The sequence below is a fragment of the Melospiza georgiana genome, chromosome 6 (assembly GCF_028018845.1).
Source record: "Melospiza georgiana isolate bMelGeo1 chromosome 6, bMelGeo1.pri, whole genome shotgun sequence".
Classification (NCBI taxonomy): domain Eukaryota; kingdom Metazoa; phylum Chordata; class Aves; order Passeriformes; family Passerellidae; genus Melospiza; species Melospiza georgiana.
In genome coordinates, this window is record NC_080435.1 from 2,514,593 (window position 1) to 2,761,462 (window position 246,870).

The following is a 246,870-nucleotide window of genomic DNA, read 5'->3' on the forward strand; positions in this document are numbered from 1 at the left end:
AATGGAGTAAAAAAAAAATAAAATAAAAGGAACATGCCACAGATGTCAGCCTGGCGCAGATCACCCTTCTGCATGGAGGGCACCAGGGGCACCATGCAGTTCCCTCATGGCAAGCCAGTCCTACCCCACACCCCTTCCCTGCAGTCAGCTGGAGAAGGAAGTGGATAAAAAGCACACGGTGGATACACCACAAGCACAGAAGAAGAGCACAGCAGCACCCCAGGCTGGGCTTTAGCCAGGGATGGCTACGCTGGCACGGGCAAAATAAAAGTTCAACAGACTCTGTATGTCCCAGTTAAAAACAGCAACAACACCAATCTCCCCTTGAGAGCTGCACGTTGAACCCCCACAAAAAACATTTGGGGACTCTTGTAATTTTCCTTTAGTGTCACACATATGAGCTCTGGGGCTGATGGGCCACGTGGCAGTGGCAGCAGCTGCTCTTGGTGGCTGCTGGCACTGCTGGAGCCAGAAGGACCAGCGAGCTTAATGGGAGCCTGGCCTTGGGGTCTCTTGCCCATCTTTTTTAGGTCCTTTCCCCGAGGCATGGCAAAGGGAGGGTAAGGAGGCAGGGTTGGGTACCTGGTAGCTTCAAACCCAGTGGCTTTCACTCATTGTGGGCTCCCACCAACAAAGTTCAGGCTGCTCATCTGAGAAGGATCCCTCTTCTCTGCCTCACGTATACACATTTATATATAGATATCTGATAAACATTTTGTATGAAAATAAATACTTCATCTGCGTTTTAAGAACCATCATTGCCTCCATCTAGTGACCTGCTATAATGTTACATCTTTTTGTCCATGACAACTTGTTCCCATTGCTTTTTCCCTAATCCATGGGCATCTCCTCCCTGCCTCCTGGGGCAGCCAAAAGCACAGCAGCAGGCAGAACTTTACCCTTTGGCAGCCCCTCTCTTACTTGCTGCCTCCCAAAGTTTGGCTTATTTTAGGGAACTTGATGAAAATGGTTCCCTTTTACAGCACCTGTTTCATGACAGAAGAAATTATCTTCATCTCAAAAACACTTTACAAAGAGTAGGATTTTAACATTCTCTTACAGCGCTCTCAATTAAGAAATATGTTTCTAGATAGCACTGTTTATATAGATATAGGTATAGGTTTTATTTATTTTATTACCAACCCAACATTTCAATTTGCAGCTGTTGATGTAACTCATGACATACTCTCATGGTGGTGGGTTTTTTTCTTCTTTATCCTTAAAAAGAAATGCATTTCAAATTAAAATGATACTTTTTTGTCTGTCTGGTGTTCCTAAAAGGTATTTGAGATGATGTAGGAGTCCTGATGTGGGTGGCAGTTTTTGAGCCTGTACCTGTCAATGGCCTGGAGACCACCACCGAGGTGCAGGTGCTGTGAAAAATGGAGTAGCAACAGAATGGAAGGGCAGCCACGGCACAGCTCTGGGTGGGATGGTGCTGGGAACATATGGGCACACTATCCAGGCTCTCCTGAATTCATTTCCACCTCTGAGCAGGAGGACCACGCAGCCAACCTGCCACCACCACCATCCCAAGGAGCCGCTGCTGTTTTCCCTGTCCCCCTTGCTCCCCCCAGGGCAGGATGTTTTATTTCTTTAACAGTTGTAAATTAACATAATTTTCTCTCCCTGCAGAGCCACGAGCTCAAAGTTAATTATACAAAGAGAAATGCCATAGTCAAAATATACATGACACATATTGTATTAGAGGGTTGGGGTTTTTTCTCCTTCCTTTTTTCTTAGCCCAGGCAGGTGATTGAGATGCTACATGCTCCAGCTTTTGTCACTAAATGTGTGTGACTGTGTGTCTGTGTTTGTATTAAAAATATATCAGTCTTGTGATGTTCTTAAAAAAGAAAGAAATGGAAGGTGGCAGGGGAGGAAACGGGTAATAGTGAAAAAGTTTTTTGACTGTGTCACAGTCTTTTGTGGCTTCAGAAATACACATGTTCAGTTCCAGCACTGACGGCAGCTTGAAGCTTTGAGTTTAACTTTTTAACATTTTTCGGATTAAGTAGTAAAAAAGAAAAGAAAAAAAGAATCAGCGTGCTCCCCCAGAACCAAAAAGCAACGAGCAAACAGAAAAAAAAAAGAAAAAAACCCCCACAAATTCCTGAACCAGACTTCTGCAATTCTCAACTAGTAAAAATGAGGAAACATCTCCTTACAGTGGAGGGGTGCTCGGCAGGAAAGGAGATGACCCCCTGTGGGAGAGGTGGCCTTTTGGAGATAGTTGAAACTTCATAATTTCATTGAATAGGGTCAGTGCCTGGGTTTATTGTGTTTTATTTCAACACTTGCCATTGTTGCTTTCTTTTGTACCATTTTTGGATGGGTTTCGTCTCTCTGTTTCTGTCACTCTGCGATGGTTTTGCCCTTCTTGGCACGCGGCTGTCCGGCGGTGTGGGCAGCGGCGGCCCTGACAGACGGCCGTCCGTCCGTCCCTCCAGCAAAACCGCGCTCCCGGGACCGGTGTGCGGTGGGGTAGCAGAGGAGGGGTCCCTCCCCGGCAGCACCGTCCCTCCGCCGCCGCCTAAAACCCCTTGATGTAGCAGTAGGCCTCCAGGGTGGCGAAGAGGATGTAGAGCAGCCAGAGGCTGACGAAGAGCAATGTCGTGGCCACTTTGCAGCCCCGGGGGCCGCCCAGCTCCCCCCCAAGGTGGGGCCGCCGGCGGTAGAGGAGGACGCTGATGCAGATGAAGGCGAAGATGGTGAAGAGGGTGACGGAGAAGGCCAGGGTGCCTGCTGACACCTGGAACTCCTGCCCCTGCGACGCCCAGTAGATCGCTGCCACCGACCACGCCAGCCCGATGCCCAGGAAGACGTTGACAGCGTTGCTGCCCGTGACATTGGTGATGGAGGCATCAGCGTACATGTCCTGGACGGCTGCGGCTTTGCTGGCAAAGGTGTCTGGGGTTGAGGGAGGAGGGAAGGAGAAATCACTGGGGGTCCAAACAGGAGAAACAGACAACCCTTCATGCCTGGGGGACAAGGGAGGCTCAGGTGTGTCACCAACCAGGTTAGGACACAGACCAAGAGGCGCACAGTCCCCTCCTAAGTTCAGAGATCCCATGTTGCCAAAAAGCAAGGTGCAGACCTTGCCTGGAGACAGGGCTTTGATGATACCCTCCCCAGACTAATCCCATCCCATGACAGAGCTTCTCTCCTGAAATCAGGAGCATCTCCAGAGGATTTACCTCCCACCCCACCCCATCCCCTCCCCACGGCCACCCTACCTGGTACAGAGGTGCCGAAGGCGACGAAGACGACAGCAGTCACCGAGTCCTTGAGGCCAATGGTGCAGCCAAAGTGGGAGGCGAGGTCGCCGATGACGGCCGTGAGCATGCCGATGATGAGGATGGAGACGATGAAGCAGGCCCAGCCATTGCAGTACTCAGTGGGGGGCACGCAGGCAAACAGCACCTTCCAGAAGACTGTCAGGAAGTGCATCACGTAGTCAAAGCAGGATGGCAGGCGCTCCTCACCAGACTCATCCTCATCCTCATCACCTGCTGCAAACAACATGGAAGGAGAGGTCCAGCATTCATTCCACTGGGGCAGCTCATGCTTGTCTCCTGCACCCCAAGGCTCCAGGGATTCTGCTCTGGGACAAGGTGGAGTGGTGCTGGCCATGACAGTGAATTCAAGGCACACCAGGTCCTTCAGTGATGGGTGAGGCCTGGCAAAAAGTCTCTCCCAGGAATCCCAGAGCCCTCAGGGATGGGGAACAGTGTAATGGGATGTTGTACCCACAGAGGAGCAGCCCTGTCCCTGTCCATAGGCAGTCACACAGGAGGTAGTCAACCTGTGGTGATCACTATTGAGTGGCATGAAGAAATTACACAGGCAAGTGATGTTTTGGACCAAAACTAGTGGAAAGTAATAAAATTGGGGAACTGGAGAGATCTTTTGATCCTCCTGCTCCAGAGCACAGGCTGGGCTATCCACTGCCTCCTATACAGCTGGGTGAAAAACACCCCTTTGAGGCAGATGTGAAACCAACCATCAAGGAAAGGTTCAGAAAGATGCCAAACTGCCATTAGTGGCACAGATGTGCCTAAAACACCTTCCCCACAGCTGCCTGGCTCTGAACGCAGTGAGCTCTCTCATCAGACAACAGCTGGCAAGTCTCTGGGGCTCTTCCTTTACCAGCAAGCTGCCTCATGAGGCAACATCTCCAGTCTTCATGTGGTAACTCTCCCTACTCCCAGGAACTCTACTGGCTATGACAGGACTTCTCAGGACATCTCCCAGTAGGAGCTATCTGCACTGGCCAGGATCCCAGCCAGTATGGGATTTTGCTGCCCGCACACTGCTCATCAGATCATTGAAGCAGCTGGAGCACCACCATCTGACACAGCCTTTGAACACTGGCCTTCTGGAGGGCTCTGCACCAGAAGATGGATCTCCTGGCCTCCTCACTAACATACCTGCAAAAGCCCACTATATTTGGAGCAGAGGAGCTCTTTGGACTGGCTTTGCTGATGGGTGACCACAGCTGAGCATCAGTGACCAGGGAGATGCTGTCATTCCAGGATGCATGAATCCTGTGGATGTTTGTATGGATTTTCTGATGTCCCACTCACCTGCGCTCACAGTAATGGCCTCCATGAACTGGTCCCTCCAGGAATGTGTCCCTACAACCAAAGCCAGGTTTGTCTTCCTAATCAGCTTGTCCACGGTGCTCTGTTGTGGGAATAAAGATGCACAGCAGTTAAACCAGCTGCTAGTGGGCAAGGATAATCTTGCAGTACACTGTGGCCTCACAGACCCTTTCCAAAGTACAGAAGTGTCACAAGCACTCTCCTACCAGCTAGATTAGGCCACGACTAGGGTTGAGCCCACCTTCTCACAGGACTGGCTGATCCAGACCTCACCAGAGCCTGCTTGTTTGCCACATCTCAATCCTGATTAGGTTCCTTCTTCCCTCAACCCTGCCTCACCAGAGACAGCTTTGCTCCTGCATCCTCCTGCCCACTGGCTTCTTCTGCGCCCATCAGGGCCTTCTTGCCTTCCTCTGTCCACCCCCACCAACCAGCAGCTGCTACTTTTGACATTTCTTGTAGACTTCATCCATCCTTAGCTGCATTACATACTTCTTTCCTCTCTCAACAACCTTTTCCAGCACATGCTGCCTCCTCAGTCCTGCTCTCCAAGGCTGCGACAGTGCCACATGGCTTTCCCCTGCTGGAGGACCCCTGGGACACCGACTGACCTTGAACTCATAGGACTCCTCAATGATGACTTCCAGTTTGGGGTGCTCGCCGAGTATGGGTTTGCCCATCTCTGCTATTCTCTTGGCTTCCTCCTCTTCTACTGTCATCTTCCTCTCAGCCACCTCTGTGAAAGCAAGGCCAACACCAAGCTGTGGGCAGCAGCCCTCCAGGGCACCATGGGGGCTTGTCTGCAGGGCCTGAGCATGGGCTGCTGCAGCCCCCTCACAGCACTTTGGGGGGCAGTGGTGGGGTGTTGGACCACAGAAACAAAGGACCGAGATTTCTGAATACCAGTCACCAAGAGCATAAGCAACGTGGTTTTAATTTATTAACAAAAAAACCCTTAAATGTTTCTTTATTCTGCATTGATGCTCTCAGTTGACATCCACTCTCCCATCACCCCTGCAGCAGCCACAGTTTTGGGGAGAGCAAGGTAAAAAATCATTCTGCCATTTGGCAGAAGTGCCCTTTAAGACCCTTGTAACGCCCTGACATGCTCCCTCATTTGAATTAACAAGAGACAGAGCCTTTTTTCCCCCTTTGAGTAAAAAATCATGGTTGGCTCCTTGTGCCACTCAGTGCTTGATCTAACACTCAGACACACAGTCACAACCACATGTAAACCACACATGAATTGGAAAAACGAACAAGTAATGAAACAAGTAGTTTTTTCCATTCATAATACTGCAAAGGTGCTAAGGCACTGGAACAGGTTGTCCAGAGAAGGTGTGAATACCCTGTCCCTGGAATTCCAAGACCAGGTTGGATGTGGTGTTTGAGCAGCCCAGGGAAAGGTGTCCCATGGGGAGTGGGGTTGAAACCAGATGATCTTTAAGATTTCTTCCAACATATTCCATTCTGTAATTCCGTATTCAGTTTCTGCTGAAGGAAACTAAACCAGGACGCTGGGCCAGCAGCATGCTGAGGTGACCCTGTGTCAGGCTCAATCTCGCTGATGACCCAGCTAACCCAGCGAGGTGCCTCAAGAGGGTTCTGCTTGCCCAGATGGGAAGGAGCATCCCGACCAGCTGGAAGGGTGCCTAGGCCTGGCCCAGGTCTCGTCTCCCACCCACATGCCTTAGTGCAGGAAGATGCTGATGGGCTCTCTGTAAAACTGACACCTCAAGAAAGGGGCTGGCTCTCCCCTGGCTTTCCCGTGCCTGAGCAGTCAGGGTGTACAAGCTGCAATACAGGGCCCAGCTGAGCTTGTCAGTGCAAGCTGGAGCTCTTTAGAACCTGGGAGGGCATATCACCAAGGCAGAGCATCTTGTTCTGGCTAAGCAGTGGGTCAGATGTTACCTGAGGTTTCCTGCAGAGCTTACAAATGCCCAGGTAATGCCTTGGATGTGACTGATCCCATGTGGACTCCAGCAGATCTCATACTACACACTAAAAGTCACATAGAAATTATGGAGTCACAGGGAAATCTATTTATAAACTCTGACTTCTCTCTTCATCTGCCTGGCTAGATTGATTGCAAAGGCTGTAAGCCTTGCCAGATCTCCTGTGGCAGGTGACATTATTATAATCCATCACAGAAACAGAAAAGTTGCATCCATCATTTAAAATCAATGATGTGCATCAAAACCATCACTGCCTAGCTCCAAGACAGCATCATCTGGATTAAGGAATCCCCGTAAGTTTAGAAAAAAATTGCACAGACAGAGGAGCACAGCACCTGGAGAAGAAGAAAGGCAATGCAGGGGGATGCAGGGGGCACACCTTTTCACTGAAAAGGTAGTTAAGCATCAGAATGGGCTGCCCAGGAAAGTGGTGGAGTCACCATCCCTGGAAGAGATCAAGAAAGAACTTGATGTGGTACGTAGTGCTATGGTTTAGTTGACATGGTGCTGTTTGGTCAAAAGTTAGACAATGATCTTGGAGGTCTTTTCCAACCTTAATGATTCTATAATTCTATGATTCTTTGAAAATGTTCTGCTTTACGCTACACTTGGAGGCATGAACTGATGCAAGGTACTTGTATTCAGTGGAACAAGGAGTCTCATATCATGTACATCTCTTTTTCTAAGACACAGAACAAGAAAGTCCAGTGTCTTGCTCTACCTGGAAGTGTGGGAAGATAAGCTGTGTCCATCAATGAAAATGCAGGTGCTCGCACATCATTTGCCATAGCACTTATGACATGGATTTGCTTCTGTCTCAGCTCCTCATAACCTGAAGGTCAGGGGCAAAGGCACCCTCAGCTCCACAAAACCCAGCTTGGCAGATGAGCTTGAGCACATGCTGACATGTGCTGACAATAAAGAACTGAGCAAAAGCACTACAGCCATCCCAGAAGGGTTGCAAAGCCCAGACTTGGTTGACAGTGTGACTCAGTACAACCTTCCCTGGAACAAACACATCTGAAAAGCTGCAGTCACAGTTGGCGGCACCGTCCCTTAGGCTCCTGCCCACTAGCTGCAGTTGCAGAGCACAGAAAGCAAATGCCTGGAATCTGAGGAAATGCTCTGAAAATAGGGAATATCAGGCAGCATTTCCTTAGCTTAACAACTCCCAGAGAAATGATGCAATGAAACATCAATCCCCAATCTAACTGATTACAAAAGCCTTTGGCATGGTGAGAGAACACAGAGTCTCACGCAAATGTTATGCCTCTAGGCAAGGCTGAACTGCAGGCAGGTCTGGAGGCACATGCAATGCAGCAAGTTTTCTTATCTCCATAGGAAATGGTATCCAACACAGCTTTATCCCAGAACCTGGCATCTTGCTTATGCTAGTTTGTGTACTTGCACCAGGCAGGACAGTGGAAGATGTGAATCCCTCCCTGAGGAGGAAGATCTCCTGCGTCCCGGGCGGGTGGGCAGGCTGCATGGGAATGCCTGTGTTCACAAGACCTTCCCCTTCTAGCATGTGGCTTTGATGTCTCTGCAAGCCACCTGTGGATCACCTACTAATGCCACAACCAAGGCAATCACTTGCCAGGCAGCTCTTAGAGTAAATCAAGCAACACAAGCATGTCCAAGAGTGTCTGTCAGCCTGGGGGCTAGATGCTATCATGAGCACAGGACCAGAGACTCCAAAAGTGAAGGTGGTGGGAGTCCTGCTATTCCAGAAGGCACCTTGCCAGCAGACTAAGTGCTACCAGAGGCACCTTCAAGTAAGCCACTTGGAGTGAAGAGACAAGCTTTCTGGCAAAGGAGACCTTCAGCCTATTGACAGCACACCCAGAGAAACATGAATAAGTGAGGCACTGATGTCACCTCCTCTTCCATGTGTACGGTGAATAGGGAGCAGACAAAAGAACATGGGCACCCAAGATGGCACATCAAAGGGCATCCTGTGGGGACAAGTGATTGAACATGACTGCCCAGCTAGGTCTTTCAATGTCAGCTGCAAGCAAACCACAGGAGACCGGGCACAGGGAGCATGTCCAAATGGGTACCTCACAGAAATGTTAATAGTGGAAGCTTTTGGATAAAGAAGAAAAAAGGTAATTCCTTAATGTCTCATTAAAATTCAGTCAATTTGCGAACGTGCAACAGGAAAGCAAAGCACAGAAACCTGACCTAAACCTAAATTTCAAAGGTGCATTTGAAAACATTTAAGCTGCCATTGTATTTTCACTGAGGCTCCATCTTCATGCAGGAGAAAAACACAAGACTCCCCTGTCAGTACTGTACTGGATCTTGCTCAATGTACTTGTGCAAGTGACCCATAGGTGCTAAATATGAGGCTGCTGATGTTCTCTAAATTAAGGCAGTGGCAGGAAGGACAAATTTAGGAGCCCAGCTGATATTTTTTCTCCAGAACCTATAGTTGCCATACAGTTAAGGTGGGCTGAGCACCTTCAAAGAGCAATATGAAGCACCTACACGATTCCACCAATTCTGCCCACCTATTGTTTAGGACACACGAGCATCTTGGGGTGGGAATCAGTGCCAACCTCTGCAAAACACCACATCCCATCCTAAGCCTGCTCCAGGCCTGTTGGGTCTGCCTGTTTCAATGGGATGCTGAGGGCTGAGTTGAGCCTGTGTGTCCTGACCCAACAGCTGAGAAGGAATAAACTCCTGCACAAAACCCAGTGGCAGAGGACAATACCAACACTCTGGCATTTCAGGGAGGCACTTCAGCCAGCACAGGGTGCACCAGCCTGCCTACAGAGCCACAGGAGGTTGCTATCCTTGCTTGCTTCCAACAATCCTTGCAATCCATCAGGCTGCTCACTTGCTGCAAGTGTGGAATAAGCTCCCACACAGTCTGGTGTAGGGCTGGGGGCTTGGAGGGCTCCTGAAGGAAGCAGAGGCAGGACATCTGTGATGTGTGTCACACATCACCCCGGTATGACAGCCCGCAAAGAAGACTACCAAGGGCTGAGATAAATAGAACACAAGGTAGGGGGAGCGAGGATGGGGGGGATTGTATATTGGGAGAGAGATTTTAATTTGGAAGGTCAAGTCTGTCAAGGTGAATGCTGCCAAGCTGCAGCTTAATTATTAACTAGCCTGATTTCTGTTTGTATCTGCATCAGTACCTACTTTTCAATGCGGATTGCACCCTGGACTCCCTGCTGTCAACTCCAATTAAGCCTGATAAGGTCTGGCTGTGCCTATCGAGAACAGAGCTTGCCAGGACCTTCTGGGCTGCCTCTACCTCCTCCCTGGGAAGGAGAAGGTGGCCAGAGAGGGGTCCCCTAGACCCTGTCTGCTCTGGCACCTAGGTATGTGCTACCATTGAGCGTTAGGAACCTCTCTGGGCAGCAGGAACACACACAGGCTGCTGAGGCCAGGCGAGCTGGGGCTGCTGTGCCAGCTGCTGCACCAAGGTACCCTGCTCCTGGTGCCAGGGAGCCAGTGAGGTAGAGAGAATATGCTACAAGCAAGTGAGACAACAGGTGCAGTAAAATCAAAGGCTGGATGGGGGGAATGAGGATCAAGTACACTTTTGCTTGGGCTGCAGCAGCAGCCACAGCTGATACCCACTAGGTGCTGGACTGTGCGGGAAGCAAGAGGATAAACCACTCCATGCTCTCATTCTGCCTTGTTCAGACCCTTAAAGCTATGACAGACAAGGGGGCTGAGCAGCTCCTGGTTATGGTCCTGCCACTGCTGTGCTCTGCAGCCCTGGGCATGTCCCTGCCACGCTCACTGCCCAGCTTTCACCCCACATCCCTCTCAGTCTGTCTCTCTCAATTTATGTCTGCAGGGCCATCCCAGGACGTGAGCTGCAGTGATCTGCAAAGCATTTCAGACCTGCACATGACAGGCCAATTCTTGGGGTCAAAATACTGTAAGCATATCCCCATCTCATTGTATTTCTTCCAGGGAAAAGGGAGCACTGAGCTATGATCCCATATCATGCACTGCTTGCCCACTCAACCTCCTTCAGAGCTGGGAGGGAATCAAACAGGAACTAGACATTGCCTGTGGCCTCCTGGCCACATTATAAATCAAAGTTTGACAAAATCCATTTCTATGGTGTAATCTGCCCACTGCATCTTTTGAGCTGAAGCAGGCAATGGGAAGGCCCTGTAACACCATCAGAGAGGTAGATACCCATCACCAAGGCAATGCTGCAAAACTACCAAACCATGGTCAAGTTTGGGTTCCCTGATGCTTGCTGAATAAATTGGACTAAAACTAGCAATGTATTCATGAAAGATTGCTTTGAAGGCCATTTCACACTCTTCAAGCTATCTTGTCTCCATCCATTTCTGGAGTGGGCATGTATCTGCATGAAGGTCACCCCTTTTGGACACTAGGCTGCTAAGAAAAAATTAAAACAATTAAAATGGGATCTTTTTTGTTGTGGCTTAATAAGATATAACCCTGGCTAAACCAGAGTAAATAGAGAGCATGAATGAGTTCCTCTCTCCAGTGCACTGTCAAGCTGTCAGTCACAAGTGGAGAAGACTTCTGGCTAAAAGACACTCTGGCTTTGGAGATTAGCATATGGATATGCCCTTTACAGAAGCACATGTCCACATACAAGCACTGGCAGCCCAGGCTGCCTTCTAAAATGTAAGGAATCTGCTGACTTAGCCCTGAAAGCTATTCTTGAGACATGATACGTCCCATGTACATGCCCAGCATTCCTTAATGGTAACTGGGAAATGATGCACATTCATGAGAGGGAGGCAAAGGCACAGGGCTGGGAACTGAGCATTATTCCACTCCTGGCTCTGCCTTGAGATTGCTGCTGACATGACCATCCCTGACTGGCCAGACAACTGGCATCTCTGCTCCTCGGTCTTGCCCACTGCTAAGTGGACAGGGGAGTTTTGATGCATAAATAAAGAAATATATTTAGACATATTTTCTTGGAACTGGATGAGTATATAGAAATAATGATATAGAACTATATACCATAAAGATAATTCCATAGACCTTTAAAGATCTAGATCTTTAGAGCCCAAGAACTTTCAAGCAAAGGCTGTGCCCAAGCTTTCAGTGACTTTTGCAAAGGCTCTTCTACTGGTGGCAAAGGCAGGGACAACTGGAGTACCTTTGCACTTTGGTATCAAGTATTTCCCTGTATAAACAATATACACAGAGATCACTGCCAGTGTCAAAAGAGAAGGTTAAGAAACCCCCAGACTCTCAAGTCTCTCCACACTACTCTGAAGCCTCAACAGTTGGTGTTGGACACATGACCAAGTGCTGCACGGACTTGCAAGTCAGGCTCAGAGAGAGAAGAAATTTGGAAGAAATAAATGCTGAGCAGAACCAGTGCCCTGCCCAATTACTTCACCTTGTGTAAAATTCACATCCCTGTTTTCCTTGGGAGAGCCCTGCCAGGCCGGGGGGGCCAAAGGCAGGATCCCTCATTTCTTCCCAGGTAAGGGCTCTTGGGACAAGAGAGGCATTGTCATTGGGCTCATCCATCAGGGTACCCACACTTTCTGTGAAGAGAAGGGATCACTCTTGTGAGCAGGGGCTGCGAGCTGCTGGCCCTGCAGGGGCTGCCAAAGGGGTGCCATGGGAAGAGGAATGCCCCAGGGCTGCAGAGGAGAGCCAGGGCACCCAGCAGTCCAGGGACAGGAATGGGATGCTGCCCAGGAAGAGCTGTGCAAGCTGCTCCAGGAGGCAAGGGACGAGGTGTGGGACTGACAGATTCCACTGGAACATTCAATAATGCAGTTTTTAAACAAAGATTCCCGTGCGCCAGCGTAACCTAAATCTAACATGACATGGACTAAACGAGGACGTCGCTTCTCTCCCCACTGATTAGCCCTGATTGCTGCTGAGTGACACTCCAGCACGTGCCTGCTTGCTGGCCTGCTGCTGGATTGAAGCACGTGTGGGGGCCAAGCACCACGAGCCAAACACGTCACATGCACAGAGAGCACCCTGAGGCAGCTCGGCAAGGGGGGCACCCCAGGGACCCCTCGGCAGACAGAGAGGAGGCTCTCCCTTACAAAAAGTAACTTTTCATAGCTGGTGACCAAGTTCTCCAGTAACAGCTGCCAAAAGCAATCAGGCTGGATCAAAACGGAGGGAGGAAAGTTATGTTATTTTAATAGGAATTATTTGGTTCCCAGGGTTCTGATCAAATTAGGCAGCTACTGAATTAAAGCAATGAAATTACTGGGAAGGAGGCTGCGCTCAACTTATTTCCAGTCCTCCCCGATCTGAAGAGGTAACAAAGGAAACTGTCCAAACCATTCCAAGGAGTTTTCCATAAGCACCCTTAGCTGGTATTTGGGGAACTGGAGATTTCTGCCTGCCACTAGCAATTTTCCAATTAGTCCAATAGAGGGCTCAGGACATCCCCTGTGCAGCAGATTTGGCATCCTCCGAAAAGGGGCCAGACTGAAGCCTGCGTGGCAGATGCTGCTCCTTGGATTTGCAGCACAGCTCAGGCATCATGAATGCTTTGGTTTTCAGCCCTGCTGGCAAGCCTGTGGGATTTCAAGCTCCTCTCTTCACCCTCCATGCCCACCCTTATCCTTCAAGAAGTGCTTCTTTAGTGGAAATTGAACAGTAATCACATCTGGAATTGAAGGAATAACCACAATACAGGAGGCATACACTGCACCACAGTGGGATAAAGACAGACCAGTGTAATGGGGATTTCAGGCAAGGAAAAGTGGCTCTGTATTAATACACATGAAATCCTGACACAGGGACAGGAGATGCAGAGTGCAGAACCAGAGCTGAGGGTGAGGAGGAAAATGGTGCTGATCACATCCTGGTAGTGCTGCTCTGGTGCTGGGCACACCCTGGGGAACCCCCTAGGATGAAGGGGTGAAGGGACTGAGGGGTGACATGTGACTCTCCATGGGAAGGGGACACCTGCACAACCTTGTACCCTTACCCACCCCAGGCAACACTGTCCCACACTGCAGAAATGCCACCTCCCTGCACAAATCCCTGTCTTCCCCTGTGCATCAGCACAACCCAAGCACCAGAGCTGCCTAAAGAGAGTCTCGAGTCACAGCTTCAGACCAGGTATAGCTGCCTGTGTTGCTCTGCAACTCTGTCTGGATTATTTCCCCCAAACTGCCAGGAAAAATCTGGAATATGGGAAATGCTCTTAGATGTCAGTCAATCAATCAATCAATCACTATTATTTTCTTAATTGTACTGCTCTTAACTAGACTAGACACAAACATCACGAGCTGAGGTTGTCTACAACACAGCAAACACAAGCAGGGAGGCTCTGACCAAAAGGGACAAAAAGAGAGCCAGAGCAGCCAGAGGAAAGGAGAAAAAGCACTTACCTTGTGTGAGCAGTAGGGCTGTGGTGAAAGAACATGAGAAAGACAGAGAGAGAAAAGAAAAAGAGGGAAGAAGTTATTATCCACCGGGAAAAAGCAGTTTTGCAGATGAAGGCTGTCAGTGAGCAATGGACATGGTGCAAGGCAGCGTGCGAGCTCACCAGGGCTGCATGTTGGGCACAGGCAGGGGAGCAGACACCACAGCAGCAAGATGGAGAGGAAACTGGGGTGCTCCAGCGAGCACCACGGCACTGGCTCCCCAAAGTCACCCCTTCCCCCCAACAAAGGCAAAGGGATGGGATGCAGCAGGGGAAGTGGCAAGGAAGGAAAGGGAAAAGGGGGAAGGAGGGCAGCTACACTTGCCACTGGGGCCTGACACAAGCCAAACTGACCCAAGGGCGTGGGAGGTGCCCCTGCCTAAGCTGGGTATGTGTGGTTGTGGCAGGGCTTGGCACAACTGAGGAGCCCCAATAAACCTGTAGGTACTGAGAAGAGAAGGTGATGGGCAGCTCATTGAGAAGAGCAGCATCAGAGAGAGGCATTGATTAAACAGATGGCCTCCAATGTCAAAAGGGGCAGGGGTAACACAGCTATGCATCATCCCTCAGGATGATGCCCTGGATCACCTACACCTATCCCACACCCCACAGGTACCACTTTCAGAGGCTCAGGGTACCTAGAGGAGCTTAGCCACATGTAGAGCATCACTGTTTGTGTCCTCCTGGATCTCTTTGTTCCAAATTGCTGATCTGCCTGACAGCACTGCATGGACACGGGCCATGCAACACCACCATAGTGTGATGCAACTGCCTGTCATGAAATGTGACTTCATGGTCTCAGGAGATGTGACTGCATGGTCCTCTGAGATTTGAGGTGGGAGGAAAAGAGGAGAAAGGAGAGAAGGTCCTTGCAAGGGATGACCTTACCCTGGCTCTCCATAAAGACACAGTCCAGCCCCTTTGGAAGTGACCCCCTGAGCCTCTCCTCTTTTGATTTCTCCACTCCCCAGAGCTGTCACAAAGAAACATCTGGCTGGATCCCTCTGAAGTATAACCCACAGACAGCCACAGCTTACATCCAGGTATCAAACCAGCTGCAGCTGAATCCATATAGCTAAAAATCTCAAACACTCTTTGAGAGGGGTCAAGCACCAAGTCTGTGCCATAGCTTTAACTTCTACTTGTTTTTCAAACAGCAAACCAATCCCTGAAGACTTGGTTGCATGTGATGACAGTATTGTAATTACTAACACTTATTATCAGGCACTTTTAGTCTCAGAAGCTTAAAACTCTGTACAGAGTCAGTATTAACAGCCCTATTTGACAGATGGTGAAGCAAGCAAAAAGAAGCTAAAGGGAACATTTTGCAAACTCAGAAGTGGGCTGGAGTCCAAAAGTGCTAATTTTCCCAGCCTTGCCGGTTCGGACTTCTGAAAAGCAGGCACTTTTATATAGATGCACCCAATTGTATCTGTGCCATTTGAAAGTGATTTCCTAAGCAATTTATCAAAGGTCGCACAGCACATCCATGGCAGAGCCAGGGAAACTAATCCTGAGTCCTGACACCCAGTAACTTCCTTGCTCTGTCGAGCAGCAACCATGGGCACAGCTTTCCCAACAGAGAAATTGGAGAGTCTGCAGAGAGACACTGACCCAGCCAAGATCTCCATCCACTGATCCGTCTCCTCAGCTGGAAGGACTGTGGGCAACCCAAGAGATCTCCCTTGTCCATGTGGGCAGGTAGAGGCACAGTGAAAGGTGAAATGAAGAGGCTCCTTGCTGAGCAACCCTTCCGTTTCAGGGTCAATTCCTTTTGAGAGTCAAAAACTTTGGGGGAAACTATTTGTGAGTATGTTCTGCATTAGGTCCCACTGAGCCACAGGATGCAAAGGGATGTTTGCTCTGCCTGCACCTCCTGACCTCTCCTTGAAGTCTCCAACAGGGTCACCAGTACCCCTGGTAGCATGACTCTGGAGATTCCTTATAGCTCTGTCCTGCTGCAGTTCACGCTGTCATGGGACCTTCTTACTGTTCCACGGTCTTCTGGCTCTCCAGACAATGTATAGAAATTTAATTTGCCTTTTGCAATTACAAGCATTAGTACAATGGGTCAGTGTGGTGTTCAAATGTAATATAATGAAATATTACTGGGACCCTAAGCTACTGTGGCTATTAAAAAAACCATTGGTTCCTCATGTTTGTTAAAACTGTTATTATACTGCTCTGGGATTTGAGTTTATTTTTTTCCCCATTTCCTTGTGAGCCTGAAAAAGAACAATTTTTCTCCCTTTCACTTATGATATAATACATGAATATTTGAAGAAGCCTATAAAGCTATGAATGAAACATCAAGAATACAGTATGCAGAAAGCCAAGGGATTCTTCTGTCTTTATATTTCTGAGTGAATGCTGTGCATGCAAGCAAGAAAACGATTTCACGGACTAAAGCTTTCTTCCTGCACACACATCTGCTAATGTGCCCTTAGCCCTGACCTGTAATGTTTCCTGACAGCCCATCTGGGGATGCTGTACCTGTACCAGCTTCACTGATGGCCTCCGTGCTGCTCCCATCCCACAAGCCTCCCTCCACTCTCCCCAGGCTGGGCTGCATCCCTCCAGCCCTCCCCAGGGCACCTCTCCCTCCGCTGCACTGCTGCTCTGCACATCACGCTCCTTACGGGGCCAAGCCAGGCCACCTCACTGCTCCTGGCATTTCAGGTAGTCTCAGAGGCTTAACATGTGTACTCTTACGGGGAACTGCTAAAATTAGCTCCGCAGCCAACTCCAAAATAGCAGTCCCAAGTATCCCTTACCTAACCCTTGCATGATGTGCTGTGGACAAACACGTGTGCCTGCAGATAAGGGGGCTGTGACGCTGACTCACCCAGGAGGACCCACAGCCTTTAGCTGGGGATCCCTGCTCCTCCTTCACTGGGGTTTCTCTTCCCTGAAGGCTTGGTTTTGACTAGGTGAAGTCAAAATTGCATGCATGAACTCTGCTTCCCTTACCACCCCTGAAAATGGACAATTTTAACCTGAATTTTAACAAGCTGCTAAAAATCTGTGTACTAATAAGCCATTTATTCTGCATGTTTTTGGCATACTTTAAGGTCAAATTCTGCTGTGACATGCATGTTGGTGTGGGTTACAGATCAGGAATTTCATCAGCTCCCGTGTTAACTCCAAAAAGCTTATAGCAAGAGGAACCAGGCTTGGGATTGAAGCAGACCAGCAATCCAGCAATCCTGGTTACAGCAACCTGATGTGCCAAATGTGTGTCCCAGCCCTTTTCTAAACACTTTTCTCTGCTGTTTACTTCACTGAGAGATTTGACTATGCTGCATGCCTTATTCTGGACTCATTCTTCATTAACATAAATCTTTTCAAATCAGTATCCCTAAAGACTCAGAGAAGCCACTGTGTAGATAAGAGGATCCATGTTAAAGGCCTGGGATTTAGAGAGGGAGTTGCAATGAGAGAGAGGAGGATGAATTTTGAGGAAATTCTCAGTCCCACAGCAGGGCAGTCAGAGGATGCCACAGGCAAAGAGAACACACTGCCTCCACCCCCTGCACACTCAAAGGTGGCCAAGAAGTGCCCATGTGAAACACAGGCTTCCTTCCCAAGGAGATAATGGTCCCCCATCTCCCAGATGTAACTGTCCGCAGGCTCTGCCTCCAGATTTGCTCACTGAAGTGAGTAAAATGTTTCCCTAACAGATTGTGAAGAGACCTAACATGGGGGTTTTTACAGGCAAAACAAGGCAGAGATTTTGCAGCATTAGCCTGAATGCTATTATTATTGAAGTCAATAGCAAAGCTCTTGCAGACTCCAAGAAACTCCTCTCCATCAGGAGAATCAGCAGCATTCAGCCTAATCACAGAGCTGTGAGCAAATTATTAAACCTTGAGGGAATGATTAAACCTTGAGGGAATGAGGTAACAACAATCTAACATTTTTTTGCTACTCTCATCAGCAGCTGATGGAGTTGATGAAGGAGTTTCTTAGCATCTGTTCACACTTCAGAAAACTGCAGCACACGTATCAATACAGCTTACCTTAAACAGGTATGGATCTTTGTAACAAGTCAAATAATTTCATCAATATTTTGATATAGATAACTTGATGGATCAATCCAATCTGGGAATCCTTCCTTCTTTGCAATTCAATCCTTTCTCTGTGACTCCCAGTCACATCCTCCCTCTGGGCACAAAGCTTCCCCATCAGAGGTGCTGCCACTTGATTAGAAGGAGATGTGCTATGAGATTTGTCTGCACCAGTTGATTCTGTGCTGGGAGGGCTGAGAAGACAAAATCCTCCCAAGCCAGGGCATGCCACCCAGCTGATAACAGTGTTTGCCAGCCATCTGCACAGCCATTTCCAGCAAAGTCAGTCATATCTTGTGGGAGACATGCTTTCTGAGGCAAAACTTCACATGAAGGTTGTCAGTCCCTTTCACAAAACATAACCCTCAGAGTCAGCCTTCAGGTATCAGCCCTGAGGTTGAATCTTCCACCACTGTGCCATGAATTCTCACAAGCTGATTCCCAGTAATCCTCATGTAACATATTTTTCCAAATGCCATTTGCACCATTATCTGCAATCAAGTGAAATCTTCCAAAGTAGCCTCACTTGCCATTCAGGCTGCATCAACACTAAGATTAGCCACAATTTAAGCAGACGAGCAACTTCATCCAGGGAATGCAAAGCAAGTTCTTTCCCTGTAATCCAGGGTTGAGGAAAAACTGTAAAAGCTGATGTGAAGAAAGTATTACGCCAAAATCTTGCTGGCACAGCAGCAAAATCTGCATTCTGAGTTGTGAGCTGACACGATAGCAGAGATGCTATGAGAGCAAGAGTCAAACCAACAGACAGCATCTCTTCATAGAGGAAGACACTCATTTCCCTGCAGAAACCCTTTAAAAAGGTGCTGACAAAAGGATGCCCAGAAATATGGTGCAGGGAAGTTTCAAAATCCTTCAGCACTCAGTAAACAGGGATTCAGGTTACATGACTTTGCATATGGAGGAAAGGTGAGATAAGAAGGATTTGAAGATTAATTTCTTAGAAATGGAAAGGACAAAAAAAGTCAGGAAACCTGGAAAATGGCCAGGATAGAGAAAAGCAGCATTTACCATCCTGGCCAAGCAAAGAATATGAGTCTCTCTCTTTGATTTCTTTTTACTCATTCACTTAGATGCAACAAGCTTGCAGCAAGCACCATCTTTGCCAGTGCTCTGTGCATCTAATATGCCACTACTGAGTCAGCACTGGTCGTCACCACAGGCCAGGCTGGCAAGATACCAATCTCAGATCTGTTCTTATCTCTTTGAATTATTAGAGCACATCAACAAAAAGAGCTGCTATAGTAAAACTACTTGATGTGATTTGTTTGGATGATCAGAAAGACTTTGAAAAACTCCAGCTGCAGAAAGTGATTGATGAAAAAGAACAGATGACCTGTGAGACAAACTAGATGTAGCATTTATGTAGCAGAAGTAAGTGGTCAGCTCTCCTTACAGCAAGGGTTAACAGCTGAGTGTCCCAAGGCTCAAAGCAGCATGACTCATGTAACGGGATGAACAGTGAGGAGCAGCATCTGCAGATGATGCAAAATGTTCCAGTTCAAAGGCTGTATCAGTGGCTGGTCTGCATTCTGCAAGCCCTGGTCAACCTGAAGACAGGCATTTGTGTTTGCATCACCACAGGAACACTTCTATGTAGAGATGATTTTTCCTCCAGTAAGGTGCTAGCAGATGCAGAGAGCAAGAGCAATAGGATGAATGTCATGCTGAGTTCTGGCCCTCACAGAGACTATCCTGGAGACCCCTGTGGCCCACAGCTCTGATCAGGGCCAAGAAGAAGTTCCCTTGACTGGAGGTGACTGCTTTGTATTTGCAGGTGTACAGGACAGCACAGACAGTAATGCAAATCAACCGTGTGGTAGTAAGCTCTGCTCCCACCTGCCATCCTCCTCCACTGCATGTCTGTCAGGAGCCACTGCCACCAGAGCCTGCAGCAGTGTGGGTATCCTCAGGGACAGCACACGGGTCTGAATAGCACCAGGCTCTGGACCAAGTTCTGCATCCCAAAATAAACCACTCAAACTCTGCCCCAGGCTGCTTTGGAAAGCACATACTACTTCTCCCTGTCATCAGCTCTGCCATCACTTCAGGGAACATTTCACCCCTGATTTCATCACTGCCACCTTGTTTGTATCCCTGAGGTAAGCTTGGAGCTGCCCTCTGCCTGGAGAAGTCCTGGGCTGGCTGCAGGCCCTCAGCACAAAGCTGTGGTAGTGCAGGCACAACTAGCTGTCTCTGCGTGACCTGGACTGCAGATTACTTCCAAACACGACTGCCATTCATCTGGGGTGCCCAACACCACCCTGCTTTCAGAGGAGCCAGGAGAGGTTTTGAAATGCTGCAAATAGCTGAGAGCATCAATCCTCCTACATCACCGAGGCACAGGTTCAGTGTGACAGAGCTAAGTGCGGAGTAACAACAAAATAAGGACACACTGTCAAAAACACCACATCTTTTGCAGCACTGGGAACAAATGCATGAGTAGCCAAAACCCAGGGAGACTCTACCTCAAAAGCTACCGGGCCTGGGTCCCCAAGGAGAGGCAACAGCTGTGCTTTGCACTTGCTGTGTGAGTCACGAGGGGGTACATCCATCACCACAACAAAGCCCAGCAAAGCCCCCGCCAGGGGCCTGTGGTGTGGGATGTTCCCTGTCTGTGGGCACAGGGCAATGGCAGCACCCACACGATGCCAGCAGGAAGGCGTGTGCTGGAGCCAGCACGAGCACCCCCTCCCAGCGCGGCACGATGCCCCAGCACGTGCGAGCCCGAGCGCGGCCCCGGCTGCCTCCTCTCCGCCGGGAGCCAGCTGGTCATGCATGAATTCTGTGAAGCTGCTGGCCACAGCATCTGCTCTGGATCACTCACAAAGCTCTCTATGGGAAAGCCTCTCCTAGCTCCTTACTCTTCATGCCAGGCGCAAGGTAGGCTCATCGGAGGTGCCGCAAAGTGCACAAAGATCCCCGGTACAGAGCTGGGGATCTTTCCAGATGCCCTGGATTTAGTGTAGCGACTGTGCCACCTTGTGCCAGCAACATTTACAAATGCAGTTTAATCTCCTGCCTCTCATATTTTAAAACCATGGTGCTCTCACTCTCTGACTTTTCTCTATTGAGGCCAGCTGGGGCCCTGCATGTCCTCCCTGGCATGGTCCTTTACTTCCTCCAGGCAAAAGAGGGTCTGTCCAAGGGTGTGCCCTCACCTCCTGGCCTGCAGGCTCTGCGCTGCACATCAATTTAGTTCAGCTCTGACCTCTTCTTTGCCTCTTGCAAATCAGACAATCACACTGACTAGAGCTGATAGAGATGTAAATAAGAGATATATGATACATCAAACTGGCTCAGTAGTCCTAGCAATAATGAGGACGTTTTACAACTGGTCCACTTCTGGGGCCACTTGGGTTCTTTCCAAACACTTGTTCTTATTCAACCAGGTGCAATGTGACCTGTGTAGGAAAAAGAAATATGGGACTTCATAAAAACAGCCCATTTATGACTCTGTATTCTGATTCTGCTCATTGTTTAGAAAAGGCTGCAGGATTAATGGAGAACAGATAGCTGAGGAAAAAATTAATTGTGTTGCTCCAAGCTACCAAGCAGGAGAAAGCCAGGGGCCTGTGATTTTCCTCCTGGACCTGCTGAGATGGAGGTGGGAGACCCATGGATAGGAAGACATCTCCACACATGTGGAGAGGAGACCGCAGTGTGATTCTAGGACTGAAGACTGATCCAGGATTTGGCCTTCACAATGCCCAAGAAGAAATCTGAGCATACTGTGGGTGTAGAGAACAGACAGCTACATGGAAGCTGTGGCATTATATAGCTCTTTTATATGACAGAAAAAAGTAGTAAAATAACTAGTGGCTACAAGCTGATGCCAGACAACTCCTACCTAGAAGCCATGTTCACATCTTTACCCTGGCAGGCAACTGATTGCTGGGACATACTCCCACGGGATATGGCAAGGCTGATCACTGCTTCTGCTCAAGGGCAGTTGGACTTCAGAGAAAACTGAGGGCTTGTGCTTGACAAAGTGAAACCTGATATCCCTCATTGCCTGTGGGCTGCAGGAGGCAGTCTAACAGTATTAAAATATGGGTTTACATTTCACAAGTCCATGGATGCTCTATGATACTGAAACGCTAATGTAACCTGTGTCTATCCTGAACATCCTATGGAGCAGTCTATGGGCACCTGGACTGGCCAGAGGGCAGCTACTGTGCTGATGAGGTAAGAAACAGAAGACATTTCAGCAAGGGAGAGCTGGGCTGTGCAGTGCATGGGCAGCAGCCAGGTGTCCCACCACCAACAGCAGCAGCTGAGAGCAGAAATAAGCCTGTGAGCACACACATTTGGCTCTACGCTGTAACAGGCATCCAGAAGGATTTGAATTCCTTTATGTAAAGTGCCTCTGTTTAAATCTTGGCCCTCCTAGGCCACCCCAAAGCTAGTGAAGCCAGTGGCAAGACTCAGTGAGAAAGGAGTCAAACACATATAGGACAAGAACAAAGGGAGATGTAGGCAAGACACAGCTGTAAATCTGGGTTTATTCCAGCAATGAATCCCGGCCTCCTGGGAGATCCTGGGTCTCACTTCAGATGAAGCAGGACCTCAGTAGAGCTTCACACCCTTCACCCTCACAGACTGTGATGGTTTGTGAAACATTTAAAGGGGTTTTCAAATGAAAAACATGAAGAACCATTTAAAAAAAAAGTTAAGCCAAGTTACTTCACACCTTCTCTCTTCTCCTATGGACTTTTCATCACATTTCATAGGGACCCAAGAGCACCAAAGCAGTGCCACTGGAGGCAACAACAGAGGGAAGGACGGGGGAGTACAGGAGGAGTTGAAGGGGGCAGCCATGCATTACACCCTTCTCTTGCCTTTTGCATTCCCCAAGGTCCTGGCAAAGAAGCAGGAGCAGGGAGAACAGCAAAGGTGTGCTCAGAACAAAAAACAGATCAAGACAAGGAAACCCAATCAAAATAACACAGCCTCCGAGACTCAAGCATTGCACAAAAGGAGGATCAGAAGTAAGCTAGGCTCTTAAAGGCACAGAGATGACACTGAAACAGAGTAAGAGCAGAATACAGGAGGGCAAAGAGTAAAAGTCGATCCCTCTACAGGAGGAGGAGAAAAGGAGGAAGGGTAAGGAGGAGAAAGAAGGTTACATTTTCTGGATTTGGGGTTTGGATACTTGATTCTGATTTTTTTTCTTTTTTTTTTGCATTTTTTTTCATAAAGGATCTCACACCTGATATTCCTCGTTCCATCCATTGCGGTTCACCAAGGGCAATGAAGAAATTCTCCTGCCTTTCGTATTCCTCCTCATCTACTATCTTAACCCTTATGGTCTTCCTGTAGGGACAACAAGAGAGACAACCGTGTACAGCGGGTCAGCTGGCTGGAGCGCGGCGGCGGTGGCAGCGGGGGCTCCTGGCACGCACCCGGGGCGGCGTGCGCTGGCCTGCCTTCATCACAGCATCCTCGCAGCGGCTCCTTGCGAGCGGGCTGTCAGGGGCAGGGGGGGCTGGCAAGGGAGTGAGGAGGCAGGGAAAAGTGGAAGGAGGACCTTGCTGATGGTTAGTGGAAGGTGGCATCTGCAGCGCATTTTTTTTTTTTTCAGTGTCAGATGGTAATGGAAAGGGTGTAAGTTGCCTGAAAAGCATCAGGGACCACCACTCTGAGCTACCCACTGCATTTTAGCTGGAAGACCAATTTCTTCTTACCACTAATAATAAATACAGTAATAATACCCTCATGATTAATAATAAGTCTGCAAAGACTCTGGGCCGGGAACCTGGGGAGAAGAGAGAGACACATTCCCCAGTGTGGTGAGGCAGGTCTCTGCCAGTGGCTACAGCTCCACCAGCTGCTAAGGAGGCTGATGGTTCTAACTCTAAAATGGCACATCTTACTGCTTTCTCTTCTTGATAGTATCTACCCATCCTCCTGTCCTGTTCCTCAAATGAGGATGCAGCCTTCCCAGGGGATGGACAGCTTTGCTCACAGGAGACACAATGGGACAATGCCTCCAAGGCTCAAAAACAAATGCCCTGGGCACTGGAGCAGGTCTAGCCTCTTTCCCTTGAGGCCAGCTTATCTGGCCCCCTCCACTACCCCTGCAATGTACACAGCTGCTGTGAGACCCCAGGCAAAGCAAAGCAGGCCCTGGCTCTTCCTTGCCCTCAGCTCCTGCTCCCAGAGTTGCTCTGTGACAACCAGACCAGGGGTTGCACAGCCTTTGCCCACTGCTTCTCAGAAGTCACAGAGCTGCTTCTCTGCCAGGCCTCAATTCCTGTGTTTTTCTAACAGGGTCTGACTGGAACAACCCACAGGACCAGGGCTGGGGAATGATCTCCTGAGATGCTGGATGTGTTTCTAGCCAACATCTTCCCACTGACACTACAAAATTTTCTTGGGCCCTCCAGTGGGGGTGGCAGAAGGTTCCTCTCAAGTCACCAGAGAAATATGGACAAGCAGGACTGCTCTCCATCCTTCTCTCTCTCCTCCCCTTGCCACTTTGCCTCTCAGCAGCCCCAGCACCACTCCCCATGCCACCCCATGGGTACCATGTGACACAGTGTGCGTGCACAGCAGTGTTTAGGGCAGAGCAGTCAGAGACAGAGAGACATCAGAGGAAGAGAAGAGGAGGAAGGAGATGGAAGAGAGGAGGAAAGAACGTTAATGTTAGTCTGCAGGGCCAGTACTACACCTTTCTGTAAACTCATATCCACCATGCGGGGGCTCATCAGCTCAATGAAGAAATTCTTGGTTTTTTCATACTCCTCATCATCAATTACCTTGATGTGAACTGTTTTGCTGTGGATGGAAAAATAATAAGGGTCATAAAGGGGAGAGGGGAACAGAGAAGCAAAAGTCAAGGAAGGACAGAGTTAAATGGGTACATTAGAGAGTCAAAGTTTTCTCACCCACTGAACAAACTCAACGTGGCCCTTTGAGAAAGGCTAAAGCCCCCCTTCTGCAAGCAACACGGGCCAATTTTCTGTTTAACCCAAAGGCAGAATGGTAGGCTAAACTATAAAGTGAAGTTAAACAAAAACAATCCCCCAGCAAACTGACTCAGGGCTCGGCCTGTGGGCAGTGAGGTCTGATGGCCAGCAGAGAAGCAGGCTTCCCTCACCCTGTTACCCCTGTGCACACACACACAAACACACACACAAACACACACACCCTGCTGGCACCCTGCTGCTGCCTCAGCTTCGTTGGCCAGCTCTGAGAAGCGCTAGCTGCTGGAGCTGCTGAGCAGCTGGGCAGCAGATCCCATGTTTCTCCTTCAGAAAATTTCTTGCAAGTTCTTGTACCATTTTGTAGGAAGACAAGAGCTCACGCTGTCATGGCTTCCTTCACAGCAAATACATGCCTTATGCAGAGTACTGTCCCACAACTTTCACACCCAAAGAGAACAAGAGAAACAGCTCAAAGACTGCCAAGCCACTGCCTCCTTACAGACAGGCTGCACTCCCCTTATTCTGCCAGTGGCTGCAAACGTTCGTGCAGTCACATCCCTCACTTGTGACCGAAGACATCGATGCCTTCATTCCAAGCTGGCATAAGCCCCTCTCAAATACAACACTGTTTGCACATGTAACTCCTCTGAATGGGTACCTACTTGCCATCTTGGGGCTCCTGGAACCCTACCCCAAGCTGGAACTGCATTTTTTAAACCCGAAGTCAGTTCCACATAAAAAGTATTTTCCTTACCTCAAAACAATTGCCCTCCTGCAAGTGAGAGATCCCACTGCTCTGGTCCCACACACGGCCCTGACACAACAAGCTCCTCCTCTTCTTCCTGCCCATCCTTAGCAATCAGATCAGGCCCAGGCGCATGTTGTGCACAATCAGTCTTGACTGGCAATGGGAAGGAAGAAAAAAGCAGGACTGGCAATCACAATCACTGGCAATCTGGACAGATGTGACCAAATTCACACCTCTATGTGCCTCAGACTGTAGCCTTTGCAATTAAATCCTGTATCTCTGATCTCACAGTGCCTCAGAGAACAAGCAGTCCAGCCCTGCACCCTGGGGGTGCTGCCACATCCATCAGCCTCTGGAAAATCATCACTTCAGCACAGAACAGGAGAATCTTCACTGCAGCTTGCATTCCTACTGATATCAATAATGACCACAAAATTATTTGGTCATCCTACAATTTGACCCTCAAGTCAATTCCTCCTGCACTCCAGCTGTGGAAATCCTGTTCCCTGTGCTGACTCTGGTCTTGATCTTGGTCCCAACCCTTCTCTTTCAAATGATGGCACAGGGGTGGGAGCAGAATTTGGACAATGTCAGCCTATCCATCAGTGCAGGAATATGCAGGAAAAATCACCTCCAATTCTTCTTTCTGAGCTAAATCAGCTTTATTTTTGCCAGTGCTTGCTCTACCCATACCCTGCACCAATGCCAGCAAGCCTCCTTTCCCTTCTCTAGGCTCCTTCAATCTCTGCTAATCCAGCCTGAAAGATTTTAAAAGGTATTTCTCTGGTGTAAATGTTGCTGCTCTGCCAAGACTTCATCATGATGATTTTTTGTTTTATTTTTGTTGGAGATGTTGAATTTGGCTTTTGAACCAGATTTTATCTGGGCCCCTGATACTTTGCAAAGCTTGTTCAATTTGCTGAGTTAAACCTACAGCTGATTCATAGCTCTGATCTTTTCCTTGCTCATTACTACAAAACAGAAGGTGGGATTTTCCAAAGCAGCCAGTGCTTCCTGGACGTGGGTTGCTTTTAATAATCCCTTTCATAAGTACCATTGCTTATGGTTTTTCTATTCTAGGAGCTTTGAAATAATCAGTATTGCTTGTCTGCAAAAATTTGGAAAAAACACCACAGACCCTGTTTCCTGGGGTCAGTTTATGTACTGCAACAAAGCTATTCTAAGGCTTTGTACAGTTAATATTCTACATGCAAATCCTTCCTTCCTTCCTTCCTTCCTTCCTTCCTTCCTTCCTTCCTTCCTTCCTTCCTTCCTTCCTTCCTTCCTTCCTTCCTTCCTTCCTTCCTTCCTTCCTTCCTTCCTTCCTTCCTTCCTTCCTTCCTTCCTTCCTTCCTTCCTTCCTTCCTTCCTTCCTTCCTTCCTTCCTTCCTTCCTTCCTTCCTTCCTTCCTTCCTTCCTTCCTTCCTTCCTTCCTTCCTTCCTTCCTTCCTTCCTTCCTTCCTTCCTTCCTTCCTTCCTTCCTTCCTTCCTTCCTTCCTTCCCCCTCCGTCCCTCCCTCCCTCCCTCCACCCTACCAAGTAGTTCCACAGTGCTGACACTTCCTTAGAATAGCCTTTGTTTTAATGTTAAAAAAAAACAGTTATAAAGAAAGAGAAAGAAGGGTTGCTGGGGATCCCTAGAAGCTAGCATGGCAAAGTGCTGGCTTTGCAAAAGCAGGTCCTCTTAAGTCTGGAACACAAACCTTCTAGGTTCCAAAACCAACTCAGCTCTGCTGCAAACTGGACCACTACCACACACTCAAGCATCAGGTGGCTTTTCCAAAAAGAGAGTCTGAATTTGGTTACCAAGCCAGTAACTTCCTGGTTTCCTCCTTTGTTACAAGCTTTTAAGGAGAAAAGAACCTTTTACCCAGCTCTGAAACAACAGGTGAAGGACAGATCAAAGCAACAGGCCAAAGCCACAGGTGCCCTGCATGGACACAGGCTGAGCCTTGCACCCCCTCTCCCCATCTGACTGAATCCCAAAGGAGGTGCTGCCCGACCTCTCCAGCTTTGCTGAGAGGTGGTGAGTGCTCAGAAGGTCCTCCACCCCACGAAAGCCTTGGGGATACAGCAGGAGCCTGGAGGTGATGCTTGGGGCCAGGTGTGGTAGGATGAGGGTGATGGGAGCCAAACTGCAGCCACTGCCAGCTCTTGCTCCGGAGTCAGGGTGTTGACAGACCTCCCTGTGCAAGGGGGAAAGGAGCAGGGAAGAACTTGGCAAGGACTGTGCAGTTAGATGGGGAGGTGGGCCAGGGCTCACAGACCCAGTGTCACACAATGGGGAGCAGTTAACCTTTCCCTGGGATTTTGTGGCAGAGGGAAGAGCAGCATCCCCGCTCCCAGGCCGCTCTGCAGCCTGCACAGATGGGGGCACAGTGCTGGGTTTGCTGCCTTCTTTAGGCTGGCTGCTCCCGCGACTGTCACCACAGAAAGGTGTCAGTGCTGACAGAGGGGGCTGTGGTGGCCCATCAGGCCACCCTCCCAGCCCACTGTGGCTGGTGAGGGCTGCCCTTTCCCCTGCTCTGCAGCTTCCCTACCTCCGTGAGCATCTCACTCGTCTCCAGGCCTATGAAAGCAACCATAAATACAGCTGCGTCCTGAGCTGTCATAAATTGTCTGGAGGCCAAAACACAGATTGCTCCCACACAATCTCATCTCTCACCTACAGCCACACTGAGAGCTGCGTCCTCGGAAGGCAGGAAGAGTGGAGGAGATGGATGGAGAGAAGGGCTGGAGTGTAACGCTGCCCCGGGAGGACATCACGTTAATGTGAGAGATGTGACAGAAGGACACCGAGAGGCAGAGAGCGTGTGGGAGCGGGAGGCTTGGGAACATTTTGCTGCAAGAACATCATGACAGCTTCTTGAAATTAATGGAGGCAGAGGCGGGCACGAGAGGGGCTGGCCGTGCAGCAGCCCTGATGGGCATGCTCACCACCATGGGAAGCAAGGAACCTTGCTCAGCTGAGCAGCTTTCATTCTCCAGCCTCTGGCCACTTCACATGGGCAAAGGAGGACACTTTCCAGCCTTCCCCATTCTCTCTGACAGTTTGACTGAGGCCAAGACACACCTCAGACAGCTCAAAAGCAGAGAACAACAGAGACCATCCAAAAGCCTCTCCTGGCAGCAAGGAGCCACTCTGCAAAACACAAAGCCCCACTGCCAGCACCAAGCCACAGCATAGTCCAATCTCAGCACCTGCATGACTACAGTGATGGGAAGGGCTCTTTAATTCAGGGCTTGGTGCAGCTTTCAGCAGACTGAGCAATGCTTTCGATCTGGCCTGTGACACAGCAGGGCAAACCAAAAGCCAGCACTCTCAGGGAACACCTGGTCATATAGAAGTGAGGATAGCTGCTCACTTGCTTCTTTTTCTTAGAGGTCATTGCAAGCTGCCACCCAACAGCCTTCAGATGAGGTTCTGCTTAGAACATACACTTAGAAACAACCACTGGTTTTAAATGTCAGGGATGGAAAAGCTCCTCTGGGGAGCAACATTAAGAATGAGATTTCCCTGAGTAAGCAACAGAAGATGAAATGAATAGACATCGATCTTCTCCTAAAGGACTTTGTGCACATGATGTTGCTAAATTCCCCATCTGGGAAGTACAGAGGATAATCTATAAAATCATTTTATTTGACAACACGTCCACTTCCAACACATAAGGCAACAACTGAATGGTTATTTGATTAATGTGCTAGAAAATACTGAGTATCTCTTTGTGTGGACACTCTCATTTTCAGGAATTATTGCTGAGAAGGTTAGAAGGATGTGTCTGTGTGGGTCTGTGTGATTTTGGAATGTGAAGCAACTCTAAAAAGAATGCAAGTCAGGAGATGTCACATAGTGTATGCCACTGAAACAGGCAGGGCTGTGCAAGGGCACAGTTTAGAGTCCCTGGTGGGACGCTATTAGCCAGGATGAAAAGCAGCCAAGACAGCAAGGTAAACATCCCCCTTTGGCAGTGAGATGTACCAGGAGATGTTCAGTAACTCATTAATGCAAATCATTAGCACAAACACTTTGGGTCAAGCCATTCTGTTCTTGACACATATCCTGATGAACCCAAATCTTCATCTGATTTGCTGTGGTTGGAAGTTCCTGCAGCGTGAAGTTCAAAGCCTGTGGTACCAGACTGACTCTTCCCCAGAGCTCTGAGCTGGTTTGGGATTTCACTGTGAAACTGCAGATAGGGCCCAGCTACTATGCTAGAAGACTTCATAGAGCAGCCACAGTATCATAAAATATGCTGAGTTGGAAGGGACCCATCAGGCTCATAGAGTCCAATTCCTGGCCCTGGGCAGGATACCCCAACAATCATACCATGTGCCTGAGAGCACTGTCCAAATGCTTGAATTCTGTCAGGCTTGGTGCTGTGACCACTTCCCTGGGGAGCCTTTCCAGTGCTCAATCACCCTCTGAGTGAAAAACTTTTTCCTGATATCCAACCTAAACCTTCCCTGACTCAACTTCATGTTTTTTCCTCAAGTCCTGCCACTGGTCACAAGAGTGAAGAGATCAGTACCTGACACTTCTCCTCATGAGGATGCTGAGGACCACAATGAGGTCTCCCCTCAGCCTCCTGCAGGCTGAACAGACCAAGTGATCTCAGCTACTCCTCACATGGCTTCCCCTCCAGACCCTTCACCATCCTCATGGCTCTTCTTCAGACACTGTAATTCCTCAATGCTTTTTTTATATTGTGATGCCCAGAACTGCACACAAGACTCGAGGTGATGCCATCCAGTGAGGAGCAGAGCAGGAAAATCACCTGCTTTGACTGGCTGGCAATGCTGTGTGCTTGAGGCAAACCAGAAGGGATTAAATAAGGTTATAAATAGTGGGGATCTGTCTTTGCCCAGTTCACTGGGAGGTGGATATCAAACACAACAATGTGACACTGCTCACAGGAAAGGTGAAGAAGACAGCAAAAGAAGCCTGATTTGATGCCCATGTCATATGAAGTTGTGCATCAATAACCCAGAGTAACAAACTGAGCAATTTTGAAGCAAAGAATTATGCTGTCACATGGCACAGAAAAAGAAAAGAGTTTTTGAAGGGCAGAATCATTAGATCCAAAACCAGATTCACTAAACTCACCAAGGAGATGCTGAGTGATCTTAATTTCAAGAGAAAATCATCGTAACTTAAGAATCAATCCAGATTATGACCAAGACAGGCAAGTTGCACTTTGGTCTTAAGATCATGTTTATGAAAGAAGATTTTTTGATTACCATGGAGATTATGGAGTGGGGGGACAAGCCCTCAAGCATTCAGCTGCAGCCACTGGCAATGGTCACCATTTATTCTAGCAGAAAGGTAAGCACTGAAGGTGCCTCTAAGGTCAGATTAGATGTTGATACCAATTGACTAAACAGGTGCCAACAGGTTAGATGAACTGTCAGAACACAGTTTCAAGCAGATCACCGATTTGCACTGATGTGCACGTTGCTGATGTTTGAGTTGCAGAAAAACTGGTGCTGGTGCAGAAGTTGGAGACAAGCCATGGCAGGCCAGTTTCCAAGAACTGGCTGCATTGTTCATGAGGACCTTGGAAGAGCAGCTGTGCAAGAGTTATCCTACTTTGTGTAGCAAGCACATGGGGGAAAGCTTCACTACCAGCCAGTCGGCTATAAAGTAACATAGTCAGAAGCCATCCCCAGAAAATGAGATTTTCCCCTCCTGTGTTTTCTCTTTTGTTGTCAAATTGTTTTATGGGATAACCAGATGGTAACTAATTGTCTTTTAATCAAAATCACCTGATAAATTATTGTAAGAAACTACCATCTTATCATTAAAACAAGGTTCTTTGCAGTGCTAATCACTATATGACCTATGTATTTCTGCTGTCAAGCCTGAAGCCTTACAAGTAAGTCAGTTGATACCTCCATACTTTAGTTTCTATATCCATGCAGGGTCCATGGTCCTTATTTTTCACAGGGACTTGATAGGGGACAGTCCCTACTTGCTTTGAACTCCCAATGTGGAAGGTGCTACAGTGATGCAACCAGAAAGAAAGTGAGGGAAGAGAGCAGAGACAGCTTGAAGTGGTGGTGGAAGTATCATTTATTCGTATGAGTATCAACTTATTCTGGCTTCATCTGACATGGTTCCCATTTGAACGAGCTGTGCACTTCTGTAGGGCATCTCCTCTTCCTCGCTAAACTCTAGTTACTTCATGGGGGAACTAAAAGGCCTCAGAAAATATGTCTGCAAACAACTATCATCCTGCCTCAGGGCAGAGGCATTCCCACCGAGCCATTCCTGACTAGTAGGTGTTGCCCAACTGCTTTCTAATAGCCACATTACAAAGATGGTTCTCTGGATGATCTTTCCCTCTATTTCAACTCTTTACCCCTAGAAAGTCCTTTGTAATGTCCACCCAGACTGACAAGGCAGGAGGGAGAAGTGCCCTTGGCACTGCCCCCTGCATCCCTGCTGTTCCTCCCACACAGGCAGAGTCTGAGACTGGCCCAGCAGACCCAGAGCCCTCCTGCAAGCCTCTACTCCTGCCATGCATGCAGCACACCAGAGACCTCTGCTCCACTCCCCCAAGAGCCAGGGCCAGAAACGTCCAGCTCTGCCATGGCAGCTCACAGGCAGGGGGAAAGGTTCACTGGAGATGACGCCGCGCAAGAAGCGGCTGTACCCCGAGGCTGGGACAGTGACCCCAGTCCAAAGCCTTGGGGGATCCCTCGTGCCCACCCCATTTGTGTGGGACAAATGTGCAGGAACACCAGGAGCTCAGGGGCTCTGCCTGGCAGACTGTTAGCAGTGTAGCTTGTTCACATCACACCAGATCTCCTAAGGCATAAAGGAGGAAATATCGACACAGAAAGGCATCTTCCCTTTGTGTATTCCTCATGTAATCTTGGCTAATTAGTAAATTGGCTCATGCTTCAATTAGAACTATTGAAAATGCTTTAGTAGCTGACACATGATAATTAAAAGGACATAGCCAAGACTAAGAGCTGTATTTTTTAGTCTTTACTTGTATAAGAAAACTTTAAAGCATTACAAGTAAAAGATTTATAGTGATAGCCATTAAAAAAAATAAATCCAAAGTAAAAAAGAAATTTAAAATTGCTTGTTATGGTTGCTCTATCCTAGATGACAACATCGAAGGGGTTTTTTTGTCTTTCTGGTCATCTTCATTTTTCAATTTGTGCCTGTTTTGTGCACAGCAGCCCAGCCGTCGATTCCCACTGCCACCCAAGACTGCCAAGAGACAAGAAATGCTACCAAATTCACATGACAATGTTTCACACCTTTGTACCAGTACAAATAACTGTACCAGCAATGAGAAATCAGAGATGCTAAGTTGCAAGTAAGTCCATTAAGCACATCCATGCCATAAAAAAAAAAAAAAATCCATAAATGCCTAATAAATTCAGGGCAACTCAACAGATGTGGTATATCCATGTATAAGCCATGGGAATCACCACTGGAGCTAGTAAATGGCAAATTCACTCCACTCTCAAGTCTCACACTCAACTTGGAAACCCTGAAGCAGCAAAAAATGCTCCATGAATGTCCATAATGCAGTCAGTCCTGCCAGACAAGATATCCAAAGCACTCTGTATTTCACTTTGTTCAAACATTATAAAATGCTAGAGCACATACAGGGTTCCTCAAGAAAAGATGTCACACTTTGTTTTTAAGAATTTCTGCAAAAAAAGGGAAAATCGGAGTATGTTAAACCCCCTTCTCTCAGCTGAGTCCATGCTGCTGACCAGCTGAGCTATTTAAGTTAGGCTGTACAAGCATAGCAGCCCAGCTCCACAGGTTTTCTTCTCCTTATTCAGTTTCATGAAGCTACTTGGGTTCGAATATTGAAGCTGTGTGTACAGACACAAGCGGGCCCTTGTCTGGCCTGCTCCAAGTCAGCTTCTTCTTGCTTACCCTATGAGACTTGATGCTTCAGGGCCAGGGGAGAACAGACAAAATTTCAGCAGCCTGTGGAGCTATTTGTTGAGGTCTGTACAGTAAGTACATGTCTTGTACAAGCAATAATTCAACCTGGCAGCCCATGAAACCAGACAGTTGAGATGGGTATCAGCCTGGTGTAGGCACAGAGCAGAGCCAGGGCCCTGGGCATAGACATTTTACCCCTCCCTACCTTGGGCAGATTCCCAGGGGAGCAGCTTCACTGAGGAGACTCTGTGCCTTTTTTTCTCTTAGAAGGGAATTTCAGAGGGAGCAAGACTTCAACAACAGCCATATTGTGGGCAGGGAGGAAGGGAGGAATGGAGGGACGGACGGAGGGAATGATAGAAGGAGGAAGGGAGGAAGAGCAGGAAGGAAGGACATTTATTCCTTACTAAAGGTCTTTGAATTTTACTGCTTCCATCTGAGTCTGATGTACCAAAATAAACACTTATGATATCAAAATGCATCATGGGTATCAATGGCCAAAAAAAAAAGCACTAGAGATCTTTTGTTTGCTCTAGAGAACGGCTCCAAAGCTTGACAGGGTGCAGGATGGGGAGTGCCCTGGACAGGACCAGGTAGGCTGGACTACCTCAAAGCCTCTTGAGATATTCTGAGCAAACACAAAATGGGGATTCAGCTGGAAGTGACCCCCTGTCCCACCACAGTGTTCCTGAATTCCACCTGCAAGACAGATGCTCTTCATTGGCTGGTACTGGCAGATCAGTGCTTCAAGCTGTCGCCCCTAGTTTTAGACTTTTTGCTGAAGGCATGTAGATTTGGAAGCTATATTTAGATGTCTTTCCTATTCTTCAGCAACAGGGTTGCCATGGAGATGCTGGTGAGGATGAGAAGGTGGGGACAGAAGGGGGAGGAAGTTGAGGAATGAGAAATACTAGATTCAAAACAATCCTCACCAGCCTGGGAAGGTTTTAAATTTCTCCTAGGGCAAAAACTGCTGGAGCTTGTAAGCCAAAAGGAGCCCCTGGCATTGCCTGACAGTGTGACCCTGCCATGCTTTGCTCAATGCTTTGTCATGGCAGGTTTGAAGAGACACAAGGGGCTGGCCTTCAACACTGCTCCTTTGGGAGAGTGCGGCCCCCTTGACCTGAGCTTGCCAAAAACAGAATTCTGGGAACTTCATGAATGTCTTGCTGCTGCCATGCTGCTTCACAATTCATACTGACCCTATACTTGGTCAGCTCCTGCCATAGCTGGGGTGGCTTTGTCTCTGCTGTCAGCAGTAGAGGTAGACAGGGTGCTGCAGCTGAGGGCAGAACTGCTCAAGTCTACCCAGAAGCATGGGCAGGGACATGCTAGCACACTAGGGACAAACAACCCAGCACAGGAGCCAGGCTGCGGTGAGAGTAAAGTGGACCACAGGCAGGAATTACAGGTCCTTGATCTCTGTCTGCCATCCACATTCCCTGGGATCACACTAGCTGCAGGCACAGATAGATGTGCAGATTCATACCTACAACATTGCTCTTCCCAGTAGAGACAACACAGGTGAGACTATGGGCTCCTCCCAACATGGCTGTTCAAGACTCACTGTACTACGATTACTACACTGCTGATGTACAGGCATTAGAAAGATAAATTACTTGTTGATAGAATTTCCTTGCTAAAAGTTTAGGGCTTGACATGCTTCAGTGATCTCAGACCAAGGGGGAGGTTGACAACGCTTGGGGAGAAGCATGTACTACTGATAGTGGACACAAAGAATGCGGGATTTCCTGGTCACAAGGACATTTGGCAGAAATCCCAAGATAAGGAAGAAACTAATAAAGCCAACCCAGCAACTGTGTTGAAATCAGCTCTGACTGGGTAAAAGGTCATTTCGACAGGAGGAGATTGCGACCATCACTCATGAAGTACTGACTCAGGAAACTGATGGACTCAAAAGAAGAGAAAGACTGAGCATGTGGACTAATTAGCATGAGAAGGAATGAAAAGCTGGTAGAGCAGAGAACTGAAATAATTTAACCAAAAGATGACAGAAAACTAATTAATAAGAGCACTAATATACAATTAATTAATTAGTTAATAAGAGCATTAATAGGGAACTTGTAGCCAATGAACATCAATGCCTTTGCTTGCTAAAATGTATAAATAGTGAAAAGTTTTGATAGTCCTTGTGCTAACTTTGTGGATTTGTCACCCAGCACGCCTTTCTGCCCAGAACCGTAAATCAGACAAACACCTCGATTCTGTGTGTGTACCAGCCTCTTGCTTACCAAGTGAAAGAACCTGTTTTGGGACAACAATGACAATGAAATTTGGCTTTTCAAGAAAGGTCAGGCCAGCCCCCCCCCCGTTCCCAGCACGGAAGCTGGAATATCTCAACACCCCACTCTTTTCTGGCACCTGCATGTGACAGCATCCACAGATTTCAGCGCTCAAAGCACATCAAAAAGGGTAGAGAGCAAAGCCAACTTTCCTGTCACAAATGTCTCTGGATACCAGGCTCGCAGGTCCCTCTGTCCCCTCCCTCATCCTGCTCTTGCCACACACCCACGCAGACGGTGCTTTCAGCTCTGCAGGACGGCACTCAGCCCAGCCACTGGAGCTGCACCACATCCAAAGCAGCAAGGCAGCAATCTGTAGGAAATTAATGAGCTGCAAACAACACTGTGCAGCTGCCAGCCTGAAACGAGCCCGCTCTGCACACTGCAGATACAATTATTGTATATGAAGAAAAGGAGCTGGAGATGGAGTTGAGGTGCTTTGGCTCTGGTCACAGGCTTCTTGTGACCAAGATAAGGGGCAGCACAATGAATTGACACAGCCAAATCTAAGCTGCATATCCAATCATTTACATAGAGCCAAGATACTGCATCTTTATCCAAGGCTCTGTGCATTTGATGGGACTCACAGTTCTCTTCTGTAACACTGAAAATAGGGCAAAGGATACTCAGTTACACCATTTCATTTTGCTCTTTGGGGCTGTTTTATTTCTGTTTCTTACAGAATAAAAACACATTGGGAAAACCAAACAGGGCCATTTTCTGAATTTCCAGGAACTCATGCCTTGGGAGAAGCTGCAATTCCCAGAAGGAGGCCAGCCCTGCTGGGCTTTTACTTTCAGAATCCAGAGCTTTGCACCATTAAAAAACCACCTCCTTATTCATAAACTGAACAGAAGTAACGTCATCAGCCAGCTTTGCAGTGAACCTGAATGATTCAGAAGGGTTAAATCTAGGAGCAGTGCAACCCTCAAGCCTCAGTTGATGACCCAGCTTCAGTTCACAGAGATGGGCTGCTGCCCTGCCTCTCTGCCTTGCCACAGCCCAGCCCTGTGCGGGACAGCCTGGCTCAGCCAGACAGGGGAGTGCTGCACACTGGCAGGACCCCATCACACGGACCAAGCACACCACAGCCTGCACAGCATTCTCCCACCCATGCAGGTCTCCTATAGATTCATGGAATCACATCCACGGCTTGGAAGGGACCTTAAGGATCATCTAGTTCCAACCTTCCTGCCATGGACAGGGATGCCTTTCACTAGACTTGGTTGCTCAGAGCTCCAGTCTGGCCTTGAACACCTCCAGGGATGGGGCACCCACAACTTCTCTGGGGAACCTGTTCCAGTGCCTCATAACAAAGAACTTCCTCCTAATGTCTAATCTGAACCTACTTTCTCTCACTTTGAATCCTTTTACCCTTGTCCTGACTCTACATGCTCTTGTAAAAAGTCTCTCATCTTTCTCATAGGTTCCCTTCAGGTACTGGTAGGCCACCATTAGGTCACCTCAAAGCCTTTTCCAGGATGAACAATCCCAGTTCTCTCAGCCGTTACTCACACCAAAGGTGTTCAACTCCTCAAGGCATCTTGGTGGCCTCCTCTGGACTCACTCCAACAGGTCCTTGTCCTTCCTGTGCTGAGACCTCAGAGCTGGTGCAGCTCTGCAGGTGGGGTCTTAGCAGAGCAGAGCAGAGGGGCAGGATCCCCTCCCTGGCCCTGCTGTGCTGGCACCCAGAGCTGGTGCAGCCCTGCAGTGGGCACTGAGCAGAGCAGAGGGGCAGGATCCCCTCCCTGCCCTGCTGTGCTGGCACCCAGAGCTGGGGCAGCCCTGCAGTGGCTCTCAGCAGAGCAGAGCAGAGGGGCAGGATCCCCTCCCTGGCCCTGCTGCCCACGCTGCTCTGGGTGCAGCCCAGGACACGTTTGGCTCTCTGGGCTGGCAGTGCCCATGGCCTCTCATGCACCACCCAGTCCTCAGCAGGGCTGCTCTCAATCTGGTTTTGGCTAAGCTGCTAAATGACCCATATGAGAGACAGCTTAAGCTCCTCCTGGGGTCCCTGGCTGACAAACAAGAATCTTCTCCTATCTTCTCTACCTTGTGGCAAAAGGCCCTTTACCGATCCTAAAAATTTAGCCTACTCTCATTCCAACATGTCCCTCAGCTCTTGTTCCTGTTCTTGCTGTCTAAACCCTCCTACTACAACCATTTAAACATCTCAGACCTTAACAGATGATGCTCTGTCTTCTCCCTTGCAAGTTCTGATTACACCACTGAACAACTGTATGTCTTGACTGGCCCTGTCAAAGACCAGCCACAATCCTGATGGCCTCTGGCATATATCAAACACGACTAAATGTTGGGTTTGTAGGCTGGTGTCACATACTCGTCTCCATCTGCAGTTGGAACTGCAACTAATAAGAAAAAATCACTATCAGCCCTGGTCTGATGCCTAGCTTGGTGGCAGGTGCAGCAACCTTCACCCCAGAATCAGTAAACATGTCCTCAGGGGTTTAGCAACGTGACACAACTGCTGTAAAGGTTAAAACCTCACAAGGAACTCCAGGATGAACCCCTTGTGGTGTCAGAGAAAGGGCTGTTGTATAATGGGCTCCCTCTTTGCCCTCCCAGCCTGTTTATTTAAAAAAAGTAATGCCATGTCTCAATCAGAAGTTTTGCCCATTATGGGACAAAACTATTTAGGACTTGAAATCCTAAGATAAAGATCTTCTGAAGAGAAAGGAAAAGGCGCACCTGAGGTTTTTTGAGCTGATTTTATTTTTTTTCTGAAAGGAAGTCCCATCCCAGCTCTCTGCCCAGCCAGAACATAATTGAGTTGCAATGCCATTGGTGCCTGAGCATCGCTTCCTCCCCGCTCCAGCCTCTGCTTTCTTCCAGCTCATTTCACATGTGCTCTGCAGTGAGTGTCAGTGCTCTTACAAGGAGACTGCTACATGCCAGGGAGACTGTCAGGAGCAGGAGCCTTCTGCTCTGTCTGTCTGTTTACCAGGGTGTCTGTCTGTGTTTATCAATGGCTTATTCTATTTTTCAGAGGCTGTCCCTTGCTCCTTGCCATCACATTGCTCCATGCTTCCTTCGCCACCCTAGAAAGGCAGTGGAGTAAAATATATGCTGAGAAATAAATTGTTAAAAGCCCTTCAAACTGATGCCAATCAGCCACAAACCAGACCTGGATGTGCACCTCATTCATCTGAGGTTATCCCCTGGCTTCTCACCTGTGGACACACTGCACTTATCTCTGCTCTCCAGAAGCAGAGCTGAAGCAGAGAGGATATCAAAGACTTGCTTGGCTTCGCAGGCAGCAATCAGCTGGAGCAGATGGGAATGAACACACAAAAGAGATTCCCCCCCACTTGCCTGGCCTTCGTGCCACCAGGGAACACCCCCACAGCCAGGGCTGCTGCTGGAGTGGCGCTGGCTCCGGGCTGCAGCACAGCAGCTCAGTCTGCCCATCTGCAGGATCACTGCTGCCCAGTGGGCCCAGCAAGGAGTGCCCGGGGCTCTCCCAGTGCCCATGTGTGCCCTCCTGGGTCGGTGGGTGCTGCCAAGCAGGAGCTTATACCAGGCTGGGTCTTTGCAACCAGAGCCAGGCTCTGAGCAAGGGCAAAGGAAATAATTTAGGGCTTTCTGAAGTAGTCTGAAAAGTCCACTTTCACTTGAGCTGTGCAAGACTCACAATCATGATACTGAGTCAGGAGGAACGAGGCTGCCTGGACAAAACAACACTTGGCCTAATCTCATGGCAAGACTGAAGGTGAGCTGCATCTCCTGCAACTGTAAAGGAGTCCCTGCAAACCCGTGCAAACGTTTTTCAGGTCCTAATGTTGAGAAAGATCTATGGAGCCAGCCTTGAAGCTGGAAATATCTCCCCATGAAGGACTCAGAGATGGTCTACAGCCAGAGACAGCTTGCAGCAGCAAAAGCTGGCTCTGTCAGGCACACTTGCCTACAGATAACCAGGTCACATTCCACTTCCAGCAAATTAGAAATAATGCTGGGTTTGGTGGTTTGGTTTTTTTGGAGGTTGTTGTTGTTGTTTCCTTTTTTGGTTTTGTTATTAAACATTTATTTACCGGTGCCTCCTGCAAAGACAAGCGTTTGGAGACCTGCAACTGGAAAAAGGACAAAAAAAGGCTACTAATGATATTGGCATTTATTTAAAAAGCAATGATAGTAACAGTCCCTACTAGCCCTTGGAGCTTCACATATGACTCCGCTCTGACAGAGTGTGACTGTACAGGATAGCAGCACTGGGCTCTGTTTAATTTTAGCCCAACTGCTCCAGATCAAATTTTCACAGCCTCCAACGAAAGACATAGCTTTTATTAGAGGCAAGAGTCATTAGTTTACAGTCAAACTGGACTCCTTCCTTCTCATGCCTCAGCACAAATAATAACAATTTTGCAGGCTAAACAAGGCTCTACTGGCCATCTGTGAGACCCACTGAAGACTGAAAGATTGCCCAGGTGTAATTCAGGATAAAAAACTGATTTTTTGGAACATTCAGCACTGCTGGGATTCAGTGCTGAGAGAGAGAGGGAGAGGGGGCCTAGCTCCATGCTTTGAGCCAAGAAAGTCTGATAGTGCGGAGATGCTAAAACCTCTTTTTTTTGTCTTCTACTTCCAGCAACTCTGATTTGAAATGATGAAGAATGAACATGTGGGGCAGTTTGGAGGTTTTCTTTGATTTTTTTTGTAGTGGGTTTTTTTGGTTTGGTTTGTTTTTTTGGTGTAAGACTCTTACAGTAAGAGCAGATTTCAGATTGTTCAGTGTCATCTATTTGTCAAACAGGGAGATGGGTTCAAATCCCGTCCTTCCAAAAATGGATTTAGGGGAACACTGCACCCAAGATTAGACTCACCCTGAGCATCTCTGACACCATCTAGCTCTATTTTCTTCTTTTGGGGGCAACGCGCTTAGATGTGGCATTGTTTTCCCCAAAACGTACATGGCTAGGAGTGCAGTGTGTTCTGCAGCTGCGCTCTGATGAGTTTCTTCCTACCCCTCCAGGTGTTAAGGTTCTGCTCAAGTCAAGAGAGATTTATTATCTTTAGTCTAATCTAAAGAGAGCCTCATTCTCTGGAGCCCCTGGCAGAGCTATGCCACCACCCTAGAGCTTGCTTGGCCATTAAGCCAAACTCCGCGTGCTGCATCTCCCCGGCGCTCACCTCCAGCAACACTGGGGGCTGCCAGAGGCTGCCTGGCCTGACAGAGCTGTCCTGAGCAGGACATGTCTTTTGGCTGGCGGTGCTTCCTGGCAGCCTTCCATCAAGGCAAGACACAGGGCACATCCCAGCCCCATCCCGCCCCCCTTACGCAACCACCGCCGGCTAAAAATACAGCCGCAGCCCCTGCAGCCCCGGCCAGCGAGATGCAGATTTAATGAGGCTTCCATGGCAACGGGCTCCACTTCGGCACGGACAGGGATGCAGGGGACAGGGATGCTTGGGGGGAGAGGTGCTCCTTGGCTGGGGGAAAGCTGCACAGTTAGAAGCTTGTGGTGGTGGGATTTGAGGGTTTTTTTTTCCTCGCTGATATTAATAAAACTGTGGAGTGTTTGGTTCAGTTAACTGCAGTCAAAGAGGCAAGCTGTGTAGTGTTTTTAACAGACAAACCTGGACCTATTTCTGCCAAGAGAATAAATATTTACTAGTCAGCCTTAATTAAACTCCATCACCCACAGGCAAAAATGTTAAAGCAGGGATAAATCAAGGAGGCTGTTTGAGTCTACCTATATGGTAAACAACATTCTCAGTAAAAAGGGGGTTTCTCACAGAGTTGACAAAATGTAGCTGGATAACTGGCTGGCAGAGACAGGAGACCTGGAGACAGCTAAGGTCACTGAGGAAGTGGTACTAGTTTATGTTTCATGGGTGGCATCTTCTGTGCCAGGGCAGGGAGAGGGGTGGGAAAACCCAGTAAAAAAATCAACACTTTTGATGAAAAATATGGGATAAAAAACCATTGCAAGCATAGCTTTTCAAAGAAGAATAAAACAAAGATTATTGCCTCCTGTCCTCCATACTGATCCTCCTACACTGTGTGCAAGAGTAAGAATGTATGCCAGCCAAAAAAAACCACTTTGGTGTGCATAGCTCTAAGTAATAGACTAGCAGCTGGTGTCCTGTGGCTCACAGGTGTTTATGGACCCATATATTATTTTTGTGAAATGTGGAAAATACCTTGGACAAGCTAGCCTATTACTAAGTCAGATTAAATTTGCTATTCAGAAGGTGACACCTTTGCTGGAGTGTCACGGACCAAAGTCTCTATCCCCATTATAAAGACACAATATTTTTCCAAAATGAAGAATTTTTTCCCCAGGAATTTCCTTCACACAGTGATATTCTTCCTTGTCCTGTGACACAACTTTCTATCTAAGGACTAATAAGAATAAAAGCAATTCAAAAAATAAAGGTAAATAGTAACATCTTTACTTCAGTCATGAGAAACTGAAGCCTGATAAAATATCTGGGGAAAAAAGAATGCCCAACCTCTGCTCAAATCTACATATTTGTCACAAGGAACTCATAAATCAAGGACCTCAGAATTGCTCCATATTAATGACAATTCTAGCAAAACCAGGTGCCTTTAAACAAAGGCAGCCCTAAATCAAACAACCCAGGCAGGCACTGAAACATGGTTTGAGCCCAGTATATCTGGATGTTAAAATCAAAGATCCCTGTTTTCCACTTCTTTCTGCTCAGGTCCTTGTATTCAGGCATCCTTCAACTCAAAGCAATCTACCCAGTACCCTTCTCTCTAGAATGAGCCATTCCTGTTGACATGAAAAGTCATCACTTGGAGGCACTGAACCCTTATATAAGCTGATTTTGTATACATTAGCTCCCATCTGTTATGTCTCTCCTGCTAAACCAGGTTCATGTCCTGCTATAAGCCTACCAAAACACAACAAGAGGCATTTCCCAAATGTAATAGAAAATCATCTCTCTGCCCCATGGAAAGGGTTTGCTGCTGGGATGAAACATGGTTCATGTTAAACTACACACAGCACTAAAACTGTTGCCCACAAATTAAGATGCCAACAGCACCAGGAAAATTTAAGGGACCCACGCAGAAAACTGTCCACAGCTGCTTGCTTAGGCAGAGACACCTCCAGCACTGCAGCAGCCCCAGCTCTGACCACATGTGGTCATAAAAGCTGGAACAAAAGTACTGCCAAAAGTTCAGGTATCCTCCTTTCTTCCTTCCTGCTCCTCATGACACAAGGCTGCTAGGCTGACACCTCTGCCTCAGTCTCCCCCCAGGCTGCACACAGAGGGTTTGGCAAGATCTCCCCTCCTGTGTGGCACCACGGCTCATGCCAATTCAGTACAGCTGGTCACTGGGGCTCATTCTGGTCTCTGTGACATCTCCTCTTTGCAAAGGTGATGGATGCACAGCTTAGACCATACAAACCTGCTTTCTCAGGATATTGTAGCCTGAACCTTAGTGGTCACATGTCAAAATTTTCTCCTTTCCCTTGAGACCTCTGTTTAAAATAACTTTTGACATTAAATAGGCCTGGACAGTCATTTTGCCTCGTGCAGCGATGCAGTTCAAAACCCAATCTCATTACCCCACTGAGTTCTGAAAAAAATGAGCAGATATCAAAGCTGTACACTCCCTTGCACTGACAGATGCAAAGAAAGAGCTAGTACAGCATCTTCTTGATCAAAGGAGGTGCCTGCAATGCAGGAGCGCAGCACTAGTGGGGCAAAAGGAAGTCAGCCATATCCGTACCTTTCCTTACACAAACGCCAATTTTCATTTAAAATTACAGCATGATCCACTATCATGCCCCATAACATGGAGTTAAATTATAAATGGTACATAGGGAGAGCAGAGGCCTCTTCCTTTGCTAATCTAGATTTCCTAACCAAAAGAACCAGAGAACTGGGGATGCCACCATATAGTCCTTGCTCTGCTTCTGACAGTGTTCTCTGTTGTGACTCTAATATAAAGTCACTTCTGTCCCCACTTGTAAAATGGAAAGAAGTGCTTCTTTGTCTCTGAAGCATGCCATAAGCATGAGCGCATTAATATTTCAGAACACTTCAATATATAGAGAAGAGAATACTTGAAATGCCTAAATAAATAGAAGCAAAGTTTTTAAGGAGAGGTGCTGTGCTTTACTCGCTCAACTGATGTTGCTCTCTGAGCTTCTTAAAACACAGGATTTGGGCTCAAAATGTACTCAGTTTCAAAACTGGGGCTTCTGTTTGAGCCTGTATAAAAAGGTTTGTATTGCCTTAAATTGTCTCTTCTGTGGAACTCATACAAATCAGCTGGGCTCAAGTTTCCTCTCCCTGGAGACTTATATCCTTAGGCCATCACAGTTTGCAACAGCATAAATAGCTAATTAAGGTCTTACTTAAAAGTAAGAAAGCAATAAGAAGGCATCCTCAATTTCTTCTGGAAATACTTGAGCTCTCCACCACAGCTCTGGTTTCAGACAACCTAAGATGAAACCCACAATATTTGCTGCAACAATATATTCCACCATTATCACACTGTATTTGCTGCTCCAGTCATGGGGAAGGCGGCACACATAGACATGATTCGTCCTATAACCACCCACCGTGCTAAACAAGATCACACAACCTGGTGAAACAAATGCTAAACAAGATCACACAACCTGGTGAAACAAATGCTAACTCTCATAAATGGCAAGACATGGAACTTAACAGGCCAAGCCCTTAGGAAGGCTCTTGAATGTCTGTTCAGTCCTCACCAGGACTGAGAAGAGCCTGCCTGAGACAAGCTCCTGTAAGATTGACCTCAGTCTCACAGCAAGGGCAGCTACGAGCTTTTAAGAAATACAAAGGTGCTCCTGGTCTCTTGTAAAGAGTAAGAGCTCTACCAAGGACATCTGAAAAGCACAGTGTGTTTGGAGATAAGCAGTCATGCTGCAGGAACTGGAACCATGTAAGCTGTCCCAGAGACTCCCCTTCAGAGCCTGGGGCCCTGCCCTGGAGGATGGGAGCAGAGAAGATAACTCAGAGGGGACATCCCAAAGCACCACCTCTCCTGCCTGCCTTCCTCCAGTCATGCTGTCATTCCCAGACAGACTGGAAATCTTGCTTTACTACACATACAAAATGAGATAACACCTTTTTTGGCCCCAAATCAACTCTCACAGGCTTTGCACATGGGTTGTTTTCACACCTCACTATGAGGCAGAGAACTCTGGCAGGTTTCCACCTCACCAGGCAGCTCAGCCACCTGGCCTCAGATATCCTCCATGCTTTTTGTGTTCTCTCCCTTTCCAGGATTTTTCTTTATGGATGCTCTTAGCAGAGCAGTCTTCCTGGACTGGCCCCGTTTTTCTTCTCTTCCCACCCTTTTTGGCTCCACTCCCAGGAGTTCCTGTGCAAGATTCTCTGGATCCCCAGGAGGACCAGCATGGGACTAGGCAATGGTGCAGAGAGAGGCAGTGAGCTGCCTGTAAGGGAGATGAAGCTGTCAAGATGGGACAAGCTTGGCTTCCATGGACCTCCTGTCTGCTGGCGGGAGGGTGTCCAGCAGCATGGCACTGAGACAGGGACATGTGGCACATGACCCGAATGAAGGCTGCGGCCGGCTCAGCTCCTTAGTCCATTTCAGGAGCCCTGCTGCGTCCTCGCCTCTCACAAACCAAGAAGTCAGCAGATCTGTCAAGAATTATAAAACCTAGCCGTGGACCCTTAGACCTCTGCTTGTTATCAATTATGAGGCTTGCTGGCAGCACTTAAAGGCTTGCTGTGAATAGGAAGGCCACAGTCATTTCTAGCAATCTGGTCTCTCACAGGACCCCTCACATCTTAATGTCTCACACACTTTCATGCATTTACCCCTGCAGCATGCCAATGAGATGAGAACCAAAGGAAGAATTAAGGTAGGAGTTGTGACTCCCATTTAGTGTCCAGCTGGCACCACAGAACTCCTGGCTACTGGCTCCTGTCTGGGGAAAAGACCCTTCCTTAGAAAAGGGTTGCTACAGATGGCAGCTAGGGATCAGAAAAGATGCCTGAACACTGGTAGGGTCTTCAACCAGGTGCCCAGAGGGATTCTGGTGCCTGAAGCTATCACCCCGTAAATCAGAAGCATGTGCAGCTCCCCATGGCTGCTCCAGGAATGAACTCCTCTCAGCCAGGCCAGGCTGGCTCCTGGGCAGAAACCTGGTATAGCCAGGACCACCTGAGTTAGAGCTGAACTTATTGAACATCTTTTTACACTTAGCAGCTGAGAACTGGGCAGCTTGGTTCTTGTGTGGAACACTCAGACCTGGACCCAAGGCTTGGAGAATGTGCTACAGTTTTGAACCCCTTGCAAGAGCATCTCTTCTACTTCACTGCTTTTCAAATATTAGCAACATATGGGCAAGGAGGAGTCAAAGTTTGCCTTTTACTTTGCTTGTTTGCAAGAGCTACTAAGACAAGACTCCACACAAATAAAGGGGGTTTTGGGTTGGTTTTTGGGGTTTTTGATTTATTTTTTTTTTTTATTTTGTCTCAAGAATAGGTAAACAATCTGGTATGCTGGCTGTAAAGGGAAGTCTGTAGTAGATTATAGCCTCCTTGCAGGCTGTTGGTGCATTTGGATCAGGCAACAGGAGAAGAAAGAGAGAGAATAAAATCATCACGCTTCTTTTTTCCCCCTTCCCATGCTCTCAATTTTAGGCAACGAGCTAGAGATGAAGCTCCTGTTAAAGCACGTTTAACAAGCAGCTCTGGTCTGCAGCTCATGCATAAGTGATTCTCTCAATCTGAGTCTTGATCACCTCTGGGGAACAGCCTGCCAGAAGCACCAAAGGTGACAGATGCGCAGTGTGTGTTTTGGATAAAAGCCTATCGTCTGCATAAGGTAGCTAAGAGATGATGCCTAAACTGAGCCATGCCTTATTACCCAAAATGAAGACATTTATAGGCAGCTATTGTTTTGTGATAGGGAAGGAAAAATAACCTCTGCAATGGAAGAGGAAGGACTATAAGACAAAGACTAAAGCAGCAACAGCAAAAAAACCTACAGTCTGAGTGAGAAACGGGATTTAGTCTATGCAAATATCTGGTTCTCACCATGCTCTCTTATCTCAGCCAGCTTAGTCCTGGGGCTAGGGACCAGGGGAGGGTTTGCTTTTGTCCTTTTGGGTTTTGTTATTCAATATAACTGCTCAAGTTAAAAGGGGCTCCATGAATCTATATTGTCAAAAGGAAAATCATTAGCTTGAAGCCCTAAAGAAGACACGTCTGAGGGCTTGTACCAGCTCCCATGACTGCCAGCACGCCACACTTACTTCTCACCTCTTAAGCTCAATGGGAGGGAAGAAAACACCACATAAAATGCAGTGAAGATGAGTCAACTCCTCCATACACACAAGGAGCCTGCCATGCTGCCACCTTGTTTGATGGAAGGTGGATCTGCAGTCTCTTTACTCCTAGGACCCAACAAAACAGGCTGCAAGGCTGAGTTTATTGCTCTATCTGGTATCTTCTCATTTGGCTCTAATCCTCACCAATATATATGCAGTATTTCAAATGCTGTTCTGAAGATGGGGCTTTTCTGAAGACCTGACATGTTTATAGCCCTGGCAAACCATCCATTTCCATTTAATTTAGTTCTTGACAGAAATAAATATATGCACTGAGATTTACATAGGGGTAGACAGGCCAATATTTTCAGGCTTACATGCTGAGGGCTGCATCTGTACTGCAATCACTGCTGTAGCTGTAGGTGGTGTCAAGCTCCTTGTGTTGGCGATCACCAGCTGCTAGCGACACAGCCACAGCAGTGCAGGGCTCCTCACACGCTAAAGCTACCTGCAAATCTGGGGGAAAATTAATTTACACTATTGATCTCCAGGTTACTGCAACTGTTTAAAACTGTTTAAGAACGCTTAGGTCTCCTTCTAAAAACTGCAGTCACTGTACAAATGTCACCAGAATCAGAGGGCTAAAAGAGAGGTTTTATCCTTTCTGCACCACAACCACTCCCCAGGATGCTATATGGACACAGGTCCCACTTCCTCTTCACACTCAGAGCAGTCTTGTTACCTCTGCTTGAGAGCCTTGACCTTAGCTTCTCCAGAGTGCTCACTAGAGTATACAAAGCTCCTGCCAAGCCCAGACAGAGGACCTCTGTGATGTCAGGACATAGCTGCTGCCTACACCACGCTGGCTGCCTCTGCTGCCCTCGTGGCAGGGGAAGTGAGGGCGAAAGCAGGCAGCACTTGATCTTGTCCTGCTAAGGGACTGGAGCATCTCTCCTTATGTGGAAAAGCTAAGTGAGCCAGGACCATTCAGCCTCGAGAAGAAAAGGCTTTCATCAATGTATATAAATACCTAGAGTGAAGTTGCAAAGAGGACGAAGCCAGGCTCTTACTGACACCCAGTAAGTGCATCGGAAGCGATGAGCACAAACCAAAACAGAGAAGATTCCTTGTAAATATCAGGAAACACTTTTTACAACGGTAGCAGGGAAGGTTGTGTACTTTACATTCTTAGAGACATTCAAAATACACCTGGACAAGTTCCTGTGTAACAAGCTCTAGATGGCCCTGCTTGAGCAGGGGGATTGGAACAGATGACCTCTGTGAGTCCCTTCCAGCCTCAGCACTCTGTGATTCTGTGAAAACTGAATAACCAGGATGACAAAATGCAAAATTATCTACGTGAGATCCTCCCTCCAATGGAATAAACATTCTTCAAAAAGCACAACAAACCAGAAATGCCCCAAATATGCTACCATGTGCTGGGAGGAGTGTGAGAAAACTATTACAGGCAGAGTAGGCTCAAGCTGGTGTTCTGTCTGGGACTTGTGCAAGGGCTGGTAAGACTCAAGCTGATGGTAGCAATAATGTCTGCTGCTCCACTGCACTGGTCTGCATGTTTTAATTAACACACTGGTACCTAGTTCCTTCCATCCTGAAAATGCTTGCTATCCCACTGGATTAACACAGGGAACAATTTCCTCTCTGCTCCCCTGATTCAGTGACATGTCCACAGAGAAAAGAGGATTGGTGACCCTTGTTCTGAGACGGATTAAACCACTGGCTGGACTTCCACAAGCAGATTAAGGGAAATGACTGCCTATCCCTCTGTTCTGAACGGAAAATTCACCCTGATCATTATGAAGGCTGAAAATTGTTGAGAGAAAAGTCAAACCTTGCACTCTTGGGATCTTGAACTAGAGCAGCCAACACAAAGTGGTAAAAGGATGTTAAATGTTTCAGTGACTGAAAGACACTGACTGAAAGACAGAAGCCAACTTATTAAAAACCTATGTGGTAGCCAGTGGTGCTTAGACCATGGTCTGTGGGGCACCAGTGGCCTGGAGAGTGTCCCTACATGGTCACCAGGCCTGCTGCTCTTGCAATTAGAAAGTATTTGTCACTTTTTAAACAGGGACCTGCCCTGCTCTTTCTACTCCTGTCCAAGATTCACAGACCTTCTGAAGACTATTTTTGACCAGCTGGGCTAAAAGAGAACCTTAGCCTGTCTCTGCACCAGGCTGTCCTGAGGCTCCTTTTGATGGCAGATTTGAATGTAGAGGGAGCCACAAATATGCCAAGGTGAGGACTACAAACCATCTCAGGAGCACTGCTATGTGTTCATCAAAGGGTCTTTTAAGAAAGCAAGCAAACAGTGTGTCATGTTGGGCAGGGTACACTAACCAGCCAGCTGGGCCCACTGCTCTGAGATTTTCAGCTTATACTCCACCTATGATTTTCACTAATGTTTCCCTTTTGGATAATTAGCTGGGGCATTGTGCTTACCTCAGGGAAGAACTGGGGTCAAGAACTGAGATTCTGGAAGAGGAGAAAAAGATGATGGGGAAGCTAAAAATGTCAAGAGGATCAACAAAAGGAAATCCTCAGTTGCCATCCTAGTAGATGATTTTCAAAAGCCAAAGAGCAGGAATTCCCAAACTCCCTTCATTTTCAGCTCACTCTAAGAGTTCTCTTACAGGGTTATCTTGCATAGATGCAACTCTGATAGAAAAAGCTGACCTGAAATCCTGTAAAAACCAGGTCTCTTATGTTTAACTTCAGGGCCAGAAAATCCACACAGCAGTCAACATCTATTCAGGGTCTGCAGTGCCTTCTACCCTCCGTTAAACAACGTGACTAATGCTTGTCACGTGTGCTTTATTAACACTCCCTTCCTCCCCGCAGGCTCTGGGTGCAGAAGGCTCTGAGTACAGCACACAGTTTTGGGTACAGCACAGAGATTTGCCTTTATGGGGTTTAGTGGTTTTCGTTGTTCAGGGTACTTGCTGCTGTGTGGTCCTGTTGGCCACAGGAGGGTGCCCCACAATTAAAGAGGGAGGGGGCAATGTCTGGGGAGGTCCCTTGCTCCAGTGAAAAGTGACTCTACTGCCTGGCATGGAATATGCCTGGCAGAGCAAGCCGCCCAATACCATGGCAGGTACAGCTCCAGCCTGAATTTAACCACAAACATCACAATTATTGATCCTGAGCACGGGATTAGAGGGGGATATACCTCTTGCTGCAGGAGAGGACACCTACACCTGACAACATTGCAGATGCTGTGCAAAACACCTCACACACCTGAGCAAAAGCGGCAGGGGGCTGATCTCACCTGGCACACCAAAACAGGCCAGATTAACACTAATCAATTCTTGAATCTCCTTCATGACTCAGGTAGCTTTAAATCAGGCATCTGAATGAAGTTAGGGCTGTTACAAAGGGAATCTTTCCGTTCTTTCCTCTCGGTGTGGGCAAACAACGTCATGAAAATCCCAGCTACTCCGCTTGGGTGACCTGAGGCAGTAGGTGACCTTATCTCTCAACCAATCTTTGCAGTGCCTCCATCTCCCTCCCCCTCCATGCCGGGGAAGGCAGAGCAGTGCCGCTGGCATGCTCAGTGAGTCAGCAGCCCTGCAACTCCCCGATCATGGAAACGTTCCCATTCCCATGGCTTGCTCACAGCTTTGAAACTAAGATGGGACACCCAGTTTGTCACCAAAAATTGTCTTTGAAAGAAGGCAGGTCCTCCAGTGCAGTCAACACACCCATCAAAAATGCTCTGTCTGGGCCAGAGTATATGCAGAGAGTTGATCCTGACCACAAGCAGCCAGTAGAGCCTTGCTGTGCACTCTACTTTACAGAGAGAGGAGCCACCTTCCTCCTGTTCTCAGGGCTTGCAGGGCATTCCAGCTGACAGTGGGATGGGATGGTCATGATGCATTTCTGAGAAGTCAAAACAACCAGTGAATGAATGGCGTGTTTTGAGTTTCTCAGCCAATGGTCTTGTGAGTAAAATGTTATTATAGTTGGGAAAAAAATACTCTCTGGATTTTTGTTGCTAGCATCTGACCTGAAGCCCACTCCTGAGACTTCAAAGGAGTTTCTTTAGCTTTTTAACTTTCCTCTGCTCTTTGCATTTCCATGCCTGGACAGTGAAAAGGCCAAGTAGACTAATGCTGTTTTCACAGTGTGTGGATTGTGTTCAGCATCATACTGGCAATGCCAGGCCTCTTGAAGTTCTAGCATCAGCTTCTGTGAAGAGGCCTGAACTCATTTAAACACTCTAACTCTGCCTGTGCTTTTAATCAAATCCTTTGAGATCACCTTTGGGGCTCACTGTCTTTGTTCTGCAGCCAAGTCCACGTCCCACACCTTTATGCTGGTCTGACTTCAGCCAGAGTCAGTGGCTCTTTTCAGACTGAGCAGCCCTAGCCAGTAAGGACCAAACCCAAGGCTTCTGTGTGTGCTTTGTATGGTACAGCCTGTCCTGCAATAATGAGGTCCACTGAGTTTCCATCACAGCTCAGTCACTGGACATCACGGGTCCTCTAATGAGGATATTTCAGAGATAAGAGGGGCTGAACTCTGAACCACTGATGACAAAGGTGGTCTGCCTTTTTGCCTGCCTCTCAGGAGGTCTGGATGTCCCCTATGAGGTCTGCATGTCTCTTAAAAGGGTTAACTCCTCCCACTGAACTTCTATCATGGGGTGCCACTCTATGGGCTGGCACCCAGACAGTGTCCTTTACTGGCCACTCACCCTCTCACCAACAGAGATATCAGATATCAGCCGGAAAGCACACTCCTTTGTATCTGGCATAGGAAGTGTTGACAGCCTTGTAATGTTGATTTAAGGAAATATTCACCACAGAATTCCACTTACTAATTCCAAGTAGTTTGAACTCATTCTTACTGACTTCGACCACATAAGAAATTGTAGTGGTTTCATTAAAATCTGGCGCAAACCACAGTAGAGACATCAAGTAGGTCTCTAGCTTACATATATTTTTAAAGAAATAACATGATTTGTTCCTTGGTTTTCAAGCTACAAGATTCATCTAGTATTAGCATTCAGATTTGCAAAAAGCAATAACCTGTTAAAGGGTTATCTGTGCTAGATCTGAGTGTTGATCGCCCTTTCAAATTTAAACAACAGCATATTATGATAGGCTGAGAAAGCTGGGGTTGTTCAGTCTGGAGAAGAGAAGGCTCTGGGGAGACCTTATTGCTGCCTTGCAGTACTTAGATGAGGCTTTGAAAAAAGAGGGAGAGTGACTTTTTACACAGGCAGATAGCAATAGCACAATGGGGAATGGTTTTAAACTAAAAGAGAAGAGATTTAGATTAGATGTTAGGAAGAAATTCTGTTGTGATGGTGGCAAGACACTGAAACAGGTTTCCCAGACAAGCAGTGGATGTCCCATCCCTAGAAGTGTTCAAGGCCACACTGCATGGAGCTTTGAGCATCAGGAATGATACTTAAGGACCTTTCCAACCCAAATCATTCTACAATTTGATGATCACTATTACTGGAAAAGGCAATGTAAAACTTAAAAATATTAAAATATTCCCACCAGTCTTTAAATATCACAATTATATTTTTGAAATTCATCTTGGTCTTAGAATTTGGCTCGACATATCCACCCCCTGCTGCAAATTCACCCCTGAAATCAAATCTGTCAGTGGCATGGAGTTTAATTTGATCTTGTGACTTTCTCCTTTACTTGCCACTAAGCTAACCCATTACATTCTGGACAACATATTAAGCTGTGACATAACAGCAGGGTCACAGAGACATGAGTAAGAAGCAATATGAGAGCCCATAAGCACCCTGATCCTTCACTGCTGCCTGTGCTCTTAGTTACTCATATTCTGCAAGGGCAGAAAGATGATATGGATTTCTGCTCAGAAGCCTGAATCACGGTGCAATAATCAGAAGCCAAAGGTCAGCTTTAGTCCATCACAGAGGTGACTGTTAAAAATCACCAAGAAAACTCTGACCCTGAGGGTTAGGGTGGAAAAGAGAGAGAGTCACACTTGGTTTTCAACTACAAGTGGCTCAGCAGGTTGCACGTACAAACCTTTGGCAGCTCATAAAAAGCAGTCATCTACACACACGCCTACTCGTCCCTGTAGTACAGACATTCAGACAAGAGGTAGTGCTTCTCTACAGTACAAATGATAGGTGTGGAGATACACACAGTAATGCACGCTAGCAGAGTGTACCAACACTGATTCCTACATGCTTAAACATCATCCTCACCGGGAGACACGGGATCTCCTGCCTGCCCACACTGCTTCCTCCAGGAGAGGATGTGCTGCTGTGCCAGATTGCAGTGCCTTTGGCAGCAGCATCACCTACTGATGGGTGAAGGATAGCAACCATCCTGGAGTGGGGAAATGCACATTAGGCAGAGCATCTTCCTTCCTCCTTCTTGCTGCCCATGAGGCGAGAGTGAGGAGGAAAGAGGGAGGAGGAGGCAGAAGGACCATGGATCCATCAAACCAAGTAGTCTCCAGAGACCTGGCCTTGGACAGGGTAACAGGAAACCTGCATAATCAGAAAACTATCCATTTGGCTAAATCCTATGAAAAAAATCAACAGCAGGAGAGAGAACTTAAGGACTCTGAGGTCTTTATGGTTTAGACCCATCCATGATAGAGTTACACTCAGATGGAAAGGCTGAGAGACAACAGCATGGTACCACCACACAGATGAAGCTTCACTGCCACTTCACCCTTCTGACTATGAAGGAGATGGATAGGTCTGAGCAACAGAAAAGGAACTCTACTTCTTTGCTGGTTTGGAGATAAGAGTTCACTTTCTTCACAGTAGCTAGGATGGGGCTGTTTTGGATTTGTGCTGAAAAGAAGGCCTTTTCTATGTCTTGTATCCCTTCATCGGCCAGTGGGCTGGGGAGAGGCCCAAAAGCTTGTGAGGGGACACAGCTGGGACAGGCATAAGTGACCACAGGCATATCGCACCTTGGTCATCAAGTAAAACTGGGGGAAGAAGGAAGGAAGGAAGGGGGTACACTCACGGGCATGGTGTTTGTCCTCCCAAGTAACCCTAATGTGTGATGGAGCCCTGCCCTGATGGCCAAACACCTGCCTGCCCACTGGAAGTGGTGAATTAATTGTTTGTTCTGCTTTGTTTGTACACACGGCTTTCACATTTCCTATTAAACTGTCTTTATCTCAACCCATCAGTTTTCTCATTTTTACCCTTCTGATTCTCTCCCAAGTCTCACTGAGGGGAGAGAAAGAGAACAGTTGGGTGATGCTTAGTTGCTGGCTAGGGCTTAAACATGACAACATTACCAAGGGGAACACCATTCAATTTCCACAAATAAGAAAGAGAGGAGGAAGCTGTTCCCTCAGAATCTACAGCAGGAAAGAGTTTGGGCAAAAACAGATTATTAACTCAAATAAAAGCCATACAGAGGGCGCTTTCCACCAACTTCTATATTGGATGCCTGTCCAGGAACAGACAGCACTCATGCAGGTTCTTCTCTCCTACAGTCATGTATTTCAGACTCCTCTTTGAACAACAAAGAGTAGTGATCTCATGGAGGTCACCACAATGCGTCTTCCAGATGCAGAGCCAAACCTACTGGAGTCTCAGAGACTACAGATCTCAAGTTTTGATTCCTGATTTCAGAGCAAGGATACTCAGATCTATATCTAGAGTAGCCAGAAATGTAGGGCTGTTGCTCTGGACCAGCATGTGACAATACTGGGCATTCACCACAATGAAGCAACCAATGCTTCTGTCGCACTGGACAAAGCAACTGCTGGAAATCTGGCCAGGCACTAAGGGACAGACCTGAGAACACTCTTTGGAGCATTTGGCATCTGGAAGTCTGAGAAAAAGACCTCTTAACAAGCTTCTTGTAAGCTTCTTCCTCATGGACATTTTTGGCTCTCATGAATGTAAAATAAGCCTTTTCTATAAAGATGCTCATGACACAGCTAGCAAAATCCTTCCTTGAACATGGTCAGGGAAAACTAAAGAAAGGCAAGAAAAGACATTTCTGTGGATTGCTTTGGTTCTCTTTGCTTCTCCCACAGCAGGATCTGGAGTGAGCTGCCCCACTTCCCCCAGCTCCAGCCGAGGAGACCTGCTGAGCAGAAGCAAACCAGAAGAAGCCTCAGAAGACTGCTCAAACCAGTTCTCCCCCACAGCATCACCCAGCACCTTCATGCTCTCCTTCAGAGGGGAGCGACTTTTCAGCTCCTGCCCACAGTCCCTGCCCGAGCTGTGCCTGTCACGGCTGTGCCTGGCTGCACGCACCCTGCCAACGCCGTTCAGACCCTGACCCGCTCATCATCCCTGTCCCATCACCACAGACCTCTCCTCCTGCACATCCCAGCTTGTCCAACACCAGGCTGTGCTCAAGCCGTGCAGCTGCTCTTTACCGCTGACACCACACACCTCTGAGCCCTCTGGCTCCAGGCACATGCAGGCAGCTTGTTCTGTCTTCTGGGCACCAGAAAGCAGGACACTAAAGCACATACAGACACGTGTGCTTGCTGCTGCATTCTCCCACATGCCCTGCCAGATGAACACCTGCAGCGGTGAGGGAGTCCTTGCAACTCAGACTTGATATACTCATCCCTTGTTTCCAAAGGTGATGTCCAGTCGGGGAGTGGGAGAGTCTAACAGGTCAGTAAGGTATCCCAAGGTGCCTTACAGAAAACAGGAAACTTGTAAAACAGAACTGTGTGGAATATCAGCTGTATTGCACATCATTGCACTAACTGCTACTTGCTCACACCTGGGTAAACAAAGAAGCCAAGAGTGCGCAGCCATTTCATTTTATTAATTAAAGTGACTGGCATTTATACAGCACCAAAGCACTTTGCAAATCTTAATTATGCTTCACAGCAGCTCTGTGAGGTGAAACGTGTTCCCATTTACAAACAGCAAAAACGAGACATAGTGAACTAAGAGACTTGCCAGTGCACTCAGGAGCTCAGTGGAAAAATTAGGACAGAATTCTAGATCCCAGTGCCTCCCAATCAGATTCCCTAGCTACTGCTCTGCATGCTACCCCACAGCTCTAACCTTGATCAGATACTACCACAGGGACCTCTAAGATCAAGCAGCTACATGTGGGTGTGACTAACATTGGCACAGAAAGCTGAAATGCTCTATTCTGCCTAAGAGATGCCTCAGGAATCTATAAAACTTTTTTTCATTTTTCATATATTGAAACAGGTGGAGAATCTACAGCCAAGGCTTCAGAATGCCTCCAAAGCTCATTTCATACCACTCAAGGCCACTGATTTTTATTGCGCTCACATTGGAGAAGACTAATACTGGGCGTCTTGGCACAGAGTTATTCCTACTGAGAAACATCCCCAGCAGCCAGAGGGGAAGAAGGGAGATCCAGCCTGGTCTCCCCAGCCTGTCTGCCCTGTCCCCAGGAGAGCTCCCACACGTGCTCCCCACGGTCCTGCCGGTGCAAGGGTGGCACCAGACCTGGGGAGGCTGTTGGCAGCGACCCTGCCCAGCCATCAGCATTGAGGAACAGACAGCAAGGGGGTGGCTGAGGGGCAGAGGGGACACAGCATCAGGGGCAGAGTCTGGTTTGTGGGGAGGAGGAGGAGAGGCGAACGAGCAGCTTGAGACTCCACAGCCGTGGCAGGGATCTGCTCCCATCTCGCTTCGGGTGGGACCTTGCTCTGCAAGAGCACGCTCTGGAAGCGAATGCCTGCCTGAGGGAAACAAGCCTGACAGATATTTTGCACAAATAATTGAATTATTTTTAGATGCTCGACACATCCACTTGCAAGACATCTAGCCACACAGAGATGAACAGATCTCACAGCCCCTTGCTAATCCACTGAAACAGCTAATCTCCTTAACCCTTGTAGCTCATGAATAGTGGCAGGCATATGACTTCCCTAGAAAAGGCACTGCACCTTGTTACTTCTACCCCAGACACTGGGCCCAAACCAAGGAGATCTGCACAAAAAAAAGATGGGCTTTTTTTTTTTTTAAGCTTTATTTTACCAGGAGAAAGGTGCATCCAGATAGAATGCCAGCAGAAAGGGACCAGGACAATATCAGTGGGGAAGTGCCCTACAGCAGACAAGACCTGTCCTCTCTTCCTTCATTCCCTCCTTTGCTGTTTCTTGCAGCTGGACATATGCACAGGCATGATTCATCCCTGCCAAAGTGAAACAGGGTCATCAGCAACCATCCCAAAAGCATGATAGCTGGGTCAAGGGAGAAGAGGTTATATAGCCCCAGGCTTAAAAGTCAAAGGCCTGGTTTGGTTGAGCATGGAAAAGAAACCCCTGGAGTTATCTTCTGTTTTTCTTTGACTTTTCATTACTTTCACTAGAACAATCTGAAGCATCTTATTTTGAAAGGCAGCTCAGCCTCAGTGCTCTGTGGATATCATTGTGCTCAGTTCTGCCCTCACACCTCACCAGACCAAGGGTAGAGTCTGATCCCCAGAGGCTGTATCATCACCTTTTTGTCTACAATGCATGCTGTAAACAGCAGGTCTGTAAAATCTTATCAGCTGAAGTAAACCTGTGAGATAAACAGCATACAGAAAAAAGATCCCTAAATCTATGCATACATTCAGACAAGGCTCAGGGGAGCCAAGGGCTGCATCTCCAGATTTGTTTTCTCCACATAGCCAGGACATAAAGATAATACCCTGATATTTCAGTGCTGCTCAGGAATATCCCAACAAATATGAGATTGCTTGTATTTCAACTATATCAGCAAATCTGCAAAATTCATGGAATTGGGACAAAAAGGCTCACACAATGTATTCACAGTGCCAAGCAGATATTTCTGCACCCAGGAGAGAAGCGGGAACTGCCCAGTCACGCATGCTGGTATGGCTGTATCAGTTCTGCTTGCTGCTAACTGCTCTCAAGAAACTCTCAACAGCTACAAGACAGAGAGGGGTGCTGTTCTAAAGCCAAGGCTGCATAACACTGTGACATAATACTTACCTGGATGCATTTCCAGCACAGTTAGGATGCAGAGGAAAGGGGTTGGGGAGAGTGGTATTTCTGCATCTCATGAAATTTACCTAATGGAGCCACAAAGGGTAAGGATTTCTTTTAACAGCATGCTCCAACCTGAGCAGATCCTTGCTCTGCTGCTGGGAGAACCTGTGATGGGTTTGGTCAACCAGCTCTGCAGTGTCCCAGCAAAACCAGTAATGAGTGTTGTATAGTGTGTATTAGTGCAGAGGAAAAGGCCTGGTGCTTCCCAAGATCTGGCCACAGCACTGCAATCCTGCTTTATCAACCAACATCCACCAAAAAGTCCCAAAGTTATCAGAGTCCAAGCTCAGCCCAAGGTGCACTGAAAGGAATGCTGAAGTTAGCCCAAAGTTCTGCAGACACAGCACAAGTCCCATCATTGGCAGTGGGTTTGCAGCAACAAATCTAATTTACAGACCACTTTTCCAAATTCAGCAATATTTTCAACATAATTACAGCAGTACAAGACTCATTGTTCACGTCTTAGAAGACCTTTAGGCATCCTAGTATCCATTTATATCTCCTGTTATCTGTGCTGCTGTGCAAACAACTATTTATGGAGACCCTGTGTGCCAACAAGTGGTTTTGTCTACTCTGGAAACATAAACCTGCAAAAAACCCCCGGAGATGCTGTAGCAACAAATTAAACTATTACCTCTTGAATGATTACACCTTTTTTTCCTAGACTGAAAAAAAATATAAAAAGCCACCACTAGAAGAAAGTGGTGGGTGGGGTTTCTTTCCAAAGCTTTTCTATTAGCTATTCAAAGAATCACCAAAGTAGATGAATAGTCAACTGAACAGCAGATTTTCCATGAGTTTGCAGAAGAGCACAGCAAAGCTGCATTCTGTCCTTCCCCTCACAGTTTTGTAACTAAGAAGATTTTGTTTTGTTAGGAGTGTCACAGCAGTACCTCCCACCAGTAACAAAGTCAAAATTAATGTTAGATTAGCATTAGTATTTAAAGTAAGTTATTCTATTCCATGCCTCAGTGTTTATGAGGAGATCAGGATAATCTCTCTGAGGATTTCCAGTCGGCTTCCCTGCCAGGGCATCTGCTAGATGACAACTGATACTTGCCAGTATTTGATCTTGTTCAATACTACCCCATCAGGAACATGGCTGAGATGCATGGCTTCTTCAAACAAGTCCTTGCCTCAGAATTCTGAGTGGGGAACATAGTTGGATTACAGGTAAAAAATTACAGATTTTTGAGCAAAGAAAGGCTCTCTTCCTGCTTGTCCTATCCAGCAGCACGCTTGGGGTATTCCAATGTGAATCCTGCTTTCCCATCTGGCAGCACACCCTGGCTTTCCTACCCTCTCTCTCCCGTTCCTCCCAGGCTATGTGACAAAAACAAAGTCTCCCCCTGCACTGCCCTGCTCCCTGTACAGGGCTGCTTCTTCCCACAGCTCCCACTGACCAGGGCACCACTCACATTTTCTGACCTTGCCCACAGCCAAAAGAAATTGAAATTTAGAAGTAGCAACTCAAGGGGAGAGCAACCTGTGATGCTGTCTGCAGCTCACTGCTGCTCTGGCTTTGATGCACAGCTGGGATCACTGGGGACCAACGAGCTGGATGGATGTTTCCATCCAGAAACCCTACCTCTTCCATAGCCACATGTCTCCCCTGTGAGACCCCCATGTTTCCCACTGGACATATTGCCCCTTGCAATGTAAGTGCCACTGCAGCAAGGGGAAATAGTGCCAGGACACATCAGCCATTCTAAAAAAATACTCTGAGGATGGCCTGGCAAAGGGACAAACAGTCCCAGGCAAAACTGATGACTGGCTGCAACCATGCAAACACCCATTTAGTATAACTCTTCAGCAGGATATCCAAAATCAAACCTCCAGTGCATATCAGGTCCCCTCAGAGGGTGTCCCAAAGACAAGCTCACATCCTCTCCACCCCAGTCTTGTTAGCATCCTATAGACACCGTGCATGCTTGGCCTCTTTCCAGAAGGACTTCTGCCAGTGTCAGGTGAAGATCCCCTGCCTGGGACAGATGGATCCTACATCTCCAGGCACCAGAGTGGGGCACCACGTGTCCCCTGTGAAAAACTCCAACTTGTGAAGTCCTCAGGGTTAAACAGCACCAGGCTAGCAAAGAGTAAAGCCAGAGAGGCTACTGCAAAGGCAATGAGATGGAACACAGCTCAGCTTTAATATATTGGAGGGCAAAGGCCTCCGGGGGGCTTTTGCTGATAATCTTAATAGGATCAGCCTACAGGATTCGTTCCCATAGGAAGGTCAGTGCCTGTGTGTCAGCTATAACACAGGCAGGATGCCCTCCCTGCACCAGGCTGTCCCCTCTCATCCTTGGGCAGTGCTGCTCCTCCTCAGCAGCACTCAGGTAGCTGCTCCCAGGCTCCTGGCTTTGCCTGCTCCACAGGCTGGCTGAACCCAGATCTTGCCTTCACACTGCCCAGCCTACCAGCTGGCCCTAGGATGGGGCACAAGTGAAATTTCCTTCATTGCAATGGCTGTTAAACAAAATCCAACAAAGAAGCCGCACTCAAACTTCTTTCTTTCTCATATTCAGCCTTATTTTGCTTCATGGAAATAAGCCTGCAGGGATAATTTCATTTGTGCTGCTCACTACTACCAACTCCAATAATGTGTTTCCTCATTTGCATCACCAAGGGATGTAAATTTGCCCCAAAGAGCCCATGATCCACCCACAAAACTCTCCCCTGAGCCAGACAGAAGAGGAGCACAGGGAAGAAAATAATGGCCAGGACAAGCTAGAGAAACAGGGGAAAATCCACAAGGAGAAAAATCGTGAAGAAAGGAAGCAGAAATAATCTTCCATGCTGTCTTATGGATTCTTCAAGTAAAACTGAAAACTAATGTATTTCAAAAATGCCCCCTGTACTGGGCAGAGCTCTAGTCACTGCATTTTGCCCTCAGACGCTTGCTGCATTCACAGTGAAACATTAACAAAAGCATAGAGAAGTGGCCTGTGGAGCTGGGATACAGGAGTGTCACAGCTCATCACAGGGTGGAGAAAAAAACACCCCCGAGCTCTGACAGCTCAGCTCTGCATGTCACATCAGTGTCCATTGAGGAAAGCAGGCACAGGAGATGTCTCAGAACAAAAAACACTCTACACGACAAAAGCCATGTCTATGGGAAGAGGAAGGAGCTCAAGGGGCCAGTGGAGATATGGCAGAATGAAGAGGAATGAAAGGTTCAATTTCAAGCTACCTAGAAAATTAAAGTTAAAAAAACCACATCTAGATGTATAGCTTCTTACCAAGGACTAAAATTTCTTTTCCGTCACGTTCTCCATAGTGTTGATAGCTGAAGTATCATGCATTATATTTGTGTTGTGGTTAACCCCCTTCCAGGAGGTGAGGAAGCACACAGATTTGGAGCAGCAGGCTCAGGTCAATGAGTAGGTCTGGATGGTAACATGAAATTTTTGTGACCCAATCCTGCCTTCCTGAGGGAGAAGAGGGAACCCTCTGGGCTCAAGATCACATAGAGCTTGCTCCTGGCTAGCAGGCACTAAGGTGGATGGGATCAGCATTCCTCTTTTGCACAAACAGCTGAAAGTGGATCAACCCAAAACACAGAAATATATGGTCCAAGCAGGATCTGTTGAGGGAATGAATGACAGAAAAGGTGGGATAATTATCCACCATTTGCAATTTGGGGATCAAATAGTTAGAGATCCATTACAGCATCTCTCCTGCTACGTGCAGTTCCTGGTCTGACCAGGGCCACCATGACCTCATGACATGACCCACACAACATTGTCTCCTCTGGACTTCAGGCACAGACCACGTGAGAACCCACCAGAAGAACTGAGACAAGAATGTTTTCAGGACAGTTTCCAGGGCCTGAGTAATTTAGGGCATTGCCAGCAGATCTGCAGGACTTTAATCTTGAAGTGGCTGGTTCCTACACAGCCTCCCTAGGAAAGCAGATTAATAGCAACCTGGGGTTCATCTCACATAAAATAAACAACTGTGACATCCCAGAAAAAAGAGCAAACTTCAAATCCACTGCGTGTTTCAAAGATATGCAGTTAAAAATAACTAATGCTAGAAATGCTGTGTAAAGCAAACATTTCACCAAAATACAAGAGTTACGTTTTAGAAGATAATCAAGGAAGAAATCTTGTACATACAGCCACAGTGAAGTTTTGTGCAGTTCCTTGTGTCTCAGAGGGGTGGGAACAACTCTGAGTTCTCTGCCTGGTATTTGCTGTTCAGGCGGTCTCCTAGAAGCACCTCCTGAGATCTTCAAAAAGGCAGAAAGTAAAGGCATCCCAGGCAATCCCTCTACCTCTTCATCTGCAGTTGTCACCAACAGCTGCGCCTGCTTTTCCAAGAGCAAAAGCCAGCTGGAATTCCTTACTTCCCAGAGAGTGCTAGACAGATCCTGTCCTTAGCCTACCTCCCATAACAGAATAGCAGACGTCTGTCACATCAAGCAAGTGACCTGTTTGATCCACCTCAACATCCTGGCAGTGCCCAGCTCCAGCTGGTTTGGGCATGGTGCCTGCGGCACATCAACCTGTGTCAGAAGTCTCTAAACAGTCTTTGCTTTCTCCTGGCCCCAGCAAGCATTCAGTTCCTGTCTCAAAGCTTGAGGACTCCTTTCATCCTAATTTGTACAACTGGTGATGGTATTCTTACTCAGAGAAATGTCTAATTCATAGCAACATTGTTCACAAATGGGAGCAAAAAGCCTTGTGCACTGGAGGAAGAGCTCTTACCAAATACAGGTTGTAGCAGAGCTCGTGCTGTCTCTTCCTGCTGCAGTCCCATCTGTCACAGCTTTGCTGCTCTGACAGCAATGTCTGACAGACCATATCCACCTATTCCTTCCTCCCCATCCTTTTTCACTAGTCTTTTTCCTTGGGCTACCTCCAGTCCTCAACCAGACCAGATCCACCAGATCCACAGACAAATCTTAGATGTTTGGTTTGTGAAAGAAATATCTTCTCCCTACCCTCCTCTCCCCGCAAGGCCCCAGTGCTCTCTTCAGTCTCTTTCCAGTTGCCTCAGTGGCTCTTCAACTGACTGCTTACTGGTGTTGTACAATACTGAATTCAGATCTGGCAACAAAAGGCTCCTCCAAGAAATACCCAGTGCCACCACCTCACTCAGGCGACCACGGGAGAAAACAAGAGACTCTTGCTCCTTTCTTAGTAAGATTTTGGCAGCTCTTGGCAGTGGAGAGGATTTTTGGAACAGATCAGCCATATCTGCTGCTCCACCTATTCTTCCTGCACACAGCTTTTTGGGGATGGAGGATGTGGCTAAGGGACGGCATCCCTGTCTGAATTCTCAGAAGGCCTACACATCTAAGTCCAAGCTGTGTCAGTAGCTCAGCTAATTCAGAGGTGAGAATTCAGCTGTCTTCTCTAAGCTTTGTCTTCTCCGAAACCTTCAAGGACACGATCATGGACAAGCAAGGGTGAGACATAATGAAAGGAAAAGTAGCAATAATGAGGGATGAGACCCAGGAGAATGTAGGGATTTGCCTTGTGCTCTTCACTGAAGGAACATTTGTCCAGGCCTATGTTACACTGGGAGGAAAGACAGAAAAAGAAGAGAAGAGATGCTGGTCTGGCCTCACAGACACTCACCTCCAAGGAGCAGTGCTGGCATGGGAACAAACTCCTCTGATTCCATGAGCTGTGGGCTCAGGCATGAACCTGTCTTACATGAAGGGACAAGATCCCGCAGGGAGGCACTAGGAAGGGATGGACTCTGCCAACCCCTGTGAGCAGGGCTGAGTGATGTACCAGCATTACCCCTGCGTGGGAAGACACCAACAGCTCTGCAAACACACAGGGCACCACAGTGCCTCCCATCCCCCTGCCATTTGCAGCTTGGGAGAAGCTCATTGTGAATGTGCAAATGCCACTCTGAGGTCTCCTGGGTCTGTAAGAAGTGCCAAGACAGTGCATGTGACAGCAATGGAGGGCACATCCTGTCTGATAACCTCCCACTTGTCCTCTGTCCAGGGAAGAGCACACCTCCATCCTTGCTTCATCTTCAAACTAAGGCTTGGAAGGAGTGTCACCTCATACACACCAGGAGGGTTCCTAATTGGCCAAATGACCTTCAAAAAATAGGATCGAGATGTCTGCCCCAGACCAGTAGAATATTTCAAATATTATCTAGGTATGAAAAAGGATATTTTTAGAATGCACAGTGTTGATAACACAGGAATGTCTTCATTACTTCCAAGCAGAGCTTGCATAGCATCAAGGCCTTTTCTCCTTCTCACCCCACCCCACCTGGACTGAGGTTTATAAATATAGATGGGACTCCAGCAGCATCATAATAGATCGTGGATTATAAAGTATGACAAACAGCCACCATCTCATAGGCAAGGTGTGAAGTGAATAGCCCCTAGGCTCAATGGTTTGTGCTTGGCAGCCAGTGCAACTCAGCAGAGGCAGGAAAGCAGATATCCTGGAGGGCATTAAAAGAGGAAGAGGAAGAATTACAGTGGCACAAAGCTGAGAGGGAGTGATGAGAGCAGGAGGAGCAGCCACAGCAGGTATGCCTTCAGCCTCATCAAACAGGGCAAGTTTTGCTGACCACAGAACTAATTACAGAAACAGATGAGACCCACTTTTAATTGCCAAGGACAGGAGACAAAAATAAAGGTTGGAAAGAATGATTTACCAGCATGAGCTGGCAGGACCTACAGAAGGCAGCAGAGATAGACATGGACCAGCTATCCTGGGACTAAATCCATCTCTCCATGCTACCTAGAACTTAAAAGGCTTCCGCTGGAGTACAGATCCAGTCCAGGGTGCTGTACTTCCAGAGAAATGGGGACCAAGTCCATGGAAAAACAAGGAGAACAACTGGATGGTAAGTGGAACTGGTTTACTTGAAGAAAGGTTAAGGGAACTGGGATTATCATACAGAGGAGAAAAACACGAGAGGAAATGCAACTTTCAAAGATGTGAAAGACTTATTCAGGAAGAAATAAAGAAAGGAAGGATCTGGCAAAAATGTATTTTCCATGTCTCTCATGGAGAGAATGAACAATAAGAGTCTGGATTTGGAGCAAGGCCAACTTAGCTCAAAAATCAGAAACCTCTTTCTAATGTGTTAGGATAGTGAGGGTATCTTTCTTAGAGGGTATTGTACATGCCTCTGCACCAAAGATTTTCAACAACAGAATGAGAAAATATCTGTCAGAAAATACAAAGGTGCAAGTGGCTCTGCCCTAAGCTGAGATGATGTTGCACCTTTTTTAGCTGGCTGTTTTATGCCCATGCTTCTCAGCTGACCAACCAACAGTCATTGTGCTTAACTGGGACAGCAAAGGAGGGATAACCCTCTCCTCAGAGGGATCATTCCTTGAATTCTGTAAACTGTTGGCCATCCTTGTAACACTCCGCAAACTAAGCTGCTTTGTCCAGAGGGATTTCACCAAGAGCTGTCTCCTTGCCTGTCCACTCCCTCCATAAGACAGGCACTGCACTGACTGCCATTTCTGGGAAGGGGACTGGCAGCAGGGAAGCCAGAATTCTCTTCCAAGTTAAAGCAGGCATTAATGGTGACTGTTGATGGCCAACTACAAGAGCAGAGTAGTGGCATTTTCTACAAATACAGAGCCAATAAAGGATGAGCAACAAGGCTAATTTGAGAGCTGGCTAGCTGGGAGACAAAAAAACCCTTTGCTTACCCAGTTTGACCTCAGAATGCCAGAGCACTACACTGCATGCACTGTGGTAGAGATGTTATCCATCATCTGTCCTGCCAAGACATTTGGCTCCACTGTTCAGGTGAGACAGACTATGAATTAAGGATGTGAGAATTGGTTTTACAGAGTTAAGATTCACATCCATTTTTGTAGCATCACCGGTTTTAGAAACATCATTAAGAATATGGCATTTTTTAAACTTTCCCCCTATTTCTTTCCATGTTCTCTTGCCAACAAAATGACAGATCCTGGCTAGAAATTCAGTCAGTGTGCTGAAATTTAATTTGAAAAGATAGTCTTGCTTCTAGCTGAATTGCTATAAGAAGTATCCAAATTTCACAAGAAAGACAGGAACATCCCTTCTAGGTGTGGAGCCTGCGTACAGGCTTCGTAGTCCAGCATTTATCTGCAGGGGAGAAGAAATGAGAGCAGCACAGGGAGGACACAGACCTCTGTGTGCATCTTCCCTGTCCAGGGATGGAGATGCTTCCTAATGGGTGCAGAGCCACGTTCTGAAGAGTTCCTTAGGGTGGTAATTAAAGGACAAAGCCAGAAGGATGAGCTACAAGCCACATCAATACCTTTCATGCCATGGCTTATAAAAGCTGGGTTTTCTAGCTTTACAGTCCCTTTGCTAGAGTAACATTTTGCCTCTAATGCTCATTTGAATGACATCAGAGGAAGAAGTGATTGTCATTGCTAGAGGGGCCACAATCACTTCTGTCATCACACTGAGCTGTGATTCTTCTGCCTTTGAAAGAGAGCAGCAAAGAGATCACAGAAGGAGAGATGGAAATTCTCATCTAACCTGCTGGACTTACCGGGGGGTGGTGTGGGTGGAAAATGACATCCATTGAGAAATCCAAGCAAAGGATCTCTTACAGGCAGGCCTCTCTATTACTTGTCTGACCTGGACTGCAGACTAGAGGTTTTGTGATTTACCAGCAACCAAGGACATCACTCTAGCCCTACCCAAACAGCAGTATGTTGCTAGCTGTAAGAATCTCTGGACCTGCAGGGACCTGCTTGTCACAGTTCTAATGGGCCATGGCAAAAATGAGAGATGAGACACTGTCATTCTTCCCAGCCTAGAGGAATCCAGGTGACACACATCCTCCATTCTGTCCTTATCAACCTGACAAAGTGGGAAGATCTACACAGAGAACCCTGCTAGATTTAGCTTAATAGCTTCTTCTCAAAAAAGCGATCCATGATTATTTAAAATACTAGTTACAATATTTTGGTGGGTATTGAAGAATTATTTACTACAGAATAGTTTTCTCTCTGCAGCCTGCTGGGAAGGACTGTTGACACCTACACATGGAGCTCACATCCATGTGATGACGCCGAGGTTTGACTGCATTAATGCTTTCTGAAAATATATCTGGGGCCTTTGCTGCAGGCATGGTGCAGGAGGAGATGCAGGGTGCAGACCTACACATAACTCAACATTCCCTATTTCCCATCCCTCCAACTGCCCAGCCTGGATCCTGCCATGCTCTCAGAGTTACAGCTTGCACCCTTCCAGGACACACGACCACTGATGCTGCTCACTTTGCTCCAGCCAAAACAATCCCCTCTCCATGTTGCAAGAAGTTCTGGTTCCTAATGGCAGGAATCTCACTGGGGAAATTTGGAAGACCCCCTTAGCAGTGCTGGCAGACACCTCCCCAAGGCAACACAAATTTTACCAGTGCCAGTCCTTCACACTGCTTTTGAGAAATACATAGAAAAAAAATAACAGGGAAAAAGGTCAGTAATCCTAAAAACAAAGATATCTGGGCTTTGGGGATATAGGTTTTAGAAAAAATATGACTGGCTAAAATGACACAGCTAGCTGCTAACCTTCTGGAAGCCAGGTGGCCAAGTATTTCACCAGTGCCAGTCAGGACACTTCAGGGTAGGGGGTTTTTGATCAGATTTGTGTCGCACCCAGATTGCTGAAGACATGCAAAGACACGCTGACCCGAGCCCTGGAGAAGTGGATGACCTGTCTCACCCAGCTGCACCACAGCTGTGAGCCCAGCTCCCTCTTGAAGCTGAGCTCTGTCTGCTGGTGGGGACTGTGGAGCAGCAGTGATCCCATGGGGACGGGGCTGGATCCCCACTGGGGACTCAGTGCTCAGCTCATTGATGCCATACCACCTCCCACTTCAGATTTACTGCTACTTCTGGCAGTCAATAAAAGCTTGCAATGCACTAAGCAGGAAACCTCCCCTCTTCAACCCTCCCACCCTTCCAGCTAGAGAAATCTGGGAAGATTTATTACTGCAATAAAAACAAAAGAGACGGAAAGCTCTGGGGGAGTCTCCGAGGCAGGCAGTGCTTCATTAAAGCCCAAGCAGGCTCTTGGGGGGATGCTGATCTCTGGGAGAGACCACACCAAACGGCAGTAAGCAATTCATCCACTGGAAAGGGAAATGTCAGCCCACGCTCATGTGATACCCCAGCAGGAGGCTAAGAGAGATAATTCAAACAGAAGGGAATATTGGGCTCTGGCTTTTCAAGTCCCTGAGTGGAAGAGAAACCAGATGGAAAGGGAGATGCTCATGCAGGGGAGCCAAGAAGCAGCCACATGAGAGCACTCCCATCCTCCTACTCCCATCACTGCATCTCAGGCTCAGGCCATGATGACAATCATTATTGTGGTCCCAAAACTTCACACACTCCTACCAAGGCACGGCACCCATGGCATGGCACTGTCTGCCCTCCTGGTGCAGGGTGGCTCGGAGGGTCTGAATGGTTCCCGCACCACCACGTGCCTTGTACTACTGCAGACAGATATCTGAAGCAGATCCTCTGCAGGAGCCTTTTGCTCACCTCTGCTCCTACAAACTGTAGTCCCTCCTTCCCAGCTCCCAGGTTTCCTTACCAAGGCCTCCAGATACATAGAGCACGAGATTATGTCTCCCTGGATTGTGGCAGGCAACATGCAGGGCTTGCAACTCACTGCCTTCCTTCACACTGTCCCTACAGGTCCACATGCTCCCACACAGGAACCTACACACTGGCAGTCTGAAATGCCCTGAGAAACACTCCCCACACATCTCCATCACCCTCAACACCCAGACTGACTCCTTATAGCCAGTCTGGCACCCACCAATCTTCTCCCTGGACAGATGTCATGCATGGTGTAATGCATGTTAAGCACTGTGCTTTTACATCTAAGAAGGGAGAGAGAAACTGTTTAGGCCTGAGAAGAAGGAAAGAGAAAATGCATTCCTTTAGGAGGAAGAAGGGAAAGCAGTGTAGCAGAGAAAAGCCTTTGTGGTCCTAGAGACTATAGTCCTATTCTTCCCCTCTGCAGAGCTTTATGATTTAACTTCACAAAACTGCCTTTCTGCCTTAGTTTCATCTGCAAAACAGGATGCAAGATCTGTAAGAAATGCTAGAAGGTGCCACTGAAGAGCAAAGTTGTTGCTCTTATGGAGGCTGTAAGGCAGATTCCTTCCCTTCCTTCAGATCTTGCTGTCTGCAGCAGGGTCCCTGCCCTGTTGCCTCCTGACCCAGGGCAGGTAGCTCCACAGTGGGGCATCACACTGGGACTGGGATAATTCAAGAATCCTTTTACTTTTTGAGATTTTCACGTTCACAGAAACAGATGTTCCCTGAGGTTAACCACTCTTAACTCAAGCCTGGATTTCCACACAGTAAGGCAACACACAAGTCTTGGTTAAAAGCACTTCTGCACCCCAAATCCTGTCTCAGGTGCAGATATGCATTCAAATCTGCATTTTCTGACAACACAGAAACATGTAACCAACATGTATACCCTGAAGGACTCTAGATGAAATGTATCTAAGAGTACACACTGAGGTTGTGCTGATCAGCCACCCCATCCCATCTCACAGATTTCAAGATACAAGAGCAACTTCATTCCAGGAGCACTGCATTTCAAGAGAACAAGAGGGAACAGGCAGTACCTTGGAAAGTCCATCACAGTTATACCCTAACCTCTTCCAACACTGACTTACTTGGTGGTGTTAACTAGACAAAAGCAACAACCAAAAAGCAAAGAATAAATAAAGGAGAAGGTGATTTTCAGTCCTTATTTTCAATAAGTAAGTGCTCTTAAAGCTTTCTATGCTCTCTTTCCATGCTCTCTGGCTCTAGTTGGCTAGCTCTTTCCTCCATGCAAAACTCTTCACCTTCAAAAAAAGAGATGGATGACTTAGAGTCCAACATTCCAAAAGCAAATCTCTCCTCCCCACACGATAGGCAATAATTCAGCACAGCTATGCTGCCACCAGTAATGCTTCTCATCTTGCCAGTGCACCTTCCCTGTCACTCTCTGTCAGGGGGAAATGGATGGTAGATGCTCCCTGCTATGTCAGGTTTCAGGGTGGCAAAAACAGGAAATGGGGGACCTTGCAAACAGTGCCAGCAAGTCACAGGCGTCAGGCTCAGAGATGACTGGTGGTCTCCTTCGTAACTGCATGGCTTTGCTAATTTGATGCTTTAAATACCAGGGTGTTAGAGGGGGACACATTAAGCTACCCAGAGCATGGTCAGTGTTAGAGAGACTCTGTAATTTTTTTGTTGCTGCTGCTGTTGCTGGTATTATTTGCACGTTTGGGTTTCCCCCTGCAATGGCTCCCATATGAAACAAGACTGAATGAATTGTAAAAATATTTCAATTTTTATTTATTTACTTTTAACTGTCTCTTCTGGAAATCCAGCCTAGGATCTGAGAGTCAGACATGACCTTGTCTGCTTCCCCTGGTAATAAAGACCTTGTAATTATAGAGCAAAGTCTGGTGCTGACAGACAAGCCAGAAGCCATTGGAGTGCCTGTTTTTCCACAGCTATCCTGTTTGTGGAGGACCAGGAATAGTTTACCCATGCTGCCCGCACAAACAGAAGCAATTCACACAGAGAAGACCAGGCCTTGGAAAACTTCAAAACTGAGAAATTGGTAAAAGAAGGGAACAGATACTGTTAAGTCTGGTATCCATCATGTTGCCTGTTTCCCTGTGTGCAGCACAGCTCAGGAAGCACACCACAGCATGCAGTCAACATCAATGCCACCCATTCTGCCACAGGAAGGGAGCCCATGTCCAGTGGGAAAAGCCCACTGCCACAGCATGAGTGTAGCTACCAAGCCTGGAGGAGCCAGTGTACCATTCTCCAGCAGTTTCCCAGCATCTCATGGGGAAGGGGCAGATCTCAGGAACCATCCTTTCTCCAGCAGGCTGGAGCAGAACACCTCTCTCTACCACAAGGGAATTCATACCAAACCTTTCAGGGTCTTTCCCAAGGCTTCAAGTTGCCACCCTGCTGCCATTCAACCCAAAGTCAGGTGAATAGTTTTCTCCATTACCAATAAAAGATGCTAAGCTGTAAGCTAATGTGCAGTTCAAGGAACTTACTTGAAAACCTTATTAGTTCCTCAGAAAGAAGAGCTGCTCAGTCCAGTGGGGGCCATGACACTGAAGATGCGCTGTCTGACATTAATTTAGTTCTTCATTCCCCTGACTGCAGTCCGTGCCACTGGATAGATGGAAGGACTTAACCCTACACAGAGCTCTGCTGAAGCCAGCATCCTGCCATACCAGCACCCAGTGCAGGACAGATGCCCTTAGCTTTATCCCTACCCATGGGTCTTCTGAGTCAGTTCCAGCCTTCCTCAAAATCACTCTGACGGTTCTTACATGTCCGCTCTTGGGGCAGAGATGCTCAGTCCTAGGCATCCCTGAACAGAGCAGAGAAGGAAGCACTGACCAGGGACAAGAGACCTTCCATGATACTGCAGCATTAGAAAATGTAATGTCTGCTACACTATCCCCATTTTTCATGCGGGGGAAGTGAGGCACAGAGCAGTTATGCAGCTTGCCCACAGCTGCACAGCAAATCACAGGCATGTCCAGGAGACCACAGTTTCCTCCATCTTATGTTACACAGCAGTAGCTGAAAGAGGGAATCAGCCATACAGACCTAAAGTAGCCACAGGCATTTTAGCAACAGATTGAAACAGACTTTCCTGCTTGCAGCTGCCTTAGCTGCCCTGCAAGGGCTCCCAGCTCCCCAAGTCTGGTCAGTCAAACCACCACTGCAGTCTTTAAGTTAATTGCAAACCTTATTCTTGGGCTGGACTGGATACACCCCTTTACCATTCTGCTGCAAGGGCTTGCTAGTAAGTGAGAAGAGATTCTTCCTCAATTACTCCCCTTAGAGGTGTATCATATATTAAACATGGCAAGAATGAGAAAAGATGCTCAGCTGCATCATCACTGGGAAAAAATCCCAACAGAAATTAGGTCTAATCTAATCCTAGTCTACTCAGTTATGGTAAATGAAGCCATAACAAAGGTGATTTCTTTTTGGCCGCAAGGGATGGGTGTTGGGAGTACAGTGCAACAGACCTGGGTCAGCCTGAAATCCAAAATCCAAGCTGTACTTGTGCTGGCTGCTCCACAGCCAGCACAGTCATGCAGCTCCACTGTTGACAGAGCCTGTGGGTGCTACTGTGTGCCCCAGCATAATGGAACAGTCCTAGACAGCAGTTCCAAGTGGTCTTTGCTGCTTTCTTTGAGAAATCAGGACCTACCACAGCCTGTCTTCTATCCCCATCTTCTATGTTTAGCATGAGGAGATACACATGCTTCCAACACCATGTAAGAAAAATATAATCTAGCAACACTGGGAAGGCCTCATCTATCTGGGGATGCTTGGTAAAATTAAGCTGAATTAATTAGGAATGGGAAGTTAAGGCATTAGAAAGCCCTGTGTTGATGCTCATGCTCTAAAGTAGCATGACCTCAGTTCAGTTTAACTTAATCTTCTTGTAAAGGCAATTAAGCTAGAGTAAGGTCCTGGGAATGAGCTCACGCACACATGGAGTTAACAGACTTCAACTAATGTCTTCAGACAAAGCCTCAGTCGATAAAACTAGAACTGGTTCAGCCTGATTTTGGCAGACTTGAGTCTGATCGTGCTCATGGTACAGCCACCAGTCCAGACAACAGAACCATCACACTCTGGTTTCATTCCTTTTTAAAATTTTCCACCATTTCTGGTCATATCACCACCTCTACAGAGCTACCACATGCTTCCTGAAGAGCAGCATCACCATAGCCTGTGCTCTACCATTCCAAATACACAGTTGGTACCAACACAGCTAGAGGGTGTTTAAATAGCTATTAACCACTGCTGTGATACTCTACCCCACCAGCTCTGGTCAGCACAGAATGTTTCTAAATGCCAGCCTATTGCTATCATTTGAATGTTATTTTATTATTTTGTAGTGACAGGATAAGCACTTGTTTCTTGATTGCAACAGTAAATCAAGAGAAAGATGTCTGTACTCAATCATTTGGAAAAAAAATCTCCATTTAGAGGTATGATTTGGTTTTGCCATGGAAAATGAAGCTTGAGCCTGCGGCCTTAGCACAGCAGCGTTCTGGCACACCTAAATACATCAACAAAATTAAGGGGCAATATAAAGAAGAACACTGTGATGGCAGAATTATTTTTTTTTGTCCCATGGCATGAGAGTTACTTTCCCAAAAGCAATTCTTACTCTACACACACAGTACAGACATCAACAATGCAGCCACGTCTCATTATTTAAATCCCATGAAGCCATAATCTATCAGTCAGTGCAATACTGCTCAGTACATCTCTATGTTCCACAGAACAAACTTCCCAGAGTCCCTAATGAGAAAAGAGCTTAGTACACTCCTCTTACACAACATACAAGAAATTAAATATAACAGCACATAATGAGAGAACTGCTGCAGGCTTATTTAGGCCACCAAAGTTTTGCAGCTAAAATAGCTCTGAAGTTAACTGTTTCACCCTCCACAGTGAAGTGCTAATGGACAGTGAATGGTATAATACACAGCCATTGACTTGGAAGGGAATTTTTGCCTAAAAGGCTTGGAGCAGTGGCTTTCAGCCTGCCATTTTGATGGCAGACTGTGGACTGCTCCTGAGGGATTCACAAAAGGTTACTGGATAAAACAAGATTGCTGTACTCTATAAGACAAAGTAAGATGTTTCTGAAGGGGCTCGTATATTCCCCTAGAATATTTTGAAGGCAGCGAAAATGGAGAGAGGCTGACAACCCCTATATGAGGGAAAAACTCCTTATTTTATTTTGCCTGGTTTATACCGGTGTAACTCTCTTAATGTGAAGGGAGCATCTTTTGATGTACACACATTGGCTCAGTAAAAATTAAGAGAGAATTAGGCACAGGTCAATTCAGCTGCACATGGCAGAATCAGGATAATTAATTTAGTGAGAGTATAGCAGATTGCAAAAATCCTGCAAGATGTTTCACATATAAACCTCTGCACGTAGAAGACACAGAGTACATTTCATTATCAGAAAAACAGCTTATAATTGTGTCATTAAATATCATTTTATAATGACACACACTGGGGGCAGTATTAATGTTCTGCTTGGCATTATTGACTTCTAGGACTTACTAAAGCAAATGGGATACTCTCTTAACTAGATTTTTTTTAAACCGCCCCTCTTGAGTTTAAATCGAGACTGAGCAAGACAAAGGGTACTCCTTTCCATCCCAGGGAATGCTTTCACACAAAAGCACCTTTCTTTGGACATACCACATCCTCATCCTGGACAGCTGCACTCAGGAGGCCATCGGACTGCAGATGGCCTTAGCAAGCCTCCTGCCCCAGCTCCCACTTAAGGCAGCCTGCCAAGGTGGGTCACTGGGGCACAGCATGGCCATGCCCAGCTCCATGCTGTTTACTACAGAACAAGTCATGCCAACAGTGCAGAGGCAGGCTGAGGAGAAGCAAAGCAGGAGTGGCTGCAACAACAGCGCGTTCATGAACATCCGTGTCAGAAATAAGCTGTGTCCAAAGTCTGTGTTTCACGCTGAACTAAGTTACAATCCCTGCGTGATTCCAGAAGTTCCATCGAATGTCCATCCTGCTTACATGTACAGAACATTAAAAACCATTGATCTGGGCCTGGCAATGTCCCTGTCTGCAGCGGTCCTGTGTCAGGGCGCAGCACTCCATGGTCTGTACAGATAATAGCAATGGCATGAGGTACCTTGGCCCTGTCCAGCATCAAGTCTAATTCAGGAATGAGCAGAAGGGAATGAGATGGTTTCCCCTCTGTATCTTGGCTTACAGTCATCAGGAGCTAGGGACCACCTGCGGCCCAGTCTGTATCCACCACAGCGTGCTGAACACACGGGGCTTGGTCATAGTCTGTCCTTTGTCAAACCTTCAAGTGCGCTTATTGGAGGTGACACCACCATTATGCAGGATGTTCCTCACCTTTTCTAATATTTGCATTACTTGCCAATCCAGACTTCTTTCTCCAAGGACATTTAAAAACACATGAAGGTGCACATGAAGGTAAAACACACACAGGTTGAGAAATAGAGGTTTAGAGAGGAAGAGATAAAAGATGGATATAGATGCTTACACAGAGAAAAAGAAAGAAGAAAAGGATTATGAAACTTCATCTGGCTTCTATCAAGAAAAATGGAGGCTTGGTCCTATTCCCAACAGCAAAAGCCCCCTATTGTTTAATGAAGAATCAGTATTCAAGCAATAATCACAGTCAGCCCCATTGTACAGTATCCAGTTGTTCTGCATCCTCCCGGGGCATGTTTGATGAATTCAGTCAATACTCCTAACCTTAGGCTGAAGCGTGGGTGGCTCTGTCACTGGATGGCACAGCTTACACAGGCACAGTGCCAAAAAGTACTGATTTCAAGACTGATCCCTTAAAGCATCGGTCTGGTAGTAGAACATGCTGCAATGCCATGCCAGAGCACGCCCCCTGGGATTTGCAGGCTGCAATTAGTAGGTGAATGTGCCACCTTCCCTGGGGCTGATGAAAGCACCTCAGTTCCTATTGATTGCCAATCAATAGCCACTTCCCCTTTCTCCTTCTCAGTTTCTGCAGTAGCAAGTGTTAGTAATCAAATAAGAGTGGCAAGCTGATAAGATCCTGTTATCAGTGCACCAGCAAAATGGGATTCTAGATCTAATCTCTTATGTCACATTTTCAACACAAATCACTGAGATTTAACCCTCTCAATAACAAGTGTGTAACCACAGCTGCTTGACAGAAAATTTCCCAACCTTCATACAGGTCAAGAAAGCCAATGGAAAAGCCAAATTCCTGTTCTGACTTAAATCCAGAGAGAACAGGAACAATTGTAGAAAAACCCCTAATAGTAGGAATTACTGCATTTTCTCATGGTTTCCTATTGTGCTTCCAAGTCACCAAAAGGAATAAAAATGCTATGCAGCCAAAAGAATATGAACTGCCCTTTTATTCCATTTTTCACAAAGAAACACTTCTAAAAACTGAGGTTCTCAAAGAATATTTCACAGACTGGTCTTCTAGGCCTGTGAAATTTCCATACCCTTTCAGCTAGAAAAATAAAGTCCTTCCACTCCATAGGGGACTTAAATATTTCAGTTCCTACTTGCACTCCAGTCCTGGCAGACCTTGGTTAAAATCTCATGTAAATAGTCCAATTTCATGGCTATTTACTGACATGTCCTCATGGCACACAGCCATCCAGAGACACCTGGACTGCCTGAGAAAGGAAGCTTTAAATAAGCTGTCATGACTGCATGGTTTGTGCTCTTCCAACCGATCAAGTCCAAATGACATGGAAGTAACTTGCCAACAAAACAGCAAATACCAGCAAAGAGATGGTTAATGCAACTCCTTCCACCTGCTCTAACTGTGGGAGTCTTTCTGCTACATTTGAGATGCTTGAGCTTGGGCCCTCAGAGGACTACTCTATTTAAAATTGAATGTTAACAGGAAAAAAAAAATCTACCAGACATCAGAGTTCAAAGACAGCCAGGCTGGCTGTTGTGTACTTCACATGAAATACATATTATCTGAGATACCAAGAAGATGGTGCTTCTTACCTCCTTGTCTTTAGCCCTTTTTTCATCTATTATTTCTGGAAAGATTCTCCTGCTTTTTATCCCTTTCTGCCAAATCTGCTACTCCCCCAGTGTCAGGAAGAGAAACTCGCTCTGGGGTTGCTGCTACTGGTCTCCACCCAGTACCACACAGGACATAGACCAGGGGAACTAATTTCTGCCCCACAATTTCAACGTGTGATAGACACTCGAAATTTAGACCTGGAGGTCAAAGCAACAGATGACCTGGAGAGGATGTTGCTGCATGTCCTCAGCTGGTTCCAGCAGCCAACAATGGCTGTGCACAGCTGGGCAGATGGAAAATGAATACCGCATGATGAGTACATAATCCAAGTATATCGTGCAAAGGGACATTATCCAACACTTCCCAGAGGTTCAGCAAGAAGCACACTTGCCAGACTGGGATAGTAGCTCTACTGCAGAGGTGTGCTCTCCCCAGCTCTGCTACATGTCTAGTAAGCAGCACTTCGGCTGGTCAACATTGAAGAGCACTCACCTACTTCAGATGGGAGAAAAATCACAAAATAGGCATTGGGTGGGAAATTCAAGCTCACCAGCTTTGCCTGAACATTCCCTAGACAAGGGGAGAAGTTGGGCAGCCCAGGGAGACCTTCCCTTGACATCCCAATGAGGGCCAGAGCTGCTTCCATCTTTTACAGGGAATAAACCTTTGCCACTGGCTGCAAAATCCCAAGTCAGTAGCAGGGACAACTCTGGCTAACATTTAAGACATACTGTGCTGCTGACTGATGTCCACAGGGACCACCAGAGTCTCACAGAGCTCACCCTAGGCACCAACTGCCATGGAGACAGGAAAGCCAGGGAGGCACATAACTGTGTGTGAGCCCAGCTTCTGGAAGTCAGTTACAGAAGGACTCTTGGAAATTTGTAGCTGAACATCAGCACTGCATAGGTGACTGGCACTGTGGTTTCTTCCCTGAGTTGCTGGTATTGATCCTTATATAGTTCACTGATTGCTGGTTAATTATATGTTGCTGATAAATCAATGCGCTGCTTCAATCTTGATTTGCTTCAAACTGCATGAACCAAGCAGTTTCTCCCTGCAGCACAGCTCCTTCCCTGCAGAGCCATTCCCAGCCAGCCAGGGCAATGGCTGACCCCATCCCAGGTGCAAGATCTGCATTTCTCTCTCCTGACTTCCCAAGGCCCATTGGTCCCTTTCTGCTGCACACCAAGGTCCCTTTGGCCAGCAACCCACGCTCCAGCATACCAACCTTCCCCGTGAACCACAGTGCATGTGGGCACACCAGGACAGGGCTGCATGTTACCCTACCATCCCTGGCACGGATTACGATGCTGAACTGTCCAGGTCTTACATTGGCTTCTTAAGGCTGTGATTAGGAACTGGCTACCCATTCAGCCTCAGAGCACTGACCACTACCTTTTCAGTCTGATAGACCAGACAGCTTGTTAATTCATCTTGTGTCACCTATCAAGGCTGTATCTTCCCAGTCTGGCTAAACGATGCTGTAGAACACATCAAAAACCAGAAGCCAAGATAAATGTCACCCACTGCTCCCTCCACAGCCACCATCTCAGGCATATCACCACAGAAAGTCATCAGGTTAGTCAGGCATGATCTGCTATAGTAAACTCATGCTGACCGTTCCCAGTCACCTTCTGCAGCTAGAAAGAGCCCAATCTAGCATATATCCACTTCCCAGCCTGTAAAAAAGCTTTTCCTTGTAGGTTCTCAGTTTAGTCAAGGCTAAAGGCAATTTAAAGTTGCCAAAGTACCCAAGCACTCTGGTGAAAGGACTGAGTGAATAAGGGCTTATAGCACAAGCTGAGATGGGCACGTACCCACATCACACATCCTGACATTAGCTAACAAATAGGCTGGCAGACCCTGCCACCTTTATGGATGGGACTTCAGTCTCCACACTTCTCAGAGGTGCTCACCAGAGTCTGGCAACAGGTTCCTATTGGGTCAGTACAGGCAGCATGAGCAGAGGAAACAGTGGCATCACCTTCTGTGCACAAAAACCGTGACGTGCATGTGAGAGGAGGGAACGGTGTACCCAGATGCTGCAAAAAGGCAGAAACAGATCAACAGTTCCACAGCTGCTAAGGGGTTAGCAAGAGGTTGATGCTTTAAATGGCAGGGCTCTGGTGAGACACTACATCCCTGCAGGAGCCTTGCAGCAATAGCTGACATTCAGACCTCTGCGGGCTGCTTGGAGAGGGCTGTGGGAGCCGAGGTCAGCAATACCACAGCATGCCACAAAGCCCACCAACCCATCACTGCTCCCAAAGAGGATCAATGTGCCCCATCTGGGCATGGCAACAGAGGCATCTCAGGGGCGACCCTAGGCAGGCTTCTCCAGGGAGGCCTGCTCCCCAGCACCCGGTGCCCATGTAGAAATGAAGCCTGTGATTTTTGTTGCAGATCTGTATTCCTTATGAAGAAACTGTCTGGTTTCTAGTCCCTGCATCCCAGCTGTGTCAACCACTCTGCTCTCCAGAGCCTGTGTTTTCAAGTGAGCACCACACAAACACTCCAGTCACCCATCCAGCACTGAAGGGTGCTCGGGACCCAGGCACTCACTCCTGGCTCACTGCATGCTCCCCAAGAGCAGCACACCCCTCCTCCTGTGTGTGGAACAGACACCCTACTGCTGACTGTGCCAGCCCCCAAACCTGCCCAGCACAGGCCCCTCCTGGTCATGACAACCCTTTGCCACCTCACAGGACCACTGGCCACCAAACACAGCATGCCTATGGGCACTCACGTTTTCTCAGTACATAAAATGATTCTGCTGCTCAATTTGTTGAGTAATTTTGGATTCCCTCCATACAAAAAGAGAAATAAAACCACAAAATAGCTTTAATTGTTATGAGAAACTGCCCAGGGTAACCAAATAATGTTTCCTCAATATTCCTCAGGGTCTCTCAGTACTCTGCCTACAGGAGGCCAGATAGCTTGACTGTGCTACTGTCCCACCTCCTTGTTACAGAAAAAGCATGCAAGTGCTCCTAGGGCCAAGTGAAGCATGAGCCAGCTGGTAAAAGGAGCTTCCCCAGGAACAGAAAGCCAACAAATGCACATGAGCAGTGAGCATTACTCCAGAGCTGTGGTGAAACCACAAGTCAAATGCAGCCATGGGAGCCTGTCTCAAGTGTTTGTCCAAGTCTCCTGTTCTGGATAAGGATATGGTGCTCAAGAGCCACCAGGATTTACACAATGATTCAGCATTTTCTTTCATACCAAAACTCTTGCTTTGCTGCACTGCTTGGAGTTGGGGATCATCATTACAGATACCTAGATGCCAAGAAGAAGGTAAATATGGGGAAGAATCTTGGTTTTCCCTTCACTTCAAGCCATGCTCAAGACTGGTGCTGCCTGAAGAACAGACACCCTCCCAGTTTGCTGAAGCATTCACTGGCAGTAGGTAGTGGAAGTAGGTAGGCTCCACAGTGCTAGATTTTCTTCTGGGGTCGGGGAACAGAGACAGCAGAAAGAGCAGAGATCAGTTCCTCCTTCCCTTCTCTTGCCTCAGCAAGACTGAAATTTCCTTTCCTACCAGTTAGTGGAGAAGAAAATAGGAGATGAATTCCTCTCCAAGCCATTCCCACTGACTGAGGAGCCCTTGCAGAAGGAAACCCAGCCTCACACTAGAGGAGAAGACCAAGGCCCCATGGTTCTTAGCAAGGAACTCTCATCCATTTCGCATTCCAACCATGATGCTCTCTATCTGCCTTTTACCAGATTACTCAGCAATTCTCAGCAGAACTCAGCTGAGCCCTGGACACACCCCCACTAGGGCCCTGATGGCTGGTGATGCCTCATGGAACTGTGCCCAAGGAGAGAATCACAGAGATCACAGAATCAGTTAGGTTGGAAGAGACCTCTGTGATGCACTGAGTTCATCCGATGACCAAACATCGCCTTGTCACCCAGACCAGACACTGAGCTCCACTGGCCTTTCCTTAAACACCTCCAGGGATGGTGACTACACCAACACCTCCCTGCCCTTTCCACTATCCAAACACCATTTCTGTGAAGAATTCCTTCCTAAAAAAGATGTTGCACCCTAGTGCCATCTAAAAAAACTCAGCTCCCCCAGTGGAGATTCACCCCCAAAATGGCAGTCAAGGACACACGTTGGGACTCAGATCCATTGTCTCCAAGTTCAGCATGATGTTCTCCTTCTTCCTAATGGGAGGAAACCTCGCTCATCCACTGTCTCTATAATCTCTCAAAGGTCCTTGTCTCATATTCCAGAGGTGTCCAACTCCCTTAGAGCTCTGGGATCCGAGGGCAAAAAGACACTTGGAGGCTGACAGACAGCAACTCAACAGTACCTACAGCAACTACAATCCTGTGACAGGTAGATGAGTTTACTCATGCGGGTGGATGAGCTTTCTGTGAGAGCCATCTGAGGCTGCTGAACTAACTACAGCAGGATGGGGGCAGCCCAATCTTGGCAGAGCATTGTCAGTCCTCTCTGGACTAGGGCTACTCTTCAGTCACAAGGCAGACAATGCTGTTTCCCAGCTGACTTCTACTGTGGGTCAGGAAATTCCCCCACAGGATTTCCTTGGGTACTTGAAAGTCACACCAACACCCCACCCTGTTCTCCCTCTACAGTCTTCTGCACATTGACTGAAGCTGATGCCTCTTGTGAGAATTAATTGGAAATACAGTATCCCACAGAAGTCCTCTACGTGGTGGTCAGTGTTCCTCACTTCTAGTCTAAAACCTTTTGAGATGCTGCAATGCTGTGGTTCACACCAGGGAAACTCATTTCAACTAGTGGTACAATTGCTCTTCCTCTCACAACATCCTAACTTGTACTGAAATCTTACAAACTACCAGCAGAATGGTAGCACATTGCCTATTATGGACCTCAATCCCTGCAGCGCACACTGTATCACTGGCTATAACTACACAATAAGGGGCAAAAAGACAAGTTTAAAGGCATAAAGAAAACCTCCCAGTCTTTAAAATTCCCAAGCAGCTTTAGAGAAGATGGCAAAGGTGCAGGTGAACTGCCCTGGTTGGAATGGCCTGAAGGCTGGGGAGAGAAATGCGGGTGCAGTGATGCTCACATGCTGCTAACAGGTTTATTCTGCTGGCAGGGATTCCCTTCAGAAGCATTTGGGTAAGCACTGTACACCACCGAGTTCAATCTGTGCTAAGCAGATTAGTTCCTTACCGGTGAAAGGTTCTGGGCAGCAGCAGACAGTTGCTCACCATGTGATATGAGGGGGCTGTCATTATGTTTCATAGATATGATATAATTATATGCTCCCTGGAGGGTACTTCTAATTGAATTATAGGGTGTCTCACAAGTATTCTGGGCAGCAGTTCGAGGAAGCTCTCACCGCCCAAAACAAGATAGAGATACCCTTTCATTCCATTAGATGTTCTCTCCAGGGAGCAGGCCATTACCTTATACAGCAATTCATTTTAAAAAATCATCTCCCCCCATCAGATTGAAAGAAAGGTACCCTTAGCAGAAGTTTGTTGATGCTGCATACTTGTTCCTCTCCTCCACAACCTCACAGCCCTGAGAAACTCCTTTGCTTGCCACCAGGACAGCCCTACACCACAAGGGAGAAATCCCTTGCCAACAGCAGTCACCATTCCCTGCCCAGGCAACTGCTGGGCTCCATTCCCAGAGTGGGGACAGGAAATACGGCGCCACATGAGGTATGACACGTCAGGCTACGTGCACGAGGGAATCTCAGTCTTCTTTAGAAAGACTCCAAGAAGCTGTCTCCAAAGGCATTTGGAGGGCATTGAATGCCCTTGTCTCAGGCTAGGGCATTCATGGACTCCAGTCAATACAGCATATGCTGGGAAAGGTCCTCCCTCAGCCTGCTCCTCCATTTGTCCTGCCTTCAAATGCCCCAGAGCTGTGAAAGACCACCCTGGCCCCTCAGAGCCAGACAGAGTGACCCCGGCACAAAGCAGCTTCTTCCCCTGAGGCTGGCCATGCTTCCATTGCCTGGGCACCCAAAGCCAGTGGCCTGTTTCATCCTTGGACTTTGCTCCTCATTTTAGTCTGGACTCGCTGAGTTTTTCTGTCAACCAGATCTTCCCAGGAGAGCTGCAGCACCAGGCTAGCAAAGACAGCTGCCCTGCTGCCTCTGCACCATGGCACCTCACCTCCTCCAGGTGATGCTTTCGGCCTCCTGGATGGCCAAAAGCACTGCACAGGAACACAGAGGGGTTCTACTACTCCACACAGAGCTTAGAGAAGAAAAAACCCACCTGTCACTTCAAGCAGCAGATCCTTTGCTCTTTACCCTCTCTCCTGGGCACTGTGCTCCAAGAAAACCACTCTGCACTTCTCTCCTGCTCAGCCTCTGCTGTCTACAGCTTACTGTCAAGCCAGGGGGGATGTCACATCTGTTATGCTGGTTTTTGCTGCCCCATACCATATAAAGGATGGGTTAATGAGGCCTCTGACTTTTTTTTTTTTTTGTCAGTACCTCAAGGGAAAGCCAGCACCAGCTGCCCACCACAAAGTCTAATGACCTACTGAAGCTGCCATCAGCCCTGACTCCCACAGACCATGTCTAGCACTGCTCCACTTCTCAGGCCACAAAAAGAGCAAAAAAGATAATTATATCAAGAATTTGCTAATCTCAGAAAATTAGGACTTTGCAATAGGACAGGCACCATGCCACTGAGATAGTGTGCTCAGCTCCTCATGCTTTCCCAGTGCTACAGCCTCTCACACCAGCAGTAGCCAGGCTCCTCCCTGGCTTTCAGGACCCTGTCACAGCTTTCAGGCACGGGTCTGCAGGATCCAGCTGATGAAACCCTGGGAGCCCAGCTACTAGGCAAGCAGTTATTGCTCATACATAGTCAGCTTACTGTGCTCCTGCATTATTCAGAGGTCTGCCCACCTCTGGCGGTGTTAGCTAACAGGACACATCTGGGAAAAACTGCCAATTCACATGTTCCCTCTTCCCAGTTACAACACAGAATGAGAAAACTACTGTGAGCTACCAAAGCCCGCCACAACACACCCCAAAAGTAACCATTTCTGATGTCTTAGAAAACAGAGCATTTGATATCTTGCAAAGCCAATGCACTGGTCCCAGCACATCCTTTCTAAACAGCATTGTGATCTAGTTGTCTTTACTGAGGGAAACGGGAATAGCAGTATTAAACCAAAACTCTCAAGCAGATGAGGCAAAGGAGAGACCAACCCAGGAGGGAAAACAGATAAAGCACAGGTAAGTGGAGCAAAATTTCTATGTTAAACATCGATCATTTTATCACCCTTTTCTCTTTAAATGATAAAAGTCAAGCAGCACAGTGCTCAGGTAGGTAATTTTCTGAGAGCAGGACACATTTGGCCTGCTGATCTCATGGAAAGAAAAACAGAAGCACAAAAGGTAATTCCTAACCCATTTCACTTTAACAACATACTTTTACATAGATCACTAAAGAGGTGCAGCAGGAGATAAAACATCAACGACACACTCAGCCAAACAGCCACAGCACAGGCAGGAGCAACCACTCCTGGAATCTCTTTAGAGAGGTGAACAGGGAAGAAAGAAGAAGTCTCTTTCTTGCCCAGCACAGGAAACACCAAAGGAGATTTTCCACCATCTAACAAAAGGAGCAGGAGAACAGAGCCGTGGCTTTTGCTCACATGGAGTAGAGCATCAAGTCCTGGTCTGCTTTTAACACCCAGAAGGTCTCCACATGAGGATGTGGAAGGAGAGAGGCAGGATAAGCAGGAGCTGTTGGGAATGTGCTGTTCAGAGGAAGGTTTCCAGTTACTGCAGTCCACATCTAGGGCTGCACCATGCTCCACATGCAGCTGCTCAGGCTTTGCGGCACCTCAGCAGATGTCTCCACCGGCCTCCTAAGGACAGTTCCTGTAAAGCCTGGCAGGAAGAACCGGTGCTATCTGACATTCAGATTCCTATCTCACTGCCCTTCCAGCACAATTCACCTAAAGGGTCCGATCCAGGAAGCAGCCAGTGCCTGCTCAACACCAGGACTGACTTGAGCTACAATGCTCTCAGCAGTACATGCTGGCACCCAGCACCCAGGCAGAGACTTGAGGGGCCTCATCTGTCAACAGCCCATCTGCTAAGACAGCTGTAAATATGTATGAGTCCACATTCCTCCCAGCTTTAATCTGCTGTTTCCACTGAAGCTAAATGGAGGATGAACTTGGTCCCTGGTGCTTCAATCAGCCAGCATAGCAAATTCTTTTATCACCTTTTTTCCTGACATGAAGTAAATAAAAACCAAATCACACTGCTAGCAACAGGTAAATCAGCTCTTATTTGAAACCACTGCCATCTTGCACCATGAGCAGCTCCTCTTTAATCACATCAAAAACAGGCTGAAGGACCTCTAGGTGGGGATACTTTAGACACCGTTGTTCTCTTCATGTCATTTACAGAAGGATAAGCCCAAACTTAACACAAATTCTACTGACACTCTGATTTGTTAGAAGTCAGAGTCACAGACACTTTATAATGATGCCATAAGTAGCATTCCCACTGTTGGCTTTCCAAAAAACTCCCAGCACATATGATGGGATGTCCACCAAGCTTGCCACCAGCATCTCTTCTTAATCCCCTGAAGCTTCATCATTCAAACTGTGCTTTCTCCTTCTTCTTTACATGTGGGAAACAAATACAACCTGTGCCTCTAACCCTGTGTGTAGACAGCATGACCTCTAAGTTACTCGTTTTGCAAAGGGGCTCCACTCAGTAAGGCATGAGTCAGTGTGAGTTAAGCAGGCAAAACCACAGTAAACTTGTTTTATCTTGGACCAGTTCTGGTCCTTTGTTTGTTTTTAAATCCAAAACTTGGTTGTGTCATTTGTCAGGGTGAATTTCCCTGTGTTTGCCCTAAACTAGGAATTTCAATGCCCTCTCCTATACATTGCAGAATGTCCATCTGAAGGGCCTTCTTGAAGAATCCATAAGCTTCCCAGGAGCTGCTGAAGAGCTGATCTCTGCCACGTGCCTCAGTTTTGAGCTGGAGCCCCAGGCCTCCCCCATTTAACACTGTCACATAATGCCTCTGGGCAAGAAGTCACAGTCCCTGAGACAGGATGTTGCTTGTCCTTCATGGGCAGAGGGCAAGTGTATCCCCCTGACACCTGCCAACAGGACTATCTGGGAAGGTAAAGGTCAGCTCAGGGCTTCTCTTCTTCCCAGCGCGGTGTCAAGGTCTCACATTTCTGCAGGCTGGTTTTACAGACATTCCAGAAACAGTCCCCTGACACCTTACACTAATCCCCTGCAGGTCACATCACCTAGACTTCACAGTGGGACAGACTGTAGCAGAAATTTAAGCATCTGTGCATGTATGTAAAGGAATTCAGTTAAATTAAATACTGCTGACATACTGCTAAGAAAACTGACAGGAGAATTTCACAGCAAAAAGCAAATACAACAGCCTTTATCAATGGCAAAATAGTGGGGGCCAAGTTTGCTTAACTTGAGGGCGTCTGCTACTGTTTTGCTTTAATGTGAATTAAAATAGGGATCAAGAACTTCTAATTTAACTGTAGAAGCAGGAAAAGAAAGCCAGAGGGTGCCTACCTACTAATAGAGACAAACTAGAGAAAAGTTTAGAGGATTCAATCTCAGTAGGCTGTAATGGGCAGGAAGCATTCCCTCCTGAGAGAAGGAAAGCATCAGCCTCACACAACAAATTCTCATTGCCTGGAGTCCCACTAATAAGTCTTATTTTTTTGAAGGCTGTCTTCTCAGAACCAGAGCCTTAGGGTCAGTGTATGGTGTATGACAGCTATTGAATAAGATTTCAGATTCAAGTACCAAAATAATTTTGTTATTACCTTGGTCATTAATTGGCGTAATCACAGCTGATATAAATAAAGCAAAGTCTGCTGATGCAGCAGACCTCCATGTCATGTAGCCAAAATTTAATTTAGGAAAATGAACATCCAAAACTGCAGCTCCTGTTGTCAGCTTGGGGGAATAGTGAGATATTCCAGTTACAGCCTACACCTGTACCATTCTGACTCTCAACAGCTGAAGAGAGGTCAGTGAATCTGCAAAAATACAATGGGGTCCTGAGTAATGCAAATCTATAAGCTTGATGCACACAGACCTTCTCTGGATAGAGCACAGGTCAGCAGTTCAGGGAGATCAGTTTTTATTCATGTCTTTGCTTTTGATCTGGTCGGTAATCCAGAAGGAAGGCAAGTCACTTTCTCTGTATTTTTTCCACATCTGCAAAATGGGAATACTGTCTCTCATTTCTCCTTTGCAAAGTGCTAGGAGATCTACTGAAGAAATACCAAACAGAAGAGCTAAGTATCAATAATAGCATTCCCCTCAAAATGACACAACCATAACTGTGTAGGTGATCAAATTAAAAAATTAGGTTGACAGTTTCCTCAAGTGCTGCATGGCAAAAAGGAAGGCCAACTAAGGGTGCTAAACCTCAGTGTGACATCCTTCAAGCAGAAAACTCAACGCTCCCTTTTCCCCCCCATCACCATGACCAGATCTGCTGGAAGAAGCCAAGAGCCATCACGGCAGGCAAGAGAGCAAGGGGTTAGGGCCCAGGGTCTCTGTGTCCAACCCTCGTTAGACAGGAGGGGAGAAGGAGGGGAAAGGGATACTGACCTTCCTACCAAACAAGGGTGGCACAACACACAGGAGAGAGGGCAGCACCACCAGCATGTGCTGTCTGCCCTGGGCAACTGCTAACCAGCAGCCTTGGGGCACAGCACCAAGGTGACCTTGGGGCAGACAGGACCACCTCCAGCCACCACGTGCACACAAAGACATGCATTTCATGAGCCCCCTGCCAGAAAGTGCCTGAAGCCCCCAACAGGAGGATGATTTTTCACTGCACAGTGCCATGGCAGCCCTTTGGAAGACCAGCATTACCAAACTAAGCACATCCTGGGAGACAGCCCAAGGCTCACAGTGATTCATGGCGCAGACACAGCCATGCACACAGCAGCCTGTGGGATTCTCTGGGGAGAAGCAGACAAGGAGAGGCAACATGCAACTTGCACGACATCCTACCCAAATCCTGAAGGGAAGGAAGAATATCTCACTGCCTATCAAGACAGTGTCCCCATATGTTTGTCTCCAGCAGTCTCTGTATAATAGGAGTAGACAGCCCCTCTGATACCAAGCACTCTGCCTAACACACACATAGGTAAGGGACTCTAGGTTCCCATATGCCACCAAAGTTCAGCCAAGCTGACTTGAAAAGAGGCTGTGCAGCCCACTGAATACCAGTTCATCACCACAGCATCTCTCAATAGCCTTCCTGAGCCACACAATAGCTGTAATTCTAGTAGTCTGCAAGTCCTGCAAGCAACTTAGCAAGCAACAAAGGCATCTAGCAAGCCTTAAGTCAGTACAGCTGCTGCAAGTGACAGGGCCACAGCAGATCCTCATTACTGTCTAGCATATCAGCTAGCCATTGGTAACTTGTGTATCTTTCCAAACGTTCTAAAACAAGACACAGACAAATTTCCATATGAATTTCAACAGTTTTAAACAGAAGAAACAATTTAAACAGAGAAAATTTAAATTAAATTTAATGACTTTATAGGAGCTCTCTTTCTAATGTAAAAAAAAAAAAATCCTTTAAAACTCAATTCATTTTTTTGCTTCTGGCTCTTAATGATTTCTTTATTGCTGAGACATGATAAAGCAGCAGGGTCAATCATTCTTCTACTTTTTCATACCTTCAAGAACCTAACATTTATTTCCATACAAAATAATTTAAAATAGAAGTATTCAGTCATTTTGCCAAAAAAAAAAAAAAAAAGGAGAAGCTTTTGGGTTGATTGATCCTTTTGGTCAACAAGAGAGCTAGGATTCCACTTTAGCTGCTTAGTTTATATCTGGCCCTCATTGGAACAGGAATTCAGAAATAAAAAATGTATTGAAAAGGAGGCAGCATAATCAAATATTTGCGATTTGAACAACTCCCTTCTCAACAAACAACAGCATTCAAGATTATATGGCTTGAGTCACAGCTATCCAACACTCAAACACACCCATGCATACATACACACACACACACACTCTGCATAGAACCATATTTCAGTAATATTTCATTGTTTCAATACCCCTCGTCTCAGCCTGCATTCTCAGCATCTTCTCTTGTGCTCCCACCCAAAAGTGAGTAAGGAAACTTTGACTGTGTTAGTCTAGAAAGAATCACAGAGGCAATAAGCAAGACCCGCTGGCAGGACCCATTTCCCTCTTGTTCTGTAAAGCTCAAATCAACTCAGCTTTTTTTTGGTCCCATATATTTTAGGGAAAGCCTCTCAAAACCACTCGTGAGACTGTTTGTTTTGTCCTGTTATATCTAAGTGAAGGCCTGTTCCCCCTTTAGTTTAGTTTCCAGGGAAAGCCCTTATCCTTGGCCCTGGTAGGTGGCAGCACTTCTCCTACAGTTTGATATCAGGGGTGCTGTGTAATCCAATCCCCCCCCCCAAATTAATTTAGCCATTGCTACACTTCAGGAGGCCAACCTACAAACTGCTTACAGATTGCCTGCTGCTGCACAATGTGAGTTTTTAGGTTCATGTGATAGAGAGCAAGCTGAGAGCATGAACTGAAGCTTTGCTCTCCTTCAGTTTACACAGATCAGTGCTTCTCTGTGCCTGCAGTTCTGCAGATCCTTAGCATATGTGCATAGCCACGGCAAAGCTCAGCACTGTCTTACGTGTTTGCAAGATGCTGTTAAATAATTTGTCTCCTCCACGAGTCAAAAAATCTTATCAAAGTAACTCCATGAGAAGACTGTGAAGGTTAAGGCAGTGAGGTGGACATGCTGGTGTAGGAGTTTTACACCAGCATGGAAACTAGAGCCCAAATTCCATTTTTCTTAGGCAAGGATCTAAACAGTAGGCTGAAGTGGGGAGCACGTTAACTTCTCGCTGCTTTCTGCCTCCCACTGTATTGCCTGCTGACCATCTTAGTCTCCCTGCTGTCCTCTCTGCTCTGTACTGGGCTTGGTGGACTCCTGGTTCCCCCTTCAGTGTGCAGGGGATGTCAATACCTCGTGGTGAATCCCCCTCAGTGGCAAGGCATCTAAGAGGCAGACTCAAATATTTAGCCAGGCATAGCTCTGGCTATTTGGTGACCCAGTGTCTTCAGACAGCCTTGTACCAAGCAATTCTGTGACTCATGCACTGCCCTCTGGGTCAGCGAAACTGTACCAAACACCCTATCCACCCATCTTCCCAAACTGGGCTAAGCAAACTGTTTGTTGGCATAGCAGCATTATGGGTCTGAAGTCCAAAATTCAAATTTAAACGACTTCAAATTTATTTGTAGCCTAAATAATAGGTATAATACCAAAATTATTTTTCTGCATTCAGATTTAGAAAGCAGAGAAGGAAGAAAATATTAAACCCACCTACTACTGCTTCCAGGTTTCCACAGCTGCTACAACCTGGACCTCAGAGAGGAGCTGGCAAAATGCAGCAACTGACCTGTGTTCGCTGAATTTAAAGGCCAAAGACTGATTACTGAAAACTACCTCCATGTTTCCAGACTAAAATTTCATTCCTATAATTCCTGGAGGTATGAATAAAGGAGTAAATAGGGAGTGAATAAAGATATGTGCTGGCTGATATCATCTCCCTCCCTGTTAGGCATATTAGCTTGATTAAATGCAATGTTGAGCCACTACACTAATTCCAGCTTCAAAATAAATTAAAATCTGCTAGCCACATGATCTTCATGGCCACTGAGGCTAGTGGGCTTTGTTCTCAGTAGGCTTCTGATGCAGAAGTGAAAGTCTCATTAATGCATCAGGTGTGGCCACCATTTTAAATACACTACAAATGTCCTGTCTATGCTCTACACCACTGCTGGGTCAAAAACTACAGTGTTAAGCAACTTACACATACTTGTTTTCTGGACTGCCTTTTTTTTATTGGAGTCTGTGCCACAAGGTTCTGCTGAAAACAATTTGTTTTAACCCAAGTGAAGCAACTCTGTAGGTATGCTCTGACCTTCTGTCCCACTTTTCAAAGACAAAAAGAAGTCTTCCATTAGCTAGCACATGAGAGAAAGGGAGTACAGCTCTGAGTACTCTCTGTTACCCCAGATCTGCTGGCCTTTCAGTGATGGTCTTCTTCAAGCAAGGAAAGTCTCTGCTTCAAGACCTGGCTAAAGCAAAGTAGTACCCATCATATTTTAGGTAGCCTGTAACCACAAACCTAACGTTCTTCTTTGCTTTCTCCACGGAAATTAGCTTGTGGTTCAGCTAAGGAGACTGACCTGCATGGTCCATCTTCTCAAAAAGGCCAGATTAGGACAGCTGACCCCCTTCCAGCTCTGACACTGGCTGAAGCCAGCCAACAGGAGCTTCTCTTCCTCTAACAGGAAGAACATATACTTATAATCAAGCATCAAGACTGTGGATATTAGCTGGATTAAATGGTTTAGTGGGCTAAAACAGAAGGGCCTATCAAATTAGGACATCCCTACTTTGCAGAATTTAATATATTAACATCCTTCTGGGCACATCCTTGGGAGGTTTGTTACAAATATTTCCTTTCTCTGATGTCAGATGCAAGCCGCACAATTCTTCCTGTGATAGATCAAGTGATTAGATTTTAACAAAAGGAACAAGGCACTTAGGACTTTTAGCACCAGGCTCACACCTCTGTCCTTCTCCCTGCTCAACTAAGGGACTTTTCTCATTCCTCACTATTGTTAACAACAGGTACTTAGAGCAATTAGACATTATCGCCTCTCTGGTCTTTATTACTTCCTAGCTTAGCATCAGCTACTTAGTATGCAATAAAAAAAGCTGAATTAATAGGATGGGTGCTGCTTCCCTTCTTTATTCTGTATGAAAACACTGGGTCATGGAGCCACATGGCAGGCTGTGATCTGTAATGCTTTAGACCATACTTGCCATTTGCCACAGTATTTTATAAGGGGGAAAAAACCACAGGTAGCAAATGAACAGACATACAGCGATCATAGAGAAGGTGATGTAGGGAATATAGGTAGACTATAGAGTCATAAAAGCTGCAGGGATTTCAGGTTCAGCAGAATAGCTTTGCAGCTGTGCCTGTGCTGGGAATTAGCTGCCACACAGACCTGCCAGTTGCACAGGCAAGCCTAGGGACACAGGTATGAAGTATCACTCATGTGAAAATAAAACCCAAGGACTACTGAGTAGCTGTTGCATGCCTGGGAATAATTGTTATGAACCTTTAATCTAGGGATTGCAACAAAGTTCTGTGTTCCCTATGTTTGGTGCTCAAAAAGAGGCTTTCCCGTATTTGCCCAGCCAAGTAAAACCTCATCTTTTTCCTTCTCTCTCTACCTTAACTCTCCATTAACCCTTAGCTTTATTACAGGACCTCAGAGAATTATATATTTTCTTCCTATCCCTGATCCCCAGTATTTCTAAGCCTCAGTTTGTCATTCCCAAGAGGGAAGGGACAAGAGCTTTGAGCTCTTAAATCCTGCTGTCGGCTCTTGCCTGATAGAGGTAAGTAGGGAAACTGATAGAAAGCTGAAGAAAAGGAGCCTGTCCCTTGTCAGCATCCACCTGTAATGGACTCAAAATGTGGGGTTAAATACCATAACTAGACCCGAGAACAGAAATGAATGGGGTACTTACACAGTTTCATCATTCTTGAACTCCAACTCCCCGTAAGTGTCTTCAAAGTCTTCGCCACCTCCTTTTGCTGTCCCTTCTACTGTCCTAAATGGCACTATGACTGTACCCCGCGCACCTGATGTCCTTAGGACTTTGACTTCCATCACACCAATGCTCTCACTGACGTGTATAATGTCACACTCAAATGTGAAGATGCCAGCGTGGTCATCGTCCAGGATAGTCACTGTGGCCACACAAGGAGAAGCCAACATGGCCTTTGGGTATGGGGAGTTACTGAGCTCTGGAGGCTCCTCACTCTCCACCACACGGAGATTACTGAGCCGCACAAAGAAATGCTCATCTTCCTCAAAGATGTCATCATCAATAATTCCCACAGAGAACTCCTTCTGGGTCTCCCCGGATTTCAAGACAACAGTCCCCTCTGTGAACTCATAGTCAGCACCAGCATTGGCAGAGCCATCCTCTGTTTTATAGTCCACATAGATGGTCTTGGACATGTCCCCTCCTTTCCGCACCACTGTCAGGAGAACAGCACCACAGTTCTCAAGACACTGGTAGGAGCATGGGTCAAAATAAATTTTGGAGATGAATTCCTCGGGTTCTTCTGGCCGTACCTCATGCAAGCTAGTGGTTCTCTTGGCTTGCTCAGCTGCATGTTTTTTCAGAATATTGCCAGCTCCTGTCATCATTCTGGTTGCTTGAATGCGATAAAAGGCTCTGCTCTTCTGCTGATGAGACAAGGCATAGTAGTTGGCCATCTCCACCAGCTGGTCCAAGTCCTTTTCTGGGTGCTTTTGCTTCAGGTCCTTTAGGATCCGGATCATCTCTTTGCGAGATTCATCTACCTCCTTCCCCTCCACAGTCACTAAGTTCCCATCTAGAAAGTGAGAGTTCATCATCTTGCCATCCATCTCAATTCCCTTAGGGTGATCACCTTCTGATTCTATGATAATGCCCCTGTGCTTATCAGTACGGTACTTTTTGTGCATATACTTGTAGAAAAGCAGACGTCTATCTGCTATCCAAGCCAGAACGACACAAAGTGGAAAGAAAAACAGCGTGAGCAGGCCTTCCCAAACCTGAACCACACCTGGAGAGAAGACAGCAAGGATCATGTATAACCAGATGTAAGCAAAGATGCTCCATGCAGCTGTGACAAAGAAAACCCTCAGGTGTTTTATCTTCCTGGTTTCCCCATCAGGGATCACATAGACACAGATGGCAATGATGATAAACATATTGAAAGCAGCGCTGCCAACAATTGTAGATGGCCCCAGGTCTCCAGCCATGAATCCATGCCCACACACTTCTATCAGAGACAAGAGGATCTCAGGAGCAGAGGAGCCCAGAGCCATGAGGGTCAAGTTGGAAACAGTTTCATTCCAAATCCGAATCGTGGTTGTTGTGGTCTCTCCATTGGGTTTCTTAATTGTTATTTCTTTCTCCTGTGATGTAATGACCTCTATAGATGCCATGAAACGATCTGCAATGATGGAGACTCCAAGGAACATGTAGATCAGCGCTACAAAGTATACGATAACACGGGCAATTTTGTCCCCAAGGGATGGGTTTTCTGGGTACCATATTGGCAGGATAACACCCTCCTTGCAGTCAAAAGATCCTGAACACGAGCTGTTTTGTACTGTACTGGTTGAGTCTCCCGTCAGGCCAGCATCCACCTGCAAACCATGCAAAAACAGCACAAAAGTAACCAGCCCAAAATGGAGGAAGGCCGAGGTGACAGGCTGCAAGCTTAACCACGCCATACACAAGATGCAACTTCCACTGTGTAGATCCAAAAAGGCCGAGAACCTGAAACAAACAAAACAGAGAGGGGGGAGGGAAGCATGAGAGAGAAGGAAGATGCAACATTTACCCAAACGCACTTCAGTATCTCACCACTGAAGAGTACTGGTAGAGATGTATGGGCTGTCTCTCTGCCACTTTGAAGAAGGTATTTAGCAGGGACTCTAACAAACTGCAGCATTTACATGCTCTGCAGATCAACTGCTAGAAAAGTAATTCAGAGGAAAAGTATGTGTGTGTGTGTGTATATATATATATATAAGCTCATTCCTGACCTATATCATGTGCAACAGAACCTAACGCTCAGCTACCACTCACCTAGTGATGCCATGGTGATCCTCAGTGCACAGCACTTCAACTCAGCACAAGCTGTCAAATCTAAAGACCCCCCTGACTCAAAACACAGAGAATAAAACAATTCAAGCAGTCTCTAGCAACACAAAAAGTACCACTTAAGACCAGTGACCAATCTTCAAATGAAGTCCATTTTGTATGACGTGATTCAGTCATAAATCATGGAGTACCTTTGTGACCAAATCATCCCCACAAACAGCCCCTCCTAATAGTCTGTAGAGTCTGCAGAAGAGTCCTACAGCTCCCCCAAGCTCTGATGCACAGGTGGTCCATGCTAGAAGGTAAAGGTATCAACTCAGAAATAGGGCAGAAGACTCATGCTCGGCAAAGTGCCAAAGGCCATTTATCACTAGCCTCTCCTTTGCCATCTGGACAGTCACATTTTACATCAATAATCATGCTTTTAAATGGTCACAGAAGCCTACAAAAATACCACATTTCGGCAAAGTTGTGCTCATAAAACTCAGAAGACAGAGCAAAATGCATATTCCCACTAACATTCCCTCTGCATCCCTAAGAAATTGATGTATTTTCAAATATCTTCTAAAATGAAAGTACTCTCTAACCTAAAATACCATACAAAAACAATGGAGCTGATCGATGTAGCACACAGATTTGGCATATCACTGCCCAACAATACCTTCTATTACTTACAGACTACATTGCTGTAGGGCTTGCACCATTTAAAATTGGATTCTGAACCCTTCACATTATCATGGATCACACTATTCTCCTTCCTTCATGACGGGCCTCTGGAAGAATTTGATCTCAAGCTTAACTGACAAATCACATTTGTGAATCCAGACACAGGCAAGTATCTCACAGGAAACATCAACCTTAATAGTGGCATTATCTACAGCACTTGGAAGGTTCAAAAGCCTTAACTCCCACTAACTTTCATTGAGGTTTGTACTGCCAAATGAGCAGGCCTGGGATTCATTTCCCCTACTGTAACTACCAAATCTTGGGCAGCAAGTCAAACCAAGTCTCTCAGGCTCCCTTTGTAGTCAGAGGAGAGACTCATTTCCAGGGAGTGATCCTTCCCGTCCCACCCCGTGCTGACACAAAAGATGTATTTAAGATCTACACCTCCAGAAGGGATTATGTCCCTTCACACCTTTCTCTGCTGTCACATGAGAGTGCCCAGTCAGGCAGTTTAGAGCAAGATGCCTGAACTTCAGATGACAGTAGTTCAAAGAGATTAACTAGCTCCTGAACACTTGAGGAGATCCACCCTCCTCTCTGAACTGTAAATATTCCAGAAAACATTATTGTGTTACCAGCAGTAATAAATGCATCTCAAATGGCTATTTTATCATCATATTGTGTTGCTTGCCTATTTCCAAAAGCGGGTGCAATCTTCCCAATATCAACAAAAAAACATTTTCAGCTTTCAGATAAAAATCTATAAAGACAGCAAAACAGGAGGGAAAGCGTGAACACAGACTGCAAATGAACAAAACTGTTCCTGACAAAGCACAGCAGAGGGAAGAGAATTGATTATGCAGTATCAGGATCACAAATCCATATCTGACACCCTTGATATTAAAAAACAATACAGTTCTTCATGCTGTGCCGACTAATTCAAATGAGTGAAATTCTCCCATGTTCGCCTACATACCTTCCCACTCCAATGCCTGCTTACCTATCCCCCTGTATCCCACAGCCCTGGTGCCTGATTGAGCTCCCAGGCATGCGAGGGACCTCAGTCCCAGTGAGGACTGCTAGACAGCCTTGAAATCTCACTAAAACACCCCACTGCCTGCATATCTCAGGGTCACAGCGAGGACTGAACTGCCCAGCAAATACAACTCAGATTCAGTTTGATGCTCCATTTTCTCCGCCTTCGCTCTCTGCACAGCATTTGCCTAGATTTCGGGGTGCAGGGTGTTAGGAAACTCCTGAGAAAGGGCCAGTGCAGGCCAGTGACTGTGAGCAAGCCCAAGATCTCTGGGCTGCCAGGAAGATGTGTGCACACAACCGCAAAGATGACGCGTTCCAGGTGCCTCTGACGCAAGGTGCACACAGAGACCAGCTGCACGAGCACAGCAGCTCCAGAAACACCCCAGGCACATCAGATCATCCTCTTCCATACTGCAGCTGCTGGCAGGTATCCACCAACCTCTTGAGACTTTCAGCTCCCAGCTCCTATTTAACTGTACCACATCCAGTAGGTGCTGTGTCTTCCAAGATCAGCCATGTAGAAATGGCTGACAGAAAGACAGGAGTACTTTCAAAAACATATACATGACTCAACCGCCTAAATTTGGTTTCAAACATTATTTAGGAGTCTAAGCATCACTTAAATTCAGAGCCTTGTCTAGGAATAGTGCAATGACTAAATGCCCTCTGAAATAAATCACTGCTACCACCAACCTCCTTCTCTGTGGGACAAACAACTTCTGTAATTAACACTGTCTACCTTCTGTAATACCATGATGGTTTCTATTGCTTGGCACTCCTCGACACACTCCAGGACCTTGCCAGTTCCACTTAAATTTTTAATTTGATTTTAAGCAGAGGCTAATTTTACTATTATTTATCAAACTAATAGTATGTTATCTCAAAAACAATCTCTGCCATGGTAGCCTCTGTTTATGTGTTAGGATCTCCAAACTCAGGCTATGTGTTGCAGACTAAAATCTCAGAAATTGGGAACATTTTTCTTCACTGATTTTCATTTGCTTTGACATCGAGTAGAGGTCACGCTCATTTTTCTAAAATGAAACGATAATGACCTGATCCTGCAATTCTTTGCCACAGATAAAACTTCCCAGTGGGACCAACAGGAACTTTGCTTACAGCCATGCTGTCTAATAAGATCTTAATATATGTTCATTAACATGAAAAACAGCAACCTAACCAAACTGAAAAATACAGTGAAGCATTCTTATGGTCATCCCTCTATTGAGAACTGCTACAAAAATGCTTTGTAACAGAATAAAAGCATTAAATTTTAAAACTCGTCTTAAGAAAACATTGAGGTAATGCTTTGACATTCAGGTGACAGAGGACAGAAAAGTTAAAATTCACTCTCTAGCTCCAGGTCAACAAGGTTGCTTACACAAGGTGCAAGTTCTCCCTAATGTATAGCTACTAAACTCAGTCTAAAAACCAGAGGAGGGAATTCCTGGCCTGCCTGGAGCAAAGCAGACACTCCCCACTCCTCCTCTAAGCAGCGGCATTGATCTCAGCAGGGCTGACTACGACAGGAGCCAACCTCTAGCATGAGACTTGCTCTGAGCACCAGGCCTCCTGGTGGCCTTGCAGCACAATCCTGGGACACTCCTAGGCACTCAGGAGGCGACATGGTGTCACCCCTCTGACAGCAGTGCAACAAAACACATCCACGTCTGGCACAGGGAGGCGTCACTCCAGCACTGTCACTGCCCTGGCCCTACAAGATGCGAACAGCAGGAGGCTGCAGCAACAGCACAAAGTTAGTTGGTACTGGGTGATCACAAGGATCATAATTCCCACCATCTCTTTGCCATCAGACATAATTTTCTCCCACAAGTCTCTGCCCTGCTCCTGCTTCCAAACTGAATACACGCAAATGAGGGCACTGGCAGTGAAGGGACCAGAAAGTGCCCCCTGTATGGCAGGGTAAGCTCAAAGCAATCAGTCAATGCAAAAGAGAGACAAAGTGCTGTGAGCATCACTGCACCAGGATGAGCAGGCGTTCAACAGGAAGGCTCTGGGAAGACACATAATAGTTATTTTAGTGGAAGGAACTCCTTCTACAAGGGTTGACAATGGCCACATCGTCTATAAATGCATAAACAGAACCCCTAAGTAAAAAGATGAGTCTTGAAAGCCTTCTGAAGACAGTCTAGAGGGTAGTATGGACCACGCTTGCACAATTAAGGTCTCTTCCAACCCAAACCACTTTATGATTCTATGAGATAAATTTTATGATATTTTATAATAGCTGAGTTTCAGAAGACTAATGGTTTGTCTCCTGTGGATTTGTATTTGGCATAATGCTGGCAAGGCTATACTGATACCTTATAATTTAGCTTTTTGTGTACAACTTCTTTCATTAATCTAAAGGTAAGGATATTTTCAAAAGGAAGCATTTACAAGAAATAAAATCAAGAGGCAACGTAACACAGTGATGGCTGATACGTAACCTCTACATACCAAGTTCCTATATCACTGCTCATTAAATACAAAACCAAAGGCAACCCCCTAAGTCCCTATTAATTTCTTATTTAGGCAAAATGGCCCTTAAACCATCAAAAAAGCCTTTGGATTTGACCTGGAAATAAGATTAAGTCTTCTGGCACCTCCCTCTCCTTCCCCTCTTCCTCCCACCTCCCAGATAAATGAGACATGGGAGTACATCTGTGACCAGCCAGGAAAGGCAGCTGATTAGATCTCAGCACGGGGTGAGCCCCACTCAGGCGTGGGTGCTGCACTGGAGCCAGGCAGAGATGGCTCAAGGTGCACTTAGCAGATACAGCACTGCTATCAGCATCATCTCACAGCCCCGCTCCAAAGCTGAGCGAGACAGAAATAAGGCTCAGCTTAATAACATGACTTCACATTCCTCAGTTCCAAAGCACATAAAAGCTTTTTGATTGAACACACAGGGGTTTTCACAACCATGAACTAAAATTGAAATTATAGCCTTTTTGCGAAAGAACACAAATGACTGACTTTTTGCAGAGGAGGTATTATACCTCCTGCACAGTCCTCCCTCCCCCAGCATAAAAGCATGGCAAAATATTTAATACGAAACAAAGCCTATTTTTCAATTTTCTCCATTGAAATGCTATTGAGCCCCTTGCTCATCACTACAAGAATAGTATCCAGAATGCAAGTTAAGATTTACCTGCAAGCCAAAGGCCACAGCAGTGTAATCAGATTCATTTTGCCTGACAAGTACAAATTTCCAGCACAGACCAGGCCTTAAACTGTCAGACTAATGGCACATGCCTGCCTACCTGAAATGAGCACAACCAAGGAGCCCAAGCTGACTTTACACAGATTATGATACAGCAAAGAGGTAGTTTACCTCTGTACTACTGCACCAGCTAGGTTTTATGAGGGAAACAGCACAATAACTCATGTCTAGACCATGACAGATCCCCACAGTTCAGCTCCATCGAAAAGTTATGGCAGAGAGCTGTAGGTGCTTGTTACTTTGCACTTCACAGTAAACATGCCAAAGCCCAGAATTAGCTGCCTAAGGATTAATCCCCTTGGTATGTGTCAAAAGCAGCCTTTCTTTTTGCTCAAGATGGTGCAAAAAAAAAGCTACCATAAAAAAAAACAAACTACCAGCTCTCTTACCAAGTCTTTAATATTTACAAGCTGGCGTCTCTACTAATTTGAGCAATATCTACCATTCTAGCATGGTAAATGGGTGTTAATTGACATAACAACTCAAGTCTACTAATTCCTTATAGAAATGCTGCAGTGATGAGATCCAGTTCATTTGGTGATCCCAGGGGCTGGTCCAAGCAGAGCACAAGTCTGTGTACAGCTAGGAGCAACCTCCAAACACTCACCTTGCCCTGGGGAACCAGTCTACACTGTTTTTTCTGTATTTTAGTATCCATGATGCTCCTGGAAAAGCAGGGGCATAAACAGCTAACCCATAAAGATGCCTGTACTTAATTGTCCCTTTCCAATACGCCACTGACTGCACTTGACTGGCCAGGCATTTTATTTCCTTGCTCACACCTGACCTAAAGAACATCTGTACAGGACCGACAGATAATGGGTAGCGGAGCTGCAGCACAGCTCTGTACACAGACATGCACAGGAGGTGGCAGACACTGCAGAAAGCCTCCAGTGGGCAGCCACAGCCACACTTTAAAAGCCATCCTTATTGATGGTGTGTGGTACTGCAGCCTCCTTTGAGGCCGCGGTGGGTTCGCTCTTCTGCTCCCCGTCCACATCCACGTCTGAGATTCCTCAGCCTGGGAAACAGCAAGAGTTGCTCTTTTTTCCCCCAGAACCATAGCCTCTTTTACATTCAAACCCCAAAACCTAGTATTTAGGCTGACATACAGATTAGTAGTGGGCATGCTCCTGCTTAAAAGGCAGTATTATCTGCTCAGATATAGATGAGGGCTTTTTCTTTTCATGAACATTACACAAATCTGTTGTTTTTCCAGGACTTTCAAGCAGGCAGTTCACACAGGAGGTGGCAGGGATCTCTGGAGACCATCTACTTCAACTCCCTGGCTCAAACAGGGCCACCTAGACCAATTGCCCAGGACCACATACAGCTAGCTTTTGAATACATTCAAAACATACTAAAAAATACATTTGAGGATATTCAAACACAGCCTCTCTGGTCAGCCTGTGCCTATGCTCAGTCTCTTACTATGTGGGTGACTAAGAAGCACAGCTATGGGGTCCAGGCCTGCTTGTGACCACCAATCCTGCTGTTAGTGCACAGGGACCCAGAGCAAACTGCACCTGGAGCTCACTGCAGTGCCTTGGTGACAACCACATGTGCATTTGGCAAAAAGTCAGTGTTGTGGCTCTTCAGAAGTCACTGGGAAGCCTCCATTGCACATTTAGAGGCTGACCCTCAAGGATCAGTCTTTTCAACATTTCTAAATGCAGTTGAAGTCTTTAGGTGCTTGTATCCCCTTACAGGTGAACTCCCTGTTCTTCCCAGTGACTGAATGGCCCCAAAATGAGAGGGAAGGTTCAGCCACATTCTCCAGACTCTTATGCTCATGATGTGAAAGGCCCAGTGAAGATGCAGAAAATCTTCCCTTTTAGGTTTGGGAGGCTGAGGGAAATAAAGAAGTGGAGTTACTTGGTCACCCACTTGGTGGTCCCCCTGCCTCTTCCATGGACTGCAGCTTAAGGAGACAAAACATGGAGCACCTGCCAACACACGGGGTTGCACCAGGCACTGGTTCCTCTGCTGCAGCCTTCAAGGCACTGGTTTCCATCACACTGTCTTGCTGGCTTATAAAGAGTAGTGAAGACCATTTGGGGAGCAGTAGGGGAAGGGGAAAAACATTTCAGCAGTGTGAGGAAAACTTCTTGTCAGTGAAAGACATTTTATGTACTGCCCGTGGCAGCACACAGGGTGTGTTATTTACTGCTCCTGTTTCATAGAAATATTATACTGCTGGTTCAGGTGCCACCATCAGAGTGCAACTTATCACCTAGTGACTCACAGCATCCTACAGATGACAGCAGCAATTCTGACATTTCTTTAGCATTCTGGTGACAGATCTGCAACTGTTACAATTAAAGACTCTAGGATTTGTTGTCAACAGTGCACTTGTGCCTCAAAGCCCACAGTTATTTGCACAGAGAGGCAGGCTAAATGGTACATAAGGAGAGAAGAGGTGTTGTAGTCACATCTCATCTTTAGATCCAGACTTCATTAAAAAAACCACAAGTTTTCTGACAGAAAACCTATTTGAGACAAACAAAAACCACATGATGTGCTGGATTTGGTGCAACAAGTAGGCAGGTAGGGAGCCCTTAGCCACCAGCAAGCCATGCTGAGTGCTAATCCCAGGAACTGGGGCACTCACTGTTCCCATCCTCTGGAAGAGCCTGTTTATTTCTTAACTTATTAAAGGAAAAATAAAAACAAAATTTATTACTTTTTTGGTCTATATGCAGTAAAAAAAAAGTTTTTGCCAAAAATGCCACATCACACAGAAGAGAAATTATAAGCCCTCCACAAGTCTGTTCAGAAGGGCCTGTTCCTGGCTCAGCAAGAAAGAAAATATTAAAAAGGTGAATGGAGACAGAAGCAGCAAATGGTGAAGTGAGAAACTAGGCAGAAAACCAGGAGGGGAGAAGAAGGTTACACTTCAGAAAGCATCTTTACTACTGCAGCAAAAACAAGTGGTTGTTGTCATATTAGAAAAGCCCTCAGCCTAATTAGCACAGATTTCATTTATTTCAGAGTTAGCTAGACCAGAGACACAAGAGTTGCCTGGTCCATGCCTCAGGGACTTCCACTGCCTTCCTCCCCTTGTGACCATTATCTCCTAGTACTTTGTCCAGCTGAGTTTTAAATAATCCACGTGATGGTATCTCCACAACTTCCCATAGAGACTCTGCCATGATGTAATTTATCTTGGAGGCTTTAGCCGTCTTCCTTATATTTAGGATGAAATTAAGAAAATTTATGCTGCTAGTTCTCATTATCATGTCCTTGGAGCACTCTCAACCATTCTCCTCCCTGTCTGAGATTTACATGCTTCAGATACTTGTAAATAGCTCTTCTCCTCCACAGCTTTTCTTTAGCCAAAGCACACAAATTTATTTTAATCTTTATAAATTAGCCCAGGCTGCCCTTTAATCATTTATCTTCATCTCTTCCTGATTCTCCATCTTCGAGGCAGTCAGAAGCAGACGGGTGTCTGGGAGAGCCATAGTTCAGTGCCTGCTCCCACCAAAAACAACAGCAGATCTGCCCTCTTTGGAGCAGGAAAGACACGCCTGGGCAGTGAACGCTTTCCTCTCAGCTCTGCTGTACAGCAGGTTTTCACAAGACACTGGACTGTTAGGAAGGTTAAATCAAGACCGATGGACAGAGAGCCACCGTGTTGTTCACTTTCCAAGACCTCTCCACCTGTCAGCTGTGCACGCCCAGCACGGTGGGGCTGGCACAAGGAGCCCAGCGCTGACTGCCATGTGCAGAATGAGAGCAGAGATTTCCAGAGTTTCAACCAGAAAGCCAAGGTCTCCAGCTGAGATGTGGGAAATACACTGTAACACGCCCACTGCTTCTGCAGATCTGAGCACAGCAGGAGGCATGAAAAATGCACTGAGCTATGGGTTATCCTCAAAATACCTCCCACTTCACTTGGGAGGTGCCAAAACCTGTAAATTCACCCAGTCTGAATACAGTTATCAAATAAGATTCCACGCAGCACCTTCACCCTTTACTGCCATATATCCCCACGTCTCTCTTATTGACAATTTAGATATCTTAATCCGTTGGTGTTTTTTCAGCTGCTAATTCTGCAACTGCTTTAAAAAAAATAAGCCCTCGCATCCACGATGATTAATTCATTCTTCATAAGTCCAGGCTGTTTATTGCTCTTTGTTCATTTCTGCACTAGCTGTTTACAGATTCTCTTTTAATACTAGCTCTGTTATTTGCTAGAGACTCAAGTCATATTTACCATATGGTAATTGCAGAGATGACATGGACAACAAACAGTGGAAGCTGAGCCGCTACAGCAATTACAGTAAGTGGCAGCAGTCTCCAGGCTATCCGCTGCCCCACCTCCATTTCTTCCCTCCCCACCCTCTGATGGCTTTCCCTGTGGGCTGTATAAAGCCATATGCCACTCTGATCTCTACAGCAAAGACAGGCAGAAATTTGTTCTTCACTACAGAATTACCAGACAGGTTGATTCACCTTTTTCCTTTCAGCTTGTGTTCCAACTGCAGGTCTGCCCTCGCTGGCTGGCTGCCCCGCTCTGTCCTGCCAAGGGCAGGTAATCTGAAATACTGTCTGGAGCTAGACACCCTCAATACCCACATCCTTCTTTCTCACTATTGCAGCCTCACTACCTTCCTCCTCTGCCTCCTCCATGGTCTGAATGTGCCTTAGGTATTCCCCCAAAGGAGTTGCAAAGGACCACATTTCAAAGGGTGATTAGAAGCTTAACAGAGCAGCTCCTTTTAACCCACTTGGATACCTGGAACCCACTGAAATCACAGATTTTCCACTGGACACCTAGGCACGATTTAGAATTCCTGCAGAAAATCAAACAGATGACTATGAGAGACTACTGCAGTTTTCTCCAAAGAAAGACATGAGGTTATTTCTTGATTCCTACCAAGAGCATCAGGCAGATTCCATACCCAGATGTCATAGGGCTAAGCCAGGTAAATACATGACTCAATCCATTAAGAAGATTCAAAAAAATCAAGATTACCTATATTGCCAGCTTGGGGGCAGTGCATACAACAAAGCACTTTGTTTGTAAAGGATGAGGCTTCTCCCCTGTGGTTTCCAACACGCCTGCAGTGATACTCTCCCATTCCCAGCAGTCAGCAAGTCCTATCTCAGATACCAGTGGAGAATATTTGAAAACTGGATGCAGGATATCATGTATCAGAAGAACTTTCTAGAAACATATATGATAATCATACTACTGTTTATCTCCAAAGTGAAGAAATAGCATTCTCCTGGTATTCAGAGCACTTAGTTTCACCAGCTTCCTCCCCTTGACCCTCCCCTCTAAAAGCCTGTTTGTACACAGTCATCTTAAAAACCAGAACTATCTTTCCAGCCTAGTCAATCTGCATACCATCAGAGGGGGGCTGGCAAGAGAGAAGAGAGACAGTACTTAGGACCAGATTTTCTCTGGCGTAAATCAGCATAGGTCCAGTGAGCCCAAGTCAGCAGAGCCAGCTTACTCCATGAAAGAGATGCCTTAGGAACTTTGGCAACATTTTATACAACAAAAACCTTGAAAAGGAAAACTTAATATATTTCTTCTTCACAACCCACATCACACACAGCAGCTGGAGGGCATCTTCCTACTTCCCCCGTACAACTATATTCCCGTCCAATCCTGCCCTGATTCCTCCTTCCTCCCAATACTCCATGCTGGCCCCAAATCTGCCACAACTAGTCCTGCCAACAGGAGCAGTAGCTGAGTCATGGGAGATGACCACTTCAGCCAAATGCACTGAAACCAGACAAGAGAAGGAGAATATTCTCCTTCTCCCCACAATCCCAGACTGCAGCACACAAGGCTTGGAATCTCTCCCCTCTACCATGTGCCCACTGTCACCTTGGATCAGCACGTGAAGTGCCTCATCCTGGAGGTAAAATGACAGGAGTCACTGGCTTAATGCATGTGCTTGGATAACACACTCATCCCATGCAGCACTCACTGTACAATCTATTAAAGCCACCAGGGCAAAAAGAGAGGACAGCTTCTATCCTGCCACTGAGGGGCACAGCTTCCATTATGGATCCTAGTAGTCCCATATCTCCATCAGTTTTACTCAGGAGTTTGAGTACCCTTCAGGGACAGCAAAAATTATTTTTTCATCCTTTTCTGCGAAGAGAAAATTCAAACTGAGATGCATTTAACTTGCTTTCAAGTCCAAATCTCTCCTAAGACCCTGCTACAGCAAGAAGACTGCAGGGTCCCACTCTTGCTGCAAGTTTCAGTGCAGGATTGACTTGAGCAACAGCTGAGGCAGGAATAAACAGCCAGTTTTCACACCCTCACTAAGACTCACTCCCTACCCCTCCTGCCTCAGCCCAGAAAGCCTCTCGTGCCCAGCCATATTTCTGTGGTGGTGCTCTGAACCCAGCTCGTCCTGACGTTGCTGATGACAGCAACTCCTGTCATCTGTCACAAGTCACAGGCAAATGCTTTGCCAAAACAGAAGCAACAGTCCTCCAACACCAGCAAGCGAGGAACAATGGATAGGAAGAATGTTATCCCAGGCAGAGCCACCATTAGCGTTGCAATCAGGTCAGAGACGTGAACAGGCAAAAGAACAAGTACAAAACCTCTTTGACAAAATGATGGTCACTTTTCAAGACAAAGCCTTGAAACAAATCCATTTTGCAGTGGGAATTCAGTGAGCAGACAAATGAATAGAACAGGTTCTCAATGAACTTGAGGCCTGTATCAAAACAAATCTTCACTCTATGGACGTAGAAACATTTCTGGATCTTCCCCCTGAGCCCTCCTCCCACAGCACCCTTGTGGTCTTTCCCAAACCCGCTTACCAAGACCACCCTTCATCTGGGTTGACTGCACCAAGCCCACCATACCTAGTAGCTGTTGGCTCCCACACAGATACTTGCAAATTATGACCAGACCACCTCTTCATATTCTCTTTTCAACAGTAATTAGATGAGGTTTCTGGAATACTGCACAACCCAACATAGTTCCCACATTTCCTCCCTCAGCCTTCACTGGGAAATTAACTTTGGTCCGAGGGACAGAGGTGGTCAACCAAGGCAAAAGAAGCTTGATGCTGGGAAGCTACAAGGCATGGAGTTTTTGAGGGAAGTCAGGAGTTGGGGCAGTTACTGAGAATCATGAAGAAATCTATATATTTAAGAAGGAAAAGCAGAGGCAGGAAAAGGCCACAGCTGGGGGAAGGAGGGGTGTTTGTGACTCACTAGGATGCACAAACAGCAAAGAGATGGATCTAGACAGGCAGCAGGCAAGCCAGCAGATTTTTGGGAGTGACGTAGGTGCACCAAGTGCAGCATCTTCTCACCTTCAGTCTCCTGGTGTGATTCCCCAGAGGGAAGGCAGCTCCATCATGCTCTGAAGGTTAAGCTGTGCCTTCTGCCTGGCACAAGAGCACACTGCAGCCAGTGGGTAAAACTGCCTACCTACTTAAAAGCAAACCCCAACACTGCCAGGAGGGACAGGCTTTATTTTTAGCTGGGACACCAGCAGGGTCACTGCTGGTGCTGCATTTCCCCATGGAAGCCAGGGTTTCATGAAGTGTGCTGTGTGCGCAGGGTCACTGCGGGGGAAACATCTGTCAGGTCAGCTTTGGGGAGATGGATTATTTAAGAGAAGAGGAAACATTTACTAGAAGAAGTGAACCTGAAACTACTCTGGAAGGTTAAAATGAAAGGAAAAAAATGAGGCTTAAAAAGTCAGTGTGGGTGATAATTTGTGTGAGGCCATTGTCTAGCCCACCCATCTCCAAAATTCTCATATGGGAGAACATCCAATCATGGCTAACTCCAGCAGCATTCCCCCTGCTTGCCTCCTATGACACAAGCTTTGAAAGGCTCATTCTTGTCTAGGAGCTGCCAGAGCAAAAGCAGCAGCATTAAGCATGATAAGTCATTATCCCTCATCAGAATCCTTCACAAAGGAGAAGTACACAGACACCCACCTTCCCTCACACCTTGAGGACAGCAACACTGAGAGCTCCACCTCACACGGGGCCCTGTTGGCACCGAGGCCAGCAGCCTCCCCAGGACTCTCCCACTGGCCAAGAGAGTCCACACTCAGCACCCCTGGTGTGTGCACAGCAGCAGCACAAACTGAACCCGCCGCGGTCCCGTGAGGACAAAGAGTCAGGTCCTCCCTTGCTAGTGGGTTTCGTGGGTGCAAACCTAATAAAACAGTTGGCACTGCTCCCACTTGCACTGCCAGGGATTGCAGTCTGGAGGCTTCAGCATGGAGAGATGGCTGTTGATGAAGTGCTGAGTGCTAGTGTGAAGCTTTCAAGGGACTCGGAAGAATCGAGAGCAGAGGGGAAGTTCCCGTTTTATTCTCTTCTTGAAAAACCTGAGTCCATTTGGCATGTTGCATCTGAGAAATAGCTTGGCCTAGACTCTGATTTTTTTTTAATCAGGATTAACCCCTGTGCATGTTCTTGGGATGATTTTATGTTAAAAATTATTTTGGTTTTTTTTTCCTGCTTTTTGTGCCTCTTAATACCTTTAAAAGGGCTTCGCAGACCCCGTCACTCTTAGATTCTTTGCAACTAATTTGCATTCAGTACTATCTGTTTCATCAAGCACAGACTTCAAGGCTGAACCAACTCCAAGCCTTAACTGCTGCAGGCAATTCAGGCAGAAGCTTCACAGGTGGAAGCAGGGATTCTTAAGCCAACCTGAACATGTTCCACCTCTGGTCATTTGCTACCACTCTGCTGTAGCTCTCCCCTTTATATTGGCATAACTATTTGCACGGCTAGGGCGTGAATAAGGACCAGGAATCTGTCTGGCAGAAAAGCAAGCAGAACCCATCACCTGGGCACACGTGCCACTGTGCCAGCATCCTGCAGGGGTGGGACAGGAGAAGAAGCAAGCAGCCAGGGTGGGAAAGCTGTAGAAAACAAGGCCCAGATGAGAAGCATGGCAAGTGCATCAGCTGTATGGGCAGAGGCAGGTTTGCCTCTTGCAGCAGTGAATCCTGTAACACCTCCCAGACCTTTGAACAGCCTTGTCCTGGAACGCAAGGGCAGAGACATATCTCTGTCTCCATTTTTCCCAACCAACATGTGTGTTCAAGTCACTGCCTAATCCCAACCAAAACCAGAGAAGAGGATAAAGGTGCTTATTAAGCTGAACTTGAAGCTCCGCATCAAGATATTGCTCCCCAACAATGAAGGCCTCCCTCAGTTGGTATACCAAGACATCCACAACTTAATCACCCAAGACAAATTTTCCTGACAGTAAACAGTATGGAGAGCAAAAGGAGAGGTTCTTCAGACCTGAAGCAGTATTCCAAGTACCCTCACCTGTGCATGGCAGAGGCAGTGCTGCCTTCGCTAATTTGTGTGCTGGGAGCTGTGGCTCTGGGGCAGTGGTGGATTTCACAGCCTGCCTGGACTCTGACAGACTCTCTCCTAGCACTACTCCCATCGAGGTGAGCTAGGACACACCCAGAGTGAGGTGCAGACATGCTCTAACCCTCCCTGCTTCTGCCCCTACTCTGGGGATGAAAACCAGCCTTCACCAGCATGCAGCATATGAATGCACTGGCAGGGCACCTTCTGTTGTCAGCACTGTAGTCCCACGTTCACTCCTGGACATGTCACCTTCAACACAACCTCAGCAGTCAGATCTAAGTGCCCTCTCACAGGTACATCCCTGCATCACTACACTTCTTTTGATTAAAACTCTATTCTGCGATGCTGCTGTTTGCTTTGAGACAGCCTCCAAGTACCAGCCTAGGAGAGGGGAGATGAAAGCAATGGCAATGCAGTCTCATCTGTCTGTAGTTCCTAAAATTCTTTGGCACCTCGCTGGTTGCAAAACATGCCCAGCAGCATAGGATATTTAGTATTTCTGATTGCTCTTGACCTGGCTGTCTCTGCTGCTGTCCTGAGTTAGGAGGCTTAGGTAAAAAGACAGCAGAGTACAGGAAGGCAGCAACTAGAGCAAGCTCAGTTTTGTAGCCTTGAAATAATCTGCTAGTGAATAGAAACAGAAGCTTCTCCCTAAATCTGAGTGCTCTGGAAGAGCTCCCTGTTTTATTATGATGGAAAATCCTCATTGGAGTGTTTCATTAGAAAACAAGCTGTCATAAAAGAAATGTTAAGAGCCCTAAGCTCCCTTCTCTCCCATGATGTCAACTGTCAGAGACATCAATGACAGCTCGGCTGTGTGATCAAAGGCTCCAGCAAGCAGATTTAAAGACAGAATTACCAGAAAATTGAGAGTTGAAGGAGCATGGGGGCATGATAATCACCTATTTATAAAAGTGTCTTATGGGGCAAGCTAATTACTTTATGATGCTGTACTGCAGGAACAATGGCACCTGGGTTTCACTGTGACACAACCAAGACGGGGTGGTGGTGCTACCTTCAGGATGGCATGACACATCCCCGCAAAGCCCTGTGACAGAAGGGTCTCGTGGGGAGGTTGGGAGGCCATCATGGTGAACTTCATGCACTCACATCCATGATGGCCCTCAACCACAGCTTGTAGCTTAAAGCATTAAGGCAGAGGAGAGGCAGAGAAGCCAGCTACACCGTATACTGTGTTAGTCCTCAAGCAGCCCAGAAGCCCACTGAAGCTGCAGGAGACTTGAGGTGGTTCCTGGATCTCATCCTGCCGGCAAGCAGGGACGTGACCAGGAGCCTCCTCTTCAGCCCCAAACCCCACATCACTGAAATCAGCAGATTCAGGACCACAAGCTCAGCAATACAGGTTTTAAAGGTTCCCTGAGAACAGCTTATCATCTCATGTATTTCTCAATATATGAAACTCTTCAGGACAAAGACTGTAATTTACTAAACATCTGTATGGCGCTTGGAAACATGGGCCCCCAACCAGGCTAATGCCTTTAGGAGTTACCATTATCTAAACAGTAAATCAACAATAGCATTAATCTATGCCACAATACCTCAACACAGTGGGTGATGGTAGATGGAGCATCGCAACTATCAATTTCCTGGCTTCAGAGACTTTTTTCCCTATTAAGAAGATGTTTTTGTCATTGTAATTTAATTTCCTTCACTTTTTTTTTTAAATATAGAATTAGAAATTACTGCCTGGTTTATAAAAAAAAATTGGCCAGCAATCAAAGCTATCTTTTTAACTGTGAAGCACATGAAAGGCATCTGAAACATGACAGCAACAAAGAACAAGGAACTATTTGTCAACGCCACTTGGCCATTGGGGAAGCTTAGGGGAGGAGACTGATGCTGTTTGTTTAAAACAAGCAAACAAAACCCTGACAGACAGACCATTTATCTGTATAGTGCTTCACTTGAAAATATTGGCGAAGGGAATACATCTTCACTTGGTTTCTAATAAAAGTGCTGACACACGCTGTTGTGGCCTTGCCCTGCCTTGGGGACAGAGGAAGCCTCCCACAGGAAAGACCCTTTAAAAATAAGGGATCTGCCACAACACAGCAGCAGGTCAGCCTAAGCCCTTCGCAATCTCTCCACCTGTCCAACCTGCAACACCATAGCATCTGCCAAACTTGGACCAGCCTCCTCTGACTTCAAACCCATCAGTTTCAGAGGAAAGCAGAGGAAGCAGGAAGGGTGGATTCATCCGTGGGTACCTCTTTCCTTCCTCCAAGCCAGCCAAGCTGAGGAGCAGTGCCTTCAGCATCCTAGGATTGCCATGAAGAACAATTGCCCATGACTCCCAACAACACAGAGTGCTCCAGTCTGACCGGATCAGACAGGGCAGCCCCTGCTCTACACTGGCCCAGCAAGAACCTGTGGAGCACAGAACGACGCATGATCCAGGCTGTGCTTGGTACTGCTCCACATGTGATCTCCTGTTCTGGGTGCTGAAGACTGCTTCCCACACTGCCCAGGGCAACAGAAAGGACTATTCCCACCTGATGATGGCATCTGCCATCCCAGGTGCCACGCTGTCAGGCGGCAGCTTTGCAAAGAGCAGGATCTCTGCAAAAACAAGTGCGGCGCAGAGGGGTGTTAGGATGGCTACATATCTGCCTTCCCTCTCACACCTTGTCACCCACTAGTTATTGTAACCAAATCCCCACCCAGGAACAAAAATACCATTAATTATACAAATGAAACCCAGGACCTGAGATGCACCTAGCAGCACACTGGAGGCATGCAAAAAACATAGAAAGCTTACTTGCATTTCCTCTGCTCTCACTTTAGGACCTCAGCAGTGGGATTACTACAGCCTGTCCTACCTTGGGCATTTGAGCAATGCTTAAACTACCTCCTTATTAGAGCAGCACTAATATTTGGCTTTAAGGAAAAGAGACCAGACTGCTGTACTGCACCTTTTGTGTAAGGCTCTCTATACCCATCAGTCGTCTCCTTCCCCATGCTGGCTGATACTACATCCTTCTATTTACAACGCAGGGTAGCCAATTCGCCTCATGTTGCACACTCATGGCAGCACTGAGGGCTCCTGGGCTGCTCCCACTCCTCCCCAGCCAGCCCTCGGCAGCAGCTGGACACGCTCTTTTCCAACATCACTACTTCCATTCAGGAAGCAAGTCTCGTTCCAGTTGAACACAGAAGCACAAACATGAGCACCAAATGTGACTTTCTCAGCTAAATCATGATCAGGGTAAACAAAAGCTTCCAACAGCAGTGGATGGAGCAGGATGAGGGACTCCCTAGAAATGCTGGTGCCGCAGGGGTGCGATGCCTCTCCCGGCTGCACCGAACCTACAGAGCACCTTCAAGGCCTCTGTGTCCCCCCCGTGTCTTGTGTACCCTAAAGCCAGCTCTGCTGTCCTGGGCCTCCCGTCAGTCTCCCAGGGGCCATGAGATGTGTGCTCCAAAATGGAAAGGTGCTACTGACTGTTACCTAAGTCTTCCAACCCTCTCATCTCCATAACCAAAAAATAAAAAATAAAAAAAAAAAACAGCTCCAAAAAAATCACTCTTTTGCTTTAAAAAGAGATGTGTTAAATTAAAGGAACATACATATAAGCATGAAGAGGGGGGAGAGATGTGTGTAAGGCACCTCTTCTCACTCTGACTGTCCCTCCAGCATTTCCCCCTAAATCTGAACTAGATTTTTAGGGTAAAATCCCCAGAACAAGCCAAGGAACAGCACCAAAAAGTCAGGAACCCAACCATTAAACTACAGCCCCATTGGAGGGGGCAGAGAGGGAAATGACTATGCCTGTGAATGGCCACGCTTTAGAATAATAGTTAAGAAAACCCCAAAACCAACTGCAATGGTTTCATCTCTCACCCAGGATGATCAATACTTAGACACAGGTGAAAAAAACATAAAGCTCTGAAGCAAGGCTGGGAGACAGGTAGAGTGTAAAACCAGCCCACATTTAGGTCAGCTCTCATGCGTGTGCATGTGTGTGTGCAGAGTTCCTGTCCCCCTGCCACGGGGGCTGCGGGCCTGCCGGCGGCCCGTGCCCTATTTAGGGCAGCGCCTGGCGCAGCAGCTATATTTGACACCCGGGGTAAACAAGCCGGCCCCGGCGGACGGAGCGCGACAGCTGCCCAGGACGGCGGCCCCGGCGCCCCCGCCCCACGGCCGGGGATGGCCCGGCCCGGCCTCTCCCGGCGGAAGAAAAAATAAATTAAAAATAAAAAGGAAATTTAAAAGGGGGGAGTGGTGGGGGGGAATTATAGGAAAGGAAATTTATAGCACTGCATGAGAGCCGCTTCCCCCGCCTGGCAGCCCCGGGCAGAACCACCCCCCCGGGCTCCCCGGCATCCCTGCGGGCCGCGCCGCGCCGCCGAACCGGGGCACCCCCGCCCGGCGGCGGGAGGGATCCCGGGGCGGCCGCGCGCGGTGCCGCGGGACCGGGCAGCTCCTGCCGCGCACGCCCCGCCGGAGCCCGCCCGCTCCGCCAGGCCCCGGCCCCGCAGCGCCCGGCCCGGCCCGGCCCGGCGCCCCCTCCCCGGCGCGCATCCACCCCGCAGCGCCCGCTCCGCGCCGAAGGCAAAGCCCTCCCTCCCTCCGCAGCGCACACACACGCACCCCCCTCACACACACACACACACACACAAACGGGCACGGAGCCGCCACGGCGCCGGGAAGATAGCGGGAATGAAGCGAGCTCCCAGCGCCTGGGCAACGCTAATTGCCCCCGCTATCCCGGGAGATGAGCCTGCAAAGAGCTCTCGTCCCCCCACCCCTCAACGCCCCCCGCTCACGGCCATTCGCGTGCAAGGCATGGAGCCCCGAGCGGCAGCAGGACACCTGCCCGCCGGCCCCGCGTCTCCCGCGGAGCGGGGGTGGCACCCCCTTACTTACCCTTTCTGCCGGCTTTCCTGACTTCTTTTTGGAGGGTCGGGCTGGGGGATGGGGAGGGGGGGCTCCACTGACTCCCCAACACAAATCCTTCCGGTTCCTAAAGGGAGCTCATCGCATCTCCCGGTGATTCACCGACGGTGTGTGCGGGTACGGGGGGGTTCGCCTTTGCATGTCAGTCCAAGTTGCCTCGCTCGCTACAAAACCTGTGCTCCCTTTTGCAGCTGTCAGGGAGAGCGGGGAGGTGCATCTGGAAAAGGGGGTGGGGGTGGAGGTAAAATGTTGATAAATCCACCAGCCTTGATCTTCAGCTCCGTGCGGTGGAGTTTGGGGAGGGAAGGGAGATTTGGCGAAGAGGGAGGAGGGCGAGGAGGACGGAGATGAATGGGAGGGGGAAAGAGAAAATGGATTGTACCCCAGATTGCCACTGAATCTGCTGGGTTTTCCCCGCTCCCGCGCTCACACCATCGGGGCTTGGTGCAGGTTTCCCAGCATTACGGTGCACGGCAAAGCGCTGAGCCTGATTTCTGGGAGCCAGCGAGGTTTGCACAACTGCAGCAAGAAGCCAAATCAAAAAGCCAATCTGCGAGCCTCCAAACTCCACGTCACCTATCAGCTGGGAGCGAGCGCTGCAACAGAATTACAAGCCATGCATATTTATTCCTCTGAATCCGGGGGGGATTTTCGGATCGTTTAAAGCAAGGCACGGTGAAACCAAGGCAAACCCTTTCCAAAATAAATAAAGGCAGAGCACGTCTTGCATGTAACACGCGCACACACACCTCTACGAGGTCTCCATCGGTATATATAGATAGAGATACACACTCACTGAGCAGGGATCACTCCTGTACCATCCAAGTATATTGACTTGACTTCGTGTATTTCAAGCAAGGTGGGGGAAGAACATGGTAGTTGAGCCTCAGAGAAGAAGATATTGATTGCATATCTGAAATTTAAAGCATCTGCCAAACACTTCTGAGAGATTAAATATAGGCAATATAATTACACAGCCAGATTGGTCCTGGTATCCATTTGAAGCTGCATGCTTTAGTTTGTGCTTGCAGAAACCACCCAGTTATTTTTTAACCAAAGTAAAATAACAAGTTGTGAGACAGCAAATAATTTTAAGGTAAAAAATACACATTGCCTCCAAAGTTGCTATTTGACTTTGGCAGAAGACTGTGGGGGGGCTGGTTTCCAGGACCATGGAGCAAAGCAGCAGAGTTATGCCTCACACAAGACACATCACAGTATTTGTACACGTTTGTCTCCCCTTAGGATCCCTCCGTTTTTGCCCCAGCAGCTATGGGCAGACGTGTTTCCAGGAGATTTACCTACTAGCATGGCTTCTCACTTCTTTAAAGACCAGGTATTACAAGGCAACAATCCCTGACACCAGGCTATCCTGCCAAAGAATGCTTCTCTCTGGAGGATGAAACAGACCATTCTTTCTGGCAGGAACAGCCAGGAAATGCTTCTCTCTGGCAGGATAGCCAGTGACTCCCCATACCCCCTGAGGTGATGAAGGCCCTGAAGCTTTCTGGTGAGACCTGAGCACATGTGCAAGTGCAAACCATCCCTGTCAAAAGCAGCTGAATAAACTGCCATGAGAAACCTGAGCCCAAGTCCTACGCTGGGCAAGAACTTTTACCTCAGCCAGGCACAGGCAGCGGACGTACAAAGACGGAAGAGGAAAGGGCAGAACAGTTACCGAGAGGGTGACCTGTCTGAGAGTTGCACAGGCTTCATGCTGCCAAAAGTGGATAAGAAAAGCTGCAAATGGGCTGTGGTCCCCTGCAGGACAGCACACACCAATAAGGCCCTGGAAGTCCGCTGATACATTCCAGTTAATGCTCCATAAGAAGAGCAGCCCCTGGCCCCACACCTCAGCACAGAAGAGATCCAGAGACGTGGAAGAGCAATTATCCATTCTGGTCTGGCTACTCACTGTTGTTGTTCAGAACAGGGCATGAAAGTCCAGGACAAACACACAGCAGGAAGAGGCACAAGGGGACAGATTTGCTGCAAGTAAATACAAGATGGTGGTACAAAACAGAACACCTTGTGGGTCCCAGACTCGGCCTTTTATCTCCCCAAATACCACCTGCTATTCCTGGTGTCCTCAAATAACCCAGCAAGGCAGCTTAGCAGGTAGGAACATGGTAAGGGATGCACATGGGCCAGAGACATGGTAAGATCCAACATATACAGAAGTGTCTGACCTCAGGGTGCTGGCCAGCCCTGCACAGGGCTGCAACCCTGAATGATGCTCCTGTGTGATGTCAGGGAGGGGAAGGGCTTCCCAGTGCCTGGGGGAACACAGGCACATGTGCATGTGTGGCCCGTGGCATTTAAGTGCCCAGCACTCTCACCCGAGCTGCAGAAGAACCCTTACTGACATCAACACATAAAATCAACAGCACAGCATCAGTGGCTGAAACCTAGGACTGTGTGGATGCAGGGACTCTGGAACTGGCCAGTGTCACCTGATCTCCAGGTGGCCACCTCCAAGCCTCACACCCCTACCAGGGAGGACAGCCCCAAGGGTGGCAGTCACCTCCAACACCAAGCAAAGGAAACCGCCCCAGCTGGCACAGGGAAACTCTCCCAACCCATCTCATGCTCACCAACCCATGCCCAGCTCATCATCAGGCAGTTCCAAACAACTGCTTGTGTTTAAGGCTCAGCCAGAGTGGGTCTGGAGCTGAGGAACTGCAGTACAAAATGCTCATCAGCAGGAGCAAGCCCTGGGGGCAATACACAAATTTACAGTTGACAATAACTTAAGATAGAGCTCTTTATGGTACACAGATGTTTGATTTCACCTCATCCCAGTACATAAAATCATGCCTAATACATTTAAGAAATGCTCCCAGGCATTTCCCTCTTTCCTTCCCTTCCATATGGACCTAATCTTGTTGCTCAGCTCAAGAAAAAAATTTTCATCACAAGAGGCAGTATATGAAATTTTTTATCTTCTTAGTCTTAAAGGCGTGCTTGCAAAGTACTAACCTAAGACGAAAGCAACCAAAGTGTTTATATAAAAATACTGTTTAAAATGTTTTTAAAATGCCAAAACACCACAACAAACCAACCACCTCTTGTTTATACTAGCTCTAACAATTAAAATACAGGATGATCAAATTCTGGGCTGTTTAGCACAATCTCACTAAACAAGCACGGATATTAGTTTTTAATGACTACCAAGATCATTTGATGTTTCAAGTGTTACCTAAGGACCAGAGCTAATGGTTTTAAACTGACAGAGGGCTGATTTAGATTAGATATAAGAAAGAAGTTTTTTTACAAAGAGGGCAGTGAAATACTGGCCTAGGTTGCCCAGAGAGATGGTAGGCATCCCATCCCTGAAAACATTAAAGGTCAGGTGGGGTGGAGCTCTGAGCAACATGATCTAATTGAAGATGTCCTTGCTCATTGCAGAGGGCTGGAACTGGGTGACCTTTAAAAGATGCCTTCCAATTTAAACTATTGTATTATTCTAACCCAAAACCACTGGAATTCTACCAAACAGTGGAATATCAAAAGAACACAGAATGAGTAGGGTTAGAATGGACCATTCTAACCAGAGGTCATCTGGTCCAACCTCCCCGCTCACACAGGTCCCCTAGAGCACTTTACACAGGATTGAGCTTTTGGATATCTCCATAAACTCTCTGGGCAACTGTTCCAGTGATCAGTCACCCACACAGTAAAGAAGTTCTTCATAAAAGAGAGGGGAGTTATCCCATGAACAATCAGGACCTTAAATACTTCTCTCAAACCTGTCTCCAAGCTCTTGAGATTTGAAGCAGAAGAAGAAATGGAGGCTTGGCCCTTCCTTTCCTTTTCCTCCTAAAACTAGAGAAGACTTTTTTAACACAACCCATAGTTTCAACATCCCATGACTTCAGCCTTCTGCTGGCAACCATGCTGATAATAAAGATGCTGACAGCAGAATGTACTTGACAGCAGTGCTGTTGTTAAAGACAATGTGCATAACAGGCATTGACTTGCTCTGCCAGGGCAACAGCATCTATTGACATAAAAACCTGCCAGTGTCCTACAAGTTCCAGAGGAAACTCTGTGATTGTGTTAGCTGAGTCTGAAAGGACTTGTTCTTTCCCCTTCATTCACCAGCTATACACTTCACACATACAGATAAGAATTTCACAGTTACCATCCAAAATTTCAGATGGATAGAGCCATATTATTGTTTTATTATGGCAGACATGACAAGCTGTAGGTTTGGCTCTTCCTTGAAAGTTTTCTAGCTGAGCAAGGCTTTAGGAAGTGCTCCTACTATTGCTGTCCTGAAATCTTTTGGCCCTTGGCCTAATGATCCAAGAATTTGATTTAGACTAGATACAAGAAAGAAACAAACACCATATCAGCCCTTTTTTCTTGAATACAAGCAGACTAACTGCTGTAGACTTCAATTTTGTACAAAAGGGCTTGGCACAGCCCCCTTCTCTCATTCAAGATCTGATCTTGGTGAACCTGTGTTGTTTTGGGCTATTTTTCCATAGCTTTGCTTTTCCTTCCTCACCAGCTTTCATCAGGTGCCTGCTCACATTTGTGTCAGAAGGGATGAGATAATGTGACATTTTATTAATGTGATGCATTTGCAAAGCCTTGAAATGAAGTTTTAAATCTGAGAAAAAATTATTTTCTGGGCAAAAGAGGAAAGGAGCCACAATGTAGAAGCCAGCTTCAAGCCTATCCATGATTACAGAGCAAATGAACCCAGTTCAAATGCAAAGTTCTTTATTTTTTCCTCCTATGAAAGCCTGTTTTGCAAATATGGTTAGAGTCCTGAAAGCCAAGCTGAGCTTTACACACACAATAGTATGCAAATTCTTATCAAACAAGTCTGGGGACACCTGGGACAGTCCATGCACTCTTCATGGCATTTCCCCATAACCAGGGGACAATTCCTCCACAGATCCTAGCAGACAGAGGGCTGCCACAGATGGGTAAAGATTCTTTGTGTATCCCTCGTACAATGCTCAGAAAGAGAAAATTATGGGTTTAAATTTTCTGACCCACAGATGTGTCTGTGCCAGCCACAGGTTGCAATAAGATCCTCTAGTCTCATTGTAGAGCTTCCCAAGAGGTTAAGCCTGGGGTCAAAGGCCACCTTCCTCAGGTCTGGCTTACAATGAAGGGCAATTCTTTGTGTAGTCATCCTCACAAATGATTGCAGGGTAATGTAGAGACAGCCCACACGCAGGTGACTGATACCACAAACATGTCCTGGCCTGAGCTTGCCAAAGGTTTTCTGTGCAAGGGAACACAGACCTAAAGAAATTTTAGACAGCATTCAGACACCATGCAGAAACCCTCAAAAAGTAAAAAAACCTAACTGAGGACAGCAACTAGCCACTGGAAGTTCAGGCAAGTCAAACCCTGGAAAACTTCTGATGAGAAGTGACATCTTCCAAAGACTCTACCTGACAATAGAAAATGAGGGTACATCTGACAAGGAGATTTTGATAATGGTGGAATCTAGGACTTACCTTGTGTTAATTAACACGTGTTCATTCCAAAGTTTTCCATTTTAGCACTGGCTTCAAAAAACTATGTTGATCCATGGTCCATGGATGGACCACTGCAGTTTGCAGAGAAGTGGACATCTGAGGTGGAGCATATCCTCTGTTCAGGACAAACAAACACCCTGAGGCTTGGCCTGGCAAGGCAGTGTGTCCTGGGGCAGGAAACAAGAGTCATTCAAAGGGGATTTTTTTCTGCATTTTAACTTCCAGCCATGGGAGGTGGTCAGGGGAACCTTGTCAGGTTGAGGAACTCTGAGATTTCCCATATTTTTGGTGTCTTAGAGCAATGGCTTAATAGCAACTCTATTACAAATTAGGTGGTATGTTTTTGAGGGCTTTTTTCCAGGAAGGACCAATGGGACTCTGGGGCTTACAGCATCAGGCTACGTGCCAGGACAAGGGGCACGTTCAAAAAGGCCATTTCAACTGCAGTGACTACTAATGAGCAACCAGCACCAACACTGCAGGAGATACATCCCTTTTCTCAGCTGCAGAACAAGAACATGAGGCTCAGATGACAGCAGTGGATTGGATCCCCTCCTACCCCGCTCTCACTGAGGACCAAGGAACCTGGCCTCGGAGGAAGAGGTTTGGTATGACAGAAGACACCAACAAATAGTAAGATGGCAAGAGGCCTGCAGGCACTTCAGCACATTCTGATGGGTTCTCACACGTGTCTTACAAAGCGTAGAAGAAGATTTAGCTCACAAAGATGTCAATTCATTTAACAGCTTCCCAAAATAATTTTGAATTCAAAAAAATCAATGGGAAAAGTTCATATTTCATTGATTTTGAAACCCAACAAAGACAAAAATCAATTGCACTACCACCACTCTGGTTTCCCTGTTAAACACTGGCACCAAGGTGTTTTTTTCTGCTTCCTGCACCACATGCTGGCTAATAGCATGAAAAGAAAAAAAAAAAATAATCCATGTTTCTTAAACTAAGCTAGTGCTTCATGGAGAGGATGATTCACAGTGATTCTAGAGCAGTAGCTGGTGCTTCAGCCATGCACTGCACACAGGCTGGTTTTCTTACACCTCTTTCAAACCCTTCCTTCTGCATCCTGTGCCTTCACATTCTGGGTAAATTACTCCCTGGCCAGCATGTTTGCTAACAGGTTAAAACTGTGCTGTAATGAAATACATTTGGGGTTATGTTGGATGTGGACAGCACATCAGTAGCAGGAGCCTGTAATCCCTGTATTGGCTTTCAGTCCCTAAGGGTCTGCCACAGCAATTCAGACTGTCCTACAGCTGTCCTGCAGCTGCCCACCCTCACATGCAGTGGGGCTGTGGGTGCTCAGCTCGAGGGCAGCAAGTGCTGGTGTGGCTGAGGGTGCCCCTCCCGTAACCTCACAAACAGCTTCGGGCAGGCTGGCAAACAAGGCTTCACGCCATCGTTTGACTCCGCTTTTGAGAATGTAACATGCCAAAGCTGAAGGTCCCCAGCTTCAGCAGATGTTATCAGATAGCACTGCTACAGACCTTGATAGCACTGTCCAGTGGGAATAACAATAAATGCTGGGTAAAGATTGAATGAAATTTTACAATTCCCCTAGGGTCAGTGTAATAATTTTCTTAGCAAAACAGCTGAGACCTACTAAAAAAAAAAAAAAAATCTTCTATGGAATGGTGTCTCTTCCTTTACAAATCTGGGACAAAGTGAAGAATGCCAGATTGTCTTTTCCCCTGAGCAGTTAGAAGAAAGCCGTGCTTCCCTCCAAGAGAATCTGATCCAGGTTTATAAAAAATCAGGGGGTGAGGGGGGAGTCTGTATGCGAAAAAGAACTATAAAGTAAATTAAGATCAGCTGTTAATGAAAGTTTGGAGTTTAATTAAAGGAGTGAGCAGCTTGTGCACAGAGAGACCCATCTATCTCTAGGATACATGTGGCTTCTCTCCAGATCTGGCAGGACCCAGGAGACACATATGGGATGAGTGCTTCTGGTGCGAAGTCTGACCCCAGACTGCTCTGATGATGGTAAGACAGACACAGTTTCCCTGGGAAGAAGACTGTCATCATGACACCACACAAGGCCTGAGACCTCCCTCAGCACTGAAGACTTGATTTTAAATATCTAGTTGCGTTGCAAATCATCCTTCTGATGACTTGCAAAAACCCATCCTTCATGTTTTGGGATTAAGTGGATGATAAAAATGTTGGCTATCCCTTTAAATATTAATTTATTCAGGTTTTCCTGAAAGTTAAATTTACAAAATTATTTTCTCTTGTTTTCAAAAAGTGCACAGCCAGAAAAGGACTTTGACACATGCAATATTTCTATCCCAGAATGGGTTAGATTGGAAGGGACCACACTGGGTCACCTGGTCTGACCTCCCTGCTCAAGCAGGGTAATTCTAGAGAACCTATATACCTACACATGCTTATATCCTGCTGAACACAGTCCACGTGCCCTAGACATGCCATCACAGCCTGAAGCAGTCCCACAGGATTGCTCCAACAACAGGATCCCACCCTCAGAGCAGTCAAAAGAATTCAGATAGAAGTTAATTTGTGGAGAACACACTTGTGTGCAAAAAAATAGGGTGGTCTTTCATATCCTGGGGTTTCTTCTACACACAATGTGTATTTTGTCCAGTACTTTGTACAGAGTCCTGCATTCAGCCTCTGCCCTCTCCTCTCTGCCCCATTCTGTGCACTGTCTCCCACCAACACGTATTTCTTGCCCCTGCTCCTCTCATCACACACCCTCTTTAAGACCCTCTTCATGTTGTTCCCGTGGGGACATGGGTTTAGCTGTTGCTCTTCTCAACACTTCACATAAACTCCAAACTTGAATTAACTCTCCCTGATAACTGATTTGCATCCCAGAATGTGCAGAACAAGTTTTGCTCTGGAGATAACAGGGGGAATAATTTGGAATGGCTGAAGCACTTCAGCCTGGAGAGTCTTGGGCTGCCTACCTCTGGCTCTCTCCTGGCAGAGGGAGGCTATGGCCATTTTGCACAGGCTCTGGTCTGTGTGCTTCCTGACATTCATTTTTGCACTGCTGACCACCTTGCACAGCTACAGAGCAGTAGCTTCCAGAAATCCTAGTCACACAAGTTGCTCACAGCATTGTTTACCAAACACACCGACCTCACCCCTAAGGCCAGGAGCAGAAACAATGCAGAAAAACCCACCTCGCCTCCACAGGCCACTAAGAGATTTGTCAGGGCTCACCACTGTACCAGCCACCTGAGCCACACACAACAGGAGTGACCCAGCATCACTCAGCAAAGCTGACAGCAGACAAGACCCAGCTGGCAGCACTGACTGTCTTACAGCAGAGCCCTAACATTCCACACACTTCCCACAGACTGGGAATTCCAAGCCTCTCCTTCCACCTGCCTAATTGCTCACAAGTGGGAAATCAGGATTTTGGAAACTGCTACCTGGCTACCAAATTTCCCTGCTGTAGGTTGTTGTCATTATATTACAAAGGTCCCATATTGTTGTCTCCTCAGTGCAAGAGTTCCATATCTCCTTGATGTTTCTCATAGGCAGTTCCTCTAAGCACTGACTCTTCCCTCTTCTCACAGAAACCAAGCGACTCCAGTTCCCCTCAACCAGCCAACCCACTCTTTTATAACACTCTTCTGATTGCCTACAGCTGTGGCCTGTTAAAGCCAGGCCTGCTCCTAATCTTTAATAATTAACCCAGCTGCAACTCCTTAGGGGTAAGATTACTTTCTACACTACCTTTATTTTCTCATATTCTATTTCCCTACAGTAGGTTAGCAAGTCCCAGAGCTATGGGAGGGACAGACCTGCTGGTCCCAGCCCTGCCCTGTGCTGGCTTACTCCAGGAGCTTCAGCAGCTCCAGGCAACTCCAAAAGTGCAAGGGGGGCATTACTGTTCTCCCAAAGCCACTACAAGGGCCAACTGCTTGACTCTTGTTGTGATGCTGCCCAGAAGATGAAGGTGTGGCTCAGCACACTCATTATGCAGCTTATTCCAGAAGCAGTATTTACTGGGCAAGGGAAATGGCATCCCAGCAGTGGCAGCATTACCAGGGAGCCTCCTCCCCCAGCATCGTGTGGTTTTGCTCACACTGAAAGAGCAGTAAACCCTGCAGTGATTCCCTTTCAACTGTTTCTGCTATGAACCACTGCACTCCCCTTTCAGCTGGTGGCCCTACTGCCATCATCTCACTGGTTTCAGCTGCATCTAGAAATGGACCGAGCCCTCACTTACTCTATATGGTTACATTCATATGGTATTCTATTGAACAGCTTTCTAGGGCTCCCCCTCAAGTACTTTCTTGAGAAGAAGAGTGTAGGGATGGCTCCATGTCCTACAGGGCACAGACAGCACTGTGACTGCTGCTGGGGATCTAGGGGAAGAAAAGCCATCAGCTGCCACAGCAATCCCTGGGAAAAGACCACTGCTCCCCTCTTCTGCACTGGCTGGGAGAGCATCTCCCTCTTGGCATCTCCCCTCTGCCCAACAGTAGCCCGTGGGTTACCATGCCTCTGGGCATCCTGGCTGCCACCTACTACCCCCAGAAGCCTGGCAGGAGCTCCCTGGCTCAGGTCAGTGACAGACCCACTGTGCTCCCAAGGGAGGTGACAGGCATAGCCTCCACTTGACACGCTGTAAGGATTTTAATCCCGTCGCTGTAACAGCAAGCAGTGACAAAAGCATGCAACAGAGGCATGAGATGAGGCTTATTTCATCATGCCTCCAGAAAGGCAAAAACCAGGAAACACCTTTTTTATAGCCCCTGCATAGACAACTTCCTCCTTATCTCTTTATTAGTGGTTTTACAGTTTTTTATACTGCCTTGATGAGACAGAGCTGTTGCCATGTGGTATGGACAGGCTGCAAGAGCAGCTCCCTTGTTGGATTTTTTGGTAGGTATGTTGCAATTGGGTCAGTTTCCATGAACAATGAATGTGTGTTCAGAAAAGGAAAAAAAATAAAATATAAGAGAAGATATTATTAGAAGGAGCAAAGCCTCAATGAGTCTCATCACTTCCCCAGCTGCTGCTGTGTCTAATCATTTTCATAGTATATCAGGAAGTGTGAAATCACCGATTAATTTCATGACAGAGGTTTTCATCACAGAAGGTGGGGATGTGAAACCACCTTCTGAATGCAATTGCAGCTGTAGGTTCATTCTCAGCTACTGAGTCTTCCCCCTGACCCTGGGTACCACTGGGGAAGGATGAGACACAGCTGTCCAAACCAGGTCACCATTTTTCTTTGATGAAAACAGGCAGACAAGTGCCAGTCTTTGCCATAGAAATGTCTCAAGGTGCTTGAGATACTGAGATGGGGATGTTTCCTTCAGAGATTTCTCAACAGCACAGAGTAAATAAGACACATTCACATTTCCTCTGGCTCTTGCACCTCTCAGCAGCAGGGAGGGCAGAGCTCTGAGCCCACGTGCTCCAGCTGTGGAGCATTAAGCACCCTGACTCAGCCACCAGGCATTGTCTGAATTGTCTGAGCATTCACTGCTCTTGACTAGGTAAAGGGTCCCCAGGTCTTGTAAGACCAATTCAGGAAATGCAAACTCATGAACTTTGGACAGCCAGAGGACCTGCAGATAATCCTTCCTCACCCACATCCACAGCTGCCAATGTGAGATCTCTCTGTCACCCTCTGCATTCACAGGGACAAGTGCAGCAAGGTCCCAAGCAGCTTGGTGCTACTGCAGTGCATGGAGCTGCCAGTCCCTGGAGTGGAGTACATGGGATCAAGGCAAATCCTGAACCTATGGAAATCAGCTGGAACTTTTCACTGTGAGAAGTATAGTCCACACCACTCTATGAAAGCTGCTGAAGAGTCAGGAGAAACAGTGCAGAATGGTGAAGGGCAGAAAGGAAAGTATGCTGCATCCAACTCCTTCCAAGGGGAATTTGCAGAAGCAGAACGAAATCTGTACTCTGATCAGAATGTCATAGCCACCAGTTCCCTCATGGAGCACAATACACCTTTATAATAACAACTGCTTAGTTGATACCTCTACTAAAAGGCAAGATGACAGACAAAGTGGTCCTTGGTTTGCTCCTGGCCTTGAACTGGACTGGAAGTTATTACAGTCCCACTAGTACGGCCTGACCATCTCATCAAGGAGCGGCCCACACACATGGAGACTCACTGGCACAGCCTACATCTCCCTGTATGCTGCAGGTCCTTCTCCTTCACACACCAGCCTGGCACAAGGTCACCATCCTCCCTGGCATTACCTTCTGACAGTTTGTTGTTTAATAAACCTGGAGGGGAAGGTTTATTAAACCTGTTTATTAAACAACCCTGGGGCAGCATCAATGAGCCTGCATCCCTGGCATGCAATGCTGTTAGCCAGCCTGAGCCAAGTGACAGTCCCCCAGGGCACGTGCCTTGGGCCAGGTTAGCACACACTGGTGCAGGTACTGCTTGGTTTGCACCAGCATCCAAACCAGACTGATCAGAACACGGGGACAGAGAGAAACCCCTTGAGCCAGGATACAAAACTAAATCAAAGTTTTATGGGCTAGGATGAAAGGGGAAGTATTTCAAAGTCTGCAAGACATTAATTTTCCTTTCTGCTGTGGTTTTTCCTTCCCCCTTGTTTTAATATGATGGATCACTTGATAATGACAGGAGGTCGCTCTGACTGACACGTTCACCCAGGATAAAGGGGAGCAGGAAATTGGATCTGAGGATCTGTGCTGTATTTCTGTGAGTTCCAGAGCCACCAGAAGGAGACCCTTGGTCGGGTTGCTAATGCCATCACATTCCCCAGAGCTGCAGACATGCAGTCCTGTGTTCAATTTCCTGCAATCACTCCTTGTGTCTAGTGCACAGCCAAAGAACAGGAGTATAAAGTCTATCTGATTTTAAGATGTACACTCATCAGGCACAAGCTCTGGCTACAGTAGGAAATTGAACTCTTGATGAAAATGGCTTTCACCAGGGAGCCTCCTTGTCTCACATGGCCTTCCCCATTCTGTATTGTCTGGGGCTTAAGGTCACAACTATTGCCTCTTTCACCAAGAGAACTGCTCTAGCATTTGCTTTTCTAGCCTCACTTTTTCTGTCCTCTATGAGGAAAGCTCTTTCAGTGCACTGGGCCCTTTTCCCTCCTGTCCCAGCTGCTCTGGGCCACTGTGGAGGTAATACACTGAGCACACCACCTTAGTCACTTTGCTGTCTCCTGCATCCTTCAGGAAAAGCTGGTTTGCCTGCTGAAGGGAGTGGACCACAACAGTGGAGGGGAAGATCTAATACAAGAAAAAAAATCTCCTTTGGATTCAGATTTGGCCTCACAGGAGATATAGAACACTGGGAATCTGTTCCTGCTATGGGCTTTGCTGGATCCTCAAAGTTCAATCCCCTCTTTGGCTTCCTCAGTTGTTGGGCAGTCAGGAGGACACTTTTCTACAAGGACCACGAGACCTGCAGGTGCAAAGACAGCCATAACATGGCACTGGGCACTAAGTTCTGGATCCTACCCTACTGATACTTTTAAGGAGACAAAGCCTGTGAATCCCAGACTGGGGGAAGGCATTGCTACTGATGCCCGTTTCTGAACTGGATCCAAACAGCTTCATATTCTAGAGGCTTTAAAGTGCAAAGCTGCGTTCACAGCCTTCACTCATCCCTTTCTATGGACAGCTTTTTGTACTTCTAGACTGCAACCTGAACAAAGACAGCTGTAGTAAAATACTCAGGCAAGGTTTTTACTCAAGTACAGCCAGGCAGTCCTAAGCAAAACAACCCAAATATTTCATTAAAACATTGCATTTTTATTTTATGTCTATGGGCCGGGCAAGCATCTGAACACGCATGAGTTTAAATTGCTTCCCAATTGCAATTGCTCACCCAATTGCTTTGGGTGATCAGCCCTACGTCCCCCAGGAAAGCTACTTTAATTGCCACATCACCTGGAAAACTACCCAGCAACAATATTCTTTGCCTTGCTGCCCCACCAGGCTGGACTGCACAGACAAGACATTGATGCGGGAACCTGATGTAATCAAAAGCTATAAAAGGCAAAGCAGTAAATCATTTTGGATGCAACAGTCTGTCTGTGCACTTAGCCGTTTTTTATGTTTTCCAAAACATCCAATAAACAAAATTGCATTTAACCATTAACAGCCACACAGCAATATTCCTTGCAAAGCTTGTGCTCTCACAGTGGGTGGTGGTGGGGAAGGAATATGGCTTGGAAGTAGGTCAAGAAGTGTCCAGAATTAGGAATTACTTTACTTTTTTTTTTTTTTTTCTTTCCAGCAGGTGAGTCATCTGAAACTTCTCACAGTTGAGCGCAGCTTTTGGAAAAGGTGGCTCTCACTTCTCCTAGCATTAAAGAATCAACCATATTCTTTACTGAGCTTTCCCACAGTGCTCTTCTGACTGACCATCAAGCCCACTTAAAACACCTAAAATGAGAGATACAGCTCTGAGGGAAGCTTGTGCAAAGCTAACTTTGCAGAAGGAAAGGGAATGAAGGGTTAGGTTTGTCTCCTACACCACAGAACCATCAACCCTAAAGGGCAAGAGCTGCCTGGCCAAATGCAGAAATGCTGCTGCAGCTTTCCACCTTTTCTCCTAGCAGAAGCTGCCATTCCCCAGAGCTGCAGGTTCAGGGAAGCTGAGGAAAAGCACACAAGGGCTCAAAAGCACAAAAGAGCCTCTCTCTAGAGGACCAGGAGGCCAGAATCCTCTCCACAGCACAGAAGTGGGTCACAGTCCCCTACTTGGGACTCAGTATTTCAACAAAACCATAGAAATACAAAGCCACCTGACAGATTTCAGGTACTCTAAAGTGCATTTTTGTTCCAGTCCACGAGATGAGCTTTGTTTTTCTTTGTATCTCAATACTCCAGTTTCCAAATAATGAATCAGTCAAGCTATAAGGAGAGTAAATGAGATCAATAATTCCTATCAACTTTTAAAGTGACTAAGATACAGCTGAGAACCTGGAAAGAACAATACATTAGGCAGGTCCTGAGAAGGAGGGGAAGACAAAGCCTCTTTCTTTACCTGCCTGGCCTCAAAAATAAGACAAACTCTGTTGCCTCAGGAGAGGGACAACCATAGCAGCATCTCAGACTTTCCTTTTAAAATTGTGGCCCACCCGACCAGCCTCCTCCCAGCAGATTCATAGCAGAGGAGTGCTATTGAACCAGCCACACCTGCAGGTGGGTGGTTGGTGGCCAAGTGTCCCTCACAGCTGCAGAGCTACTTTAACTTACCCCAGCTGAAATTTTCCCCATTGGCTGACATTTAACTGCCCCGTTTTTCCCAGGATTTATCAAGAAGTCAGGCACTCAAGGTGACTCATCGCCAGCTAAGCCAGAGCCAGCAAGAGCTGTCACACTGTGCAGTGCTCTGGCTGCCCAGGGGGGCTGTCACTAAAGCAGTGACCGGATCCTCTCCTCCCTTCGTAACTTGGGCATCGGCGGCAGCGTGTGCCAGGGCATCACTCGGCTTGCATAAACTCCTCCTGTGCACTAGAAGTGTGGATGATGAGGAGCTTCTCCCTCTGTATTGCAATGGGGCAATGCAGCAAAATTCCGTTTCGCCAGGGCGCGTAGTGAGCGTTCCAACTGGCTTGCATACAGCTACACCCGGATAAATAGGAAGAAAATCCCTAACCATAATCACCTGTCAAATAGCTTGCTCCTTCCCCCACTCCCTGATTTTCAAAGCGTTTGCAGTCTGTTTAGCCTGAGGATGAAGCTGAGCGGGTGAGCTGGAGGCAGCAGTACCCACAAAGGCTGGGTGGCACGGACACCAAAGAGCTGGGCGGGAAGCGGCCCTTGCGCAGCCTGCGCTGGCAGCACAGCCGGGCCTGCCCGCACACCTGCGGCCCCACGGGCCCCTGCTGCTCCCGGGGCCGAGGGCCCGCGGGCAGCTCTCACTAGAGGGCAGCCGGATGCATTTGTGGATGGATGCTGCAGAGCCAGCTGGGCCAAAAGGCACCCGGCCCTGCGAGCAGCAAACGGGCAGCACACAGGCTGTGCGTGGGACGGTGCCACCGCCACAGCCCACACGGGCCGGGGAGCAGCCGGGCCGCCGAAGCCCGGGCCCAGTGGGCAAAGGGAGGGCTTTGCATTTGGAATGATGCCGAGGGATCCAGGACAGCTCTGCCTGACATTAATATGTTTGGCACGGCATTAAAAAAGAGGAGCAAATGGAATAGGAGGCCAAAGTAGCAGCCTTGATGTAGGACATGAAAGGAGATATTTGCTATCAGATCAGAGACAAGGAGGCGCCTCTGGAAAAAAAAAAAAAAAAAACCAACAATTTGAATGGCGGCTGAACAGCTGTGTGATGGGCAGGAATTTGGAAAGAACTGCTTCTCATTCAAAGACACACACAAACTTGCCTTTCCTGGCTTATTTCACAGAGGAGTTATGGAGGAAGGAGATGTTGGGTGAAGCAGTGTTCAAACAGTGCTGCTAAAGGCTGTGGAAGACTGAACTGAGTGCATAGGATGAACAATAACAATGAAGCAACACAAAATTTGTCATTGAGATCTCTGTATTAAAAAAAAAAGGTGGAAATTACTCAGTATGGGCAGGTAATCCTCTATGAATAGTGGAAACTGCATTTTTAGGTTTACTGTGAGAACCAGATTAGTCCAACAGCACTGATTTTGTGGGACAGGAACTTTCCTTCCAATTTAGGCTGTAGCGAGTGCCTGCTCCAAAGACATTCTCAGATACATGGTTTGGTTCTCCTTAGATACTAGACATACTGTAAATGACACCATTTTTAAATTGTTGTTCAAGCTGGTTAGCACTTTAGTACAGAGAAAATAAACTGTAAACAGCTTGTTGCTGCAGAAACAAGGGTATGTACCAGCCATGATGCAGTCCAAGAATCAAAGAAAAATCTTCATAAAATTACTTCACAAACCACTCAGAATCAGTCCTTTCACCATGGAAATGATAAGGTTTGAAAGAGCAAAGCAAAGATTTCATTAGCCATAGCCATGCCACCATGGAGAAGGCAGCATCCAAATGCCACTGGGGAATACATTTCTGCAGATAAAGGGAAGTCACCAGCACTGGAGTTGCCTAGGGGAAAGCTCCTAGGGGACATGGGATTTTAAATCTGGAAGCATCTGCATAGACAAGTGACATTTGACAACAAGAACTGGATAGAGTCAGGTCCCAAATGTTGAGTTATGGGAGCAACCAGTCTGTGGTACAATGCATTCTGAAACACAGCTAGCTTTCAATAACTTAAGATGTTAAAATTAATATCTTATACTTTTAACTGATCTACACTATTTCAAGCAGAAGTTTTTGAGCCTGAGGCAGGGATTACTCAATGTGTTTAGACAGCGTGGCTTGTGTAAGAAGGCAGCCTGGAGGAGGTACAACACTTTTCCAAGGTTTTGCAACAATGCCAATATCAGAAGAGAGGACTTCTGACAACCCCTGCTATTTGTTTGCACAGCACATACACAGGAAGATATCTCTGTCAGCTCTGCTCACGTGGTTGCACATCTTTCTGCCCCTGCAGTGTGGGCACAAGAAGAGCTGCCCACAGGAACCATGCAATAGCCCTTGCCTACTAACACATCCTACCTGCACGAATACCTTGCGGAGCCCAGAGGGGAAGATGGTGGTGCAAGAGGCACCACAAAGCATCAGGTCCAGTCTGGGCAAGGAAGAAAAAAGCAGAGAACAAGCAAATAAAATTAATGGGTTTTAAAACCCAATACCAAACCAACAAACTAACAAAAATAAAGTGCAAGGCAGACCTTTTCTAAGCTGTGGCAAATTGTTCCTGGAAAAGCAGTGCAAATGCTTCGAAGATAAGGAAAAACTACCCCCCAAACTGCCTCTTGTATTTAAAAATCACATAAACACTAGATGGGTTTTCACTCCTTAATCTGCATTCTCCATCTTTACAAATACAGGTCATGCAGATAAAATGAGAAGGGTGAGAGGGGTGACAGTGAAGGACAGTGGTGGGCATCACCAAAGTACACTCCTTTCCTTAGAAGGCAATACAGCTTTCCTCTGACTGTTCTCATGCCATACCCAAAGCTTTCCAAAATCACAGAGGGACTAGGGAACCTCTCTCCCTCTGAAAAGTACTGCTGGGACACACTAGCATGTAGGAACTGATGGATACAGGGCTTTGCATGTGACTGTCACTGGTTTAGACCCATTCCTACACAGGAGCTCCTTGCTTGCTGCTGGGTTCCCAAGGAAAATGGTCTTCCTGGGCTCATTCTGCAGATGAATGTCTCCAGGAGGAGGCTGTGGTCACACTGCCCAGTCAGTCCTCTTTGTTCTGAGCCTTCAGTGCTGGTTTAACCACAAGGGAGATCAGCTTGCCCTGCCCCAGTGCTGTGCCCTGGGATGCTGACAGAAGTGGGAGAAACCGCTGGCAGGGGAGGTGCACAGGGGCTTGGTCTGAAAAGCTGAGTTTGCTGGACACCACGGAGTCCTTGGCCAGGTGGCAGTTCTGGGACACAACCCTGCCAGCAGCTTGGCTGAGGGCAACCATTGCCGCCAGTTCCTTCCCAACCCACCCACAGAGGGAAAGATGCCTCAAATAAAGACTTTGAGTTGGAGGACAGCCAGGATTTGGCCCTGTGCAACATTTAAATAAGCTTCTTCAGCTATATTTGGACCTCTGAAATACTCCCATGGTTTGAGGTGGTTTCCCAGAACAATGAAGTGTTCCTATGGGTCTGTATCCTCTGTCTCTCCTCCTGTCTCCCTAACACACTGATCCCAGCTGGAAACATCCCAGGCAGAAAAAGACAAGAACACAAGTAACTTGCCTGTGGTTTTAGGGAAATGGAAGCAGGACAGCAAGCCCCAACCCTAAAAATGGTTATCTTTGAGTGCCTAATTCTTAATTATATACTTGAGCAAAGCCTAGAGTAATTTAGTAAGTTAAGCATGTAATTCCACTTTAACTGATGGGTGAGTCCCTAAAGCAAATGCTTATGTGTGCACAGGGCTGCTCCCTAACTCGGCCAAGCCTCACTGGAGAGCCAGAGAGGCCTCACTTGGGTGGCACTGGGGATGCTTTAGCAAGGCACCATACTGATGTGCATACAAATGGATGACAAAGCCATGCCTCAAATTTGTACCACGAGCCCAAGTCACCAAGAGAGCAACTTTTGGTGAAAACAACCCGTTTTTACTGGAAGAAGGGAGGTGGGGGACAGATGCAGGCTGAGGAAGGCTATCCAGTCCCATTCATACACTGCAGTGGGCAGCCTTAAAGCCTCCCCAACAACTCTGCACCTCTCCACCTGCTAGCATCACTCCAGCAGTAGCTCCAGGGGCAGCAGAGAGATTGGGGGACCATGGTGCTGCCCAGCCCAGCTCCCTCCACTGGTGCCAGCCTCTCTCATGGCCTGGCTGCTCTCAGAGAGTCTCATATTCTTAGTATGAAGGTTCCATTTCTACCTTCAGTCAAGTCATGAAGCTGCATTTCAAGTGAAAATATACAAGAAAGAGGAGAAAGCCAGCACCGTGGCTTAGTTAATCTTATGGGTGGCTGCCATACAGCAGGAGGAAGTGTAAACATGAGACCAAAGTCCTGGCACACTGCAGAAACAACACACTTTGCTGCCAGTACAGTGGAGAAGAGATTTAATACAATGCACAAGGGAAGAAGTGGAGGGAGGAAGGGGGAAGAGATAAGGATTGCCTGACACTTTTGGGCACCTGAAGGAAGCTCTGTGACAACAGGCCCTGTTCAAAGGATTACAGCATTAATTGCACATCCACATTGTTCAATAAGGAAGGTCACCTGAGCCACAGATGACACCTTCACCAAAGCACAGAGAAGTGCAGTGAATGGATCCCATATGCCTGGGCATATGGCAGCCACACTCCTCAAACACTTGGTGTCCCTCACACTTCTTTATCTTGCAGGGACAAATACCCAGCACTGAATAGTGTGCTCAAAGCAAGTGCCAAGCACTCCTCTAATTCTCACAGCTGGTGCTCCCATTTCTCTGCCAAAGCTGAGCCAGGGGGCAGAGAGTGAACAGCTACAAGAGACCTCTAAGCAACAAGAGACCAGCTACAAGAGACCTCTTGAGCTGCCCGCTGACAGCGCCAAGGAATTTATCTACTCCTGAGGAATGTTGCTCTGGGTAGTGTGAATTGGGTTTCATCTTCTTACCAATGTATGAGAGCTAGACAAAGATTAGGAATAAGAAGGAATTACTTCCTTTTCCTGGGTGTGTCTAATTACAAATGGAGACACTGACAGACTTTTTCTACCTCCTTAGAAAGTAAGGACCAATTTCATTCAAGAGCAACATCAGTAATTTCTCCAAGGCCAACAGTCAGTTCAAACTAGACAGCACAAATGCTCATTGGCATTTCAAAGGTGAACAGCAAGTAAACAGTCATAGCTGAACAGATACCCTGCTCTCTTCTTTGTGTTAGATATGATTTTTTCATAGGCAAAAGAAAATAGAAAAAGTCGTTGCTAAGTAGCTTCCATCAAGGCATGTAACATCATCTTGCCAGGGCTGCCAGCCCTCTTGGTAGGAAACTGGGTGAACATCCCAAAGCATGTTTCATGTGCTGGGTTGTATTCCAGCTGGATACAGTTTGGAGGGTAGAATCACCTAGGAAGAGATGCGTGACGAGACAACCAGCAGAGATGCATGATAAAGGAACCCACATAAAACTGAGGAGCTGGAAGGGGGAGGAAGCATGCAACAGGGAGGAGATAGGGCTGTCCTGGGCAGCACAAATATCACTCACAGTCAATGTGTGACTCAGTCAATCCACCCTGAGCTTGACATTTCTCTTGGTAGAAGATGTCCTCTCCCCACTTTCTCCAGTCTAATGCACTGATGCTTTCATTTCAAAAGGTGACATGATTACAAGGAATGCTAAAAATACACATGGGCTTTCATTCCACTCCCCCGTCCTGGTGGAACAAAATTTCCAGCTCTCCTGTTAGCCACAAACAGTGATTTAATCTGAAAGGCATGTGGGGGAACAAGACCTCTGATTTTTTTTTCATCATCTCCTCCTTTTATGCAACACCATCAGCCAAGGCTCAGACTTAGGAGTCCAGTCTAGTTGTTTGGATGACCATTAGTCAGCACTCTCTTAGTCCAGCCAAAGGGGAGAGAACCTTTCTCCTGCCCATCCTTCAATCTTCCAGCCCTTCAGCATGACTAAAGGGTAGTGTAGCCCAGTAGCATCCAAACTGCCCTTGCTATTGTCCACCTCTGCTACTCTCTGAGGTCCTCACAGCCCTTCCCTCACCATAAGGCTGAGGATACAGCAGACACACAGAGCCCAGCTCCATCACACGTGCAGCAGCCAAACACTCCCCCAGAACACAAGCCTCCCAGTAGCTGGGCACCACAGAAGTCCTGCCAGCTCTCTGACATCCCTAGGAAGCCCAGTCCACAGGCTGGGTAAGCTGTCCTTCCTGAGGGAACAGGGCACATGGATGCATAGATCAGGTGCTCCAAGATTCATTCCAGACAAGAGATTAATGCCCAATCAGTCTCTCCTGCACACAGCTGAGCAATTAAAACCAAGAGTGTGTAAGAAAGCAAAGAGTTAACTACACAAACATTAAACTTCCCTTGCTGCAAATGCTCAATGCACTTACAATTCTTTGGGGGGGAAAACAATTTAAAAATCAGCTTATGGATGATATCAGACTGACTTTTTGCAGAGGAAATCTTCTAAGGGATGGGAAAGAATTTAATAAAATTACAGTTTATTCCTATAACATTAGGTCACTATAAACTTTATCTAGCTTTAAATGCTTTTATGTTACATCTGAAACATGTAATTTTTTTGCTGTGGTTTGAAAGACATATCAAAATACGGTAATTCCTGCTAATGCATTAGGTATTCAAAATAGAAGCCTTAATTGCAAGCTGCAAATGCTGCGAATGGCAGGCAAAAAATCTCAACAACAGAGGATCAAAAGGAAAGAATACCCAGTAACACGGTTGTTTTTATCTAAAACCAGGACACATTAGTCTGGTACAGGACCTCAGTTGCTAGAGGAAAAATTTTCCCCTCAAGTGACAGATTCTATGAAATACTTCTGTATTAAGACAATTAAGAAAATACAAACATTTCTACTCAGGATCAGTGTCAGTATCCCACAACTCAGAGACTGACATTGGCTTTTCTTTGTCTTTTCAAAAGAAAATGTCTTTATGTCTCTGATTTGTACAGACAAAGCACAGGACTATTGAAAGATACTTGTTTAAATACACACTCCAAATTTTTCAAAATGTCATAGAAGAAAAGGGCAACTGAAAGCATTTTTGTTGTCCCCAAATTTTTGATTCTCTTAAAATCAGGCATTTACATTCTCTTACACATGAGAAAAGCTTTTTGAGGTGGACATTTTGTAGCAGCACATAAGCCTTGTATAACAACTTCATGTTGATGACTTCTTTGTGTACAAACCCAGCACGTTACTTTATGCTGCAGTTATTGATCAAAAGATCATTTAAGTATAGAATTTGTATTAAGGGCTAAGGAATTGCTCCTTTGGGAACACACAGAAGCAAGTTCTTTACTGAAGTCAGAAACAAGAATTCTCTCTACAGAAAAATTAAGCAGAGAGAAGATTACCTGCTTCAACTACAGGATATAAGAATTCATTACTTTAAGAGATTATTTTATTTAAAGAAAGAATCTCATGTGCTTGAACCAGATGAAACATTTTTTCAACTCCTATGAAACCAAGTCAAAAGTGAACTGACTACGTAATATATGTGCGTGTGTACATACGTAAATAAAAACTAAGGGAGTTTCAAAAAGCTCCAAAGATATTCTGCGGGGCTGCTGCCACAAGGATGGCACAGCTGCATCCCCGCCCCCTGACCAGCCTGCTTGTCTGAGCGCTGCCAGGAGCAGGCACCGAGCTGCAGCATCTGTGAGACTGGCAGCAGCGCTGCCAGCCCTTCCTGCACGGCAAATCCCTTCCATTTCTGTCGGATTCTCGGCTGTTTAGGTGGCCTGGAAAGGCCCAGGGTGGCCTTGGACAGCCGGCGCTTCAAAGGACGAGAAGAGACTTCTGATCTTTTCTCGGTCTCGGTGTTTATTAATTGTTTATCTAAAAGATTTTCTCTTGGCCCGACAGAGGCCTGCACAGCAGCCAGCCATGAGCACACTGAGAGCCCCCGGGGCGGTCACCTATCTTTATACTCGAAGTTACGTGTACAATATTTATCAATTTTCCCCAATACCTTTTACCCTTATTAACCAGTGCACTTTTAGTAATAACCAATCCCAAAGTGCCACCATCACCACAGAAGATGGAGGCCAAGAAGAAGAAGAAGAAGGACAGGACATGCCCCAATTCCTCCATCTTACTTCTTTAGACCCCCTGTACAGAAATCCTAAACCCTGTGTTTCACACTCTAATTAACTAATCCCTCCACCATTCACCCAGTGAAATCCTCCCATCCTCATACAGGTGTCGTCTCCCGTGCAGGATCAAAGTCCAGCCACCAGACACTTCTGGCAACATTCCAGGACTCCTGAGCCCCCCAAGGGTGGTCTCGGTCACTCTGCACCTCCGTCCTGAGGTGCTGAGATCCCACACATTTCTACAGAAATGCAGAAATGCAGGGCTCCCCGCCACCGAGCAGCGGGCAGTGCCCTCCCAGCGCACAGGGCACTGCTCTGCCTCCGCCGGAACATGACCCCGTCCTGCCCAAGGCTCTGCACCGAGCCAGCAGTGCGAGGCACCAGTTTTCCCAGCTCAGCTCTCTTTCCTGACACGGAGACATCCCCTGGCCCCGACATCAGGCGGGCAAGCAGCCGCAGGCTAGTGTGACACTTCTCCATTCAGCTTCTAACGGGATAATGAAGTGCGATTTCAGGTAGTAACAGCTCCTACTCCACATCACAGGCCTGAGGCCATGTACTCACAGAAAAAGGAAGCTATCCTGGGTAAACAGATTTCACTTGGACTGAAAATTTTCAGTGTTTATTCACCGATTTGTTTTGGGAAAGCTGTTTCATTGGCTTCCCTGCCATTATGGATTCAAATACTTCTGCTAATTATTTGGAACACAGCTAAGATTTGCCCAGATGCTGCGGTTATTTGGGACTCACCGACTGGTAAGCGAGGTTCTTCCATCAGAGAACTCGTCGGATTACTTACACTGGAGCAAGGCTCACTGCCAAGTACAGAAATGAGGGCTTTCCTATCCCCTAAGGAGAGCCCAAATGCTCCTAGGTCTGCTCAAAGCTCTTCAAAGAGACAGAGAGACAGATACTGCCTTCAAATTAACTGTGGCTTATTAGTTGTTTCTACCTTTCCCTTTTTTAGTAACAAGCCAGTCATAATTATTAATCATGATTATTTTGAGTGAATCTAATTGCAGTGTTCCCTAAAGCATAGCAACACTCCCTCCACACCCAGCCAACCAAAATAGAAAAATCACATCCCAAAAATAGCAGCAAGAGACAGCGAACAAAACCTGGCCTCCAACAATTTGTGTCATTAGACCAGACAGATCTTGGAGACAAAAATCAGCTGAGAGACTAACACTCTGGAAGATACTGCAGCCTTCCTATAAAAGCCAGCCGGAGAGTTTTTGCAGCAGAAATCCCCTACATCCCTCTCTATGCAAAGGGCTGGCTGGCGCTGACCCAGAAAGTGGCTTTGGAGGGCACATGGCCAGCCCTCCCTAGGTGAAAGGCAAATTCACAGCATCCTACATGTACCTCCTCTACAAAGGACAGCTGCAGGTGAAGTTTTTAAGTGATCTCTGCCGACACAAAGACTGGAAGATATCCTATAGTTACTGTGTTTGATATAGGAATACTGGAGTGAAATGCCTTTAATTGAGTTACACACAAAGTCCATTGTATCATTTTATGATCTCCTCTAGAGATAATATATATTATTTCTAGTTTCACAAGTGAGTTGAGGAAAAACACAAAACATAACAAACCACCCAGATCAAGTTAATAGATCTGTGTATAAAAGCCAGGATTAGATAAGGTTTTCAGACACTAAGTCTGGCTGGCAATTACTGTGTCCCTTGTGAATACTTAGCTCTGGATTTAGGAAGTTTACAAACCTAGACAGGTACAAACATATTATCACAGTATTTTAAGGTCTTCCTATATCAGAGATATGTTTTTGCCTGGCCCCAGAACCCCATTCATGCAAGGGTGAAAAGCTCTCAAAGGACTTACCTGTGGTTATCTTCCAAAAATATTGGGGTTATATATCTTCAAAGTATTAAAGCAGTCTTTAAAAAGTAAAGACTCTTCTGTTGCAGATAAATGTTTTTAGTGGCTTTCAACAGAAGGGAATCAAGCTACACTACAATTTCTCCCACTCTAGAGAGCCAAGACCCACCTGCCTTTTGAAACAGAAGTAATTCAGGGCAATGCATTTCAGCTGTACTTGCAAGGCACATTAAATGAAACTTGACTTCTAAAAGCTGCCAGGTCTCTTAAAGAGCAGGAATGATAGCAGCTACAGATGGGTAAAAGTTAGGAGGTCACTGAGCCCAGCCTGCTGCCTGGCCAGGCAGAGCCCCCAAAGGCAGCACAAGCCAAGACTTCAACTGATACCACAACTAATCTTAGGCAAAAGGTCATGAAGTGATGATGGGGAGGGGGCTGAGGACAAAAGTGACTTAGAGCTGCCTCAATGTCCTCTGCAGAGGAGATGCAGACAAACCTCTCTGGAATAATACTTAGAATTTATCATGTAAGGCAGATGGCATTTGACTGGCTGCTCTTAATACATAATCCTGAAAGGTCTGTTGCAGTTATCTACTGTCATAATAATGCTGTTTTGCATGTTGCAAGACACCTGAAGCAGCATCAATAAAGTAGTCTCACAGGGCCAGTTTGCTGACACACTGTTTGTGCCCTTGCTGTACACAAAGTTGTCTTTAATGGCAGAAAGTATTTTTTTATTGCTCCCTGATGACTTAGAGGAGCTGTGGATCCTCTGACCTTATTCCCCAAACAACATGAGCTTTGGCTGAAGGATGGTCTAAGCAAAACTTTGCTTTTGAAGTGGAAAGATGTATTTCCTTATTTCATCCAGCAGACAGGACTACATTCAGTCTATAATATAACTTACCCTTGTCCATGCCATGATTTTCCAGATTTTGTCAGAAAAGTAGCTTACATATATTGCCTCTGTACTAGGCAAAGCTGGGATTGCAATTTCTATCTAAACACCAGTGTGACACACTAAGATATTTATTGATTATTGTAATAAGAATTTACTGAATCTTTTTTTTTTTTTTAAGCTGTCAAGAAACGTATACAATTTTCAAGAGAAAGAAGAAATATTAAATTTTTCAAAAATGGCAATATCAGAGCTGCCCCAATTTTCAAACTCCTTCAGAGCTGGTAATCCTGTTACCAGAGAGTCAAGGGAGAACAGGCCAAAAGCACTTGCAGAGGTACACAAGCCTTTGCTGTTTTTGCAAGCACTCATTCCAAAGTTTGGCCTTAACATCCATGAAAGCCAAACAAGGAGACTTCCTGGGATCCAGCTCACCCAAAACAAGACCTACAAAGGCAAGGTGATCAAAACTCATCACTCAAGTGCTTTCCAAGATCAGTGAAGTGGGGAAGCAGCAGAGCACAGATCAACACCTTGGCAGACATCTACCCTGAATAATGTAAATGTTTGCACAGACACTTCACTTCTATGAAGCTACTACACATCAGTGGGAAAATGAAGCCTCTTCTGTGCAACCTGGGCAGAGCCAGCTCCTGCTAAGGCAACCATCCATATCTCTCAGAGGTGATCCCTCTAAGTCCCCCACCTTAGCAGGGCATTGATGGTGAAGGGACACTATTCTCCAGAGCACCACTGTATGTGCACAGAGAGGAAAATACATTCTTTGGAGCTGCCTAAATATGTGTGTTTCTATCAACACATATATTTGATATATAATGCAGGCCCTCTAAAAAACAGCTTTATAGTCATATGAAAACCCATAAGAGATGATGGTTTTAAGATATTATGTATTTTCCAAATCTCAGATCTTCTGTTACACCCCTTATGCAAAGAAAGCAGAGTTGTGAATCCTCCATGGGCAGAAGAAACTCCTCTAAGGACAAAAGAACAAGGCACAGAGGCACCTTCATTGACTGCTGCAGCAGTTCCTAGATTACACCATCTCAAGGCAGAGTGTACAGAACTGACACCAGTTCTCCTCATTTCTTGGCATGACCTGAACACACTGAAAGGGAGATACACAAAGATTGTATGGAGTATGTGGCTGTTAAAGTGGATAGCGCACACTCACGACAGAACTTTTAAGATCATGAGCAGTGTGTGTGTGAGAAAAATGGACCTGTCAGGTAACACTGCACAACCCCGTGTAGCTTCAAGGGACAAAGACTGCTCAATTTTTAATTTCTGTTGTGAATTATTCATTACAGGGCTAAGAAATCTTCTTGAATAGATGAAAGATAGGAGATAAAGGTCTCCTTCTCCTATTCATATTCCAGATCTCTGCCCAGCCAACTGGGTCTGTCCATACAAAGTACAAGCCTCCATATCCAGCTTTTTCTTGCAAAGTCAGAAACCTCAGCCCACTTAAAAATGAACATGTTCTATGCTGGTCCTAGAAGATACACCAAAATTCAAACATTCAAAGAAATACTTAAGACATTTCAATTTCTGATTATTTAAAATATAGGGGGTTTTACATTAACAGAAACATACTGTGAATATTCCCAGCAGTTTCTCTGCAATGGCTTCTCTAAGCCAAGTTGCAAAACACTGTCATAACTCTCCTTTAAATCTTCCCCAAAAACCCGTATCAGGGCTAGGGTGAACTTTTAAAAATTTAATCAAACTGTATTCAAGTTCATCTTGATTTAAGGGATGATGAAAACAAGACCTACAATTTTTGCTATTATTCCAGCATAGCCAATTAAGATGTTTATACTTCTCAGGGAGCCCTCAGCCCAAAAGGCCCGTTATAGGGAATGCATAATCTCAGATTTTTGTGCTGAAAATATGTGTTTATCTTTAATCACATCCTTAATTGCATCTGAGTCAGGATGTTTGCAAGGCAAAGAGCATCTGTGGTGGTGGGGTGGATAGCCAAATAATGGTAAGACATGAGTCCTGAACTGTATGGACTGTAGACACTTCAAATACACATGAACATGAGTAGGACTGCAGTTCTTCCATCTTTGATTGCCAGTTTGTTGCTAGACAGGTAACCTAAAATTACGGAAACCCTGAAGCACGTAAGCAGCAGTGATGTCTTTTTTTACACTGGGAAAAATCTTGGGTTTCTTCTTAATGTATCATGACATATGAGCATCCTGTTTGAATATCTAAAAGTGACATAATTTACCAGAAACTGGAAAAACAAATTTAGGCTGTGGAATTAGCAAAAGCAGGGAGGAGAAAAAACTAGTTTTCAAGGAAACTTCGTCAGCTGGTGTAAAATTTACATTGACATTACCTGGCACAGCAGAATATTGAATGCAGTATGGGGTAGGTATTTTCTTATGGTTAACTGAGCAGTGAAGTGCTCTGTTGAATTGCAAGGGTGCCACTTTCTGAATGTAGGTGTGCATATCTGGTGAGGAGAAGGTTGGCAGGCACAGCCACGAGGGTGTGCAGTCATATCCTCATCAGTAAAGAGCACCAGCACTCACCAACTAACAGAGAAACTGACTGGTGAACCCTGAAAAAAGATATTTTACAATTTTTTTTAACTCTGGTTGATTGACATTTTGCAATCTGTTCATTGAGAAAGACCTATTTTTGATAGATTTACTCTCACTGAGAACACTTTCTGTGAAAAGTTTTGAAAACTGCTGAAGCATTTTGTGCAGTCAATCTTTTAAGTCAAAACGACATTTTTAAGATCAGTGGTGGTTTTTCATTTCCAGAGTTAAGGTTCTTGATGAAGAAGAATCAAGAATGGAAAAACATGAAAAAGAAAATAAAACATTGTACTTCATCCAAATAAAAGTATTTCTAAAACCACTGACTTGCAAAATATTATACCTGAGTTTTCATTTGGGCCTGAGTATTTTTTGAGCTCAAACATTTTTCCTGAGACAAAAATAATTTTCCTTTCTATTCTATCCAGAGGGACCAGTCAGAACAAAAATACTGTTTTCTATTACTATTTTTGTCCCTAAGCGTTTTTGCTTTCCATATTTCTTTTTTCTACTTCCCTTCCTTTCCTTTCTTAAAATGCCCTATCTACTAAAGAGCAGAAGAAAATTGAGTGTGGAACTCAAGAATCTTTGCTCTTGCTCTACTCTTTTCCTCTGTTTATTCAGAAAGAGTAAGAAAAGAGCTATATTAAGCTGAAATTTTATTCTGCTGTTTTCTGTTGAACAAAAGATAGTCCACTAAAGCCACTAAATCACAGATAACACTTCTCTGGGCAACATTATTAGGAACTGACAGCTGGAGATAGATGAAGATCTCATCTTTTAAAGAAAAAAAGTACATTTAATTTCCTTTGTACATAAAATAGAGAGCACAGCATTGTGTATCTGAAGATAAAAAGAGATCCCAGTGTATGCTGGGTGCCATCCTTACACAGATGTAATACTGGTCTCTGTTCTGAGCTTACATTGAGCTTTAAATTCAAATTAATTTAGAAACAACTATTCTTCAATTCATGGTAGACCATGAACTTTAGAAAAAGAAGGTGACATTTTACAGCCGGTTCCACTAGAAAAGAACAGCTCACAGAATGAATTGTTACCTTTTGGGAGGAACACTGGAAGACAGGACAGAATGAGGAGGGAGAAGGGATCTGTAAGGCAGAGAGATGGGCTTGCCCCTGGTCCTCAAGGGATCACCCTGGGAGCCACTAGGCCTCCTCAAGGGTGATACCATAATGGATTTGACACTGAGCACACAGATTGGAGTTGGTATTGAACACCAAGGATCTCATCAACTACCTTGAAACAGACATGCTAAGAAGCTATGGTCATTTTTTTCCACCAGCTGAGGCACATCATGCCAGGCTCCAAACATGGTGAGTGAAAGGGAATGAATTTCTTCTACAGAGGCATGGCAGTGTATAGCACGCCCTTACTTCTGGGGGACTTTTTTTATGTGGTTTTTTTTTCCTTTCTCAAGGAACCTGTGACTATGACACATATACCATTCACATTTGCAATGTATAAACATATTTCATATGTCCTTTCTGCAGCACTACCCTCTGTTGCTTTGGTTGCATTTGATTTTAACATGTCCCAGGCAGCATGGAATCAGTGAGGGTGAAACTTTGTTTGCCTGTGTTAAGCAAGACAGTTACATGTGTAGTTAAACACATGCTTAACAAGAAACTGTGGTCAGTCCAATTCCAGTGGTATGAAAGACTGCTTTTGGCTCCTGGGGAAGAGTACAAATTTTAAGAAAAACATCTGTATGGAGGTTTTGTTTCTAAGTCTACAGACTATTTGTGTGTTGGCTGAGTCTGGTTGCAAGCCTTTGTAAGAAATGAAGGCCTAACACTAAGCAATTACCTCCCTTTGATTAAAGGCTTCTACTCAGCTAGTCTAAAATAAGAGTGGAAATTTTTTTGTGAACCTTACGCCACTGAAGGATGAAAGGTGGTTTTCCACTGAAACACTGGCAATAAGCAGCTCTTCTAACCACAAAAGCTTTAAGGAAAATTCTTTGACCATCTTAATGTAAAAATAGTTATTCTGCTTTCCTAAGACTTAAAATCATGCCCTTCTTTTCTTCTTCTTTTTTTTTTTTCAAGTGGACATAGTTTGTAGCAAAGGATAATATTAGGCTTTCCCATTTCTTGCAGAAATAAGTGCCTCTGGAAAATACAGAATATAAAATGAAACTTGCCCTGGATTCAAGCTGGAAATGCAAACATTGCAAGTCAGAGCAAATGCAAGATCATCAAGGAGTACAAGGGTCTGTGTAGTTATTTCACAGGCTGAAAACTGTTTTGAGTTTCACCCATACACAGGCAAGCACAGTGAAACACAAAGTGTCCATGTAAAAAAAAAAAAAAACAATGAACACTGACCTTCAAATTTCTCTAAATTGCTGTTCTCAGTGAAGAAATTGATTTCTTCCTCTGGTTTTTGGGACTGGTCCCCAGCTGATGACGGGACAGACTTAAACTGCTTTTCAGAAGTTTCTGCATTCTATATTCTGATCCAAAACTCCCATCATTCATGTCTTACTACACCATGACCTATCTTTTTTGGGTACTGGACCCTTTTTCAAGATCTTGGAAGATCACTATGAGCAAGATTGCTCTCTGCATTCTGATTCTGTAAGTTTTTAACATCCACCTGCTCCTCCAGATGTATCTAGGAACTTCACAATTCAACTGCTGTGCTATTCTGTAGTTTTGAAAGCTTTTTTGCACCACAGCAGCTACAGCTTTTACTAAGGCTCTCCATCATCTGTTACAGCTAAACTGAGATATTGAGCATTTTGGGTCACACAGACATCTGCACATTCCAAGTACAGTAGGAAAACAACTCTCAACAGGGCAGATCTCACACAGAGCTGCAGACAGCTGCCACCAGGAACCATCCAGGCAGATACCCACATATCTGTGGCACTATGCTGATCTCTCCCTGACCCTGCAGAAAGGTGCCCCAGCCTTCTTCCAATTCTAGGTCCTGCTGCTTTTCTTGTTATGGAAGATCCCAAACACCAACCTTGCTACAGTTTTTATGAGAGAGATAAACACCTTCTCCTTTACTGTCAGAACAGGGATTTTGAAACTGATTTTTCAGCCCACATACACACAGACACCTAGCCAGGCTTGCTTCTTTTATTTCTAATTTCAGCAACAGTAGATCTGGCTTCTTCAGTCCTCTCTTTTACCTTGGTAATACTGAACACCCCTGACTAAAGCCTTGTTTTCATTCTCCTCAGACCTGTGGATGCCAGTTATCAAAAATGCAAAAATGTCAATCAGTGTCTCAGACTGACAATTGTACTTAGTTATCTCTGACCCCCCTCCACTCACAGACATTTAGAACTATGATTCAGGAGCTGAACAAAGTTGTCTTCAGGAGCCTTAAAGAGAACTAGAAGTGCTCTAGCCGGCTTTCAAAAGGACAGTTCAAATAAGCAGCCAAAATGAGCATGAATTCTGAACTAATTGAAGTTTGCTTCTCCTGCTGCTGTTATGAACTATAATTCTCCACGTTTCTGGAGTGCCTTCTACCCTAGGTTGCATGACAACTTAAGAGACTTAATTGGCTCTCAACATGCCTTTCAAAAGTATTATTCCAATTCAATGGCTAAGAAAAGCACAGCATAAAACATCAAGCCATTGTTCAAGTGCATGGCAATAAAGATGAATTGCTGGAATAGCCCTTCCCATTTTATGAAAAGTACAGCTTCTGTACCAGCTATTGTTGGTTTGGCATTTTTTAGAATTCATAAATGAGTCAACATTCAAAAATTATTAATATAAGTCATCATTAAAAAACATGGTGGGTTTTTATCTTAGTGGACAACCAATAGATATAGGCTGTCTTCTAAAATGTAAGTTGGAGAGAAGGGCAAGTTGCAAAGTCTTCCAACTGCATATCATTTTTTCTCAGAGATGCTAAGATAAATCCATTGCTTTCCACAGAAGCCACTTCAAAAGTAGTTACACATATGCCCTCAGAAGCAGTTAGTGCCTAAGAAAGGCAGGGGAAACCACACAACCAGCAAACAATCAACTAAGACTCGATCCTAAGTTAGGACATAATAAATTGCTCCAAATAAATAATTATCTACAACTACATTCCAAACCTGCTGAAAAAAGATGACCATTCCCAAAACAGTCTTTGCAGAATATCACATTACTAAAAATACACAGGATATTTCAGTGAGTGTTTTGTTCATCGAGAAAATGGATAAGGGCTTCATGTAGGAGAAATATCTTTGCTTCTTCCCGTGGAGAAAGGGGCTGCTTCTCTTCCACATGCTGTTCTTAGAAAGCTGTGTGTTTATTTCAGGAGCAGTGCTGGTCCATATCGTGAGGCACCGTGCAAGCCTGGGAGCTGAGCACGCCTCTCCATATGCAAAGCAACGGCAGCTTCCCATCTCCCTCAATCAAAACAGTGAAAAGGAAGATGTGCATCCTCTCAAACAGGCAGTGAATATGCAGAGTCCACACCAGTGGGGAATGTAAAGACACATTTCCAATGGTCTAGCTCTCACTGTAACAGTAGTGTGATGCAGCCAGAGTCCTAACTGAGAGAACACTGACAGTGTAGCCAAAGCTCTGATGTCCTTGGAATGATCAATCTTACAGTCAGTGGAACTGCACCTGAACTTCAATTTAAGCCTTGAAGTTATGCAGTATTAATTACTCCTTATTTGTCATATTTATATTTTATTTGCCTAATGACAAAACAATTAAACCAATTTCCTCCTTGTCTAGGTCTAGCACAGCTTAATGCCTCTGTATTCTGTTGTCATCTTATTGCAAAAGTTCCATACCTTCTTACTGATTTCTCATGGGCAGCTCCTTGCAGCACTGACTACTTCTTTGCAGCACAACCAACAAACTCCAACTCTTTTCACAGCACAACCAACAGACTCCAGCTCTCTCCTCACCCAGCTAAGCCACTCTTTTGTAGCCCTTGTCTTCTTATTGGACACAGCTGTGGCCTATTAAGGGCAGGCCTGCTCCTAATCTTTGGTGATTAGTACAGCTGCAACTCCTCAGGTGTGAGGCTACCTTCTGCACTATTTTCTTACATTCTATCCCTTCACAGTATTCTAGCTTTTCACTGGTTTCCCTATAGCATTTGTTATTTCCTACTCTTGCATTGATCCTCTTATTCCTCTCCGGGTGGTTTAATTTGTTCATACTTCGATTTAGAAGCAGAGATATCTATGGCGTTGAACAGCAAAACACAAAAATGCACAGCTCCAACTTTGTTCCAGATTTCATCCACCACTTTCTGATGGTTTTCACAACTCTTACCAGAAGAAAACTTGCACAAAACATGCTTAAGATATTTCATGTGATGCTTTATGAATTCCTTTATAACTCCCTAAAAATCAGTGTTAATTCTTCTTCCTGAGTGAAAGACTGGGCCTCACCACTGACAGTCTAAAGAAAATGAAGTGCTGAGAGAAGATCTACATGAGGAGGCTACCCTAAAAGTGTCCAAAAGGACATTCAGATTACATTTGACACATCCTGCAGAGGGGAGTAAGGCCACACCTTTATCAAAAGCAGTTCCAAACGGTTTACCTACAGGTGTCACTGAGAGTTTTGAAACGAGATGCTGCTGTTAATGTGTGCTCTACTGCTCCATTCCTCTGATGAGGAGTTTCACAAGTCTGTTGCAACTCCTTATCAAAAGCTTCATTTCATTTGAAAACTTGACTAGATGCTTCTTCATTGAGCTTTCTCGGCAGAAGGGTCCTGAATGTTAGCACAATGTCCTCTAACAGCAAAGATTTAGCACACAAAGACAAATATAAAAAGACAAGCATTTCAGAAGAATTGATTGGAACATAAAAAATTTCTATGCACATGCACATGTAAGATGAGCTCTGCCACTATGTAGTGGCTGAAGAAGATTCTGCTGTCATATGTACTCACAGAGAAGCAGCACAGCTCTTTGCAAGGAAGAGTTCTTCCAATTTAAACTGAGAGGTTCCAGAGCAGAGGTCCAGCCTGCATGAAGGTATTGATAAACTAATCACAGAAATTTAACCACAGCTAAACAAATGTTATTTGACCAATTATCAGCTGACACTCAGTACATGCCTTTATGCAGTCCTTGGAAATGAAACACAAGAGTATTATTTAGCCAAAATTGGGCTCATTGTTCTGAACAGCTCATATGCCTGTAGAGTCCCTTCCAAGCTAAAGGGCCTGAAGTCATACAGGGACTCTGTGAAGCAGCACTTATATGGTCACACACATCTAGATGACAGCACTGTTGTTCTCATTAGGATGACAACTTCTGGTACTGACAAGTGACTCTTGAAATGTTATTCCATGCTGAAGCAGTTTTGAATGTTAGAGACTGAAAAACAGAAAAACAGTGGGATATTCTCAGTAGAATAATCAGCTTTTTTTAATTGAAAATTCACATATACATTCACATAAAGCCCATGGTGCTCTGCACAAATGGATGCAAACAAAGAGCTTCATATAGTACAATGCTTTTTGGACTGATCTCACAGTTACTTATACATACACCAGCTGAATTGTTCAGTGCAAATGTTCCCATGTCTGTTCCTGACACTTGATTAAAAATTAAGACAGTCCAGCCTGAGACTTTTTTTTCCCAGAGGCACCAAAGGCAGCTTTCTCAGTCACTCTGTCTTGAGACGGAGAGCCTCCCGCCGTTGTTTCTGAACCGTCCTGGAATCTTCCCACAGACTGGGTCCTCTGATGTTCTCCCAGTTATCCAAGTTGGATTTTTCCAGCTTCTGCAGACAAACAGCAAAAAAAAAAAACAAACCAGGGTCACCTTGACAGATCCATGATTTAAAGTACATATGATTCCAAATTGATTTTTTTTTTCACAAGAAACTCAATATCACCATTGGGTTGATGAACTTTAATCTAGTCTGCATGAGAAGCTCAGCAAGAAAGAAAAACCTAGTAGTTATCCATACTTCTACATAAATGACTAAGATAGGCATTACTGAACCTGCTTGTCAGCAGGTAAGTAACATTTAAGGACAGGAAGCACTGCAGGATCTGGGCAAGACTGAACACACCTTGTATTCACTTTTTCTCCTCTCACCTTGTTTCCAGATCTGTTCTTCAACTGCAAGTCTGCCAAACACTGAAGTAGTAGGAGTGACAAGTATTGGCATAGCTCAAACAGAAGGATTAGTAATTAGTGAGCTGAAGTATCCTGTCAGCAAATATACAAAGCATGCTGGAAAAGATTAGTTATCTAGCACAAAGAGAGACAGCAACGGTGCAAACCCCTTCAATCCGTGTGGTTTTAACTTGAGAGAGGTATGCAATGCTTTCTGCTGACGAGTTTCCCATGGCACCCAGCCACCACAGACAGGCCTCTTACTAAGTCATATATGAGATATGCTACCTGACTGAACTGTCTGGTATTGAAAAACTAGATTTAATTACCTTTCTTTTTTTTTTTGCCTACTCCTATCATCCCCCCATAGAACTACCAATGACTTACAGGCAACGTAAATGAAGAACAGGTGCCCTTCTGACCTCACCTACCATGAGCTGCAGTCAAAGAACACAAACATGTATTGAATCTCCACAGTCCCACTGGCAGAGGCTTAGCTGTCCCTTCCCAGGACACAGACCTCAAGTCCCACAGGCCAGCAGTGGAACAGCACACTGGACATGGTGGGGAGACTGAGGAGAGGGTCTGCCCCACTGCCAGAATCAGCGCTGTCCTAGGTGCTGCTGAACAGGGCAACACTGCATTCCAGTAATGAATGATCCTTAACTGCAGTAGGACTCAAACCTGACCTGTGATCAAGGCCTCATCTCAGCAAATGCTGTAAAAATACACCAGAAAATACTTCACCCTGCCCTGAGCCTGTGGCCTAATTTGTCTACTATCAATCATTCAAATAAATGGCAAACACCCAGGGATTTGAATAATAGTTGCAGAAAAATTCAACAGCTATAACAGAATAGACCTACTGCTTAGTTCATGTTATGTGAAAGTTTCCTGACACTTCTACAATTGAGGAAATTGAAATGAGGTTAGTCAGATATCAAAAGAAATTAGGCAACACTCTACAGAAGATATATGAGAACACAGGCACAAACACAGCAGACTTTCACAAGGTAAGAGCAACTGAACTTTTTGTTGAGTTGGCAAAGGTCTTTCTGAAGAATTGTCTTTACTACTTTATACATCTTATGCTTAGCTGGTACTTCATTTCCCCATGAGGGATCTGAACTGACATGAAAGGAGAGAGGAGGAGGAAAGGTACACATCATCCATCAGTGACTATCTCCTCTGATTGCAAATTCAGAATTTAACATCTGATTCTAATGGAAGCTTCAAGGAAACTACACTTAAAATAACCTTGTACTTTAACTGAAGGGATGCATGCTGATTTAATTCAACACAAAGGTATCACACACCTGTGAGGATCTCAACTATTCCGAAGTTGTTTGTCTCCCAAAGCCTGAGCATTAATCAACTTTTAAAATAAGTACAACAAAACTTGTGGTATCTAAAGATAGGCTACATAAAGAAGTCTATCAAAAGACACATGCGTACTGAGGATCTTTACCAAAAAGTTGATACTAATTTGTCCCTGAAACTTCACAGAGGCTTTATAGAGAGCAGGTTTGTCAAAAACGGGACACATTTCAAAACTATCATATCCAAACAAATCAGTACCAGAAAATCTCTTGGCAGTTTCTAATAGAAACCATAAAGGTACCTAGAAAACACACTGGGATACACTGACAGAATGAAACAACCAAGGGTTACAATGTGCAGTGCAATGAATGGCACTGCCTGAGATGACAAATAAGATCTATTAATCAATCAAGAAATAAAGATTCTAATGCATACATAGGAAGACTATATTTTTTTATTATCATTGTATTCATAGAGATCATTAATATTTTGTGTCATGTATAAAGACTTTGTAGTCTTACTGCAATTCAAGAAGAAAGCACCTTCCTTACTAGCAAGAGTATCTGCAAAAATTTAGTTTATGGGATAGTTATCAGTCATCAGAAGGCAGAATGATTTGACATTCCAACTTTCTGAACTGAAGCTATCCAATTTTGGAATAACAGAGCACAACTGTTGCATGTGGATAAGCAAAAGAAGGAGTGTCACTACTGAAAGGGGATGTGAGAATCTGTTCTGCAATGCTTTCCTACTGAATAGCTATTTTCATATGTATCTGTGCTGGTTCTGGATGGGGTAGAATTTTTTTATAGTAACAAGTATAGGGATATGTTTTGGATTTGTGCTGAAAATAACGGTGTTAACAGAGGGATGTTTTCATTACAGCTGAGCAGCTCACACAGTGCCAAGGCTGTCTCTGCTTCTCACTCCAGCCCACCTCAGTGAGCTGAGGGTGCACAGGAGGGGACACAGCTGGGCCAGGTGACCCCAGCTGACCACAGGGATATCCCACACCAATATGGCACCATGCTCAGCATGTAAAGCTGAGGGAAGAAGGAGGAACAGGGGGACATTCAGAAAGATGGAGTCTGTCTTTCAAAGCAACCTTTAGACGTGACGGAGCCCTGCTCTCCTGGGAATGGCTGAACACTTGCTGCCCATGGGAATTGGTAAATTAATTCCTTGTTCCACTTTGCTTACACCAGCACCTTATGCTTTAGCTATTAAACTGGCCTTATCTCAATCTATGAGTTTCCTCACTTTTACCTTACTGAATCTCTCCCCCTTCCCATCATGAGGAGTGCATGAGCAGGTGTGGGGCTTGGCTGCTGGGGTTAAACCAAGAGAGTACCTGGCGTACAGCTGAGTAAAACCCTACCCTTTTTGCTTGGTCACTGATATGAAAATTCTTACAACAGAATCATCCCAGAATAAACAGCTACATTAGATGTAGGCTAAAGACATGCACATAGCTACATTGTAAATTCATCTTAGTGATGAGAATACAACCAGATTGACAGTCCTCTTAATTAGGTGGAGCACAAACTGCAAAGTTACACAGCTCCTTCAGATTGCCTGAGCTGTACAGTGAGAATGCAGGCAAACAGCTAGTTCTGGTCTCACATGAAGCTGAAGTCAATATCTTCCATTTTATCTGGCTAGGTCTTTTTATTCTTATTTCTTTTTTTTCATTTGAGCCACTTGGACATTGTCTACCTAACTTTATGAAGACATCACATCACATGTTAAACTACTTCCAGCTTTTACTAAACTGAAATTCATAAGAACTGGAAGGCTAAAACTTGAAATACTTCTTCTCCCAATTCAAATGTACTAAACACTCAATCATTGGAGACTACACTGAAATGTAATCAGATCAGATCAGCAGCACTTTTCCTGCTTGTTTAAATAGCCCAAAGGATATTGAAAATTAGCTGTTTAAAGTAAGATCAGTATAGTCCATTAAATCTACTGATTCACTCCCTAAATCAGCTAAACTGCCTCTTAAGAGTACAGGACTGACAGAAGCTGTAAATTCAAGGGAAAAATGCAGTTATTCAGACAGGCACAGTGAAAAAGAAAAATATGCTCAACTGTTTGCCTCACTTGACTTTTAAGACTTATCAAATGGCTTGACTAGTGCAAAGGTACCAAAAAGGACATAAAAAGACCTTCACTGCTTAATTGCTGGTTCAAATGCCTGGCTTAAGTACAAGTTATAAGCCTCTGACAGCCTTAAAAAGATAAAATTTAAAAAGAGAGCTTGAATTCTACTCTTGCAGGATAGTCTTCATGCCCCAGTACACAAACTGAAGTCTGCTGAAATTCATTTAGACCTATTAGTGTTCAGGCTGAGTAAATTCAAGGTGGCCACTTGCAAAAATCCTTGGCTTTAGTCTCAGTTTCTCACATGTGAAAGGAGGGATAAGAGAATCCTGTTTACTTTACAGCTTGATGAAATAAATTCTGTGATGAACAACACAGAAAGAAATAGCTCTGATATAGAGAGCAAATTATTTCCCATCATTATAGTAAGCAAACCCATTTGCAGACAAAAGATGAGCCAGGGAAAAATATCCTCATGGCTGTAAGAGGCAGTGAAAGAATTGAACCAATTGAACAGTCTGTTTTTTAAAGGTGTCAAAAAAGCTTGAAGAGACAAAAGGTATATTGAGGAGCTCTATAATGATATATAGATGAAGAGGTACAAAATTACAGCTAACACTGAATCTACTGTCTTGTGTATAACTGAAAATCTTAACTTCATCATCGCACTGATCCGGCTTTAGTGGGTTTTTTTATATAACTCTTTCTCAGAGCCATCTTTTTGACATCTCATTTTCTTAATATAAACTGGGTGTTACTTTGCCTAGGAAGTGACATAATTTAATATCTGCAATTAGTGATTTAATAATCTGGGATTTAATAGCCCATGATTAGTGATTGAATCTTCAGTTTAAAAGGAAGAGGTTTTTTTCCAATTAGAGAACGTTTAGTTTTTATGATATTAGAAAACAAGCAAGTTAGTAAGCAGCAAAATATGGCCTGAATAAGATTGGTTTTTGTTCATTAAGGGAAGAATTGCAGGGGGTAAGGGGGGACTGGCATGTAAGTATCCAGAGAGCTGCTTCTCCTTTTGGCTTTACTGAAGACTGGCAAAACCCAATAGAAGCTTTGTTGCTTAATTCAGTGGGATCCAATAGCATTCATCTATAGCACAATTAATTAACCTATGGTGAACTGGTTTTAAAAGACTTTCCCCATGCATTATTTTCCCTTTAATTATGCCAATTCAATGATGTGGGGCTGTGCTCAAACCAGAAACAACAAAATAGTTTAGGCAAATAAATCCGTACTGCTTATGAACAAATCCTATAGGGGCACAGGACTATGGAAACACTTGAACTGGCTGAAGGAAACATTGGGTGAAGAGAAAAGTGAAACATCTTTGAGTGACTATTTCACAGAAGATGTGTACTGAGGAACTGCACCACCAGTTTGTCTGCGCAACCTTTTCCATATGTAAAGCATGCAAACAGGACTTGCCTCCACCTCAGAGGTGTCACAGAGTTTAATTAATGTTCACAGAATACTGTCATAGCTTTATGCAAAGGTATTATAGTGATACAAAGTGCTCAGTAAACTAAACTTTATTTCTATCACTCAGTTAAAACTACATAATTACACAACCTTGAATTTTTAACATAAGAGAAAATAACATGAGACAAACTTCCATCTGGAATTAGGCCTTGCCATGATTTCATCCTAATTTACAAGAAGTTTTCCTTCTTAAAATTGAGAGTCTCTTAAAAACCACAATAAATCTCAGAGGCTAATCCAGTGCTATTTATGCATTACAGCTGCAGATCACCCAAGCTGGACTTCTCAGTCCAAAAGATGCACAAGCTTTATGACAAAGTCAAAACAATGCATGCATGGGTCATTTACTTTCAGTGTATCTTCTTTTTCTAAGCAAAAACAAAACTCAGAAAGGTCCAACATAAATAATAGCAGGATTAAAGTAGTACAACTTCAAGATCAAACATCCCAAATTCAGCAAATTCCACTTTTAATTAAGCAATTAGGTATATTTAGGATAGTTTTAATTTCTCTGATATAGAAAAGTTTTATGAAGCTATGGTTATTCTGTCCCAGAAAGAGAGGTGGTGCTTACTGAGATTTATCCCTAAATTCACTACTTGGGAGACCTAGCAAAGTCAACAGCATGAGGGAATTTCCCAAATCTGACTCCTTGTTCTTGCTAAGTTTATATCATACTAAACTTTATAAAGGGATGTTCTAGTTACTGCAGCACAAGTCTCTAAAATATAAGCAGCCAGGGACAGACTTCTGGGATGTTTGCAGCATCTTTTTCAACTAAATAAAGGTGAACTTGACTGAAGGGGATGTGTGATCTTTAACAATGCGGGAGACCAGCAAGTGTAAAAAATGACATTTCTTTTGCTGCTAAGAAGACCATACAGATTTCTACAGCACGTCTCTACCTGCAGCCCAGAAAGCCCTCCTGACACCAATGAAATGGTTTATTTCAAACAACTTCCTAAGACTATGAATACTTGGAAGTGTCGACATTTTTTTACCTTCTGTATATAAAATCTGGCACAGTCTGTCCTTCTAATAAAGATAAAAAGAAACTCTAATAAAAAAAGGATGAGGTGTACCAGGATAAAAAAATATGAGACCCATGAGTCACACATGATGTTTTTCCTTCCAAAGAGATATGAAAAACAAGGTTTCTTATGTGAGAGGGAAAAGCTGCAATGAACACCACAGCAAAGGACTAAGAGATTACCACAACAAGAAATGATCGGTTACCACCATGAAACTACTAACAGAAGTGTGTGGGCATAAGAAAAGAAACAACTAGAGAAGGTTCACAGCAACAGTGTCAAATTAAACTTAAATCCAGGCCATTAAGAAACTACTTTAAAGTAACCACACTCCTTCAAATCAGCAGTCAACCTCAGCAAGCAGTTGACCCTTCTGAATTGGTGGGCTCAGTCTCCTGCCTCTCACATGCTCCCCCCCACCCTGGTGCCAGTTGGTTCAGGTAACATTCACACTGTTAGTGTAGTTTAGGACTTCTGCTTCTCATCTACACCTCCCTGCTGATTTTCCACTCACCTCTCTTCCAGAATTTGCTTATCAATTTATATGCTGAAACAGAATGCTTTTCCCTGTTGAGAAGCTATGATTTGGGCTAAACATTAACAGGGCAATTTCAAATCTTTCAGCCATAAATAGTTTTTCAGTAATATCACCGGCTACTGTTTGATTTGTGCTGTTGTGCAATTTCTCATAGGGGAAAAATCCTCCTGTTTCTTCTCTACAGCTAACATCCCTTTTCTAATTGATGAGGACAATAATAGGAGCATTATTCACATACTATACTGCCAGTAACAGTAAAGCTACTTCTCAGCAAAATTGCTGAATGTACAGGTCACAAATAATATGTGAATAACTACCTTTCATTCTGTTAGAACCAACAGGTCTTCAAATCAAATCAGGGAAGACTTCTGTCTTAGAAAGAGCAAGGCATCTTTTTAAATTTTTACAGCATGAAGTTTTAGAAGGGGTCTTTCTAGAGCTGGAAGGTATGTTGGTTTTGAAGTGCATTGTGCTTAAAGACAATTTGTGTTAGAGCTGTAAGATGGCACAGGGGGACACTGGCTCTCCAATGACTTGAGGGGAAGATGCTATAAACAAGATGGATTATTACATATTGACTTACCAACACCATTTTCCTCAGCCTGTGAACTTCTCAGTGATGCCTCCCAGCTATCCCTGGGCAAATACCACGTTTTACCAGACACACAATGAAGTCAGGTGTTAAACTTGGGAACTTCTTCATTCAATTTTTAGAAATTTGATTCTTTAGCTAAGAAGTGTGCAAACTCCATGCTCAGCCTCCACCAGAATCTTGCATATAATTTTTCTGTTTGATCAGTAAGCCTGTTAGAACAAGCAGTAGCTAGCAGCACTCATTAACACAATAAATGAAAGAATTCAGCCATGATGTGTGCATACAACTTGCCCTACTCAAATTTTTGGGCTTTTCTGCGACTGAGACAACATACAGTGTTGGCCCTAACGTGGTAAGAGGTGGTCAATTCATGTGGCATTAAAAACCAAGAAAACACACATGGAATGCAAGTTGATACTAAGGATTCTATTTTGGAGAGAAGAGACAGGGTGATGAGAAGAGATCATTTGTAACAGTCCCAAACATGTTGGCTGTCTGACTGATAATCACTCACCTTGTTTTCCATCTATTAGACATCAGTGTCTTCTTACTGGATAAGGAAAGTGCAAATGAAACATATGAAAGAAACAGCATTCAGTTAAGGAAAAATCCTGTGCTGAGAGATGACCATGAAAGAATTTACTGGACTATTAAACAGAGATGCATTCCAGAAATAACACCAGTAAAAACTGACACCCTATGACCTTTACTCTGGAGGCTTTTTTCCTGCAAGAGACTTTTCGACCAGAATTCTTCCTGTGCCATACCCATCACCAAATTCCACCTTAATGTGTTTCTCTAGGAAAAACTATGAAGATAGTTTATAGTTTGAACACATTGAAGTATGGTACAGAAAACTATTGAGATGTCAAAAAGAAAAGGTCAAAAACTATAGGTTGGCTATGGACTGTACATCTACTCAGAATAAAATTCCTAACACAAACTATCTGAATTAAAATCCTTTCCCAAGGCAGTTTCTATTGATGATAAAATAACAGAACTTTGTACTTCTCTACAAAACACTGTGTTGAAGACTCACAATGAAATAAAAACACAAAAGAACATGTCACAGGTGAATAAACTGAAATACAAGAAACTCAGCTTGTCCCAGACACACCATGGAGGGCAGTTGGAATCTAATGGCTAGGATGGACAATGCACCAAGAAAGAAAAGTGCATGGAAGGAACAGAGTGATTAAAGGAAGAAGAAAAGTATCTCAACCTCTTCATTTATCTAAACCTATTTATTGTCATGACAGTCACTAAGGAGGGATATTTTCCCAAGATCTCCATCAGCTCTCAGACAGCTCAAGGCATTTAGCCACCACTATCTTCACAGACACTGAAGTAAATCAATTCAGTACACTAATCTGTTAATTCTTGAACAGCAACAAAATCAGTAATCCTCTGGTACTGATAATGCCAGCAACAAGACACTTGCAGATATCAATGACTGGCATCCAGGAATTTCTTTCTAGAGCACTCCTGCTGTCCACACACTTGGATGCAATTACTGTGATCCTACACTGTCACTCCCTGAAAGAAAGGTTTCATCCATTCTGCTGGCACCATGATCCCTGAAGTTATGTCAAATAAGCAATAAGTGGCCTGAGTCTTTTTCAGAAGAGCTTATTCAAATGCTTCTTTTAGAACAGTAAATATATAGGTTATATTCCCAAAACACCTATCCAAATACCTACTTTTAATTTTTCAACTGTCCTCAATATACATTTTAATATTGCAATTACAAGTCTTTTGCTGTAGTTCTCAGGACAAACAATTAAAAAACTTCTGTCCAGAACCATTGTTGACTTTTTGTGATTTATCAAATTATTAGGAGTGAAACCTTCTCAACATTCATACTCTTTAAGTCAAGAAAGCAGCATTCTCTAGTCTGACCATTTGCAGACCATTTGACTATTATGTCAATTGCAACGAGTTGAAGGAAAACCTTGTAAAGTTTTAGTTTTGGTATTTTGAAACACAGAAGACTCATTTTTCTGGCTGTTGTGTTCAAATGATCTTCCCAGCTATTAAGAACAGACCTTACTTCTAATTTTACTATAATTTCTGCAGTAAAAAATATGCAATTCCTATGACCTTCTTCCCATGGAAGTATTTATCTGAAAACACCATTCTTCTCAGTCCCTTTCATATTATTTAAATCTTTAACTTTCTTTTAAGGAATTTTTAGAGCCCTAAGTCAGTACAGTCAGCCTGTTCTGCAATCTGTTCTTAAAGCCTCGTTCAAACCCCAGATATCAAAAGGAGAACCAGAATTTCAGTCCCAGCCTCACCAGTGCCACACTCAGAAGTAAAATCACCTGTTCCTACATCTACCATTCCTGTTCATATTCATACACTGAATTAGCTTTCGTGCCACAACATCACACTAGAAGATCAAATTGAATTATTTATTCACCGACTCCTAAATCTTTTTCAGAGTTGCTGCTTTCCAGAATGCAGTCTACTCTGCATTTTCAGTTTTTGAAATAAATAATTTCAGCTACTCTAAAAGGTACTTGGCACTTTTAATGGGTCCATGTTAGCAAGTTATATGAACAGCTCTCTCTCCCTGCCTTGCCATAGTTTTACTATTGCAATATTTTCGTATCACTTGCACATTAGTAATGATTTCACAATTTCTTTCACATCACTGATAAAAGTACCCAATAGTACCTGAATGTCCCAAATTTCCCAGAACTCTTTTAATAGTATCACCTTCCTGCCTAGTGATGATTCCCAGAGAACCATCATTCCCAGACTGAAATTTTCAGCAGCCACTGAAGTCTTCCAAGACCATTCCTAGAACATAGCTATAAACCATCAGTCTAGTAGGTACCTAACATCTTGTTTGATTATTAAGGAATTTGGAAGCACATCTGATTCAAATACAAAGGACTTTTTTCTCTAAAAAAATACAGATACGTTTTCGAATGTTGCTACTTAGTCAACATGGTTACTCATTATTTTATATCCTCATTATTTTATTCTTGGTTTGCTGCAACACCATCCTCTTACCCCTGTCCTTGTCAGATTACTTATCAGACAGCTCTGATGCCCTTAGCATCTTTTATCAGTCTTCCCTGCTTTATGACTAACTCATTTACTGTTTCCATAGCAATCCTTCACGTTTTTATTTATTGGAATATTTTTTCCTCTACTTTCAATTGCTATTGATTCCCACTGAATATCACATATTTGATTCAAACTTAAATGATTTTTTTCCACGGCAAAATGTTAGTAAATTCTTAAGGAAGCTTTTATTTGCTAGAAAAACCCCTAAGAACAATTCTGTATTTTGGGGTCTGATGTAACTGAGGCCAGATTTTTTAGTGCTCATTAGACCATTAATTTCACAGAAGTACAGAAACCAAGTGCTAGAATAAGGAATGCTATTTTGAGACTGCATTAAACACATGAAGAGGAATGTACTATGACTGTTAAACAACCACGAGAACGGTTTTCACTCATCATCATAATCAGATTTTTTATCTCCCTTTTTCAAATAAATTTTTGTCCTTTCAAATAAAATACTCAGGCTTTTGTCACAGGTCAAACACTTGACATTTTTTACAGTGTGTTCTACAAGGCCCAGCTCAGCAGCAGAACTACATTGACATTAGTACCAGCATCACTAGTGGACAAAGCTGTGATTTATTAGGCAAAGGGGAGCAGCAGGGTCTAATTGGTCATATGAGGACACAAAAGTGTGTGAGAGGAATGCATAAACAATGAAGAGTGTATGCAAAGGTAACTTGCTCCTCTGGCATGTCCCAAGACACAAGATAAATGCCATTATTAACAGATCTGAGATACAAGAAATGCAGTATGAATTACACATGTAAATTCTTCCTTCCTTAAAATAGTATCCTGACCAGAAACATTCCTTTTATAGTTTGAGAAGATATAATTTAGTAAATGAGAAGGTAAGAAAATGTCTTCATGTTAATTTCCTCACGATAATTTAGGTCTGTGATTATATCTTTTTACATCACCATGACCACCACATCAGAGACAAAATGCAGACTTCAACATGTTTCAAGTATTGGAAATGTCCTACTTCTTTAAATATGCCCATAAGGGCATATATGTACACTTATAGAAGAAATTATGACATTCTAGAAGAATTCAGTATGAATTCAAAATGTACACTTCTGTAAGGACAGTAAGATCTTGGGGAGGGCAAAGGACATTTATCAGGCAACCATGCTTCAAAAGAGCTGGCATGGTATCCTCAGTAACAACTGCAGATATAATGCTAATAATATTGTAAAATAAGGCTTTACATATCAAAACAGCAACTTTTTTTCAACTGCCCTTGATCTCTTATCACACCATATTTAGTAACAGCCACTAGTGTAATCCTTCAATGTGACCTATATATTGAATTAGAAGGTGTTCCTAAGAGCTGTATTTTGGACAAGTCAAAAATAAAGAAAGGAGAAAAACGTCCAGCCAAACCCCTCTAGTGTGGAAAAGATGGGGCCCACAGAAAACTACTCCTAAATGTTAGCTGCAACTGGGTGATTGGTTAGATTTTATCCACCAGAACACAGAGCTAACAGTGACTTAAAATTGTCACACACTCAGCAGCGTGGAGCCTGCAAACTATGTGCAGGACTGCTGGTAGTTTCACAAGTTTCACTGAAGCAAGAAATTAAAGTGTGCTCGCAAGTTGGTGCCCATAATAAAGTATATATTGATATTAGATTTCAAAACAATAATCCAAATCTATTTTCATTATGCAAATCCATTTGTTTTGTTGAACTGATCTGCCCTCTCTAACACCCAAGCACTACTCTGGAAGAATTTCAGTCTGGGAACTCTCTACAGTTTAGATTAAGAAAAAGTAAGATTGCTTTTGTCATTTCTGTCCATCAGAAAAGAGTCTCATTACCTAAGAAGGCTTGTAATATATTGTTATGCCAGATGTATTTTATTAGCATTGATTTATCCATAAAGATAATGGAATTGTGGCTATTTAAATATTTTCCTTAACCTATTTACTCATCTTTTGAAGAAAGACTATGGTACATCTGAATACAGATCTGTTGATTTTGAGGTTAGATATTGAGTTTAAGATGTGGTTCTTTTTACTGCTTGTGGTTCTTTTCATTTTTTCTTCCACATAAACAAATCAGAGCAGCCTTACAATATATTGAATGGAAACTGAGAGACAGTAATCCCAGAAGCAATCAGAACGTAATGAATTTGTAAGTTTTGAGTCTCCACTGGAACTTTCCATCTTGTTATTCCCTGCACCAGAAAGCACAATTCTTTATAGCAAGGGGAAGCCCAAAACTATTTGCAGTAATAGTAAAAACCAGTAAATATTTTGTGAAATTAGGCCTGTGACAGTATAAAAAGTAAGTTTTATTTTTATTTCAGACAAATCACAAAAGAGTAATAAAATAGTAAAATTTTATTATCAAGATCAGGTACTGCCATTTGGACACCTAAGTATGAGAGCAATGGGTGCAATCGAGATCTTCAAAGGCTTGTGACAGAAATGTGATGTGGGAAGAAAACAAAAATCTGTGCTCAGCATAAAGGCCACAGAGATAGATGAAGTGTTAGTTGGACATTTGATTCAATTAATTTCAAAACATTAAAATAATCTTAAATAGCTTTATCCCTTGTTTCTGGTCACAGGGAGGCTTTTTCCAGTTTTTCTAACATGGCTTTTTGTAGGCCTGAAAATTTATAAGACTCTGGATACAGAACTAGTTAAAACAGACACTTTAGAACTCAGTAATATTTGAAGAAAATGCAGTGTTGAAGGAAGAGTGAACTATTTTTCTATAAAATTTTCTGAAACCATGTAAAAGGAATGACAGTTGTTTCAAAGACACAGAAGAAATAAGATAAAGTACATAATGCACATTGTTCTGTAATTTGGTCTAAAGATCATCCAAACTCATGCAGCAGAAGTGCTGACTTACATTCACACACACTCCCTCTAAGGCCAACATCAGCTCTACATTTATAAACTAGGTTAACCACAGAAATAGTGAATTTATTTGTACCACTGTACTTGATGCCTGGAAATCAAAGTAAAGCTGTGTTCAGAAAGAAGCACTACGTGTTCAAAAACCTTTCTTTACATAAATCCTTGTTTTTATTGGACATCAGTGAGTCAAAGGCAGATGGTTGATCTAATTTTAGTTAGGGACAGATACGACCCACCAGCGGCCAGAGTAATCAAGGGTAGCCAAGGTTATGGGCCCCAGGCAACAAATTTATTTTACCTCATATTCAGATTCCAGTGTCACAGGGTTCTGGTTCTGTTTTAATTTTTCTTTCAAAGCTGGATCAACCTGAAAGACAAATAAAAATACAGCAAAAATGTTTGCTTTTAAGAGTATATTTTTAAAGAAATCTTTACCTCAAATAAACTGAATACTGGTACATGCAAACCCTTCTCTCCTCTAAAAGAGTTTATGTGCCATTTGTTCCAATATCAGAACAATGAACACAACACAAGAATTGGGCTGAAAAGAAACCGGTTAACTGCCAAATTATTAAATATTAAAAATACATTTTTCACTATAGCCCAACACTTGCATTACCTTAGATACTTAAATCTGTACCTGTTTAGTTTAAAACTGTTAAACTAAACAAAGCCTAAATAAATGAAACAAGCACAAGAAAGATAAAATTGGGATTGTGGAATATATTATACTCCTGAATGCTGAATTCAGGGAATAGGCATACAATGTTTTCTGGTTTTCAAAGTCTAAGCATGAGTTGCATTTCCAATTTTCTGGTGAACACACAGCTCTTTCCCAGTTTTGATTCTGTACTGACAGTGCTGGTATTTCCTGCCACCTTTCAGAGATGCTTATTGAAAGAACAAATCTAAGAACAGACATGTCAATGAACCACAGCAGACACATTTCATGTTTTAACTTCTTCTGAGCCTGGAAGAAGTGATGTTCATCCCTCCCTTTGCTAAATAATGCCTGTCTCCCACAGGTCTAAGAGCAGAAGCTAAGGGGAAGAAGATAATTAGCATTCTTTACATTTAGAGAAGGCGTTTTACCTTCTTCTTAGACAGCCACATACACAGTATTCAGACATAGTCTTTAGGCAATATAATTAAAATACCAAATAAATTCACCGTGAGAGAACAATTTCATTTTTAGAGCTTAAAAACCAAAATAAATGCGTAAGGAGACTGGTAACGTGTGTAATTCTATATCCCTTGTACACTACTCCAACTATAACTAATCCAGTGAAGAAAAGTTGTTACTCTTAATTTGCTGCTTCTTGATCTGAACAAAAAGGTCCCAATAACCCTCATCACAAGGTCCAACATCTACAAATAGTTTAGAAAACAAAAAGGAGGGCATACATGTAACAGAATTTGCCCAGCCAATGAGAAGATCCACCTTCAGATTCTCTTCTAACACAAGTTCCTACTTATCAGAGGTACTTCAAATACACATCCACTATGTGAATTGATGGGAATTGCTCTGAAGAATTTCCCTAGGCCATAATATTCCCCTTGATTACAGGCACTGTCTGCTAGTTAGCATGCAGCCTGTGAGACCTCAGTTCCTAAGGATGGATGCTCAGACAGGCAAGTCTAACACCATCTGTGCATGGCCAGAGGTTTGATTTCCCTACCTCATCAGCGATCTAGCCATAGAAATACACACATTTGCAACCTCCAGATTCATTACACTTGGGACCTAAGCCAAAATATCTAAAATGGTTAATGTTTGTACCGGATACAGCTCCCACCTTCTTAGCAATTAAAAAAAAAAAAAGTAAAAGATAGTGTCTCTGCACTGGCCCTCTACATCAAATAAAAAATTAAATGCTCCCTCTCTGTCTTGGCATCCAAGGCCTCTGTAGAAGTGCCCCTCATTAAAGATGGATTGTGTTTCTCCTGTGACCATGACCTCCAACAACAGCCATGCTTTATTAGAACAACGAACTCATCCATCACATGTGCAGAAATGCAAAGTCTCTGGGCAGCCAGACAGGCTTTGAAGCTTGCTTTCAGAGAGAGAAGAGTGATCGTGGACCTCACTGTATTCAGAACTAAATGCAAACACTATTTGTTATGCTTTGTGTTCTCACAATACACATATGGACAAGGGGAAATTAAAGCTCCAGTAAGTAAGGCAGCAACAGTTTTATTTTATCCTACATTTTCTGTCCATTTAACAATAAGGTAAAGTATCATGGTTGAAACATTGTTTTTACTTAATTAAATACAGCCAGAATTTAACTTACAAAGACAGTTCAATATCCTATTATCAAGGTTTATTTTATCAATTTTTAGTGTGTTTGTTTAATGTGTGGTGTTTGCAGGGCCACATTTGTGTAAGGCAAAGGCAAACAATCAGTTAAGCTACTGCTGCTTCTCCTTCCTTCCAGCCCTTTCTGTCTTCAGACTTTCTCCTGTCTTCACTCTGCTCTGCCTTCACAAAGACAGCTAAAACTGAGACACAACATTCCAACTTGATGCTGTAATTTTAATATTAACAAAAAGTCAGAAATGAAGAAGCCTAGTTGAAATTTCTTTTTAAAAAATACCCTGTAAACGCAAAATGAACGGAGTGCTGCTTGGAAGCAGACATTTTATTTGGGAAATTAAGTTACCCAAAAAGACGAATTTAACCCTGTTTTGAGGGCAAACTTCATATACACCTTAAGCTCACTCCACAAAACTCATTCTTTTGCCCCAAGTTCCACCAAAAAAAAAGTAAAAAAGAGGAGCAAGTATATATTTCCTCTTCTCTTTATCTTTTTTGTCCCCTACATACATACTTACTCACACAGAATAATTTAAACATACTTGAGCTGGTGCAGTAATTCAGTCACCTGCACTTTCTAATGCCTTGACTGCAAACCTCAGCTTTTCAGCTACCAAATGAGATGGGTGGGTTATAAATTGTTTTAGGAACCTATATAGAAGTTGAGAAGAAGTGTATTAAAAAGTTTTGTTTCCACTGTGTTTGTACAATGCTGTGCTGTCTTTGAAACATCACAAGGAAAAAAAAAAAGGAAAAGTGAATGATGCTATATGCTATTTTCATTCTGAAAAGGCAGATAAACATCAATATGAGCCACAATCACAGATCATAACCAGAGAACACTTCAAATGGGGGTAGAGCCAGGAAAGTGGCCTTGCCAGAGCAGTAGCTCTGTTGTATTACACATCTGCCACAAGACCCAAATACAAACACACATTTTGCTTCCATGATGACTCTTATGCCAACACATACTGCCAAATGAGCTAGAAGTATTCAGCTATGCACTGGCAAATAGATTTTCAGCTAAATTACAGATACAAATCTGCATTAGTAAATATGATGATGACAGCAGACAAAGCGCAAATGCCGTAACAGTCTGACAGTGTCCTCTCCACCAGTGTTTAGGAGGCAGGAAGGAACAGAAAAGATTTTCCTTTACACTAGAGGACTCCTCTTGTTCCACAAAATCTCAGCTACTCCTCTAAGATCCATTTAAATTCAGAGTTTATCTCTAAATGTAGAATCCAAAGATGTGTGCATGTGCAGTTACAGCAGAACTTCACATTAAATTCTTACTGAAAGACTACTGAAATACTTGATGCAAGTATTTAGACAACCTTCATGAGATGCTGTCTGCAAGGCTTTGAAATCAATACTATAAATACAATTTTTAAAGGCTTTACTTATTTTCTTTTTCTAGGGTGTTTTTTTCCTTTTTAGCACTTGCAGTAAAAATGAATAAAACATTCTACATATTTTGCATTATACAGGCTTATCTCATATTACATCAACTGAAAGGGCGAGGGCAAGTGCAATATAGAAAAATCTCAGGAAAGGTTTAGGAATCCAGGTTTCAAATTAGAATTTTGTCCCATTTCACACTCCCACCATTCCTTCAGATTTACCCTTACTTAACTTCAAAAGGTTCCCAAAGAAACAGACTTTAAAAAGATTTTTAACAGCTAAAAGTAATAGAGGTTAAGAACAGAAACATTCTTAGAACTCTTAGTAGGCAGCTACTTGAGGTTGTAATAGAAACTTTTGAAATGAGGCTGATGCTTCTCATTTTAAGGCTGACATTTCAGTTTTTCAATTAAACCTGGACAGCATTTCTAGGTGTTAAAAAGAGTGCACCTTGGGGTGCAGACATCATCACACAGCAAAGCAGGAGTAACTGGTGCTTGCAGCCCCTGCCAAACCAGGGACTCCTGCAATGCCCTGTGAAAAACACACACTCATCTCAGTAAAGAGGATTTCTTGTTTGTGACATAAGTATTTTTGTGACATTTATAAACCTAAAAGTGCTGCTACTAAAAAAATTCTCTGCTAACAATTTTGTATTGATACTCATTGACCACAGTTCATTTGGCTCAGAAACAAATAATACTGCTAGAGAGGAACTGAGAAATTTGTGAATGCCACTAACTTTAGCTCCAGGATAAGGATAGCTCTTCCACAAGGGAACCCAAAGAATACCATCACTATCCATTTTGAAGTTGAGAGGCATGGAACACCTCTCCATATGGGGACAGGCTAAGAACACTTGGTTTGCTCATTCTGGAGAAGGGAAGGCTTTGGGGAAACCTGAGTGTGGTCTTCCACTAAGGGGAGCTAACAAGAAAGACAGACAAACTTTTTAATAAAGTGTGTAGCAACAGGACAAGGGCTGACAGTTTTAAAATAAAAGACAGCAGATTTAGATGAGGTATAAGAAATAAGCTTTTCATAGTGAGCATGGTGAGACACTGGCCCAGGCTGCCCAGAGAGGTGGTGAACGCCCCGTGCCTGGGAACATTCAAGGTCAGGCTGGATGGGCCTCTGAGCAATCTGATCTACTTGAAAATCTCCCTGTTCCTTGCAGGACTGCTGTACTAAAAGAGTTTTGAAAGTTTCTTCCAACCCAAATTATTATATAGTTCTGCTAAACACAGGAATACAAAGCAGAATAGCAGTGTCACTCCTGTTGAGCATTCAGAGAGGACCACCAAGTTGACCCATATTCTTATTTTTGGGGTAGCATCCCAACTGTCCACAGAACACATATGCCTGGATCCATAACTCAAACAGCCCACCTTCACAAGCAGCCTTTCTCTGCTATAAACATTACTGGTTATTTGTCCATGTACTATTTGTGGCCATGGGCTTTAGAGCAAACCAAGACTTGAATATATTACATCTTCTAAAATGATGGGTTCAGTTACTACCCAAGGAAACTGTCAGGAGACAGCCACATCATGAGAAGAGGATTGTGATTTTAACAGCCTCCTCTCACACCAGTCACTGCAGCACACTGTATACTTGTGTCCTGGCAGGTACTGACCAAATATTTGCATGCCAAAGTTTTACAGAACTTTCCCTTCAGCAAGCATTTCCAGAAAAACAGTAGAAGATATTTCTACCCTAAAACCAGTTTGTTATTTTTACTAAAACACGAGTTTCTGTTCCAACCCTGTCCTCCACAAAATACTATCCCACTGAAAAAGATTTCAGCTTTGGAAATGGGAGAAGACAGTGGCCTGAATTTAATAAACATGAATTAGGATTGAGATTTTCATTTTTTCATCTGCCCTTCCCAGCATGAATAGATGGGACACAGTTTTCCTGCAGTATCCACAGTACAGAGAGTCCTCAAAATTACTGTTTCTATGAAATTTTTCAATTTGTTCTCCCCACCCATTTTTTAAACTTAAGAGTAAACCATAATCACCAATTCTAGTTCTCCCACAGTGTATCTTCTTTGAAAACATTTATCATATGCCTAACTCCTCTAAATGGAAAATCAGCAATCTTGAGTGGATCAGTCAACTTTAATCTTCCTTGAGAAGACTCCCATAAATTGCTACAGAAATCTGTGTCATAAATATTCTAAGTTGTGGTTTATGAGCAGAGTGAGAAGCAGTAGATGGGAGAGGATAAATCCCAGGACTCAGGAAATGCAGTGTAAACTACAGCCAAGCTGAGTGCTGTTCTACTTAAGAAATTAAAGGAACAAAGCTTGTAGAGGTTGTAAGGTACAACAAGGGTTGTACTTATGCCAAGCTCTTTTGGCATACAGTCTTAGGTAACAGAGAAGGGCAAGGCAAAACAAAACATACCATTTTTGTGCAACTTCATTCACAACAATCCTTCAGCTACATTACTTAAATATTTAATACACAAAAAACACTTACATAAGGCTACTTTTTTCCCTGTGAGGGTGGTGAGGCACTGGAACAGGTTGCCAGAGAAGCTGTGGATGCCCCATCCCTGTACCTGCAGCCAGGTTGGATGGAGCTTTGAGCAATCTGGTCTAGAGTAAGTTGCCCTTGCCCATCCCAGGGGGCTCAAACTAGGTGATCTGTCAGGTCCCTTCCAACCCAAACTACTCCATGACTCTGTGATTCTATACTGCATAGGATACGATCCAAGAATACTGACTGGATCAGAACACTCACAAACAGTGGGGAGACAGCTGAGACTGGATGTAAACCCTAGCTTTGTGTCCTTTGACTTCTTCCTATGATCTGCATAGAATACAGACAGCCAAACAAAAAAACCCATTTCATCCAGCCTCAGACAGAAATCGATGCAGACATTTCCAAAGGAGCAATATAAATTGTTGTTACAGCAGAAGTTCCCAGACTTACAGGACATGGGGCACCAGTGATCTCTCAAAATCCAAACCTTGTACTTGCTTCCAAATTGATCAAAAAAAGACCTACAATCCCAAACTCTGTACCAGACTTTTTATGTGATAATGTCATGGGAAATGCAATTAAAAGCTAATATGAGGGCCAAACTATCCCACACTTCAACAAACATTGAAGCATATCTAGATTTCTCCCATATAAGGTCAATGAAACTAACAAGGACTCTAGAATTTTCAGTTCTGAACAGGAAGTACTCATCATTTAATTAATTTTGGTATGCTTTCACATCCAGTTTGATTTTCAGTTGCACATTTATTTATATGACTTATACCAAATTAGTGCTGTAAATCTTGGCTCTGAGTATGCTAGCATAAATTTAATTTCACAGCAAAATTCAGTACAAAAAAACGTTCCTTTTGGTGTAAAAAATAAAAAAGGTGTAAATTTGTGATGCCAGTATTTTGGAAAAAAACCCCACCCTTTTGCCTCTAAATAGAATATACCTAACAGCAAGAAACAACCCAAAATGCAACTTTGGATGCAACTCCAGGAAAGTCAATTTTTTTTGGTCATTTTTTTGAAGATTCCTTTTTAATGGTTATGTACCTACTATGCAAGTCCAGGCTGGAAAACTAGTGTAAATATAGTTTATAGAGGGTTTTTTCCCCCTTATGGCTTCCTTAGTCACAGCCTATCTTTGCACAGAATCAATTCCTTTGTGGTAGCTCTGAAAAACATGAAGGTCACTTAAGTTTCTGTTCAAAGCGAGCAACTTCAAGAGAGAAATTGTGAATTGGCAGCTGAAGGCAGCATGGAAGCAGTCTGTGCTCATCTCCTCTGAATGTTTTCAGTGCTGTACTATCAGACAGAGGACTGTTGGAGAGGGTGTCCTCGTTAGTTCTCCACACCAGCAGAACAGCTGTGTCCAGGTGCTCACTGCTGTTCCATCAGGCTCACCTGCAAAGCCCTGCTGGCTGCAGCTCACTTCAACCCCAGTGAAACCACAGGCACCACCATGTAGTATTTGTGGCCATGGGCTTTAGAGCAAACCAAGACTTGAATATATTACATCTTCTAAAATGATGGGTTCAGTACAACAGCCAAACCGCTACTTTTCACTTGGCGCGTCACTTCAGAAACACAAAGGAATTCGTTTAAAGGGAAAAGTCTATCTCATAGGAGACTAAACCTTCAATAAAAGCACTGAAGCTGCAAGAAAATAACACCAAAAAATGCTCAAAAAACCCAGCTCTCAAGGAACTCCAGAGAATCAACCTTCTCACGTAGGAACAGAGATAGTCTGATCCCTCAAACATCATATAAAAACACAACACAGTTAAAACAAGCACAAGCACACCAACAGATTAGGAATGCTTTCCCTAATCAGAGTGAAACATCTATAAATATATATGCATTTTTTTTCTTCTCTGTGTAAGTTAGTGCCTAAGCCCTATCTTGAACTATGTGAAAATATACATTAACTTTTTTTCTCACTGAAAATAAACAAGCATATAAAACAACATCAAAAAGTCTGCCATTTTTAACCCTAAAAATGGTTTGAATTAGGTTTTAAAACATCATTTTCATTTACAGTATGTATCTGTTTTTTACAGAATTTTTTTGAGTAATGAAACAAATTTTGACTTTTTAATGTCTTTTTGAACAGAAACAATTTTTAGTGTCAACTCATCAAAATTGTTTTCAGTGCTCTGAAAATGCATTTCTACAAAAAATTACTACCAAATTCTAATAACTCTCATCTTAAAATCTGCATGTGTTGAAGAAATTAACACTTCTTATTCTACAGTTCCCATTGCATTTAAGGGAAAATACTTTCTACACTGACATCTAGTGAAGTTTTATAGTAAGAAGAAAAATCATATTCTAATATTTTGTGCTTATAAAAAGCTGTTAATTTACCAAATCATTATACTTTAAATTACTAGTCTTTCCAACACACTTGTACATCACACACTATTTTGTTTTGAAAGATATTTTGCCACTGTTTTTAATAAATAACATGTTTACCTGTCAAATGATCAGACATTCTGATGGGTATTTTAGAGAAAGTTACAAGGGTAAAATCTGGTGTAATTAAGTTTAAAACATGAAAAGCAAAGGGTTTTTCTTTTAAGGCCTCAACATACAACATTAACAAAGCAATTCTACTAAAATCAGCGGGAATTATGAATGAAAAATATTTTAATTCCTACATTTTAGATACTAATAAGACAAGTCATCTCTTTTCTCTAAGCAGTATCTGAAAAGTCTGTATTCCTACATCCCCTCTGTAATCAAGTTTGGGCTCTACCTGTTTAGATTGCCATACAGCTGAAGGCTGCAACAGCACTATTTGGCTTCAAGCCTCAAAACACAAAGGAAAAGAAAGGGAAGGTCCATTTAGACAGAAATTGCACTTAAAACGGACACATGCCGGGGAAAAGGTTTTGAACATTTCCTTTGTAAAAATGGTAGTGGATCTAGAGCTCCAGAAAATCCTAGGGACTGGGATCTGCTGACATCATGGCTACTGGCTTCTCAAGATGAGTCTGGAAAGCTAGATGTTTTCTGGTGCTTGAAGGAGGCATTGGGAAAAACAGCTGGATATTTAATTATGTTTTGGCTAAAAACTGCCTGAAGCTAAGTTACACACTTGTAATCAATTCAATTGCAAGGCAAAAATACCAGTAATTAATTTTGGCAATGTGACGGGATTTAAATAAACCAAGCAGAATTCTTGGTAGTATATAAAATATAAATATCTAAAAGCTATCAACACTTTATGTATTGAAATTAGTTCCACTTGCAATGGCATCAGAATGAATTTCTCCAGTTCCAGTTAATAACCTTCTCTTCATCTGAATCTAAATTTGAGAACAGAACGACCATCAAGTAAAAAATTGAAAAAATGCTTCTGTTTAAAACAAATAACTCCTAGTACTTGCAATGTATATTGTATTTCATCACAGAGAGGCTCAATAATGTGAGGTAATATCTTAACTCAAAGTCATCCTACAGTGCTGTAAGCTGTTTTTGGTGACAATAATCACCTGGTCTAGCCAGATCCAATCACTGGAAACCATTCAAAAGTATACATACAGAGTCAGCCTCAGAATGTGGCAACAAAAACCTTACTGAATCCCAGAGTTGACCCTGGTGTTGCCTTTTACAGAAAAAGGGTGGTTTATATGCTGAACTGAAAGGATGTCTGAAAAACTGAAACATACATCCCTGTCTGGTATCATAGCAAATTCAGCAGACAGCTCTTCACAGACAACGTAGAGAAGTCATCTCAGCTCAAGTAAAATGGATTAGCTTTTGCTGAAATCAATGCAAAAACATGAACCAAACACTCGCAGCTGAACCTCAAAATCTTCAAGAATAACATAGATAAAGAGCTCATTTCCACACAATCCTTCTAGACTGAACTGAGAGAGAAAACATCTGAACATCTGGTACCACCACAATACTGGGTATGAAAAGCTCTTGCTACCCCTTTCATTTTGTGCCACATGGCAGGACTGAAATTACTACCTTGGACAGTTCTGAACCATGACCAAAAAACGTAACAAGTTCCAAATTCTGCCTGCAAATAGAAACAAAGTCACTGTAAGGGTACATGTTTAGCCATCAACAATGAGCCAATCTGCCTGACAAAATACACAATTCCAAACCCCTCCCACTAAGCAGGCCATGCCTGAAAGCAAGGTCTGCTTTAATTTAGTAAAATATGCCTGATGATATAAAGGTAACTGTCTGACAAAGACTTTTTGTCTCACCTATAAGCAATCCTAAATGTATGCCTTACATTCTCTACAGCACCAAACATTTCAGTGTATTATTTTCTTAATTTTTGGATGACCTAGGGGCAAGCTCAGTAATGCATTTAGTCTTTGAAAATAAACTAAATCTACTTATACAAGGAAATTAGCCAGTTTATCATTAGACTTAAGACCCAGGCCAACCTGACCTGCTTAAGGAAAAGAAAAAGTAGAAAACAATAATCACCAACATCAATTCCTTGCCATGCTGCGCTTGTGTAATTAGCTCACTGAAACCAATTAAACACAGGAAGATGTAGTTATAAATAAATAAATGCTAAAATGCTAGATGAGAAGACTTGATTATTCTGCCAAGTTCAGTGCCAGATGCTAAAAGGATTCCACATTCCTTAGCTGACAGGTTTAGAAAGGATACCTTTCTCACCCAAAATATTCCACCAAACACCAACTGAAGATATTCTGATTTTGTTCACACTTAAATCAAGCAAGATGTTTTAAAGACAAACTCCTATGGAATCAGATTCTTCAGAATACAGGAATGCCTCAGGCACAAACAACAGATTAAATACGAGTTCCTCTACCTTCAAGACATCTGTTAGTTTGCCCGAGAAGCTCCAGCAAAAGAGTATCTAGGGCGGGCTTCATCTCACCTAATGTTACTCATCTATACTTTTGACTTGAAGCATAAAGTCTCTACTTAGGCTCTTCTCCACTCATCTGTAGAAGGGCATTCCTTGAGAAACTAAGTCCCACTTAAAGATATATACAAAATCATAAATTGTCTGCACCTTGAAGTTAGGTAGAGGTTTATCTCACCTGTTGTTCACTATTCACTGTTGTTCACAAATAAATTTTAACCATATTCATGCACTAAGGAAGGTAATTGTCTCACTGCAATGAGTAATAATAAAATATCAAACTCAATCTCTCTATTTTTCAATCCATCAAAACAGGACAACATATTTCTCAAGTATCTACTTTAAAACTGAATGGAACCTATGTTGGGGCATTTCCTCTCAAACCTCCTTTCTGGACTACCTGGATAGCTATCTCAAACTAGGCATTTCACTTAAGACAATGGAAAAATGAGCAAGATGAAACCCTGACATAGTGCACAGTACCACAAACATACATTTAGATTTAGCTGAGTAGGTACTGAAATTTCACTTCCCTATCTTTAATAATACAAAGAACCCATTTAGAGTCTTTTGAGTATTAACAGCAGTAATTTAAATTGACCTTAACATTGGTAGGAGGTGCTTGCACATCAGGAAGCCCAGAGGATGAGTCTTAATCCATCTAAATCCATTTGGAAGAAAATAAAGCAGAAAGCCTGCAGAACACACAAGGTAATTGAGTGCATGTGACAATCTGGGCTGGTAGCAGTAAAGTCCATTAATTGTTACTAGAACACTGTGGGCTTTGCCAGTCTGCTCCAATCACAGTGACTTGCCCTATCCACATCACTCCTTGAAATGAAGTTCATCAGGTTTTGGTCAGATTGAGGATCTTGGGGAACACCAAGGTGTAACAGGATTTCAAACACGGATGCTTATCTACTTAGAATTGCAATACATCTCTCTTGCAGTTTGCAGTCAATAGAAAAGTTTGTGGAAGAAAATTAAAAACACACCTTTTCATCTTGCTACCTATGTCAGTTAAATTCTTTGTATCTTTGGTAGTCTTTCATACAGAGCAAATACTGGTTTTAAACAAAGAAGCAGGTCCTCAAATAAGATAAACAAGTTAGCTTCAGTAAACCAGATTCATGCAGTAGCTTGCAGTATGTGCAGTGATGAAGACAATCCACTGACATTCCACAAATCTAAGTTAAAAAAACCCATACGATTTGTGCAATTTTAAACACTATAGACATATTCAGAGGTTTAAGTGATTTTGTGAATTTAAGTGAATTTTCACCTCACATGAAACATATTATTTAAAGAAAAAAAATGATGTGACATACAGAAACACAACATTATTTGTAAACCTTACTAACATTACACTAAACATTGAAATTACATTTTATTCTGTAATGCTTCTTTTTTCTGAAACAAACAAACTGAAGAAGCAAACCAAACTTCTCCTGGGGCACAGAAATCCTGTCCAGATGGACTTTATAGGCAAGTTAAATGGAAGCAATAACCAACCAAAATTTCTACTGCACTACTCCAGGACATGCCCATATGTGTAACTCCCACAGACATACCTGAGGCAGTTTACATAAGGACAGCAAGAGGAATGTGCCAGCCAGCAACAAGGCACAGCTTTGTCCAGTCACTTGCAGATGTACTCCCTTTTGGGTGGATGCTGAACCTCATTTAAACACTGTGCTGCTGCAGTTCACCCATCTGGACTCAACAGTGTGAAACTCATTGCAGTACATGTGTGAACAGAGCAATGTTTTGACAGCAACATGAAAGCATTCTAATGGGCAGATACCACCTCTTAACTATACACTTATAACAAGGAGAAAATGCTGGACTGACTTCCTACACTTTTCTCAGGCAAATGTCTGATGTGCTCTTGCTTGACATAAAGTCTCATGGAAACTCATCAGCTCTCTGCTCCTATTTCTTCCTAGCTATTTCACCCTGACCCAGAACACCTGAAGTAATGATCTCACCTGAGGAAATTTTTTAATACTCATATGAATTTAAATAATTCCTTTTATTTGGTTTAATTAACTGTCCTATTTCCTGTGTAAAGTGGAGCAGCATTAATTACCTATATTCCACAGACTAAGCAAGTGAGATAGGCAGAGAGGAGGCCTGTGGTGCAGGAGGTAGCTAAAGAAAGAACCTGAACAGGATGGATATAAAATTTCCAGTGAGATCAGTATGTGTTATTTAAATATCACATGCTGCTGACATGGGTCTCCTGACATCCACTCATGAGATTAAAGACACAATGTTAAAGAACAGCACCAGGGACCAAACTAACAACATTCTAAACCTGTAATACTGAGTATAACCAACGAGACAGACAACGTGCTTCCACCACTATCGAGCCCCACTAGGAGAACTGCTATAAACCAGAGAAGTCAGAGTGCCTTAAGTGATCATGTTTACTTTCTTTTCTCTTTCATTTTTCAAAGGACAGCAAGGCTTCCAGAATAATCTTCTACGCACCACATGCGCTCTTTTTCTCACTTCAAGTCCAGGATTGTAAAATGAAAGCTGAGATCCCTTCTACAACTTCCTGAAGGGTGGCTGTGGTGAGCTGGGGGTCGGCCTCTTTCTCCGGGCGACAACAGACAGAACAAGAGGACACAGTCTCAAGCTGCGTCAAGCGAGATGTAAGTTAGAAGTAGGAAGGAAATATTTCACAGAAAGAGTGGTCAGATACTGGAATCATTTGCCCAGTGAGGTGGTGGAGTCATCATCCCTTGAAGAATTCAAAAAAAGACTGGATGTGGCACTTGCTGCCATGATCTAGTTGAACAGTTAGAACATCGGCTGGACTTGATGATCTTATAGGTCTCTTCCAGCCTTGAACTTCTGTGATTCTGTGATCCTCACAGTTACACAATTTTTTGAACTAGTACCTTAAGACAAAGCAAATATACAATAAATGAAGACTCACAATGGCAACACTAACACTCCACAGGTGTCAATAAGCAACACTTCATGGATAGCTACATGCCAGTCAATTGGTCAAAAACACTAGCTAAGAAATGTTAAATGCAATCTGCAGTCTACAAAAAACAGGTTTTACACTCCTAGTGTGCTTACTGAGTATGCTTCCAACCACCACCACTATTCTTTTAATGCCCTTTCTGGGTTTACAGGCTTATTGCTCATAGAGAATAGTGAAAGAATAGGTCAGGAACCTTAATTTTCATCTGAATTTGAACTCCTGGAACACAATGTGTCATACATATTTAAATGTAAACAACAACCAATTTGAGGGTAAAACTCATGGAGGAGAAATTGAAATTCTATCATTTTGACTCTTTACTGCCTCTACATTCTACCTCACTAAGGCAGAAAACATTAGTATTATTTCTTAGCATTCTACTTTCGGGGTGTGCTCACTTTGCACAGGACAAAGAAAAATGAACAAGACCTTCATAGTTTGTAAAGAGATAAGTATACAATACTATTGTACATAGCCCACAGCAGGAAACATTTGCAGACTTCAAAGGCTAATTGACGTTCTGTTTCCTAACAAAATGGCATAGAGATTCCAGCTTTGTTAGAAGTGCTGCACATTACCCTGGAGGAACTCATTCAGTCCTATCCTATCCCAAAAGTCGGAGAACCTGCCCTGCAATGATACTTCTTCAAAAGAGTCAATTTGGAGCTTAAAAACTCTCTTACTCTAAAAGGTTTTCTGATGGGAAGAAAGCATAAACTTTTCCAGATAGTTAATATATCACTTCCCTTCAATTCTCTACAGTACAGTATGATTAGCCAGCAGTACAGACCACACCCCATGTTCCAAGATTCTTATATCCAAAACTAAATCTGAATCAGCAAGTCTATACAACACCTGGAATGACAACAACAGGTGAATAGTATATAAAAATAATTGATTATTATATAATTGGAAAAAACATTTTCTGTATATTTAACAGAAATTACATTTTCAGTAAAAAAATATAAATTAAATAAACATCTCCAATTACATACACAAGAAGAAATACAAAGAAAGAGCCTAGTCTTCCATTTATGAATAAAGGCATCTGGAACAATGCCCATACAAACCTACTAATTTCTTCTCTGTTAATTCCACATGGTTTTCCCATAAGCATACCTGGTTTTCTGTAAGCAATTTTGATTTGCATAAATTCTTCCCAGAAAGTGAACAATTACCTAACCTAATGATTTCTCCATTAATGGACATTTTGGCAACAACAGATAATGGAGAAATCCTCAATTACTTTCAGGGGAATTCTGAGCAGCATAAACAAGCATTACATCAGTAAGAGCCTCAGCAAGCTTCCTTTAAACACAGGACATTCATTGTGCTGAGGGTATATGACTGATCTAGGTATCCTGAGAAGATAAAAGTGGCTTTTTTTGCTTTTGCAAGAGATGGCCATATCTGAGGTCCTGATATTCAAAGATGAACTAAATGGATGATGAACTATCTACTCTTTACATTCTAATAGCCCCTCTTCAGCTGCAGCTCTAGGCTCTCCCTATCCTCTGCATTGGCTGAGCTGGAGTCCAAGATCCCAAAACAAAGCCCAAATGTACAAGAGGACACAATTCCTTTTGCAGCCCCTTCCCAGCCCCACTCCACCTACAGCTGTAGGCTCTGTCTCCCCCCCAGCCCAATGCACCTCAACCAAATCATACTCCCTCCCTCAAAGGTCCAAACCACCATTTTCTCTTGGACTTCAATACCTTTGTCAGGGAATGTTCTTCAAAAGTCAGTTTGACATCAGTAACATAGTCTTTATCACTACTGCAGCTTTTTCATTAAGGCACAGGAATCCAAAGTGGAAGCTAGCCCCTGAGTCACTGAAACACAGACTACATAGCAGCAGTTCCACTGCAGTGCTGCCTTTGAATATCACTGTTGACTGAGAAGTTGCTTACTAATGTGGTTTCCCTCTAAGCACAGTGTGAAGTTAAGAGTGAAAAAGGAAAAGAACAGGTACTTTTGAAGGCAAAGGATCATAGTTTGGCATCTGAAATATATTAGAGTTTTACCACAAAAGGATTGTTTAATTTTTGTCTTTTTAGCAGTTGAATTAGCAAAAATACATTCAGGAATCATGCTTACAAAAGGTGACATACTGGAGTTTGCACATCCTTAAAATATAATCAAAAAAGACAGGCACTTGGCTGTTATGAATCCTAGTCTGCTTTAAGATTTGTGCAACCTCCATTTTTTTAGCAGTAAAATGTAAATAATAATCCTACCTTTTCTGACAGTAGGACTACCAAGCTTAATTAATTTCAGTTCTGTGAAAGTTTTCAGAGCTCCTTGTATTAAAACTGTTATTTAATTAAATAATTTTATTTTTCTAAAGGAGAAGCTGTAACAAAAAAATCTTATTTCTTTTATTGCTTATTGCATGTAACTGTCCCCAATGTAATGTAACCCCCCTATAAGAGCACTAGTCCATCTGTCCCTGTTCTGATAAGGATTTACAATACTCCAACTGTGCTGTAAGAGAAAACCATCAGGATTTTAATTGCACTTTTAAATTACTCATTTAATATTCTTTTCCTGAGTTCCATGTACGTTTTAAACTAGATATTTTTATGCATTAAAATACATTCAAGTCTCATTGGCTGTCTTATTTAGCGAATTAGAATGGCTTTCAACTCTGTTTTTATGGACACAGAAACAGAAATTAATGAAAGACATCGCTTTTATTTGTCCGTCTACAAACAAGATGTAGATTACTTTCCCTACAAACAAGCCCAAAGTTGGTGTTGCTAGTTCTGAGCCAATACTGCACTATTCTTTACACCAATGTAACCTACTTCTGAATAAAACTGCAAGGAAAAGAAAAAGAAAACACAAAAGAGATGCTGCAGACTTGAGTAATACTGGTTAGAGCATAAACCAGAAGGCCTCTTTTAGCTTTTCAGAGTTGAAGAACTACAGGTTGAAGTAGCTTCAACTCAGAGCTTTCATGTACTACTGACTAATGCAGCAATGCTTCCCCTGATTATAAATGCTGGCAGAAGGAGTCACATAGACCTGAATTAGCACAACTATTAACAGTGTTTTTTCCCTGAGTTCCTATCACAGCGCAGATCATGGGGGTCAAATGCAATACACTGAGTATGAATCTGACCCAAACACTACCAGAAACACAACAGGCAAATTCTTGCCACATTGTGATCCCCATCTGGCTGGAGAAAAACTTAAAAGGCTCCAACTGCTCCTAGAAGGCTAGAAATGATAGAAAAAAAAAAAGCCGCCCAGAAGACAGCACTAGAGAAAACATTTGTAAGATTACTCTCCCAGATCTACAGGTTCTGTCATATACAGTTCTGAGCAGGAGTGGGCCACATGGTGCATGGAAGGCCACAGCCAGGTATGCAACAGAGAGAGAACAATGAGGAATGATTAAAGTAATTTACATGGTCCACAAGTGTGTAAGGCAAAACAAAGGGTTTTTTCCTCCTGACTCTCAACAGCTCAGGATCTCATAGATTTCACCACAGGAGAAAGCCACAGTATCCAGAGTCCTGAACAACTTTTTTTTCTATAAAGATGCATAAAGTCTTTAAAACAGCTTTGTGCAATCTGCAAGTCAGCATCTCTGAGAAACCAGAGAGACCAGAAAGTCTCTTTGCATTGCACTAGCAGACCTGCATATTACCAGACCAAGGAAAGAAGCCAATACTACTTTCTGCTAAACTGACACACTCCTTTCAGATCATTTCATATGCAATTTGGAACTAGTGTTATACTTGGAGGGGTAAGTAGCACTAGTAAACATGCTATTTCCCTCAGAAAGAAGGGTTCAGGTTCTTTTCAAAAAAGGCTTCTTATATACAGCATATTCTGACACAATGGGTAGAGACTAGCTCCTGTTTCCTTCCCAAGGCTTAAAGAACAGGATGTAGCACAATGTCAAAGGTACCTGCTTGTGTCAGTCAATGCCCAGCCAAGGTCCAGAAACCATCTAACTATAAGCTCACTGCCTAGAATTGTTCAAAAACTGAACCTTTTAAAATATCAGTTTTCTTAGTCTAAATTGGATACAGTACCCTTGTAATAACCTCCTTCTAGACACGCTGCAGTTCCTTCTCAGGATTCAGAATTGCCACTTGCAATCAACCAAACGAATAAAATGTTTCTATTATTTATGTTGATTTTTTCACGGATGGCAAAGAATTCATCATCACGTCAGTCCCTTCATTGTCACCTACTCTGCCTACTGCCTGTGAGACTCAGCTGTAGCTCAGGGCCAAGCAGTGAAAGGCAAATCCCCTACACCAAGTTTGCTTTGTCCTATCAATTCTTTAGAAAGCAGCATGTAGGCTGCTTTCATAAGGAAATTAAAAGCAAAGAAAATAATTTAAACTACCTTGCCATGTAGTTTGTGAACATCGTATCTTATCTGAGCAAATTCACGGAGTCCAAAAGATCCTCCAATGAGATACAGCTGAAAACAGAATGAAAACAGACATGTTAGGACTGCTAAGAAAAGAACACTTTGCACACCTACAAAAAATACTGTGCATACTGACCCAATTCATTTATCAAGGGACTCTGCTATTTTTCCAACAGAAACACCGGGAGCTGAAAAAAACAATACTTTAGAAAATAAGTGGAGGTGCCTTCTTCCACTCTCTGAGCCTGGATTTCACACATTTCCTCCTTCACACAAAGACAGTTGCTACATGACTCAGACTTTCCAGGGACTTCCTCTCCTCTTACCCCTTCTTTTCCTCTCCCATGTGGTTTCCTGACATAATGGCAGCAAAGGAACCTTTACCTCACTGCCACAGGTTTTATTCTCATAAATTTTCAAACACTGTGGGGAAGTAACAATGCCACGCTGACTTACTCTGATGTCTGTGGGTAACAGATCTAATTAAGCTTCTGAACAGACCATGAGTGTAGCTATAGTTCAATAACATATTATCACCCAGGGTAAGAAATCACATCCAGAACACCCATCCTTTTATTACTCCTTAGTTATCCTGCAATTTCCTCCACGCCTGTAAAGCTTAAGAATAATAAAGGGAGAAAGGGGAGGACTTCGTACTCACATAAGAAATCATCATATTATTCTTTCTTATGAGAGAGTGCTATCACAAAACTGTGTATGTATTTTTACCATCAGAAATGGACAGACTATCCAAAGATCAAGTATTGTTTAAAAAGAGAAGAGACTTGAAAATTAGCTTAGAAATATAGCTACTTTGTCTAAGAGTCAGGTCCCTTGCTACTGCTCTGACCTCACAGTGTCTGCTGTTCTCTGTTAATACAGATGCACAGGAGGCCAAAAGGCTTCACCTCTAGGGACACATATCTAAGGAAAGTGGAAGCATGAGGAAGCTCTAAGGACTTGAGTGAAGGTAGGTAAGAAAATAATCCAAACAGAACCCACCCCCATCACCCTCTTTCATCGTGCAACTTTGCTGTTACAGTCCTTCATTACAGGCTGTAGCTGAACTGCTGTTTTCTACACACTGCTGGCTGATTTCTTACTACATATCAGGTTTGCAGCAATGGCCTGTGTCCCAGAATTGTTATAATTATGCTGTGCAGGTAGTCACAGTGCGTGTTCGTTCCGGGAAGTGGAAGTTCATGCCACTGTGGCCACAAAGAATTAGAAATCAGAAACAAAAACCTGCCTTCTACTCTGATTCATTCTCAGAGCTGCAGGACTGCATTCCTTCTCACCAAGCAGGTAAAATTGCTCACAACCACATGGACACTCTCTCCAGGCACACACTTCGATGCTGGTAAGGTACAGACTGGTACCCCAGAACTGATGTACTCTAACCAAAGAAGAAAAAACCCTTCATCAACAGCCAGGAGTTAAAGGCTCCAGAGCCTCTTTCTAGCCCTTGCAAAAAGCCTTAAAATCTAGCTGATAATAAAAAGAGACACACATTTTGCAATATGAACACCCAGTTGCTAGGCCACAGACCACTAGTGTCAGAAAGCCAATCAGAAAATCATCATATGGTATCAAGTCCAGCAACTAGAAATATGAATGATCAAAAACTGGATAGCATCATACTTGTGCCATAAATGTTTCAAGGGATTAATGATGATCTTGCAGATATTAAATCATCAAAATACTCAGTAGGGAAAAAAAGAGAAGTCTTCCTTGGGTCAGTATTTTGGTAAGAAAAAAATAACAGAAAGCAGAAAATAAAGTGTTCAAAATGGTAAAAAATAACTTGGACATTATTCAAGACTTATTCAATCAAATCAGAAGATTTGTCAGATGAAGATATGGTAGCACATAATGCTAAAAATCTCAAGGATCAGATTGTAATTGAATTTTAACATGGTTGATGCCTCAACATAAATTTTCATTAGCTGATCTTCTTTAATTCCTAACAAGTATTATGTTAATTTTAATTTTAACTTTAAGTCCTAATAAACACAAATCTGAAATGCTATAGACAAGTTTATGGCTGTTACAAACCAGAGATTATTGCCTTTTTTTCATATTAGCATGTTGTCAAAGAATGTCTATGGCAAGGCAAAAGCAACTGCACTAGAAATGATTCAGTTATTAAACCAGGCAGAAAGCAGCAATCACATGTGACACCAATTAAAAATTAATCTGCCCAACAATAAACTTGCATGGAGCATATCCTGTTATGAGATGAGATATGGACAACTGGAAGACTTGGGCTTACAAAGCCATGCTGCAGGCTAAAGAGGAAATATTACATTCTTTAGCTTGAAAACTAATGTACACTGCAACTACAAAAAATCAAGTTTTTGCAAGGTTGTTGCATGAAGCAAGTCACGTGCTACTCACTTTGTCTCATCACATCCTATTGCTTGTTTGACAGCAACCAGCCACAACACAGTGCATTTTATATTTGCAGCTACACACAGTAGAGAAGTTGATACACACACCTCTCACACTTCCTGTTCTGGAATTCAGGTTTGGGCCTGATGCTGCAGTTTTACTCACGACACCTTGGTAGTACTAAGAGGAGAAAACCCACCTGGTTTCTGATGTACCTTTGCTCTTCTTACAGCAGAAGCAGCATAACAAGTTGGCACATTTAGCTTATCAGGCATTACCACTACAGTTGCCTTTACCTTTCCAGTACTGCAATGGCTGATTTATCTTGCCATGAAACATCAGTTAAGCACCATCAGAGACAAAGCACATTGATGCTGTAAGAAAATACAAATCCTGCTGAAATATTGCACAGTGTAATGCTGGAAGGTTAGCACTAAAATTAAATAGTTTTGCAAAATACAGGATACACACTAAGAATATAAATAATATGGTCAAGTGGGCTTGTAAACAATGTTCTAAAGAACCAAAGATGATGTCTGATAACTGCAAAACCAGACCAGAATCAGTCATATTCAGCACTTATTTAATCAACCAACATCATGTCAAGATAATCAGCTGACAGCCCTGAGCATGAATTGCATTCATCTACGCAAGCCAGAGCAGCGATTATCTTTTAGAAAACTGTGTTCAAAAGCCAATAAAAGAAGGTATAAATGAATTTATGCAACTGTAATACTATTAAAGGTAGCAAAGGACTCGGTGACTGACAATGCATGGAGTAGAACTACTAGTCTTGGCTTTACCTCTTTCCTTTCTCTTCTGTTTCACCATGAGGGAAGATGCCCTCACTACCTAAATTTCAGTTGGCTGTATTTACAGACAACAGTGAACAAGCAAGAATCACCAGTCAAAATAATTAGAAGCAGGATAAGACTCAAAATTTCCAGCATCATTATTGGCTTGTTGGCTTTGCATATTCTCTATGTCTCACATACTTTTCTAATTCCCCAAACTGTAAAACAGAGATAATCTCTGCATTCTTTGCAAAACACTCCTCAGTTAAAAAAGCACTACAATGTACAAATTTGCCCAATCTAACCCAAAAGCAACAGTGAAGTCCAGTATGTTTCATCCACTAGTCCAGGCATAAAAAGAGAGTAGAAGCTATTCAGGATGCAATATAAATATAAGTTAGGTTGGCACCATTCTGATGAAGTCAGGATCAAGTTCACTCTCCTGTTAACTGAAGAGAGAAAAGTAATGTCATGTATAATAAAAATTAATTTTTTTCCTCATTACAATTTTAGAATCATACAGATACTTAATGTACATGATAAAATATTAAGGGGCTGGCATCTGAAGGATACTCAAGCTACAAAGTTCATATATACCTGCATTCTTTTATTTTAAGGGAACTATTCATTTTATTTGCTTCACAATGCAGAGAAAAAACATTATGTAGTGAACATCCTCTATCTCGTTGCTTGAATGGTCTCAGCAGATTGATGAAATGATAGTAACTTCTCATTTTTCCCTTTACACCTGAAGTTTAACTTAGGGAGGCAAAGATCATTAACCATACTAGTTAGCCAGCACTTAACACCAAAGCAAACAGCTTAATAGCACTGCTAGCACAACCCCCATTAAAGATCCCACATTGGATTATTCCTTTATGTTTCAGTGAGTACACAAAAAAACCCCTACAATGTTGTAATGCAATTATGCATGCATGGAAGACTTGCATGTTCCAAAACAAAATGAAAGATAGGATGTGACATAAGAGCACCATCTGTCACATACACTCAGCAACCTCAATAAACATTTTATGTAAAAAAATGACATAAAATTCTCTTTAATAACGTTCTTTTAAAAATTCTATTTGTTCATGTCTCCACTGGGAAGTGTGTTATGCAATCAGTTATAGATGGCATCAGACTGATCCCCTGAACCACATCTTAGGATGGGAAATACTTGTATTTGTCACCAGCTACAGTGGGTGGTCATTGAGGGCTCATACCAGCAGAACATTAAGACTTACAACAGATCCCTTTTTTAGTTTCTTGCATATTCTAAAGCAATCAGCTTCACTTCATTGGGTTAAACAAAATAATAAGAAACTGCTTCTCTGGCAGTACCAGCAAAATGCCATGTTACAGGCATCCCTGTTGTTAGAGAAAGCCATTCCTGCTACAGTACCAGTCGTGAAAGATAATGACAGAGTCATAAATCCCTAAATTAACCAAATCACAATGTTTAGTGCTGCCAACACCAATCATGCTGTGCTAGAAGATGTTATGATACGTATACACAGAAGGAACATGGTAATTTTCTAACCTCTTCTTCAAGACTACTGCTACAGAACTCTCCAGCTATTCATCAAAAGCCTCAAAACTAGAGCAGTAGTGAATTATTTTAGTTTGCAGTGATCACACCAAAGAGAGTTTTGGGGGTTCCTTTTTAAAGAACTTTGACATGTGCAGTGCAAGACCCGTGAAAGATGGCAATTTGGCAGTCCAGAAGACTGAAGTTTCTTTTCTTTTCCCTAAATAAAGCAGCAGGGCAAGTTGCCAGTCCCAGAAAAGACCAGACAAGTCATCTTAGCCTGAAGCGCCCCCCTCTGCCAGCTCTAACTCTCAAAAGTTTATTTCCCACAGCCATTCCTGCACTCTGCTCTAACACTGAAACTGCACAGAAGAGAGAAAAACAGTGCAACATCTTCTCAGAAACTTACTAAATCCTCTCCTCACCCTCAATGGTAGAAAAAGAGGGTCTACCTTTACCTCTGGTCTGCAAAAAATGAAAGCAACTTTAGGTTTACGCCAGAGGTCTCCTTTGGGGGAAAACAGAAACCAAACCCATGCATCCACCAGGAGTTATTTCATTCAAAGGTACACCAAGTAAGCAAATGCTCTGACTTAATGCAGATGCTAGCATCACACACTGTAGAAAGGCTGAACTGCATCCAAAAAGGGATGAAATCCAGCAGTAGATGACCACATGGATACCATGCTGGCCTTCAGCTGGTGTAAACTGGAGCCAATTGTTACTGACTGATAAAGCAGAGTGTAGTTTGCACAGCATGTGGAACGTGCAGAATATTAAACTTGGCCCAAGGTATCAGGTTAATTGGCTCAGTAAGAGAATGTTCAAAGCCATGATTTTAAAGACTGCAAATATGAATTGCTACAGGCCAGAGAACAAAAAAAAAAAAACCTGTCCATAACCTTTCGATCTTACTATTCAATGTCTTAAGAGAAAATAAAACGTTTGTTATTCTGTTATTCTTATTTTATTATTCACAATTTTGTGTGAAATGTCCAATTCATAATAGGTTTTAAACCAAAGAAAATTCATGTAATAGAAACCAATCTAAGAATAATGCAGAAGACATAGAAACCCATATGTTCCTCAATGTGAACATGAGCAAAAAAGGGCACTTCAGCCACAGCACTGTCATTTTGCATTACACACATTGCTTGGGCTGGTCAGACAGCAAAGGAATTTTCCTCTGCAGCTGCAGCTGTTTGAAATCTAAGTCTGCCCTGGTGGTTGAGCTGCAGTTTCTGAACACCACCTTCATTTTCTCGATAAGCTTCTAAAAAACAAAATTTAATTTCCCTATTAAAATGATCATTTCCACAACTCACAGGTTCAAATCTAGCCAAGGTAACTACAACGAGAAAGTCTTTACATCTTGTGGCAAGCTGGTATTCTTGTGAAGTGTTAGGCCCTGATCAAAAACTGCAGTAAACCGAAACCTGCGTGAAAGAACATAAAAAGAAACCAGAATAAGTTTTATTTCCCTGGACAAGGAATGAAGATTAAACATACTGTAGAATAAACATGAATCTTACACTTTTACCATCATAACCCCTTGAAGAAGTGGGAGACCTAGGGCAGGGCTAAGCACACACGTGCCTGTGAAAACAGGCAAGTCTGGACGACTTCTGTTCTGAGGCTCAACAGAAAACCTCGGATCCCCCCAAGTGCCAGATCAGTCCATTCTAACAGCATTAAATGATGCAAATGCACTCTTTATGTTTTGAAATTAAACAGAGGCAAACTCTGAAGTACTAGAGAGTGCCTATTTGTTTGTCACATATATCTGGAAAACTTTAAGGCCTTGATTCAAAAGAACTCAGAAGTTTTAAGACCTAACAGCCAACTGAAAGATGGAAGTCAGCAAATTGAGACTGCACAGACTGGACTCCACAAAAGCCCATTCAGCGTGAACACTCTGGCTTCCACACCAGCACTAACAGTTCCAGGGCTGGTTTGGTCTGGAACAGCTCCACACTGTGGATGCAAACACACACAGATGAACAGGAGATGCAAAGCAGAAGCACAGCTTAGCACAGCCTCTCATCATAGGCCTAGAGACCCTACATGTATAATACCAGTTACTGAAACATAAAAGCAACCTTTTGTTAGTCACTGATTGAGAGCAACAACTTTCTAATTCTAAAAACAGTTTTGTATTTATTGCTCCTCTAGGCTGCAAATGGAATACTTGTGACTTTTACAGGCAGTCACAATTTATCTACAAATACTAGAAGTCAGAATTATCTTCTCATGGATGAGTGTTCATTTCTATTCATCTCTCAAAAATGTATTAACATTTAAATCAACTGTTCTGCATGTCAAAATTTATTATGAAGTCACATGAAGTAATAGATATTAATAAAAATCCTGCAATTCAGTATTATGAATTGTTCAAGGCAATAATGTGAAAGATGTTAGCAATAACACTGACATATCTAAAAGTGAAAAATACTGATTGCAGTAATCCTCCTTCAAACAATATCAGAAGATAATGTAATAACATTTTCTACTCACAGACACTGATAAGCAACAGAAAAATCTCAGAATTGTGATTACTCCCAAGAAAAACTGTCTGTATTTCCAGTGTTCATACCATCTTTTTACAGGCAGATCCTCCAGAATCTGTGGGGGAAAGTGTGCCTTGTATTCAGCATACTCCAGGACAAGTTTTTTTGAGCAAGTTTTTTTGAAATTAACTAGAAATGTTGAAATTAAAGAAATCTATGAAAATTTAACCCATTAACCCTGCACATTTTCACTTTAAGTAATTCACAGGACAACAAAATATCATTTCATATATCTGCAAAACATTTCTGGGCATCAGTCCTTGCTCCCAGACGACCCTGACTTCACAGCAGTGAAACTAATTAGTGAAACTAATCCATGGACATGTAATTTCATGTCCTGATGTCTTGAAAATTGTTTTGCTTTTGTTTGTCAAAACAACTGGCTCATTAATGAGAGTCTGAGATGCCACTGACCGTCTCTAATGGTGCCTAGAAGCACTGACCACATTGCTGCAGCATTGTTAGGGACTTGTTCTAACCTGACCTTTTTTCCTAGTCCTGTACATGACATGCATTCCTGGCATCCCCTGAAAAAGTGTTTATCAAAGTAAACTTGCACTGTCCAAGGCAGCAGAGTAGATGGCATTGTAGTACAGTCTGTGCTAATAATCACTCGTGGGAATAGATTTTAGAATCATATTTATTCATATTAAATCTTTCACTGCTCCAAGCTACCTGTACCTTCTCCTTTGGCAATACTAGGCACTACATGAAAACACCAAAGACCCAGAAGGAGAAGCAAAGTACTTGTAAGAGCAGTCATTACAGGATGAGGGGAAAAACCCTACAAAACCCCAGGAAAATGAAAGGAAGTCAAAATCTACAGCTGTAGGTATGGAGAATGTTGTAACATAGTGCAAATCTGAAAACCCTCATTACCATACACACAGTGTGATATACTTATTTTAGGTGTGCAATAAAAATCATCAAATGAACCTCAGACCATATTTTCTTTCTGCTAGAATGTCACTTCAGATATTCAGAACATAATTTTTTCCTTGTAACATACTGACAGAACTGGAACTGCATCTATATGTTCACTTTGCAGCTTGGAGAGTTTGAAAAATTCTTGCCTAGAATCAGGTGGACATACAACCAAAAAGGCAAGTCATGGGAAGTGCTGTGAGCACATGAAACAATATGGGGGTTTTTACCATGTGTTTTACATTTGTTACTACTTAGCAATTTTGAAATCCAAACTTGTTTCCTTAATGATACAGAGTCCTCATTTAAACCTGTTGGAAAAAAAAAAAATAACTTCCAGCAGACTTCAAATATTCCAAGTGTATCAGAGAGGCGACCTAACATTTTTGGTGTCCCATAAGGAAGGTGTGGTGCTAGGTGCACCAGCAGCAAGCCAAGGAGCCCTGCTCTCTCAGGATCTTAAGAAGCATCACTGCAGCAATATGACATTGACAGACACATCCCTTTTGCTCAGGTAGAGTAGGTTGTGGAATACAAAGCAGCAGAAACTGAAGCTCCTCTTATAACAGAGCCACAAATGCTGAAGACTTGTAAACTAAGCTTTATGTGATTAGGAAAGAGTTCCCGAATCAAAACAGCAAACAGAGATGTCAATATAGGTGACAAAGATGTTTAAGTTACCACAGAGGTGGCACTGCCCTCTACTGCAACAGCAAATTTCAGATACAAATTTCAGGCTGCTGGAGTTCATCCCAACACCTACACAGATGTTACCACTGTCAGAAATGCTTTGGGACTACTCACTTGATTGCAGTCAAGCCACTGAGATGAATGAGATATTCCAGATATTCCACACCAGGGTACATCACGATCTCCTGCATGCTTACTGTTTGTGCCACACAGAGATACTGTATCTGCAAAGTTTACAAACTTATAGAAAAATTCACAAACCAAGGTCTCCCGCAAGTTTTAAGTCCTAGCCCCTACAGCTTCGTTGTTGCTCACAAAGAAACACTTTTTTTTTCAGCTGCTGAGAAAGTACAACTAAAAACTGTGCTTTAACACATCTTACTCTGAAAGCTGTTGCCAGTATGAGGTTTAAAGATCAACCACAAAAATTCCTTCTCCACTGAAATATTCTAGCAGCCCCAAGACCAAATGAACAAATAAAACCTATCAGAATAATTTACACTAAAAAGTAAGAAACATTTCACAGATATATTTTGGGGAGTGGGGGGTGTAATGAGACACCCATTTTCTTTGAATTAGGATGTTTCATTCTTTGACCTTGAAGCCTTAGCAATTTTTGCAGAGGGATTTTTCATTCAAATATGCAGTATAAAAAGGGAAGATATGAAAGCCATTTGATTTTTTTCCTGCCAAAAAAGCAAACATGGTACTGATTAAAAGTTCAGCAGTACTGAGGAACAGTCCTGCATCAGTCTAGAGAGAAGAAAATTATGCACAGAATGTAATAATCTAACAGAAACCTTTGGTTTCAGTATTATTAACAAATTCAGCAGAACCGAAAGGATTGCAAAGGCATGCTCCTTCTGATTCTTTGCCTATATTCACTGTCATTTTTGCTGTAATTGATCTTTTAGCACAATTCTGTTCAGCTTCAGAGGTGCCTTCAGAGCTCCACAGACAGCTGGGGAACTGACAACTGCATGAATTTTCCTTTTTCTTACTCCACGGGAAGCCTTTGGGCAGCAAATCAGAAACATTCTGAAGTATCCACAAGGGAGAATAATTTTAAGGCAGGGAGACATGAAACCCTAGAAAGAAACAGAATAGAATATTTCTCTATATAATATTGTGTCTGGAGGAAAGAGCTCTGTCGCAACAGGAGCAGAATGAAATGAGGCAGTACAAAGTCAAAGTACAAAATACAAGTCTTAAAAATTCCTGCTACAACCTATGGAAAATCTTGCAAAAACACTGGGGATGGCTAAAAGTACAACAGACCTGGCCTGGGGTGCTGAAGTCCTGGCTCCAGCACTGAAGCAGAACTGAGAGAAACAATGCCATTGCTGCCAGTTGGATGTTCAAGCTCAGTTAAAAAAACCCTCATTATGTATCAGAGTGCTCTTTGCTAAAAACCAGCAGCATTTTCCTAACACAGGATCATCTGTTTTGGGGGTACTTTCCCAAGTGATGAAACACAGTCACCACTCTCAACGTACAGAACTTTGCACTCTCCTAAAATAAACTCCGTCAATTCCTTCAAGCATTCCTGGAAGGTGGAATGTCAGCTTTACCTTTTCTGCTGCTTTCCTCTAGACTTTACATTTAATCTTCATCACCTCCACACGGCACCGTGGCAGAATGGCACCACAGAGCTAAGAAGTTACTCCAGCTGAGGACTGAGTACACAGGAAGAATCCTGTTTCATGTTTTACTCTACTTTTGACAAGTTCCTCCATCTTGTAATGACATTTCTGTTTTTTCACAATAATACAGCCCACATTATTTCTACAGGACCTATCCTACTTCCAAAGATAATCTTTTACTTTGGCAAGTATGTGATAACTACATTTTATAGTTATCTTTTTAATCCTTTTGAGAACTAAAAAGAAAAGAAACATCTCTTTGCCCTACTTCTTTGAAATGCAATCCTCACGGGAAAATAATGTAGAAAGATTTATCAAAATCAGAATTAAATAATGGCCTTAAACTTTTCACACTGTAAAGTGTCCATGTCCTTCCTTGGTCCACTCCATTTTTTTCAAGGCATGCTGTTGAATATTTGAGGAAGATGGCACTGATTTCTCTCGTAGCTTTATAAAAGTGTTGGAATCATCCTTTGCCTTATTCTTTATCCACCTTGAAATTTGTTTACTTTTTGCAAACCAACTGTATAGATGGATAAGGAGATCTGAATTGCACAAACAGAAACCACACTGGCCTTGGTGCTGCTTTTGTGCTCCTTCCTGAGTTTTTATCCAAAAATGCCTCTGCGTTTTTTCATCTTCCCCCGTATGAACACATGTACTTAGGACAGAGAAGTGCAACCTAATGTGCACTATCTACAGAGGTAGTGTGTGTAAGACAGTCTTATAATTTTGTTTTAATCCTCTGACATTACTGATCTCTCCTAAGCTCAACTATAAAAAGTTATGTCTCACTCACCAGTTTGAGCACAGCTGCTACCTATAACCTCAACTCACTTCACTCAAAATCTTTCCACTTATTGAGATATACAAATTATCACACCAACAGCACCACTGCAGTTTAAAATCCAATAAAAAGCTAAAGAAAGTAAGACAAGAAACACAAGTGGTATTTCACAGGGAAAAAAAAAAAAAAAAACCAAACCCAAAACAAACCACCTGCAAAATGCACTTTCCTTAGCTCCGGGTCAGGAATATCTTCAGGAGTATGTTTTATAACCGTGTCCCTGAGCTCCCGCCGCCCCTCTCCGCCCCGCACAGCCGCTGCCGACGAGGGGACGGCAGAGCGCCACCCGCGGCCCCGCCGCGCTCAGCTGCGCCCGGAGCTCCGCCCGCCGCGCCCGGCCCCGCCAGCGGCCTGCCCGCGCTGTGCCGCCCCCGCCGCGCCGCTCACCAGCAGGGGCACCCCGAAGGTCATCGTGCGGCTCCTCCACAGCCGCCGCAGCTTCTCCATGCCCCGCTCCCGCCCCACGGGCCCGGCGCCGCCCTCCCGCCTCCGGCCCGGCCCCGGCGCTTCCGGCGGGACGCGGCTCCGCCGCCAGAGCGGCCCTTCCGCCGCAGCAGCCCCGCGCCCGGCGCGGCAGCGCTGCCTCGGCCACGGCTCAGGCCAGCCCCCTTCCCTCCACACATCGCCCCGGCCGCACATCCCCACGCACCCCTCACGCCTTCCTTCACAGCTCGTTGATGAACGCAGTTGAGCAGGCCTAGTCACTAGCTGCATCTTTTCATTCTGTAGCCTGCTTTCTTAAGCGAAGAAGATTTGACGACCATAATCATCTGTTTTTCTGCATTGTTATCCCATGTCCCAACCAAAATGAACCAAAAAAAACCTATTAAAAACAGACGTGTTTACAACGGTGCTAGTGAACAGCCTTACTCTGATATTTAGAGCCAATATCCTTGATACGTGCTAGGAATTAAATGTGCTGTGCCATCCACCGCAGCAGGTGTCAGCTACAGCCGCACGCACGGTGTTGGAGCACTGACCTGTTACAGACAAGAGCACCCATTCCCCAGGCACAGGCTGCAATGTTTTTTCATGTTATTGTAGCTAGAGGTTCTGCTCCGTTCTGGTAGCGTGTGGCAATCTCCTGGAGACAGGAGACTGTCAGGTCCTCCTTTACATACTTCTGAATCACCACACAGCCTTTTCATACACAGCAATGACATTCCAAGTCATTGCTGATGGGATGCAGGGCAGGGACAAAGTGGAACAAGGCACCTGCTGCCTCAGCTCAAAGAGTAATTTAAAAACACTTGAAGATGGAACATTGATGATCCCTTCCTTTGGTTTTCTCCATTAATCAAGGAAGTGGTGGAGGTACTTAATAAAGTTTTCTGATCATGTTAATTAGATAGCGCATATATGCAAACTAAAATAAGAATAAAATCAAACACATATAGTAAGATAAGCTAATATTATTGCAGTCCAATATCCACTAACTTGTTCTGAGAGCCCTACCAACCTAGAGAAAAAGAAACAGAACTGAAGAATAAAAACCAACATAGCAGGAAATTACTATATCCTGAGTACCTCAGTATCACAAAGGCAACATGGGTCTGAATTCAAGATGAGAGATGCAAACTCTCAGCTGGGAGCAGTGAGAGCAAGAGAACAGGTCTGTCAGTGTCCATCCCCATGCCGTGCTGAGCCTGGGATGAGCTCATCACAGAGCACAGGCTCAGTGCTGGAAAACCAGCACACCCAGGGCCTCTGAAAGGACAAGTGTCCCTTCTAAAGGGTTTGAGAAAAATAAGCCTCAAATCACAGACTTATGAAGAGGAAGGCAACTGACCGGAAAGAAATCAGAAAGAAAAATGACATGAAATTAAAGAAATTGCTACTATAGATAAAGACATGCTGAGAAAAGAGATTATTACTTGCTTGCCTCCTTTTATGCCTTCCCTAGCAACAGTTTGTTTTGTACCTTTAATATTCCAGTGTTAGGCTAACCTCACCTCCAGTCTTAGTGTCCCACCCGAATACTATTAGGTCACTGCTAGAGACACAACCCACAGCTGCTGATGCCCATGTGCAGGATTGGTGCCATCTCATCCCAGCTTTTAAAAGGACACAAAAGTCCTGGCTGTAAGAAGAAGGGTTAAGAGTTTTTTCCACTGCTATGGGGTGCTCTTGTTAAGATTCATACATTGTTTTTCTGTTTTCATTGATAAGTGCTGTTGGTATTTAAAATTTTCCACATGGTGTTATGCAGAGAAAGCAGCAAGAGAAAGTAAATGTGTAACTAAATACAAATATGATATAATTATGTAATAACAACAATTTTGTAATAATTGGAAGGATAATAAAAATGCCTAAGACAAACATTCTGTGCCAGAGATGAACAGTAAATTAGGATTTTAAAATGTCTTAATGTTTCATAATCTAAAATGCTGCTAGATTACAGAGGTAAAGCCATCATCAATACACAATTTATTTCCACAGTGTCACTTTGTTCTTTTCATTGTTGGTTGATGTTGATCAGTCACCTTGAACAAAAAGGGGTAAGGAGAAACAGTTTTGAAGACTGGAATATATTCTGGGTTTGATTTACAGCAGAGGTTTGATGCCTCTTTGATGTGACCCATACTGTCATAAACAGATAGACAAACATAAAAGTGGGTAAACAAACATTTGGGGTTTTTATGACATTCACAGCTTGCCCCAAACGTTGTTCCAAATATTTCAAGCACATATTTATGTTCTCAAGTAGGCTAAATGTGGTTTTCTTGTCCAGGTTTTCATCTACTTAATCATTTTTTACTTTGTGAAGTACTGTGAGAGGGTTTTCTGTGTGAAATATGCCTCTGGAGCCCATCTCCTAGATGTATACATGATGCTTCATCTGAAGGTGCAGAGCAGAAACACAGGTGTGATAACTGGATGGCTTTTTTCACAGCAAAGGGAACGAGGTGTTTCTGACTGCAGTTGCCCTGGCCTAGACAAATGGTCTGGGAAAGCCTCTTCTCACTTTCCCCCTGAGAAGGACCTTTAAAATTCATTGTACATAATGTGCTGCTGGCTGTTGGCAGAATCCCTGGGAACTTCAGACAAATGAAGCTTGCAATGCTGCAATGGTTTAGGCTGCAATGACCACGACTGCAGGGGAATGCAGAGTTAAACAGTACATTGTGCAATACGGTTTCTGGGCAGTGGCACAGGGATCATGATGGAAATCCTACTAAACATCCCTGGACAAGCCATACGAATCAAGATTGGTATTGGACTGGTTACCAGGAGCTGCAGAATTGCTCACAATGCAGCGTTGGCTGTGGGTAGCCAAGGTTAACAAGGAACATGACTTTGGTTCAGTAGACATCTTGCAGCAGTTTGTACAGAGGATGAAAATGAGACACATGTTGTAAAGGTTTTGTTGCCTAAACACGCATCACTTCGAGAGGCAATGGAGTGAGGCCATCCTGTGAGTTACATTTCCATCCAACAGATCTCTCCAGAGCCTCCTGCTTCACTAAGGGCATGCACATATAACAAACCATTAAATGTTGTCTGTGCAGACATGATGTACATCATAGCTGAGACCTTCAGCCTTGAAAGGACACACTCCTGTATACCTGAGCTAAAGAAATAGCTGGTTGGATTTAGCATGCATTTGTCACCAAAAAAAGGAAACAACCAACATCTTAAGGGCTTGTAGTTCCCTGTGGGTCTGGGATGGAAGTCCTGACTTTGTAGTAGCTGTTGAGAATCTATTTCTAAAATGGCAACTCCCTCTCAACAGACTGCCTGTTCCTTTTTCATCCTCCTTTGTGTAGCCAAGAGAAGTTGCAAGGGAGAGAGGGGACCTGGATTTCCCCTTTCATTCTTTCCTACACCTTCTGACTAGAATTTCTAGTGAGGTAATTGAGTGGAAGAGTTAGTGTACTTGTCCTTTCCTCATTCTGTGCTTTCTCATCAGCTGTCAGAATTAGCATAAATACATCCAAGGACCAGGTTCTCGTGGAGCCAGCTTGGAGAGAGGCCAGTGAGCCAGCTCTGCCCATTTTTCATTCCACTGAAGTAGTGCACACAGCGGAAGGCATTGTGGTGGCCCATGCATTGGAAGGGTCATTTGTGCTTTCCAGATGTGGCCCTAAGTTTCCCCCTCCACATCCAAAAAGGGAAGTGAAAGGAACAGGTTGACATTCTTTGGGTTCACTGTTTGTTTTTTACCTTCTTGGGTTGGCTTGTAAATAGGCCAGGGAAGAATGGCTCTGAAGCCACGTTTTATGGGAGGAAAATCTGAAGGAAATACTGACCTTCCAAACAGATTCATTCTCCTCTTCCTTGAGCTCAGGAAGGCCATTTCCCCAAATACAGCCAGCAAATGTCAGCTAGGAGAGAGGTTTCCTAGGGAATCTGGGGGAAAAAAGGAAACTGGGAACACTGCCTAGGATTAGGAAAACTGAGAGAGGTCTGTGCCAAAAAGCACCAATATGGTCAAGTAACCTCTGCATCTACTTAGTAGCTGCCTCTAATCACCACAGCCCTGTGCTTTTTTTGACCCCAAAGAAAAGCCACAGTGACACATTCATTTTCTAGGTTCTTATTATTTTCAAGAGCAGGACAATCATTTAAGCTCTTAAATTTGAGTACTGAAAACAGGTGGTTGTAGAACAGGAGCACCTTTCATTTGTCCTTCACATGAGTTAGAAACCTGATAATTACAAAAGGGATGGATCTGAGTGGAGTTTGTTGCTGGTCTGAGAGATGAGAAGGTTGAGTTCTGGCTCTGGTTCCTTCACTGGTTGTGGGCAGGTGATTTGTCATTGGGGAAGGGAAAATCCAGCCAAAATAGAGAAGAGACTGCTGGTCTTAAATGGGTAGAGGGAGAGATAAAAAGATAAAACAGTTCCAGAGAAGGAACATCACAGTATGTGCACTCTGCCCATACACATGTTCTCATGCCTGAGAGAGTCAGCAGTTTTCTGTAGATCAAGGATCATGGAGGCCCCTGGAGGAGAATACAGTTTAGTCATCACAATCCTCAGTTCTGTGTTGGGGTTCACAGTCATTTTGCCAAGCAGCTGTAGTGGCAGTCCTTGGAAAAGGGACTGAAGCAGAAGGGGTCTTCCCTCCCCTGTGTTGTCTGTTGAAGAGAGAAACCAATGTGTGCGAAAGGGTGTGAGAAGTAAATAGAGCAAGAGAGCAGGGATGTTATTTGGGGGCAAACTGGGTGGTTCAGACCCGTGTATGTCTACAGGTTCGTGATGTGCCTGAGGCTGAGGGGGCTGCAGAGGTGGAGGGGGACTCCTCATCTGTTGTGTCCCCTTGTTCCTCCTTGTGGAGACCAAGGCTGATGTGGCTCTGCAGGGCTGCTGGGGTCAGCCATTCCTTGGGGAGGCAGCTCTGGAGGAAGGGGATGCAGGAGCTGAAGTAGGCCAGCCGGTTCACCCAGCGAGGGATCTCTTTCCCACATAATATCTGTGGAGTAAACCAGAAGGGGGCATGGTTAATAGTACCAAAGCAAGTGTAGAGGCAATGTCATCCCCATCCACACCACCACCTCAGCAGGGTGAATTCCCTGTTGCTCAGAACAGAAAGAAGCATCTCCTGCAGTCAGAAACAGCAGTAACTGCCAACTTCCACGCTGACATGCACAGGGATCCCTGCCAGCTGTAGGTCTTGTTAGCATCATAACAGAAACCAGGAAAAACAGTTTGTGGCTTTGGTGACTGTTCTCCAGGCAGTCCATGGGTAAAAGAACAGGCCTGCTGGGGCTTCTCAACCAAGACAATGGCATTCCTTTAGCAAATAGCTCAAAAAGTCTGGGAAAAATATTAAGCTGTTGCTGGCAAGACCTTGAGGAGCCCAGAAGCTGAGTATGACTAGGTAGATGGAGATGCCTGAGAAGCTGTTCTTGTTCCTCTCTTTTCTTCCTTGGGCTGACACAGTGGTCCAGTCCAATTACAGTATCTTGGGGTCCTTTTCCTATTCTACCATACCACCCTCTAATTTCTCCTCATATGGTATGTGGAGAATGAGGTATTTCCCCCCCCTAATATGCGGGGAAAGTAATTTAAAAAACCCAGCCTAGGTTGTTAAGTATCTCTGTTCCATCCTAGATGCTCCTGGCACTGACTTGGATTACACTCTGCCAGCACAGATACTGTTTCACAAGGTCATATCAAATTCAGCACAATGAAACAAATTGCTTCACATTGCAGACCCTTTCTTTTGTAGCATTTAGCCATGCAGACACACAGGTGCCAGATTTTAATAGCTGTATCTGGCTTAGACCACATAAAATATGTTTCCCTTTACATTTTACTATACCCCTTAGCAGGCACAGAAGAGACACAGGGAACTGATCAGGAGGCATGCCTCAAGACCCTGTCTTTAGTAAATTTACTGCCTGTCTGTAAGGCCCTACACTGGAATGCTAGAGTGTAAAGTCCCTAGCAGGTTCGGGAGTCATAATACCTGAATTCTCCTTCCCTCCCTGTGTTGCTTCCCATGGAGCAAGAGAGACAGAGAGGAAACTCCACCCCACAGACCTTGTCCCACAATTTATATGAATTAATGTTTCCAGGGTTGTCCATACTGTACCTTTTGCCAGTACTAAATTCCTCTGCTCTTCCTCCCACCCACTTTCTGACTAAAACCACACTTAATTTAATACCAAGTACTGCAAAAACTCCAAGGGTGTTTGTCTGGAGTCCACTAAGAAGATGATTTGGTGATAAATCTCTTATTGGCAAGTTAACGTAGAGCTTAGAGGTTTCAAGAAGTTTTCAGGGAGAATGGAACATTTTCTAGAGGGTGGGCTGTGCTGTGTTGCAGCTGGTCCTTCCTGCAAATGGCCAGGGCAGAACACTCCAAGCTCCATTCCAACAGTCACCTTGAGCATAAGGGAATTAGCTTGCTCCAACAGTGTGACATTTCCAATGAGGTGTGGAGAAGGCAGCAAACCTGTGACTGTGCTAATTTGACTACAGAACTCGCTTTATTTTTGTACGCATTGTTTAAAAATCAATGTGTGAAATTGGAGACATTATCATTAGGTATCGGAGAATGAGCAGAGCCATTTAGCTGCTAAAATTACTTGCAAGCATAGACTGTTCTTTACCTAATGCACTCCAAGGACTTCTATTTCAGTTCTCACCAATGCTGCATTCCACTTAACCTTAGACACACCTATATGAATCTGTATTTTTGAAATGTTTAAACTGGGGACACTTATTCAATTAACAATTTTTTATCTCCATCTAGATTCCCTGATTTCCATTGCTAGAGCTATTGCCTGAACCCATAGGTGGATACCCTCTCCACATATGCTTGAGACTCATTAATAGAAAATTTGCTGACCCATTTGATTTTCTTACCAGACATATCAGACAATTTTCACAAGAATACTGTTGAAGTTTAAGACTCTATTTGATGTGTTCTACTCGAACATTTTTACCTACACTACACTAATTTGACCTGAGCCAATCACAAGTTGCACTACAATTTCCCTCAGATTTTGTAGCATTCCTCTTTCTTCCTCTTCAGGAACTCAGGCAACATATTGCCATAGAAAGTGACTCAGTTTAGGCTCCTTGTGATATATGCATGCATGTGAGTTTAGTTCTCAAGCAGTTTAAAGTTTTAATTAAGACTTCCTCCTAGATATTAATAGATAGAACAACTAAACCAAAGTATGATTCTTTGGAAAATTAGCTGAAACAACAGAACAGCATAAGGTAATATGGCCTGAAATGGAAATACTGCTTTTAAGAGTTGGGTTTATTTTCTAAGTACATCCTCTAGCAACTAAAATAGCACTTCCCAATGTAGAAGCAATGATGAGGTGGCTGCCTTATTTTTATAGGAGCTTCTTCACCCAGAATGAATCAATAAGGCAAGGAAGAGCCAGAACAAGAATGAAGATGTGTGGGCGTTGGGCCACCAAGCAACAAAGGGCAGTTTGTAGACATCAGGGGTAATGATGCAGTCAAAGTGGTTTCCCCTTACCTCAGTGTTTGCTTGCCATGTCACCGCTTGTCTATGTAGCCTCATGGCAGAACACAATGTTCAACAGGAACAAAAGGGCAGTGGCAGGGAATGCTACCAACACTACAATCTGCTTCTCTGTTTTTCACTCCTTGACATAAAGCACATTGTGCTGGAGCATCCAGCAGTGCTTAGCTAATGGAGAAATATCAAATGAATCCCTGGCTGCCATGGGATTAAACCAATTGAGTTCAAATAAAACAGCACAAGCAACATGAAGTGGGTGTTTTCCAACTGCATATGAAGTCACATAAAAATTACCTACTGCAGCTCTTCTGAGAAATTCCGCACTGAAAACCACTCACTGGAACAATAAATTCACTGAATGCTGTTACCACCCATTGTTTCCATCAGCAGAACCCTTTTTCAGATGTTTTTAGAGTTGAAAATTTCACATGGGGTTTTTTATGTCAAAGAAGTGGGGTTTTCTCTGTTGAAGGGGATGAACTTCTCTGTGGTATGTAATGTACTAACTCTGATAGGAGATGTAAATAAATAAAAAACTGTTACAGGTCAGAAATTGCAGCAAGCACAACTTCTGATTGCAGACCAGTTCTTGCTTCAGGCACTTGGGTGAAGGCTGCATGTACCTGCAGCTTCCACTGAGCAGCACCAGCTGTCAGAAAGCCAAGTCTCCCACAGCTGCAGCTGCTTCTGGGACTGGTGTGAGAGCTGTGAGTGACCCAGCTGGCCCCTGCAGAGTCAAGTGGAAACAGCCATTCAGCCATCCTTGGCTGAAGCCAAATGGGCAGGAGAAATAGGACCTGACAGTCTGGGTGCTTTTTCTAGGCAACTGTAAAATCCACACCAGGATTTCAACCCATCAGGAAACAACTGATTTGGGATATGGAAATATTCTCCAAATGTCTTAAGCTGCATCATCTTGCACTAAACAGTCAAATGTACAAACTGGTTAAAATGTACAAACTGCCCTGCACCGTCTCCCCTCCCCTAGGTGTCCAAGGAGCTACCTGTCCCTGCTGGGCAAGGCTTTAACATTTCCCTGTAAATCTTTGCAGTGGGCAGGGGAACAGCCTAGCAGCTGGGCCATATGGGCTGAAATGCCATCCAGCAATGGAAGATTTCCTGAGTCTCCTGCCTTTTACAAGACAATGTTATCAATATGCTGTATTTTGAGAGGGCTTTGGTTCTATGGGCATATGCTAGACATTATCTGAGATAGTCTAACAGGATGAGCCCCTTTCAAAATATAGAGAAAAGCTGATCGGTTGTAGATCCTAAGAGAAAGCTCTCAAATGTAATAGGTTGATGCAACTGGGGCAATTCAAACCATGCATGGAAGTATAACTCAAGGCACTGAGGATATTTTTTGTAAGTGAGCCCTCTCAGGGGCTCCAATCCATGTAGTCCTCCAATCCATGAGAATCAAGATGAACAGAGGCAACGTAACATTCCTCAAACAATACAACCTATCTACTTCAATTCTTATCTTCAAACTGAGGCTTGGAGAGTTCAGTGCTGAACATCTGTTGAAGCACCCACCACCTCTTCCACTTAGCAGCCTTGCTAAAGATGAGGTGGAGTCCACATGGGGCATGGATCCATTTGAGCCACTCTACAGAATTCCCCGTGGTGTCTCTTGAAGAATGCAGAGGGGTTTTATTGGTACCTGAGGAGTCTAACACACACCTCAGAGCAATTTAAGAGCAAAGGCTTTAGAACTACGGGGGAATCATTATAGCATTTGCATAAAATGGTTCCTACAAGGACTACACAACACAGCATAGGTTATACTGATCAGAATTTCAGAATAAGGCCATTAGATGCAAATCAGCATATCTGCTCAGGCAAGGCCTGCAGACCGTGCTAGAGCAGCCAAAACACATATGTGGAAAGAGAAAATGGCAATTCAATCCATGTACTTCTTTGACAGATCCAGAATAAACCAGTAACCCAACACACAGGGACATCTTTTTTGCCACCTCACAAAAACTAACCTGGCAGCATAACTGCCCAGTGCTGGCAGAGCTGAGGGAGTTTGAGTGCATTCAACAAGGAATATACCTATTAGCTCTGCACCGCAGTCAGCTGCTGCACATAGTGTGTACACTGAAAATAAAATTTGTGAGAGAGAACGGACATAACCACCTTCACAACACACCTGAAGGTACAATCTCACCTTGGTGGACTTGGCATGCTAGATCAATTGCTTGAAAAAGATTTATAGTATACTTACTGTGTAAAAATTACAGTTTCTACTCTAGGGAATTCAAGCAGCCTTTGGGAATCACCAGAATAGATAAAGTGCCACTGGGCTGTAAAGCTGCCTGCAGCACACGTTCAGCAGAGCCAGGAATGGCCTGTGACTTACAGAGGAAAGGCTATAGCTGAGAAACTGTAGATGAGGATAAATGAGCTCAGTAATGAAGCTATGTTCTGGGAGGTAGCAGCCTGAGTCAAAGTCAGGAAGGTAGCAGCCAAGTCAAAGGAATTTTAAATTATTTTAAGCAACTGCCTGAAATGCCCCCATTCTCCTATGCAATCCTTTTTTGTTCTGCAACTCCTACAGGTCTTCTCTAGGACTGTGGGTGTTGTAAAGTAGAGGTAGCATCTGCACCATCTATCTGAGACTAGCCAGGAGTGAAGAAAAAAGGAAAGCATTGAGAGGAGGAAGTAATACCTACGGTCTTGTGAAATATGAGTCTCCTTGAGCCAGGTCTCATAAACTCTTGGAGATACATTTCACACCCAAGATAGCTCAGCTATCCTAGAAGGCATAAAATCAGCAGGATGGCTTCTGTGGTAGTGTTGGAAACAAAAAGGTTTTAATAAAAGGCAAAATAACAAAACTCTTTACAGAGGAAAACCAAGCCAGGTGCAAGAGTCTTTGGCCCTGGTAAAACACTCAGAAAAGCGATTTGTTTCTTTGTTCTCTTCTTTTTCTAGTAAATTGCTCAGGTGGGACTTTTTGGCTCCTGTCCAATTAGTTTTCCTTAAGTTTGAGGTGAAGTCCCCCAGGTTCTACGAGATGTCTTTTCACCTTATTGAGGAGAGAAACTTCTGGGCTTACTTCCTTATTACGGGGACAGAGGATAGTTTTGTCACCCTGTCAACAGGAGGCACATTCCTCGTTCCCCTTGTGAAGCTAGTTAGAAGCACTTCAGTCACCTCTGTGGACATGTGGAGGAAGGACAGATTTGCCTTTCTGCAGCAGTGTGCATGCACAGATGATGGGGTAGGTAGCTCTGGGTCACATGAGGCAGCTGGCTCACAGCACCTCAGCACCCACAGCGCTGTTTCAGCTTCACTGGCCAGGCCACCCGTGGAGAGGCAGTGGCTGCAATTGTGACATCTTGTTGAACCACACTGAGAGCTGGATTCTGAGTGGCATCACATGATTAGTCATGTACCAAAACTGGAGCATGGCAGTGCCCTCTTGAGCGTGAAGGTCTTTGTAACAAGCACTTGTAAGTACAGCCAACAGCTGCAGGGTGATAGGGGAGGTAGCAAGTGGCCTCATAACAGATGACCATTTGGGGAAAACTGGGTATAATTGAGTCTAGGCTACTTAATGGCATTTGAAACAAATAATCTCCCACCAAATGAATGAACAACTGCAATTTGGCATGAAGGGGAATTGCCTTCTCCTAGCAGATGCTGTTTCAAGAGCACTGGCTGAGAACAGCTGTTGCTTAACAAGGTCATCCTTTCAAGTGTTGTGGACATGCTGAGCATGACCAGGCCGGCCCATATGCATAGAGGGACAGACATTAAGAGTGTCTATTTTTCCTGCATAACTAACCAGAAAACTCTCGTATTTTGGTCTCAAGCCTTTTTTCCTAACATCAGTGAGAAGCAGATTGCTGCAGATGAAGATACAATGAGGAGGGAGAATACAAGAACTCGGAGAAATTGAGAACGTTCTTCTGCGTGACTGTTGGCAGGACTCCTAAGCAAAGGGTTCCAGTCTCAAAAGCCTTTCAACATATTCAAACAGTTCATTACACTCCTCACACTTTTCATTTATCATCAGGCTGTGGTCAAAAGGACAGGGGTATTTTTTGCCATTTTCATTTGTGGAAAGGAGGCACTGTTCTCAGGCATTTGCACTCAGACAGACTCAAAGGCTCCATGAGGGTGTGACTAGGAAAGAACTCCCCAGACCATGTGAACTAACTTAGCCCCAAGGTATTATGCTCATTTATAATATAAGAAAGCAGGGGTTTCAATTTGGTAAGACAGATGCAAAAAGCAGATAAAATAAAATAGGTGATAAACCCGCCACATTTACACCAGCCCCAGAGAGATATTTTTCTTTTGTTAAATTTCCTCTTAAAATACTTTCACTTTTATGGATCACATTATAGGGAAAACCTAAAATAGCTGCAGAGGTATATATCGCAACAAAATCAGACCTTTTTCAAAAAATTGAAATTATGTGCTAAAATCTTGCCATTTAGGTGTGTTGATTTCAGTTTCAAATTACCTGCCAATTCATATTATTCTCCTGCACAAATAGATAAATGGGGAAAGAAGATGGACTGAGAGCTGATAAGTGCATATAAAATGTTATCCCAGTAGTAATTTTTGTTGGGCTATTCAGGATAGCAAGGCTAAAGAGCTTAACAGTGGGGGAATAATATTTTTATAGAAACCTTCATTCTAAGGAATTCCCAAAGACTTCATAAATTTCAACTTATACACAACCTACACCTAGAAATGTTTTACTGCTGCAGAGACACCACATCAGGAATGCAATACAGCAGTTTATTAACTGTATGCAGTCAAAACTGTGGATGCATACAGGCAGAGGCAAGATGAAAAATCACATCCATCTGAAACCATGAGTATAAATTTATGGGTGCAGGGCATCTTTATAAATAAGCTTCTTTTAAACATATGTGGCAGCCAAAAACGAGAAAACAAACACAGCCTGTTCTCCATGGAGCTAACAACATTCAAAGGCTGCTGCAATGAAGCAAGCCTTTCCATCAGCTTCACTGAGGACTGGCTCAGGCACCAGGAAATAAAGCTTTCCTAATGTTCTTTCATGTCCTGTGGCTGTTTGTTTGTTTCTTCATTTTCTTCCCTCTTTTATGTCTGTTTGGAGCATTGTCTCCCCTGCCATTAACAGAATTGCACGTAGATTTTCACTCAACAAAACACCTACCTCCTCTGCAACAGAGGCAACTGAAAAGCAGTTGTTGACTAAGGAAGACATCAGCATTATTTGTCTACTTAGGATTTGCTAAAGATTGGTTTATAAAAGCTTTTGCTGCTTTTGACTGTGACTCAAATGCCACCTGAACCTCCTTTTCTCTGGTGTTTAATCCTTTCTCTGTGATAGCTTTCAGGCTAAAGAGAGCTTCCTAGAGTTGAATAACTTTATGATAAGAAGTCACATGTGCCTGGGGATGGACCTGAAAAGCTTTAGTCTTGAATTATTCACAGATGATTGAAAAACTGCTCTCACTTGATCCTTGATTCAGCAAATCTGCCTTATTTCAGAGAGTTTGCTGAAAATCAAGCTTCTCTGAAGAAAGCAGGATTCTGATGTAGGTTTGTTATGTGCTGCCAGTTTTGCTGTGGCAAAAAAGGATGGGAGAATATTCAAAGAGAACATAATAAGTACTGACTACCATCTCCTGTCACTTCAGCACAACTCCACACTCTTCACAAGTAAAATACAATCCCTCTGTTCTACCAAAACTCCAGCCACATTGCCAAAGGACAGCTGGGACAGCCACACCATCAGGGAAGTACACACCAGGCACAGAGACTGCTGCACTGCTGTTACAAGAGATGCACATTTCCTGCTATCATACTGACATGCAATGACAATGCCTTCCTCTGCTATTACCAATAGAACAGATCTCTACCAATAATACAAAGGAAGGGGTAAAGAAGCCCTAGCACCCATCCTAGGCCCAGTGATCTGCCTGCAAGCAAATTTGATTGCACCAGGACATCCCACTGCCTATCAAGGAGGTTGAGGTGTGTGGCTTTACGAAGCATTTCCATCTGGCATGCAGGTTTAATAATATCCCTGTGGTGCTGACATTAATTATGGGTATGCTAGATGCCTGCTGCACTCCTCAGTAACCACCAGAATCCACTGTGCAAACTCTATCTGTTAATCTTCAGAGTATTTCCTGTTGGAGACTATCCTTTTAGGCTGATTTGAGAGAGTCCTGGTGACTTAGGAGACTGGAACCTATTTACTTCCCAGGCTGAGCATTGTAGTGCTGCAGCTCTAGCTGCAAACTATTTGATTGGGACAGGGTTCAAAATCCCTGCCTTCTAGGATCCAGCCTCATCTAGGATCCTAAAGAATTTTCCAAGGCTGATTTCAGCAACCTCAAATACTTAGAAGACTCTCTTTGTCTCCTTTGTTAACAAAGAATAGGCCCAGCTCACTTTGTTAACCCCTAGATGTATTTTCCAAGGCCACTTCAGCCCAAGGACAAGATCACCAATTCTCAAAAATAATCTCTTTGTAGAAACTTCTGAAAAGTCTACAACTTCAAAATGAGCTTCTAAAACAACAAAGACAAAATTTCCAATTTAGACCTCTCACTTCCTCTGCTGAAATGTGTTATCTCCCTGTTTATGTAAGTAATTAAGGTAGGAGAGTTCCCACAGGAGAGGCTGAGGGATTCCCTACTTCAGAATATCTTGTGGCTGATATTCAGGAGAACTTTTCCTGAAATGTAGGACAAAAGGTAAATAAATCCTTCGTCCAACTTGCTCTCCTGCACCTCAGCAATCTTCTCCCTTTCAGTTACTTGTGAATGACTATGTCTCATGAGCTAGAAGTTCTGTTTGAACAAAACATCCTAGCAATAGTTTTATAAAAATTATCAAATCCTTCTAGAAGGCTCTGCTTTTGAATACCTTGTTTACTCCAAAAATCCTAGTTCAACTCTAATAATGAGTTCAAATTTTAACCATTTGTCCAGATGGCATTTTTGAGCCCTTTAGATCCAATCATTTGGATCAAGAAATGCTGAGCAATAAGGAAACTTTTACTATTTAAAGCAGTAAAGGGATGAAAAGGATCAGTAGGTACAAAAGGAAGCTGGATAATGAGATACCAATATGTTTTCCCAAAGAGTTTTTGATTCCTGAAGTCCAAATGACCTTAAAACACCTTCTGAAGAGTGATGAAATGTGGGCACTAACTTCACAGTTGGGTCTGATCTTTTTTAATAGGTTTCTCTGGGTTTAAGAGAAAGACTAAGCAATTTGGGAAGCAAATAGGGATTTTTGACAGTGCTTCATCACCCCTCAGTGATGTAGTGAGATCCTGCTTTCATAAACTCTGAGGGAATTCATACCAGAGCATTCAAGTGTTTCTCAGGGTATACAGAGGGTTTTGATGTTTTCCAGTACTTAAGATAAATTACTCATACAAATCAAAAAGAGATCATTCCTCTTTCAAGAAGATGAGGGAAAGATGTCATACAAGAATAAAACCTTTTGCCACTGCCATCCTCAGGTAAAGCTCCAGCATCAGCAATTTCTAGGGCAAATCAAACCACTGCCTCTCAATTAATTTTCTAATTATAATGAGCATCAACTTCATATGTTATCAAAAGGCCCCATAAGACCCAGTGACTTCATTGCTTTCCCACCACTAGTAAGGCTTTTGGGGACTAAAAGGGGCTGCCTTCCCTGATGCTCAGAAGCCACATTTCTTTGATAATGATGTGCTGTGTGTCCAATAGCAAGGTACTGGAGGGTTTCCTTAAATAGGGATAATTGCTTGGCAGTAATCACATTAATGAAAGGAGAGGAGTGGTTTCCTTGAGTCATTTCACTTATCATCCAGTTATGGTGCTGATTCAGAGGTGTTTTTCTCTCTTCCCATGGTGGTTTGTCCTCTTCTGAGATGTGTTGTAGCAACTGTCATCACTCTGGTAAGAACACAGCTCCACAGCTTATTTAGAATATTGCAGAAGCATAGAAAATTGCTGGTGAGAAGTCAAATGAGTTGTCTTCTGTTTGTGAATGGGCTAAGAAGCAAAAGCTTTTTCAGAGTCTTTAAGATCCTGTGACATGTGTGATCCTTACACTCAGCAGTGAGGAATATCACCAGACTGGAGAAGAACCTCAAAGCAGTAAATCTTCATCCTCCCTCTGAACCTCCAGTGGCTGCTATCTGCTGGGCAGAAGCTGTCCTCAGGCACTGTACACTCAGCATATGCCCACCCATCCAAAGGGCTCAGATTCTCACCTTCCCAAACTCAAACCCTGTCTGTCAACCTTCCACCTTTATGTGTGTTTGGAAGCACAAGCCGTGCCAGGTGTGCTTTTGCCTCACCCAGGAGCTGCCTTCCACAAGCCCAAATTCTGTTTGCAGGGAAACCATGAGCTGCGCTCTTGCCCTGAAAAGAGCCTTCTGACAGCAGTTTCACCATTCCCTGCGTCTGCATGCTCCTCCCTAACTCATACCCAAAGAAAAGACTTGGTGACAAAGTGTATAATTGAAAGTCCTTGGCTCATCACATCACAGCTTCTTGTGGCCCGCTGCTGCAGTGACCAGTATTTCTGCAAAGCAGTGGCAAGGATAGGACCTAAGACCTCCAGACCTTGCAAGGGAACTTACAGTACAGGAATTTGAGTTTGGCTTTTCCCTTTCTGCTTGTCTTCTTTAAAGCAATTTGTAACTTCTGTCGTTTTTCTATCTCACATCTCCATGTTCTAAAAGAATCAGGAAATTCAACAGTTCACATTATGGAAAGAACTAATTATTTTAGCCTTTTCTCTTTGTTTTAAAATGTTTTTCTAATGTTCAAAGGCCAGTATTTTTTACCATCTGGCAGAATTTAAACAGTCTTTTTCATCAGCCAGGACAAGTCATAAAGAACATAAATATTTTGCAATTACTTGAAGGGCCCTTTGAACGTAATGCTGTAGGTATACATTGGGGAGGATTGCAGGGGATTTTTAGGAACAAAGTAACTTAAAACAGATGATCAAACAGAAGGGCTTTTTCCAATCTTGACATAGTCCTAACTGAATTCCCCACACATGCATAACTTAATCAGAATGAAACCCCACAGGAGTACTAAAGCACAGAATAGTACATAAACTCAGAACAGGACGTGAAGTTTGAGATCTGATGATGATGGCTTCACTGATTTTTCTTTGCATAAATTGTAAGCATAAGTCCTCCAAAGGGATTGCCCATCCTCTTGGACATTTTCTTCAGAGAGTATGATACTGCTTGATTTTGGGGACTGTCAATATAAGCAATGTGAAAGTAGTAAGCTTCTTTCAGGCAAGTTGCTAATCCCAGTTGATGGACCTCTTCATTTTAACCCACAAACAATTTGCTTAAGAGGTTTATAAATGCAGGTATCATGACATCATGTCACAGGAATCAAGTGGCTGAGGCCACCTTGACTAGATTTTTGACTGCTTGACTCAAGGGCCTCTCACATTTTCACACTGAAATAGATGGTGAGGGTAAAGGGAGGCTGCAAAATGGTATGAAGTGGTATGTATAGAGTGACCTTAAATTGGAGCTGGGCAAATGCTCAGGGAGTGCATCAGATTTCTTTCTCATGGTTATCTATCAGGAAATTATGCCCTGCTTTACATCAGAACTTCCTTCAAAACTAATTAATATGCTGTGCAGACACTTATGCTTTCTGGTAGTTCTTCACTTCTTGAATAACCCAAATTTCCTGGTGAAGAAGAGTCCACAGGAAGAGACTCCTGATCATGCAGCATATTCACTTACTGAGAAGGCCGCCATAAAATGGCATTAGAGACAATGAAGTCTGAACTGCTGCAGCTAAAACTGCAGCATTCTTTGTTTCCAGAGAAGCTGCTTTGTGAGTAGACCAAGCCATGTCTCTTTGTTCCAATAGCTGCTCATTAAAAGTCCATAGGGACCTGGCAAAGCAGGGAGAGAACTAAGTCTTGAACAAGTTAAATATGCTCAACAGTGTGCAGTAGGGAGTAAGGGAACTTCAGAGCTAAGTGGCAATGAGAGAGTAACAAAAAAAGCCTCTTGCAGCTTACAAGTGATGTGGGCAGGAAGTTCAGAAGACTCAGAAGAGATGTGTGGATTCAGGGAGAGGCTCAATGCCACAGCAGCACACAATGAGGCTGCAACTGCGCTGCAAAGTGAGTTTTTGTGCTGCATTTCTGTAGTCCAGGGATTTTTCAAGATGCATGGCCAAATGGCAGAGTGGCAGTCACGGGTCCAGACATGTCCCTAACCATCAGCAGTCAGCCTGCATGTAGCTCTTAAAGACTATTACTAGTTATCATGGGGAGACCCAAGACATCATCATATAAATACAAATTTGACAGAAAAAAAATGTTTCCTAAGCAGATGTAGATGGAAGATTTCTGAATGGATGTTCTCTTTGCTGAGAAAACACAGATAAAGGAAAAGAAAATTTAAAAAAATCTGAAAATGAAGTGTGGTTTCAGGAGTCCTTCTCAGCATGTGGAACCTGTCCTACAAGTCCTGGCAGTTGGATACGTGACTGTTTGTTCACAATATGATTCTGAGGAAGCTGATCCAGGAAGGAGGGCCAATCTTACACCTCCTTTCCTTTCTCTCTGCAGAATTGTGACTCCAGTCAGCAGCACACATAACTACATTTACCCTCAGTCTATAAGACCAGATGGCTGGCATTATCCTCCCAGCCCATGGCCCTGCCACAGGGACAACCTCTGCATGGATCCTAATCAGTATTAGCAAACCCACAGCCAGCTGAGGGAATGAGGGTGCCTGAACACAGCTCCCCAGCACAGGGCCTACAACCCTCAAGGCCTGCCAGCCAGGTCTGTGTACACACTCATTAACTCAGACATCACCACTCAGCTATAAAGCTCTGTCTCTGGTTTTGCATGCTGAAACAGAACAATGCAAGCCAAAACCCCAGCAACTAACACTGGCAGGTGAGAGAGATGTCATCAAAAGATTTCAGAGCCCCTTTTTCAGGAAGCTAAGAACCCAGTGAGGAGGGGGATACTTTGGCACAGCACAGGGATGTGACCTGCCTGGCATTACCCAGGAGGCTCAGAACAACCATCTCCTTAACTGTCCACAAGGGTTTATGCCTGTAAGCAGAAGAGCCTAAAGGGCTGTTGGGAGCAGAGCTGGGCATTCCCTCTTTCATGTTAAAAAGCATCCTTCACCCCAAGCCCTCTCTGTGGTGAAAGGACATTGTGGTACCTATAGCATCACCTTTCAGATGGGCTACAGCCAACAGAGAGATGGAGAATTTGCACACAAAATCCTTGGCATCTTTATTTTTGTGGCTGGAATGAAACCCCAGTTCCAGTGCTTCGTTATGTTGAGCAAAATTTCTACATCTTTTATTTTCATTCTTTGAATAATTTTTCCAGTTTACTGTCTTTAACTGTCACAGGAGTATGCTATAATAGGTGCTAAGTAGTTTTGCTGTTGTTATAATTACTCATTTGTAGCTGATGAGTCTGAAGAAAAGAGCAATACAAATACTAAAGAGATGCATCTCATAATTGATTTTTGAGAGCAAATATAATTTTTGTTTTCAGGCCTATATGATGACCCTTATCTACACAGTCATCATGTAGTCATCATGTTCTGTGCACTGTAAGGATGAATCCTGTAGTTCTGTGTGGAAGGGACTGGGGCTTCCCAATGGGGTAATTTTTGGTTTGTTTAGTTTTAATGGGAACTACAGGAAGAAGAAGAGAAAAAAATCACTTAGGCTGGGAAGTAAAGAAAGCATTCAGATGTTGAGAATAGAAACTTCCAGTTCTGTCTCTACAGATCTCAAGCAGACTTCTTCCAAAAGGTCAGAAGTATCCCAAGATAAGCTTTGCTACTTCTCACCCAGCTCCAAATTTTCAAAATTACTGTACTTACCAGAATAGATGGGGCTACCTATTGCAAGGCAGCCACACATATGCCTCATGTTGCTGATGGAGGCTTATTGAATGGCTGGGACTTTTGCTTAGTGTCATACCACCAGCTATTTTTGTAAGAGTTTCACCTCCCATTTTCTGTATTCCTGTGCTAGAGACCATCCAGGACATTCTGCTCCTGGGCTTGCTGTCCAGCTCCTCTGGGTGCGCATTTGTAATGCTTTAGAGAGGGTTGATAAACATAGGCATATGTGAAGAGCAACAGCAACAAAAAATCCTGCTTGCCTATGAAGGGCTTATTTAAACTGACGTAAATCTCGAGAAAATGCTGCTCCTGGGAGCAGAAGTGTCAGAACCAGCCATTCAGGCTTTTGCTTTACAATCTAGACAGGTTATGGGGCAATGAATGAGTGCTCTAAATCCACCAAGAAAGCTCTTGCAGGAAAACTTAACCCTAAACTCCACTCCTATAGAGATACCCACTAAAAGCATATTGAAAACAAAATTAAAAATACGTAACTAGTTTTTCTGTAAGATCTCTTACTTTACTTGTGTTAGGAAGGCTGGACAAGGAAGGGGCAGTGAGGGATTCACTGATGTGTAGAATCAAGGAAGAATGGCTTTGATCTTATAGCTTAGAGACAAGACAGACATTTTACCTTTCAAAGTACATAGAAAGCAGTAACTTTATTTCACTGCTGCAGGTAAAGGATTTTGTTTATCTTTTCCTAGTAATCCCACAGGTTTCTCCTGAGTTTCCTTCATAATTGTTAAAGTTCCTATTTTTTGTTTTAGTAATTTGATATTTGATTCCAATTTAGTAGTGTGACTAACATTGATTTGCTCAGTGTACTGCTTAGAACTTCATTCTCTGTTTCTACCAATTAAATTCCTTCCTGTTTGTTTTAATGTGCTAACATTTGCAGAAAGGACTCTACATAAAATTAATAAGGATGGAACCAATAGAGAATTGGTGTTCCTAAGTCCCTTGTAAATCAGTTGCTGGTTCTCAGATTCACTTGTTTTTTTCTTACGAAGTCATACAGTACTTTTTCCACACATCTGACTTGGAATCTGTGATGGGCTTGTTTGGGGATGAATGAACACTTGTGGCAAAAGAGGAATAGGACCCTTGCCCCATATGATGAAGGCCAAGAGATGTGTAATTGATTAGCATGAGGATTCCAGAGGGAGAAATTAAAGTTTCACTGATACCCTACCATATCATGACAAATTATATTCTCTCCTTGAGTTTTCCATAAAGCAAATATGGAAAGCACCAAAAGAGTTTTTATGGAAGGTGACTTCCATTTTTGCTTCTCCCATCTTTTTCTGACACTGGGTTAATCTGGAAATCAGATTTACACAAATGTTGAATATTCACACCTTAATTGAAACACACTTTAACCAGCTCATCTGGGAGTTGAGGAGGAAGGCAACTTCCCCCCAAAATAATCACATCTTTGGGAATCAAAAATAAGATACCCCAAAATCAGCAGATAGATGGAATAAAATTTGTGTTTCTTTGTGCTTCAGTTGTCTCTGAATAGAAATAACAGCTCTGTTATAATAATTTCTCAAAATTCACAGTGGTTTTGAGAACATGGAAAAGCACTGAAGATGTCCATAAGAAAATTAATTATTTTTAATAGGTTTGGATGGTGCAAATTAAATAAAGAAAAAGAATGCTCACTCTCTGAATACTGCAAAGTTTTGTTTCCAGAACACTGATAAACCATTTTTATGCCTTTGCAGATCATACACTGTTATTTATGTTTGCAATAAAAATGATGCACATTTGCATGCTAACCAGGTCTGTCCTTTCAATTCCTGCTCAGCGCCTGTTCAGTGAACCAAACTACAAGTACTCCTATTTTCCCACACAGTTTGGACCAAACATGTGATAAACCTTCCGCATCTCTATCCCTGATCCCATGCCTTTCAACAGCACAGGGCTTCCAAAAATATTAAGGGCAAAGAGAGAATATTTGGCTATGGGCTCTGACCTGGAAGGGTGTGCTGACCCCTTGCTGTGAACATTACTCCAGATCTGAAGCAGTAAAAAACGAATAAACAAACCCCATTTGTGCCTACCTCAGCCAGAGCAGAAGAAAAGTGATTACAGTTCTTGTGCATCAAGTGGTACGCGTTTCCTTTGTATTCCTTGCCCAGCTCTTCCATAATCTTATCCACGTCCTCTTCTGTGAAGTCCGTAGTGCCCAAGGCAATGGATTCTCTAGTTAAAATCAAAACATAAAACAGGAAGAACAGAAAGATACGGTGAAAAGTGCAATACATACCAAGAGAGAAGGAAATTATCAGCTATTGGCAAGAAGGACAGGCTTAAAATGTTATGGACGTGCATATCTGAGGCTATCAGAGACTCTGACTAACAGAATGGCACAGTAATATCCACAGCTTTTCCACAAAGCAAGTTATCACACAGACAAAAGTCCTGAGATCTTCTTGCTCACCACCAAGGAAGTCTCAGCTCTGGGGGTCTGCTCCTACTCTGCCCGTCATCCCAAAAGAGAAATTTCTATTACAAGAGAGATGATGTTTTTTCCACAATTGAGAGGGTCCCCTGGGCCAGGAAGGAGCAAACTGACAACTTTATGCAGAAACCTATTGCTTCTCCCAATAGTCACTCAGTAGCACTTGCTCTAAAATGGCCCTCAACATAAACTGGTGGTCTGGCGAGGTCAAGCCCCCCTGCCATGGACATTTCCTTGACCCACAGTCCCACAGTCTGAGCATTTTGAACAACACAAGAATGCAGCACCCTCTCAGACTCCTCTAACAGGCAGTCTGTCCCTTGTAACAGAGCAGCAAAAAACACACACAATAACTTCAGATACTCTGTGCAGTATCCACAGATAGGGGGTACTCATAAAAGGAGAAGTCTTATTTTTCCCCCTGTGCATTTGCTCTGTGTAGCAGGCAAAACTGGGAGAATAGAAGATGAATAAAATAGGAAAAGATAACTGCACTCATTCATAAGTGTGCTTTTAACCCCTGACAAACACAGTGCATCACTGTTCCCTCTGTGCTGTACGCACTCTTTTATCCACCTCCAAAATCCCTGCAGGGTTGCCCTTGAATCAGGATCATGGAAAGGATGGCAGTGAGGGCACTTATGAAGAGAGTGAAAGGAGCACCCAGAGGACAGGATTTCCCTGCTCCCCCTACACCAATGGCTACCAGGGGCAGAAGGGAAGATGTAGAAAAGGGCCCTTACTTGAATTTAAAGGTCTCGCCAAGTTCTACCGCACTGCCAGGTGTGATCTCGAAAATCCCACTGAAAGGGTAGGGATGCCCTCCATAGGCAAACTCTGACAAGAAAAGAAACAGACTGTGAGTAATTGAATGAACGCCATGTCAGGAAAAAGTCTATGGCAGCTGTCTGCATGGCTCAACATCAGCACCAGGGGCTGGGCTCTTGCCAAAATCTGTTTCAGCCAGACTCTGAAAGCCGTTTTTGCTGCCTGGTTACCTTTTGGACTGAGGATGCCCTCACAGCCTCCCTCCATGCTAGCACTACTCCTTTCCCACAGCACCAGGAAAACTCTTGAGTCTGTCTCTGTCCTCATCCGGGTGGCTTTCTCTCAGTGGAAAGTCCTGCATTGAAGGCATCTGGCTAAACTGTGAGAGGCTTCCAGTGGTGCTACAGAGCTGGAAGAAGGCGTTTCTAGAGCAGGGAGAAAACAAATCTTCCAGAGGGATTTACAGGCAGTGAGTGGGAAGTGTTTGCAGAAAGGCTGATTGTACTCTGCTGCCTCAGCACACAGGTCGGGCCAGGTAGTCTATCCATGTCATACAGGTCACCTTGCAGGGCCTGTGAAACACAGCCTGTGATCCTCGTGGTGTCACACAGGCCATCTCACAGGGCCTGTGAAAGCCTCTGTGCTCAAGATGGAAATAGCACCAACAGGGGCTCTGGCTACTGCATGGCACTGCATGAAAATACCATGAGTGAGCAGCCAAGTCATTCCCGTTTAATGCTGAAAAAGGAAACAAGGTCTGTGATGCTAGTTCATCCTTCCCCACACTACAGATGTTTTCCAGATCCCTTGACTTTTTAAATGGGTGGCTCTAATCACCTTCTACCCCATCCAGACAATTTCAAAACATTTTCCTTTCTTTGTAACTCTACTGTTTAAAATCAACAGTTTCTAGTATCTGGAAATCCAGATTCCAAGATTTCTAGACCATATTCTAGACCACATTCATAAAGAATTAATGGAGAAAAGATTTTTCCTGATGGAGAATTAGCACAAACACATCTGCAGGCCTTAAGACAACCCCTGATCCACCTCTCTTGCCCCTCCCTGATTTCTCCCATTCTCTGTCTCCCTCCTTCACCACAGAAGGCAGATGTGATGGCTCCTCCCATCTGCCATCCTGCTACACAGGACTACATGGGTCGTAATAGAGCTGCACGAGTTGCTCCTAGACTCCACAATGGACTCAGAAAAGAGAATTGGCTGGGTTTTTCAGTTTTTATCCCTCAAAACATTCCTTGCCAAAAGCTGTAAGTTTGGGGTGCTTTTCCACATCAGACTGGCCATACAGTTGTCCCCGTGTTCTGCAGGCAGTAAAAGGGAAATACTTCATACCTCTGCCGTAGATCTCGATGCCAGAGTGGAAGACACCAATCCCCAAGGTGGAGGTGTATTCATTTATCCAGTACTACAGTAAGAGAAAAGCCACATTGGGAAGCATTAGTGGAAAAGAAACACATGATTTTAGTCTAGGGTATATCCCACCCACATCTCCCCAGCTCCTCTTAAGGAGAAGAGAGATTTTGAAATTATCTTGAGACAAACAAATTGAGGCTCTTACAGACAACAGAAGTGGGCACTGTGTTTATTCAGCTGGACTGGATTAGCTCTCGAAAAAATGCTCATCTAACCTTTTCCACCTAAGATACTAACCTGTATTAAGATACAACTGGACCTGAACCTGCATAAACCCAGCTGCTACAGGATGTGTGATTATTTATCTATCTTCTCACCTAACACCTGACACTGAGTCACTTTTATCAATTCAGTTGCCTTATTTAATCTTCAAAATCTTCAGTAAGTGAATCCCCAGTTATTTTCCACACACCCTATAACATCACCTCCCAGCACCCTTTATTATTGTTTTTGTTTTAGGCAAAGAGATCATAGAGTTGGAGGTTTGTTGCCCCAGTAGGTCAGAGAAATTTTCAAGAGGAGCTGCTAAGTGACTCCTTTGTGTGGAGCCCAGAGTTCCCCGTTACATTTAGAGCAGAGAAGCACTGCAGTCCAGTGCATGCATGTGATGCTCCTCTGCCGAGCGCTGCGCAGGGCCTGTTTCCACCACACCGTGAAGGACAGTGCAGACACCCAAACAAGTTCCAGCTAAGCTAATTCCAGAGCAAGAAGCTGTACAGCCATGCCAGGGCAATGCTGCATTGGAGATAATTAGCCCTGTTCAGCATCAGTGTTTATTAGGTCAGCTGCAGAGCTGCACTGCTACAGAAATGATGTTTTCAGGCACTGAGGAAACTGCCCATGCCTGGTATATTTGCAGTTCACTTACAGTTGCTGTGCAATGAAGATACATATTCTAGTAATTAAATTCTGGTTTTAATCTACCACTGTGAGGAAAATGAGTGCTGCTCCCTTGTTCCTGTACAAGGACATGACAGGTTCATTAAACTAAAATTCTCTTCTGGATCTGGTAGCAGCTTCTTGTGGAATCAGAATAAGCTGCACCTTCCCTGTGTCTGGTGTCACTGAGCTGCCCCTTCCATTCCCTTTAGCAGACCTTAACCTAGGCTTACTCTTCCTGTCAGCCATATCGAGCTTAGCAGTACACTCCATCCTGTGGTCAGGCTGAGCTTCTAATTCAGAATACACCCTGACTGGGGCACTGAAGTGGAGCCTGATTTGCATCTAGGTTCAATTGATACAATACTGATAAGACCTACTAGCAAGACCAAAGTGCAAGGCAGCTCTGAATCACGGCTGTACTGTCCTCATCTCACCCCTGTCTCCAGGGTGCTGTAGAATCTGCCTTCAGTGTGTGCCTGAACTCACAGTGAACGCCTCACAGCACTTTGGCACAGCCCCCGGCTTGTCTTGGGAGGAAGCTATGCTAAAGTGAACATGTCAGTCACTTGCTGAGCTGGAAAAGAGAATCCAAGCCAGATTTGAAACCAGGTTTGTACACACATGCACAAACTGGCCTTGTTTTCCAAGGGGTTTACAATTCTGAGCATAAGAACAGCAGCAACAGTCAGCAAATTCTCATCTCTGGAGTAAATTGGTTATTGCTTAGATTAAAAAGAAGAATCGGCAGCCTGTTCAGTCAGATGAAGAGCCAGGGAACTGAATACAGCAGTACCTTAAAGGGAGTTGTGATTCATGCTTGCATTGCACACTGCCTGGAAAACTGTGCCCTAAACCATACACAGGAGGGACTTGGAGCATTCTGTCTCATTTCCATCTTCAACAGAGAGCAGCTCAGATGATAAGAGAGGCAGGGAGGAAGGCTAACCAGGCTATAATCACTTCATAATAGCAGCAGATAGCCCAAAACTCAAAATTCAAACCCAGGGAGGAACCACTGTGTTTAGTTTGTAGTGTATCAATTAATAGCTTTTAATGAAGGTCTCTGATGAAGTAGAATTTCAAAATTTTCAGGTTTTATCCAGGTTTCCCCTGATCTTCTGTTGGTTTGGTTCAGAGGTCAGTAATAACCAGTGAGATAGTTTAGATTCTGAGGGATATTCTGAGTCAGTTCTTGCATTATTCCTTTAATTTATCCATCTCACAGAGGTAGAAGTAAAAGTCTTACCAGAACAGTGAACCAGGCCCTAACTTTCCAGAAAACAAAGAAACTAAAAAGCTTCATTATATTGACATGCATCTTTAAGGTCCAGAATGGAGAATCGTGATGCTGGCAGACTATATCATCCTGGGGGTTTTCTCAGCAGGAGCTCCTAGGAACTCATGCCAGACACATGAGTGTCCAGATAGAAGTGGCCCATCCATGTAACACCAACCTTCCACCATCAACTAATACTGTACTATAACATTGAAGTTTCTGTCACTAACTCTGTCTTCCCTACTTCAGACCTACTTCATTGCTGTCCATGGTGTGTCACCAAAATCTTTCCTGCATCAGTGTGCTCAGCAGCTTAACTAGACAGCTCCCCAGATGCTGGAGACAAGACCTCTTCCATGAGTATCACAGATATTCTGAGCACTTGATGCTTTCTCTGAGCAGCCAACCCACTAAGCAGTATTCCATTTATCACCACAATACTGACCAGATATTGTACTCCACCAGATCCATCCACTACTGAACAGCTGCTGAGCCTTCCTTTGTTATGAACATACAGGAAAGAAATCCACCAGTTGTTAATTAGATCTGATTTCAATAAATAGCTGTAAACTCAGAGGACCCAGTGTCATAGGTCCTTGCAGAGACCTCTGCTCTTCACCAGGTGTCACACACAAGCAATGTCTGAGCCAGCACACCGGGCTAGAGAGAGCTTGGCTCTGACCTCATTTGATGCTCTGATGTCCAGGCATGATCACACACTACTGTGACTGAGACACCTTTACTAAGAATGGGTGCAGATGATGAAACTAACTTGTTTCCTATCTCTTCTCAAAGCACCATCTGCATGTAATTCAGAAGGATTATTTCCTTTTCCCTGTGAGTTCACTGGCAGAGCTTTGCTTCTAGGAGAAAGGGAAAAAAAATGGTAAATAATTATATTTAGACATTGCTAGGGAGCAAGGAGCATGTTAAGGGACTTGTGTCAGCACAGGCCCCAAAAGAAACTGTCAGCCCTACCACCTGAGCTTGATTTTAATCCTTTCCTTCTTGAGGGCCAAGTCACACACTGTACTTGGCCCTTTACAGGGATGTCTCCTCTTTATCTCTTTATAGGATGGGGAATCTGGCTTGCTGAAGAGACCCTTGGATCAACAAATCCAAGTGGAGAACACCCAGGGCAGTGCTTGCTCCTGCAGTCAAGTTACCTAAGCAGCCTCATGAAGACATGCAAAGGACTGCGTGCACTAACAAATACACTGCTCAGCTCTATCTCAAACACCAAGAGAATACTCTGCAATGTTAAATCTCAGCACAAAAGGCAGTCTTTTAAAGGCAACGTCAGATTAATGCAGGAGACCAACTAGGGAGCATCAAAGTAATACCTCAGCATTATGTCCTGAGATGCATTGATCCAGAAATTTGAGAGCACAAAAGATAAAACTGGAGGGGAAAGCTAGAGAACAGCAATTCAGGAAACGAGCCAGTAAAATCCCAGCTGTTTATAGCATACAGCCAGCAGCTTCAGAAGAGTTGTTTCCTCAATATATTGCTCTAAATCAAGATCCAGAATCTTGGTCCCACAGGGGTGGAAGGAAAGGGTCCATAAAAGATCACAGTTTATTCCCCAAGTAATGCTTGCAGGGATGAAGGAGGCTTTACTTAAACTACAGACATGCAGAACAGGGAGTTTCCTGCAGATCCAGGCTCTTCAGTCATAGCAGTGCTTACTTCTGTTCCACGGCCCCAGGCAGGCACACAGTCCTGCAACATGTCCCAGTCCTTCTGTTCACCCCTTCTGCCCTGGAGCTCTAGTGGTAAAAATTCACTATCACGTGGGATGACGTCAATTTTTACAGCATAGCTACTATTAGCAAATTTTCTTTTGCAATTGGGTGAGACTCAAGCTCATTTCAGTGTGACCTGTGTCTCTTACACTCCATTCTCCAGGAGTCCAAGGCTTGTGTATTCATCAAGTCTAAAATGCTATTTTCCTAATACTACAGTGACTACAGATTAAGTGGGAAAGTGTTTAAATACATATGGGCAGAGCAGCAACTAAATAAACATAACAGAGTATTGAGGAGTGATGACACAGACCTGTCTTTGCTACTTCACACCTGGGAAAAGCTACCTGTGTGTGTAGCTTTTCCAGCACACACAGAACGTGGCTCTTCCAGCTGGAGGATCATCTCCTATGTCATGTCCTCTTCACTGTTGGCAAAAGCTATCAATCTGCAAGTCAAGGACATGGGTGTGAAAGCCCGTCCAAATCCAATCAGCCAAAAGCACCTGCTTTAGTCAGGTATGTCAACTTTCAGCTACAATTCCAGACAGTGGTAAAGAAACAAAATGCTGCAGTGAGGAGGTCTGTGTTTACAAACAGGTGCAGCCTCCAGTTGCAGTAGGCAATAACTTTCAAATATCAAGAAAAACAATTCTCAGGGTGTAGTCACTGGCCTGCTTGCAAATAACCCAACTGCCAGAACTGATTAAAGCTCAGGAACTACTGTTTTTCTTCCAGGAGAGCATTCTCAAATACTGATAACTCTGCAGGTTCAGTGCAGCAAGAGAGCTTGATGTAGCTCTGACGAGGGATACACAAGGACCCCACTCAAGAACCCCACTTCATACTTGGATTGGCTGAAGAGCAGACATCTGAGGAGCAGAGTCAGAGAGAAGAAAAAGACAAGGCATCCTTAGGCATGCAACTGCCTCTGCTCTGCTGCATTTTGAATGAAAGAAGTTTCTGCTAAAGACACTTCTCTACTCTTCAGGTTAATACACTCTAATAGAACAGGAATTTCCTGGGAAACAACAGCTTGATGCTTAAAACTGATACTGCTAAATGTATTCCCTCATGCAAACCCACAGATACTGGGAGAGGAGACCCAAGGCAGGATGCTCAGTTGCAGCCTTGAGAGGAATGAGAGGCCAAGCCTCTGAGGGACTGTGGCAGCCAGCTGTGTCTCTGCAGGTCTTCCATTTCAGCCAAGTTCTACTCTGCAAAGGAACTTTTCTTCTCAGGTTGGGCTGAATACATTCTTTGGCTATCTCCTCAGGAAGAATTTCTTCAGAGTTTACTGTGGCTTTTCAGACATTATTATAATATGCATCTGAATTGCCTGATGCATGAGCCAACAATAAAACCTTTTCAATCAAGAAGCATAAAGAGCTTATTTCAGAGGGTTCTAAAATGCTGTGTGTGGATTAAAAACTGATGCTGCTGCTGAGAGAGATTGGAAATCTACTTATGCTTCAATGTTGTGACGCAATGCAATTTTAGTGGAAGAATATGAGGACAAAAGAATTAATCATGCTGTGGAAAGGAAACAGTAAGCATTTCACAAGTTAACTTTTGTGTGTATTCAGAATATTTTAATTAAAAGTCACAAGCAAGATTTAGCTGTGACAATGGGATACCTCCAGCACTTCCACTTACAGCCTCATCCTATAAATGGTAGGCACAGTTCTAGCTCAGCATACTCATATTACTTGAAGTCTCTTGCAATTTTCTTATTTCTCCATTACTGTTTATCCTTTCTAGCCTGTTATGCTGCTGGCAGGTGTTGTCCTGAGCAGAGCTTCCCTCCTGCAGCTACATCTGTGAGGTGTTTACAAGCTGAGTGCTGTGCATCCTTGGCCTCGAGGCATGCTCATCTGAAGCTGCTGTTTGAAGGCAGCTGACCCGGTGTGCTCTGCATCACACACAGTTCTCTCGTTGAGGAGAGCCAGCACTCATCCAACTCACGTTTCAGTGCTCGAGGGAGAACCTGCCTCACAAACAGAGACATGGGGCAACTTGCTGGCTGAAATAAACAACTATTTCCTGTCCCTGCAGAATGACCATCCCTGTCTCTTCTGTTTGTCGGTTCACACAAAGCCAGCCCACCAGGCCAAGGGCTTGTCACACCAGGCACACTAATGGCCCATCTCAGCTGTGTACCAAACATGGCATTTATAGCAGACTGTTTACAGCACACAAGAAGCAACATGCCATTTTTCCAACCCCCACCTGTTTCCCTAAACTTCATTACTGACTGTGCCTGAAGGAGTCAGCTCGGTGAGCCAGGGTGGGACTGGGGATATCGAGCAGAAGTCACTGAGGAGGGGTTGCTGGAGCATGTGCCAGTGCCAAGAGCATGTCCCACACAGTAATCTTATAAGCATCCCTGAAGAAGAATTATCCATGCTATTGCACACCCCTTTACATGCTGTATCCCCTAAGTTTGGACAACTTTTATGAAACTCTTCATCTCAAGCATATGAAAAAAAGCACATCCATTTGCAGGATTACACTGAAATATATTCACTCATGGAATGTGCCTGAGAAACTCACATGTGTTAGAAACTTAAGGAAGTAACAATACCTTTGCCTTAGATGCATTCACAATGACAAATTGAGAGGTATTGAAAAAGAACAGCAGCAAAATGATCAGGGAAGTAGCAAGACTGACATATAAGAATTAATTTAGAAGCACTAATAGCTTGGCAAAGCAATGACTGCAAATGACAAATCTGCAAACATTTGAAGGGCTGACACGAATTATGGGAGAATACTTCTTCAGAATGACACAAAAGATTCAAGTAGGAGCAACATACTTTAAAAAAAAGAGAGACTTTGACTAAGTGCTTAGAAGATTCCTGGCAGCAAAAAAAGAACAAGAAAACATTTGTATGACTCAAAACCAGATATTGAGAAAGCCTTAATGTGCCTGTACAAGACAGAGTATTGAATGGTCTGAACTGTTTTGCTCTGCTAATGTCAAGGAGTCTGCTAACATTCTTAGCTGAGTGTATTTCAGACACTACACACCTATCTGTATTGTGAACCCTCAGCCCAGACTGTCAATAAGTAGGCTTCCCATCAAAGAGGATTCAGATGAGCTGAAAAAAAAATGCAAGGGAGATAAATACCCAACAGCTTGGACAGGAGCTCATCAGAGCTGTCTGAAGCACAGTGCAGATGCTTTGGCTCTGACATATCTGGTAGGGTCAGCAATACAGCCTTAGGGCTCTCTGTCCTTCCTCTTGCAGAAATGATATAACTGAGAACTGTAATAACAAATAGGGCTGTTAAATGATTTTTCAGATGTGGAGTAGTGCTGTGGCCTTGCTCAGACCAAGAAACATTAACATCTCCTTTTCCTTGTTGGTAAGGATCCTTTGCTGTCTTCTGTGGACCTGTAGCAGTGTTTCTTCCCAGAGAAGAAGCTAACCCATCCTGATATCCAGCATTACAGAGAGAAAACAGGCATTCGGTGCATCCTTTGCAAACACACTCCAGCTGACTCATCAGTCCTGCCCAGGCCAAAGCATCTGCTTTGCTCAGAGTATTGGGCTGCAGGTACCATGCACCCCAGGTCCCCCACAGAACAGCTGACTGACAAGCAGCTGTAGCATATCCCTCAAAAATTGTGCTGAAAAGCACAGTTCATCTCTGCTCTGACAGATTATTAGCAGAAATCTGAACTTCAATGTTTCAAAGCCAAGATGAACACCCTAATCACCAGCCATAACTTCTCCATCAAAGTGATGCATGCACGTGTAAACTGCCCAGCAGAAGAGAGTGAGAGATTCATGCCACCAAATAAACCAGCAGCTTAGACTTTCCTTCCAAAGGCTTGTCTAGATCCCTGCTCAGGTTCCTGAATTTCTCTTCCATGATGGCCAAATGCTAATAGGACACTGATTCTTCCTTATTGACTTGCCCTCCTTTGCCCAGGATGTTCCTGCCTGGGCAAACACAAATACCTGCTTTTTGGTTACCCCAAGCACACCAACATTTCTAATGAGAACATGCAAAACACTAATCTCTTTCAAGTTACAGTATAGTTTCAAACACCCTTCACCGTGCTGTTTCCACAGCTGGGATGCCAAACAAGAATTTGAGAGGGATTCCCTGCTCTGCTATGGACATACCACAGATTTACTCCAGACCAGGTCAAAACTGAAATTTCATCAACACGATACTACATTCACATTCAAAACTGTGATCCTCAAAATTCTTCTTCCAATTCCCATCTACCCTGAAGTGTTTAACACCGTCATTATCAGCAATCTGAATGGAAGAGCTTCCCATTCCACTACAGTGTGACCTCCACACTCAGGTAAAGAGAACCCCCAATAAGGATGAAGATCCACAAAGTAGGACTCACCCTGGGGATTCCTAATGGCAGCATTAGCACCTCATAGCCAGGAGTTAAACCTACCCACAGGTGAATTGGATCCTTACAAGAAAGGGAAAAAAGAATGTGAGATTCCCCAGATTTTCTCTTTGTGCAAGGATTGTGTAGAATCAAAATTATACATTGTATAGGCGTGTAAATTCTCACTCAGTCTCATTCCCATTCACTTGCCAAAGCCAGTTGTGCCTGTCCTTTGAGCCAAGAGCAGATCAGAGAAGAGCATGGCAGGGCCTGCTTGCACTAAGCAATCTATGCTCCATGCTGGCTTTGGTGGCACACATTCAAAATACCTCATAGTGTCCATGAGAGAAATTGACTGCATGCCACTAACAATAGTTTGCTACTGCAAAAGAAAAAAAAAAAAATCAATATTTGTCTCCAAGCTTCTGAGAAGAGAATCTATTCTGCAGCATAGATAGGGGAAACCCTTTCACAATGTGAGCTGAGGTTTTTCCTGGAGAGGTTCCAGGGCCCTTGCCTGGCTGGCAGGGTGCCTAAGCAGCTTAGCTTAGAAAAACACTGGGAAATACAGATTCCTGCAGCCAGCAACCTGTCCTTTCACCCTACAGCGTTTGTCCTGTCTTGGATAAAACTCTTCAAATACAGTGCCAATGTCATCCAGTGTCTCATCTCTTTGCACCTCTTACAGGTAAATGGATACATGTGCATTTCTGCCATAATTGTATTCTCTCTCTCTGCTCTTCCTCAGCACAGCTACTGAGGAATCGCATTGCAGTGATATCTCCAGATTAGAATTTAGGAGATAAAACAGAAAATATTCAGAAACCTGAATATAGAAATGATAAAATGCTGCTGTGCATGGAGATTCAAACACATCTTCCCTCAAAACCCACTTCTGCTGGTCTGAAGAAGGAAAAAAAATAAAACAGTAAAGCAAGGAACGTTTCCTTGAGAAGGGAACTGTCTCAAGAAGGGGTAACTGTACGACCTAACTCAATGCCAAAACGGGTTGTTGGAATAATTATTGTCTACAAGGCACAAAACTGATACAGAAACAGCAGTCAGGAAGTTCAGACAGAAAATTGTTTATAACCCATGACCCAAGGGCTTCTCTGCTGAGTGATTGTAACACTATTTAAAATTAGCAAAGATAGTAAACATGAATAGCTTAGGAAATGAGGAAATTTCTTATTGTTGGCATTTACCTACTGGATGTTGACAAAGTGTTTTAGGCATACTTTTGCTCCCCCCATATGAAGATGCAACAGAATGATTAATATGTGCAGCATGCCACTGTGGCTGGGAATTAAATTAAATTAAACAAATTAAAAAGCTGTGGGAGTGTCTTAACAACTCTGATGTAACGTACTCTGCTTTGGTTTGGGTGGGGACTACAGGAAGTTTGGTTTTTTGTTGTTTTTTTTTTTTCCCCCAAGAATTCCCTGTGTCTTTATTTAATGGGCAGCACTGGATGTGCAGCTCGAGAAGCATTGAACAGCCATCTCCTGCTGAAAGACAGAAGTGGCTGCTGGCAGCACTGTGTGGCATTCAGGCAACAACATTTGGCACGATGAAGATACTGTTTTGTGTGCAAACCACTTCAGGTTAAAATGCAGGTGTTTGTCCCTTCAAAGGGACAGCCTCTGTGCTTGCTTCTCCCAAGGGGCACACACACCATTGCACAGACAGAGGCATGAACCTGACAGTGAAGCTTCTTTGGAAAACATTAAGTTGTCCTTTCTTTCTTCTCCTTACCCCCACCTCGTAAACAGCACAGCATGTGTTGGACTAGCATTCAGGCTGCCCCAAATATTTCCTTTCTTCTGGGCACAACAGCAAATTTACACTTGTATTAAAGCAAATCTTCTGTGCTAGTCTGCTGTATGTTGCATAAATCTAGAAACAGATCTGAAATGACCCAAGAGATTCAGACAACTGCTTCCTTCACAGACTTGCATCTTACAGTATCTCCACATCTGAAATACACCCAGTAAAATCAGGAATTGAAGGAGAAAAGATAAGATAAGGAAATACTTTAATAAGACCAAAGAGGAGAATGTGCCTTATGTAACTAGTTTCTCTGGGAATATTCCTCCCTCTGTCTCCTCCTCACCACCCCCATTAGTATTTATTTCTATAAAAATCCATTAGATACTGCAACTACATCTTGGCTCCTGTTTGCTTCAGTGAAAAGAGAAAGGCTTGCATATTTGTACCATGGAGTGCAAATGGTGTTTTCTGCCAGATCCCTCAGAGAGCTGCCAAATGTTTCTCCTGCATGCAGAGCGGACATCTAATCTGAACTGTGGCCAGGCTGATGTAGGAGAAAGAGGTAAGCACTGTGATGCCTCACCTAGCTCACAACATCCTCTAATATCTAAGACCTCTGCCCTCAGATTCAGCTGCCTCCATAGACTGGCCCTTCTAAGAAGAAGGTATTCTAAGATATCTGGACCCTTCTAGATGCCTAGATATCTATTGTAGAAAAAAAAAGCCTTATTTGGCCTAAAGAAGTCAGCCATTGTCAACTTTCTCAAAAGCAGATTGCAACTTATATCTGGAAGTGCAGAAGCACACTCCAAGCACACCCCCATTTTGATTACTATCTGAAATAAGAGCACATGCTCATAATGGGACACTATACACAACTCATATTCCATACTGACCCAGAAATTCTTCTCAGAGAATCAGAGACCTAAAAATGTCATCATCCTCTTTCCAGAGTGGTGAACAAGGTGATCCATGGTGCAGAACAAGGGCAAAACCCCATTCAGTTGGTCTCACCTTTGATACAGACATGCCTTGCAGAAGTGATTAAGGGTACTGTACAGCACACGTGGATTTCAGTTCCCTTGAGCTGCTTTTCTGTAAGTTCACTCATGCAAGCTAAGGAATACAAATGATCATAAAGCCATAAATTAAGCTAATTACCCAGTAAACCAAGAGAAAAAAAAAGATTTCCATTCCTATCTACCAGGGAAGTGATCTGGACACTCTAGCAATGAAAGTCATGCAGGTGATGAATAGATAGGTCTGAGACCATTCAGTTCCCACTCCATATATCTGCCTTCTCCCAAGTTAGATGGATGCATGCAAGAGGTAAACAGATTCATCAAACAAATAAGATCAGCAGCCCAGCCTGATATATTTCATCTTATGTGAAAGTTCCATTTGCTCTATGAAGTATGAGTAGCATTTTTATAATTCATTTTACTGTGATTCCCTTTAACACCACAATAATCTTGTTTAGCCTCTCTTACTGTAAGAGACCACAAAGGGATAAAATCCCCAAGATAATATAAAACTGGGCATCATGACCAAAAGACTGCTTGCATGACTGGGAGATCTCTGGAGGGGCTAGTGTCACCAGATGGAGTTCATAAACCAATCTCTCTTCTCATGCTCCCTATCAGATCTAGAGAAGTAGCTCATCATCTCTTTGGAGCCAGAACTCTTTCTCTGGCTCCTATTTATGAAGTGTCTTTGTGAAATAGGATAGAATCCCAGTTCATGGCTAAGGCTTGTTGTGGGTATCACAAATGAATCATCAACAGCAGGACAAGGCAAACACCGGCATACTGTAAGGAAAGTGTTACCTCCTTCCACAGGAGAACATTGAGAAAACTTCACAAGCAAACAGGAGATATTTGCTCATGCACCACATCTGCAAGCATAAATGCAGTCTGTATGTGTACAACAAAGCCTCAGAGAACAGCAGTATTTTAACCCTCTGCTTTCCATCAGGTGGCTGGCTAGCAATATGCAAACACGTCCAAGACTGCACAAATCCAACCATCTCCTTTCACATATGCTATTTTAGTAATCAAGCCTAGAAACAAGCCCAGTATTGCACCAAAGGTACAGCACTGCAGATTGGTCCTTGGCAAAATTCCTTATAGGAACAATTTTCTCCTAATCTCCTCTTCCAGAACATGATGACTTACACAAGTGTGCTGCTGAATCCCTAGGAATGCCTTTGCTTTCTGTGGCAATGATTAGCCTGCTCAGAAGACAGCCCTCTTCAGCAAGTAAGCTAGAGAAGATGAAATTTTTTTAACTCTCAACTTACTTTATCCACCAAAGTGCATTTGTAAGTGGTAAACAACAAGGGTAAACACACAGCTTGGTTTGCTACCCTGCAGCAGCAATGTCCAGGTAATCAAGTATGAAAACAGTGCTGGATAGAGGAAAATAGCCAGCAATGCATGCTTTTTCCTCTCTCTTTGTAACAAAAAGATCACCTACTCTGACATGAGCTTCATTTCTATTTTGTGTAATTGTGTAGCTGTGGTTTCTACCTCACTTGAACACTTATACCATGGGTTTTGTGCACCCGTGTTTGCAAATATTTTCTTTGCTTTCCCTTCCAGCTCAGTCCTAGCAATGATGTGCTCCTCATCTGTGTGATCAGATGGCTCTGCAGAACAGACATGAGCAAGACCAGCCTGGTGCTGAATTGCTGCGCTGGTGCCAGTCCTAAAGAAAAACACTCATGAGAGAAAGAATGCCAGCTAGGTTCAGCAGAGAGATGGGATGGAGAACAATGACATGATTCATGTCACAAGTGAGCCTTTGGAAGATGCTTCAAGTAAACAGGAATCAGTCTTGAGTTTTAAAGCCTTAAGAATAGCCAAGATCTTGGAAGCATTCCGATGCTCTGTTTCTTCAGTATGTGGAACTGCTTAGCATTGTGGCACTCAAATCTTAGTTCAAGTGCAGTCACAATAAAGATTTAGACATCATGAACACACAAATTAGGGATGGGAGAACCTGAGTGTCCAGCAGAGAGCACAGCAGGCAGCACTCTCACTGATCATTCCTCAGTCAAATTGTCTCAAGACCCTGTGCTTTCAAGAGCAGATGAAAACATTTTCACTTCTAGAAAGACAGACCTAAAAATTAAAAGAATAGCCTCTCCAGTAACATTTATTTCTTCAATCCTTCCTTCAACAGGTCAGAAGAGAAGTCTTTAGGGCCAAGTGACAGCAAAGCTGCACAAGGAGAACTCAAACAGGACACCCACAATTTTTTTGTTAAAAAATTAATTTAATCTTTCCATCAGAATTTTCTTGTTTCCTCCAAAATAAAACTGGTGAGATTCCCATGCTGTAACCTCCCAGTTTTATTTTTATAGAAGTAGGAGGAGTGAGGATATCAGAAGAGGACTTAGCTTTTCACCACTAAGTAATACACCTGCAAGCTACCAGCAAGGGCTGTTGATACAGAAGGTTACATTTGCTCAGGAAAACTGAATGGAAGAAAGAGCTTTGGAGGCCTAGTAAAGAAGAAGAGGTCAAGCTCAGAGAAGCCCCAGAGCTAAAAATGTGTGAATGTGTTAGAAGGAAGTGTCATATATGCTTGTGCTGCTCCATCTCCCAGTTGTGATCACAAGCAGGCATTGAGGGAAGAATAATGAAATTGGATTAGATGGATCCTTGGTCTGAAAGAGTTTGGCAGTTCTTACGTTTGTGTTCTTTTCTGTGAATAAGAACAAAAACATGGAAAGGAAACTTTGGAAATATAAGGAGGGGAGGTGTTTCAAAGATGAGCCTTCATCTGTCTGAAAGACTGGGCAAGCCTTGTGAACCTGTGGGAGAGAATCTGCCTCACACTTTGGTAGTCAGAATACAATTTAAGCAAAGGTTTTGAGATTACGCTGTAATTGCCCAATTAGCTCTTGCGTGCAGAAGGGATTCTCTTCTATTTATTCATATCCAGCAGGGCAGAAATCCAAAGCTTTCTGCCCACTGTGGATTTGCTCTTCCAATTCATTAGGATTAATTTCTTCACCACCCACACAATTCTCTGAATCTCTTCCTCCCCTCCTGCCCCACTGCCACCTGTCAAAGCTAAAAAGATGATTGGTGCTCCTTAAAAGCAGCACAAAACATCTTTATCCATCTATTTACTGGCAGATGCTTTCTCCCCCCTGCTCCTTTGCTACACTAGTTCTTTCCAAAAGCCTGCAGTCTGTCAAGCTGTCCCCAGAGCACATATGTGCATGCAGTGCTTAACCACATCACCTCCTGTAACCCCCGTGTTCTTATCCCCCCAAAATCCTAGGTAGCATTTTATTTTGTCCAAGAATAAACAAGAATACCTTCAAATCTATTTGCCATCAAATTAAATTATACCCTGTGTAAACACACCAGCATAAAGACTTCAGGCTTGTCTAGAGCAATTGTTTTTATTTGTAAAGCAGAGGATAAATTTTGATGGATTAACATGAATGTAATCCTGTTGTCAAGTCATTGGGCAGAACTGGGAGTGACTGTTTCTCATTTACCTCCTCCTATCTCAGTCCAAAGCTTATACAGGGGGGGAAAGGGGAGCACTAATCGTTCGTGCTCTGACTCATTTACCCTGTTTACTAAGTGACACCTTTTCAGAGAGCTTCTTGAATTGTATCATCAGAGATGCTCTGTAAATTAATCAGTTTGGAAAGAACCATCTCTGATCCTGTTGGCATCACAGTACGACATTAAATCCTGGGAGTTTTCTTTCAAACGGGAAATCGTGATAACAACAGAGGACCTGCACTTTCATTTTGAAAAGACTGAGTGCTGGAAGAGTGCTTCTGACCCACAGCTCCCTTCAGTGCTGGAAGGTGTCTGAACTCTGCCAAAGGAGAGCACAGGTAAACTCGGAAGCTGCAGTAAAAAACTTTGCTTTCAAATATCTAACACAGTCCTTAAAAAGAAATCAGACCATTTTCAGCAGCTACATCTGGAGAAGAACAAGAATAGTCTCACAATCCTAACTCCACATCAAAACCCAAGGGACTGCACAACAAGTTATCTAATCATAGAATACCTCAAATTGGAGGGGACCCATAAGGATCATTAAGGTAAACTCCTTTCTTCTCTCGGGACTACCTAAAACTAAAGTGTAATGACTAAAAATGTTGTCCAGACGCTTCTTGTACGTGCAAGGCTGTGCTGTGACCACTTCCCTGAGGAGCCTCTTCCAGTGGCCAGTCACCCTCTCAGTGAAAACCTTTTTCCTAATGTCCAGTCTGAACTTCCCCTGACACAGCTTCATTCCCTTCCTCCTGTCCTATCATCAGACAAGCCAGCCTCTCTGCAAGCTAGTGCCTCAGCTGCACATTGGGAATAACAGCCCTCTCCTTCTCCAGGGAAATAATGGCAAGTACGCTGGAGAAGACTGAGAAAGGATCATGCCCTGGAGTGGAAAAGGCTAAGCAGATCCCTTGGGTATCCTGTTCCACCCCCTGCAACAGCAACACAGCATGGAGACACATTTGCTTTAAATTGTCCAGTACCATCAGCAAGGGCCAGAGCACAGAGCCGCTCAGGGGGAGCTAATGTATCCTGGCACACAGCACAGCACACAGCCCCCTCGTGCTGCACTGTTTTCTCACCCACCTCTTCTGCACCTTCCATCCCTTGAACAACATCCACCATGCTGCAACCTGCGTGTTTGCAATTCGCACACCATCATCTTGATTTGCCTGGGCTTTCCTGATACAGAACTAAATGAATAGCAAATTGAGCTCTGTTTTTCCCTCCCCCACTTTCCCCTTGCTTTTGTGCATGCTGAAGTAAAAAGCTTCCTCTGACTCAGATTTCAGCTGTCACAGATTTCAGCAGTTTTCTCCCAGGAAGTCTGGATGCTAATGACAGAAATAGCAGCTGTCTCTAAATACTTCATCTGCTGTCTGTGGCCAGAGGGCAGCAGGTGTGGCAGGTGACTGCTTCAGAAAATCCCCTATCCTCACCAGGCAGGCTCTGGTGAACAGGGATTGGGACCACCAGCCCCCCATTGACAGAAAGGCCAGGAACAGCTGCCAGGGCAGGCAGGAGGGATGGAGCAGGAGGGCACGTGCTCACCCAGACACAGGTCAGGCAGCCAGCAGGATGCAGGGCTGCTGCCCCTCAGCTCACACCCAGAAACCCTGCTGCTGCCTCCCATCCCTATGGGAGTCATTCCCACCCAGGCAGCTACATCTCAGGTGCCAAAAAAGCAGAGTGTTAAACACCTAAGCATCCCATAAATAGGTTATCTTACAGGTGAGATGACTCAAGGCAAAGAGATTGAAGTGGCTTGCTAGAAATGCAATTGAGATGGGAACTAGAACGAAGAGAAATACCCAAACCTTTCTCAACATCCAGTGCTTTACTCAAAATGAAGGTTTGGTTGTTCTCGGCCAGAGTCCAAGGACATGCTTTGTTGGCAGCATCAAACAATCTGTTTAGAGCTTTTTGATTCCCACATGTTCAAAGCACTTGTACTTTCCACAAAACATTGTGGTGTCATTGAACACAATGTCATGTTTGAATTGAAAGGAGGAAAAAAAAATCACCATCTATTATTACATGTAAATAAGAGTTGGTCTTCTACATAGTATCTTAGAGAAGAATGAAGGAAGAGTGAGCTTGACCCTTGCTGTGCTAATTATTGATGCTCAATCATCAATTTACTTAGACAAAAAAGCATGCTATCCAATGCACTATAATTTCTTTCAATCTGCATGACAGCATCCTGGGATAGAAAGAAGGGCAGAGGAGAGCATAGAGGTACCTGAGGAGTAATGGTATCCTAGGGATCCTAAAGAGCACAATTTAAGCCATGTGTATCATCCTGTCTTAATGGGTCCACTTAGCTGCAACACCCAAGGCTTCCCACAGTAGGATTTTAAATGGTAGCAGGAAAGTGGAATATTGCCTCAACCAGAAATGAAGCGCTGGTGCCATTCCATCTCCACTAGAATTGTCCCAGCTAGAAGGAGTTGGGTGTCAGGTTCTCATGTCTGAATATTCCCAGTAGGAAGAAGAGCCTTGAGACGAGTTCAGCAATTTTCTTCTTTCATGCCTCTTCTTTGGTCTGTCTCTTCTCCGTCTCTCTTTTATAATAGCACAGAAGCTGAATCAGAGCACAGGGAAGTCCTAGAGCTCATACAACCTCAAGTGTCTCTCTGATTCTAAGCAATGGCAAGCAGCATCGTACCACAGAGAGGCACAACAGCCAGCCAACAGTCACAGAAAATTAGCTGTGGCACACAGGATTTAGCAGCCCAGCAGGTATCTTTCAGAGAGCTAAATATTGAGGTATGTTTCTAGTAGGTAGGTGTTCATGATGGGCAATATACCAGCAGCTGCAGTAGCATTACAGTTCTCATCCCATACAATGGTACAGCTCCAGTTCTGTTGCCAGACTCATGAACGAAGCTTAACTTTCTCTTGCATTTTCTCAGTTTGCACATTTGTTGCCCCTGCTAGTACCAGGTCATCTGGTGTGGGCTCAGATGAGATAACTATCACTTCTGGGTGCTTAAGTTCCTTGACAGAACAACAGCTTTACAATAATGAGTAGCAGAACACTAAAACTTTCTGACTTGACTGATAAAATAGTTCTCCATGCTTCCTGGGCAGTCCGGATGCTTGGCACTAGGGATATTGTGATGATTAATAATTAACTAGCTGGAGAGACTGAGAGCTCAAGGACAGATGCTTCCCATCTGCAGAAGGGAGGGAGGGGATTGGTAGGGTAAGAAGGTGACAAGGTTGGTCTGCCCCTGGAAGTCAGCTGCCTTTTCAAGATACTTTGCTGGTATCTTCCAACACAGAAGAAGGTATTATCCTGCACTTCTCCAGGTGGCTTTCACTATCCCATGCACTGGGGGACCAGGGCAGCAATGATCCCTCCCAGCTCCTGGTGTCAAGCTCACCTAAATGAGATGCATCATTAGAAGCTGCATTCATGTATTTAATAGTCTTGAACACCAGCTTTAATGAGACACCTCTGAGATCTCAGGAGAGGTAACAGACAGATAGAAATATGCTTCAAAGTCCTCTGGGTATGAGAGGTAAAATCCAAGTTCAGAGGTACCAAGTACAGGATTTTTAAGTACCTGATGTGTTAGAGACTATTAAATTGTTCTTTACACTAGCTTTAAAATTTCATCTGCATAAATTTCTTTGATCCACGAATGGCTTTAACCACATTTAAATTAGTCAGAACAGCAGCTGCAATAGGCACTGAACTGCATATCTCAGAGTAATTACACATTACAAAGGGAATCCTTGAAGCACTTCAGTAACATGCCATATTACAAACAGCACTTGAAAAGCCACAGATGGACTTGTGAGCTGTAGAATATCACCTTTACTCCAGCTTGCTTCCTGCTTCCTTGCCTTTCTCTCAAGAGTAGAGGGTGCTTCAAAGAGTATTGAAAAACTTTTAGTTGATCCTGTGCAGTTAAAAACTGAAAAACAGATGTGTAAGGAGCCTCTTCCTCCCCACACCCATTCATTCTTTACCTCCCAATTCAGCTCTGATTATGTGTTCCTTCCTATTAGCTCTGCCTGAATACAAGGCACAGAAGAGCACACGCTCAGCCATCAGGGGGATGTATGACCAATTTAATTAACACAGGGCTGGGATGAGCTCTGGGCTGTCCCCCCTTGCTCCCCCAGGGGTGTCCTGCCTGTTTGCCAAGGCCTCTGGCTACCATGATATAGAACACCTCCTGCCAGCAGCACTCTGCCCAGGGGAGGACACAGAATTTGACCCAGACAATAAAAACAACTGAAATTTTTAGGGATCCACGTGGTTTGCATTTTTTTCATCCTTCCAGAGGCTTTTGCCCTGTGGAAGTCACAGCTCTTGTTTATGAGACACATAAGGGGGGAAAAAAAGGATTTACAGTATTTCCTTTCTTCTGGTCCCAAGAACACCTGAGCTTGAACTGAACCTATTTAATTTGCTTCTGTTTCTCCTTGGCTTTCACTGGAATTCATCTGTTCTGTTTGAATTCAGTACAACCTATTCCTCAATGCCCTGTCCCCCAGTATTCTTGCAGTAGCCAGCACACAAGGCACAGTGCTGCAGCAATAGAAAATAGGTCTATTCCACATCCAAAGAACTGCCAAAGAGAAGATAGCCAGCTGTCTTGGATAACAAGCAGCCATAAAAATTAGAGTGAATAAAAGTACAGCAAATGGTACGGCAATCAAGAACAATGAATGTTAGAGCTAGAGACAGAGGGTGGGTGGATTTCAGCCTGGAACACACCTTTTTAGCTCTGACCTCCACAGATTTGGAAACCTTCAGCACTGCCTTTCCCCCCTTTCCACAATGTCTCCATCTCAGTATTGCTCTAAAGGCATAACAGCCCTTGAATTCTTAGTGCTGGGACAGACTCAGAAAAAAAGCTCCTCATGTAACTGAATCTGCAGGCTTAGTAGATAGGTAAGGAAGGAAGGGCAGAAAAGATCCTCTCAGCACAACAAAGCCTGACATCTGTCTAAAAATGCCCTGACTGAAAACAAACAAGTAGGATGAGGGAAGAGCAAGCTTGACCTCTTAATTCCCAAGAGGAACAAATGCTTTCTGCTTGCACCTAATAATCAGGAGGCCAAACACTTGTCCAGGAGGGTACAAACCAACTTTCTAACAACCTCAGCCTGGCAGAAGGAATTTGGCTCTCCACCTGTCTCAGAGAGAAGCGGCCTGGCTGATCTATCATAGTGTATCTGGAGTCCAGCTCTCTCATTCCTTTGTGGTGAAGCAGTTTTAGAATTGTATAAAGTAGGGAATAGACTCCTTTCATACAAAATACACGTTCAGTGGACCACAGAACAAGTGTGAGTATCACTATAGCTTGGCTCCAGCCTGGACAACCTCCTGGAACAGCTAGGATTCACTGGAAATACACACTCTTCTGCTAAGTGAGCATTTCAAACAATACAGAAATATTTTCACACTAGAGACCCAGAACAAGCAAATCCAGAGGTTCCTGCTGTCTGCTTCTCTGGCAGACCTGTGTGAAAAGGCGGTTGTATTTGACACCCCCAGGGATTTTAACCTGGTCTCTGTCACCCCAGATGCATCAGCACACTAAATGGTAGCAGCCAAACGCAGAACTAGTACTGTTACTGCCCCAGCACATAAGCAGCACTCATGATGAAACCTCTGAGTGTTTCATGCCATCTCAAATGCCCTGAAATAGTCAAGGCATCTCTTCAAAGTTGATAGCTATGATAGAAGATCAATGAGGGAAAATACCTCAGCCTTTCCTGAGAGAAATCCAGAGGTCAGCCAAATATCCTAAAACATCCTTTTATATTGATGCTTCGCTAGGTAGAGCCTTTTGTTTTCTAGAAAAGTGATTTGCTAAGAAAACAACAAAGCCCTGCCTGAAAATACCCACAACCTAGGCCTCTTCTCATGGAACTAGAGCAGAAAGCTGAGACTCTTGCCCCAGGTGCTTAACCCAAAAGCAGAGGTTAATGACAGAGGTTATGACTTATCAGATTAATCCCATGGTTAACATCTCGCTCCTCTCTGTCACTTCTCACATTCACCAGGCTAGTCCAGAGCTGGGGGAGATGACAAATACAGGGCAATTATAAATTCATCAGCTCCAAGTAATCCCAAACAAAGCAAGACACACAGATGAGCCAAGAACAGACATCTAGGAGAACATTGTGTAAGTAGGGAAAGCTAACCTATGGCAAAGCCTGTAATTCACTCTGGAAGGCTACATTGGGCTCCTCGTACACTCTAAGCCCCAAGGCAGCAATCAACATCTAGGAAGCTTATTTTCTTGCATCAGGATCCAGTATAAGTCACTCACTAGCAGATATTGAAGAGAACAGCAAAGGGGTTGATAGTTCCTTGTGGGTTTAAGTATGACCATATGGAAAGCAAAGTAACAGATCCAAGGCTGAAGGTTCAGCAAACCATATAATCAACAGAGCTCACACTGTGCCAGGTCCTCTCTTTCCCAGAGATGTGGATCTATCAGGAATCACATGGCATTCAACTCATATGTTGACACACACACAATGAATGTACTAAACAGGCTGAAATGCTTTCAGTATTTCTAGCATCAGACACTTGCTTCTGTAGATCAGCATTCCCACCTATCAGGGATCATTTATTTCTCCCAGATTTTCTATTTCCCTTATCATTGCTTTCCCAGACACCTTAAGATGAATTGTTTAAAATTTAAGTTACCAATTAAAACAATTTTCCAACCTTAGGATGCAGCCTCATATTTTCCTCTGAGATGAGAAGTCTCACAGATTCACAGGCTGATAGATAAAGCTCTGAAATGCTTTCAGCTGCTTTCTCTGCCCTGGATCTTTCATGCTCAAAAACATCCAGTGGTTGTTAGAACAGTGGCAAATATTTTTTTTTCCTAACAGTTTGAGTCCACTTGTTAGAGAAAGAATCATTAGACTTGAAAATTTTGCGTTTTTTCTTCCCCAGCAAAAATATAGATTTTTTTGTATTGATTGGGCTCTGACTCCCTCCCCAGCTCCAGCTACGTCATCTTGGCATAATGACAGGAACAAGAGGGACTGAAACAAACAGAGAATTAGAATGAGGGCAGTTCAGGTCACTAACATAGCTTTCAGCCCTAAGACACCCATTTAAATTCAGTTCATTGCACTAATGCACAACCATATACCTGCTGATCACCACACTTGGAAATGGATCTGACAGCTGTTTCAACTTGGTAGCTCACTAATGCTCAGCTCTCCCCTGCAGAGGCTCCCACTGCATGCATGCCTTAGTCCCTGTGGGCTGCCTGAGTAGCAAGCTGGATGACCAGCTGAGCCATGACACCAGAGCAGCTCAGCTAGGGATGTAGTAGGGATGTAGAGCCAGAAGGGTCTGCTTTCCTACTGCTAGCATAAATTTATTTGTTAGGAGAATGACAGGCTCCAGTACTGTCAACACATCAGCTTTCATCAATAGTAAGAAGGGTTTGTTTGGTCTGGGGGCTTATTTGTTTGTTTTAAAGAATAGCCAAGTAAAATTAGGAACCTTGACAGCCTAGTGAGCCAGAAGCTAAATCCTGCTGACAGAAGTGTCATATTCTAAAAGGAATCTGCCTTTCTGTAAGGGGAAAGCCCAAAAAGCACCAGAGAAAAATCACTGGAAACCAACTTCCATATGGTTTCAAGAGGAAGCAATCATTTCTCTCAGAGCTGCTCAGAGCCAGGCCAGGGGACTGGGGCTTTGCCTGTGGATGGGTTAAAGAACAGCTTCCAGTAACAGCAAAAGCAACTCTGGATCTTCCATATCTCTGGGTTAGAGCTGACCTTACTTTAAGCCCCTGGCCTTACACCTGAAATCCTGCACAGGAGTCTCCTGACCCCACAAGGGTTCAGACTGCTTGAAGTAAGTGCTTTAGAGACACCAAGTCAGACTGTCACCTGCAGGAACCAACTCAAGAGCACTGATGTGGGAACTGTGGGCCAGTGACAGGATCCATGAGGCTTTTGCTCCAGAAGCAGAGTTCACACATTTTTTAGCACTGTCTTTAGCTTTCCTAGGTTCTCCTCAGGTTTCTTACATTTGCTGGTGTAAAGGAGAGCATGTTGGGGAGCAGTTTTCCTAAGGCAAGCAGGACTAGCAGAAGTGTCAACTCCTGTGTTGCCCTGGATAAGTCAGTTCAAGTCAGTCCGCTGGGCAACAGAGCACTGGCTCAGCGAGTTTGCTGATGGGATAAATGCTGGGGCTGGAGAGAGCAATGCCCTGTGTGCAGCCAAGAGACAGCTCTTTAGACATCTCATGCATAAGCACACAGTAGTCAGTGACAGGGCTGCAGTGCTGGAGAAGATCTGCAGCAGCACAGACAGGTAGCCAGCTTGTCACCCTGACAACATCCAAACAGACTGCTCCCCCAATGGATAACACATCGCTAGGCTGTTGCTAAGACAACAAAAATTCACTTACTGTACATAAATGGGCACATTTCATTGCTGGACTTATTAACTTGGGCCATGCCACTTCCTCTTTTTCTCCTTAATTGATTTAAATCGGATAACATGTTTGGATTCCTTCTTCTTGAAGGAAAGAACTCAGCTGCAGCTCATTGTAATAGTTTTTTAATCTTTTCTTCTTCTTCCAATTGATTTCCTCTCTCCAAAGAGACAAGAGGGGAAGGATGTCTAGTTACACTTTGTCATCTCACAGACTTGAAGCAGGCACTGACTACAACACAGTGCTCAGCATCACCAAACTGCTTTTCTTGTCCCTCTGCTCCTGCATTCCAGCAGAGCAAGGGAACAGTCCCACTCTACTATCCTGCCTGAGGTCACCCTGTTGTCAAGCAAATGAAATTGATGCAGTCTAGGAGGAAAAGAGATGCAGAAACAAAGCCTAGTTTTCCTCACCTGCACAGACTGCCAGGCTGCTCAGACTGATTTATTTGAAACATCTACTGTACTGCCACCAAATTTGCCATAACACCTTTCTTTAAAAAAAAAAAAAAAAAAAAAAGAGGGTTTTTTCCAAAGTCAGGAGCATTTGCACTGGGAATTGTTGTATCCAAGAAAACTGAAGCAGTCTGGACACACCTCTCATACCTTGGGCTCAGGACTCTGCTGTTATCCAGCTTTTTCTGCTCTTTTCCCTTATTCTCAGCACTGGTCTATTTAGGCTCTCTGACCTTTAACCAAGAGTCTCCCCAGAAAGTTTTTGGGCCCATAACAGAAAGTATCATAGTATGACACAAGAGTGATTACAAACCCTGAACCCATTATGCAGCATATGCATAGTTGAATAATCCAAACACAGTCCTACCAAACAAGCAAAAAAATCAGCACAGGCCAACTCAAACCTCCAGGAAGATGCATAAAGCAAGCACCTGAGGGCTGTCTGATCCCTCACACCTCTGTGCAGCACTATGTCTGACCACTCCTAGAAAAAAAGAGCATTTAGCACTCCTGTTAGATACACCATAGCACTGTGGGGAACCCATTTCCAAGCCCCTGTTAGCTCACCATTCTGCTTTGTTACCCAGTACCCTGAGCTTGATGTGAGTTGAAGACAGAAGAATGAATAAGAATCTAGATAAATGAAGAGTCAGTGATAGAGTCAAATGCTAAACACAAAATCTTTACACTTACTTCCATAACAAGCCTGTGAAGAAGATTAAAACACTCCAGATTTTTCCTAGCCTGTTCTTATTCATGGAAGAGGGAATTCTTATGAGTTTTGTGACTGGTCAGAGAGCAAATAAGAATAGGGTACACCTGCCATGCCTTTCCAAGAACATGGCAAACCTTTGAGTGAATGGTGTGTTTTGGAGAACTGAAATTATTCAGATTTGACTAATAATTTTCAACAGAGATGACTCGCAAATATCTGAAGGAAAATCAAAGCATTTAATTTTATATATCTATATTAGGAGTTGCCAGAATTTAATTAAAATCTCCCAAAGGTAATATTTTGCCTTTTGTTCTCTATTTGTTAAATACAAAAAATAAATGTATGGTCAACATGTGGAGGAGGAGAAAAAAAAATCCTAGTGACCGTTCATTACTTAATCTTTCAAGACCACAAGTTCTACTATTGACTTAGAACATCACTGCTCCCTGACTCCCTGCTGACCAGGGCTTTCATTCTCCTCTGCAGCACACCCCAAGGGCTCATTTTCCCCAGCAGAAGGAGTAAGCAAAAATGCCAATAGATCAAAACAGTTCTGCATGTTATCAACTGCAAAGACGGGAAATTCAGGACAACCTCAGCTGTAATAAAAGAGGAACAATAGTGATATGAATATCTTTGCCTCTTATATGATAGCATGAAATCTGCTATGCAATAAGCTGAAAATATGAGAGCCCCCAAACTTGAATCTCTTCCAAGAAAACTATTTTTAGTGGAATATGTTTAGCTTGTTAAAGATTTAAACCCAGGAAATAATTGCAGTTACTCTCCTGCCTGATTCAAGCAGGCAACATTTATTAATGTACAGCGACTAAATAAATTATTCCAATGTAAGCCACAAAACCTTAAAGTGATGAAGGAACAGGATGATATCCTGCCTAAAAAAAGTCAACCCTGTGCCTGTGGCCTAAGTAAGATCTGCTCCATGATAAACAGTATATTGAGACAGACTGGAGGGAAGAGAGCTGCAAGAAGTTATGAAAGGAAATTTGATTTGTCCCTCTGAAGGGAAAGTGGTAAGTGACTAATCTGAGCAAACTCTGTCACAGATTTTATAGACCTAGTTCTTTCTTGCAGGTCTCCAACCAGCAGATGGCTTAGATTAAGTCCATGCAAGAGCTGAATTCAGACTGGCAAAGAGATTCATGGGTCACCAAACTCATGATCCATGTTGTTATTCTGTGTGCACACTTACACATTAAATCAGAGTTCAGTATCCTGCATTTCTACTCTTTAAATTGTCCTAATTGAGCAGCAAAGTCCACTTGCTCTGTTTTGCAAGTGTACAAGCTCTTTGGTGTGAGATAGGGTATAACCACCTTGTGTGCTGATGGTGAAGCTAGGTCACTTTTGATGGCAATATTCAGAACACTGGGAATACCCAGACATTTTTTGCTCCATTATTTTATACTGAAGAAAACAAGCCTACAAATAGATCTACCTCCTTCAGCAATTTGTGCAAAACACCTCATTAAACAGCAGTACTTTTTTTCCTAAAGAAGCCTGCTTCATATCCAATGGGTAAAAGGATAAATGGCTATAATCTTTGAATACACAAGACTACACAGAGTGGCTATTTCATAGCTGCACAAAACCCATAATTGAACTTCTGCCCTAGGGATAAGTTTTCCTGCAGTGTAAGTGCTTCCAGTTGCCATACGGGGGTCACGTTCTTTGTCAGGAAAGCAGAACTTCACATTAACTTCACAGTTAATTGTTGTTCCAAGTTGTCTTTTTGTTGTTGTTGTTGTTGGGTTTTTTCCACTGAGGCTAGTTTTCCAACAGTCACTCAAGCAAATGTGCTCATTTCCCAGTTCCCCCGCAATTCCCCACCACAGTGTAACAAAGTGCAGATTTTGCATGGCTACATTCCAGGCTTCGTGGTGTTAAAATCATAGCAGCAATGGAAAAGCATGTAGCTGCAGTAGTCATAAGGTAGGACTTGAGCTACAGGTGACTCAGTGGCAGTCAAACAGATGCTGTATGAAAATAGATTGGTTTCTGTGTACAGACTGGTTAACCCATGGAGTTAGTACTTACACATGATGATTCCCATGGTTTGCTAAGCAGCAAAAACTACTCAGTCTGAAGTAAATTGGTGACCTCAATTCTGTTCACTGTGTCTGGGTGTCCATCTCAGAACACAGTGACTAAGAACAGCAAGCTCCTTCTGCCTTAATTACTTAAGGCTTCATCTTTGGTGTCAATCAATCAAACATAAAAAGGTAAAGACCATGTCCATCCAGTATTTGGATCTCTTCAGCTTAGTGGTGAAACATCCACTGCTTTGGGATGGATCAACAGGGGCTGAGAGAGGAAAGCTTAGGCCATAGTCTGCTGCAGAATAAACTGAAAAAATTGCAAGGAAGTCAGTGGATATTATAAAAGCACAACACAACTCCTTTATTTTCCTCAAAGGATTAACGATAAACCCTTTCATGTGCATTTGCAATGTAAGTCCCCTGTTATCAGGGACTAGCTACCACCTATTTGGGTTCAGTTGGCTGAAGAACTTCTTGGAGGAATTCACAGTTCAGACTGCTAACTGACCAATAAACACTCAAGACCAAAGTCTTGGGAAGGATTTTACACTGACTTGCTCAATTTGACCAATAATAGCTCTGGAAGAGGCAGTTTCAGTCCACTATACTTGTGCTTTCTGGACTGCTCACCAATGCAGATACAGTCCTACCTAAATAACCTTTACCACTCTCTCTTCCCTCAGAAAACAACCCACCTGCTTTAGTTCACAAAGATCCCTCGATTCTTGTGATAAAAAGACATTTGACTTTTACAGCAACCCACTCCTAATCTCTTTGGTGTCTGTTCTCTGGATTTCCCCAGCAGGGAAGCCCACACTGTTCTGTGGGCTTCCTGGTAAAAGTTGTCACTGCCTGGCAAATCTATGCTGTAATCTTAAAGGTCTGGAGCTGGATATTTAGAGCTCAGTCAGCACCTGGGCCTTGTAAGGCCATATTTTCCCCAGAAAGTTGTATTAAATTTGTGGATGATGTGAAAACTTACTTTTTAAAAATCATTCGTTGGTAATCAAAAAACAAAGGTGAAATACATAATCATCAAAACACTTCTCATGTGAACATGATTCTCCTCAGCTTCTGTCAGACCAGAAAGCAAATAAGTTGTGCCAAGCCGCCTTCTCTTTGGGGGTTTGAGCCAAGATTTGGACCTCCTGATTTGCTAGCATAAAAAACACCCACTCACATTCCCCCTTGCAAGAAGAGGTCAAGAAAAACTTGCAACCCTGTGAACTTTCAGGAAATATTGCTGAGCAGCATGTGCCCATGCCCCTTTCTATGCTGAAACTTCACCAGACAATTTCTTACTCTTGTTGCTGCAATTAACCTTCAGAGAACATTATTAACCACAATCTCATGCATATGAGGAATTAATCCAGATTATTAGAAATTATGTTCTTACTGCAACTCTACAGCTGTTTCTCCTCCTTAGATGAAATCCTGACCCCAACCCCCACAGCCTGGTAATGCTTGTTCACTTAAAGGAAAATGATCTCTAACACATACAGAGGTGACCACATTTTCTTCCTTAAGTGGGGCACTGGAAATTAAAAAGTCCTCTCCTCACCCAGTGCTGCTCCTGAAAAATCCTGCAGAAAATCTGGCACAATACCTGTAAACTGGACAAATAGGCTAAACATTAAAAAAAATAGAGAAAAAAAAAAAAGAAGCGGGTCAGCATCATCTCTGACACACTGACATGAGAGGATGATAGGCTTGGATAAGGAGTTTGGGCCAAGGAAAAGAGGAGGGGGGAGGGAATCAGCCACTCTGGGGATCTGTGCTTGGCTCCTCTTTGTACAGCGCCTGCCCTCCAAGCATGAACCCCCAGCCAGCCCCACTGCCCCCCAGTCAGTAGTATTTCATACTCACCATGTCATAAACATTCAGAATCACTGGTTCATTTGCCATTGTTGATTGCAGTGGAGGCTGGATTAAAACCTTTCAGTCCCTGCCAGATGTGTGTTGCTGCCCCCAGGGTATGCTTTTACCCTGAGCCAGAGCGAAGAAAATGCCTCATCCTACAGTAGCTGAAGGAAGGAGGAAAGGAGGGAATTGTCACGGTTGGGTGTGTGTGTGTAAAGTTGGATGCAGGGAGGCAGGAAGGCCTGGATTGGGTTCGCTGGTTGTATAGGGTTTATTTTAGCCCTCCACGCCGTGACAGATCCAAGGTTTCTTTTTAACTCTGTAGTGCACCGCGGGGTCTGTAGACTCATACACCACTGTAACCAGGCACCGTCCGAGCTCTTAAATCCCGATCCACAGAAGACAGATTCTGAGCCCAAATACAAGCCCTCTTCTGGAGCCGTGAGCAAGGTGGGTGGCAGTGCGTGCGGGGAGATTTCTCGGCAGAGCTGAGTGCCGCTACCGCAGGGGGCTGCCAGCAGCACGCAGGAACCCGGGGCACCAAGGCACGCAGCGGGGCTGGAGCGGACGCCGAGCGGAGCCCGGAGACACGGCGGGATCTGCCCGCGATGCTGGGGCCGGGATCTGTCCGCGGTGCTGGGGCCGGTCCGCCCGGAGCCGGGATCTGCCCGCGGTGCTGGGGCCGGGATCTGCCCGGAGCCGGGATCTGCCCGCGGCGCTGGGGCCGGGATCTGCCCGCGGCGCTGGGGCCGGTCCGCCCGGAGCCGGGATCTGCCCGGAGCCGGGATCTGCCCGGAGCCGGGATCTGCCCGGAGCCGGGATCTGCCCGCGGCGCTGGGGCCGGTCCGCCCGGAGCCGGGATCTGCCCGCGGCGCTGGGGCCGGGATCTGCCCGGAGCCGGGATCTGCCCGCGGCGCTGGGGCCGGTCCGCCCGGAGCCGGGATCTGCCCGCGGCGCTGGGGCCCGTTCCGCTCAGGCACTCGGCTGAGGGCTCTCCGCCGCTGGCAGGACATGGCGAAGAGGCTGTGCCAAAGGGACTCCAGCGCGGGGCTCGGCGGTGGGAAGAAGAGGAGGAGGGGGCTGGCTGCCCCCGGGGCAGAGAGGGGATGCCGCAACCCCCATCCTGCCCACGACGTGCAGGCAGACCTGGCGTCGGCGCCGAAGTTAGAAGGCAGTTCTTCGCGGGAGATGAGGCAGGATTAACCGGACTGGGGCTGGAGGGAGGACGATGCCGAGCAGACCATGCTTCCAGGCTGGGTACGGGGCTAGGGCTGGATACTCCAGCTCTCTGTGCTCTGTTCTCCGCAGGGCCAGTCCTTATTTCGCGATCAGCTTGTCCCGAACAGAGCAGCTCCTACTGACTGACAGCCGAGGGAACCTACCCCGTCCCCTGCTGGCTGGACGCATCCCTGCACGGCACACGAGGGGAGGGCGGGGAAGGGACCAAGCGACTGGGCAGGGCGAGTAGTTTCACTTCTGGCAGCAGCAGGGTCTGGAGTTTCTTCCTGGAGCTACTTGACACTCGGGTTAGGACCGTGAAGCTCTGCAATGTCTTGCCAGCAAACACTCCTCTCTGAACTGGATGAGAGAATCAATTCTAAAATGCACTGCGGTAAATTCATCTTCCTTTTGCTCCTCCTCTCTCTTTAAAGGGAGAGCAGAGTCTGTGATGGTGCTGGGAAAGAGAGCAGCTGGGAGAGAGACCAAGGGATTTCCTGCTCCCAGAGATTTGCAGTGGTGTGGAAATTAGCACTCTGACCTTAAACGTTCATACACAACAGATTTCTGAAACGGGAGGGGAAAAAAAAAAAAGCAGCGATGACCTCATCTGAGGAGGAGGCGTGTCTGAGGCTGAGGCTCTCTGCCAGCTCACAGCCAACCAGATCTGAATGAAAATTGCAGGGAGCCTGTTACATCAGCAAAGCCCAGCATGCCTCAGCCCTGTCTTCAGCCACATGGGAGCCATCCCGTCCGGAGAAGGGCTCACCTCCCTTGTCAGGAGCAGACAGACAAGACCATAGAGCTGCAGCCTTGTAAAAGACTTGTTAAACAGTGTGCAGGAGAATTTCTAGTGAAGGCAGGCAGTAGGAAAAGGAAGCGAGTCCATGTCCAGCATAGCTAAGTGCCAACACAACAAAGACAATTTTTTTTCTCCAGACATTGCCAAAGGAGATCCATAACTGCTTTGCCCTAGTATGCATTCTGAAAGTGCAAAGCCACGGCTCAGGCTTAGGCATGATGACATGCAACATGGCAGGGACCCCAGCACAGTAATTTCATCTGGACTAGTCATTCCACAGGTGGGCTGGACAGCTTCACACACATGGTACAGGGACTCGACCAGCGCCCCATCCCTAGCTCTCTACCCCACCAATTCTGACTGTGCCATTAACCATTTGTCTCAGCAGCCTGCATGTGAGGGAGCAGCTTGTGCAGGTGGGTTAAGGCGCTTCCTCCTCCTTA

General features: G+C 44.4%; 3 protein-coding genes across 9 annotated transcripts; all 3 read right to left on the bottom strand.

Moving 5' to 3' along the window:
* Positions 1–1,686: 1,686 nt before the first annotated feature.
* SLC8A3 (solute carrier family 8 member A3) lies at positions 1,687–114,162 on the bottom strand. Of its 6 annotated transcripts, none has more exons than XM_058025867.1 (8): positions 113,652–114,162; positions 92,351–94,162; positions 23,232–23,335; positions 13,900–13,917; positions 5,216–5,340; positions 4,587–4,686; positions 3,237–3,509; positions 1,687–2,910 (listed from the first exon to the last, which is right to left on the bottom strand). In XM_058025867.1, exons 2-8 carry the CDS (start codon positions 94,114–94,116, stop codon positions 2,534–2,536), a joined length of 2,763 nt encoding a protein of 920 aa, XP_057881850.1. In that variant the 5' UTR covers positions 94,117–94,162; positions 113,652–114,162; the 3' UTR covers positions 1,687–2,533. The 6 variants fall into 6 exon arrangements, with proteins under 6 accessions (XP_057881850.1, XP_057881848.1, XP_057881849.1 ...); XM_058025865.1 differs by having other exon boundaries at positions 3,237–3,512; XM_058025866.1 differs by lacking the exon at positions 23,232–23,335 and adding an exon at positions 24,693–24,799.
* Positions 114,163–148,167: 34,005 nt separating this feature from the next.
* Positions 148,168–192,277, bottom strand: LOC131085339 (cytochrome c oxidase assembly protein COX16 homolog, mitochondrial). Of its 2 annotated transcripts, none has more exons than XM_058027355.1 (4): positions 192,180–192,277; positions 180,382–180,459; positions 162,227–162,295; positions 148,168–148,550 (listed from the first exon to the last, which is right to left on the bottom strand). In XM_058027355.1, the coding sequence occupies exons 1-4, from the start codon at positions 192,237–192,239 to the stop codon at positions 148,434–148,436; spliced, it is 324 nt and encodes a 107-aa protein (XP_057883338.1). In that variant the 5' UTR covers positions 192,240–192,277; the 3' UTR covers positions 148,168–148,433. The 2 variants fall into 2 exon arrangements, with proteins under 2 accessions (XP_057883338.1, XP_057883339.1); XM_058027356.1 differs by lacking the exon at positions 192,180–192,277 and adding an exon at positions 180,545–180,596.
* Positions 192,278–196,313: 4,036 nt separating this feature from the next.
* On the bottom strand, positions 196,314–244,977 carry LOC131085337 (deubiquitinase DESI2-like). Its single transcript, XM_058027352.1, has 5 exons — positions 244,414–244,977; positions 216,233–216,305; positions 214,855–214,948; positions 213,711–213,852; positions 196,314–197,207 (listed from the first exon to the last, which is right to left on the bottom strand). The coding sequence occupies exons 1-5, from the start codon at positions 244,450–244,452 to the stop codon at positions 196,965–196,967; spliced, it is 591 nt and encodes a 196-aa protein (XP_057883335.1). The 5' UTR covers positions 244,453–244,977; the 3' UTR covers positions 196,314–196,964.
* Between the last annotated feature and the right edge of the window lie 1,893 nt (positions 244,978–246,870).

Bases quoted from the DNA above. Each gene is read 5' to 3' on its own strand.
- SLC8A3 (XM_058025863.1), bottom strand. From the start codon at position 94,116: ATGGCGTGGTTAAGCTTGCAGCCTGTCACCTCGGCCTTCCTCCATTTT. The intron at 24,800-92,350 runs GTAAGTACCCCA...TTCCATCCACAG, and splicing joins TTCAAGAATGATGAAACTGT to CAAAACAGTTCACATCAAGG. The intron at 4,687-5,215 runs GTCAGTCGGTGT...TTCCCACAACAG, and splicing joins AGGAGTCCTATGAGTTCAAG to AGCACCGTGGACAAGCTGAT.
- LOC131085339 (XM_058027355.1), bottom strand. From the start codon at position 192,239: ATGGAGAAGCTGCGGCGGCTGTGGAGGAGCCGCACGATGACCTTCGGG. The intron at 180,460-192,179 runs GTGAGCGGCGCG...TTCTGTTTTCAG, and splicing joins CCTTCGGGGTGCCCCTGCTG to CTGTATCTCATTGGAGGATC. The intron at 162,296-180,381 runs GTAGTTTAAATT...TTTGTCTTTCAG, and splicing joins TTCACAAACTACATGGCAAG to GTTGATCCAGCTTTGAAAGA.
- LOC131085337 (XM_058027352.1), bottom strand. From the start codon at position 244,452: ATGGCAAATGAACCAGTGATTCTGAATGTTTATGACATG. The intron at 216,306-244,413 runs GTGAGTATGAAA...CTCTTACTGTAG, and splicing joins TTCTGAATGTTTATGACATG to TACTGGATAAATGAATACAC. The intron at 214,949-216,232 runs GTATGAAGTATT...TTTTCTTGTCAG, and splicing joins CATCGAGATCTACGGCAGAG to AGTTTGCCTATGGAGGGCAT.